Raw genomic sequence first — 248,244 nt, 5'->3', positions numbered from 1 at the left:
TGAGCGACTTCATTTTCACTTTTCACTTTCATGCATTGGAGAAGGAAATGGCAACCCACTCCATTATTCTTGCCTGGAGAATCCCAGGGACAGAGGAGCCTAGTGGGCTGCCGTCTATGGGGTTGCACAGAGTCGGACACGACTGAAGTGACTTAGCAGCAGCAGGAGTTCGATTGGCAGAGGGAAAAAGTAAAGGTATTTGAGGGAGAAGGGGATGGGGGCCGAGTGACAAAATTACAGAGCAAGGAAGAGTCAAAGAAGGAGGTGGTTAGAGATGGGTTTCCAGTGGGCTCTAGTGTATCCTGCAACCGTCCATGCTGGCTCTTTGTGAGTTCGGAATCTAAAGGAGGTTTGGTGGGTCCAAGAGAACCAGAACGAGAAGCATGTTCCACAGCTTTATCTAAGCTACTTTGCAGGGTGTCCCTCTGGGGCTCCTCTCCCACCCCCAAAATGTCAAGTACCTTGTTGAGAGCTAGGAAATGACAGAAAGCTGGTTCAAGCCCTAATAGAGCAGCCCACCCTCATATCACTCTGCCAAGAACCCCAGCCTCTCCATAGGCTCCCTGGCCCACAGAAGGCCCCGCACCTGGGAGCCAGATGTGCGCTCACACGTACGTGGGCCACTGCTGATGTGTCTGGCGCAAGACAAAGGCTTGGCGTCTGATCCTGGAAAGGAGATCGATTCATTACAGAGTACAGGATAAGGAGTCCCAGAGCTGGGGTGTGAATAGACAAGGCTTCTCTGCTCTTCGCTTCCCTTTCATCTTAGAGTCTGCGGCCTCCTCCGTCTTTGGTGACGACTGCACTTGTACAGGTCTCTGGGTTTTACGCCTCCTCAGTTTTCGTGATTCATTTAGATACTGCTTCCCTACGTATATGGAGCCTTCTGAAGCATCAAAAGTTTTTCCAAGGGAGCTGGAAGGAAAGAAGAGATAACATGTGAAGGCAATAAAGGGCGATTTCATTTTGTTTCTCATTAAACTGAACGCCATTGTTCAATTCGGAACTTACTCCTTTTTATGTGCTGATAATGGATATAAAGAATCACTGTATATGACATGCACACACCACTATATTTAAAATAGATAACCAACAATATAGCACTGGGAACTCTGCTCAATACTCTGTAACAACCTAAAGGGGGAAAGAACTTGAAAAAGAATAGATACATCTATATGAATCACTTTGCTCTTCACCTGAAACTAGCGCAATGTTGCTAATCATCTACGCTCCAGTATAAAATTTTTAAAAGAATCGAAGTAGGTCACTCTGAAGGGCGCTCCTGCATTTGAGGGGTTGGAGTGGGAGGGTGGGAAGGTTGATGGTGGAAGGGTTGAACATCCTGGGAAGTCTAAGTTTCTCAGAATTTAAATCCACATTTTTCCTCTTAGGAGATACTAACTTGCAGGGTTCCAATGGAGAAGGGATAGGCTACCCACTCCAGTATTCTTGGGCTTCCCTTGTGGCTCAGTTGGTAAAGAATCCATCTGCAATGTGGGAGACCTGGTTTCGATCCCTGGGTTGGGAAGATCCCCTGGAGAAGGGAAAGGCTGCCCACTCCAGTATTCTGGCCTGGAGAATTCCATGGGCTGCATAATTCCTGGGGTGGCAAAGAGTGGAATTTGACTGAGTGACTTTCACTTTCAACTTTCAGTATAGTTTGTCATGCTGAGAAAAGGAAAAAAGATTTCTTCACGGTAAAAACAGTAAAGAGCTTGATGGTAATTATTCTAGATTCATTCAGGCTCTATTCCAACTGTGTCTAAATGACATTGAACCTATCATCTTTTAGACTAGGGTATGAAGATACTCTTTCAAAGAAGCCAACAATTTATTTCTTTATAGTTGATTTGCAATGTTGTGTTAATTTTTGCTGTACAGCAAAGTGATTCAATTATAAAATATATATATATTATTTTTCATATTCTTTTCCATTATGGTTTATCACAAGATATTGAGTATAGGTCCCTGTGCTTTATGGACTTTCCAGGTGGCTCAGTGGGTAAAGATTCTGCCTATAATGCAGGATACACAGGAGACACAGGTTCGATTCCCGGGGTGGGGAGATCCCCTGGAGGAAGGCATGACAACCCACTCCAGTATTCTTGCCTGGGAAATCCCATGGACAGAGGAACCTAACGGGCTACAGTCTGTGGGGTCACAAAAGAATCGAACAAGATCGAGAGTCAGCACATCACACACTGTGCTATACAGAGGACCTTGTTTATCTGCTCTCTATGTAATAGCTTGCATTTGCTAACCCCAAACTCTGATCCATCCCTCCTGCTCAGCTTGGCAAACCACAAGTCTGCTCTCTATGTCTGTGAGTCCACTTCTGAGTAAATGATTCGTTTAATATAAATCTTTCACAGGGGAGCCAAAATGGATACATGTCCCCGAGGTCCTGGGCTTTAATTTTTTTCTTAAAGATTTTAAACCATATAATCATCTCAACCAAGGTCCTTCTTTGTAGAATGTAATATTGCAGAGCATGGAAAAGAACAATCAATATTGCTTTTTCAGCTTACTGTTTCCATAATCATCCAATAATACAGTAATCTCGACAATCTCGTGCATGCATTTGGGCTGGTGTCATTGGCTCCCTTTGGACTGATGATGAAGCTGGGAACTCTGTGTAAGGTGAGCTGTGCTCCTCCTGTGAGCCAAGACCCTCTTCTTATGAGGGTCACTCACCTTTGCCCTGTACCGTCCACGTGGCAGAGAACACCTTTTCTCTGTGGAGGCCTTCTTAACCCTAATGCTATACATTTTTCCTTCAGGATAGTATATATATTAATGTATTTTTTCTTTGGTTAAATATACATAATTTAAAATGTACCATTTTCAGTGCACAGTTTGGTGGCATTAACTATCCTCATCTTCCAGGTCCAGATTCACCATCCTGATTGGAAATTCTGTTTCCGTTAAACTCTAACTCCCCAGTCCCCCTTTCCCTCAGACTCTGGTAACCTCTATTCTACTTTTGGTTTTTATGAATTTGATTATTTTAGATACCTCTTGTAAGTGGAATCATACCATGTTTGTGCTTTTGTGTCTGTCTTATTTCATTTAGCATGCTGTCCTCCAGGCTCATCCATGTTGTAGCAGGTTGAAGAATTTTATTCCTTTCAAGGCTGAATAATATTCCATGGTTTGTGTAGACCAAAGTTTGTTTATCCATTCATCTGTCAAAGGACATTTGGGTTGCTTCTACATTTTGGCTATTGTGAATAATCCTGCTGTGCATCAGTTCAGTTCAGTTCAGTCCAGTTGCTCAGTCGTGTCCGACTCTTTGTGACCCCATGAATCGCAGCACATCAGGCCTCCCTGTCCAGAACCAACTCCCAGCGTTTACCCAAACTCATGTGCATCAAGTCAGTGATGCCATCCAGCCGTCTCATCCTCTGGCGTCCCCTTCTCCTCCTGCCCCCAATCCCTCCCAGCCTCAGGGTCTTTTCCAATGAGTCAACTCTTCGCATGAGGAGGCCAAAGTACTGGAGTTTCAGCTTTAGCATCATTCCTTCCAAAGAAATCCCAGGGCTGATCTCCTTCAGAATGGACTGGTTGGATCTCCTTGCAGTCCAAGGGACTCTCACGAGTCTTCTCCAACACCACAGTTCAAAGGCATCAATTCTTCTGCGCTCAGCTTTCTTTACAGTCCAACTCTCACATCCATACATGACTACTGGAAAAACCATAGCCTTGACTAGACATGCATATCAGTGTACAAATATCTGTTTGAGTCCCTGCTTTCAATTCTTTTGAGTATATACCTAGAGTTAGAATTCTAGATCCAATGGCAATTCTGTGTTTTATTTTATAAGGAACCACCATACTGTTTTTCATAGTGGCTGTACTATCTTACATTCTCATCAGCAATGAACAACCCTTCCAATTTCTTTACTTTGTCACCAACACTTGTCATTTATTTTATTGTTTTTTTGATACAGGTGTGAAATATATCAAATTTCACATCCGGAACTGACTCAACTGACTGATAGGTGTGAAATGGTATCTCATTGTGGTTCTGATTTGCATTTCCTTAGTGACTGGTGATGTTAACTATCTCTTCAAGTGATTATTGGCCATTTGTATATTTGGAAAAATATCTATTCAAGTCCTCTGCTCACTTTTTAATGGAGTTATTTCTTATTGTCATTGTGTTGCAAGTGTTCCTTACATATTCTGTAATCCAAATTGTAAGGGATTTGAAAATTTTTTCTCATTCTGTGGGTTGCCTTTTCACTTTGTTAATGGTGTTCTTTTATGTATCAATACCAGCATTTTTAATTTTGTTGAAGTCCAACTTGTCTATCATTTTTTTTTTTTGTCTGTGCGTTTGGTGTGATTCTAATAAATCATTACCAAACCCAATGTCATCAAGTTTCCATTTATGTTTTCCTTTAATAATTTTATAGTTTTAGCTTTTATTTAGGTCTTTGATCCACTTTGAGTTAACTTTTACATAGGGGGTAAGGTAAGGGTCTCCCTTCACTCCTTTGCTGCATATATTCATCTGATGCTATAGCATCAGTTTGTAACACTTGTTTGGTAACACTTGTTGCTCTCCTAGGTCATCTCCAGGCCATCTTCAGCAGGTGTGAGGCTTATTTTCTGCTCTTTAGATTTCTAGCTTATGCTCTTGGCCACCCTGATACACAAGGGCAGAGGATGGCCCTAGGTTCTGAAGGGTTGATGTCTAATGTGAACTGTGTGTAGACAATGCCAGACTCCAGAGCTCTTCAAAAATCACACTGTACACCCACATAAGGCAAGAATCCAGGTCTTCTGTACACTGTTTTCTCTTTTAAAACTCTCTTGCAAATACAGTGAATACAATTATAATTGGTTGTGACTGGTTCAGTTGGCCATGGGCTTTTGATACATGGGCTTTTGATACAGTGTGCTGGAGCTGACGGAGCTTGAGGGCACAGGCTGAAGCTTCTGTCGCTCTCTTCACAGACGCTCTCATAGCATGTGTTACACTTGATTGAGGTGATCAATTTATGTGGCTGTCTTCCCACTCCAGTGTGAACTTGACGTTTCCCCCCATGCCTATCACAGTGCCTAGCACAGATATTTATTAAAGCTGAACCAGTTCCACTATCTCTTCTCTCCTCTAAGTCACTGAATGTGCAAAGGCAAACGATAAGCAGAAAAATCTTGTTTTCATGACAACACCATCTTCATTGCACTGCTGCCTTTGTACAACAAGGATAAAGATAATGTTGCCCTAGGAAGGACATTTACTATACTTTCATAGTTTTCAAACTTGAGCATTTGTGTCTTCCTTAGAAAGGGCAAGGAGTCAACCATGGCACATTTTAACTCCCATCCATTCCTCAAAGTAAATGGAAATTTTTAGGATAAAAGCCTTAAATTACGCAGCCAAATACTGACTTAAAAAAAATCTGTAATGAAATAATCCTAACAGAGAAATGATATTACATTGTAATATTTTTCTGAATCTGTGTATTTTCACCTAGAAGAAGAGTTTCACACTGTTTAGATTTTCTCTAAATGAGGAATATATCAGTATTTCTGCCCTTTTATTCCTGTACCATGGACTAGGAATCAGAGTCACTGTAACTAATCTATTTTAGAGATCACCTAAAACCACTCTTATATGGAGGGTAACTTAGCTTAGTTTCAGAATTCCCAATTCTCTATTTGGTCTGCTGGCTTCCATAGAGTTATTTTCATTTCCTTAGGAAACATCACATTTCACATCAGGTTACTAGAGATAAAGCCTGGTTCCTAGAGATAAGCTCAGCTGGTGATGGGGTGGTAGACAGTCTGCTCTCTGCCAGTCTGCCCTGACCCTTACAACTCTCTCCTGACCCCTGGTCTAGGTTAAATGGGGTCTCCATTGAGAAAGTCAAGAAATGTGAGTCATGAATATTCACATATTCAGTAGAGACTAAATCTAAAGCTAGAGCAAACGCTGAGAGTTATCCCATTGCAGGAGTTCTTTTTAGTTCACATCTCTCCAGGCTACTCTCCGTGGCTGAATTACCTTTAATTGAAGGGCAATTCCAATGGTATGAGTTAAGGTGTGATCTGGAGTTTTCTCAATAAGTAATATGATTTGCGTTTCCTTCCAGATCACGGAGCCTATCCTAGTGGCTGCCTTCGTGGAGTAAGGGGCCCGTGGAACACTGCCTTTTTTCCAGCTTTTCTAGGCTTGACCACACCCCCCAATTTAAGGAGGCCGCTCTATTAGGAACATTATGGTCCCTGCATCCTCTTTAGCCTCGGAGCAGAGGATTCCCGCAGGTAGTTGGGAAGAGACCGTAGACTTTGAGGGAGCTCACTCTGGACCCATTCTTCACAGTCTCTCCGGCAAAGTAGTAAGTGAGTGCGGTGTGAGTTTCTGCCTAAAACTTTGCGGTCCATTTTCCTTTTTGTGTGTGTGTATTTGGTGGAATTACCCGGTAAATTGATGGGGACTTTCAGGATACAAGCGGCATTCTCTTTCTCTTTTCACATTTTTCTATATTTTTCATTCAACTGCTTAAGAACCATTTTCAAAAATACTCCCTAACCTTGTTAGAATAGTCTGAAATCAAGACTGTCTCTCCTTTTCTCCTGTTTCATAAGAGCAAAATCACGAACATTTTAGACACTCGCCGATTACTTGTCAGAAACTGAATTTTCTTCACATCTTGGAGAGCTTCCAAAGAAATAAAGCTGTAGTTACATGTAGACATTTATTTCTTTTTTTCTCTTTGACTCCTAGTGTGCCATTGTTTTACTTCTGAAATTTTGGAAAAATTTTCTTTTAAGCTCATCAGCTTCATGAATTGCTTACATTGTGAGAAAATTGTTACAGGTTTGAGTCTTGCAAATCAGACTAGGCTTTTTGGTGTTTTTTTTTTTCCCTGTTTCGTGACTCAGTTTTCCAAGGGACTGTACATCTTCTTTTGGACTGTACCTGTGGCAGGAGGAGTTTGAAAGTCAAAGTGGGTATTTCGTAGAGCTTGAATCCCTGGGCAGCTTTGCGCACAGCGGGGGGTGTGGATGGCCACCCCCTTCCATTGGTGATGTTTATATCTGGCAATATAATTTTGTTTGGGGCTTTTCATCTGTTATGAAACCATCTCTATCACCCCCTTTTAAAGTTGCGTTTCATGTAGGCGAACTGTTCAAAAGATGCTAGGTTACCGAGACCAAGGCATTTGATTGCAGGTTTTCCTAATCACCTTTCGGGTACGTTTTTTTTTTTTTTAAATCACAAGGCCATTTCCCCTCCTACTTCATACTATTCCTGTGCAACTGAAAAGAGAGATATTTGTTAAACAACGGGAAATCCAGGTTCTGAAATGGCAACTCTGGCAGCTCCATTTGATTTGTAAAACGCCTGGCACTCTGACTCTTTCGACAGCTGTTAAGTCTGGACGGCAACACCTTCTTTTTATCTAAAGAGAAACCTCTTTGCTTCCGCAGGCATGGGCCGGGCAGGGGCGGGGGGATTGGAGATTCTTCCTTACCTGTTGTTTCTGAGCGGAGGGGAGAGAGCGCTAATGAGTTAATGTCTGCAAAGTGCTTTGAAGATGAAAAGGCCTTTTCATGTGTTCAGCATCGTCGTTATTAATATTAATATTTGAAGAAGCACGCTGCTCCTAATTGTAAATCAACAACTCCCATCCTTGCCAACTCAGGAGTGAAACAACAAACAGCAAAGGCAGCCAGGCCGTCTCTTCCGTCCTGGTTCCGCCGCTGAGGATGTGGGCAGCCTGATCCCAGAGAGAGCTGCTTACACGGAGGTGCCGGTTATTAGGGGTGCAGGGAGGTCCCAGAGCAGAGCCTGGGGGAGGGTGGGTAGCAGGGTGTAACCCTTCAACACGGGGTCACCTGTGACCTTGGAGGACGCGTTGAAAGCATGGATCTGGGCCAACTGCCTGCCTCGGATGATAATGGAGTTCAGAGGGGAAGGGGTCAGAACTGGCACTGGTGCAGGCTTTGGTCTGTTAGAGATTGGCTTTGGAACTGAGAACAAGTAATTTGATGAGACTGTGCTTTCTTTTCTTCCTCTCTAAAATGGGAACACTGAAAAAACTGTGACTGATGATTTGTGCTCCACCTACTTCATGAGAATGGAAGTAAACAGCCTAGAGCTTTGAAGAATGGAAATAGTGCCAATAAGGTTGAGGGAGAGTCTGAAGTAACCTTGTAACAAATTGGGTGTGTGGGTGCCAGGTCCCCAGGGAGGGTGAGTCAGAGGGCAGACAAATGCTCCGGAAACACATTGTTGGCACTGCCAGGTCCTTCAGTGATGGCATCAAAGTGTTGCTTGATTTCTTACTGATAATTCAGGCTCTGCTATATCTCCTGGTTTTATTGATTGGTGAACAGAACTGTTTCTTACAGCAATTCTCCTTCTCTAATTACCCACTCAAAACTCCCATTTCTGCATCAAACAGCAGAAGGGAGCTGGGACATCCTTTCCCTCCTCCTCTCCCTCCTTCTCCCCCCACCTCCACCTTCCACCTCTCTCTCTTTCTCTCTCCCCTTCTTTTCAGAAATGAAAACATACTTAGCGTTTGAGCACAATAAGTGTGGTGGACAGCTATTTAGTGACATTTGAGGAGAATCTTCATTCCTGCGCCAACCTAGATACGAAGACCACTCATTTATTTGCCCTGGCATCTCGTTTGTCCACGCTCTACTGCAAATGCAGCTGTAAGGAACTCAACTTTTTAATCCTGATGATTCTCTGGGTGTAATACCTGTCTTCTCCACTTCACTAGAGGAAGGATAATCACCCATGAAGTTTCATGAGCACTTGGCATGTCCTGGGGCCCTTGTGCTCTGCACGGGCTGGGCTGCTTCTTTAACCTACAATGAAGTCCGTGAGGTGGGCACGCTTGTTCCCATTTAGCAGATGAGGACTCTGAGGCTGGTACTCAGAGTGATTTGGTTGGTGGTGAGACCTGATTAGAACCAAAGGCGTATATACGTATACTGATTCACTTTGCTCTATATTAGAAATGAACACATCATTAAGCAACTATACTCCAATACAATTTTTTTTTTTTAAAAAGGACCAAAACCATATGGGTGCAGAGCTGTGGCTAGAGTCATGTCTCATAGGAACCTAGTAACTTTGAGGCACGTATACAAATTCAGGCTAAATTTTTCTGCTTAGCCCAATGGTTGATTTATCTGGGAGAATACCATGGCTTACGCTTCTTTTCCAAAGGAGAATCTATGAATTAATGATTCATTGTTAGGAAGACACTGACTCTGAAGCAATGCTACAAGGTCTAGTTGACAAGATTAGTAAATCTCTCTCTTGATCCTTCTTGGGACAAATTTTGATGGAATTTCTTGGAACAAATTTTGATGGCACTTCAAAGAGTTGCGAAACATAGTGCAAACAATTTCCATAAGATTTAAGTTCAGCGTGCATAAAATAAGACTTCCGTGGTGGTCCAGTGGGTAAGACTCAGAGTTCCCAGTGCCTGGGTTCTATCCCTGGTCAGGAAACTAGATCCCACATGCTGCAACCCAGTGCAGTCAAATAAACAAATAAATACTTTTAAAATATGAAAACTATAGTGCCCTTTGGAGCTCCTAGTGATCATTAAGCCAAAAGGATTCCTCTGGATAGGGGAAGAGCAGTGATCAGTTTCTTGACATTCGAGGTGAAGTAACTCAAACCCTGGCTTCTTAGGAAAGGCAGGAAGCCCTGTCAGATGCTGCCCTCGCCCTCACCTGGCACAGGGCTTAGGACGGAGGCACGGCTCCTGGGCTGCACCTTCTCCCTGGCTGGGCTTGCAAGGCAACTAAGATAACAACCAAACCTCTGCTCAGCTTGTGGCCCAGACTCTTCTTGCCTGTACCTCAGTGGGCTCTGCCTTCCAAACACCTTGTTGTAACCACTCCTGAATTTAACCAAGGGAGTCCGGACACTGCCTCGTTGCTCAAAATGAGCATCGCAGGGGATCTTGTCAGAAATGCAGACCGTCTGGCTGTACCTTGAAACCTGATTCTCAGGTGATTCCTAGGTGATTGCTATGTAAATTGGGTTGGAAAGTACGGTTTAAAAGCAAAAGCAAAAACAAAAACAAAAAAGTTGTAAAAAGTAGAACAAACAAAAACTCTTGCGGTGTTTCTCACAGCAGCTTACAACTTGATTACATTTATATCTCGTTGCCAAAGTGTAAGGCCACATAAGATTCACATTTCTATCAAAGGAAGCTGGATATTTCCCCCATGTGCTAAGCAAGCTTTCAGCCTGTTTGTTCCCCCAAGGTAAGAAAACTGCTTACTTCTTGGTTTTATGCATAACAATGGTACAAGCAGACTGCCATTCAACTGAAATTGTGGTGCTTTTCTCTTGTGAAATTCTTGGCTAAGGCTACTCAACCTGTGATTATGGGAGGGAATCCTATTTTGATTATTTAAATACAAGTCTTTTTAGAAAGAGATAAGGTATATTGGCCATCTGGGTTCTGCTTCTAATATCTGAATAAATAACCTCTGCCGTAAAAAACCACAATTATTATTAATTAGTCAATGCTTACTAGTGCCAGGCGCTGTGATAAAACAGTGGTAATAATAGCCACTATCTATTGACCATTTTATCATGTGTAAAATGGTTTCATTTTATATAACCCTCCTCAGTAATCCTGAAAGGGTTGGTATTATGTTTTCCATTTTACAGTTGAGGAAATAAAGACTTTGTGAGATGAAGAAATTTGTCTTCTCTCTCAGTAAGGGCTTCCCAGGCGGTGCTAGTGGTAAAGAATCCGCCTGCCTATGGAAGAGACATGGGTTCGATCCCTGGGTCAGAAAGATCCCCTGGAGGAGGGCGTGGCAACCCACTCCAGTTTTCTTGCCTGGAGAATCCCGTGGACAGAGACGCCTGGTGGGCTACAGTCCATAGGGTCGCCAAGAGTCAGACCCAACTGAAGCGACTTAGCACACAAGCACACACGCACTCAGTAAGGAGGTCCCAGTCAACCACAGTCTATCTATCTTTATCACTCCGCTAAACACTTAACCTCTCTGGGTTCAGTTCATTCAAATAAAAAATGGACAGATTTGATGAGATTTTTTTCCAACTCTAAAATTCATTGACTTTACCAAATCCCTCTTTATATAAGCATGCCAGGAAGCTGTTTAGCAGTATGCTGAGAAATTTGAAACTTACAATTTGGGCAATAGAACAAATAAAACCCCACCGTGAAAAATGACCATCAGATATAGTCCAAGAAGTTGCTCGCTGGATTTGAGAGATTGAAGGCAGCTGGTGTGCTTCGTTCAGTGTTAAAGGGCATTATTAAAACTCTCCGGGCTCCACTCATTCATTGTTCTCTCAATAGCTATCTCTATATTTACGGCATCTCTCAGTTTTGTTGAGAGCTTCTTGAGAGCCAGAACCATATCTAAATTTTAGATTATATCTGACATAACTCCACGTGCTGTAAGTTGCAAAGTAGTTCTTTAAACTTCTAGGCTCCTTGGGGTTTTTTTTGGCAGTCACTATGGGGTTAGAGTTGACATTTTAGCTTGAAGCTCTCTCTGGGTTCAATGTGGCCAAGAATCGCATATACCATGACCTCTGCTATAGCTGTCCTTGAAGCCAAGATGCTTCACATCATTCCTCCAGCTTACTCATTTTTGTTTCCAGTTTCTTAGGGAAAAAAAAATCTAATTTTTTAGTACTATAACTTTATATTTCCCCCAGCACACTTTTTTTAAAATTAAAGTATAATTGGCAAAGAGTAAAAATCACACTTTTTAGTGTATAGTTCTACAAATTTTGGCTAATGTATAAGTCAAGTATTTATAATATATAAATCAATGTGTTACAATCAAGATATAAAACAGTTCCATCATTCAAAAAAAAATTTCCTTATTCTTCTTTATAGTCAAATCCTCTTCTCACCTCCAGGCCATGTTCTTTGACCCTATGGTGTTTCTTTTTCAAGAATATCATATAAATGGAATCATATAGTAGGTAGTCTTCTTTCATTTGGCTTACTTTATTTTAGATTCACTCATGCTGCTCGGTGTATCAATAGTTCTTTCCTTTACATTGCTGTGTAATATTCCACTATGTGATATACCAGTTGTATATCACATAGTGGATACAACTTAATAAGTTAAGTTTACTACTACTATTGCTATTTAGATCTATAGCTATACTAAAAAAAGTCCAAGCTTTTAGTTTGGTAATCTGCCCTAGAGGGTCTTTCAATTTCATCTCCCACTTCCCTACAATCCATTTGACTATTGGGTTATTCTTTGTTCTCTAATCTACCATTTTCTTATTTCTGAGTCTTTGTGCATACTTCTAGCTACCCATTTTTCAAGGCCCATTTCAATGCCAATTCCTCTTGAAGTTTTCCTTCAGCATCCTTCCAGAAGTCATCTCTTCATCTTTTATGTTCCCATAATATATCACTTGCTGCTGCTGCTGCTGCCAAGTCGCTTCAGTCGTGTCCGACTCTGTGCGACCCCATAGATGGCAGCCCACCAGGCTCCCCCGTCCCTGGGATTCTCCAGGCAAGAACATTGGAGTGGGTTGCCATTTCCTTCTCCAATGCATGAAAGTGAAAAGTGAAAGTGAAGTTGCTCAGTCGTGTCCGACTCTTAGCGACCCCATGGACTGCAGCCTACCAGGCTCACCAGCATTTCTCAAACTTTAATGTTCTTATGGATCTTTTTGGAATGGAACCTGAGCTCTGTAGTTCTCCTAGCTCCCAAGTGCTTGTCCATGCTACTGGTCTGAGAGGAACCACCGTACTGTTGAGTAACAAGGTCTTATAATTGTCTCATCAACTAGAAAAATAACTATATAAGAAAGAAAAGTGATTTAGTCTCATCCTGGGAATTACCATAGCATCTAATACAGGGCTATGCAGCTGGTCAATACTAGCTAACTACATCAAATCCCCCCCCCCTTTTTTTTTTTGGCCATATTTGAGATTCATTTTGTTCATTCAAAGTTTAAGACTAATCTAAAAATGTTTGTTATTCATGTACTTTTGTAGGCAGGCATGTAAATTTGATGAGCTCGGGCACGTTCAGGGTGGTATGGCCACAGACATGCATGCATGTAAATTTGGAGACAAAAAGAAACAGCTGTCACTCATAACTTTCTCTTGCAAATAATTAACATCAATAGTATGAAATATAATTTGGTCCTGATAATATTTCACACGTTTATTCTTTCCCAAATTTACTATAATAGTTTTCTTGCTCTTATAATATAGATTTTCCGTGTAATTGCTTTTGTAGTTGTTGTTTAGTCTCTAATTTGTGTCCAACTCTTTGCGACCCCATGAACTGCAGCACACCAGGCTTCCCTGTCCTTCACCGTCTGAGTTTGCTGAAACTCATGTCCATTCAGTCGGTAATGCCATCCAACCATCTCATCCTCTGTTGTCCCCTTCTCCTCCTGCCTTTAATCTTTCCCAGCATCAGGGTCTTTTCCAGTGGGTCAGCTCTTAGCATCAAGGGCCAAAATATTGGAGCTTCAGATACAGTATCAGTCTTTCCAATGTAATTGCTTAGATTCTACCCCAAAAGTAAAAGCTATGAAGAAGAACATTTCACTGTTAATATCTTGCCTGTAATTATCCTTGAGTCTACCTTTATCTGATTCTGTTAGCCAAACCCTCATTTTGCCACAGGGTTCTGAATGATGCAAATCCCAATTTTTTATTTAGTTGTTTATTGAGTGCCTACTACACGCATGGCACTGGAGTATGTCTGAAGAACAACCATGGTTATTTTCTGAATTTCAGGATTCGATAGAGGATGAGGAATGCCATTTGAGGACAAGGCTGTAGGCACTTTTATTGTCAGACAGCTGATTCAATGTCACCTTTAGTTTTGCAGAGGATGTTCCCATACTAGAAAGAGCAGAGCCTTAGTTTCCGGAAAGTTTCAGAGACTTAAGACGGGCATTGTGCTCGTAAAATTCCTAGACATAGACGAGCGGGCAGGTTTTAACATACTCCCTTGAGGTTTACGAGAGATGCCCCCTTCTGCCTCTGTTGACAGCACCATCCCAGCAGAGTAATGGAGAGATATTTGTTTCCAGGAGGAGGAAATATAAAATGGTCTACAAGGCACTATTAGCCCCTGATTATCACAGCTCAGCAGACAAAAACCATCCTATATTCTGTTCCTTTCAGGAGATGTAAGTGAATGACTTTTGTAATATTATAATAACAGGAGTTCATTTTTAGTATTCTAAGAAAGATTGGTTGAGCTGTGTCAATTCATACAGAACCTGAGAGCGTTATAGTTAATTAGAAGATGAGACTTGTTCAGAGAAATAGGAGATGGATATGAGTCATTTTCAAGCCTGTTTTCAAGTAAGAGTTGGAGGACTCATTAGCAGTGAAGTTGGGGAGAAACAAGACTGACACGTTCATTAATCTGTGAGTTGATGCTTCGTGAACTCAGTGAAAGGATCAGTGGATTGACTTTAAGATGCAGAAGCTAGTAACCCATGGATCAGAACATAGTCTTTATGGGCCGGTTCTGGCTCTTGAAATAACGTGGAATATTTATTACCATCAGTTGTAATACTCAGTCAAGAAAATCAGGTTCATAAAGAATTAGAAGTGACAGAAAGAATCCATCTTCAATTCTTACCAATTTCTTTTCTGCTTATGGTGACCACAGTTTCTTTGGGGGACTGAGGCTTGTTCAGCTATCTAAATCTGCTTACAGTTGAGTTCTTGGAGAATTAGACGTTGTAGCTTTTGTTACACTGGCAGATCAAGGAAGAGAACGTCTTAAAAGATTTGAAAACTACAAATGGACTTCTCATGAGAATTAGAAAGAAAATAATGGGAGACGATACACTCATCAATGGGCTATGTCCATTAGTTCAGAGAAGAATATGATCCTGCTTGCAGTTAATACTGAAGAAATCTAACCTCAGAATTGCATATGGACACATCATCACAGGTGATGTCCCTTTTTTCCTTTGTCTCAGAGATATCTTTGCTATCTTGGGAATACTCAGGCACTGAGACATAACTCTTGCGTATGTTAACTATATACACATACAGGTCTTTTCTTCATTTAGTTGGCAAGCATATTGCACATCTGTTAATGCAACGTGTCAGCTAAAAAGACTGTGTCCCTCTAGCAACTTATGACGCAGAATCAGAAACTTATGATGAAGGAAGCACTCTGAACTTTGTTAGGTACATTGTGAAAGTGAATCCCAAACCTGAAGATCGAGAACGTCCATCTAATTGACAAGAAGATTTAGAGAATGCTCCCTAGAAGAGGTAACGCTCAGCCTGAGTCTTTATTTTATTATTATTTTTTTAAATTTTATTTTATTTTTAAACTTTACATAATTGTAGTTTTAAGTTTACATATTGAGGCCTAGGAATTTTTGTAATGTATCAGTAATATTGGGAAAGCTTTATCAAATTATCTAAATCAGGGATTAGAGAAGGATGGGGCAGGGGGTTGGAACAAGTCTCCCTATCACTTGTTTTTTTGATTAAGTGATGTCCAACTCTTTGTGATCCCATGAACTGTAGCCTGCCAGGCTCCTCTGTCCATGGGATTTTCCAGGCAAGAATACTGGAGTGGGTTGCCATTTCCTTCTCCAGAGGATCTTCCCGATCCAGGGATCGAACCCACGTCTCCTGGGTCTCTTGCCCTTCAAGAGAATTCTTTACCGACTGAGCCACCTGGGAAGCCCTTAGTTTGGCAAAAGTGCTGTTGTTTAGGGAAAGTATCTTTTGAATGACTAATCCTATTGGAAGCCAAATTCTTTTTCTCCTGCGTTCCAGGGTATGCTTGGAATATAAATTTATAGGAACTCTAAATTGTTGATATTAAGGGAAATATTTATTGCAAATCTATTTAAATCAGGCACAACTTGCAAAAGAAAAAAAAAGGGAAAACCTGCATCATCTGTATTTTCTGTGACAGCTTTCTTATACTTCTGTATTCACCATGTGTAGTTTCTTTACCCTGGGTATGTTATAGCCATAATTCTTGACCTAGAATACTAACACAAAGACCAGAGGGCAAGGTCAAATTTAAATCACAGTGGGTTTGTTGGTAGCACTATAATTTTGGCTTTTAAAAAGTATATTAAAAAACAGAAATATCAAAAAAAAAACCCAAAAACAGAAATATCACTTTGCTGACAGAAGTCCATATAGTCAAAGCTATGATTTTTCCAGTAATCATGTACGGATGTGAGAGTTGGACCATAAAGAAGGCTGAGGCCGAAGAACTGATGCTTTCAAATTGTGGTACTGGAAAGACTCTTGAGACTCCCTTGGACTGCAAGGAGATCAAACCAGTCAATCCTAAAGGCAATCAACCCTGAATACTTATTGGAAGGACTAATGCTGAAGCTGAAGCTCCAATAATTTGTCCATCTGATGTGAAGAGCTGACTCATTGGAGAAGACCCTAATGCTGGGAAAGACTGAGGTCAGGAGGAGAATGAGGCAGCAGAAGTTGAGATAGTTAGATAGCATCACTGACTCATTGGACATGAATCTGAGCAACCTCTGGGAGATAGTGATGGACAGGGTAGCCTGGTGTGTTGCAGTCCATGGGTAGGAGATAGTGGAGGACAGGAGAACCTGGGGTGCTGTGGTCCATGGGGTCGCAAAGACAACAGCAACAACAAAATAATAATCTCAATGAAAACTCATAAGTGACATCACAGTTATCACCTAGAAGCAGAGCAGAGCAGGGGACAGAGTTGAGGGGAACTGGTTTCAGCCTCCACTGAGCCTGGTCTCCCTGGGGTTCCCTGCTCTTCTGCTGCCTTGGCCTGAAACACCCCTCTGAGTCCCTCGCCTCCCTTCCTTCTGTGTTTCACTCAACCTGCGCCTGGAGTGACCCAAATGGAAGCAAGTGTCAGCCTATAGATCCCAGCCTGTGTCCAGGACTTGTGGAGGGCGGGACTCCAGAGGCCATCACATGCTTTAGGAAGAAGCAAGGACTCCCAGAGTCCCAAAGCATTTTATTGGACGCAAGATGCCCACATAAACCAAACTGCTGCATTCTCCCCCCTCTGCATGGTGTGCCCATTTTCATCCTGAAAGTCCAGGGCGGTGAGGATGGACAGGCGAGGTGGCTGGTGGGCTGGTGGTGGGCTAGGGCGGTGGGGTGGTGAGCAGTGGGGCTGCAGTGGGCCTGGAGGCTGGGGTGGGCCAAAGCTAGGAGCCCACTGCCTCCTGAGCACAAAGTCGCTGCAGACACTTTTGTTTGGCTGCTTGGGCACTGCGGCTCCCATTCAAGGAAGTGAGCTCAGCTCTTCTCTGCCCTCTGTTACCAAGAATTCAAACCATTTCTGCATTCAGACAAGCCCATGGATGCCTCTAGGCTGGGGAGTAAAGCTGAATTCACACAGTTGTTTTGTGTTTAGGCAGAAATGTTTATAATGCCAAGACAAAAACGTTGGTCCAGCCGATATCCAAATAGCTGTCATGTAGGAGGGAATTCTCCTTGGCCAACATGTCATTTTTTTTTTTTTTTTTTACCCAAACAGTCCTTGTGCTTTTTCTGAAAGGATTTACGTCTACAGCAGCTGGTCTCTGTCACCATCTACAAGTGGAAACAGGGAGGGTTCTTTTTTCTTTCTCCAAAAAATAATGAAGCGGTCATCCATTTCTGTCCCAGAGTTATTTCCTGAGATGAGAGCCCTCCAGAGCCCTGGCAACTCCCTCTTTCCAGCTTCCTCTGTGGGCAAAAGTCTTCTACCCAAGGGAGTGTCAGTCACAGAGAGTGAAGCTTCATGAATTCAGCCCAGCTCAGGCTGGACCCTGTGTGGGGCCACAGCGTTACTCACTCTCTCTCTCCACCGGAAAGAGAAAACACATTTCCATTAAACCTTTTTCCCAGCTACCTGGAAGGTTGGTAGGAGGAAGAGTGTTGCTTTTGATGCCTTGAGCTAGGCTTCAGGACAAGGCGGCTGATCCCCAAAGCATTTCTTTTACAAATGTCTAAGTCCGGCAAGAATTCAGAAGGGCAAAGACTTGCGCCTGTTTGTGGAGTCTCGGGACCATCCATAAGGCCAAGTGCACTGTGCAGCCTCCATGGCTTCCTATTACCCAGGCTTTGGCAGAACTGTTTTCGGTATTATAGGTAAACTCCTCGTCATCTTGTATTCCAGTTCTCCGTGAGCCTGTCTCCTCCACTGCCTGCAGATGGAGATCCATCCCTCTCAGCTTTATCCTGAGTCAGATAGAACATAATGTCCACGAGGGAGGGGTCTTTGTTTACCTGTGTGTCTTGAGCACGCTGGAGGCACAAAGTCGCTATTTACTGAATGATTAACAAGTTCCTGGCAGAGGAAGCCTTGATGTGCCTGTTGAATAAATAATTGAGGTCTGTGATGACTCAGGGGACCCCGGGGGCTTTCTGGAGGAAATTGAGGGCTAGATGGCTTACACAAAGCAGCACTCTCCACATCTGGACATCTCCTAAGGTTTAGGTTGCCCTTCGGGGCCCTGGAGGGCTGGGGCAACTTTTCCCTAAGGAATCAGATCTCGGTTAAGCCATTATCAGTATGACACAATCTGTGTTGTCAACTTTTAAATCTCGTCTATGAGTAGATATAATTGAATTGAGGGTGGTTGATGACTTATTAGGACTTTAAATTTTGATTTTGAGGCAAAAAGCAGGAGCACTTCTGTACACTATATGGGCCGTGTCCACTCTGACCAGGCCCTCTTCCCTAGTGCAGAATCTGATATTTGGTAGCTGCTCACTGTTTTTAGATGGAGAAGGCAATGGCACCCCACTCCAGTACTCTTGTCTGGAAAATCCCATGAATGGAGGAGCCTGGTAGGCTGCAGTCCATGGGGTCGCTAAGAGTCGGGCATGACTGAGCGACTTGACTTTCACTTTTCACTTTCATGCATTGGAGAAGGAAATGGCAACCCGCTCCAGTGTTCTTGCCTGGAGAATCCCAGGGATGGAGGAGCCTGGTGGGCTGCTGTCTGTGGGGTCGCACAGAGTCGGACACGACTGAAGCGACTTAGCAGCAGCTGCAGCAGCAGCACTGTTTTTAGATGCAAACACTGACTAGGGGACCACGGCTCCAGCTCCAGGTGGGAACAGTGTCCTTGGACTAGAGTAATTCGATCTTTTCCAACTCTGCAGCTCTACCACCTGGGAGTTCCTCCTGGGAGCCATTTTTTTTTTTGCAATCAAGTCCCTGAAAAAACTAGAAAACAACATCTTGATGAACATAACTGTTGTTTAGTTGCTACGTCGTGTCTGACTCTATGTGATCCCATGGACTGCAGCCCACTAGGCTCTTCTCTCCATGGGATTTCCCAGCCAAGAATACTGGAGCGGGTTGCCGTTTCCTTCTCCAGGGATCGAACCCATGCCTCCTGCACTGGCAGGCGGATTCTTTACTGCTGAGCCACCAGGGAAGCTTGATGAGCATAGTTACCCTTAGCTATTTTACATTTTTTAAATTAATATTATTTAGATTGCATCCTACTTTTTGGGAGAAAAGACATCATTTACAGGTGATGTTTTAGTTAAACTCAGGAAGCACAGTTCTGGGATAAGTTATGTCTTCAGAAGATTTTTAACTTTTTTCTCAACTGTGTGAAAGTAGTTGCTGTGTGATGGTAGGCCTTGGTCAGTACAATTTTGTAGTGTAGAACTTTATCTATGTTATACACTTCATACACTTCATATGAAAGAAGATGTATACGCTCATTGGCTGTCAAGCTGTATGGTGAACAGAGTTGCAAATTGAGCATAAGACCTACATTATTCTTGATATTTCTTGAAAGGAGGTCAGTGGCTTTAATTGTCGTCAAGAATAAAGGGAAAGGACGGACAAATATAAAGTGGAAAGGAGATAAGTTGAAACTCAAATGTCACTCCCTAACAATAGGAATTTGGCCTCTGAATGACATACCGAGGAATTTAATCTTCTAAATCATTCAAGAAAGACATTTTTTAAAATGTGTAATATTGAACTCATGAAAGCGTATGGACTAGTGTACTTTAGAGAATGTTTGGATCAACAGAAATGTTTGCTATATCAATGATTTTCCAATGATTGACAGCTAGCTGCAAAATCCCTTTAGCCAGAACACTCCTCAAGTGTGATGGTCATTCAAACTTTGAATGGAGATAATGGCTCTCAACAACAGTTATTTAATAATAGCCCTTCTCCTTTGTGAAGATGGGTAACATGCATTCCCCTCTGGGGCTTCTCTCTGCTTATCTGTCGGGGTCCTGGTTGTCATGCCTTCTCAGTAAAGGTTTTCCACCCCTCCTCTCTCCTGCCCTTTCTCTCTTTGGTCTTTCACCAGTTGATAAATGCCACACTGCATGTGGAGAGCCAGGCCGGGGTCGGGGGTGGAGGGACTGAGATACAGGGATGGGAATGTGACTTTAAGAGACCCATTCCTGCCCAGAAGCCCTCTAAAGGGTCTTTTTGTGGTCTCTGAGTGCTAACTGTCTGCAGCAGACACCACCACTCAGGCTATCTTGCAGTCAGGAGTCAGCCTTGCTCCCTGTTGGTCGCTTTGTTTTTCTATAATTATCTTTTGAAATATTTATTTATTTATTTGGCTTCATCCTGTCTGAGTTGCAGCTTTCGAGCTCAGTAGCTGTGGTGGCTTGGCTTAGCTGCCCCGAAGCACGTGGGATCTTCGTTTTCCGACCAGGGGTCGAACCAGCTTCCCCTACTTTGGAAGGCAGATTCTTAGCCTTTGGACCACCAGGGAAACCCCCTCTTTGTTTTTCTACATTTTCATTTCTTTCTCCGTAACACAAACAAGTGACCTCGATGCTTCTAAGGAGATCTGATCCGAGGCCTTCTTTGATTTCTCATCCATACATGTTCTTTGCCCAGCAGCTCAGTGAGTGCTTTTTCCCACACAGGTGCTGACAGCGTGATGAGCTACTTTGTGGATTCTTCAGTGAGTGGCCCTGCCACCTATTCAGCTGCTCGACCTGCAGTGCTGGTAAGTAGGACTCTTCCCCGGCCCTTCCCAGGCCCCATCCTCCCCTCCCTGGGTCTCCTGCTCTCTGATCTCTCTTAGATAGAAGCAGCCAGAACCCAACTCCAAGCTGGAATCAGCTTTACATCTTTTGGAGGGACTACATTGCCAGATTATCTGTCTTTTCATCACCACATAAAGTGAAACATCCAAGACTGATGGATTTGCTAAGGAAGATTTTTTAGCATGCTTGTATTGTAGAAAATATGACTCAAACTTGAATAATGTTTAAAGCCAGGTGATTTTTCACAGCTCAGTTCATTTGCTGAAGATTTTTTGCACGTTGATGTACCTTAGACCTATTCTTAGCATAATTTAGCTTGTTTTGGTCCTCATACACATAAGCTAAAATATACAAGTTTTTCTAATCACAGAATTTGAAATTGGAAATAAAGTGTGACAACTTGATAGGGAAAATTCCTGAGTCCTGGAAAAAGAGGGCTAAGAGGAATTTTAAAATTCCTTTTTAAATAAAGTTTTTTTGCTCTTAGGGAAGAAGGCTTTTACCCAAGTTACATGGTGATCTGTAGAAATATTTAGCTAAATTCCTTATAAATATGATGTGTGAAAGATCCCAAAATGCCATCATTCATCAATTCCACTGTGAAGTGAACTTTTAATAGTAGCTGATGAATCATTAACTGTTGATTCTAAATTTTGTGTGTATTTTTACAGGGGTGGCCATCATTTATTACTTACTCTGGAAATGGACAGATAAGTTTAGCGTTAATCCTTCCAAATACATTTGTCGGTCTAAATAGATACCAATTGACCAGAGTGCTTTTCTGCCTCCACTGCAGAGTTTTGAACCTTGGTACCCTTAAGTTTGCCATGACCTCTCACTATAATTGTCAAAAGATTTGATGTGTTTTAATCTGTAATATTAGAAAATAATAACTTAAAAAGCTATTCCACATTCAAGGAGCGATGAATACATCTTTCTTCCCTGACTGTTCTGTGACACATATTTCTTCTTTTTTAAGTGGCTTCTGTTTCCATATAAACACCATTCACTATATTTAAAAAATTGGAATCAGGGAAATGTTTAGAGTACAATTTACATCAGAAATATATATTTAAAACGCACACACACAAGTTCAGACCAAAAATCACTCCATTCTGCTTAGTAGAAATTGCTGAGGGACTTGTTAAGGTCCATATGGCTGGAGACTTGGCCAGGGAAAAGACTGCTTCTGCTTCTTACGAAGAAGGTATCATCTAAGGTCAGTACAAATGACACTAAATCTTTCTCAAAAATGATAGTGTAAAGATTTGTTAAATAAGGATACTGTGATTCCAGGGCACACTGTGTCACTGACTTGGAAAAGTGGATTTAAAAGCAGCTTACGTTAATTCTCTTTGCCAATACTGTAATCCAGTTAAATAAGATTAATAACTTGTTTAGCAATGCCATGCAAATTTGTGTTTATTATATTTTAGGCACTGAAATAAATTGCAGTACAAGTACCTAAGTTGCAGGTATAACATTAAGTTATCCTAGACAGGGCATCTGGAAATTGTATGAGATGGAAAAAAACTAAAAAACAACTCTAAGTGTGTCTTTTCAACTAAAGACCCCACCCTCAACTGAATACACTTGGTATTTTTAATGCATTTTGAATTGTTTCCACTGGTTTCAAAACAAAGAACTCATTTATCCCCACCCCCAACAGCCATATCTGAAAAACATTATCAACCCTTGGGATTCTTTTCAATACGATATTTCAGAGTTGCTTGGGTAAAAGCAGAAAGTTACGTAAGCAAATTGCTATGTTATTGTTACAGTACTTTCGCTCACAACGTCTTTCTGGGGCTCAGTTTCTCCACCACTGGAGCTAGTTGGGCAAATTTCTCAGAACCACTGAGCAACCAGGAAGTCCTCTGCCCTCTTCGTCTGTCTTCTTTCTTTAAAAAATTAGATAAATAAAGTTGATGGATCCAAACTCAAGTTCAGTGAACTAGTTCTGACAGATAACCTTCAACTTCGGGCTGGGCTATAACGACAGTGAAAGAATTTGTAAATCACCTATAGAATATCAGCTCCGGGCATTAGCAGAAAAACTAGCAAACCTCATACCTTCAGTCCCAATCAGATCTCCTGGAGGAGTGAGCCCAGCTTCATGAACTTTCCCAGACGAGAATCTTTCCCAGGCACCTGAGTCTTCTCAGTTCTGTTGGAGTCTTGTCGTCTGAAGCTCAACCAGTTGTACTTAATCCAATCAACCAAGTCCTCCTGCCTGGCGCCCTGATCTCTGCATTAGTTAGCCTGGGCCACCAGGAAGAGAAGCTATCCCAGAATGGGAAGTTTGAGGGTAAAAGGAAAACCAGTGGATTTTTTAAATCTAGGGGTGGTTTTGTTGGTGATATTTTTGATGGTCAGAATTTGGGGAGTGGGGATGTTGTTGGCATCCAGAGGAGAGAGGTCTGGGTTGCAACTAAGTATTCTACACTGCACAGTACAATTCCCCATGACAAAGAATTGTCTAGCCTCAACTGTCAGTAGTGCCAAGGTTGAGAAGGTGTGCTCTAGAATGGACACAAGGTCTGGTTTGAAGGAGGGGTAGTACTGTGTGTTGTTTAGTTGCTAATTTGTGTCTGACCAGGGATTGTAGCTTCCAGGCTCCTCTGTCCTTGGGATTCTCCAAGCAAGAATACTGGAGTGGATTGCCATTTCCTTCTCCAGGGTATCTTTCTGACCCAAGGATGGAACCCGCATCTCCTGTATTGGCAGGAAGATTCTTTACCACTGAACCCCTTGGGAAGCCTGGTACTGAGTGTAACTCCTTGTGTTTGAAAGGGAAATCTTAAAACAGAAAAAAAAAAAAAGTGAGACCATATTCAGCAGAAAGAGGGTTTCTGCTAAACAGACTGCTTTAGTTGTCTAAGAAACAATCTTCTAAACCAAGACACAAATATTTTCTAGACCCTCAAAGACCACTCAGTCTCAGAGTCCTTGATTGAGAATTGGAGCTGGCATTAGTATGATTTGATTATTTGCTGTACCAGGAGTAGGCTTAAAATAATCACAGCAACAGTTGCAAAATTCATCCCATCTCTCGGGTAAGGGCCATTGTATGCAGAACACACATTATCTGCCTCGGGGTCCCTTGGAGCAAAGCAGGACACAAGTTCTCCCCTTTGGAAGGTCAGCCTCCTGGGAGACCTTCATGTAGGGAGTGATGTCACAGCGGGGGAGGCAGGGAAACAACACTTCTGGAAGTTGTCTGGCCATTGTGTGGGAGGGGGTGACGTTTGCAGGTACTTATATGGGCTGTGTGTCAGGGACCCTTTCATCCAGCGGGAGGAAGCACTCCTTCCTGTTATGCTGGTTGGAGAACTTGCTGCCTTGCGCCTGGAAGTCCCTCGCACCCCTGGTCCTCTCCTGCGTCATCCTCCCCCTCACACTGCTGAGCTTTCAGGGCTGGGTTCAGGGCAGGAATGGGCGGGGCAGGTTGCCCCTGGTTTGGACCAAGCATGTCCCTGTCCTTGGCTCCCTCACCAGCGTGTGGAGGAGGTCCTTGGGTCACTCGCGCTTAGGAAGCACCTTGAACTGTTCAGAGGGAAGGAATAGACAACGGCCCACACACCTCCTCTCGGAGCTCAGGCCTTTGGGAATGCAGTAAGTCCCCTACATACGAATGAGTTCCGTTCTGAGAGCGCGTTTGTAAGTCCAATTTATTTGTAACTCCAACAAAGTTAGCCCAGATACCCAACTAACACAGTCCACTCTGTGGTACTGTGTTGTAATAGGTTTATAATACTTCTCATACAATTAATACATAAAACACAAACACAAAAAAGAAAACATTTTTAATCTTACAGTGCAGTTCCCAGGAAAGTACAGCAGTACCATACAACAGCTGGCATCCGAGGGCTGCCATCAAGTGAACAGGCAGGAAGAGTTACTACCTGGAGGATGGAGAGGAGGGGTTAGATGGCAATAGGAGACAGGGTCGGGGGGAGCAAGCTGTAATGTCACTTATGCCTGATGATGATGGAATGCACATTTGTGTCTTTGAAAGCTCACAACTTGAAGGTTCCTATGTAGGGGACTCACTCTACGGTAATATGCCAGGCAAGCGTGACTGTTCAGAGTGTCAGAGCACATGGAAGGCCCTGAGCCTTCTGGCTTGGGCCAGACAGCTGTGGAACATAGCCTGGCCACACACTGGGTTGACCAAAAAGTCCTTTCGAGTTTTTCCACAACAGCTTATGAACAAACCAGAAGGAACTTTTTGGCCAATCCAATAACATGGAAAACACTCAGGCTTTGGAGTCAGAAAGACCTGAGTTAAATTCTGGTCTATTTATTACTCCTTAGCCACGTGACCTTGGGCACATGACTTCCTCCGAACCTCAGTATTCTCATCTGTAAAACAGGCACAGGGTATAACTTACCACGTCAAGTCGCTGTGACACCAGCCAGAAATATGACCTCAGTTAATTCCCTTTCCCTGTGTTTACCATCTCTTCTCTGTTTTTCTCTGGACTTTTCGATTGTGTGAGATGGACACAGGGAGGTGGATGTGATTCCACTGATTTTGTCCTTACAAGGCTGCGGCCAGAACAAGATGGGGCTTTGGGTTGAGTGGAGCCATTCATATTTCTCTTATTGAGAAACCTCCTTGCTTCCTCTCTACCCTGGACCAGAAATAGCTCCCCTGCCCCCAGATCAAAGTTCTCTTGTAATGGGCTGGTGGTTTACAGCCCCATTGTGTAAACAGACTTGGTTCTCTTATCTCGAGTAATTGCAGTTTAATTGGGCTTCCTTGGGAAGCAATTCTCTTCTTAGCCTTTGCTGTTCGCACTCTTCACCTCCACCCCACATGCCTTAGGATGTGTTCACAGGGACGTCTGTGTTGTCCCTGTAGTTCTGGGAAGTTGGGAAGGGCTGATTCTTATTTCTATGAAGCTTAGCCATACACACCTTTTCCTTCTTTCTGGGGATCCTGGAGAGCAATGGATAAGGAGTCCCTGATTAGAGAAACGCCGATGCTGCTGCTGCTAATTCGCTTCAGTCGTGTCCAACTCTGTGCCACCCTATGGACAGCAGCCCACCAGGCCCCTCTGTCCACGACATTCTCCAGGCAAGAATACTGGAGTGGGTTGCCATTTCCTTCTCCTGGATTAGAGAAATGAAAAGACAGAAAAAGAAATTTAGAATGTAAATGGAAACCAGAAAAGCATTTTTTTTTTCTTCTCGTTGCTTGGGGTGGTGTTGGCTTTACCTCCAGGGAGGTTACTGAAACATGATGTTTAAGAAATAATCTATAACCATAACTCTTAGTGATAGTCAGAAGAAGTGAAGGAAAAAAGAGATTTTTCCAGCATCTTAGAAAGTGGGGATTTTCTAAGACATGGGATTCAGTCAGCACAAGCTAGAGAATTTCAGAGCCAGACCATAACCTTGAGACTGTCTCCCAGCATCAGGAAATTCAGGTCCTAAGAGAGTAAATGAAGTTGCCCAAGTTTACAGGCTGGTAAAGGCTGGAGTGTGGTCTGGATCTTCCAGCTGCTGGCTTGGGACACTCCTTATCATTAAGTGCATCTTGATCATATTTTTTAAAGATTCTTTTTTTTTATGTGGAGCATTTTAAAAGTCTTTATTGAATTTGTTACAATATTGCTTCTGCTTTATGTTTTGGGTTTTTGGCCATGAGGCATGTGGGATCTTAGCTTCCTGACCAGGGATCAAACCTGCACCCCTGCATTGAAAAGTGAAGTCTTAACCACTGGACCACCGGGGAAGTCCCCATATTTTTAAAAATAAAATTAAAAAAAATTTAATTTATTTTTGGCCTCGCTACACAGCACTCGGGATCTTAGTTCCCCGACCAGAAATTGAGCTCAGACTCCCTGCAGTGGAAGTAGAACCTTAACCACTGGGCCACCAGGGAATTCCTGGCAATTCCCCATCTTGACCATTTTTAAGAAATGTGGGGATGGATAAGAATTTATGCCAACTCATGCATCCATATGGTTGAAGACTGAAGGCGAGAGGAGAAGGGGATGACAGAGGATGAGATGGTTGGATGGCATCACCAACCTGATGGACATGAGTTTGAGTAAGCTCTGGGAGTTGGTGATGGACAGGGAGGCCTGGTATGCTGCAGTCCATGGGGTTGGACGCGACTGAGTGAGAACTGAACTGATGTATCCGTATGCTTTATTCATGGTGAATTTACCCTCCTTGGTTTAGGGAAAAAAACAAAAACAAAAACAGAACTCCATTTTGTAGCTCTCTGAGCAAATTGAAATTCCTGTCCAGGTTTTTCTCCATGGGAGGTTCGCCCCATCTCTGAGGAGGCTCTGAGTCAGGCCCACCCTTCACCTCCAAGCTCTGGGCTGGATGCCTGAGGCTGGCACCCCATGGAGCCACTGGGAGTCTCAGGGTTCCCATTAATGAGTAGAAGTTGATGGATAACACAGGATCTCACCTGCTACCTCTCAGCAAGAGAATGTCTTTTGAGTGGAGGGGACTGTGGTCTCAGACTGGTGTGAGGCGCTTCACCCTTGATCACTGTCCCCCTCCCCTGACTTGATCTGCAGCCCCAGGGCGGGGGGCATCTCAAGGTGGCTTCAGCAGTGGTCCAGGTGGCTCGTTTGGAGGCTGAGCACAGCTTCTCATGGAGAACGGAATCTGACAGTCCCATCTCTGCTCTTTATGTGCTTCAGATTCGTTTCTCTCTCAGCAGTCTGCAGTGGTCCGACCTGCCCTTTTGCCAAGACCCAAGCCCATCGCTCTTATTGTTTTCAAAACAATTTCCTGGCCTTGAATCTAAAATTAAATTGCCCTTTGAGAGTTTCCTATTTTGTCTGTTCCTGCCTCTCCTGCGGCTACACCACCCTGGCCCCCTCCCCTCTGGCGGGAGAGCTGAAGGTGGGGGGCGTTTCCGTGTTGCCTCCTTCCCTTCTCCAGGGAGCAGGTCCCACGTGTCCCCCTGAAGCAGAGGAGCCCCAGTGTTCTTCTGAGGGCCAGATACAGTTTGCCCCAAACCCCTCCCCAGGGCGGCTGAAAGCACTTCTCTGTGAGTAAAAAGAGGTGCTGGCTGGTCTGACATCCTCTGAAGATGAGGAGTCTCAGACACAATGAGATGTCTGTGGAGTTGGTCAGGTTGGCTTCAGGGGGCATCTGCCTGCAACAAAGTGAAAGGGTTTAGGATGAGAAATCCCCCACTTACTGTGCAAATTTGCACCTAGTATGTGAGAGCCCCTGGACAGCTCAGCAGCTAGGTATTTCCTAACCTCTTATTTCTCTACTGAAAAAACAGGGGATGTGGGGGCAAAATGGTGTGTGAGCATATTCCAGGGAAGAATGAAGACAAACGACTTGAAGGTGTTAATGCATTTGAACGGGAGGTGGCCTGGCATGAATCTAAACGCTGAGGAATTCTGGTGCTCTAGGCTTTCCCACCCTGGCGTCGTTATTTATCAAATGAAGGTTGTCCGTCACAAGGTCAGGAGAAAGAATGTGGAGGGATCAGCAAAAATGAGACTTGTATTTGCAAAGGAACTTGGCGATCACTGGGGCCAGTGTCCTCAGGAAACAGAGGCTTAAGGAGGTTAAGAAACAGGCTGGAGACTAACCAGCTCCTTAGGGGCAGTCATTGTTCCGTCACTAAGCCGTGTCCAACTCTTTGCAACCCCATGGGAGCAGCACTCCAGGCTTCCTGTCCTTCACCATCTCCTGGAGTTTGCTCAAAGTCATGGTGATGCCATCCAACCATCTCATCCTCTGTTGTCCCCTTCTCCTCCTGCCTTCAATCTTTCCCAGCATCGGTGTCTTTTCCACCGAGTCGACTCTTCACATCAGGTGGCCAAGGTACTGGAGCTTCAGCTTTGGCTTCTGTCCTTCCAATGAATATTCAGGATTGATTCCCTTTAGGATTGACTGGTTTGATCTCCTTGCAGTCCAAGCAACTCTCAAGAGTCTTCTCCAGCATCACAGTTTGAAAGCATCAGTTCTTCAGCACTGAGCCTTCTTTATGGTCCAACTCTCATATCCATACATAATTCCTGGAAAAACCATAGCTTTGATTATATGGACCAGAAAGTGAAAATGAAAGTTGCTCAGTAGTGTCCAACTCTTTACAAACCCCATGGTCTATACAGTCCATGGAATTCTCCAGGCCAGAATACTGGAGTGGATAGTCGTTCCCTTCTCCAGGGGATCTTCCCAGCTCAGGAATTGAACCCAGGTCTCCTGCGTTGCAGGCAGATTCTTTACCAGTTGAGTCACCAGGGAAGCCCAGAGCAGGACTCAAACCCAGGCTTCCTGATTTCCAGTCTCTCATCTTCTTACTGGAGTGTATGAACATCAATGCCAGGCCTAGAATGATACAGATTTACTCCTGTGGATTGTAGACTCCCTTACCCATCCATTCAGTGTTAAGTCAGCTTTGCCTCTGGAAATACACATTTTTTTTTTAAGTTGCAGCATCTAGAAGTATTTATGTGTCTTGTATGCTTATGGTATGGTACTAAGGCTAAACCCCAGGATTGTGTAGTTGGTTAAAGAAAAGACAGATTTACTCTGACAGAATTTTTTGTAACACACACACACACACACACACACACACACACACACAAGAAAGATCCGGAAGGGTTTGAGGAGCAAACACTTGGACAATTAAGGCTGCTTGGCTCAAGACAGAAACGAACTCCTATAGACATGCACCTCCATCTGTTTTTGATTTAGTGTTGAAAATCTACTTCCCTTTTCCCTTTTTCCTAATTGTAGGGATCTTTGGGGGCAGAGGGGAGGAAGACTCTGAGCAGAAGCAATGCTGTGAGGTTTGGCAGGGCTGGGAGGTGGGTGAAGAGCAGCCATAGGGAGAGAACTGGGTGAGTGGGGAGGAGAGACAGGTCCCTGAAAGAAGCACAGGGGGTGAGAGTGCCATAATACAGTAGATGAAGCCCTGACTTCAGAAGGGGGCGGTGGTCGCTATGCTGGTGGTGTCAGGGGTGGTTTATCTTGGAGCAGGAACACGTGTGTGTCTGTCATCCTAGTAGATTCCAGACTTCATTCAGAACTTCATGCTATTTCTTTCCAGGATCAGAAAAGTGAAGCACTTAGGTTGCAGGCTCGTGCCCTCTGAAGCCTCCACAAGGATTACTGGGGTTGGGGGAGGGTGCTCATCACAGATTGCCCCAGAGCAGGGCGGGAGCACATGGCCATTTAAGGCTGCCTGGATACCACCCTCTTCTTAGTGTCCGCTTTCTGAAACTCTGCCCTTTTCACTGAACACTTTGGTGTTTTTCCTCCCATGTCTTCAACTGACCCTTCTTTGTTATTTCCCCTTCATTTCTTCTCCCAATGGCCTGCGACTCCACAGACCCGTTTTTTTAAAAATTGAAGTATAATTGAATTACGATATTATGCTAATTTCAAGTAAACATAGTGATTAGATATTTTTATACATTATACATGAAAAGGTCACCACAGTAAGTCTAATAACCATCCCCATATAAAGATATTTCAATGTGTGGACTGTATTCCCTTGGCTGCACTTTACATTCTCCTGACTTGTTATCTGATGACTGCTCTGAGTCCCCTTCATTTATCTCACTCACCTCTCGCGCCCCTCTGGCGACCGCCAGTTTGTTTTCTGCGAGTTTCTGTGAGTTTCTCTGTCTGTGAGTTTCTTTCTGTTCTGTTACTGCTTACTTGTTGTGTGTCATTTATTTTTTTAGACCCCACATATAAGTAGAATCACACAGTATTTGTATTTCTCTGACTTGTTGCAATCAGCAAATATCCTTTGGGTCCATTTCTGTTCTTGCAAATGGCAAGATTCCATTCTTTTTCTACGACTGAATAATATTCCAGTGTATGTATATGTGTGTGTGTGTATAATTCTTATCCATTCATCCATCAGTGTACAGTTAAGTTGCTTTCATATCTTGGTTATTGTAAATAATGTGGTAGTAAACATTGGGAGGTACATATCTTTTCAGATGAGTGCTTTTGTTTTCTTTGGATAAGTACACAGAAATAGAACTGCTGGATGGTGTGGCAGAGCCATTTCTGACCCTTTCTCTTTTTATTTTAAGTACCATTTTCCCTGACTCTACACTTTAACTAGATCCTTGATGTTTATAGATCCACCTTTATCCTTTCCTGTCTTCTGTCATGCAGCCACCAAGGGAAACTTCCCCTAGTTGCTCTGCTGTCTCTCCATCTGAGCACAACCAAGAGTGAAATTTTCTTCCAACCTCTTACCTATGTACTTAAATTCACCATTTTCCCTGTTATAGAAGCAAGCAATCTAAACATTTTTTTGGATCTTTGCCCCCCACTGCTTTCCATCTCCTCTGAGTCATAAAATCATGTTGACTCTTTCTTCAAAACATATCTTATATTTCTTGTTTCCTCTTCACCTCTACACTCATGACCCTAGTTCAACTTTTCATAACTGGACTGTTGGGGGTGGAGATCAGCGATAGAGCATTTGCCTGTATAACTGGCTTCACTCAGTTCACTTGGGGCCAAAGCCTAAGGACTGCCCCCAGACTCAGTACTCAAGCTGAACAAATCTGAATGTAATATTTCTTTTTTTTTGATGGGTGGGGCTGTGTTCCTGTCTCACTATTTGTTCGGCCTGAGATTTCCAGCCGTGGAATCAGCAGGCAGTTGGGTAGAGCCAGGTCTTGGTGTTGAGCTGTGGACCTTTGAGATAGCTCTCTCTGATTAACATTCCCTGAATGTAATATTTCTGACCATCAAAATCAATGCAAAAATTATTATAAGAAATAAAAATTTAAATACAATTAGGATCAGTAATACTGATTTTTTCCTTTGTATCGAGGCCCCAGTATGGCTCTGCAGGGCACAGCTGCTGCCTTGTCAGCCTCCTCGCCTGCTCCTGCTCACTCCATCCTACTTAACCCTATCAAATGCGTCCTTCTAGAACATCTTGACTCACCATGCCACTACCTTTAACACCACCTCGAATTCCTTTCTCCTGCAGCCAGATTCTGGTCTGGTTTTCATGACCCTCAACTCTGTCCCTCCAGCTTTCATTGTTACTAACTGCCCTCCATTGCAGGTGTTATCATTGCCTGGCAGGCTACACTCCATGGGGTCTCAGAGTCAGACATGACTGAAGCGACTTAGCATGCAGGCACGTGTGCAGCACTGTCCCTCCAGCTTCCATTCTTACTAACTGCCCTCCACTGCAGGTGTTCTCATTGCCAGAGGAGCCTGGTGGGCTGCAGTTCATGGGGTCTTAGAGTCCGACTTAACTGAAATGACTTAGCATGCACGCATGCATGCAGCACTGTCCCTCCAGCTTCCATTCTTACTAACTGCCCTGCACTGCAGGTGTTCTCATTGCCAAGAGCATGCTTTCCCCTCATACTTGTCACTACCAAGTCTTTCTCTCTGTCACCATTCTGAGTCTTTTTATTCTTCCTTACATAGGTGTAGGTGTTCCTTGGCACTTTGAGGAGTGTCATCTTTTGTTCTCTAGACCCTTCACCAAATGTTCTAGGCTGAGTCTTACTTGACTTTTCAGTTATTACCTTAATCTGCTTCCTCCAGGAAGTCTTACCTGCTGCCACTCTCCTCGCCCATATACATCGGTGCCTCCCTCTGTCACATCCCCTCGCTGTAATTTCCTGTTTACTGGTTTGTGCACTTCAGAGGGTAAAGTTCATGTCTTGCTCATACTTTATTCTTAGCATCTAACATAATACTTGGCATAGACTGGTGGTGTGATACAGATTTGTTTCATGACCGTCTATTGTCATAATCCATTTAGTATTTTGTCATGGGACAGCGGCCTCCCTTCCCGAGCCATCCAGGCCACAGAAGATTCACGGTGCACAGTCTGAAATCAAGTTGGTCTCAGCTAGAACTCTTTCTTTAAAAAAATGCCTGTTTATTTATTTATTTGGGTGTGCCGGGTCTTAGTTCTGACACATGGGATCTTGGATTTTTGTTGCAGCATCGAATCCGGACCCCAGGCAGAGGGGGCACAGAGTCTTAGCACTGGACCACAGGGAATTCTATCTCCATTATTTTACTAGCTGTGTGGCCTTTGGATGTTTACTTGCTCTCTGAAAAACCTCAGTTTTTTTCTTCTGTGAAATGGAGATAAAAAAGTAAATCTTGCACAGCTATGAGGATTAAATGTGAAGATTAAATGTGACCATCTCTTCACCATGTTTAGCTCACCGATCAGCATGGAGCAGTGTGGGATCTACATTAGCTCCTTTCAGTAATCACTTGTGGGATGAATGACTGAGGACCCATCAGACGGGTTCTCTAAACTATGACAGGGTCGGGAGGGTGGCTGGCATCTCCTGAACTCACCTCCATTCACCAGAAGCCAGGAGGAAGATGTTGACTTCAACTTGTTTTGGGTGGTGCCCTTTTTCAAGCATGGAAGTGGGGCTTTGCTGCCCAGATTTCTGACCTGTTGATAACCTGCTTCTTTCTCCTCAACTGAGAAGGTTTCATAATGAATTGGAACTGGCTCTGTGGTTCTCTTGAGTAAAAATGTCATTCTCATACTCTATGAAATAGGTATTAAGTCAGTTTGTGAAATATCGAACAAAAAGGCAGGTGTTTAGGTAACAAGTGTCATGATGCTCCCAGGAGTCTCTGTGAGCAAAGATGTTTGTGGTTCATGGTAGGTTTGATGCATTATCTCCTTCTCGTTCTTAAAAATAGGGTCCCCTGGCACCACTGAGGACAGTTAAGGAGGAAATATATCTTAAAAATAGACTTTCCTGTATAAAATAATAAATGAACCCTCCCTGACAACAAGGAACCTGGTGTGGGGGCAGGAGGCACTCCACTAAAAATAAAGCCAATCATGAAACTCAAGGAGCTGCTGTACGTCGTTGTTTGTCAAAGCTGTGGGCTGACTCACCACGCAGCCAGGTGGCGAAGGCACAGGTCTGGAACCCAATATCGTCTTGCTTACCCATAACTCGCCACCTACCCCTGCCCTCCATCTTGCCTCTACAGGGCACTCATCATTTTCCTTCAATGCCTCTTTGCAAACCATGCCTCACCTTCTGGGGTCTTTCCTTAGCAGAGAAAACTTCAACTTTGACACTTGAGTCCCAAGTTCTCCTCTTGTCCCCACCACTTTAGCAGGGCCTGGACCAAACCACCCACCACCTCTCTACAAAGATCCTACTGGTACCACCCACTGCCTTCTTACAAGGACTTTCTGGTTTAAGCAAACCAAGCACACACTGCTCCTAAAGAGGACAGGGCCAGGTCACTTAGAGTCCTCCTTTATACCACTTAATGACAAAATATCCCCACCCAGACCCTGTTTTTAAGACTCTGATATTTGAAACTGAATTTTGAGAAAGACTCTAGAGAAATATGAAAAAATGGGGATGATTTCGAGAACACACAGCTCATTTAGAAAATAAATGTGCTTCAAGTTTATTCTCTTGTAAAGAATTGTTGAAGACCTGCTTATCCTTGGGGTTCAAAAGAAAACCTTACTGTAGTTGCTGCAAGAGCTTGCAGTGTTAAAATACGATGTCAGCAAAATGGTTTTTTTGCTGACTGAAAGCTCAGTTGAGTGTTCTTGCTGATGATTTCCCTCAATCTTGGTCCCAAACTCCATTGCTCTGTTTATATTCACGTGGCTCTCACAAGAGCTGCCTGGTAACAGAAGCCAAGGACATGAGCCTTTGATATACAGTAATCTGGAGCTTCTCGGGTGGTGCTAGTGGTAAAGAACCTGCCTACAAATCCAGTATTCTAGCCTGGAGAATCCCCATGGACAGAGGAGCCTGGTGGGCTACAGTCCATGGGGTGGCAAAGAGTTGGACACGACTGGGTGACTAAGCACATAGCACACAAATGCAGGAGATGTAAGACACATGTGTTTGATCCCTGGATCAGGAAGATCCCCTGGAGGAGGGCGTGACAACCCAGTCCAGTATTCTTGCCTGAAGAATCCATAGACCAAGGAGCCTGGCGGGCTATAGTCCATAGAGTTACAAAGAGTTGGACACGACTGAAGCGACTTAGCACCCACACATATAGCAAAACGGTGTGACCCCGTTCAGTCCCAGGGTCTTATTCCATTCTCAGCACCTTTAACCCACTTGGAAGAAGAACAGCCCCGGAGTAAACTTTATCCAGTATTGTTTTCTTAACATGTATTATTCCATTCACTCCTCCTACCTTATGAGGAAGGTATTATTTTTCCCATCTTTTAGTTGAGTAAACTGAGGTTTAGATAAAAGAACAGGCCTAGGTGTCTGTTAGTAAGTGATGGAGCCAGGATTTGAATCTATGTATCCCTGGCTTCAAAGAACGGGGCCTTAAGCGCTGCAAACCATGGTCTCCCACATACTGTATTTGTCCTTCTTAGAGAGTACTGGGTAGAGAGTATATTTTATGGATTTTACAAAAACTAATAAGAGAATTGAACAAGTGCCCAAATGGGAAGAATGAAAATTCTAATCTAGCTATCAATATCATTAAAACTTAGGCACAGAACTTCCCTGGTGGTCTAGTGGTTAAGGATCTGCCTTCCAATGCAGGGGATGCAGGTTCAAGTCCCTGGTCGGGAAACCAAGATCCCACATGCTATGGGGCAACTGAGTCCACGTGTTGTAGCCAGAGAAGCCTGTGCACGCCAATGGAAAATCCCACATGCCACAACCAAGAGCTGACACAGCCAAATAAATAAATATTTTAAAAAGAAAGAAATAAAACTTACACACACTGATTAACAAAGAGCAATTTTATTAGGTAAATACATTTTTTTGTTTTTTTCTTTGATATTTGTCACCTATTGGTTCTATGATACTGGAATGTCTTATAAGAATATCTTTCATGGTGTTTTTATAGACTAAGGTAACAGTAAAAAAAATAAAAGACAAAAGCCAGGATTATATGAAGATGACCAAGATTCTGCCTTGCGATTAACCATGGATCTTTATTTGAAAATTTTAAAAAGTCTTCAAATGGTTGAGGAAATGCATGAAAATAACTGTATCCATAGTCCAAGTCAGAAACCTTTCCCATTCCTGTCTTTTTTTTTTTTTGGATGGGGGAGGGTAGTGATCAATATTTGGTTCTACATAGTGTGTTGCACAGAAAACTCTACTCAATGCTCTGTGGTGACCTGAATGAAAAGGAAATCCCAAAGGGAAGGGAATATATGTATACATATGACAGATTCATTTTGGTATACAGTAGAAGCTAATACAACATTGTAAAGCAACTATACTCCAATAAAAATTAGTTTAAAAAATAGTCTTTTGTTATCTATGAATAATTCTTACTTATGGATGATAGTTACTGTTCCATTAGGGAATCTTAATATATTTCCTTTTGTTTCCTGGCCACAGAGGCAGGGACCTCTCAACTCTTATGAAGATCCCCGGATGGCCTGTGGTTTCCAGTCGGCCTATCATCCACCAAGAGCTTGTTACCCGTTCTGGGAAGAGACAGCTACTCAGGAAGTGCCCACCGGCCTTGAGCACTATGGCTCAGGTAGGAACATAAATGGCGGCTGAGACTGAGGGTGGGGTTGAGGGCCCGAGGCAACTGGGGGCGGGCTGCATCCTGTGTCATCTGCCCTCACAGCGGCCCTGGCTTATGTGGGTACCGGGTGTTCTTGTTCTATGGGAAGTCCCAGAACTTTTCAGTCATTTTGAATGACTTTATTCTCCAGCGACAGAAAGACTAAACTCTAGGAAGGGGCCCACGCGAGGTTTCTTTACTTATGTCTTCATTTTGTATATAGTTCTCTCCACTTTGCCTGTCTGGGGTTTTAACCCCTAAAACCTGGCTGTTAACAAAGGACCTAGAAGGTTTTTTAATTATGAAGTGTGAACCAGAGGGACAGAGGGTGTGTGGACTAGCCAGCCTTTGTTGTTGTTTTAATTTTTATTGGAGCACGGTTGTTTTAGTGTTGTGTTAGTTTCTGTGTGTGTGTGTGCACGCGTGCTGAACTGCGTCCAACTCTTTGTGACCTGTGGACTGTACCCACCAGGCTCCTCTGTCCATGGGATTCTTCAGGCAAGAACACTCTAGTGGTTACCATGCCCTCCTCCAGGGGATATTCCCAACCATGGAATCCAACTACATTGGCAGGTGGATTCTTTACTGCTAGTGCCACGTGGAAAGCCCTATCATACAGCGAAGTGAATCAGCCATATATATACACATACCCCCTTTTTTGAATTTCCTTCTCTTTTAGGTTACCACAGAGCACTGAGTAGAGTTCCCTGAGTTATAGAGCAGTTTCTCGTTAGTTACTTATTTCATGAAGTGAAGTGAAAGTGAAAGTTGCTCAGTCGTGTCCGACTCTTTATGACTCCATGGAATTCTATACAGTCCATGGAATTCTGCCAGCCAGAATACTGGAATGGGTTCCCTTCTCCAGCAGATCTTCCCAACCCAGGAACTGAACCAGGATCTCCTGTATCGCAGGCATTCTTCACCACCTGAGCTACCAATTTCATACACAGTATCAACAGTGTGTATATATATATATATTGGTCCCAATCACCCAATTTATCCCACCCTCCTTTCGCCCCTTGGTGTCCATACGTTTGTTCTCTATAGTCAGTCTTCTTATATGATGTAATTTCTTTCATTTGTCTTCTCTTTCCATCATCCTCTTCTGTTCTGCCCTGCGCCGCATTTGGCTTCTTCCTCCTCATCTGCTGCCTCTTCTCAACTCTTCTTCCTCACAAAAGCTCCTCTCCTCAGAATTCCTTTCAGTCCTGACTTGCTGCTCACAGTGCTGCCCTCTGGTGAACAGGATCCACTCTCCCAAGGAGCAGACAAGTTCCAAGTCTATACCTCAGTTCTATTGTGCTGGAGTCATTGTGTTTCTCACAAATTCCATTGGTCCTTGCTAACTGGCTAACTTTTGTTGGTTTATTTTTGATACAAAATGTAAAACCTTAATTTAAGGATCCTGAAATGATTGATTCTGACAGTAAGTTCAATTTTTCAAGAGATCAGGTTATGATTATATATCCAGATACCAAAAAGCCGCATTTGTTTTCTCCCAGGACGAATTCTTAGTGTAAGAAATTTCATGATGCTTACATGTTGTGTGTGTGTGTTTACTGCTCAGTCATGTCCAACTCTTTGTGACCCTTTGTACTGTAGCCCGCCAGGTGCCTCTGTCCATGGGATTTTTCGGGCAAGAATACTGGAGTGGGTTTTGTGACTTCCTCCTCCAAGGGATCTTCCTAACCCAGTGATAGAACCTATGTCTCCTGTGTCTCCCATATTGCAGTCAAATTCTTCAACCTCTTTTCTGATGAAGTGCATAGTGTGAAAAGCCACTGGAAACTAACTTAAACGCAACTTTTTTTGTTCCATATCTCTTTACCTGAGAACACTGCTTTATGGCAAGTTATTTTTATAATACTGGAGAAATAAAGGAAATGTTTGTTTTGTTGCCTACACTGTATCTTTCACCTGGAATACACTGACAGACACAGAGTGAGACGTGGTAACACTTGATGGGGGCTGAGAAGGATGGGAGTTGGTCTGCAGTTGCCAGGTTCTCCTCCTGGGCAGGATGAAGTTGACCCTGTGTTCCCTGTCTTGACTCAATAGCCCTTGATCTTGGAGGTGTTCTTTGGCACTACCTCGGATCTCAGACAGGATAGCATCTGTGTCATCACTTTCTGCTTGGCATCTCAGTTCCCCCCAAGGATAAACACAGGTCTCGGCTATTCACCCATTTCATGAGGCGGCACAGAGAATTTTATAGTTGTTCACAGGTTAGACTTAAGGACTTAAAGTTTTAAGAGATGAGAAAAAGTGATCCTTTAAACATCTAAACCAAAAAAAAAAGAAAAAAAGATTTTGTTTGTGTAAGCAAAAGATCAAAATGGTTTTGTCTATATGTATAATTCTTCAATCCATTCACGCCACTAGGCTTTGAAGTCTTATATCTCCCTATGCAACAGAGATTAATGCTGCCTAGCCTTAACGCTTTCAGCTCTGGGTGGTGCTTCTGTGTGCTACCAATTTATAGTTTATTACATTTACTTAATACATCTTCTTAGTAGCTGAGGTCATCTCCACATTCACTTGTAGCTTCAAATCAGAATACCTCATTTTCATCAGAAAAAGACATGGCCCATCTTTTTCTTAGCTAAGAAGTACATAAATAAGTGAAGATGATTTTTCAATCTCCTCCTTGTCAAGTTTCTCAAAGGTAAGAGTTTTTACTTCAGGGCCAATGAGACAATGTCTGTGAAGATTTTTAGGAACCTCAGGAGGAAGCTTCTTTATTTTTTTAAACTTTTTATTTTGTATTGGGGTTTAGCCAATTAAACAATGCTTTGATATTTCAGGTGAACAGTGAAGGGACTCAGCCATACATATACATGTATCCATTCTCCCCCAAACTTCCCTCCTATTCAGGCTGCCTCATATTATATTGAGCAGACTTATCTATGCTATACTGTAGGTCTTTGTTGGCTATCCATTTTAAACACAATAGTGTGTACATGTCCATCCTAAACCCCTAACTTATCCCTTCCACCCATTCTTCCCCCTTGACAACTGTAAATTCCTTCTGTGAGTCTCTTTTGTAAGTTCATTTATCTCATTTCTTTTTAAATTCCACATATAAGGGATGCGATATGATACTTCTCCTTCTCTGTTTGATTTCACTCAGTATGACAATCTCTAGATCCACCCATGTTGTTGCAAAGGACATCAATTCATTCTTTTTAATGGCTAATAGTCATTGGAAAAGACCCTGATGCTAAGAAAGATTGAGGACTGGAGGAGAAGAGAGCGACAGAGGATGAAATGGTTGAATGACATCATTGACTCAATGGACATGAGTTTGAACAAACTCTGGGAGATGGTGAAGGACAGGGAAGCCTGGCCTGCTGCAGACCAGAGGTCACAAAGACAAAAAGAATTAGACACGACTGAGAAACTGAACAAAAAATGGTTGAGTAATACTCCGTTGTATATATGTACCACATCTTTATCCATTCCTATGTTGATGGACATTTAGGTTGCTTAGGGGGAAGTTGTTTTAAAAATGCTAGGACTGATAGTCATGTAATAGAGTCTACTTTCCACAGTCTACCTCTTTAAGAAGGAAGCTGGAGTCTCCTAGATTGGTGGCTCTTGGGTAGGATGGGAAGATAAGGGCATATGATAATCAATCCTAAAATGACCTGGATTGTCACCAGCTGCAGCTCAGAAACTCTAGCCAGCTTCTATGAGGATGTGGTGCTTTGGTGGTGAACGTGATATCTGTAGTTTCCTGTATCCTAGGCTTCTTCTGATGGAAATATCTGGCAAAACCCCTGAGCCTTCCCAGCCCCTCCTTTGCCTTCTGAGCTGTCCAGATGAAGGAAGGGGTTGCAGTGATTATTTCTGGGCAGTGGTCCAGCCCTCCGCAGTGATGGGTGTCCTTTGGAAGGAGATCTTGGGGTTACAGGGAAGGGAGATGAAGACATGGACCAATCGATGATTTCTCCAGCTGCAGCGCATTTCCTTGGAGATGTGTTGACTAAGAAAAAAATAGAGAAAAAAATACTCACCATTTTTTTTCATCTTCTTTTATCCTATTTATAACTTCAGTTTCCTTCCCGTCCTCCTAGCCACTCCCCAGCCCTGCTTCCATCTCACATTTGCGCTCTGAGAAGGGATGTAGGCTCTTCTTCTGTCAGGACTACCCATCTGTTAGTGCCTGGGCTGCCCGGCAGGAGGGGCCATCGAGGACCGATGAGGGTCCTTCCTCTGAATGTTGTTCCTATTTCCCAAAGGGACTGAGGCCCAGAGGGAGGAGAAGAGTGGAGGGAGGGAGGAGGGGGAGAGAATAAAGCTGAGAGAAAATGTGAGCGGGGGAGAGGTTATCAGGTGATGGGAACAGAATGCTCAGCAATCCAGACTAGTCATGAATTAGTTGGACAGAATAGCTGGTGAAAGGGAAGAAAGAAGAGATGTGTGGAAATAGAAAAGAAAAGTGGGTGTTAGTAGGGAGACAGAGGAACTCTAGGACAAGAGAATGAAAGATGAATGGGAAGGGAAAAGAAGGGGAGGGGCAGATACCATGAAAGAGAAAAAGAGATGAATCTGAGGACATTAACTCTACAGCTAAAAAGGGAAGCCACATTTGCATGCAATTGCCTGTGCAGCTGTACATCTCTTCATGACAATCTTGTAGTCATCATTTTCTTTCATTTCTACCTCCTCCTCCAGCTCGCCTCTTCCCCCTCCTTCCCATCAGCCTGAAGCCATTAGCGACAGCCAATGGGGATCGAGAGTGGGGTTCTGCATGAATGAATGGGCTCTTTCTATCTTAGCCTCTCCTCATCCCTCTGTCGGGGAGCCTGGTGAATCAATGGAGCCCCTTACACAAGACACGGCTGAAATGTCTGTTGCTGTTTATAGTCTGACTGGAGTGGAGCCCACTGGCTCTGCCTTCCCTCTGTTCCCTTCTTCTATGTTGTCCCCCAACCTCAGCCCTTTCTCTCAATCATTGAAGCAAGAAGCATTTTTGTAAATATCAGTCTCTTGTTCCCCGTCTCTGAGAACTCACTAACACTGCACTGCCTCTTACTGTCATGACCAGCTCCCATCCATGGCCCCATGGAAGGGATGGAGTAGAAATGGCAAACTATTTTTAGACACAGACAGTGAGCTCAGAGTGGTGCCCAGACCCAGATGGAGTCATGCAATGCCTGTTTTCCACTGGGGACCAGAAAAGTGACATCAGAGACCCAACTGAGCACCCAGGCCACACGACCGTGGTCCCTCCCATCCACTGATAGCTGTCCATGTTTGACTTGAACCTCATAGCTCTGATGACTGTGAATGATAATAATGTGTATCAGAAACTATGACACACTTTCAGAGTGACATATTATCAAAGCATTTTTCATTTCAGGGATGGGTCTGTCTTGAATCAGCTAAACTTACACAGGTGTTCTTTGACCAAAGTTCACTTTTGCAAAATAGTTGTTTTGAGTTGGAAAGCATCTGCAGGTTCAGAACACAGTAAACCCAACTTACCCTCATAGGAACGGACCTATGGCCTCATTACTGTGGTCTTTGATTTGATAAGAGACAATGCTTTTTTTTTTTTTTTTTCTTTTTGGATCATGCAATTTGCCAAGTTTTTGGTCCTGGGTCATAGTAAAAACCTCATCTACCCAGTCTTATTTCTCATTCTTGAGGAGAGAGGTGAAGTCTATTGTGAAGACTCCAACCTCTAGAACCGATTGCTTGGATCTGCCCATCAGCCCTTCCTGTGTTGCCTTAGACAACTTATTTTATATTTCCACTTCCCCATCTAAACCAGTGTTTTCAAAGTGTTTCAGAGTCACCGGAGGGCTTGTTAAAATGCAGGTTGTGGGGGTTCTATCCCCAGGGTTTCTGATTCAGTGAGTCTAGGGTAGGGCTCAACATTTGCATTTCTCTCAAAGTCTCAGGTGGTGCTATGCTGTTGCCGGTCTGAAGACTACACTTTGGGAACCACCAAGTTAATATATGACAAGCGTAAAGCAGTGCCGTCACTAAGCAAGCACGATATGAATGTTTGCCACTGTAACTCTTTGTCCTCAAGTGCCCAAGCATCCAGAAATGTGTGTGTATTGTTGAGTCAGAAAGTGACCCGGTGATGGGATGAACATTTTTGGTGGCCAATGCCATGCCCTGGAAACTGAGAAGAGAGAAAGGGGAAGACTCATGCCTGTCTCTTAGCAACTTTTATCCAAATTTGTATATGAGACTACATTTATGTGATGTAAAGAAATGATCCCTAGATGAAATATCACATTTATGAGATAAAGGTTAACCATTAAGCATGTGACTTTGAATCTTGCCACAGTATCTAAAATTTCTAAAATGCATTTACTAGCAAAAGGGTTGAATAAAAGAGTGTCTTTCCCAAATAAACTTCAGAAGTTCAAGTGGGAGACTGTACTGAAAGTCTGAGTTCACGGTCCCTCCCAAGCCAGACGGCCAGGCGGCTGGGAGAGATCAAACCTGGACCAGTGTTTGGAAAGGGCTATGGACAACCAGGTGGGAAGTTTCAGCAGGAAAAACAGATGCCTCTGACTTGGCTTTTAAGTGTTGCGAATATCGAGGGAATGCCAGAGAGACTTGTTAAATGGAGATTCACCTTGCTCTGAAATGTTTATTCTCCTAGCAGTCTTGTTCTTTTAGCTGATCATCTCAGATGGCCTTGTGGTTTAAAAAAAATGATATTTTAAACTCTGCTGCACATATCTGTTCTTTCCTCATTCAGAGTATGTTTTCTTTTCTGAAAGGAGCTGTTCTAGGTTCTTTGTTCTTCAAAACAGTTCTGATCCTGTGTGTGTGGGTGTGCATGCATACATTTGTCTGGGATGTAGTAATATGGACCATTCCTCTCAGGGAAAATTTTGACCTCAGAATCTGACTTGGTAGTTGTGTCTGGAAGAGGGAAGCTGTAAGCCTGTCTCAGGTTTTAGCCTTTCACGCAAGGGGCTACAGTTGGGGCCAAGCTGCCGGACAAACTGCTTCCAGGGGATAGCACTGCCAGAAGCTTAATTCAGGAAACCCTCTCCCCACCTGCATCCCATCTCAGAGAGGACCAAAAAATGGCTAGGAGAGGCTTGGGGAAAGAGCAGCAGGTCTGCCTCCAGCTAGGAGTGCATTGGGAAGAGCATCCATATGCAAAAACTAGCCTACACTCTGGCTCTTATCACTTTGTTCTTCTGATCATGAGGTTTTTACCAATGCCTGAACCTCTTCTCCATAAGTGAAACGTATTTCTCTGGCTATGGATTGAATTTGCTCCTATTTGCCAATGTTACATTGTCCCATCCGTCTTATTCACCCCCAACCCCTTCCAGCTAAGTGCTGTTTCATATGCAGATTACCATCACTTTCAGTTTAAGTTTTTGAATATAAGCTGAAAGGTATTGAGTCCCAGCAAAGGGTTAGGGCAGCCATCCCCAACCTTTTGGCACTAGGGACCAGTTTCATGAAAGACAATTTTTCCTTCGACTGGGGGGTGGGGAATGGTTTCAGGATGGTAAAGCCCATTACACTTTTTTGTGTGCACTTTATTTCTATTAATATTACATCAGCTCCACCTCAGATCTTCAAGCATTAGATCCCAGAGTTTGGGACCCCTGGGTTAGGGGGCTTGGTGGAAAGCAAGAATGCACCTGGGATCTTGTTCTCTATCCTTTAACAGGTCCGATCATTACACTCATTTCAAAAAGTTTTGTGCTATTACATAGAGTGCTATATTTCTACTTCAAGAGGTGTTATAGTATGTGATCAACAGATGCTACCTTTTCCTTACACCACAATCTGAATGTGAATTTAAGTGACCCAAAGAAACCTGGTGCCCGACCCTTAAGTCCTGAGTCTTGCCCACATTCATCCAGCCCCAGACTAGTTTTCTGACACCTGTCAATTTTTCCTTCCTGGTGTCCCAGTTTACAGAGAAATGAGAAGGCAGCCTGGTGAGGACCAGAAAGAGAAGCTACAGGCTAGAGAGTTCAGCAGCCCAGGGCAGGAAGGACTGTAAAGACCTTCCTAAATGTAAAACACCCCTGCAGTTCTTCTGAAGGGAAGGGAACCGAGTGGGAGAAACCTGGGCCGGGGTTAGTGAATTACAACGGGATGCGTGCGCTCTTTGGCAGTCCTCCAGGGCCTCTTCTCAAAAATCCTAGGAAGTAACAGCATTGCACTGGGAGTCCCAGGGGGCTGGGGAGAAAAAAGTTCTCTTAACTTTTTCAAACCACAAATATTTGGTCCGAGTTGGGAAAAGGTCCCTGGGGCACGGAGTTCTTATTGGATTCAAGCTGTCTGACCCCTCTTCGGGAACTCGGTGGGGGGAGCGGGGGCTGGGGACCCCGGTGGAGGCCGCCTGGCGTCAGCCCTCCCCTCCCCACCCCGCCGCCCTCGGTGAATGAAGTGCTGGTGGGTGAGGGGGCGGGGGCTGCACGCCGGCGCGGGGAGGGGGCTGGGCGGGGGAGGGATGCGCGGAGGCAGCCTGTTGTTCTCAGCGTCTGGCCGCCTGGAGACTTACTCTCTCCAGATGTTCGCTGTGTTTATAGCTGCTGAAGCAAGAGACCCAGCTCCTTCATTAATAAGTTTCTTTCCTGCGCTGTGGCCAGGGGTCTCAGCTCAAGGCTGCAGCTGGGAGAGGCGCGCTGGGGGGCAGGGACGAGGGGAGGCGCCCCTCCCCACCGCCCCCGCCTCCGCGTCCCTCAACCCCCCACCCCGCCTTCCTCCTCTGCAATCCTCCCAAAATACACGAGCACACAAAAAGAAAAACACCAGCAGATTTTTTATTTCAGAGAGTAAACACTTGGGCCGTGGGGGTCTGGAGGTTATGGGAAAAGAGGAAACCATCAGGCTAATCAGGCCGGCACACACTTCCCCTGCTGAAATAAAACAGAAATCATTGCTCTGCAGGCCGGTGGTTTAACCCCGGCGCTGCCAGCGAGACGGGCGCACGCCGAATCCGCCCGAAGGGAGGCAGGGCGTCCGGACACGCTGCAAGACGCGGTTCTGGGAGCCGAGGAAGCGGGAGCGGAGGAAGCAGAAAAGACCAGCGCGCGGCCTCGGCCACTCCATTCTATCGGGGGAAGCACGACTGCCCCGAGCCCGGCTTGAGAAAGAGACCGTTGGAACAGAAGAGATTGTGGGCGTAGATTCAGTTTTGCAAGAGGCTGGAGGGAGTTCTAGATGGGTCGAGAGAAGATAGCGGGATGGATAAGGGGGCGAACGCTCTGTGGAGTGCACGTGCGCACTGATTCGGTTGGGAAATGAACAAGGGAGTTGACTGGCCTGGGCCCAGGTTCTAGCCTCGCCACCTACCAGCTGAGCGACTCTGGCCACGTCACTGACCCCTTCTGAGCCTGTGTCCTCATATGTGATAGAATAATGCCTACCTCCCAGAATTACGGTGAGGAACAGAAAACCGTATTGAAGGCGGACATGGTGCGCACCAAAGCACGGCTGTCAATTCATGATTTCATAGATGACTTCAGACTGACCAAGGCCTTCCTCCCTCCCGCTTTCCTTCCTTTCTTCCTTCCTTCCTCCCTCCCTCCTCCTCCTCCTATTAAATGCCTTCAGCTTCCATCTTCACTCACTTGCCCCCTAGGCTGGCTGTCTGGAGATCGTAAATATCTCATGGGTCAGAGGTCATAGGTCAAACATGAGACCTAATTGCACTCTGAGAGAAATTACCTTCCCACTGATGCAGAGGGCAACCTTTGGCTCTCTCTCAGGCTGCCCGTGTAACAGGCCCATCCACTCTGGTTCGGTCTCTGCCCCGCCTACAGTGGCCCAGTGAGCTGACCGATCCCTCCACCCCTGTCATTGTGAGAATGAGGAGTGGAGGGGTGCCTTCCCCACTGGGCTCCCCAACAGCCCCAGTTGGAGTCATTCGCCACCTGTTTGACTGTTTTGGACTTTCTTGCAGATCTTTAGGATTTGTGTTCATCCTTGAATGTGACATTAAAAAAACAAAATTCAAAACTCCCAATGTCTGAGGTGTCCTATGGGTTTTTCCTGTACCTCCTCAGACTTGCTAAACTAAACCTTGAGAAACAGAGACAGTGATTTTCAACATCTACAGAACCAGGTTCTAGTTGCCTTCGCAGCTGTTGCGTAATTTCTTACCTGCTTCATACATGCTTTTTAAAAAAATCAATCCTGACAACTTATGCTGAGTCTTAAGCCTGCAGAGTCTCATAGAGCAAGGGGGCTTGATGCAGATGTCTCAGAAACACGGGGTCCCTCTGAAGTTGTGTGCAAGGGTGTTTCTAAGGGTCTGTAGCTTTCCTTGGATTCTCAAAAGTGATTTGACCTCCCCCGGGAGGTTAAGAATTGCCAAGGGAAAAGGTACCTTTGTAGCCCCAGCAGCACTTACGTTGTTGTACTTGGCGAGTGTGCCAAGCACACTTTGTTGAACTCACTTGAATTCCCTGCTAAAGCTTCCTTCCTATCAACCCCTTCTCACCACTCTGGTCAGTTCCAAGAGACAGTCTTAAATCTGGAAATGGTTTCTATCCTATGGTCTTGGAAACACTGGGCATGGATGCTATGCCTGAATTCCAGCCACTTCACTCTTGTTTCCTTTTAAACACTCCCCTTTTACTGCGTGCTCCTTAGAGTGATCTTTCCAAGTACCCATGAAGTAGGACCTGTGGTGTCTACTGGGAGCTGCAGGTGGGATGGGTCAGAGCCCTTAGGATGACTCCGTAGGGGCGTCTGTGATCTGTTTCTCAAGGACTAGCCAGTGCATGGGAGATTTCCCCAGCATCACTGTTTCATGCAGTAGGGAAAAATGAGCTGGAGGAACGGGGCCTCTGAAAGGGGGTGGAAATCCTGAGCCAACACCCCGTCCCACAACAGATACAGAAACTAGAATGGCACATAGAGGTCCTTCACTCCTCAGGCACTGCCTCTGATCCTGGCTGCCCTTTGGCATCTTCACCCTGATTTGTTCTTTGCCTTCTGGTGGAACCATTGGCTATGACATCCGCTGCCACAAACTAACTTAGACAAGTGGAGACCACTTTCAGGGTCTCAAATTGCCCCACCCTGGTCACCAACTTGGAGCAGCCGAGACAGTTTGCATTTCCTTGTTGGTCAGCCCAGATGCACATTTTTCACCAACCAGGACCGACAGACAGTCTGCATCCCGCTGATAGACTGAACGTTGGATTTTATAATGAAAGTGGCTGAACTGCCTGTATCCTATTCCTGGTCTGTTGAGACAAGACTGGAAATAATAGAAAAGTTGTTGTGAAATAGACATTTCATCAGTATTATGTGCTTTGAACAATTAAAGTACCTGAACAGCAAAATCAGCCTACCATGATGCAAAGTTTGGTTGACAGTGATATTTTTGTATTGTTTTGTTTTCAACATAGTCCAGATCCCTCAGATTTTTCAATGAGATATCTATGCTTATCTCTTTTCCTTGTTGCTTTTCTGCTGATCAATTAAAAAATTTAGAATGAAGAGTAAAAATAGTTCCTGTCTCATTCTGCTTCAATTTTAAATAATCTTATTGGAGGAAGTCCAACAATGACAAATCTAGACAGTATATTAAAAAGCAGAGACATTACTTTGCCTACAAAGGTCCGTATAGTCAAAGCTATGGTTTTTCCAGTAGTCATGTATGGTCCATGTGAAAATTGGGCCATAAAGAAGGCTGAGCACTGAAGAACTGATGCTTCTGAACTGTGGTGTTAGAGAAGACTCTTGAGAGTCCCTTGGACTGCAAGGAAATCAAACCAGTCAATCCTAAAGAAAATCAATCCTGAGTATTCTTTGAAAGGACGGATGCTGAAGCCGAAGCTCCTATACTTTAGCCACCTGTTGTGAAGAGCCAACTCATTAGAAAAGACCCTGATACTGGGAAAGATTGAAGGCAAGAGGAGAAGGGGACGGCAGAGGATGAGATGGTTGAATGGCATCACCGACTCGATAGGCATGAGTTTGAGCAAGCTCTGAGAGTTGGTGATGGACAGGGAAGCCTGGTGTGCTGCAATCCATGGGCTCTAAGAGTCGGACACGACTGAGGGACTGAACAACAACAGGAAGTCCAGGAAAAGACCTGCTTTCTTTCTAGACCAATTTGAGAGGTAGAATAATAGCCATTCATTAAATACTTTCTGTCTGCTAAGGATCACACATGTGTGGTCTTTTTGACTCTTACAATATTCCTTAGAAGGGCAGTATTATTCCCATTTTACAGATGAGATGAACGAGGCTCAGAGAGGTCAAGTCACTTCCCTCAGTTAGTCTCACTGTGCTTCTGGGAGGTGGGAAGAGGGTCAGTTAAACTGAGATCTTCCTCCAAAGCCCATGCTTTTAACTATAATACAAACTTTGCTGCCCAATATGTTTTTAAATTACGGATGTTTATCTCTTTATGTCTGTGCTGGGTTTTCGTTGCTGTGTGGGCTTTCTCTAGTGGCAGCGAGTGAAGGCTGCTCTCTAGTATTGATGGGCAGGTGTCTCATTGTATGGCTTCTCTTGTTGTGGAGCACAGGTTCTAGGTGCTCAGGCTTCAGTAGTTGTGGCACATGAGCGAAGTTGCTCCACAGCATGTGGGATCTTCCCAGACCAGGGATCAAACCCACGTCTCCTGAATTGGCTTCCGTGGTGGCTCCGGTGGTAAAGAATTTCCCTGCAATATGGGAGACCCAGGTTTGATCCCTGGGTTGGGAAGATCCCCTGGAGAAGGAAATGGCAGCCCACTCACAGTATTCTTGCCTGGAGAATCCCACGGACAGAGGAGCCTAGTGGGATACAGTCCATGGGGTCCGAAAAGAGTCGGACACAACTGAGCGAACACTCACTCCTGGATTGGCAGGTAGATTATGGAAGGTGGATTCTTAACCACTAGACCACCAGGTAAGTCCCCAAACATTTCTTCATTGTCACCTCACTCCTGGTGGCTGATGTCCACCCTGTAGAATGAGATAATATACGCTTTCCTTGTTTCCCACAAACTGGAAACTCCTAAAGCCTTGCCGGAGGAAATGGGTGTCCGCGGTCTACATTTTGGACCCTTCTCTCTGGTTTCTTTTGCTCCAGCAGTGGTTCCTCAAGGGCACAGAAGGGCATTCGTGAAGCTGCCGTGGAGGATGGTGTCTTTCGCTGGCATTCGCTTAGGGTCTGTCACCAAAGTTTGGCCCTCCCGGTGCCCCTTCCTGCTTCTTCACCAATCCGAGTCGCTGAACCTGACTCCACCCTGAGAAGTTCCTGAAAGGTTTATCCCCTTGAAGCTCTCTACAGTGTGGGCAGCACGTGCTGAAGTTTACACAGACTCTCCGACCGCTGAATAGAGGGACTAATTGTGGGGAGGCTGCTTTTCAGCACACAGGATGGGCTGTTCTCTGTGGGTTTTTACTATCAAAAGGCTTTTAAAAGTGCAGCGGAGCCATTGTTGAATATTTCACAATGAATTAAATACCATTTCTCTCCTCACAGCTGTTCCATGTGAGTGAGCGGAGAGTGCTTTTTTTTTTTTCTTGGCAGAACACGTCTGCTGTATAAACCTCAGCACTGGGGTAATGAGATTATTTGTGTGCGGATTCTTTAGGAAAAGCATTTCTTTATTTTAAACTCAATGTGATGTGGGACTGCTGCTGAGGAGCTGAGAGGGAGAGCCTGGGAGAAGAATGGGATTGAAATGTCTCCAAGCAGGACTGGGAAAGGCAGGGGTGAGGGGCCCTGGGACCAGGCCTCCAGCCGCCGAACATTCATCCACATTTCCCCAGGGCCACCTCATCTCCCAGCCCTACTTGCTGGGCTCTGGAGGAGGGAAATTCCGTCTAGTTTTTTTAGTAACAATTAATCACTTTTCCATCTGCCCTTTCAAAATTCCTTCCTGATCTCACAAGTTTTTAATGGCATGGAAGGAACCTTGTTTTGCCCTCTACCTATTTTTGTATCAAGGAGGATTTAGAAACTTTAAGTTGTAAAAGACACAAAGAAAGCAGCTTTCTTGTAACACTGAAGGCGGTTCCACAATTAGGACATATTTGACCTTACTGTTGCTAGAATATAAAGTGCTCCATGGGGTATCTACTCATCTCCCCTTGCTTGAATAACATTTCCTGCCAAATGGCCTCTTCATTGCCATCCATAGACATCAGGCTTCAGGTAAGCAGTGAGTTGCAACTAAGTATAAAATCGATTAAGATTAAATACTAGTGTAGCCTTAACTCTTCTTAAAGTATCACTGAGGAGTTACCAGCTGTTCTTTAGATCCACTGAAGATCAAGAAAAAAACAGGACAAAAATGGGAAAAGGAGGGATTTAGATTAGCCATGGTGAAATTTAACTCTGAAATCCATTATTAAAGGACTTTGTGAATTGCTTCTCCCTTCAAATACCTTTCAAGATATTTCAGAAGTAGTCTAAGTAATTTTTGTTTTTTATTATACTTCTGCTTCTATCACAGAAGACAAAACTTTTAAGCCTTTTAAGAGAATTTTAGGAGACGGCAATGGCAACCCACTCCAGTACTCTTGCCTGGCAAATCCCATGGACGGAGGAGCCTGGTAGGTTGCAGTCCATGGGGTCCCAAAGAGTCGGACACAACTGAGCAACTTCACTTTCACTTTTCACTTTCATGCATTGGAGAAGGAAATGGCAACCCACTCCAGTGTTCTTGCCTGGAGAATCCCAGGGACGGGGGAGCCTGGTGGGCTGCCGTCTTTGGGGTTGCACAGAGTTGGACACGACTGAAGTGACTTAGCAGCAGCAGCAGCAGCAAGAGAATTGCAAGGAAATGTTTAAGGACACTGTCCAAAGGGAAAGAGCAGGTTGGATAGGAAAATAACTCTATTGACTTCGAGACTAATCTTTTGCTTCTGCTTCAGCTGGTGAAGCAAAAATTGGACTCAGGCTAGACGTGCTAGCATGGCAACCTACTCTAGTGTTTTTGCCTGGAGAATTCCATGGACTGAGGAGCCTGGTGGGCTACAGTCCATGGGGTTGCAAAGAGTCGGACACACCTGAGTGACTAACTACTACTCCTAGGCACACTGGCATGAGAACCTCGTGAGATTTGGGGGCAAAGGATACAAAGTTTGAAATGTGATTCTGAAGTTCTCCCATTTTGATCACTTACTCTCTTCCTTTCTCAAGTTTCCCAGTGTTTATGACAGAATGGGCAATGAAAGTTAAGCATTCTTTCTTCCCTGTAACAGATGGAAAGACCTGTTGGAAAGGCAAGAGAGAATCTGTGCTGTTTTAATTGCTTTGAGAAGCCAGATCTTTTGTGTACTCCGTCATGTGTACATATATACCAAGCTTTGTTTACTTTTTTGTAATAATCACTATAAAAATAATACATCTCTTTAAAGAAAATGTGTCAATTGAGGAATGGGGTGGAAGGGAGGTTCAACAGGGAAGGGATATATATATATATATATATATATATACACACACACACACACACACCTATCTATAGCCTGATTCTTTGTTGTACAGCAGAAACCAACACAATATTGTAAAGTGGTTATACTCCAATAAAAAAAGAAAGAAAGAAAATGTGTAAATTAAAGACTAGTAAGAATGGTAGTGCTGCGTGGGGAAGCAGTTTAGTCTCATCACTAATGGTTAACATGTTGAAGTCCCTTCTGTATATTTTTCTGTGAAGACCTCCCCTGGATATCACAGGGACATCTCAGTAGCCCTGAGCTCATCACTAGCTCCCCTGCCTCTGTAGGAAACCTACCTTTACCCTGTTCTCCAATGTCCCCAGGCTGGAAAGCAGGGAGTTTCTTATTCACTCCCTGCTTTGTGACTTAACCCCTGTGTTGGTCAAGGCTCTTTTTGTTTGCAAGTGGCAGAAACCTGGCTCAACTGGCTTAATTTTAGCAGGGGATTCATTGAGTTATAGAACTGAGAAGTCCAGTAGTACAGTCAGCCTGTGGAACTCTAAGAAATCAAATCTCCTTGTCAATTCATCCCCTTTCTCCTCCTCTCTCTCCTCCTCCTGACCCCCTAACTCTCTCTCCTCCCCATCTCCCTCCCAGGGGATCCTGTACTGGCAGAAGAGGAGGAACCTCTCAAGAGATGACCATTTATCCCTCAGATTTAGCTTAGTCACAGGTCTGTCCACTTTATTTTCTAAATAGCTCCTGTATTTATCCCATCTTCTCTTACGATTAATGTCAATGCCTTCAGGCCCCAGAGTTGAGTCCTTGTATTGTAGAGACCATCTTAAGTACATTGCGGTCCCTAATTTGTCTTCCCTTTTTGTGGTGGGACTGGATGCTATGATCTTCGTTTTTTGAATGTTGAGTTTTAAGCCAGCTTTTTCACTCTTTTACCTTCATCAAGAGGTTCTTTAGTTCTTCGCTTTCTGCCATTAGAGTGATATCATCTGCATATCTGAGGTTGCTGATATTTCTTCTGGCCATCTTGATTCCAGCTTGTGCTTCATCCAGCCTGGCATTTGGCATGATGTACTCTGCATATAAGTTAAATAAGCAGGGTGACAATATACAGCCTTGACATACTTCTTTCTTAATTTGGAACCAGTCTGTTGTTCCGTGTCTACTTCGAACTGTTGCTTCTTGACCTGCATACAGGCTTCTCAGGAGGCTGGCAAGGTGGTCTGCTATTCCCATCTCTTTAAATATTGCACTGGTTTAGGGTCTACCTTGGTTGTGCATGCTCAACCACGTCCTGCTTGTTGCAACCACCTGGACTGTAGACCACCATGCTCCTCTGTCCATGGGATTTCCCAGGTGAGAATGCTGGAGTAGGTTGCCATTTCTTCCCCCAGGGGATCTTCCTGACCCAGGGATCGAACCTGTGTCTCCTGCATCTTCCGCATTGGCAGGTAGATTCTTTACCACTGCGCCACCTGGGAAGCTGTACCTTGGTTAGAGCTCTTTTGACCTGTCCTTCATCTAGCAGCATGTACATATTGAGCTCTTATTCTGCACAGGGTATTGGGGCCACAAAGTAGAGTGACATCCTTTTTCTCAGGAAGCATCAACAGAACCTTGGTGGGGAGCTAAGGAGGACATGACGACGCCTGGACAGTTAAGTGAGCCCTGGAGAGTAGGGATGATAAAGACAATACTTCTGCTTTAGACCTGGTAAGGAGTGATAAACAGCAGGGCTCCCCGTGTCCTCTTTCAAAACTGTGTGGAAAGGAAGGTGGGCAGGCGGAGTTGGTCTTGAGTTTCATTCATTTGTCCAAACTTGGTCAGCAGAACGGGACAGGGAGCTTGACTTGAAAAGAGGTTGTTTTACTGATGTTTAGAACAGTGGCCACTCCTGCTCTGCTTTATGTATCCTGGTTCCTCGTTCGTCTTTCCTCCATTCCACCGTGTTGATATTCACCTCCCTGGCCCAAATCTGCCTGCCTCAGGGTGAGTTTACACACCACCCGGGCTTCCAACCTGAGTGAGATGTCCCATCCCTGGGGTCTGCGGCTCCTCACTTCATTAGCGTTGCCAGTGTTTATAAAGCCAGGAGATAATATTTTTAGGTTCCATTCGGAGTTTCCCGGGCAGCCTCTCTTTAAGCCACTTAGAAAGTTTAGAAAAGAAGGTCACAGAAATGTTAGATGTTTTTCCACTGAACTTTGCTTAAGCAAACGGTCTTGGGATGATTTTCAGACTCTTCTGGGCAACCGTGAAGACTGAAAATTCTTTTTCTCTTTTGTTTGTCTTGCTTCACCTCTGGAAAAGCAGTGTCTTTTTTTATTGAAAGAAGCTTTATGGAGATATAATTCATATATGATATAATTCACCCATTTAGAGTGTACAAGTTAAAGAGTTTTAAAGATATTCACAGTATTGTGCAACCATCGCCATGATTTAATTCTAGAACATTTTTGTGCCTCCTAAAAGGAATGTCATCCTCATTAATAGTCAAACCTAGTCTTCTTCCCCCTCCCCCACACCCAGCCCCATGCCCTAGGAGCCACTAGCCTAATTTTGTCTTTATACATTTGCCCTTTCTGGACTTCTCTTATAAAGGGAGTCACGCAATACGGGGGCTTTTGTGACTGATTCCTCCACTGTTTTCAAGGTTCATTCATGTTGTAGCATGCATCGGTAACTCATCCTTTTTAAATCGCAGAATACCATTCTGTTATATGGATATGTCCCAACTTCTCTGTCCATCATTTGATGGACATTTGTTTGCACTTTGTATCTGTTAGAAATAATCCTGCTATGAGCATTCATGTGTATGTACGTTTTTGTGTGAACATGTTTTCATTTTTCTTGGGTTTATGCCTAGAAGTGGAATTGCTGGTCATATGGTAACTTGATGTTTAACTATTTGTGGAACTGACAGACCGATTTCCAAACTGGCTGCAGCATTTGACATTTCTGCCAGCAAGTGTTCCAATCACTGCATATCCTCACCTAGACTTGGGCATTAATGCCTGAATCATCTTCTCTTTGCTGCCCTATGCCTTCCCTCCTTCGCCCTATACTTTCTTGGTGGGAAAATGATGACTTGCACTGTGACGTGGAAGTGATAAAAGGTCGAACAAGAAATTTGAGAAATGATAACCCAAGACTTGGCAGGAGAAAACCACATTTGAAAGTCTCCGGGTGATAGAGGAGAGTAACCTGGGACCCAGGAATCATCTGAAAGAGGTGCATGAATGTGCGCGTTCAGTATTTTGCATGCTGACTTGGGTCAGAGTCATGCAAACTTGGAAAGTCTATACCCTGGACAGATGCTCTGTGCTGAGAGCCCGAATGCCTCCCTCCTCTTGGACACCTCTCAGAGGTGCTGCAAGGTGCTGATGGAAGTGACCTTCCAGGCTACAGAAGGTAATGAAAGAAAGTGAAAGTTAGTCACTTAGCTGTATCCGACAGAAGGTAATACTTTGCTGTTATTTCTGTCAGAAGAGAGAAGCCATGCCAACTCAATTTTGGTTCTGAGATCTGGCACATAAAAGACTTAAAGTGACCCAAAGTCTGTGAATAGTGTGATAGGGGTGTCTCCTAATTGCTCAGAATCATATGGCAGCTTACCCTGAAGTCATTGCTAAAATAACCTGCTAACTGAAATATATTGACATGAACTATCAACAAAACAGCTCCTTACAGTCCATTCCATGCTTGTCCTGCTCCTAATAAAAGGTTTCTTGTGTGTCTTGCTTTGTCTATATTATGCTTTCTAATATTGCTCCAAACCATAATTGGATTTAGAAAGGGGCTGTTGGTATCACACATAATGTATGCTATTTGCTAAGACTTTAATCATATTGTGTTTACTCCACTGTACTTAATTCTTGTACCCAATGTCTTCATGACAGTAGTCATTCACAATACATATTTCTTATCTTTATGTTCCTGTTCTTTGATTCAAGTGTATTGATTATATTCCTCTGATAGTTCTAGTTGATGAATGCTATGGCATTCACACTAGTGGTAAAGAATCTGTCAGCCAATACAAGAGACGTGGATTCCATCCTTGGGTTGGGAATATCCCCTGGAAGAGGAAATGGCAACCCAACTCCAGCCTTCTTGCCTGGAAAATACCATGGACAGCAGAGCCTCGTGGGCTATAGTCTATGGGGTCACAAAGAGTCGGACACGACTGAGCTACTGAGCACATACACATACATACATGTGGCATTCACACCTACCTTTATTTCTTCTCTTTCTACCATGCTTTCTATTTATTTTTGTGGTTAACCATTTATTCCTGCCATGTAGTTTATGTAATCTGTCCTTGATAAAATAACAGTGATCTCAATGCTAACTGGCTGCTTTGTAATCATACCAAATGATACTTTGAGGAGAAAGATCACAATGAAAATGCAGGTTGATTTGTCTTTGTTTATTATCCTACTTTATCCGTATCTTAGAGGTTGTGGATGAGTCTTCCTTAAGGCAAGATCTGAGAATGAAGTCACACTGTGGTAAGGGAGAGTAATAAAGAGCTATTGCTAGCCAGAATCTAATTTTATAGCTTTCAATCCATTATGATCACTATAAAGTGGGCATTCCATTTAGCAAGTAGGAGGCTTGCCAGAACAAAGTGACTACCAAAGGAATGGCAGTGTTTTCTCCCTGGGTCAGGTTGGAGGTTCTATACTCCTTTGTTGATATGATTACTTACTGTTGTAAGATTGTGGACTCTTTCTCTATGTCTTTATCCCTTGCTTTCTCTCTCTCTATAGAAGGCACCCTCAAATATTAGAAAAGCACACCTTTCTAGAAGTTGAGATCGCGATGGTAAAATGACAAGGGAAGAACTGACCCCGGATGGCATTGTGCATGGAAGTGAATTCATAAGAGAACCATCAGGGAGTGACTTTTGCTATAAGCTTTTACGTTTTAAGGATGGGAATCATTCAGTGACTTTGGCTGTTTTTAAATGTTTGTGGATTTGGCAGAGTGCAAAATCTGTTTCGCCAAGTGCTTTTTTTTTCCCTGCTAATTTTGAGGTCCATGAGTATTTTATGGGAAACTTAAATTGCATATGGGATTGCTTTATAATTTAGTCATCCATTCATCTGTATAGGACATTCGAGAAGATTGGTGAATCTTCTTAAAAATACTTAGAAGGAAAGGTTGGTATGGTCTGATGATTAAATGAGCTACAGTCCTCAAAGACTGGAGCTGATTTCAAAAGTTAATCTCTGTAACTATTAAACAGACTTAGAAAAGAGCTGGTCTCCTTTCATTTTATTATTAAACATTTGTATCTGAAAAGTGTGTATGTGTGTATATTAGACTAGACAGTTTCAAATGGAAAGAACCATGTCAAAAGATAATAATGCCCTTTTCCAAGCATGCAGGGCTGTCTATGGTGAAGCTGGAAGTGGGCCTGATTTTACCATTACCATCTCAGATCACTTGTAATACCACATGGCTGTTTTATTCATTCCTCTATTCGTTCACCATTTCATTCATTTAGTCAATTATTTGTCCAAGTCACAGTGTTTTAAGCTTTGTGGAATTTAAAATTCGAATAGAATATGACTCCTGCCCTAGAAGGGTGGAGATTATATTTATTTGTTTTGTTTACTCAGCTGAATCTGGTCTTAGCTTCGTCATCTTTCATTGCAACACATGGGCTTTCTAGTTGCGGCATGCGTGCAGGCCTGGTTGCTGCCCAGTATGTGGGATCCTAGTTCCCCAGCTAGGGCTGGAACCCTTGTCCCCCACACTATCAGGAAGGTTTTAACCACTGGACCACCAGAAAAGTCCTTGGGCTGAGGTTATTTTAAGCCAGGTAGCAAGCACTCAATCAGAAGCCTGTAACGCTGACTTGAAGGCAGTTTGTTAGGAGGTGCAAAGGAGGAAGTGCCTGGTTTTATCCCAGAGGCCCAGGAAGCCTTCAGGGGGTGGGGGTGGGGTGTTGGTGGTGTTTGCTGCTGTTTCCAGGTGGGTGAGTGGGAAGGGTGGAGCAAGGCTTTCCAGAAAGGTCTCAAAAGCACTTAAAATGGTGAAGCATTGGGGCACGTTCAAGGGATACCAGCAAGTCCAGGGCTGTCAGAGAGCAGGGAAAGAAAGAGAAGCAGGGTTGAAAAATGGGCAGGGGCTAATGCGAGCCATTTAGGCAATGCTTCGATTTTATCTGCTTAGCACTAAAGAGTCTTAGAAGGAATTTGTTATTTCTACATCATGTTTTTAAAAAAATGGGTTGAAATGTTTCTTCTATCTGTTTTACTCTACAGTGTCCTTTAAACATTTTTTTTTTAATTGAAGGATAATTGCTTTACAGTATTGTGTTGCCCTCTGTCACACATCAACATTCCTCTACAGTATCTTTCCGAGAAGTCTGTGCTTCTGTTTCATGCAGGTCTGAGCTGGAGGGCCGCTTGTACAGTCCTGGCTGCGTCTTATCCGGTCTCCTTGACTTCTATGAAAAGTCCTTCAGGAACGTTACACTGCTGGGGTAGCAGTTGCAGACTGTGATAATGGTGGATTTCCATCAAAGAGTCAGCATTGTAACAGAAATGTTGCTTTCCCAAATTACTTTTTTTTTTTTTTTTTGGCTGCACGGCACTTGAGATCTTAGTTCCCCAACCAAGGATTTGAACCTATGCTCCCTGAAGTAGAAGTGGAAGTGTGGAGTCTTAACCACTGGATCACCGGGGGGAAGTCCCTTATTTTGAAAGTAATATAAAATTTGTCTCTTCCTTTAAGTCGGAGAACTCACATGTGAGCTCTGGATAAGCATGTTGCCTGAACAAACCCGACAATAGTGACGAGGTGGCTTTTTCAAAGGCCAGCGATCGGTGTTGGGGGAAAGTCAGAGAAGTGGAACATTAGCTGTCTATCTCTAGGCACTTTGCAGACGTTCCGGGCAGAGGAAAGCTAATCAGGAGACCTGCATGGGGAGAGAGGCGTGTTATTTAATTAGCTTTACAATGGGCTGACTTGAAGGCACGTGGTGGTTTTAATAGAGGCAGATAGATGTCCTTTCTGCAGGCCTAATTGTTGGGGAAAAGCAGGGTCTTTGTTCAGACACAGCATGAGGGCTCTGATCTCTTGGAGCCCAGGGCTGCCCTGCTTATAATTTTAGACAGAGCCATTCAGGGCTGCCCTGTAGAGAAAAGAAGAACAAGAACAGTATTGTGTATGCAGGATCCATGCCCAAACCTCCCGAAAGTCACTAAGAAAAAAAGACAGTAAGTGAGAGGACCCAGCCTTGTGCATTTTAGAGTATTTCTTCATCATTTGTTTGCTCTGGTTGTTGGAAAGGGCAGAGCTACACTTTAATCAACTTGGAGCTGAGGTGGGATGACTTAACACTCTCAGAAATCCAATTAAGTCCCCTTTCCCATTGATACGGCGTTCATCTTACCAAATGGAGCAGGCAACTTGCGAGGAGACTCTGTGTGTTCCGTGCTGCCAGCCTTTGCCGGCCAGATGCCAGGCACGGGCGGTGCGAGAATACAAATTATGTAGTGGATGCCCCTAAATAGCAGAATCTGTGCTGCTGACTGGCGGCATGTGGGGCAAGGTGGAATGTCTTTCCTTAGGTTCAGCTGGTCAGCACAAGTGGTGACACAGCAAATAGAACACTTCATCTGAATTCCAGGAGGCAAGTCGGAGCTGGGGGGTGGGGGGGTGCTTTGCAGGTCCAGAATTATGTAACTAAATATGCATGAGTACAGCGCAGTTGGGCTTCCCTGATGGCTCAGTGGTAAAGAATTTGCCTGCCAATGCAGGCGAGGAAGGTTGATCCCTGAGTTAGGAAGATCCCCTGGAGTAGGAAATTGCAACCCACTCCATTGGGAAATATCATTGTCCATGGGAAATCCCATGGACAGAGGAGCCTGGCGGGCTACAGTCCATGGGGGTTGCAAAGAGTTAGGCATGACTGAGCAACTGAGCACGCAAACACAGCATAGTCAGAAATAGTCAGAAGTCCAGGTTTACAGTATAAGTTGTTAGGAAACTTCTGGCTGTCAGAAAGAAGATGGGATAACCCAAGAAAAGACTTCTGAGAAGTGAATGCAGTGGTATACTGGGCACTAGTTTGGGGAGAGCTCAAGCAGCAAGACATAGGGCATGACCTGAAGCGTGTGTGTAAGATTCTCCTAACTTGGTGACCAGCCCAAAAGCCAAATAGTGAGGCCATTTGCTTGGGATCTTATTTTGCTCAGTTTGTATGAAATCACTGAATGGATATCAAACATACAACCCAGAGCGGGGAGAACCCAGGATTCCCAGGAGTTTATTTTAGAGGGTATTTATTCCTCTCTGCATGGCTAGTATGTAATGTAGCTGTGTCCATACATTTAGAACTTCCAGAACTATATTTCACATCTATGTAATGGGAATCAACCCCCTTTCTTCCAAAGGGGTTGGTGTCTGGATCTGTGTGATTTACATACTCAGACTTAAAATTATATTTATTTTAATACTATATCATGACTTTAATTCCTGGAGAAGGAAATGGCAACCCACTCCAGTACTCTTGCCTGGAAAATCCCATGGATGGAGGAGCCTGGTAGGCTACAGTCCATGGGGTCGGAAAGAGTCCGACGTGATTGAGCGACTTCACTTTCACTTTTCATGACTTTAGTGGGACCACTATGTCCCCATCTCTTGGATTAACTTCTATGAAAATTTTATGGTCACCAAATCCAAAGTCAACATCTTGATTTTTTAAAATGAATAATAGGAGCAAAATGTTGTTGGGTGCTTATTCTGTGGTAGATACAGTGCAAATGGCTTGGCACAAATTCCTTCCATCCTCAGATTAACTGTGTCAATGGGCACTGTGATCACCTGCTTTACAGGTGAAATTGAGGCTAAGGCCAAGGTACTGATAGCTGTAGAAAGGCCAAGCTGACGCAAACTCTTGTCCACCTGAAGCCAAGCTTGTGCCCTTAACCACTCTACCCCATGCCTCCTCAGTTCTTTTAGAGATTAAGTGCATTCCCTATAGTTAGAAAACCAAAGCCTCATAGCTAATTTAGCAAAAAAAACAACAGGTCTTTGTATGGGATATATATACATAAATATATATATAATTTTTTTTAAAAATGAGGACCACGTTTTTTCTTAAGTCGTTATTGAATTTGTTATAGCATTGCTTCTGGTTTATGTTTTATGCTTTGGTTTTTTGGGCACGAGGCCATGTGGGTTGTTTGGAATTGTCCCTTACCTCCACACCTCAGCTCCATCACATTTAATTAAAAAAAATACTCTCCTGGAGAGAAAACGTTTGCTCACTAAAACGGGAGTGTATGTGGATGATAGGTCTTTCCTGGGTCTGGGTTGGTGGTTGCCAGCCATCTGGTCTCTTTCAAGGCTGTGGAATTCCCTGAAAGAATAGTCCATAATCTTTTTGATTTTTCAAAATTCTGAACATTATTTAGAATTTTTAATTCCTGGAAAGGGACCTCTCCTGGGAACCTGCCACAAGAGAACGGCCTGCCGGTTGCGCTTTCCTCCCACGTCCCCTGCCAGCTCCCCAACCAGCTGCACGGCCTCCTCCCTGCTCCCTCCCCCTCCCCAGCGGGTCCCTGGTGGCGCTTGCTTCCACCCAAAGCCTTTGTGTGATGAAGTCTTTCAAGATGGTTTCCCTGTCTGGGGAAAACACATGTTTCTGATCAGTCTGATGAAATACACTTCCATTAAGGAATAACTTCTCTGTTTTCTACTTTCTTCCTTCTCCACCTTCCCTATCATCTCAGAGCCCCCAACACTTAAAAGTACTTCTCAGACCTGACTGATTAAATGGCGCCTTCTTGCACATCACACACACCGGCTTAGCCTCTCCCCTCTTCATCAAGGCAAAGGGAGAAAGGTTTTCATTGTACAGGAGCCAATCCAGATAGATGAGATGTGAGCCGGGTCTCTTCCACCTCATGCGTCATCACCGGGACCATCCGCTCTGTCTGACTCCTTCACTCTGGGTGATGCAATTTGCCGACTGAGCCCAGCTGGCTCTTTGTAAGTTAAAGAAGGCTTCATCTCTTTGGCCCTGAAGAACAGAGAATTAAATGGGAGCTGTCATCCTGGAGAAGAGTTGACATATCCCTTCTTGAGGTGGTTTTTCAACTGTCAACTCTATCAGTGGCATATTTGGTACATTGTAAATATGAATAATGACACTGGATACCCTAGATTTGTTTTTATGGATATAGGGTCCTGTGTATTCATGAAACTCAGATTCTGTGCACGTGTTCTGGGGAACAGTACACGTGCAAAAAGAGACTTTAAACAGCAAGGGACTTGAATCAGTGCTCTGCGTTCCACTTTCTCTGTTACTAGGTTCAGCATCAGCTAAGGGAGGACTCGTATAAATTCATTATAACCCAGTGATATGGTGAAGTGGAGGATGCTGAAGTGAAGGGAGGAGTAGATGCCTGAGTGAGAGATTTGTAGGTGACAGCTTCAAAGAATGTTATATTTCCTGACTAGTAAGATGTTCTCCGTGTAACACACTTCATTTTTTTCTGGGGCCAATTCTGTGTCATTAGCTTGGAGGAAGTGATGTAAAATGATGTGTGTTCCTGATTCTCATGGCAGCTAAAAGGCAATGGTGGATCCCAACCAAACCCATTTTTTCCTTGATGTCTATGGTTGAAAATCAGCCTGCTTTTCCTTGACAGCATAGTCATGACCCATCAGGAGACATAACTAATTTAGTGCAAGGAGGTGTCCTCTGCCATGGTCCAGCCAGCCAGAGAGGTCAGGCATCTCTCTGTGTCTTTGTGCCACCTGCTAGGTGGTAACAGCTCAGTTGACTTTCCCTATCTTGTCCTTCCCAATCTCCTTCCAACACATCCCCTATCTCACCAGAGGGGGTGCTATAGTATGGTCAGACAATTTTTAAAAAATGTATTGTTTCTGGGGACCTGACAAATTGTAGTAAATTTGAGGTGAAAGGGATGACACTGGACTTCCTATGAAGTGTCTAGCTCTTCTTCCTCACAAGGATGGAGAAAATTGGGTTCATCTCACGGATTCTCTTATCTGAGTAATGGATACAGGGACACTGAATCTTACCTTCATGATAATCAGTGAAATAAAAGATGCAACTTAAGTTCAGGAATTTCTGAAGACTGTTTCTGACAATATGAACAGTATGCTGTATATAAATTCAGACCAATGACAAAATGACTGGTTTGTTTTTGTGGTTAAGCCAAACGCCATTTATTTTTTCACAAACAACTATATCCATGAATACTCATATGAAAAATAAAATGAATATGGTGACCTTAGCAATATTTTCCTTTAAGGGCATCAGAGGCAGGTGATGAGAACAGGAGAGTTAAACTTGATAAAGATCTTTTCAGTTAAAAAGAGTCACCTGTTTACCTCTTTATCTTAATCATTGGGTAACTTTGAGTCTCACATTAGACTGAAAAAAGAAGACTGATATTTGAGTTCAGAGATCTGTATTGGAAATTTTAGGAAGTTGTTCGTTAATTAAATAATCGCTGACATTTATTGAGCTCCCACTGTCTTGAGCTGAGCACTGGAGGTGATGACCAACTAATTGCCGTCTTTAGGGAGTGTAGGAGGCAGATGTACATACTGAAATATTCCTTTGGGGTGTTCTGGGCACTAGAGGGCACCTTGTGGGGGTGGGGCGGAAAATTCTTTGCATAAAGAAAGTGCCCTTGACTGAGAAAGACTGAGAAATGCCCTCTGTGTTTGGTTTTCCTCTTGACCTCCCATTGCATCTTCTGTGCAGCTTCCTCCTTTCTGCTCTGAATCCTCTTCCAGCTTGGACCACCATTGATTTGTTTGATTGTTATTCCTTGACTATTGGCCATGCAGGTCAATGAAATCAACTCAGGCAAGGTATCAGATACAAGACCAGGCCTCAGTTTCATTTTGGAAACTTGGAGATTTAAGTCCCAGAATGACAAGGACATAGAAATGCTGTGACAGTGTCTTTCTGTGTTCCCCCTCGCCCATCCACCCACCGTTGTCAGAAAGGTGCCCTCTCCTGCTTCCTCTGGTAGCATCTCCCCTTTTCCTCTTAGAGCTGCTCTTCTTCTACTGGCACCTGCTTCCTCTGCCTGACTTGCAGCATCGAGAACAGAATGAGTATTGCCATTTCCTACTCCACCCCACCTCCTCTCCTTCATCTCTAGGGTGGTAAAGGTTAGTCCTTTGGGGCAATTGACTTGGCATTTCCAAATGAAAGGGGGAAAAGAAAAGGGAAGATGCCACAATAAAATTATCTTAATTTAAGGTTCAGACTACAACTGCAGAGAACATCTGTTTTGAGGCCTGGTGTTGTCTTTGTAACCCAAGAGAAAAGCAGGGTGAGATCAGATTGGGGGCCCTTAGCTTTCCACCAGATGAAACCACCTGCAGTCTGGTTGGGGGGGCTCAGGATCCTGTTCTCCTGGGGTTCCGAGCTCCCCACCAGGAGCCTGGTTCTCTGCTCCAGCCGTGATTTCAAAGAACACTGGTTCTTCCACCATTTTTGCACATGCCATCGTACCTCTCCATTCTCCAGGGACCAATTTAGGACAGTTTACATTAGAATTCACACTTATGCTACATGAACCCAGCGGCTCCAGGGTAGCCCGCATATCTGCATGACCCAGGCCCAGTTGGGGCCAAAATTCCAAGACAGGTGCTCAGTTCACCTCAAGGAAAGGAACTGTGGTGTGGAAAGAACCTCAGATCCTGTAGCCTTGATTGGCAGCTCCTCACCACCTTCTGTGTGAGCAGAAGTCTGAGCTGCTGCGAGAGAAGTACGTGCTGTCTGAACCGGTGGATTTTCAAATGTCGCCTGGTCTGTGGATGAGGCCCATCCATCCCACATTGTTGGGGCTGCAGATGCAGCTGAATGGGTCGTAATTACAGCCTAAAGAAACGGCAGACAGCGATGAGCCAGCCCAGACCCTTTTTCTCCTTAAGCCCATGCCAAGCTGTCTCCCGCAGAGAATGCTAGTGTGGTTACCCTGAAGTGTGCGTGCCCGAAGTCAACACATCCAGGGCAGAGGAGACTGTTAGATTTCCAGAAATCGAGTCTGAGCATCTCTCTGTTCCTATGTATGCTGTATCCTGCTTGTTTCTCAAGGGTGTCTGCGAACAGACCAAACTGAATGACAGTGAGTGACTTGCCCTGCAGTGTGGTATCTATAAACCCAAGGAGACGCCCAAGCTGTGAAATGACCGTCTTTTCTGAACTGTTTGACCTTGGGCAGAATGACTTATTCGCTCAGAGTCATTTTTTCCTTTGGAGATAGCAGGGCTGAACTTGACTATCTCTAAGAGAGTCCGTCTAACTACAACATGTGATGAAGCCAAGACCTAAGGTTTTGTCTCCAAAGAGGCACCGCAAACATGATATTCCTTCTGACCTGACATACAGCTTTGCTGTGACTTTTAAATACAAGTCTGCAGTTTCCTCTCCCGACCAGGCAGTACTGGAATATCTAAAGTGAGGTCCAAGTTGGGTAGGTTCTGAGGGAGTTGGGTTGGAGAGATTTTTTAAAATTAGATATGATCGTTCTCCTAATCTGTCCATAAGACAGTTCAGGTAAATAGAGGGTCTACCTTACTCTGCAAAGGGGGTGGCCATGGAGAAGATTTTTTTGTGTGATTTCTCCTACGTCCTACCATCTATGTGCGTGTATGCTCAGTAGCTCAGTTATGTCTGACTCTTTGAGACCTTGTGGACTGTAGCCCACCAGGCTCCTCTGGGATGTCGCAGGCAAGAATACTGCAGCTGGTTGCCATTTCCTACTCCAGGGGGATCATCCCTACCCAGGAATTGAACACACATCTCCTGCATTAGCAGGTAGATTCTTTACCACTGACTGACCTGGGAAGCCCATCCTACCGTCTATTGGCTCTTAAAAGCAGTAAGAGTGATTAAACTTTATTTGAGCTCTTTTTCCTGACCTAGGCACTGTGCTAAATTCTTTCCTGCATTATCTCACGTAATCCTCCAAGCAACCTCACTTTCAACAGGGAAGGACTGAGGTTTGGGATTGTTTAAAGGACTTCTGTGGAGTAATTCAGCTGGTGACTGGGGTCAAGCTGGAATTTCAGTCTAAGTCTTATTCCAGAGTTTGTACTACTCAGGCTCCTCTTGGTTTTATCCTGGAGAACTTTCCCAGGGCAAACAGGCCCCAAGTCCTCCCCTCTCCGCAGCCCGCCCTCTCCTCCTGGCTTCCCCCCTTACTTATCGCTCATTGTTTATTGTACCTTCTAAACAATAGCTAATGAGTCTGTATTACACGGTCAGGGGAGAGCCAGCCGTGATTTTTATTCCCTGAAACAGGGATGAGGTTGTGACACAAAAAGGTTAAGTGGCTTCGGTGAGGTCACAGAGCCAGCCTGCAGTCAGCGACAGCCCAGCTTGAGTCCCCTACTTGGGTTCCTGAACTGACCCTAAGGCCTTTGGGCATCCGAGTTTAATTAAGAGAGTTCTTTTCATTTTCTCCAGTTTTCCATTTTATGGCAGCTTGATAACGGTAGATATGGAAGCCCCAGGCATCTTTCTCCCTGTAGGGTGCTTTTCAGTGACTCAACTTATCACAGAGAAACCACTTGCTTTAGAGTTAAGCTTTAGAAGCCTGTTTCTGTGTTGACAGGGTGACTGTTACCTTTTTTTTCTCAGAGAAAAACAACCACAAATGCAAAGCGGGAAGGTTGTTAATTGAAAAAAAAAATTTTTTTTTTCAATCTTACATTTAAACCAGTAAATCATCTGTGAGTCATAAACTTGCTCTGGATTAGCCGTTAGCGGTCTGGATGTTTTTGCACCTACCTTTAATAAAGCGTAGTTTAGCTTACAACTCTGAGATTCTTCAGTTTTTGGTCAAGATTCGAGAAATAGACAATTTATTCCACTACACTTTGGAGAGGGACAATCTTCAGGATCTTCCAGGATTGTCTAAAATTAGGTGTATTTTTGTATTTCTTTTTTATTGATACTGGAGTACAGTGGAGGGAGGAGGATAAAAGAGAAACTTTATGTGTTTTACATACTCCATGTTTCTGAGGGAGCTCTTATAAAAAGTGACTGTTTTCTTGGTGTCATTAATGTCTGACTCCACACCCCTGCCCCTCAATGCCTGATGTCTGTTCTGAACCCTTCTGACATGATGTCTCTAGTTCGAGGAATTTCAGCGCTTGCTGGGTGTAATTCCCTAAGTCTTGGGAATGTTTGAAGATACACTTCTGTTTTCTCTCAGGTGTAGGAAGAACAGACTGCTGCATTACAAGCAAAAACAAAGTCATTCCTGGTTGATTTCTCTTGAGTGCCTTAAGAAGCAGATAGGGTCTTGAAACAACCTGCCCAAGGGGCTGGAAGGCAGAGCTCAGCTGACCTTGTTTTATTAATGGGAGAACTGAGGCACTAACAAACCGGAGTGGACAGGAGTGCTGGGGAATAGAGCTTGTGATCAGCCAAGCCAAAGGTCAGACCTAGAGGTAGGTCTGCATTTGTTTAGCTCATTTTCACAAGCCCTAAGTATCAAACTCACTCAACCTTTGTATTGAGAAGCTTTGGTGGCAAAGTAAAAGTCCCTAGTGACCAGGGAGGTGAGAGTTCACTCCTTACTTACTTGTGTGTGTACTCAGTCTTTTGTGTGTATGTGTGTCTGACTCTTTGCAACCCCATGGAATGTAACGCTCTATGTTCCTCCTCTGTTCATTGGATTATCCTGGCAAGAATACTGGAGTGGGTTGCCATCTCCTCCCCCAGGAGATCTTCCCTACCCAGGGATTGAACCCATGTCTCCTGCGGCTCCTTCATCTACAGGCAAATTCTTTACCACCTGAGCCCCCGGGGAAACCTGATAGTTCAGAATTCAGTGAATATTTATTGAGTGTCTACAATGTGTCAGGCACCATGCAAGGCACTGTTTTTTAGGATATAGTAAGATACAAAGTGGAGGGCATGGCAACCCACTCCAGTATTCCTGCCTGGAGAATCCCCACAGACAGAGGAGCCTGGCAGGCTACAGTCCATGAGGTCGAAAAGAGTCAGACACAACTGAGTGACTAAGCACAGTACACATGATACAAATATCATCTCAAGTCCATAGGAACATTTAGAAAAAAATCAGCTTGTGTCCTACAGAGAATAAAGATTTCATTTATCGAAATTATCAATTAACAAAGTGGGATCATTGCAGGCCTGATTGGGTTACTCAAATCCCAAATATGTAAAAAATACTATAACTCTGTCCATATTAAGTGCTCCTTGTCCTTAGGGAAGTTTCATCCAGATGGGAGGTTGGATGTATAACTTCTGCTAACATCAATATTCGCAACTGGCCTCCTGCAGGGTAACTTTCCTGGAAGTCGGTGGTGGCCCCTGGCTATCTCCCAAACCCCTTTCCCTGATTTGCACAGTCAAACCTTTCAAGCTTCTGGGCTTCAGGACTGGGTTATAAAGGATGACTGACAAGTTGAGCTGTCGTCATTGAGGAATTGAAGGAATAAACTTCCCCCACTGCTGGAGTGGACAGTGTTTTTGGATCTATCATGGCAGGCTCTTTGAGTGTCTAATTTGCAGGGATGGGGGTGGTTAGCAGTGTTTAGGCTAGCCTGGAAAGAAAGCTGAGAAAAGGACTGAGGGAGAGACAGGACTTGCTCTGAGAAAGCTGCATTTGAAATAGAATACTCACACCTGGATTAAAAAAAAGCCAGCATTTCCTTAACATAACATTGCTAAAACAAAATTCCCCAAAGCAACTCCTGATTTGCACAGTTCTTTTTGCTGATGTATTCACAGTAGGTAAGGCAGGATTGGTTCAAGATCTCTTTCTTGGCTGCTCATTTGAATGTGCAAATGCACAATTCATTCATGCGCTGTTTCCCCCAGCTTTTCCCAGGATCTGATGGGTCTGTTCTTGTCATCTGGGGGCCAGCGCTGTTTTCTCATACCTTTTGGAAACACAGCTGGATGACAACAATCCTTCGTCTATCAGGCTTACCCCCGTACAAATACTTTACTCTGCAGAGTCACTGGAAGACGAGCATAATCTGAAGTTTGAACCAGGAGCCCGAGATTTGAGATTTATCTTCTCTTCCTGGCTCCTTCCCTCTCTGGCTGTGGGAAACCTGTAAATTACTATACTTCAAGAGGAGAAAACTGGAGTTAGATGAGGTAAGCAGGTGTGTTAAGACTTATCAGAGGCTGAGGTTACAGTTATAACCGTGTGGTGGGAGTTCAACATATGCTTAGAAATCAGGAAACAGGATTAAAAATAGCTTCCTCTGAGGTTGTTCAGAGAGATTTATGTTTACTCTTTTAGTTCATCAAAGATAGGTATCAATGCCTGGCTCCCGATACATGTATGTGTGTCTAGGTGTGCACCTCACTGTCTACTGCTTGATTTGTTAATTAGGACCACCTCTCTCCGTTTATAACCAATGCGCCAGTGGCAAGCTATTAATTATGCAGGGGTCATGTTAGGGTATCCTAAGTGTCTGGGCTTCCCAAATGCAAAAGGGGGCTGAAATTGTGATTCTGTCATGGCTGTGAATGATGTACTCCAGAAACTTCAAACCACAGAGCTGTGCATCATGTTTTAGACAGTGGCAATATGAGGATTGTCAGTTTTATCTAGTAGAGGAGAATTTGTGAAAGAAAACACAAAATTTTGGCCAGTGGTGACATAATTAGAAGAATAGAACCACTGCTGTAGGGAAACTGGAAGTTCTAGGAAGCCCAGGACTGGATTCCAGTTTGGGGCCCCAGTTCTTGACTTTTCTAATACTATAGAAGTCGTTGGGCCTTTGTTTTGGGGTCTCCAGGAGGCAGCCTTGGGCTCCATCCGTACCAGTGGCAGCTAGATTCTTATTAAGGGCAGCTCACTTCTTAATTGATTTCTTAACGATGACGCGGGTGGGCTCTGGGAAAATCGAAGGCTCCTCCGGCAATACAGCCCCGATCCCTGAGTCACTAAGCGGCCGGAGTCCAGTATTCCCAGAGCCCTTTGAGGACACTGGCTCGGAGCCCCTTGCTCGCACGCACGCCCCTCCAGCCGCTGCCTCACGTCCTGTGTGTCAGTCTTTGTGAATGAATGATGGACACGCACTTGGAAAACTATGCCGCTCCCGGGAGGGGGCGGGAGCGGGTGACCAAGTCCTCAAGAATGCGTGGATAATCAGACGGACTTTCCCAAACTGCTGGGGTGGCCCGGGCACCAGCCAGCCCGCCCGCTCCGGGCTCTTCTCCCCTAGGTAGGAGGCTCAGCGGCCCGCCGGCTCCGCGCGCGGCTCCCAGGCGACCTGGCCGCAGAGCGCGGGGAGCCGAGGGCGCGGCGGGCACGGAGGGCCCCGAGCTCCGCCCCGCTTCCTTTCGGTTTGGGCCGTGGCCGGTGATTGGCCGAGGGTCTCGGGCCCCGCCTCCCGGCCGCGCCCGCCTCTCGTCGCCCCGCCCCTGAGTCGCCCCCTCCCGCCAGGCAGAGATCCTGAGGGTGGGGGCCGGGCGCGCAGATCCACGGCCGGGGCCCGGCGCCGCGAGCTACGCCCCAAAGAGGAGGGGAGAGCGCGCGGGCGAGGGAGGGAGTCGGCTCTGGAGGGCGAGGGCGAGCGCAGGCGGCTGCCCGCGGAGAGGAGGGAGCCGGGCGCGGACGAGGAGGGAGCCGGCGGGGCGCAGGCGAGGCGGGACCCGGCGCGCGCGCACTTTCCCGCAAAGTGCCAACTACCCCGGAGAGAGTTCCGGGCGCTCACTTTCTGGGCGAGGGACAAAGTCAGCGGAAATTTGAGATTTTAAAGAAGAAGGTCCGATTCCCCCCGTCCCCTTTCCCCTGTTACTCATTCCCATTAAAAAGAAAAACAAGAATAACAGCAAACTCGCTCTAGCCCCGTCTGTCCCCCCTCCCCACTCCTGGCACCATGAAGGCGGCCGTCGATCTCAAACCGACTCTCACCATCATCAAGACGGAAAAAGTGGATATGGAGCTTTTCCCCTCCCCGGGTGAGTGGTGACTGCCGAGACCCCCACCCCAGCCCTCGGCCTCTGGCCTGGGTCCCCTCCACTTCTCCCCCTGTGATCTTCCCTTCCAGGCAAGTGGTGCGTTTCTGCCCCAGCTGCTAAGCAGGCGATGCTGGTGGCAGCTGGAAAGATGTAGACAGGAGGAAGAGCTGGACTGTTGGTGGCCCGATACCCTTGTTGGGGGGCGGGGGAGCGGGTGGTATTTATTTTCACAGCTGTGTTTTTGTGAGTAGTGGGAAAAAGGTTTTAGAATGTCTAGCACCCCCATTCCCGCTTTCTTATTTTTCCAAATGAGCGGGAACCCTCTGGCCTTATTCTTTAACGTTAGTGAGGGTGGACACTGCCGCCTAGGACATCATCCCCTGACCCTGCCGACATCGCCCAGAGTTGGAGCTAGATGGAGAGCCCTGGGGAGTAAGAGCCCAAAGGGTGTCTAACTGGCTGGCCTTCAAGCACATTTTCAAATGTCCTGCCTTCCTGAGCTCGCCTGTCACATGTTCCTTTGCTGGCTAGTGTCTCTTTTCGGGGTTGAGGGTATGGAGATGGACGCAGAGCTGAAATGATCATCTTAACTCGGGGAAACATCCCCATTCTGTTTATGCAGGTTACTTCATCCATTTTTCTGATCTGCCATTAATTTGTCCCTTGCTACCTAAGATCTGTGAGAAGAGGGAAAGCCTCCCAACACCAAACATGATTTGGGGTCTTTGGTTGGTGTGTTATCCAGCTCTTGGATTTGCAGAAGAAAGGGATAGGAAAGAAATTTCAGTTTATCTTAGACACAGTTTTTTGTGCTAAGCAGTTTCATGGACTCTGGCACTCTAGAATTTCTGGAATAAATGCAGTTTGAGAAGAAAAGTTGCTTTCTTTTAGGATAGGAACTGCCAGCTGTCCATAAGAGCTTCATGATTTTGGAGGTAAAGGTATATGGAAAGATGTAGAGGGACAAGCTGATGCTTTTGGAAAATAATTAATCGCAGTAACAGGCAGCTCTGTTGTATCTGATGATCAATAAGTTCGGCGGCTGCTCCCGGTTCTTTTGCCTCCACCGTAATTAGTTGCTTATTTTAACCCTTTCTTAATCTGTTTAAACTTTCAACACAAGCCAAGCTGAATTTTGTCATTCGAAGATCTTTCAGAGACCTTAATAGAAGACATAGCGGTGGGTGGTGACTTCTCTTAGACCCCTAACACTCAAGCCCAGGGTTTCTGGGTTGCTCCCTGGGAGGTACAGAAAGACTAAGACTGTTGTCACAGAGATGCTGAGATGAACTAGAACCTCGGAGACATTTCAGGCACAGAGAGCTACAGTTTAGAAATGATGCTGGTGTGATGGTGGCCTTGGGGGCGGGGGGCGGGGGCAGTGTTAAAGAAGCCAGAATAAATTCTCTTAGTCCCAATTGATGCTAACCATTTATAGAGGAAGTGAAAGGAGAGTTCCCAGCAAAGACAGATCTCAACTAATGCCTCCTTTTCCTAAGTATGGCTTGTTTATATGTGTGTTTATGGGGAAGAGACAGATTTGGTTGTCTGGGAAATAGCGTGTGGATCTGTCAGTTCAGAAACCTACAGTGGATTTGGCGTGCTGGGAAGGAAAAAGGGCCCCCTAGCAACACATGTTTTAGATCACAGTAAACAGCGGAAGCATTTTGGGGGAGTGTTTTAGTAAATATTAGAGGTTTTAAGTAGATGATGCTGTTCTGTTGGTTATTGATAAAAATAAATCCTGAGCAAGTAACTATTCTTAGCTTGCCTATCTGTAAGATGGGAACAGTGAGGCCTAATGCTGCAGTCGTCACCATTATAATAAGCAAATTTACATTGTCCTTCCTTTGCAAAATGGTTTACATGCCTCTGATCCGATTTTGTCAACAGCCTTCAGTACAACAAAATTTCAGCTGATCAAAGAAATTGGGAAGTCTTCAGCCATTCATTGTAATGAGATTTGATTTCTGGCGCTATCTTGGGAAAACTAAATAGAGAATCTTGAAAATACAGAGCGAATATAATATCTAAATTTGAGTTCGTTTTCTTTTCTGGAGGGTTAGTAGCATATACGTGACTATTATACCCATACCTCAGAAAAGGAAATAGGGGGCAGAGAAGGTAGGTTACTTACCTAAGAATGTCTGGTGAGCCAGCAGCTCAAGTGAAATATATCCCCGTTTCTACCTTCTCAGGGTACAGTTGCCTTAAGTAACACTGCAAGTTGCTTCTGTAAAGCCTGGCAGAGAAACTTCAGTTGAGACTTGAACTTGCAGGTGCAGGGGTGCAGGAAGCACTGGCCAGGGCTGCTGGCTTGTGTTGGTGGGAAAAGACACTCACTGGCAAAGTGGGATTTGCTTTGCCTATAAGACTCTACAGGACATTTTAAAAGTTTAACTTCTCATAGCATGGCTTTGTGTCTACAGCTGTGACTTAAATGTTTGCCAGACTGATTCTTTGGCTTGTTTAGTTTCTTGTATGTGGAGACAACTATTTGGGGGAACTTAACTGGTTTCGTTAATTAGACCTGCTATCACCCCTGCGCCCCTCCGCCCGGCGCAACGTATGAGAGCTGGAGAGAGAGGCAGGAGGGAGGTGGGTGTCCCAGCAGGGGCCCAGGGTTATTTGCCAATCTCAGTGGCTAGGGTCTGATCAAGAACTTTATTCACTTTTATTCTGGATTGAGGCCTCATTCGAGTTTTGACAGCTTTTAGGGCCAAATGAACATATACTTGGAAATAACATTGGCGTTGAACTTCGCTTGTAAGTGTAAAGTTGCACATATCACTTTGATTGTAATACATGATTGCCGGGTTCTCGGAGCTTAAATGGGTTAAAACAAACACGACCACAGAGAGTCTGTGGCGTTCCCACCTGGTGTGGAGTTTGCTGAGAAGGGGTGGAGGCCAGGTGCCGAAGCAAATACATCCCAGCCGCTTAATTTTTTCTCTCCTTCCCCACTTTACCTTCTTGGTGAGGTGAGCAGTAATGCTCAGAGAAGAGCAGGAATTCTGATTCTGAATATTTGGTCTTTTACAAGATTGAAAGCATCAGCCCCCTTCCTACCCTAGAAAAGGCTGCCCATCCCTCTGACCTGTTTTGCCTTAGGAGACAGGAAGAAGCTCCCTCTGTTCCCAGCGCCTTCGGTCAGTCTTTGTAACTTCAACTGTGCAGACAAAAAACGCAGAGCGGCCTCGCTCTTAGGATCACTCCTTCACCGTGTTTCCAGACCCCACGGAGCATTCTCCTTTCCGAGAAGGGTCTCTGGAACCAACCTGTCTAATTTTGAATCTCAGTTGTGCCACTTACTAGTTTTGTGACTTTGAACAAAATCTCTCTGTGTTCCAGCTCCTGCAGCTGTCAGATGAGTACGATCACCGTTCTACCTCATAGGGTTGATGGAAATAAATCTGTTACTGTATGCATATCTTAAAACAGTGCTGATCTGTAATAACAGCACAAAATGACCTTGGTGACTGTAGAGTTGGGGGGGTGGGGGGTAGCTTGAAGTGTTTTATAGAGGCTACAGCCATCTTACGCACCTCCCCTAATCTCTTACTTGAGAGGGAAAGAAGAGTGAAGTTAGAGAGGACCTTTTCACCTGCCTCACTGAGATCTCACACTCTATTTTGTGTCCCCGACAGCAAACTCAGTGAACCAGAGGACGCTTAGAGGGTCAGGGCATCTCTGGGGCTTGGCTGTCAGTTATAGGCTCAGGGACTCAGTTACTGTGGGTGATGGAGATTGTCAGTGCTGCCTGGGAGCAGAGGCCAGGGCACATTTGTAGGGTTGATGGAAATGCAGAGATTTTCAGTTATGAAGGGTTGAGAGAAAAGCATCATGTCCAGTTATTATAAAGTATCTCACATCTTATTTATTTATTTGGTTGGCAGAAGTTGCATTCCTGGCATTTTTGGTTGGTTTGTATTGCTGTGTGTTTTTTTTTTTTTTGGTCTCTGTAACATTTTTTCTTTCTTAAAGAGACCAGACCACCCTGTAGGGGGATCACCTCCTCCTAGGAGACAGACCAGCCCGAGATCTACCCTACCAGAGCTCAGCTTGCTCTGGGCTCCATCAAACTCTGTGCAGAACCGAGAGCTGGTTAGCGTAGGTCAGGATATTTCAGGAAAGCCAGGCTCCCTGTTGCAAAGAGCACAGATAACTCTGCGACAGCGACAGAATAATTACAGTCGTGGCTGGTTTGCAGAATGAATCACCCAGGGCTGTGGTGGCATTCCCTGAGTTCACAATGAAGGTAAATTCCTGCCATTCCCAAGTTGTAGGGGGTGTTTCTGAAACATGTATTGAACCTGCGTTTTCAACCAGGCTCTTTCCCATGTCACACCCCGACTCCGGGGTAGGGGACATATTATCATATCCCTTGTTTAGATGTGGAGGAGGGTATTCCAAGATATGAATAATTTCCTCAAGGCTCAAGGTTAGAAATTTACAAATTGATGAGCCTTGCGGAGCATTTTATATTTTATATGTTAGGTAAAACACCATGTTATTCACAGAAAGCCAGGGAATTAAAAGAGGCCGCACTAGGGGGGCCGGTGCTTTGGGAGTTCAGGAGGGCAAGGGTTCCCTGTCACCTGCATGACTCCTCTGAGTTAGGGGCGAGGGCCTGTCTGTCCTGTGAACTCCCTCCAGGGCCAGCAGTCAGGTGTGTTGCTTTAAGAAGATGCGTAAAGATTCCAGTAACGCTTGCCTGAGATCACCAAGCAGAGAACCAGGTTTCTTGTTTTTTCCAATGCTTTCCAGACGGAGTTCCTTTTCTCACAGGTGAGGACGGGATTGTGTTCACTTCCAAGGTTGCATCCTTCCCGGAGCTTCCCCATTCAGCCTGTTTTACCTCTTTCATCATGGACGCAGCTCTGCGTGGATCTCACTCACAAACAGGGTGATGAGAGACACAGATCAGTAACTAGCTTGTTTTCTTAATACAGATGTAATTTAATTTTCCTTCTTGTAAGGAGGCCAGAGGTACCTGCGTTTGTTGTCTGTGCAGCAAATACATTTTACTTTTTTTTCTGCCTAAAGTGTAGAGTTTTCAAGCCCATGTCATGGGTCAGGGCATGCTGTTTTTGTTGTTCAGTTGCTAAGTTGTGTCTGACTCTTTGCAACCCCAGGGATTGCAGCACACCAGGCTTCGCTGTCCTCCACTGTCTCCCAGAGTTTGCTCAAACTCATGTCCATCAAGTGGATGATGCTATGCAACCATCTCATTCTCTGCCACGCCTTCCCCTTTTACCTTTAATCTTGGGTGTATTCTGGTACAAGGAGGGAAGTTGAGCCACAGGATGCTACGTGAGACCTGCTCGCCTTGCACGGCCCACAGCTCAGAGGGAAACCAACGGACGCCCTGGCAGCTTGTCCATGGGTGAGGTCTTGGTTCCTCAATCACTGCCTTATGGGGAGCATTTTCTCCATACAATACCCCTGGGGCCCCACAGATATCACAGAGAGCAGTTTGTCCCCATGTTTTTATCTGGCTGCTCTAGAATGAAACATGGATCCCCTTGCTCAGACGGAATCTCTGATGGGACTTACCACCCTATTCACAGCATTCTGGGCATCCCTGGTGGCTCAGCGGTAAAGAATCCACCTGCCAGTGCGGGAGAAGCAGGTTCAATCCCTGATCTGGGAAGATGCCCTAGAGAAGGAAATGGCAACCCCCTCTAGTATTCTTGCCTGGAGAATCCCATGGACAGAAGAGCCTGGGGTTGCCAAGAGTCGGACATGACTTAGCGATTAAAACAACTCTCAGCATCCTTTTTTTTTTTTACTTACAGCTATTAAGCTTTTCTTAACTCAGGGTTTGGAATGTTAAGACAGTCCCCCAGTCTATCATGCTTCTTTGTCATGTATCTACAGCTCCATTTTGCTGGAGTTGGGTTGAAGAGATCTTTTTCTAGAACATTAGTACATATTTTTCAAGTTGCAGAAACAGCCTATTTCTACTTGGCCACTTCTCTGAAGCCCTATGCCTATCTGTGTTACTGTTTTCTTTTTAATTGTGTAGTTTATAGTCTCCATGCAGATACAGAAAGAAATTGGCCTGTAGGGTAGGTTACAGCAGATCCAATTTCATTGGCAGGGAGCCATGCTTACAGAAACACTCAAAATATTGCTGTTTGAGCCATAAGTGTTTATTGATTATTTGGCCAGGTTCTTTATATTTCCCATGTTCTTTCCAGTTTCTGCCCCTTGGAACCAGGCTTGTCACTGGGCACTGGAAAGGTGGCTTCTTACTGCCCATCAGCTGGTCTCCATTGTCCTTTTTCTGTAGCTTTTCATTCTGTCTCTGAGAACTGTAAGATATTGGCCCAGATGGTGCTTTAAGACCCAGTGCAGCATTGGAAAGCTGTAGACTATTGGACTTCAGATCTTGATGGTGTGTTCTTAAAATTTACCATCCAAACTGGGACACTTTTCAGAGTATAAGGGTGCTTTTAGTGATAATACCAGAATGAGAGGTAAACGTAGAGTAGGACTCTCCCCGGAAACTGGGTGCACAGCACGTAAGACAGTGATTTTGGACAACAGTATTTTTATGATACCTGCTCTAAGTTGCTAATTTTAGGGTTTTAGGCCATCCAGAGTAAGCTAAAAGGACAAGATTCAGAGTTTGAAGAAATTCAAGTTCTGTGTGGTTTCCCCCAGCCGTGAGTTATATTTTTAAATGTGTTTTTGACACATAATAGAATATTTCTCAGCGCCTGGGAAACAACTAAAAATCAACCTCAAACGCGTTCGCTCGAAGCATTTGAAACCTCTCGGTAGCTTTGAGGAGCTATGCTGAGCTGTTGATTTCTGCTTTGCAAGATTCTGCGGAGGAACTGTAAGCTTTAAGCATGTAGGGTGTGTGTGTGTGAAAATGAACTTCTGAGTAGGGGGAAATATTGGCATTTCCCCCTACTTATTTCATTTACACATGTGAAGATGATGATATTTTTTGGTGTAATGTTTATCCAAGATGAGAAGCTTTACATTGGGATCAAAAGGGGCAAAAAAAAAAATGTTTTTTTTTTTGGTACCATTAACAGGGGTAAAAACAAAGGGTAAAAATCTAAGCCCTTCATTTTTTAGGATGGGAGGAAGGGAATTGGTACATTTAACTGTAGTATCTCTTTTCTCTAAAAAAAGAAGAGAAAGAAGAGAGGTGAGGGAGAATAGAGTAAGAAGTTATGAAAGGAGTAATGAAAGAATGATAGGAAATAGCATAAAAAAATTAAAAAATTTAAGTGATATATTATAGACTTTTGGGAAAACTCCCATATGGACTAATCATGGCGCTTGGATAGGAATTCCAGTCCAAGTGCTGGGAGGGTAGTCTTGGATCTGCTGTTTCCACTGTCTGTGTCATCTTTTCTGGATACTTTATGTCCTGCACAGGTCAGGGCAACCCAGATGGAATAGTCCCTGTGCTCCAGGGGCTTTCATGGCCAGTAGTGCAGGAAGACCATTACTTGAACTTGTAGAAGTACATGGGGGTCAATGATTGTTTATATTTTCCGTCTGTTGGGTGCTTTCTTCCAACACTTCTAGGCTAGAATAATTTCTTGGGTCAGCTTCAGGGAGAACATGGGTATTTCAAAAGCATTTGAAAGAGGTGCTAAAAACATGGAGAGGATTATTTTAAATAGAATAGCGTGGGGAGAATGCTGAAAGTTTGGAGTGAAAGAAAGGCTTACATAAATATGAAGAAAAATACCTTGATTGTAGAAAGAGAAGAGAGACAGAAGTGTCAGGTCAGGACCCGCGTGAGAACCTTTTGCATCTCAGGATGAATTTTGCCTTTGAAAATAGGGAGATTTTAAGAAAAGAGCAGTGTTATTAAAAAGGCTTATGAGAGAGCTGTTGTCTTTTTTATTTTTTTTTGGTAGCATTACTTTACCTCCCACTCATACTGTTAGTTGTTAAAACCTCTGTATCAGTTTATCAGAATAAGCGTTAAACCTCAGAGAAGATGACAGAATCAATCAGGTACATATTTTCAAGGTACAAATGCAAAATAAGAATCTAGGTCAGGCCAAGGGTTCCTAACCCTGGTGAGTGTTTGTAGATACCTGGTTTTTGAAGTGTGTATTTAGAAACTCCTACTATGTGCTGGTATTATACATGCACTGAGTTAAAGATATTTTTGTGCAATTACAGTTTTGTACTCAGATAATCACTATGATTATCCATGAGAGTGTGTGATTGAGTCTGATGTTCAAATACCTTTCAGAAAATCCACTACAGGGAATTTTCTGTGGGAAAATTTCCATGTGTTGACTTCTATACTTCTAGTATTAATTTTTCTTTCTCCTATATTTGAGGTTCCCTGCCTAGGGTTTTTTTTTGGGGGGGTGGTTATACATTATTCATTGGTTATCTTATTTCACTAAAATGCTAATTAAATGCCTGGAATGCAGTGAGGATTTATGAATGATAAAGGGAGACCTCTTAGCCTCCTAGGATTACATTTTGTGTTCTAAGTCACATGTCCACTCTTGGGGACCCATCACTGCCTGGAGAGCCAGGAAGCCTGGATTCTAGCCATGGTTTTGCAACCATTTGTCTATGTGGCCTTGAGCAAGTAATTTCCTTTCTCTGGACCTCAGACTCTTCATTGGTGAAATAAAACTCACTGGAGAAGATGACCTGTAAGGTTTCTCTTAATACAGATAGTTTATGACTCTAAATAATATTTGAAATAACTCAGGCTGTGAGAGAGCATGAAATGTCATTCAAGAGGTGAGCAAAAACGGGGATATTTTTCTCTGGATCCCCAGATTCTGTTAATCACAGTTCCATCCTTGAGATGATTTTGAGTACATCTGCGAAAATTACCGTCCACTGAAAGAGGCATTGGGGGTTGTCCCAGGCCTTGCTTACAGTTGGAAAAATGCATGTCTGGGGTGATGCTGGACCAGGCATCACACCTCCCTCTTGGTCCCCGTTCATGAAACAGCTTGCTATTTCCAGCAACCTTTGCTACGGCTGCAGTGGGAAGCAACTCCAGTCTGACGGGGGTGGGGTCTGCTCTGGAGGAAGGTGATTCTGCGGGTCCATGGTCCCAGCTGCGTCCCCAGGGCTGACTGAGCCTGTGAGCTGAGCCAGAGCTGCTTTATCTCAGCTGCCCTTCTCAGAGTACTGCTCTGGGCGTAAACAGTCGCCTCCTGCAGCAGGAACGCGTTCTGCTCAAAGCCACTCCGGTGAGGCCCCAGTCTCCTGTTTGTACCCAAGGAGGGGCCCAGTCCTTGGCTGCTGGGCGCTCAGGGATAGGGGTCTGGCCTTCCTACAGGGCTGGCTGCCTGGGGATCCCAGCTGCTCTGGTTTCCCCAGGTCCAGGAAGCTGAGAGTATGTGCTGGGGTGTGGTGAGCGTAGGCTGCTGGCCTTTCAATGGCAGTGGAGGAATGGCGCCTGTATACAGCTGTTATCTGAAAATCAAGTTCTTGATGTTATTGCTGCATTTTGGGTCTGACCCAGGTGCCCTTTTCTTTCAGGAGCAGGGACCTTAGATCAGCGTGCAAGATTGGTGGAAAAACTGATAAGAGGGCAGAGTTGATCTCTGTGTACTTGTGTAGGCATCTCTCATCTCGTTTTTATCTATTTCTTTTTTTCTTTTCTGTTAGTTGTTGGATGCCAGCTTACTAATGTGCCAAGAATCTCATTCTTTTATGGCATCTCTAATAGCTGAATATTATTCCTGTCTCCCAGATGAAGCATCTGTGAGGCTAAACAGTGTGCCCACGGCCACACAGTGGGTGAGTGGAGTTTAGATTTAAGTCCAGCTGTGTTTCATGCCAGAGCTCACCCTTCTCAAAAATATTTGGGTGTTTGTGTACTTGGGGAGATACTAAGGTCTGTTTGTGCATATTGTTTACTATTTCACTTCTTGCTTGGTCCTGATCCCATAGCATTTTGCAGTTTGACATGTGACTTCCACCTCTTTGAGGTCATCCCTGGAGTTACCATTGTGTTAACAAGTGGGGAAACTGATGCCCATTTGTGATGGCAGGTTTCTTTCCCAAGGTGACTTGGTGAGTAAGGGGCACAGTTAGAACCAGAAGCTGTTGTTCTCCAAACCCCTGGGCATTTCCACTTGGCCACATGCATTTTAAATCTTTTCTTGAATTGATGAGAACATGGTATAATAACATTCATCATTACTGCTATGGCTGCTAAAGATTAGCTGGAGATAGAGATGTTAAGAGAACATTCTCTGCTCTCTTGCTAGAGAAATGTCACTGCATATTTTCTGTATGCTTAGTGGATCGCCTGTCCACAGTCGGCTAATTACTGAGCTTTGAGTAGGTGGCACAGATTACAATGACACGAGATCTGGAAATTTGCCCAGCTTTCCATGATGCAGACACTGGACAAACTTTAAGTAGGATGGTAGGTTAGTTCTTTCTCAAGAAGTTAAAAAGAAAAAGGTGAGTTACCCCATAGACTTCTAGACAAATATGCAATTCTCCTCTAGGGGCAGGCTGAACCTTGGACTTTGAGAAATACACTTTATTTTATTTTTACTTACTCTAAGGAGTTTGGGAAAGAATTCCTGTCCAACCTCTGTTTCGCTAGGTTGAAATATATGCACAATTGCTTTGGTCTTCTGAGCCTCAGTTTACCCTTTTTTAGCAAATGAGGTCCATTTTAATGATGAGCAGCAATTTCAGGTAGCCAGAGGAACACTTCAAGATAAAAAATAAAAAATAACACTTTCCCACAACACACAGTAGGAGAGGCAAAGAACTGTGCCAAAGAGATGTACAAGATTTACATTTTACATTTTCTTCCCCATTAGTTTCCACTTGGGACAGGGTTCTTTGGTCTGGCACCAGGTATATATACACTTGGAGTTGACTGAAGTTATATGAGATTGTCCCCTTAAAACAAAGTGTTGTTCCTTAGCAATAAAAATAAGTGATCTCCCCCTCCCTGTTTTGGTCATTCTGGAAGCCAGAGCATTCCAAGACCAGATACTACACGGGGAAAATAGCCCCTTGGCATGTTGCTGTTTCCTTGAGAGTGAGTTTAATCCTAAATGGCCAGCAATGTCCTGGCCAGGGTTTGGGGCAAGGTCTGGATTCTCAGGGAAGAGGAGCAGGCAATGGGTGTAGAGCCTGGTATACCTGATTGTAGCAAACAATAGGAAACAATAGGGTTATTTGGCATTTTTGAATTTGGGTGCTAACTTCAGTCTTGTCAGGAAGATTTAGTCTTGCAAAGCAAATGTTTGTGTGACTGCCAAGGGTGTCACCGCTTGCAAACGGGGTGCAGGCCTCCACTTCTGAGTCATTTTGGTTAGACCTACGGAATCCTCGGTCATCCCTTTTCCTGGTTGAGCATTTTCTGTGCTGACGGCCAGACAGGTGTACCCAGATAGGGGCTCATCCCCTTCTACCTTTTACTGCCTGGAATGAGAGTCAGGACACCTGATTTGCTCTGAGCTGCCGGGTTGAGCCTCCTGTGTGTTGAGCCTCCTGTCTGTGTTAGCTATCAGCTCCGCGTTCCCTGGAAGCAGGGCGTTCCTGGGGAGTGAGCTGCCTTTGCTTGGAGAGACTGGGAGCATTAATGAGCTCACGTTTACAGACTCCGGAGGCATGGGTGATGCAAGGAACACTATTAAATCACTAGAAGAGTTGATACAACGTGGCCATGTTGAATACCTAGGAACTCTCTGAGGGTGAATCGTGTGTGTGTACAGGAAATGCATCCTTGATTTCACATCAGATCACGAGGTCAGTCTTACACCTGCCTTGCCTCCTAATGGGAACCAAACGTGCTGCCAGATGCTTGTTTTTGGTCTCTGTATGTATCTGCGCCTCAGTTTGGGGGCCTGAGAGAAGTGAAACTAACAATTCTGCAGTGCCTACTATGTGCCAGGCCCTTGCAAAATGTTTGCACAAATAGCTACATTCTTTAAATAATCCTAGGAAGTTGGTATTTTATTTTTATTTTTAAAAAATGTTTCTTAAAAATTGTTTTTATTGAAGTATGGTTGGTGTACAATATTATGTAAGTTATGGGTGCACAGCAATAGTGATTCATAATTTTTCAAGGTCAGAAGTCATTGATAATTATAAAAGGTGAGCTATATGCCCTGCGTACAGTATCTCCTTATCCTTTGTTTTATACATAAGAGTTTGTACCAAGATTGGTGGTTTAACCTCCCTTATGAAGGTAAGAAATGGAGCTCCAGAAAGGCTGTCATAATTTCCCCAAGCCCATAGAACTTTCAAGTCATACATTTAAACTTAGATCTTCCTAATTACAAAGTTCTACCAACTTAGAATCTGTTTGGAGAGAAAATTTCCTAACATTCTCATCAGAGGCTTTGATTCTTGACGCATCCTTCTCAGCCGTGTGCTCTTTTGGGCTCCTCATTAAGCTCAGGCTAAGGAAGAAAACATCCAATCTATCTATAAATATAGACCACTGGGCTGTGAAATAGAGAGGAAGCCAAAAACATAGTGCCCATCCCTTGCATGTGCATTTTCAAAAGTGGACAAATGAAACGTGGGTCCCTAAATTTACTCAACCTGTATAAGGAGAGATGGGGTGTCGGCCTCCATGTTCCATATTGGGAAACCAAGGAATAAAGATAGCCCCCCACCCTGTGCTTGAGAATCCTCCAGGCAGCGGATATTCAGAGGCACACGTCTAACTCTTAAGTGCACTTGATGCAACAGGAATGTTTGTAGAAAAATAAACACATGCATGGAAGGAATCAGTGTCTATATGATTGACCTATAGCGTTCACCTCTGATTCAGCTGGAGATTTTTTTTTTTTTTAATTATCTCTTTATTTCTGGATTTCTGAAGGCCTCTCTTAGGGAAGCCTTGTGGCTTTTCCATGCCCTCACCTGTGATGGATGAGCTGATAGGAGAAATGTGAAAAGTCCGGGCTGGCTGCAGTGTCTCTAAAGGGTTTGCAGAGCTGGATGAACAAAACAGCAGTTTCATGTTTTAGATGAGTTGGGGTCCTGGCAACTTGTTTCTGGCTTCACAGGGTCGGGTGAAGCCTGCGTTGCTCACAGGCATTGACTGCAGACAGCAAGGGGAGGCCAAGGGTGAGTCCGGTGTCCCAGGTCCCCAGCCGCCTGCTTTGTAAGAAAAGACTAGCAGTGTTTTTATGGGCAAACCAGTTTCAAGGAATTGGTGTTTGAATTTCCAAAAGATGGTGCATGATACACAGGAGACCCCTCCCACACAAATAACCCCACGAATCTATTTGAGAGTCTTCTTCAAATTCCTGTTCTAACGGAGTCTACATGCAGTCCATCCTTTCAGTCATGAGTGTTCGGTTCTTATATTCATCAGGTGGTCTGTTTATTCTGAAGGTTTCTTAGCATCATCTTAAGATACAGATGCATTCTCTTCCCATTTGGTAGAGGAGACCTGATTGTTGCAGGGGAGGGACCTATCATTGGGTGGCTCCACAGAAAGTCTTCTTCATCCGTGAATCCCACAGCCTCTCACTCATGGTGTTGGTTGTGATGTGGTCTCTCCCTGCAGCCACTGCCCTGCCCTGAAAAGAGCAGGGTTTGGAGGTGAGACAGCCCTGTGCTTGAATTTTCTGCTTGCTAATGTGCCCTTAGGGAAAGTTTTTAACTTCCCAGAGCCTTCCTTTTATAAACCTTACAAAGGAGGTCATCCTAAGGAGCTTTCAGGGCTCTTGTAAGGGTTTGAGAGAATTCTCGTAGGACACCTGTCGGCTGACACAGGGTCTCGTGAATGGTGTTGTTATCCTCTGTCTCAGGCTGCCGTGTCCGTACAGATGTTCTTTGCTGACAGTGCTGTTGCTGCTTCAGTGGTTGTTAGGACTGTGGTTACTGTGAACCTGGTTACAGAAAATTTTCCACTCGACACCCCCATAACCGAGGGGGGCCAGACCAGTCCCTGTGGCTGCTGGTATGTTTTCTTTCTCTCACGCACACTTAACCAAACTCGAGCCAGGCCTCAGGTCCCACGAGTCCAGCTCTAAAGCAGCGTGTTCAGGCCCTGGCCAGGTCAGCAGGGCCGGTTCTTGGAATTGTCGTTATCAGGATATTGAATTATTTTAATTGTCCTCCTCCTCTTTCCTGGGAGTGACCTAAGTATGTGAGGTTTAGGAGGAAACCTCTACAAACCTGTCAGTGTAGGCGGCCCGGAGTAGAACTGCCTCCTCCAGGCTGCCCTCCCGGGGTGAGCCTGCTGCTGGGGAGGGCCAGGTCAGTGAATCCACTTGGCAGCCTCCTAAAGCTAATAAGCATCAGATCAGCAAAAGCCCACTGGCCGTGCTTTCTTCTCCATACCCTATGTCCCCACTGTCCCCCAGCAAATGCCCAGCAGATCTCACCTCTCTGCCAGTTCTAGCAGGCTTTTCCACTAAAGCGCTTTGCCCCTGAAGATGCCTTCAGTACCCTGTACCTCTGGAGTCTGCCCGTGCCAATTGTCATGGTTGATTTACAGGCAGAATCTGGCAGCTGGAAGAGGGATCCTGTGTCTTTAAACGGCTGGGCTGCAGTGTGTTTAAATGTGCTTGCTAAGCCAGTGACTAATTCAGTATATTATAAAGCAGCAATGAGCAGGCTGCCAGGGCAGGGTTGGATCCAACTGGAGCGGTGTGTAAGGCTCAGAGAGTTATTTCTTGAATTTCGCCACCCCACCAGTCTCTGGAGCAGACTGGACTTCTCATCTGTCTGTCCCTTGCACCAGAGTCGGCTCTTGCGTTCTCCGGGTTCCCATGCTGCTCCTGCCCCCTCCCTCCCCTCCTGGCTCCCTCCCTCCAGTCAGTCCCTGGGTCAGTTTATTTACTCATCCGAGGGTGGAGCCGAGGGTGGAGCGGAGCGGGTGCACAATCTGAGTCAGGGTCCCAGGAACCAATCATAATTGCTCTGGGGCATTCCAGGGGCCCAAACTCAAGATCCGTCCTGGAAAAGAATTTTCCAAAAGGTCCCTTTTGGTCACAAGTGTTGTGACTGCATCTCTCTTGGTTCGGGAGTTGGTCCAGTGTTTGTTTGCCTGAAGCCTTTTCTGTCTGCCTTTCCTTTTCTCACCCTCCTACCCTTCCTGGGATTGGGAGAGAAACCTCCAGAAAGAGCCAGTCTGATGGAGACTTCCTTCTTCTAAAAGCCTTAAATGTAGAAATGTACAAATGCTCCTGTCACCTTCAATGAGCACTCAGGCAGCCTCTTCTGGAGACAGCTTGGAGTGAGGGGAACTTGGGGGGATCTCTGCTTGTCTCCTGGAGTCCATGGCCTCTCTCTTGGTCCTTGTGTAAATGCTCCCAGGAGTTATAGACCCCAGACGTCCGCCTCCCGAGTGTCTCCCCTGTCTCCCGTGAGGCCCGTCTGCTGTCTCCTGAGGCTTTCCTGGGGCTGAGGTCACATCCATGTCTCGTCCCTCTCATGGATGCCACCCACTCGGCCATGGCCCTTGACACATTGGCCCCCTCTCCTTTGTCAACCCCTACACTCTGGACGTCAGCACCCCTGCCCTGCTGCTTCTGGAACCCAGCCCGTTACTTGGCCTCTGTCATCCCCACAGCTTGTCCTGAGCAGTAAGTGTGGAGCTGCTGTCTGTGTGCTTCTGTGGGGTTTGTTTATTCCACTAGAGGGAAGCTCCCGGGGCAGGGTGCCTATCTCCCTGTCCCTGAGGTATTCCCACTGCAGGGAAACTCCTGGGGCAGGGTCCCCGTCTCCCCATCATCAAGGTATTCCCCTTGCAAGGAAGCTCCCAGGGCAGGGTCCCTGTCTCCCCATCATCGAGTTATTCCCACTGCTTGGATCATAGCAGGCAGATTGCTAGCTCTTTGAAAAATACTGTTTTTTAAATTGAGATGTAATTCGCTTAATATGAAATTCTCCATGTGCAAGTATACAGTTGAGGGGGTTTTATTCCATTCACAGAGTTGTGCGGCTGTCACTGATCACTGACTCTGGGACGTTTCCATCACCCTGATAGAAGCCCCAGTGACTCTTTTGGAATAAAGGTGTGCTGGCCAGGCTGTCCAGCAGGGCCCAGGGAACGTGGACCCGCGTCTCTTGTTGAGAGCCCCTGCTGTTCTTCCCTGATGCTGCGAGTGAGCACACAGCCACACGCCCGGGAGAGCTGGGGGCTCGCCGGCTGTGGCTCCGCCAGGCAGGGAGCTGGTGTCTGGGCAGATAGTGAGCCCTTTCACTAGCAGCAGGGCTGTTCCGTTGTCTGACTTGGGGCTGTGGTGGCTGCAGTTTCCTAATGGCTTCCTGATGCGGCCGAGCCACTTACCAGGAGCGGATGAAGGCTGCGCATCCCTCGTCCCACTTCCATCTGTCTCTGTCCCACCTGAGGCCTCGGACGGAGACCAGCTTCTGCTCCCTCCCTTTGCATTGATCCTGGCTCCTCTGCTGTCCACCCATTGGCCTATTGGGCGCATCGATCTGGAGATGGAGGTCTGCCTGGCGACTTTTCAACCTCTTGGGTTTGCCCCTGAGAGAGGCCTCAGAGGTTGTCTGCTCCGGGCCGACGTGGGCCTCCAGGGCCACCGAGGGGCTGTCAGAATGCCCCGGGCTGGGTGTCTGGGGCCTCATTCTAAAAGGAGAGAGAAAAAAAAAAAAGGAGGTTACAAGAGACCACAGCACAACCCTTAGCTCTCTGCACTCTGAGTGCATTTTCCGTTAGAAAGCGACCTGCTTGTATCGCTCCGGGTCCTGGCCTTTTTGAGTTGGACCTGTGGCCTCATTAATTAGATGCATCAGGTTCAACGTTCAGGCTGGACGCCCCTGATTTTATGCTCTGCCTTTTCAGTGGGGATTGGTTGTGGCGTCTCAACGCTGTCCACCATGCCTGCCTTCCTGTACCACCGGGACTGGAATTGACCCAGTGGTGATCTCTTTATTCAGTGCTTTTTAGAAGGCGGTCACTGGATCACTGAAGTTAACTGCCACCTTCGCTCATTCTGGATCGAGAGGAATAGGACAGCAAATTTTAGAACCGTTGGGCATAGAGGTTTAGTGTAGCTGAAGTTGGGTTTTGGAGATTCTTGCTTTGTGGTCCCCGGCATTCAGCTGAGATCCCTGCTGGAAGGGAGATCTTTTCCAGGGGAGTCTGACCATTGTGGTTGAAAACATAACACGGAGGAAGAGCTGATCCCATCAGGGGCCGGTTATATCCCAAGTCACATCTATTATACCTTTGGGTGGCTTGTTCCTCTGTGGTCAGCATAAACCTGGGGAGGAGGAGAGTTTGTTGAGAATGATGCCCAGGGCTTGTTAGCAGCAAAGAGGAGAGAGGCTGTCTCCCCCTCCAATCCACTGTGAAAAGGGAACAGAGCAGAGGATGGAAAATACTGGCCAGGGAGCCAGGAGGTCTAGAATTAGTAACCATGTGACCATGTCACCTTCCTGAGCTTTGTTTTCCCCGGGTGATGTCTGAAGCCCCCTCTAACCCAGCGCGTTCTGGAAACTGGGTCTTGTGGGCCTCCTGACCAGTGCCTGTGCTCACCCGCCCCTAATGTCTCCGACAGCTTCCTTTCATTCATCTTATAATTACGTTGAGTTCCCTGGAAGGGAGAACATCCCTCCAAGGGCTTGTTAAAGCTTTATAGCGAATTCTGTGAATTCCTCTTGGCCCTTTTTGTTCCTGGATGAGCTGTGAGCATCAGATAACCACAGGGAAGGCAACAGAGAGGAAACAGAGGCGAGGAAAAGTGTGAAGCCGCCAGTAGGGTGCACAGGGTGCCCGTTCCTGCCCAAGGCTGTGGAGAAGGCCAAAGCAGAATAGATTTCAGGGCCGAAATTCTAGATCAGGAATAAACAGACCTGGGAGCAGCCTGAGATGCTGGGTTTAACAGGGAACCTGGTGGTTTAGGGAGAGGGCCCAGATTTCCTTAAAGCTCTCTCTCAGGCTCCTAAGTACCTTCTTAGCAGCTCAGGAAACCTGAGCCGGGACGCTGAGATTAGTCCCTAAACCCCTTAAAGCAACAAGATTTCTGATTCCTCGTTAGGGACAGACATTTGGATTTCCTGAGCTGACCGGGGCCATTATTTCATGAGTGGTTGAACATTATAAAGCCTGATGCTGTGAATTCCAGATGCTCCACGCTAGGCTTTCATATTGGTCTGGGGTGCATTTAGCTGGTGTGCGTTTTGGTGGCTTTAGCAGGCGTCTTGGAAGACTGTGATAGGTCCAGAGAAGGGCTGTCTCACACGCTTGCCAGATACACTATGGGTGGGAAGTTCTGCCTGTTCTCTGATATCAGTCTCTTCGGGGTGGGAACAGGCGCTTCTCTTCCTTCTTCCTGTTCCTGCCACGTGGCTCCCACGTGGTTCTCTTGAATGACACTGGGATGATTCAGCAGGGCCCTTGGAGGAGGAGTTTCCCTTGTGGTTCAGCTGGTAAAGAATCCGCCTGCAATTCAGGAGACCTGGGGTTTGATCCCTGGGTTGGGACGATCCCTGGAGAAGGGAAAGGCTACCCACTCTAATATTCTGGCCTGAAGAATTCCATGGACTGAATAGTCCATGGGGTCGCAAAGAGTTAGACACAATTGAGCGACTTTCACACTTTGGAGAAGGGGATGATAACTTAGCCTGTTGGGAGCAGGAGTGGGGAGGAGTCAGAGAAGCACTGTTTGAGGTTCTGGACCAGGTTCAGTGACCCCAGCACCCACTTAGTTTAGTTTAGTGCATTTTAGGGGGTCAGATATTTCACCTCGGTTTCAGTCTCCACCATCTGCTTAGGACAGAAATGTTTGCGTGTCATGGCCTTGTAGGTGGTGTTGATATTTCAAGTTCATAAGACCACTCTACAGATGGTCTGACATGAACGTCTGGACCCCTGTACTTTTTAAAAAAAAGTATCACTTCCTTTATTTTGGGCTCCTAAAGTCAAAAGGAAGATTAGAACTAATACTCAGTTTACCATAGATGTTTACTATGCTCAATGCAATAATGCGCCTGGTACTTTTGAAGTCAACAGAGAGAATGTGGGCCAGGGAAGGAAGCCAGTACATGACTTCTAACCATTCTGTGGTTATAGTGGCCCCAGCCCTGAGCACCCTGGCCCTAGCCCTGGGCGCTACTTGCCTGCTCTGTGCTTAAGCTTTAAAATGATAAGACCTTTAAGTGCCTACCTCCAGCTCCCTCTCCCTGCGGTGACCTTGTTGTTGTCCTTTAGTCGCTAAGTCATGTTCAACTCTTTTGCGACCCCGAGGACTGTAGCCCATGGTCAGGCCAGGGTCCTCTGTCCATGGGATTTCCCAGGCAAGAATACTGGAGTGGGTTGCCATTCCCTTCTCCAGCGGATCTTCTTGACCCAGGGGTTGAACCTGTGTCTCCTTCACTGGGAGGTGGGTTCTTTACCTCTGAGCCACCAAGGAAGCCCTGCGGTGACACTACTTGGGATATTCTCAATGAAACCCCCTGAGCTATTTAAATGAAAGGAAAACTATCTTATTCAGCTTCCTTTCTACCTGTTGGTTTTTCAGGAGCAAGGAGGTTGGTGGCAAGAACTTGGAGGCATGAGTGGGGGAGGTTTTTCCTTGGAGCGGGGTGCATCTAGATGAATCCGTGGCAACATGAATTCTTGCCTTTGGGACGTTCCATCTTTGCATATAGGATTCAGAAGGCTGTAGGGCTGGACTGGATCCAAAGGAGCAGTTACCGATTCTGTGGGTTACAGGAGGGCTGCTGACAGGACTCACTCCTGGGTCTCCATGCCTCCCTCCCTGGCCCAGATTCGGCTGGTTTTCTTCAGTCTGGTGTCTGTCACAGGCTTATACCACCATGGCTGGTCCTTGTTAGAAAGCCTCTTGAAGGATTAAGACTATAAGTAACACAGATGGGAAGGATTAAAATTGTCACTCCAAAGTTCTGTCAGAGCTGAAGATGGCATTTTCAGAAAAGAGAGAAACTGTTCAAAGAGGATGAAGCAAAGGGCAGTCTGAGGCCTTTGTTGAGACATGGGGTACACATACCCATGAAGATCAGCCCTCAACTTCTTAATGCTCAGGAGAATCGAGGAGGGAGCTTTGCCCTGGAGAATCTCTCTTAGGAGGACTCCAGCCAGGTGTGGTGAGCAGGCCTGTCGGGGCTGTCATCTTAGGAACGGTAGAGCTGACTGTCCAGTGGCCAGGCTTCCCGGGGCATCCTCCCCACTTCCCTTCCTTGCTCTGGGCTGGGCTGAGCGGCAGTTGCAGTCTGGACCCACCCCTTCTCCACATGGCTGTGTTTTTAGCAGTAGGCACGCACACTTCTTCACTTGGCTAAAGAGAGCCTTTAGGCTAAGAAGGAACTACTCTGCGAGCAAAAAAAAACAACAAAAACCCGGAGCCTATTTCTAAGCAGGCAGCGTTCTCGGTGACCTCATCTTCCTCCCAGCCCAGATCCAGTTGGAGCTGTGCGCACAGGGCAGAAATCCAGTTCCTCCTGTCTGGGACTCACAGTGGCAGATAAAAATAGACCAAGACTTTGTCTGCAGCCATTGTTCTCTAAGTGCCCATTGTTTCTGGAAGCAGAGTGGCTGGAGCATTGGAGTCTTAGGCTATGCTCTCTCTCTCCTTCTTTCCCTCCCCCTCCTGTCTCTCCCCCCACCCCCTTCCTCCCATTTTCCATCTTTCTTTCATTGTGCAGGTGTCTGAGTCCCAGCTTCTGCATTTCCTCAGCTGCCTTTGCCCTTGTCTGGAGCTCCCCAATGGGTAGATACACAGAGTCCACTGAAGATTTTGTCCAGCTCTTTCCGTTATATATCTGTGGCCAGAATGAGTACCTGAGGATGTGTAATTGATTGAGCAGCTAGACCCAAAGGGTGTTTGATCAGCACATCAACATCAAACTGGCGTTATCACTGGTGTTATGCTATGGGTCACAGAACTTGGTTGTTGACTTTTCAACATTTATACTGGGGGCTCAGATGAGAGAAGAATGCAGAAAGTCTACTTAATAAATTTCAAATGGGGCAACTCGAATAGGATGAGGACAGATTCATGGTCTAAAAAAGAGCTCTATGTATGGAAATGTGGATCTGAACAAGGTGAAGTTTAGAATGGATAAATGTAATCTTTGTCTGAGGTTAATAAGACTTAGTCAACAGGTGCAGGGCCTTCTCAGGTGACGCTAGTGATAAAGAACCTCCCTGCTAGTGCAGGAGACTAAAGAGACGTGGGTTCGACCCGTGGGTCGGGAAGATTCCCCTGGAGAAGGAAATGGGGTCACAAATAGTCGGACACAACTGAAGCGACTTAACATACAGGCATGCAACAGGTGCAGAACTGGCTCAACCTCGGAACCTATGGAGGAGGTCTCGCAGGGCACTTGGAGCGGTTTTTGCAGTGTGGCCTTTAGAATGATTGAGGTTGGTCTGCACCAACAGAATTGCAGGAGTAGGCTGGCCATCTCCATGTTCTCATTTGTCTCCTGAGAAGTCTGGTTCCCCCCGGGAATGTTTGCGATGCTCTAAAGGGACATGGGCATACAGGAAGGCCTCCGGTGGGGCCATGGCCAAACCAGGACATCACCAGTGGATGAAGGAGCCAAGGAATTTTAATACCTGAGTGGAACTGATGACACAGGGGTGAGTAAAAGTACTGAAAAGCTGATAGATGAAAAAAGATGAAAATTCTACTGTGTCATTTCAACCAACGGCGCTCAGGCCAGTGGGTGGACATAAGAAGGCAGATTTTAAACTCAGCATGTACATGTGTTTTAAAATAATTATTGCAGTCCTAAAGTGAAATGCAATGGCTCAAAAAGTGTGGAGTGGCTGAATGTTGTAAGTGAGGACCGCTGTGGGCATTTCTAGGGAGTATGGCCACCCTGCTCTGGGTCCTGCCTTTCTCTGCTTGTCGTTACTCATTGCAGATAAGCCTTTGTGGGTGGGAAGCTTGGGGGTGATGCACACAGAGCGTATTGCCTCAGTGCCTGTGGTTGGCATTTTGAGAACGGTTGGCATTTTGAGACCATTTGTCTCTGCACTGGGAAAATGGACTTAGATATTCTTATTTTTTCATTGTGGTTTCACTGGGTTGAAAACAGACAGTTGCACTGTGTGAATGTCTAGAAGTATGCTTTTCCCTTCTCTGTCCAGATTTATTTATTAAAAGAAAAACACATCTGCATAAAAAAGCCTTAGAACACAGGAAGAATGTCCACTTTGTTTTTCTTTCTGCAGCACCGAGACATGTGGGGTTTTAGCTTCCTCCGAGGGGTTTTTGAAGACTGGCTTTCATCTCCAACAAGGCTTTTTTTTTTCCCATTGGAAAAAAACAGCCTTTTTTTTTGGGGGGGTTTGAAAATGTATTTATATAATGTATAAATAAATAAGAAAGACAAGAGAGAATTTCCTTTCAAAATTTATGGAAAAATGCTGCTTTTTGAACATCATTAATTGGGAGTAAGTCTCTGACTCTTCCCAGCCCAGTTCTACTCAGCCATCTGTCCCTTTATTCTGGTTTAAAATGTTTCAATATTGGCTTCTCCTGCTTTTCCCTTTCTTTCCCTCTGTTCCCTTCTCCACCATCCATCCTTCCCCATCTTCACGGCCCACTCTGTCTGTCCTCTCCTCTCCCAGCTCCTCCCTGTCTGCCCCCTGCCCCTACTCCTCCTGCCTTGCTCCCCAGCCCCTCTTCCTTCTGCTTTGCCTGGGTAGCTCTCAGTGACCAGAGCCCTCACTGGAATAAGCCTGTCTCTGTGTTTGTTTCCTGCGTGGGAGGGAGAGGCCGGCCTTGAGAAAACAGTTCAAAAGTGCAGAAAAACTCTACCTCTTCCAGCCTAAATAAATGGGCCCCACTCCGTTTGTTTGTCCAGATTTTTCCTTTGCCCACGGAGAAAACTGCCCGTCTTCCACCTTGACCAGCCCAGTCTTCCGGTGATGCTCAGATAGCCCCTCTGTGCCTGTCTTTCCCCCAGACCACGTATAGAGAAGTCTCGAGCCTCTGACTTGGGGTTCTGGGTGGGATGGGTCTTGGAGACTCAAGCTCTGGTGTTGCAGCTGCTGTTGGCCGAGTGGCCCAAGAATTGAGGCACTTCCAGAAAGAACTTCCTCTGTAATGAGAATGATGGAGAAAATGAAAGGAGATGTTCTTATGTCCATCATGTCTGCCTCTCCTGCTTTTAACTCGTATTAATAGGTGGAAAGTACCCAGCTTTTGTGTCTGAACGTTGGAGTCTGAGTGCTGGTGAAGTCACTCGACTGGCCTGGTCACCTTGGTTCAGTCCCTTAAGGACCCTTTGTGAGCCTCCACCCCCTCACCTATGTAATGCAGAGAATACTGAACAGTTGATTGTTTTCAGGCTCATAGTAGCATAGGGAAGAATACATTTTCCAAAATGTAAACCTCTTCTCAGATAGCAGCACCAAAAATGATGGGTGGGAATCAGGTGATGTGGAAACGAATCGGGCAGCCTGAGGAGCCAGCATCTCAAGGGCCTCACAGAGTGGAGCATCAAAGGGTTGTGTGTCAACTGAAAGAGCGGAAGCTGGGACAATAGCGAGACGTAGGATGTCAAATATTTTCCATAGTCTTCTTGAGTGGGGTTATGCTTTGCCACGTTGTTGCCAAAGCCTTCTGACCTTGTCATGAGTATTTTATTTGGTTGAAGGCAGGGCAGGAGTTTGCCCTGGCCCAGAAGTGTAAGATAGGTAAGAACTAGTGGGGTGCACACACCATGTGAAAGTGAAGCCAAAGTGTTAGTCACTCAGTCACGTCTGACTGTAGCCTGCCAGCCTCCTCTGTCCGTGGAATTCTCCAGGCAAGAATACTTGGGGTTATGGTTCCCTTTGCCAAGGGATCTTCTTGACCCAGGGATGAAACCCAGGTCTCCTGCTTTGCAGGTAGATCCTTTACCCTCTGAGCCACCAGGGACAGACCTGTGTTGCACCAGTCTGGCTGTCTGCAAACTTTGGAGCTCAAAGGGCCCAATGAGGGCTTTCCTCCTGAGTAATATGGAGACCCCGCCTCTGTGTTTTCCATGACAAAAGGAGTGACTCTGTTCTGAGACGTTTAGGACTTATAAAATGCCTGGTGTGGAGTCAAGTGTAACTGTCTATATAGAAAATGATTTGAAATCTGTGATCTGCTCTGTAAATGGTTTTGAATGATTGTTTAGGAAATGTATTCTTTAAAGTAGGGTTCCCTGGTGGCTCAGATGGTAAAGAATCTGGTTGCAATGCCGGAGGCCTGGGTTAGGCAGCCTTCCTTCTATGCAGGAATCTTAATCTCAATAATGAAAACATTCTTTTAAATTGTGAGCATGCTATTCATTTAAGGGCACATGCATGACTCGGGTAAAATGCAGTTTGGGTTCTGGCAAATGACAAACATGGAAAAAAGTTTTGAGCACAAGATTAGTTTTGTTTTGTGCCTTACTGACTCTAAGCTGGCATTCTTAGGAAGTTTTTAAAACCAAAAGATGTCTTAGGTCTTCTGGCTCCTAGAGCTGTGAGGTGTTGTCATGGCAAAATACATAGATGATGATGCTACAAAAAAATATTTCCCCCTAGCAGATTGGAGGATGCAGAATAGGTAAGGAGTTTTTTTAGATAAAGATTCGGGAGTTGTCAATTTCCATGTATATCTCAGAATCTGATTTTTGCATTCATTTTCTCAGTTGCTTGGTTGTACTTGGGGAAATCTCCAGGTTCCTTCTCCTAGCTGCCTCTCTAAGCTTTGGGAAATAAAATTGTGTGTGTGTGTACTTAATTGCTCAGTCATGTCTGACTTTTGGAACCCCATAGACTGTAGCTGCCAGGCTCCGTTGTCCATGGGGATTCTTCAGGCAAGAATACTGGAGTGGGTTGCCATGCCCTTCTCCAGGGTATCTTTCCAACCCAGCGATTGAACCCAGGTCTCCTGCATTACAGGCAGATTCTTTACCATCTGAACCATATGTGTATATATACATGTTTTTCTATTTTACAAGACCGTTCCTATTTTACCATATATGTGTATATATATATGTCTTTCTATTTTACAAGACACATTTCAGTTCAAGAAGTCACCAATAATTTATTGAGCACTTACTGGGCTTTGCACACCCAATGGCTCAATGGTAAAGAATCCATCTGCCAATGCAGGAGATGCAGGTGTGATTCCTGGGTTGAGATGATCCCCTGGAGAAGGAAATGGCAACCTACTCTGATATATTTGCTTGGAGAATTCCATGGACAGAAAAGTCTAGTGGGCTACAGCCCATGGAGTCACAAAGAGTTGGAGAGGACTGAGCGACTAAACAACAGGCTTTGGAATTTTCACACGTTTACTTTACTCCTTGCTGCCAGGCGGGTAGAGAATCCTAACTAGTAAAGGATGCTCTTGAGCTCTTAGTGATCCCTGAGGCCTGTCCCAGGCCCCCTCTCTGTGCAGGGCTGCTGGAGAAAGCACAGAATCAGGAGCCGTTCCAGCAGGGCACGCTCATTCAAGTATTTCTCCTTTCAGGCCTGTGCCCAGTGTTTGGGGTGGGCGATCTGAACTGTGCTAAGGAAAGAGCAAGAAAACGTAGCTGTGGGACCCAGGGGATGGTTCAGCTTTCTGGCCCAGCTCCTGGAGCGGAAGTGCCTCTCTGGGTTTCCCTGAACACCTGGGATTGATTTGGGGTTTGCTTCGACATGGAAGCATTTGCTGAGGTGGAGGACGGAGAAGCGGAGTTGGGGTGCAGGGGGAAATAAATCCAGTGATTAAAAATAGCTTGTGTGTCAGGTGCCTGAACGAATTGGGGAACACGCCCGCAGTCCCTTTTGTCTGGCAGGTCTGAGCTCCGCGCTGCCGAATTACAACCGCTTTCATTTGTCTTTCCTGCTCTCCTACCATGTAATGGTCAAGGGCTCATTGGAACCATGTGTGAGTCTGGTGAGTCACCAGATCCTCAGGACTTCAGCGGTAATCATGTGTTAAAACTCCTTTTGGGGGATGGGGAGGGTGGGGGTGGACGAGGGGAGAAGGGAGGGACTGAAGTCACTTCCTACAGATGTTCTGATGCTTGGCTGTCTCTGCTGCCTTGGTTCCCAGGCCGGGCTTCCCCGGTGCAGTCTGCAGGCTGCTTCGCCTCTCAGAGGACCAGCCCTCCTGTCCTAGGATAGCATCTCTGCGAGAAAAGGCATCGACCTTTGGGGTTGCCGCACCGCACCCTAGCAGTGTGCAGTATTCCCCGAGGCGGCAGGACAGGCTCCCAGTTTTGTTCAGTCAGGTCATTGGAGGATGAATTGGGAATTCTCTGTGCAGCTGCTTTCTCCTTCCTTTTTTTTTTTTTTTTTTTTTAAAACTAGTTGGTGACTTCGAGGGCGTTGGTAAAAGCGCAGTTGGTTTTTTTTTTCTAACTGATAAGGAAAATCTGTTTTGGGGACAGGGTGTCCCATTGTTTGGGACAGTGATGAACTGCCTGGTTGGGCTCGTCGGCCCATCCCGGGACACACCGAGCTCTTCTTGCTTTTTGTTGGAGCCAGGAATCCTGCCTGTCTCTCATTGCTTTGTCACTTCATTAGGCTTGTGAAAATGGGGCCGAGGGACAGAGGAGCGACATGGTTCCCTTCTTTGCATTAACCTCAGCCAGCAGCTTTGTGGATTCTACTGACTCCCTCAGCAGGAAGTCCTGGCTTGCCGAGTTTCTAGCGCCTGTAACAATTAGGAGTGTAGGACAAAGGGGACCCTTCCTTCCTAGCTCCAACCCATCCTTCCATCAATGAGAGAGAGTTTGAGCAACATACTTTGTTCAAGTCTTCTGAGATACTAGCATCTCGATAGGGTAAGTTTTCTTAGGGGCCAGTAAGGATTTTCCAGGGACAGGTAACTCCAGAGACAGTCACTAGCCACGGCTATTTTGCTGTCTCTGTTGACCTGAAGGACTAAAGGCGCCTCCTCTGTTGTTCCAGGCAGTCCGACATCTGCCCTTTGGGTGCTGGCCAGAATCTTCAGCCTTTTCTGCCCACTCCTAGACACTCCTAGTAAGTTCGTGAGGACGTTAGCAGTCAGGAAGGATTATCTCTGCAGTCTTCTGCTTGGAGGACAGGGGGGTGGAAAGGGTGATGGCTGACCACTGAGCTTTCCAGTCATCCCTCTCTGATCCAGCTTCATCACTCTCCAGATCATGGTCGGGTTGCTTTTTAAAAGAAGCCCTGTGGTTCTAATGGGCCGATGATGAAATGTAGACCTGGATTTAAGCACCATGGAAAGTAATCTGAAGCCTTCTTTTCTTTTTCCGTGAGCTTATCTGTTTCTTGTAAGCTTTCATAGTATGATCCTCCTTTCTCTCAGAAATATCCTCATGACAATAAAATATTTGTGGGTGAAATGGCATGTTGCCTAGGATTAGCCTTACTGTTCTCCTGTGTGTGTGTGTGTGTGTGTGTGTGTGTGTAGGGGAGATGAAGTAAAAACTGATAGTGTTGGTGGATTTTAAATATGGATTTATTACACTATTCTCTCTCCCTTGGTCTATGTTTAAAAATAAACCATAGGGGCTTCCCTAATGGCTCATTGATAAAGAATTCGCCTGCCACGATGGCAGGAGACATGGGTTCTATCCCTGGTCTGGGAAGATCCCACATGCCTTGGAGCAACTAAAGCCCGTGAGCCACGACTTCTGAGCCCACGCGCCCTAGAGCCCATGCTTCACAACAAGAGAAGCCTCTGCGATGAGAAGCCTGTGCACCGCGCCTGGAGAGTAGCCCCTGCGTGTCACAGCTAAAGAAAAGTCTGTGCAGCAATGAAGACCCAGCACAGCCAAAAATAAATAAAAAACATTTAAAAATTAAACCCTATGAGGGGTAGACACTACCTATCCACAGACCTCTTTTGAACAGGGCGTCGGTTGAGTGACTTTACCCAGTGTGATTATACTAGTGGCAAACCTGAGAGCCCATAGATTTTGACCAACAAGCCAAGGCAAGCCCGGTGCACGCCCTACTGTGTCTGTTCTCCCGCCTTAAAAATCTTCTCTTTCCACTTGTGACAATTGTCCTTTTTTCTTCTCCGGTTGAATGAGGTTTCTTCTTGGTCCTTTCACTTTAAGAAACCTATTTCAACCAGACTTTATGTAACGAATTAACCTTATATTATGTGCACAGTTGCACATCAGGGTGACTTAGGGGTGCGTGCAGACAGGGAAGGAGGCCAGGTTGTCATCTATCCTGTGTCACTTTGTATGAAAGGAAGGAAGCCTCACAACCCTTAGTTCCAAGAAAGGACAGGATTACAGACAGTTCTGTAAATAGCTTTTAATTATGTCTTTATGGGGTGAGCCATACGAAATCTTGGATTTCTTTGATCTGGGAATGGTTTTATTTAATTTTTTTTGAGCTTTTATTGGTGTGTAGTTGACTTACGCTGTTGTGTTGGTTTCTGCTGTACAGCTGAATGAATCAGTTATGCATATAGTCACATCCACTCTTCTCTGGATTCTTTCTGCATATAGGTCATGACACAGTATTGGTGGTAGAGTTCCCTGTGCTATATAGTGGGTCCTTATTAGTAAGCTGCTTTGTACGTAGTAGTGTGTATATGTCAATCCCAGCCTTCTAGTTTACTGCTCTCCCCAGAGTTTGTTTTTTTTTTTTTTTTACTTGCTTGTGCCTCAGCTTGCAGGCTGTTAGTCCCTGATCAAGGATTGAACCTAGGTCCTTGGTGGTAAAAGCAGAGTTTCTAACCACTGCCTCAATGTATCAGATTTTCAAATTGAGGAATAAAAGTCCCATTTGCTTTGTCTTAGCTGCAGAAATTTATCTCTTGGATTTCTGATTTCTCTTGGATTTCTGGAGCAACTAAAGCCTATGAGCCACAACTACTGAGCCCACGCTCATTCCAGTTTCCAGCAGCAGCAGAACAGAATGAAAAGACTGTAGATGTGAGTCGAAAGATGAGAGTTTAAGCCAAGTTCTTGATCTCTTGCAGTCCTGGTTTCCTCATCTGTGAGGTGGAGGTCCCGTAATACTTTCCTAGCCCTGCTCCTCCCCACCCTACCCCCACCCCACGCCACTTCATGTGGCGAGGATATTGGGGAAAGGTCTTGGTGGACTGTAGTAGTTTTCAGATGTAAGGCGTATCATGCATTCTCAGTGTTTCTCTCCTGCTGCTATTGATGAGGACAGTACCCTCCTCCCATGGGTGGTGTAGTCGGCCATTCCGGTGGCTGCATACGAATGGAACATGCACCTTGGATTTCTAATCATCACCTAACCCTCGGGTCCCAGATGTTCCCATCTTCCTGCCATTTTTGTGAGGAGGGGGAGAGGAGGAACCTCTCAGGTCAGCAAGGCTATTTGTCTTGAATGGAATCAACTTCTGGAATCAACGCCACTTCAAGCTTAGATTCTGGGTACCATTGTTGATACAAGCCATTCAGTTTCAAACAACTTTAAAGAATGATAGGAAAAGTCAAGTGAGTTGGGTTCTTGCCATTGAGCAGGCCTTAACTTTGAGTTCCGTATGAGTGAATTGAAACCCTTGTTTTGCGTTTGACTTAAAACATCCTTGAGGTGTGTAAGCTTTTGTTTAGGACGAGGTCACAGTGATCGACAAGCAGATGTTTCTCTGTGTTGAAAAAGGCCACAGCTCGTTGTGTCCCTCCTGATTCACTGAAAGCTGTCTGTTCATTTCTACTCCAATACTCTGCAGTCTTGATTGGACAGAGTTTGGGACTGTTACTTACTCTCCATCTTCTGTACAACTCTCCTCTCAGAAACATGGGTGATTCTTATAAACATTAACTCAGATTTGGGGTCCTAGGGAATATTCCCTGGGTCAGAAAGAAGGCTGAACACTGAAGAACCGATGCTTTCAAACTGTGGTGCTGAAGAAGACTCAGCACCTTGAAAGTCCCTTGGACAGCAGGGAGATCAAACCAGTCAATCCTAAAGGACATCAGTCCTGAATATTCATTGGAAGAACAGAAGCTGAAGCTCCAATACTTTGGCCACCTAATGTGAAGAGCTGGCTCACTGGAAAAGACCTTGATGCTGAGAAAGATCGAGGGCAGGAGGAGAAGGAGATGACAAATACGAGATGGTTGGATGGCATCATCGCCTCAATGGACAGGAGTTTGAGCAAATTCCAGGAGATTATGTAGGACAGGGAAGCCTGGCCTGCTGCAGTGCATGGACTTGCAGAGTTGGACAAAATTTAGTGACTGAACAACAGTAGAAATCTAATATACTTGTAATATGGTTGTTTCATAAGTATATTTAGAGTCTCCACTATATCATCTTACTATATATTTCCAGGTCAAGCTAACATTTTGAGACAAATGTGTTATTGCAATTTAAGATTTTGCCATTGGAGAAGGAGATGGCAACCCACTCCAGCATTCTTGCTTGGAGAATTCCATGGACAGAAAAGCCTGGCAGGCTGTAGCCCATGGGGTTGCAAAGAGTTGGACACAACTAAGCAACTAACACACGTTGCAGTTATTGGGCTTCCCTGATGACTTAGTGGTAAAGAGTCTGCCTGCCAATTCAGGGGACAGGAGTTTGATCCTTGAGTCAGGAAGATCCCCCAGAGAAGGAAATGTCAGCCCACTCCAGTATTCTTGCCTGGGAAATCCCACGGAAGAGCCTGGTGGCCTGCAGGTCATGAGGTCGCAAACAGTCAAACACGACTTAGTGACTAAACAACAACCACCACAATTACAATTATCAGCACAGAGGCAGTTTTAGTACTTGTCCATAAAATACATTTAGTTAACTTCTGTGGAGCCTCGATTACTTTCTAGGTGCTATTGCTAACGTTAGAAATATTTTTGGTTCCTAATGCAAATGTATTGTAATAGGTAATGAGACAAAGTATGGTAAGCATAGCAAAGGTGCCTGCTTGGGCTAAACCATGTCACCTTCTCCACCTGTGCAATGATTTTATTGTTGGTGATTATCATTGACAGAACTGGCATGGACATAAATGAGCAACTTAGAGGACTTTTTTGCATTCATATTCTACACGATAAGAGTTTAATATTTTATATTAATATCCTCTTTTGAATGTGATTATTCATCATCATTTAAATGGAACCCCTGTGCTACTGAAAAATGCAATCCTGCCTGATTGTCCACTCACTTACAGAGGAGTTTAGATTTTTTTTTTAACCCCAAATTGTACACTTTTAAGAAAATAGATGAAGCTCTGACATTCCTGTCTGAGTCCTTTGGGCCCAAGGACTGTGATACGCCTTCCTCCGAGCTCATCAAGGGCAGGTGTCCCGAATGTGGGGTTGACTTTCCCCAGCTGGGCTGTGAGCACCTTTTCAAGAGATCTGGCACTTTGAATCCCCACCCTGGGGCGCAGCCCTTGAGTGCCGTGCAGCTGCAGCTGATGGCATGTAGATCAGGCTTTTGAAGATGGCGTCAAGGTGGGCAGGCACAAGTAAGTGTAGCTGCTTCCCTTGGAGAGAATTAAGCCAGAACCCAGAAGTGCCAGCTCCCAGACAGGAAGCAGAAACCTGTGTGGGGTGTTGTCAGCCTAGAGTCGTGCACACCATCCTGGCACCTGACTGCCCAGGCTTTCCTGTTGAGAAGTTCCTGGGGCCTTCTTGCCAGTCTCATCCTTCAGTTCCAGTTCACAGAATCATCACTGCCCATCCATTTGGCCTGGCTCTCATCTTCCACATGTGCTGTCCTGGCCAGTTTCTGCCATCCGTAGAGTCCTTTTCATCGAGTTATAAATCCAGTGGCAGGAACAGACACACACAACAGAACCCACACAGTTCAAGTTCATGGATTCGTGTTGGATGGGGGCAAAGGGAAGGAGAGTCGATTCGTATTCGGAAGACAGTGAATTCATCCGGCCTTTGTTGATTGACTCCTGTGTTTCGGTCAGAAGCCATACTCTTGGTTAAATAAAGAGTCCTTTTCTCTGAATCAAACTGACTTCCACTCTGAGGGGAGACTTCCTGGACCTGTCCCATAGCTGTTCTGGGGCGAGGAGAGAGGGGATGGGGGGAGGCACTAATGTCTTTCTTGGTGACTCATTTGATGATTACTCCATTGTTCAAAGGGCTGGATGTTATGTAATCAACATTTTATCCCCTCCCCCCACTTTTCCCCCTGTAACAATCTGGGATTTTCCATCATTTTGTCAGTCTTCCTGGCGGCATGTTGATTTTTCCACTAGGTTTTTTTGGGCATGGCCCAAAGCAACCCAAACTCTCTGCTCCCTGGAACTTCAGATCCCCCTCGGTGCAGGGCCTGGGAGAACCATGGCTGTGAACCCTCCTGTTCTTCCAGGGCAAGAGGGCTGACACTGGGCGGTTTCCTGACAACCTGGCTCAGAGCAAACTATGGGAAAGTGCTGCCTGCCCTTTTTTCTCACCTCACAATTTCCATTCGTTTTGACGTTCAGAAGCAATAAATTTGCTTCTTTTTTCAGTGGTCATCAGTTGTCATTTTTTTGTCCCTCCTTTATGTTTCCATTTTATCCAGCCAGTAACACATTGTGTATATCCAGGGAACTTTTTGGACTTCCCAGGTGGCTCTAGTGGTAAAGAACTTGCCTGCCAATGCAGGAGACCTAAGAGTCGCAGGTTTGATCCCTGCATGGGGAAGATCCCCTGGAGGAGGGCATGGCAACCCCCTCCAGTATTCTTGCCTGGAGAATCCCATGGACAGAAGAGCTTGGTGGGTTACAGTCCATGGAGTCACAAAGACACGACTGAAGTGACTTAGCCTACTGGGAACTTTTTAACCAGACAGGTTTTAGAGATGGCTGGTGGAGGAACTTCTCAGTGGCCCTGCCTGGAACTCAGCCATTTTATGTCTGTTTCACATGAAACATGGGGGAGTAGGAGGGCTTCTGTAAATGACTGCAGTGAAGTGCATTGATGTCTGAAGGTCACAGGACAGCTCGTAGGAATCCTCAAGTCATTTCTTTTTCGATTTTTGTTGGAAATTGTGCCTGAGGTGGATTTGGAGGACTTACAACTTGAACCATAGCTGCATGTCTTGGCTTTGAACATGGTCTGCAAGTACAAGAGGGATTGGCTACAGCAGAGATGAAGGTACATGCGACAGTAGCAGAGGACCCGTGGGTGACTCTACAGATGTTGCATCTCACTCCTCTCCACCGCCTGCATAAATCAGGTTTATAGCTGTTGTCTACTCTATGCACTTCACATCTGCCCACTTGAATTTTTCTGCAGAGCCACCTTCGTAGGCAAAGCCACCATCATCTCTCACCACAACTAATGCAAGAGCTTTTTAACAAGTCTTCCTTCACCCATTCAGAAATACCTCCTAAACCCTATGGGGCAGCTAAGAAAGAGTTTTTTCCCCCATTTTTAAAAATTGTGGTAAAAATGAATATAACATAAAACTTAAACCAACTCAACCATTTTTAAGTTACAGTTTGTGCATGCATGCTAAGTCACTTCATTTGTGTCTGATTCTTTGAGACCCCATGGACTGTAGCCTGCCAGGCTCCTCTGACCATGGCATTCTCCAGGTGAGAATGCTAAAGTGGGTTGCCATGCCCTCTTCCAGGGGATCTTCCGACCAAGGGATCAAACCTGTGTCTCTTATGTCTCTTGCGTTGGCAGGCGGGTTCTTTATCAGTAGCGCTATCTGGGAAGCCCAAATTCCAGTTTAGTGGAATTAAATACATCCATGTTGCCATCACCACTATATACCTCCAGAACTGTTTTCATCCATAGAACTGAAACTCTGTTCCCAAGACACAACTCCCCACCTCCTCCACCCCATTCCCTCCGCCTTCCAGTCCCTGGCAGCTACTAATCTACTTGCTGACTCTATAAATTTGTACCTCATATAATCTGTCTTTTTCATGACTGACTTATTTCATTTACCATAATGGGAAGTCTCATCCATGTTGCAATGTGTGTTAGAATTTCCTTCCTTTCTAAGGCGGAATGATATTGCATCATATGTATATACTATTGGTGCATTTTGCTTATCCTTTCATCTGTTGATGGACAGTTGACTGCCTCCACATTTTCGTTCTTATGAATAACGCTGCTATGAACATAGGTATACAAATATCTCCTCAAGACTTTGCTGTCAACTTTTCTAGGTATATGGTGGTTTAGTCGCTAAGTTGTATCTGACTCCTACAACCCCATGGACTGTAGCCTGCCAGACTCCTCTGTCCATGGGATTCTCTAGGCAGAAATATTGGAGTGGGTTGCCATTTCCATCTCCAGGGGATCTTCCTCACCCAGGAATCGAACTTGAGTCTCCTTCACTGCAGGCAGATTCTTTACTGACTGAGTTATGAGGGATATAGAGAATGCCTAAAACTCGACAAAAAAAGGCAAATAACTCTATTAATGCTTGAATAGACATTTCTCCAAAGAAGATACACAAGTGGCCAGTAAGCGGATGGAAAGATGCTCAACATCACTAGTCATGAAGGAAATGCACATCAGAACCACAGTGTGATACCACTTGGTGCGTGTTAGGATGGCTGCTGAGGGCTGGCAGGGAGGCGGGACTGTGCGCTGTGCTGTTGTCCAGTCACTCAGTCGTGTCTGACTCTTTGTGACCCCATGGGCTGTAGCCTGCCAGGCTCCTCTGTGCATGGAATTCTCCAGGCAAGAATACTGGAATGGCTTGTCATTTCCTCCTCCAGGGAGTCTTCCACACCCAGGGATTGAACCTGTAACTCTTGGGTCTCCTGCGCCGGCAGGTGGCTTCTTTACCACCAGGCCACCTGGGAAGCCCAGTGGTGCAGGAAGCACTGTGGTGACAGGATAAAATCCTACAGCCACTGTGAGGAACACAGGATGGCAGCTCCTTGAAAAATGAAAAATAGAATTATCATAGGGACTTCCCTGGTGGTCCAGTGATAGACTCCTTACTTCCAGTGCATGGGGAGGTTTCCTGGTTGGGAAACTAAGATCCCACGTGCTGTGCAGTGAGACAGGACAAAAAAAAGAATTACTGCAAGGTGATCCTTCTTCAGACAAAATATAATCGTGTCATTCCTCTGCAGGCAACCCTCAGTGCCTTTCTGTCTTACTTAGGATACAGTTATAAATTCCTGCACACCCTCCTCACTTACCTTTTCAGCCTCCTCTCCAGCTGCTGTCCCCCAGTCACTGTGCCGCAGCTGCACTGACCATTTCGATACTAAAGCAACTGAGGTTCTCTTCGCCCATCTCAGAATCTTCAGCTGTGCTATTCACTTCACTTAGTATCTCAGTCCTCTAATATCAGTGCTCATAAGGGTTACCTGGATTCTGTGTTGAAAATGGATTTCCGGGCTCCGCCCCCTCAGAGGTTGTAATTCAGGAGGTCTGGGTGGGGCTGAGTTCCCAGGTGATGCTGATCTGGGGACCACACATTCAGAACCACTGGTCTGGAATAATTTTCTTAATTATCCTTCAGATCCCAGGTCAAACATCTGTGTTCTGAAGGAGGCTTTTGCTGATTCCTCCAGACCTAAAGGGCACTATTATGGGTTAACACTTCATCTCCTACTCCTGTGAAGCCCTGTTGACGTTGTATTTGAAGTTTAATTGTGCAAATAGATTTTTACTAACTGATTTCCCTGCTGGAACCTGATACCAAGCTCCATCAGGGTGGGAATCATTTCTGTCTTGTTCACTGTTCTTTCTCTAATCTCTTGCATGTAGCAAGGGCTAAAGAATTATTTATCCAATGAATACTCTTATTTCTTTTTCAGAGGTAACAGCAAGTGTGCAGAAACATTAATATTCTCAGTGAATGTGAAGGATGAATAGAGGCTATGGGGAACTGGTAGAGCTATTCAGAAAGAATTGACGTATTTTGTCAGAGATACAGACATTCAAGGCAAGAGTCGGGAATTTTTTTTTTTTTTTACAGACCCTACCACATTATGGAAAGCCCCCCAAATTTTACCTGCCCTGGTGACGATGCTACTACAGTTATTTCTCAGCTTGCCTCCTTCAGCCCATTCATGCTCTATTATATTTTATGGGTGGTTAACTACCTATTTAGTTTCATTTTTAAAATTGAGGTATAACTGACATGTATTTATTACTTTCAGGTGCACAGCATAATGATTTGATATTTGTGTATATTGCAGAACGATCACCACCATCAGTCTAGCTGACATCCATCATCTTTTTCATTTTTGTTTGTATTCATATGATATTTTTTGCCTTGCAGATATGGAATGTGCAGATGTCCCGCTCTTAACTCCTAGCAGCAAAGAAATGATGTCTCAGGCCTTGAAAGCTACTTTCAGTGGTTTCTCTAAAGAGCAGCAACGTCTGGGAATTCCAAAAGGTAGGTTTTGTAGTTGGAAGGAGAGAGGATGGACCAGACTTTGAGATACAGTTGGTTTTCTCACCTGTTGGTTGAGATGGACACTTACTCACCACCCTCAATCAGCAGCCATAGACTGGGACAGACATCTGTTGGAACAAGCATAGACACGTGCTGATGCTCCCTGATCTCCCAGGCTTGTCCCTGCCATCTTGGTCTTAGGGCAGTGGCGCCCAAACTTGTTTGAACATTAGATAGTGGATCTTCAGAAAATTCCACAGTCCAGGCCAGATCCCAGACCCATTAAGTCACAATTGCTGGTAGCATCAGTAATTGTAAAGCTCAAGTAACTCTGTTGTACAGACAAGTTTGGAAGGCATGGTCTTGGTGTCATTCTGGCTGCCATTAGATGAACTCCATGAGCTACAGTTCTGGGAATTTACTCTTTTCCATGTCCTTTGGTGAAATGCGTTTATACTTGGGTATCTCCTCAGGGCATTCCAGGTGGCGCTGGTGGTAGAGAACCTGCTCGCCAATGCAGGAGACGTAAGAGACGCAGGTTCGATCCCTGGGTCGAGATCTCACGGAGGAGGGCATGGCAACCCACTCCAGTATTCTTGCCTTGGAGAATCCCATGGACACAGAAGCCCGGTGGGCTGTGGTCCACAGGGTTGCAAAGAGTCAGACACAACTGAAGCGACTTAGCACACACACGTTCTCCTCTGAAAGGGTTTATTCGGGAATGTAAAGGGAAGTGACTTGAGTGGTCAGAAAGGAAAAATGACTGGGGAAGACTTAAGCCTTGACCAAGTGGCATTTCCCGAGCAACTAGGAGCAGAAGGAACACGTTTCTATTGAGTAAGAGAAATAGAGGCTGCCTTTGCACCCAGCCAGAGCTACTGTTGCGGGAGCGGCTTCCACCCTGCCAGAGCTACTGTTGTGGGAGCGACTTCCACCCTGCCAGACACAGGCCTCAGGGAGATTCCTCGAATGAATCTGTCCACCTATTCACATATTCTGCTTTCCCACAAACCTCCGCTGACAGCAGAGCCCAGTCATAAAGCAGAATAAAGTGAGTTCTGACCATCCACTTTTCCATCATCTTATCACGTCATCTTCTGGACTGCAGGGGAGAACACTGAGAGGAGGTAGGAGGTGGGCTATAGGCACCACACCCTGCCGTCATCTGAGTGCGGTCAGTGCCGTGAGCTGGTGTAGTCATGTTAAACCAGGGCCACGCGTGAAGGTTATGTGTCGTCTGTTCTACATGGCCCCTCAATGGAGGACCTGTCTTACGTATATATTTTGCAGGTTATCTGGTATAATACAGGTGCCCAATAACATTGTTGGGCTTCCCTGGTTGCTCAGTGGTAAAGAATCTGCCTGCAATGCAGGAGACCCGGGTTCAGTCCCTGGGTTGAGAAGATCCTCTAGAGAAGGAAATGGCTACCCACTCCAGTATTCTTGCCTGGGAAATCCCATGGACAGAGGAGCCAGGTGGGCTACAGTCCATGGGATTGCAAACAGCTGGACACGACTGAGCCACTGACACACACACAGTAATGTTACTACTAAGTATCACTTGAATGGCGCACTGCTACTAATTGCTGTGATTACTGTAGTTGGCCCTCCTCATCCAAGGGTTCCATATTGGCAGATTCAGACAACCACAGATCCAATTCTGTTGGCTGAATCTGGGGATGCCAGAACCCACAGACACAGAGGGCTGAGTGTGCCCTACCCTTTTATATACATAAGGGAACATGCACCTTCCCAGATTTTGGTATCTGGGAGGGGGTCCTGAAACCAATCACATTGGATATGCAAGGACAGCTATACTAACCATCATTAACTAAGATAAGAATAATTAAGCATAATGGCCACAAGTAAATTACGTGAGTAAGTGCAGGGAGAGGTGAGTGTAATGTCCAGAGCACACTTGACTTTGTCGTTGTTGCTGTTAAAGGAGTCATTTGTTCCCTTGTCCCAGGTTTAATAAAGTCTGATGGAAATAAGGCAGGGAGAGAGGAGACTCCTGGAACCTGTTGGAAGGTTCCATGGGTGGAGAATACTCTTTGTTACTTTTTGGCTGATGGCAGTGATTAGCTAACTGGTGGGAGGGAGAAGATGGGGCTGACCTGGATGCAGGGAGGAGGGTTGGGAGGAGGGTTATAGAAGATACTCCATTAGGCCTTCCTCATTCCGTGAATCCGAGAACGTCTCAGTGAAGGTCGGGTGCGTTCGTGTAGTCTCCGAGGCTCAGGGAAGAGTTGAGACCCTGATCTGCTGGGGCATCATCTGATCTCTTCCCACAGATCCCCGGCAGTGGACAGAGACCCATGTTCGGGACTGGGTGATGTGGGCTGTCAACGAGTTCAGCCTGAAGGGTGTGGACTTCCAGAAGTTCTGTATGAACGGGGCAGCCCTCTGCGCACTGGGGAAAGACTGCTTTCTCGAGCTGGCCCCAGACTTCGTTGGGGACATCTTGTGGGAACACCTGGAGATCCTGCAGAAAGGTAAATGCATGAGGACAGGGTGGGGTAGGGGAGGTGGGGCCTGCACGGGGCAGCTTCCAGAATCGACTGGGGAGCGGGGTGCCACGTCGAGGTCATCATCTGGGCGTCCAGCCACAGCACATACAGTCTGTGGAGACTGCCGTATGGTGCCTGGTAGGGAGCAGGTGCTCCATAAATGTTAATTTCTTTAATGTTTATTTATTTTTAATTGATTAATTCTTGGTTTATAATATTGGTTTGATTTCTGTCACACATCAACATGAATTAACCATAGGTGTACACATGTCCCCTCCCTCTTGAGTCTCCCTCCCACCTCCCGCCCATTCCTGTCCCTCTAGGTTATTCCAGAGCCCCAGTTTGAGTTCCCAGAGTCCTACAGCAAATTCCCATTGGCTATCTATTTAAATATATTAGTGTATATGTGGATGCCTCCACTTTTCATCTTTACCTCCTAAAGCTTCTCGGTTTGCAAAGTTCTAGTCTCAGTCCTTATCTTAGACTCATGTACTGCTTGAACAAGCAGTGCCCACAACCAGCAAAAGAGTATTTCTTTCCTTTCTTTCTATTTTTTTTTTTTTTTGGCAATCGTGAAACACACTCCCCTGATCCATGGCCACATCCAAGCTCAGTGTTTCAGAGCTTCCTAATAAGCAGTCTTCTCTGCCCACTAACGGGATTGGAATTGCAGTCGTGAGGTACACCTTTTCCATCTGAAGCAGAAGCCAGGGTTATGTCAGGACGTCGTGTTGCAACCTTGTAATGACATGGCCTCTCCTACCAGCCTCTTCCAACCTTTTTGGACTGAGTGACTCATGCACCACAGTCCGGGCTGAGTATAGAAACAGCAGCAGGCGGCAAACTTGGGTGTTTTTGCGCTTATTTTTCTGAATTTCTTCTTAAAATAAATTGCAGTTACCAGCAGTCAGCAGTGCCCTCCAGCTGACTGTAAGCCTAGAAGCCCGTTGCCCTCTCTGACCCAGGCCCACCCTTTCCCTGTGGTCACCAGCTCCAACCCCTGGCACAGACGCGGGGGGCAGGGAGCAGAGCTCAGGCTTAGCACTTTTTATTCCATATAATACCTTCCTTTGTTTAAGGATATTTTCCATTCTGCAATGCCCAGGAGAGACCCAAATTAGACTCCTCTGGGCACAGAACTGTTACTCCACACCCCCCCCCTCCGCCCCGCGCTTTCTCCTCAGCAATAGCTGAAAAATAAATAAATAAGCAGAATTGAGAAGTAGGTGAATCTGGCCCAGGACTGCTGGGCGGCGGTACTGGCTTCCCTGAAGCCACGCCGTGATCTCAGCGTAACTGCACACAAACCACTCATAATGTGTTGACGTGAGCGCCTGTTTATAGAGGGAAAGGATACGGCAGGCTCAGAGCAGGTCTGATGCAAGCGTTGGCTTATAAACATGGCAGTGGACTCTATCAGACCGTGTCACCCAAATATATGCTTCCAAAGCACCGCTTCCCTCTCGTCAGCACCCCAGGGCAGCCAGGTGTTCTACGGTGTCTCAGTCGGCTCTGATCGGTTACAACTCATCTATACAGCATTTCCTTGTTTCCAAAGGGCTTGAAAATATGTTTTCTTTTTTTAAAATTATGAAATTATGATAACACATTTACAGGAGCCTTGGAAAATATAAGACAGAGGTACATGTAGCTCCACTACGTAATTATTTTTTAAGTAGATAAATTCAGATTTTTAGTTGGGGTTTCAATATCAAACTCTCAAAAATTAATAGGATGAATAGACAGAAAAGTTTGCACTGTGAACCAGTCCGTTTGGGTTCTCAAAGCAACCGTGGGACACAGGAAGGGCATGTCCTCTTAGAGTGAGCCCTTGTCTGTAAACTGAGGACAGGTCAGGTGGTTTCCTCAACATCACTTGTTTCCTTACACCTGGGTCTTTTCAGCCAAACTCCCCGTCCTGTGTTCTTTGTGTAGTGATACGGTCTCATGGAGGGGAGCTTCCGGCTTTGTTGTTACTCAGTCACCAAGTCACATCCGACTCTGTGACCCCATGGACTGCAGCACGCCAGGTCTCCCTGCCCCTCACCATCTCCCAGATCTTGCCCAAGTTCATGTCCATTGAATCGGTGAAGCCATCCATCCGTCTCATCCTCTGTCGTCTCCTTCTCCTTCTCCTTCTGCCTTCAATCTTTCCCAGCATCAGGGTCTTTTCCAGTGAATCGGCTGTTTACCTTCCTGCAGAGGAATCATACCAGTGAATTTAGGAGAATGAGAGAGTAATGGAGTGAGTGTGAGAACATCTCACCCATTTTCAAGGGAGACGAAGGACTGTGCTTCTTCAGATCCTCCAAGAGCTGAGCGTGATGTTTGTATTGAGGCTACAGCTTTTGTTCTGTGATTAAAGTAAGGCAACCCAGTGCAGAAAAAAACATAGCTGTTCTGGGTGGGGTGGCAGGCCAAAGGTACAGGGGATGTTTCAATCTGATAAGCTGCTGAAGCAGAGTTTAATCATTTTATCTCAGCTGGGAACTGTTTTTCTGTGCAGGCATGAACTTGTTTTCCCAGCAGTCTCTGCTCCCAACAAGCTATCAAATACCCGAGGAAAAACCCAAACCAGCCCCCTCTGTCTACATCTGATTCTTAAGTGAAATGTAATCCGACTGTTCCATACAGTAGTCAGGGGCTACCACCAGATTCCAGGGTCATTAGGGGATCTACAAGTTCACTTTCGTTCAGTGGAGAAGTTTCTCTTGCTTGGTTACCTTCCTCTGCGTTCTATCTCATTCCCGTGGAGCTTGGCACCAGGACAGAACTTTGGTTATGTGTCTTTTCTGTCATATTTCACCAAGTAGAATCACCCTACTAGTGTCTTATCTGGGCCTGAACTGGAAATCTGAGGGCAATGGAAAAAACACCAAATACCAGGTACCTGTTGGAAGAAGTGGGGGCTCTGAGATCTACCTGCTTGCACTTCCCTGGTGGTTCAGTGGTTGGAACTCCATACTTCTGGTGCAGGGGGCAGGGGTTCACTCCCTGGTTAGGGAACTAAGATCCCTGTGCGGTGCAGCATGGCCAAAAATAAATAAAATAGCAATAAGAATAATAAGAAAATAATAAAAATCTTCCTGCCTAAAAAGATTGCCCTGTGTTTCTGAAAAACGTTGGACCTGATCTGTTTGAATGTTGGCGACTGATTTTGGTAAACTCCCAAGGTGTCGGGAAGATCCCCTGGAGAAAGAAATGGCAACCCACTCCAGTATTCTTGCCTGGGAAATCCCATGGACAGAAGAGCTTGACAGTCGCAGAGTCGTACACGACTGAGCGACTAAACAACAACAATAAGATGTCTTCAAGCCTTGGAGGCTGGCGGCACACGCACGCATCAGAAAGAGGGTGGATGCCTTCCCAGCCCTTTGAGATTACTCATGGGCGTGCTTTCCAAGATATTAAATCCCCTTTTCCAGCTACTGAAATCATAAACTTAGCCATACTTTGGTGAGCTCATCTATAGACAAGGCTCCAGTCAGGGGAGGCTCAGACACTAGCTCAGTTAGGGAACATGCAGATTTTCTCTCAGAGGGACTGAGATCACTGTGGTCCTCGCCTCCAGGGTCCTCTTCTGCTGAGCACTGCTTGCATGCTGACCTCTTTGTTCCCTTCCTTCCTGGTCTGTTGCAGAGGATGTGAAGCCATACCAAGTTAATGGAGTCAACCCTCCCTACCCAGAGTCCCGCTATACCTCGGATTACTTCATTAGTAAGTTCCTTTTGGCTCCTCTTCTCTCTTCCTGCTCACTGTGATGGGAACTTAGGAAAGGAACCCTGTCCTAGGCCATCTCAGGCTCCTGCCTGGCAATTCTACAGAAAATAATAGCTCCGGACATGTAGATTCTTGGGGATTTCCCTGGTGGCCCAGTGGTTAAGACTTCATTACCATCCAAAGCAGGGGTGCAGGTTTGATCCCTAGTTGGGAAGCTAAGATGCCATGTGCCTCGTGGCCAAAAAACCAAAACGTAAAGCAGGAGAAATATTGTAACAAATTCAATAAAGTCTTGAAAAATGGTCCATATTAAAAAAAACCAAAACCTCAGAAAACATGTAGACACTTGCTTATTTGCTTTGTTATTCCTGCAAAGCACAAGGTTTCAGCCTGTTGCACGTTTTGCTCACCTGCGTGCTCCTACACTGGGGTCTTGCTGATATCTTCAGCGTGACAGATAGTCACAGAGAGACTGCGATTTGCTTCTCTCCAGTGGTCCTGTTTGACCCTGGGCCATGTGGTGGTCAACAGAAGTTCAGGTCAGGGATTTTGATCTTGTTCTTTCCTTTTTGCTAGAATGTGCAACAGTGTTCCCTTTGAACTGTGTTAGGGTTGGGAACATGCCCTTTCCTTCAGGGCATGCCCTGCAGCTTCAGGTTCTGTCTCTGAGCAGAAAGCCTTGTCCTCCTGGTGCCTGAACCCTCACCAGGCTGCAGGAATGGCCGGAGGAAGAGAATTAGTGTAGGGCTGTGCTTATCTGATGGCTTTGCTTTCAAAGGGTATCTTAAGTAGGTTTGTTTTCCCTTTATCGTTTTACTTTATTATGATCTGTATACTCACAACAACGATGAGTTTATTGTGTGCTAGAAAGGTTGGTTGTGTGCTGTCCTTGGATCTTCATCACAATGCCCTGGGGAAGATTGCCATCATCCCTATTTTAGAGATGAGAGAATTGAGTCAGAAAAGGGAAGTGTCTGTCAAGGGCCATGGCCCTTAAGTAGTGGAGCAAGATTGAAAACCCAGGCCCTTTTGACTTCAAGTATTTGTCTTTTATTCCCTGAAGTAGTCAGCTTGGTTAACGTCACGGGGCCGTTGTAAATGGGGAGGGAATAGCCTGTTTTCAGTACTCACCTCTCCTCTCTCCAATCGCACACTCTATGTTTCCAGGCTACGGTATCGAGCATGCCCAGTGCGTCCCTCCCTCGGAGTTCTCCGAGCCCAGCTTCATCACAGAGTCCTACCAGACTCTCCATCCCATCAGCTCAGAGGAGCTCCTCTCCCTCAAATATGAGAACGACTACTCCTCGGTCATCCTCCGGGACACTCTGCAGACGGACACCTTGCAGACTGACTACTTTGCCATCAAACAAGAAGTGGTGACCCCAGACAACATGTGCATGGGGAGGGCCAGTCGTGGTAGGTCACATTTCTGCTCTAGAAGTTTCTAAGAATTGCCTCACTGGGTGCATTTCCTAGGTTCCATTTTTTTTTTTCCTCCCTCACTCTTAGCCATGGGCATGCCTGAGTTTTTGCTTTTCTGTCTTAAAATGTCTAGCTGTTAAGAACTTTGTATCATGAAGTCTTAGCCGAGGCTTTATGATAACAAAGACTGTGGATCCATGGTGGAATTGAAATCCGGCAGGAAGACTGGTCACATTTCTTAGTTAGGTATGATATTTCACCAAATAATAATTTTAGGTGCTTTATTTTCCTTGAGAGGATTTTGCTTAAGGAGGACACAGTCACATAAAAATGATTCTGAGAACCCTCCCAGAGAGAATTGATCTCTGCGTCGTCCTGGTGTTCGAATATTCCTGAGTCGGACTACCCTTCCTGGCTTGGTGTCTGATGACCTCTGCTTCTCAGCCTGGGCTTCCCAACCTCCTGTGACTTCTTTGGTTTGGGAAGATAGAAGATGGTTAACCAACAGCTTATTTGGAACCAGTCATCAGCAGTGTGGTCTAAGTGTGTATTTAGCTAGAGGACCAGGGAAAGAGGTGGCCAGAAGCTTCCAAAACTAGATACTCTCTCTTACTGCCGTGACTCTTATGACAAAGGTAACATATTCACTGACAGTGAGCTACATGGTTCTAAGTAGAGCTGACTGACCTTAGAAAGCCAAAAAAGGTTAAATACCCTCAACTTTAAAGATTGGGACCTAAACACTCAGAGACACAACCCATCTAGTGACCTGTCCAGACTGTTTGCTCTGATAGAAGGACAGTCCTGTATAAAGACGGACTTGCTCATGGGAGAAGAACTAGCTGATTTTCTTTTTTTTTTAATATTCTGGATGTTACCTTTTATCCAAAATGAAACAGAAATAAGACATGATTTCAGATATTATAGAACTCTTCCTAAAATCAGAGTAAATTAGGTTTCAGAGAAAAGGGAACAGAAGCCCACAAATGTTAGGTAACACATTATTATTATTATTATTGAGTTCTAATTCAAATATACAGAAGCTTACCCAGGTTCCTGCCAGTCCTATAATCTACTTTTCTGCCAAATATTTGAAATGATGCTGCAGATCAGTCAACAGGAGAACTAGCTTGACTCTTCTGATGGATAAACTGGAAAGAGTTACAGACAGGAAGAGGAGCAGGAGGAAGTCTTTCCGAGTGGCCGGCCTCGCAGTGATGTCTGCTCAATGCTGACCCCGCTCCCTGTCCTGAGGCCTAGGCTCAGCTCCTTCGAGCGTCCAGGCTCCCACTTCCTCCCAGCAGGCCTGCGGAGGAAGTCCCAGCAGAATCGCAGCCTGTGATCTGCCTCCTAGGGACACGGGGTGTTTGTGTTTCAGACAGAAGGGGATGGGTGGGACCAGCTTTACCTTCCCCTTCTTTATTTTTGGATGCAGGTCTATTTAAATACTTACACTCACATGTGTACCTTTTTTCTCAGGCGGGTCACGGCAACAGAACGCCAGTCTTTCTTATGGGGCTTTCTGTGAGTGTGCAGTGAGGCTGTGCACGCGCGTGCACATGTGTGTAGCGGGGGTGCCCAGCGTGCTGTCACTTTGGGCAGGACTGTTGCCGGTGTGTGTGTGGGGGGGCCCAGCGTGCTGTCACTTTGGGCAGGACTGTTGTCCTTGTGTCTGGCTTTGCTTTGTGTTACTGGCCTCTTCCCTCTCCTTCTCTTGGTTCCTGCGACCCCAGATGAATGATGGTGGGCCAGACGGTGAACTGCACAGAGAAACAGGAAGGCTTGCTCTCTGGCCTCATTCTCCTTTGCTCATACCAAGCATCTCACCACACAAACTTGGGGGCAGACCGTTTTGTTCACGGTTGCTTTTTTACGAGTGAGAAGTGCTGCAAACAGGACGTATTCCAGCGGGGTGATTGACTCTGCCATGGCAGGGTTGGGGTAGACTGAAAGCATCACTGTTAGTTGAAGATGATGAACAATAATCGCAGTGTTCCCAGACTGCATTCGGGTAGACAGAGTGTTTCTATTCCACTTCCTTGGACTCAGAGAACTGTCTTCTTTGGGCTGGTCTGTTGAGTGGGCTGCCACAGGGCTCCCCCACCTCTTGCTTTGGGTGCCCTGAGGTCTGTGTGGTGGGGTCAGGGAGCTTTGCAAGGACCTTGCTGAGATGTTTCTCAGGAAAGCCAGCCGATGGATGTCTTAGAGGACACGAGCTTCCCCGCCCCTGAACACAGTAGCCTAACTGAGCGACTCATCTAGTTGGAACCAACCCATTTTGGGAGAAAAATACCCGTAAATGAAGGTTCCCAGCTCTAGGATTGTGAAAGAGAGCTGAAATGAAAGCAGCCTCCTGCTATGAACCGCAGCTCTCAACAGAGTTGCATTTGGCTCATGTTTGAGAGGCTGCCAGGGGGCGGTTATGGCCTCGTTCAGTGTCCCTGCTTACTGGGGTTCCTTGGAACCTCAGCTGTCCAGCGAGTGGAAATTCCAGTCTCCACGCCCTCCCAGTATAAAAATGACTGACGGAATCATCTCAGGGACTTTTGAGTGTAAATGCAGGGGACTTGGTGGGGTGTTCCTCATGAAAATATAAACTCTTTCTTAGGCTTTTGGTATGTTTAAGATGGACAGCTGGAATGAGCAAACACCTTTTTATGGGAGGCCACAAAATTTCCTGTTCTGTTGAAAAGAGGCTGCTGCATTCTTGGTTGGGGTCTGTTTTCTTGAGACTTTTAATGTGAATTTCTGGAAGGGACAATTCCTTCTTTTTAAAGTTTTTTTATTTACAACAGTTTTGGGGAGTATAGTTGTTTTATAATGTTGTGTTAGTTTCAGGTATAAAGCAGAGAATCAGTTTTATATATATATATATATACATATACACATATATATCCTCTTACTCTTTTCCCATGTAGGTCATTACAGAGTATTAACTAGATGATAAAAATAATAATAATAAAAAGTTGCAAATATGACAGTGGACTTGGCATATGGGGCAGACAGCTCCGAGGCTTTCTGGGGATTGCCGTTCTTTGAATGAGTGGTTGGAAGAAGGAATGAGACGAAGCAGATAACTAACTATATTTTTGTTCCAAGCAGTGTTGGAAGGGATAAGAGGCTCAGGAAATTTACAAGAGCAGATAATGCAAAAATTACATATTTAACTTCTTTTATCTGGGGTTAAAAATCTTTTTTGGAAGTTATATATCTTCCTTCTTAATTACTGTCTATTTAATTTTGGTTTGGACACCAAAATTAAATATTTGAATTTCATTGTCTTAATGAATTTCCTCTGTTGTGAAGGGGAGGATACACCAGAAACTTACTAGTATTACTTTGTATATACCAACTTTCTTCTGGGATTTAAACGTCAGAGTAGGCCAGCCAGCCTTGACTCACAGGTATTTCTGCATACACATTTGTCACATCCTTTGGCCTCTTGACTTTGCTGGACTCAATCAGCCATTTAATCTCCCATGATTTAATTGAGGTTGCCTGGAAAGTATCTGGAAATAAAACATAAAAAATATTCCTGTGAGCCTTTTCAGCAGTTAGCTGCATTTGTTTTTGTCCCCCCCCCCGCCCCACCGCCCTGCCACCGCCCCCTCCGTTTTCAGCCTCCTTTTAAATGGCATTTTTTGCCAATGGAAATTTCTCTAGGAGCTATTATGCAATCATAGCAGCTGTTTATAACCTGGTTTGGGAAATTAATGAACTTGCATGATCTTGTGGTCAGTTAAGAATGCCTTAAGCAACTCACAGAGTAAAGGATTTCTGCCATTGCTACGGACCTTAACTCTTTAATCAACTTCTTTGTTTTTTTAATTGCCTTCGTTTCCCTAATAAAGCACAAATTTCAAGTACAGATAGTGCTTGGTAAAGAATATGGATTTCTGTTTAGAAAAATGATATATTTTTTTTAATCTCCTGGAAAAAAAACATCTCATAACTTCTTTTTCTATTTGAGAAGGCATAGAGGCAGTACGATGTACATTTCAAAGAGTGTTTGGAAAAAAGGCTAAAAAATAGTGTTTTAGTTCCAAGGTCAAGGAAGGTCAATCCTCTCCTAGTGTAATGGAATTTTTTTTTCTTATGACCAAAATATTTTGCCAAATGGGGCCTTTTGAAATCATCTCCTTGGCTTGAGTTAGGGTAGAGGGTGAGTTGAGCCTGATGCAGCTCAGATTTCTTCATCCCCTCATTGGGTCTAACTCATCGGCCAGAAATCTCGTCATAACAGACGTGTTTCTCAGCCTGTAGGTTTCTGGTTGTGGAATTCTTGTCGTTCCAAACACTGCTGTCTCCCCCTGGCAGAGATGAGTAGCAACACCCGGCTCTGAGTCTCGGTCCTAGAGGCTTTGGAGCAAGACCGGACCATGCAGGGGGCTCTCAGGCTGGGTCCAGGCAGCCCCTTTTCCCGAGCAAACGCACGCACCTCCATCCCCGCCGGCCGCTCTGTATCCCTCCTGCGCATCCTCACCGAGAGGGTTTCACAGTGTCTCTTCCCATCCCTCCTCCCCGCTCTCCTCTCGCCTCCTCCTCCTCCTCCAGGTAAGCTCGGGGGCCAGGACTCCTTCGAGAGCATAGAGAGCTATGACAGCTGCGACCGCCTCACCCAGTCCTGGAGTAGCCAGTCGTCTTTCAACAGCCTGCAGCGCGTCCCCTCCTACGACAGCTTCGACTCCGAGGACTATCCAGCTGCCTTGCCCAACCACAAGCCCAAGGGCACCTTCAAGGACTATGTGCGTGACCGCGCTGACCTCAATAAGGACAAGCCCGTCATTCCTGCTGCGGCCCTGGCCGGCTACACAGGTAGGACGCCTGGCCTCCTCCCGCCCGCTGGGGTGGGCTCCCTGGACACTTCTGTGCTGTCCCCAGCCCCTAAGGTCACCCCCTTCCTAGGGGACAAGAAGACTCTGAGGGGTTGGGTCAGTCTCTCAGGCCACTCTGCAGATAGCCATTGAGTTTTGGAAGCAAATAATATCATTCTATTTCAAGGGATTCTTTCCAAGAGTGGTAGGAAAACTGATATTTTGAATCTGTAACTAGGGGAAGGGAATTCTGTCGATCTGGTGCTTCTGGAAATTCTGCCTTCCCGGCCTAGCATCAAGGGGCTTCTTCTCACCTGCTCTTGGAGGGCTCTCTGAACACAGAGCCAGCAGCAGCGTCACTGAAAGCCATCACTGAATGGGTCTACTCCCTGGACTCATCGGCAGTAGAATCCTCATTATCAGGCAGGAGTGGAAATGGGGAAAGTGCCCTCAGTCACCCTACACTCAGGCTAGATCCTGGCCTCTAGAGAAAACCTTTCTTCTCACTGAGCTTTATTATTGACTTTTTTCCCCCAGGAGTGAAAGTTGTAGTCATGCTGAACAAAAGAAAGATCATAGAGAAAGGAAGGTGTATGTTGAGAGCTTGGGCTTTGACTGAGAATCTGGTCCAAGAATCTGAATTCATTGTCCAAGCGAGGTGGGGCACAGAGGCTGTATAACCTTGGGAAGGTTTGAAGAGTGTATCTGAGATCTGTCCGAGGAGTAGGAATATATTAATGATCAGATCTTTTCTGTAAGATTATGCCTGCTCAGTCTCTTCAGTCCAGTACTTTGCAACCCATGGACTATAGCCCACCTGGCTCCTCTGTCCATGGGATTCTCCAGGCAAGAATACTGGAGTGGGTTGCTATGCCCTCCTTCAGGGGAACTTCCTGACCCAGGGATCGAACTCACGTCTCCTGCAGCTCCTGCATTGCAGGTAGATTCTTTACTGCAGAGCCACCAGGGGAGCCTGTAAGATCGTAGTGTTTTCTAAAATTCAGAAATTGTGTTGTGAGTGGAGCTTGTTTTAAGCTTTGAATGTGCAGTGGTGGTCTTGGCCTCTTGGAATTTATCCACCCTGGGTGGGTCACCATGTGAAGACCCTTTGTGTGGATGAAGACAGATACCTCAGTGTGCATTTCTAGAGAGGTGTCTATCTGATCTTAAGACTGAGCTCTATCCCTGTTTCTGTGTGAGGGAAAACTCAAGGAAACTCAGCTGACCTTTGAGAACAACTCACATGCTTGGAAAAGTTCCTCCTCCTTCATGGATCAGGGTTGTGTCTCTTACATTGTATCCCTCCAGCTCCTTGTACAGTTCAGTGCATGCATAGGTGCTCAGGAGTCGTGTTTGGATTTTGAAGTAGTGACCAGGACTATTACACAGAGTTGTGGGCCAGAAAGGAGCTTAATAGTCAACTACTTTTTTCTTCCTACAATATTTCCCAAGTCCTTCCTTGAGCATCACGAGTAGGTGGGAAATCGCTGTTCTGCAAAGGGGTCAGTCCCTTCCCTCTGGGCAGCAGACAGGAGAAAGTTTGTGCCTTTCTATTAATGACATTTGGAATAAAGAAAGTATGTAAAGTGTCTTTTAGGATGTATGAGAGTGCTGCTTGTGCTCAGTCGCATCCGACTTTTTGTGACCCCATGGACTTGTAGCCTGCCAAGCGCCTCTGCCCATGGGATTTTCCAGCCAAGAATACTCGAGTGGGCCATCATTTCCTTCTCCAGGGGATCTTCCCTACCCAGGGATCAAACCTGCATCTTTTGCATCTCCTGCATTGGCAGGCGGGTTCTTTACCCCTGCGACACCTGGAAAACCCCTTATAGTAACGCTTAGGTATTTTGAGAATTGGACTCCAGTTGGGTACACTGATGGAGGAGGAGAAAAAGATTGCGTAGTTAGGAGGGGGAGAGGCAGAGGTAGCTGTGAAGTGAATCGGGGCTGTGGAGGTGGCAGGCATCTCTGAGTGGCTGTGTTTGCCTCTCTCCTTGTGGTGCAAGCGCTGTCATTTGCCCAAGTGAAAAGGCTACCACCTCTCCTCCCCCTGCCACCCTGACTTCCAGGACCAAATCCTCAATGTAGCTTCTCCTTATTAAAAGTCTTGCCTTATTCCCTCTGACATAATCTCTACCGTAACCACTGTCACCAGGCATGATCATAATTCTTCTCCTCTAACAGTTTTCATCATTTTCTTTTCGTTTGGTGTGCAGTTCTGAAAATTTTGCTAGTTAAGGTGGTTTTGTGGATAATGACATTAAGTATACTGACTTTTAAGTTCTAAAGTTTGGGTTATGGCCAGAGAAAGCCTTATGATTTAGGTCAACCTGCATGGGGTAAGATTGTGGTAAGGAATCGTGGCTACTCTACAAAAAGTTTAGAAGTTTCTAGAAATGGTGAAAGCCTGATCTCCACCTCAAATAGAAACTCTTCTGAAAAGGGCATGTGTATAAGTTACTGGAGTCTGATGGGAGAGGCCTGCAGAGCTCATACTCTACAAGAGTGATTTGAAGAGTTTCAGCTAAGCTGATCTTGACAAGAATCATCTGAGAGATGGAAATCTCTCCAAGTGTCATAGTTTTAAGGAGAGAAGGAAAAGGATGACGTGGAATGTTAAGACCTAGGAGTACGAATTTGGACATGAAGACAGCCATCAGGAGAGCCAACACCAAAATGCCACCTGTGAGCCTTCTAACAGGTGGGCATTTCTCATCCAAAGCCAAACAGATCAGAACACCTAAACCTCTTTTCAGGACAAATACAGGAATGTCCTGGAAGTCTGAGTTGTGTTTGATGTCATCCCTTATTTGGGCTTCCCAGGTGGCTCAGTGGTAAAGAATTCACCTGCCACTGAGGAGATGTGGGTTCGATCCCTGGGTCAGGAAGATCCCCTGGAGAAGGAAATGGCAACCCACTCCAGTATTTTTGCCTGGAGAATCCCATGGACAGAGGAGCCTGGAGGGCTACAGTCCATGGGGTTGCAGAGGCGTTGGACATGACTGGGCACACATGCACTTCTTTGGGTGGACTGTTTTAATGATTGCTTCTTCCTTCCTTTCGTTCCTTCCATCGTTCCTTCCATCCTTTTCTTCCTCGCTCTTGTTTCCTCTTTCTTTCTCTGTCTCTATCTCTAAGGGAGTAGAATATTCATTGAATGGGACAAAGGAGAAGATGATTATCAGTTAATGATCTCAAAAACTCCAGTAGTCATTTGAACTAAAATACAATTTTTAAAGTATCTTACCATTCAGCTTTTTCTTCTTTGTAACTGGGGATTTTACTTTTCAAGCCATCTCAGATAGAGGTGCAAACAATAGCCCAGAAAACAGAAGTCCTCCATGCTCCCCCCAGCCCTCACACACTGTGTGATTTTAGGCAAATTTACCTTGTACCCTCTTCTACTTTTAGCGAAGTGGAAGTGTCCCTCCCTCTCTTGGTAGGAGATCTGTGAGCATGTAATTGAACTAACTCAGTTAATGAGACAAATGAGTGCCAGACAAGTTGCTAGACGCAGGAGAGAAAGCTCAATCGTAACAAATCAATTATTTCAGCAGATGTTTCTGAGCACATGTTGAGTACAGATAAGTGCTCGTAGGCCTGAAAGGTTCACTATCTTGACGAATTCAAGATATTGTCATTGTCCTTAGACTTGAACTGGATTTTCTTATTGCTGTGGTTTGATGAAAGTCAGGATTTATTTGGCATGTGGTGTTAGTTGCTCAGTCATGTCCGACTCCCTGCCACCCCATGGTTGGTGTATGAGGAGTGGTCCAAATTTGGGTGGCTTTCTTCCCCACCCCCAGCCTCTCCCACCTCCCTCCACCCCCTCGGCCCCATGTTCACTGTCTGGTAAATATCTCTTGTCCACAGTGAAAACTATATCTTGCCCCTCATTGTGACCTCTTATCATCTCAGATAAATCCTAGGGAACAGGCCAGGGAACAGAACATGCTTCCCTGGGCCCCTCCACTGCCTGGGACGTGTGCAGTGACTGTAGTTCTTATAAATGAGTCTCTGAGTCTATCCAGACATACCAAGATGACCTGAAGTTCAGAAAAGTACTTTGGAGAGTGGAAATCATTGTATAAGTGTTGGCAAAACTCTTTATTGCTCATAAACATCACACCTATTTTCTATCTCAAGTTCTATGCTCTTTTTTTTTTTAATCTGTTTCCTTTAAATTTGCTTACCTCCAGGGTATGTGTGGCCACACAGTAGGAGCACATGTATACCTTTTATGTCACCTGAACGAAAGGATGTCTGTATAGATTCCCTGAACTGGGGTGAATCCATTTTCCTGTCTCTGGGAGCCCAGTTCTCTGCCCATTACACCCTCAAAGGAATACATTTGACTTCTTCTGATGCTGTCTTACTTACCGCACCGTAAGTGTGGAAATCAGTTAGAAACTGAATTTTCACATTCTCTTGCTCAGTTGCATTCTTCCTCCCAAGATAAGAAAATTGCATCAACCTTCATTGGGCTCCCATGGCAACTTGTTAAATTAGGTCAAGATGTGGGGGCAGATAACGTGGCTTGAAAGCCTGCCTGTTAGCTGAGTTAAGAATACATCAAATGCAACACTGGCTTCCGCCAGAATGCACCTTCTTACCTTGCTGGGACTGCTTATGATTATCAAACTGATACAATCAGAAAGCTCCATTTTCTTTTGTTTGAAGATACATTATGAACCCCATCTGATTACAAAACCATCTGAGAGAGGTGGCCCAGTGTTCTCTGTGTATTTGATGGACCTAAACAAAATACTTTCTAGATCCTTGACAAACATAGGCATCCGTGGCTTTTTTCCCTCTCCATTTCAGTAGGTGTAGAATAATATGCTGGATTGTCAAAGAGTGTTGATCCCTTCCCTTCTCTGTCCCTCCAGGCTCCTTTTGTCAATGACAAAACTGAGACACAAAAAAATGACTTTTTCCAAGCCTTCTGCAGGAAGGTGGCTCTTGAACTGAAACTTAAGTGCTGCATGTCTCACCTCAGTTTGAAATCTTTCTCTCTTAAAGAATGAGAACACTCATTGGTTATCTCAGTTACTCCCTTTAGAGTAGATTCAGGGCCTTGTGCCTTGCTTGTCACTCATTAACACTATGCAGGGGGAGGGGGCGTGGCATGCAGGAGTGGGTGGCGCTATGGTCTCTAAACCACCTTCGTAGAACTTCACTCCAGATTGCCAGACTTCAGTTGGTGCAGATAAGGAATTCTTTCCTGTCACTCCTGCAGTTGGTGTGGAGCAGTCCTGCTGGTAATAGTTGTGTTGTCAGTGTGTAGGTGTGGCCCCAGCTTTGTGTTTCAACTGTTGTATGAAGTGCTCAGGGTCTCTTCTTTATCACGGAGCGTGGGAAAAGGCTAAGCTCCAAGCCATTCATTACCTGTAATGAAATTATGATTTACTATGCTGTGCAGACTTATGAATAGCTGATCCTTCAACCTCTGAAAGACTACATTTGAGACCATCAGGAATTCAACTTGCACGTATTTTTCAGTGAGACATTGCACAAAGTGGTCCTAGCTTTGTAGAAATGGAAGCCCTAGACAATCCCCCGTTGCTTTTCAGTTCAGTCAGTTCATTCGCTCAGTCGTGTCCGACTCTTTGCGACCCCATGAATCGCAGCACGCCAGGCCTCCCTGTCCATCACCAACCCCCGGAGTTCACTCAGACTCACGTCCATCGAGTCAGTGATGCCATCCAGCCATCTCATCCTCTGTCGTCCCCTTCTCCTCCTGCCCCCAATCCCTCGCAGCATCAGTGTCTTTTCCAGTAAGTCAACTCTTCGCATCAGGTGGCCAAAGTATTGGAGTTTCAGCTTCAGCATCAGTCCTTCCAATGAACACCCAGGACTGATCTTCTTTAGGATGGACTGGTTGGATCTCCTTGCAGTCCAAGGGACTGCAAGTTCAAAAGCATCAATTTTTTGGCGCTCAGCTTTTTTCACAGTCCAACTCTCACATCCATACATGACCACTGGAAAAACCATAGCCTTGACTAGACGGACCTTTGTTGGCAAAGTAATGTCTCTGCTTTTGAATATACTATCTAGGTTGGTCATAACTTTCCTTCCAAGGAGTAAGCGTCTTTTAATTTCATGGCTGCAGTCACATTCTGCAATGATTTTGGAGCCCCAAAAAATAAAGTCTGACACTGTTTCCACTGTTTCCCCATCTATTTCCCATGAAGTGGTAGGATCAAATGCCATGATCTTTGTTTTCTGAATGTTGAGCTTTAAGCCAACTTTTTCACTCTTCTCTTTCACTTTTCATGAAGAGGCTTTTTAGTTCCTCTTCACTTTCTGCCATAAGAGTGGTGTTATGTGTATATCTGAGGTTATTGATATTTCTCCTGGCAGTCTTGATTCCAGCTTGTGCTTCTTCCAGCCCAGCATTTCTCATGATATACTCTGCATATAAGTTAAATAAGCAGGATGACAATATACAGCCTTGACGTACTCCTTTTCCTATTTGGAACCAGTCTGTTGTTCCATGTCCAGTTCTAACTGTTGCTTCCTGACCTGCATATAGGTTTCTCAAGAGGCAGGTCAGGTGATCTGGTATTCCCATCTCTTTCAGAATTTTCCACAGTTTATTGTGATAGGCACAGTCAAAAGCTTTGGCAAAGTCAATAAAGCAGAAATAGATGCTTTAGCATCTGTTGCTTTTAGCCCAAAATAAACCTTCTTCTCATTTTGTAGATAAATTAGAGCCCGTCTATCCTCACACAATAACAGAGTCCAAGGGCCACACCCGAAACCTGGGCATTCTGACCGAGTTGTAGGTCTGGTCATTGAGTTGTAGGGTTCAGAAACATAAAGCTACTGCTAAGAGAAGGAAGGGCTTCCAAGCCCTTCAGTTCAGAATGAAACCTGAGCTTGGGCGGCATCACCTGAAATCACGGTTTTCTGAAGGAAAGCTGGATTGCAAAATCATCTCAGTGTCCTCAGGTACAACCCCCAGGGGCAGCTTCTCATGTGAGCCTCAGTCACTGATGAGGAAAGGAGAGGGGGTCCCCAGAGCAGAAGAGCACTGTGGTGTGAATTGGTGCAGGAGATTCTAATTATAGCCTGCATTCCCATGGAGATGTTATTAGGAACAACTTGGAGCTTTATAATTGGGGGTGGAGGGAATATTCCCTAAGCCAGGTTCTGGAATACAATCTCTCCGTGTCAGTACTGTGGCTGTAAGGTTATGAGTTGACTACAGTCTTTCCTGACGTAAGCGTAAAACCGTGGTGCCCTTTTTGTGCAGTCCTGCCATTTACAAGGATCCTGAGGTTCTCACCCAAGCAAAGCTGGACTTAGCCTCAGGCTTACAGGGAGTGTCACTGTCTCAGGGTAGAGCATCCGTGGGTAGCTCCTGGATGGCTGGGAGGAGAAGAGTTTGGCAATGAGAGAGGCAGAAACAGCATCTGCCCTTTCCTCCTCAGAGGGCCCTGTGAGTGGTGGGTTGTAGGAAGCCAGACAAACCCCCTCAGCCTACGTGGAGCCTGGCTACCAGCCAGCATCGCAGAAGCTGGGGAATTCTGATTCTCTGCGCTGTGTTTGACGGCGGGTCCTCAGTGCGCACATGGAATGTGAGTGGGATCTCACTGGAGTAGGGAGTTGACATGCTGCTCAGTTGTGAGACTGCTGGGGAAGTACGTTGGAGCTCGGGGGCGGGGGTCCCCGGCCGCTCTGAGCTGGAGCGATCAGAAGCCCCTTGGTGGTGTTGCCTGTGTGGAGGTCCCACTGCCTCTGCCTCCTGACTGGTTCGCATGGGGACAGTTGGTCTTAGACATCTGCCACCCGTGGAGAAAATCACATGGTGGGAGGACTCGGCCTCGTTGTTCGTTTTTTCCCTTCTAAACGGCTTTGAAGGTGTGGACAGGGAGGTTCCCTGTTTTTGTCAGTCGCCTTTGAAGACCACAGCTGGCTGAGCCACCCCGGGGACTGGACGCAGCTCCCGTAGCTCCAGGAAGCTGCCTTTAGGGCAGAGAGACACCTTTATACTATACAAAACAGATTGCACATCCTGGTGTTTAAACCACCTGAAGCCTCTGGGTGCCTGGATTTGGAGTCAGGAAACTCACAAGGGGACCCATCTTTTTAGGGGACACAGCAACCCCTTTCCCCTGCCAACCACCTGCTTTCAAGGCTTCTCTGGGTCTCCCATTTTCTGGGTGGCTGTTTCTTTAACAAACTCTAACTCCATATGGTGGAACTGGGTGGTGACCCTGCTGGAATGCCACTCTGTCTCCTCTTGGAAGCTCCACCTTTGTGTCTTTGAAGCCGATGTTTCCCCTGAGCAGAATCCAGCCCGTGTGTTGCTGAGGCAACCACGCAGGTCCTGTTGGTTGTGAGCAGCTGGCCTGGAAACTCCCATGGCCTCAGCTGTGAAGAGCTCTTCCAGTTGGTCCCTTGATTGTGCCCCTTGGCATCTCCTGGTTTCCCGGTTGCCTTCCCAGCTTGGATGCTGTTGGACCAGTGAGTGGGTCCTCAGCATAGAGACTCGTTCCATTCAGCAGACGCATGGAGACTCCTTCCATTCAACAGATGCTTCAGTCCACCCTTGAACACATGGGGTGAGGGGTGCCGACCCCTGTGCAGTCAGAAATCTGAGTATAATCCCCAAACTTAGCTACTAGCCTGCTGTTGACCTGCTAGCATAAACAGTCCACTTACACATATTCTGTGTTTTATGTACATCTACGTGTATTTTATGCATTCCTGACCTCGCTTTTTTTTCTCGTAATGTTTTCATATTTCCAGGCTATGCAGTTTGTCTGATTTTTTTTTCTTTTTTTAAATTGCTGCGAATCTACAAAAAGGATTTTTTAAGTATGTTTATATTCAAAAGAAATCCATGTATAAGTGGATCTGTGAAGCTCAAACCTGTGTTGTTCAAGGGCCTCTGTGTATCCCTCCCCGTCCCCTTCCCCCTAAAGTGACTTTCTTGTGATGCTTACAGATGGGGTGATGATAATCACCCCATGTGCTACTCTTATGCCTGCAGGTCTAGGTTCAGCTTAAGCACACGAGAGGTGAGAGGCTGTTTGACCTTGGGCTACGTGGCAGAGGCTTCACTGTGTCAGGGTTGAGAGCGGGCACTCTGGAGCCAGGTGTGTCCTGGTTTTGCCACTGACCAGCTGCATGGCTGTGGGCCAGCTGACCTCACTGTGCCTTAGTATTCTTATCTGCAAAATGGTCACAATAGCAGTTTCAGTCTCTTCGGATTGTGGTGGGAATTGCATGAATAGCTTATGGAAGGCACTCGGCACAGTGCTAGGTCCATAGGAAACCCTCTTTAGGTGCTAATTGTTATCACTGTTTCATGTTACTCTCCAGACCTTTTGTTTTTCCAGTACAGTTCTACATTCCTTCTGGTCAGAGGGTGATGGGTTTAACTTAGAGAATCCCAGTCATTCCTGGCAGTGTCTTGGGGAGCACAGCTGATACTTAATTTCAGTTTAGGTCATTTCGTAAAGTCTCCCTGGTGGCTCAGTGGTGTGAAATACCTGCCAGCCAATACAGGAGACGCGGGTTTGATCCCTGGGTTGGGAAGATTCCCTGGAGGAGGAAATGGCAACCCACTCCATTATTCTTGTCTGGAGAATTCCATGGACAGAGGAACCTGGCAGGCTACAGTCCATGGGGTCGCAAAGAGGCAGACGCAACCCAGCATGCACTCAGCACTACCACCTAGGTCACTTCAGCTTTTCAGCTCAACCCACATGTGTGCTGAGCTCTTACTGTGTGCTAGAGTCTTTCATATGCATTCATATTTTTTAAAACTGTCACCAACAACCACATGAAGAAAAATCTGTTATCCTCACTTTATGAAGGAGGGAATTAAGGTTCCTAGGGAGGGAAGAGGTCTAGCCCAGAGTCACACAGCAGACAACAAAGAAGAGGCCTTTTATAGTTTTGCACAACGTCAGACAATTGGGAGGAAAATATCCAACATTAGTAGCGTGTTAGTTTGGGTCTGCTGAGCAGCAGATGTCGAGACATGATTGGACTTGTAAGAAATGTCCGGGGGAGTGGGGGGACGTCTGAAGTACAGAGTGGCAGAGAGCAAGAGAAGGTGGAGGGCTTTCAAAGAGAAGGCGGGGGCCTTTCAGGCCTGGTGGCAGACAGGAAGGAAGGAGACTTGTGAGAAGAACCTCCAAGGGCATAGCAGTTCCAAGGAAGCGGGTGTCCAGGCTCCTGGGAATTTCGGTCAAAGTTGCCCAGTGGGGGAGCTCCCCGCCTAGCAGGAGTGGCCCCATGTGACCTCCATGCCCAGTCCCTGGCCGCAGCAGCCCCAGGAAGCATGTTCTTGGTGGGGACCTGTGGATGGAGTCACAGATGCTCCCTGTGGCCAGCGGGTGGAGCCTCATGTGGCTGTGGCCCCATCAGCCCTGACTGATCAGTGTGGCGTCCGACGGGTCATACAGCAGGTCGCTGGACCACGATCCCCATGCCCCTGGTGGCCCATGACTGGCTTCTGGATTTGGTGCCTGCTATTGACTTACCCAACTGCATTGTTTGTTCTGTGACTCACCTCTCCTTGAGCGATAATGAGAGTGAAAGTTGTCCTAAGGTGGGTGAATGTGAAAGTTTGCACTCGGTGTGGAGGCTGGGACCTGCTCTGCCAGAGAGGTGCTCTCAAGGCTGGGCTCTGAGGGGGTGTTGACCTTCAGAGCCAAGATGGGTGCAATTTCTCGTGGGGGCCCCTCCAGGCAGGGTTCTCGGTCCTTTCTTCTTTAAAGGCGTGGGCAGTCCCTGTTCAGCTTATCCCATTACAGTGGAACAGAAGTGTTTCTTCTGCTGCCTCCTTGCTGCTCTTAATACTGTCTTCTGTTATTCCACCCAGGCTGGCTACCACGCTTTACATCTGAGGGCTGCTCAGAAATTATTTATTGGATAAAGGCTTGAAAAGTTGTATCCTCCAATGATGGTTTAAGATATAGTTCACCACCCCAAGAATTTGAATATGTTAACTAGTCATTTCTCTCATCTTTGATACAAGGGGGAAACTTTACTCCTAGGATAAAATAAAGCTCAGAGATTGCATGGAAAATCTACTAGGAAAGGTCCAGGCTTCAGAACTCTCAAGTCTTATTTTCTAGTCCTAATCAGTGAAGCTATCTTTCTTCTTATAACCTAGATGCTTAAGAAGGCATTTTCTTTTTTTTTTTTTAATTGCCTGTAGGCATGGCTGGATGGCGTCACCGACTCGATGGACGTGAGTTTGGGTGAACTTTGGGATTTGGTAATGGACAGGGAGGCCTGGCATGCTGCAATTCATGGGGTCGCAAAGAGTCAGACATGACTGAGCAACTGAACTGAACTGAGGATATATATATATTTTTTTATCTTTTAAAAAAAGTTTTGTTTTCCTAATTTTTACAGTGTTGGTTTCTGCCATATAGCAATGTGAATCAGCCATGACTATACATACATCCTTTGGATATTTATATTAGCTATCTGAAGCATCTTTTGTTTCTGAACACAATTTGCACTGTTACTGTTCAGTCGCCCAGTCATGTCTGACTCTTTGCAACCCCATGGACTGCAGCACGCCACCTTCCCTGTCCTTCACCATTTCCTGGAGTTTGCTTAAGCTCATGTGCATTGAGTTGGTGATGGCATCCAACCATCTCATCCTCTGTCACCCACTTCTCCTCCTGCCCTCAGTCTTTCCCAGCATCAGGGTCTTTTCCGGTGAGTCTACTTTTCTCATCAGGTGGCCAAAGTGTTGGAGCTTCAGCATCCGTTTGCACTCTATACCCTCAAATCCAGACTTCACTCATTTCTGGTGACTTCTTAAAACAATCAGTTACCTAGAAGACATTGGGAGGAAAAGCTCTGAAGAAAGCCACTTCCTGGCTTGCGCTTTGCCAGCTCGCTGTCCAGGAGTGTGTCTGAGTGGCAGGGTGAACGTGATTAGACAGAGTTCTTGAGTTTGGAGGGAAGGTGCCTGCCTTTGAGGACAGGCTGCCCCTTTAAGAGAGGAACCGTCTCTTCTCCCTGCAGCCACCCCCACACGTGTGTCCTTGAACACTTGCAGGTGTGAGGAGCGCAAGCAAAAACAAGGGCCTTTCCTCCAGACACTCAAGTGTGTAACTGTCTTGTGCTCGGCCCCAGGCAGACCCAAGTGAGTCTCAGTTAAGTCTGCCCCAAACAGGGGAGTCTGGCTGAGCTAAGGCCCTCCAGCGAGGCTCCCTGCCAGGACAGTCTTGGACATTGATCTCTGGACAAGACTTTCTGCTCTTCCTTCGATTAATACTGATGGGATCTGTCTCTTGGGCCAAACTGCAGACATTTGTGGGGAATGCTGGACTCACTGTAGCTCAGTCCTATGTAATTATTAGGTGGAGTGGGCTTGCTGTGGAGTATAAATGATTAGGGAAAAAAAAAAGTACATTGGGGGAAAGAGGATCTAAGTCTGTCTGTGGCCAAGATTTCCCCAAACCAGAAATGTCGGCTATACTTTCACTTGCAAAGCAGTTTGCATCTGTTCTTTCTGTGCCTGCCTACTTTGAATTAGAGCAGGAACTTCAGAGTTATCCCTCACTTGAAAAAACCTTAACTATCTTTTCATCTACAGTGTTTAAAACATTTTACGTTTATATATGTTAATCATTTTGCTTTTGCTTCTAACTTTGTCCTCTTTCAAAGTTGCCGTATAAAAGGCCAGTTGAATTCTTGAAAGAATAATTGAATTTTATTTAGTGCTTTTGTTGTTTTGTTTTTCTATTCCATCTTGTTTTTCCTTGTTTTTCTTTTGAAAAGTCTGCTTTTAAAAATATTTTTTCTGTTGTCAAATTCTTCTGTTTAATTCTACTGTTATGTTTTATATTCCCAAACTGTTCTACACTGTGGTCAGCTCTTTATATATATCTATAAGGCAGGAAGGAGCTGTGATAACTATTTGCATTTTAGAGATGGATAAACTAAAGCCCAGAGAGGTTAAATGAGCTGTATGAGATCACTCAATGAATCAGGGAAGAAGTGGGGTCAAGGCTCTACACACTTGACTCCCTATTTTGGGCATTTCCCACCATCATGTATATATTTTCATTTTATAGGATACTATCTGCTGTCATCTCAGTCAGTATGCCCAATGTCCGACATATTTGTTTGTTTAAATTTTTTGAAATGCTTCCTCCTTTCTTTTGGTCTACTGTTTCAGAGACGTGGACTTGGCATTAAAGGCTGGTTTTGTTTTCTTGTTTCCACTGCTAGATATTGGCTATTGCAGCATCCGTAAATGCAAGGGCATGAACCTGTTGTCTTTCATGATGTTCACGAGGGATGTTTTTCAAGCACCTGTTAGAATGTTGTTTGTGGTTATGCTTTGAGTTATAGGAACTTAGATCCTGGATTGCTGCCCTTGAGTTACTAGCCATTGATAGAGAACAAGTGTATAGAACATAATGGTTTAGAGTGATTTGTTGAACCAAAGCATCTCAGCCAGTTACAGAATGGATTGTGTGTGGATTGTGGTGGAGATGAGGTGAGATTGGGTTGAGTTGGGAGAAAAGGAGGGATGTAAGTCAGACGAAATGGGGAAGGGCTCTTACAGGTATAAAAACAAGCCAAAGTACCATACAGTCTCCGCTCTTCTGTCTTTGGAAAATCTTGCTGGTGCCCTGGTACTGACTCCTTCATCCTTAGCCAGACAGTGAAGCTTCACGTTGAGTTTGGCCCAGAGGTCAAGACACTGTCAGGATGCTTTCTGTTCGGTTTCTCATTAAACGTCAGGTCATGAGAACTGAAAGGAAAAAGAGGGACTTTGGGATCATTATGAATGATAATTTAGAATGGAGTTGACAAGAAGCGGGTGACGTTTAGATTCTGGGGTTGCCCACCCACCCCCAGAGGTGGGCACTCCTGCAGTTGCTGTTGTTCAGTCATTCAGTCGTGTCCAGCTCTCTGCGACCCCATGATCTACAGCATGCCAGGCGCCCTGTCCTTTACCATCTCCTGGAGTTTGCTCAACCTCATGTCCACCGAGTCAGTGATGCCATCCTGCAGTAGTTTGTAAGAAAGATAGACTTGTGAACAGATGGGTCATTTCTGGATTCGAGTGTTCTGTTTTTGCCACCATCGTTTGGCTGTGGGTAGAGACACCTGGCTGAGAGGGCGGGGCCGCTTGGTCCCGTTCCTCTGTTTTAGGACCACCTGTCAGATGTGTGCTGTCGGAGCCAAGTAAACCCTGCTGCAAGGGTGACCAACCATGAGAGTTTCATAGGTTAAAATAAATGCGGTGTCCTGCCCACACTGAGGTGTTTGATTTGACTTTGAGAGTCGAGCTACAGAGATTAGATTCTCAAAGTAGCAGATGAATCCCCAAAGGACCTGAGGTGTGGTCGTTTTTATTTTGGGGTGCATGTTGATGAAATGTAGCCTGGGAGTCCCCCATATTGTTTGGCCCCAAATATAGTTTAATAGAGAGAAGCAGTTTGGGTCACCTTTTCAAAACCCTGATACCTTTCCGCACAGGAGGATTGTTTGAGTAAGACAGTTCAGGAAATGTTTACAGAGCTCACCTGTCCAAGACAGGGTCCCAGGCCAGGCACTGACTAGGCCTGTAAGGGTCAATCAGATGCAACCCAGGCTCCCAGAGAGCTGACAGCTGGATCATTTAAGAGCAAGCAGGTTTTTTGATAGCTGGTGTTTGTTGGTGAGGCACCATCCCAGGCTTTGGGTTACAGCAATAGAAACACACGGGCCCTGCCCCTGGAGCATGTGTTCTAGTGATGAGAGAGACGCAGGGAGAGCCACTTGTCAGGGCTGGCCCTCCTCAGAGCAAAGCATGATGGGAGGCTGCCTGAGACAAGACGCCAGCTGCCCCAGGGCCTGACTCTTGTGTGTTAGCCTCGCCCTGGGCACAGGTGACAGAGCGAGAATGTGCAGCTGAACTGGAAAAGCTGAAGTCCCCCTCTGACCGCGGTTCACGAGCAGTGAGATCATTGCCATGGCTGGCAACCCCCACACCTAGAAAATGGGAAGAAAAGATACCCACACATGGCTACATGGAGAAGGATTATGATCTGGAGCGTCGGGAACACCTTGCTAACCTCCCGTCCCAGCCTGTGCCTTTCCTTTTACCTAAGTAGCTCACATCTTAGCCTCAGAATAACGGAGGGAAAAAAAAGCAGGGCTTTTAAATAACTACCCCTCATCTAGATAGATGGGGACCTTCTAGTCCCTAGACAAAGAGAAGGGGTGTAATCAACTCAATGAATAGAAATTCACTTGAAGTTTTGCCTTAAAAGAAAAAAGAGAGAGAGATTATAGCCTTGGATTTGACATGCCTTAGGGGTCCCCCTGGAGGGAGGCATCCTCCTGCGACTTGCTTTGCTGTCCTGGGGTCCCTCTGTGTACCCACCTGATGTTGTCTGTCCGGAGGCCATGTCACCATTTTCAGATTGGGGCTGTCAGTGTTGTACTGAGAATTTTCCTCTTCCCCAGAAGCCGAGAAGAACAAAGCAGTCAGAGGAAATTCCCCACTGCAGCCGTGGAGGGGGGGAGTCCCCCCCATCTCCTCGCCCCGCCTGCGAGAGAGACTTCCTTCGAACAGGGACCCTCTGTTGTTGTGGCTCAGAGCTTCGACTTGAGAAGCATACTTTCCCAGTGATGCCACTGGATTCCTGACGTGTGACACCCCGGGGCGGCCTGGTGAAGGCCGCCGTTGACTGCCCTGGGCCCCTGGACAGGGACAGCATTGTGAGTCACACTCGGTGTGTGAGCTCCCCTGCCCATGACTGGCACTATTATTAGTACCATTCTCCGCTCCTGGGACAAAGGTCACTGGGACCAGAGTCCTGTTGGGTGGGTGGAGGGGGCTGGGCCCAGGGCCGAGAGGAGGTGTGAGTGGAATGGAGGCAAGGAGAAGGCTTTTTCACATGAAGATGCGTTGGAGGGAGGGAGGCAGGGACGGAGCCCTGGCCCTGCAGATTTGGGCAGACTGACCCCGAGCGACACAGAAACAGCCTCTGTGAGAACTCAGATTGAGCAGGCCAGCCTCAGCCAGCATGTGGGCAAGTCTGGGGCTTGAGAACTTCCCTTGGGTCTGGACTTGGGTGATACCAGCGGGTCAGAGTTGCCAGTGACCCCAGAGCCACCTCTGGGAGTGGGCCACCCTGAGAGGTCCTGATCTTCCCTCCCAGACCCAAGGGGCGGATGGATACATTGTCATGGAAACAGGCTCCAGCGTGGGACTTTCCACTGGTCCAGCCTGGGGACCAGCCACCCCGACGCCCACATTCCGGACTGTCTGGCTGGGAAAAGAAGCCCATGTTTGTCCTATCTCTGATGCCCGCACAACCTAAAAGAGGGTTGGGGTGTCAGCAGAAATGTACAAGAGAGGAATTTCTGGGAAGCATCATGGATCCCTTTTATTCAGGGTCACATTGTGGGCTCTCTGGAAGGCTAGCAGAGGCTTCCAGAATGCCCCAGGTGGGAGCGCCGTGCGTGCCGTTGGCGGGGTTAGGCTGGCGGGATCTCTCCTCAAGAATAAGGGAAGGAAACTCGCGCTGACATCGCTGCTGCTATGACTTTGTTCTTGTGCAGCCCTGCAGACATGTTCCTCCCTGCCTCCCTATCCTGCGCCCTGTCCTTTCTCTCAGCATCTGGTTTTCCTATTTACCCTCCCTCTTCCCTTCAGTAAATAGGAAAAAAAGAGGCGCCACACCTAGGACTTGAGCTCCTGAATTTCAGTTTTGTGTTCCTTATGAACAAAGGGCAACTCACACGGAGGGGAAAAAAACACCCACGTGCAAGGACTCACCCCGTCTCCGGCCACATCCACAGACCCCAGGGATCAGATGTACGCAGACAATGGGGTGCGGCTCTGAAGTGGCAGCAGGAGCAGCAAGACTCGTTCTGTCTGACGTCCCTCCCTCGTGAGCTGGTCCCTGTGATGCTAATTCAAGCCCCGTCCCCACTCTATGGCTGCATATCTGAAGGGTGGGGGCCCGAGGTGGCTCTTGGACCCCTCTCCCCGGGAATCTGGATGTGCTTGCTTCTCCCTGCCATTGACCACAACTTCCCAGGGAAATGAATCCCCATAATTCTTCCTCTTTCCTCAACCTGGTATAATTAGACCCCTTATCCCTAAAGGGATTTTAAGACAAGTGGAATGAAAGAGGGGCATACCCCGTGGTTCAGCAGTGAAAAATCTGCCTGCCAATGCAGGAGATACAGAAGACTCAGGTTTGATCCCTGGGCCAGAAAGATCCCCTGGAGAAGGAAATGGCAACCCACTCCAGTATTCTTGCCTGAAAAAGCCCATGGACAGGGGAGCCTAGCAGGCTTCATAGGGTCACAAAGAGTTGGCCATGACTGAGCGTGCACACACACACACACACACACACACACACACACACACACATACAGTATGAGAGAGGTTTGAAGACAACTAGTGGGGGTGAGAAGTAATGAAATTACATGGCCTGATGGTGACCATGAGGGGTGCAGATGTCACCTGTGTAGAGGACGCCAAGGTCCCCAGTGGTCAGACTGGCTGGGGAACCACTGGCCATCTGGTGTCCTGGACTGCTTGCTGTGAGCCATGAGGAAGAGCTGTTTTTCAAATGCAAGGTCCTTTTACCCCCAGGACCATTGCAGCCAGCAGGCAGGTTAGATTGGACTCTGGGTTGGACTTGCCGGGGCAAGTCCATGGCTTGAGATGGAGATTTAGGGGGTCAGGCAGGCTGCCTGGGTTCTAGCCATACCACTTCTGACCTGCACAACCTTGGACAAGACACACAGTGGGTCAGTTTTCTCTGCTGTACAGTGGGAGAAACAAATGTGATAACAATAGTATCTACTCAGGGAGTTATTCTGAGGGATAAATATTGGGTTGGTCAAAAAGATCATTTGGGTTTTTCCCTGTGATGTTACAAAAAAACCCAAATGAACATTTTGGCGAACCCAGTAAGATGCTCTAAAACATGACATATTACTGTGGTACATAGTAGGTGCACAATAAGTAGGTGCACAATAAATCCTAGCTCCTGTTCCTGTTTTCCTTTACCAGGTGTCTGAAAGCAGACCTCTCTCCACCATGTCTATAGTCTGTGGTCTTGACCCAAGAGAGGACCATGAACTCCCTGGCTTATTTTCATAATTTTAGGATAGTTGGTTTTTCCTTTCATGTCTCATTTCAGTGGTTCAGGGGGTATCTATTCTACACTTCTTCAGGATACTTATTATGTCACAAGGGCTATTGTAACTAATTCTATAGCATTTCTTAATAGAAATTTGTTTTCTTCCTCCTGCCCATCCGGATGGCTTCTCAATGGATTCCTCATAGGAAGTCACGACAGGACATTCCTTTTGGCAGAGGGTGGTAGCTGGTGACTACTTGGCTGCCAAGGAAACTGCAAATGTGTCTGAGCTGTCTAGAAAATGTGTTTTTTTTTTTTTTTTTTTTTCCATTGGAGTAGAAACAGAGAAGTGGGTAAGGCTTTATCAGTGTCATTCCTGGGACAGTTTCTTCAAATATTAATATACTTTGCAGGCATTGGCTGAATTATTTAATTCTAGAATATGTGTAAGGTATTTCTTGCAAGATAGTTTTAAAGTACTCGGGGTTCATTTGTAGAAGGGTGAGGTAGAGGTATTTCATTTTCCTTGCTGAGCTTGGGCTGGGCTGAGGAGGGACCATTGGGATGCAAGTACTATAGCCAAGGCTTCCTTGGGGTGTCCCACCAGTGATAAAGTGCACCAGCCGCTGTTTGCTCATAGGCATCCATCAAGATTACCCTGGGGCCTGGAGTCAAGGTCCGGGGATTGGCCCACTGTTTTCTAACTGTGCCTAGACCAATGTCACGTCATTTTTCCCGAGCACCTTACTCTGCCCCGATAGAATGGAGGCAGTCGGCCCAGTCTGCCATGCCTATAAGGAGATTGGGGAGTGGGTTTTAGAAGAAGCAAAATGGTGAGCGTGCAAATGTCTTGTAGGTGTGTCCAACATGACAAGAGATTGCCCTCCTAGATCATGAAGGGCATTTCTTTATTAGAGAGGCAAGGCAAGCTTGTTTCCTACTGCATCTCAGTTTACTTAAGATCAGACACATTTGGAACTCAGGTTAAGGATTAGAGCCTAACAAACTCAAGTTTTCTTATGTGAGTCAGAGCATGCCAGGCTTTCTTTGTCTACACGGACTGGGTCTCTCCAGCTGCACTGTTTCCAGGTTGCTTCTGAGATGGTGTTAACAAGGCCTACACGTCTACACAGTGTAGATGTGAAACAAGCAGTGTGGACTATTGAGCCCATATCTGTCTCTCTAGCTACACCCATAAATCAGATAGGAATCTCTGGCATCATTGTCATTTCTGAATAGAAAACTATGCTAGAAGGAAATCCGTGTAGCACAAACTCTTTTAGTATAAGATAAACTAACAATCAGAGTATGTCAGGCCTTCCAGACAGTGTTGATGGCAGTGTTGATGACTAAGACGAGAATTGTGTGTGTGTGTGTGTGTGTGTGAATTAGAGTCTGCTTAACCATGGTGAGTTTCTGAGACAGTGCTAACCTGACCTTTGAGGATTTCATAGCTGGAAAGTTCATTTCCCCCCTTTCTTAGTTTGGCTGCTTGCCTGTAGGCATCTTGGGGGACTGGATTGTGGTAGAGAGGAATATTATGACCAAGAGAACATCTAACTTCTCTTCCCTTGTTAGATCGCCCTAAGGTAATGATTCTTCTCCCTCGAAAACCAGGGACCAAAGGGTCCTTACTGTAGACTTTGCTTATGGGCTTTTGACTTCTGCTTGGAGCTGACAAAGACACTCCTCGGTTCATACCTTGAGTACTTCATAAGGCAGAAATAATGACTTTGTTTTTGAAGGCCAAACTGACCATGTTGCCTTAGAATATCTCAAAGGAGCAATCCAGGATTTTCTTTCTAGAGTTTGCGTAGCCATAAAAGATGGACTGACTTTTAAATCGATCTAAATAAGGCAATTGATACTCCATCCTAAACGCAGTTTTGGTGGGAATTCTTCACTGTTTCCATCTGTTCCACCAGCTCCTGCAACTCTTGTGCTCTGGGTATTCCTTGTTTTCCCCTGGCTGATGGGCTGGGAGGGTAGGGGTCGGGAGTGCCCTGTAATGGGATTCGCTGCTGAGAGTGTGGCACATCTGGTGTAGTGATTCACCATGGCTTGTGTCTCCAGGCAGCGGACCAATCCAGCTGTGGCAGTTTCTTCTGGAATTACTCACGGATAAGTCCTGTCAGTCTTTCATCAGCTGGACAGGAGATGGCTGGGAATTCAAGCTTTCTGACCCAGATGAGGTAAGGAGGGAGTGACCTGAGAGTGTTGTGTTCAGGGAGGGTGAGAGAGAGCTCTGGGGATGGGTTGTATGGGGCTTGATGGTGTTTTCTAGGGTTTGAATCCCAGCTCTTACACCTGCTACTTGGGGGACCTCCTCTGAGCCTGAGTTGCATCATTTGGAAAACAGAGAAAAGACCTATGTTGCCCATTCGTTGTCAGCTTAATGGATAGGATGTACCTACAGTGCCTGTCACATATCAGGCCTTTTGTAAACACAAGTTGGGCTTCCCTGGTGGCTCAGTGGTAAAGAACCCACCTGCCAGTGCAGGATACTCAGGTTCAGTCCCTTGGTTGGGAAGATCCCCTGGAGAAGGAAATGGCAACCCACTCCTATATTCTTGCCTAGAAAATGCTATGGACAAGAACCTGGTGGGCTGCAGTCCATGGGGTTGCAAAAAGAGTTGGAAATGACTTAGCAACTAAACAACAAAAACATGAGTTGCAGTCTCTGACTTTGTTCCCCTCTTGGCCTTGTGGCTCTGTGAATATGGAAGGCGTCTGGCAATTTGAGAGGCCTTCAAAGTTTGGTGAGATTTGCTCATCATTTTGTTTTTTCATCAACAAACAGTGAGGGGAGGAGGAGTACACTGAGTCTGAGATGAACATATACACATTGCCCATGGGCTTCCCTGATAGCTCAGTTGGTAAAGAATCCACCTGCACTGCAGGAGACCCCGGTTCAATCCCTGGATCAGGAAGATCCACTGGAGAAGGGATAGGCTACCTACTCCAGTATTCTTGGGCTTCCCTTGTGGCTCAGCTGGTAAAGAATCTGCCTGTAATGCAGGAGACCTTGGTTCAGTCCCTGGGTTGCGAAGATCCCCTGGAGAAGGGAAAAGATACCCACTCCAGTATTCTGGCCTGGAGAATTCCATGGATGTGTATAGTCCATGGGGTCACAAAGAGCAGCAAGGACCTACTGTATAGCACAGGGAACTCTAGTCAATGTTCTGTGATAATCTATAAGGGGGAAAGATCTGAAAATATATGTATGTAGAAGTGAATCACTTTGCTATACACCTGAAACTAACACAACATTGTAAATCAATTACACATCAATAAGAAAACAAAAACAAAAAAACAAATAGTGAGTGGCTGCTCTGTGACACGCCCAAATTCGGAGGATGCAGAGCAATAAATAAGAGAGAGGCCCTCTGTTCCGGCTGAAGTGAGAAGCCCTGTGCCTCGAAAAAAAAAAAAGATGCTTCCTGTTGATGAAAGACAGGTGTGACTGTAACTCAGTCCTTCATCCCTCACATCAGATTTCATGCTTTCAAAGCAAAGACGTTCTATTAATAATACAGGGTAAGAGGAGACTCTATAGTGTCTCCTATAAGAAAAGAGACTCTTTTTTAAATATCAAATGCTTTAACTCCCATTCCATAGAAGTTCAGGGTCACTGCATTTTCACCAGCTTAGAGTCAGCTTCACTGCCAGCCTGGTCTAGCCTTCAAAACTTGGAATTCAGAAAAGTAACTTTGTCAATGAATCCCTAGCCATCTTTTGAACATCATGGGTCATCACCAATGAGTGCAGGCATATTAATGTGTATCTTGGGCTTATTCTGGAAGTGTTTACTCTCTTCTTTTTTAAAAATTAAATTTCAGGTGGCCAGGAGATGGGGAAAAAGGAAAAACAAGCCTAAGATGAATTATGAGAAACTGAGCCGTGGCCTTCGCTACTATTATGACAAAAACATCATCCACAAGACGGCGGGTAAACGCTATGTGTACCGTTTTGTGTGTGACCTGCAAAGCCTGCTGGGGTACACGCCCGAGGAGCTCCACGCCATGCTGGATGTCAAGCCCGACGCCGACGAGTGACGGATGCTGAGGGGCCGGGGAAACCCTGCTGAGACATTTCAGAGAACAACCATGTCGGTCGGACTCTTAATTTTTTAATTGTTATTCTATTTTTAATTTTCCAGAACTCATTTTTTTTTACATTCAGGGGTGGGAGCTAAGTGAGCTGCAGCTATAATCCATTGTGCGCCGTTGAAGGAGAGCCAGGACTGGTGGGGTGGGTGGGACAAGAAATTCTGGAGAGGATTTTCAAGAGACAAGGGCCTTCTTAGAAGCTTGAAGAATCTGGCTTAAGGGAGGAAGAGACTAACACGTCCAGTCATTAAAAAAAAAAAATCATCCACAAAAAAAAAATGTCTTGAGTTATGGACCTATTAGCAAAAGAAATTGATGCACCAGGAGTCTTGAAACTAATGAAAGGCAGTTAATTTCCTTTTGTCCTTAGGTCTGGGAGGGCAAAAAAGAGGGAGGTAGGATAAAGCCTTTTGTTTGGGGGTGCACTAAAAAATCACGGGCTATTGACCTTTTTGTTCTACTTTTGAAACAAAGATGGACTTCAGTGGGGAGGGGCTGAAACTGTTTTTGTGTTAAATTTTATTCTATTAAATTTTGTGCCAGTATTTTTTTTTTTCCTTAAAAATCGTCTTAAGCTCTAAGGTGGTCTCAGTATTGCGGTATCATGCAATTTTGTTTTTATTTGCCGACTGAGGATTCTGACACAGTGAAAGGAAACTGTTTATATAGACCCCACTGGAAAGACAAAGCACCATCACTGAGATTTGGGGATCCCAAGTTCATGTGACTGATGTGCGAAGGAAAAAACGATGCTAATTTGGGTACAAGGGAACTGTGCATGTGAGTTTCTCCTTTTAAGTTTTAAAAATTATGATCACACCCCTCTACTTATTTGTCATGAGTATATTCTCAGAGTTTGGACTTAACGTTGAGCTAAGAAGCATTAAGTCTTTGAACTGAATGTATTTTGCAGCCCTGCTTTGGACAATAGTAAATGTAGGAGCACTGTAGAAGTCTTAGGAAAGAGGGAGTGAAGGGAGAAGATTGACCTGGTTCTCTACTGGTTTTTTAGACTTGTAACATACATGACTTGGAATAAAATCTGTATGCACGGGCATTACCCCTCAGGTCTTAGGAAATAAGTCCTGAATGCATGTCCTTCCCAACTAACACTCTGTACTTTGTCCTTTGTGTCTGATTTTCCCAGCACCCCACATTTATCACTTTTCCCCACTCTGTTGTTCAGTAGAAGGAAATGTACAGCTTTCTGATGGGTGAGTGAAAGAGTAGCCGCAGACATGTCATGAGTTGGAGAGTGTCTGATAAAGCCATTTAGATGTCCTGGGTTTTAGAAGCCATGGAAACTGAGGGAGCCTAGGAATAAAATGTGGCTCGGCTGTCTTTGGGAAAAGTGCAAGGCTTTCCTTTGAAGGGTTTAAGGCAGCTGTGTCGGGTGTCAGGTGAGACTAGGTGGGCAGGCAAAGGTGCACAGAGCAGATGCTATAAGGGCCCCGTGCTTGGATCTGCTGTCCTGGCGCAGGGTCAGGGAAGGTTGGTAATTGCAAAGGAAGGAAGCTTGAAGGCATAGGAACTATAAGGAAAGGAGCTCGGGTGTAGCAATAAGGTGGTCCATGAGATTCAAATCTACTTTTACTTTTCCCAGAGTTGAACTACAAACATTATCAAACCGAGGCCATTGTCAAGGGTCATCTGAAAATGGAGTTTGGGGAGAGGGGACCAACATCTGACTACTAAGGAAAAGTGCCTAATACAATTAGAATCCCCTCTTCTCAGCTCGACAGGTGCCGGATTGAAAAGGAGGGTGACAGGGATGGCTTTCAGCGAGGGAGGGGAAGAAACCCTCAGGACGGGCTTCTCGGGGTTGGCCCTTGTTGGGCTCCAGCTGAGAAACTGGAAGTCTACTAACTACCTTCTAGCATAGCTTCAAGAAAGTGGATTGTTTTCTCCCAGGTCTTCTTGCAGACCCCGGATTATCAGGAACTTAACTCTGTGATTCATGCGCTTCCTCATACCGAGAAATCGGAGCATCCGCTTGGAAAGCAGAGGCAGCATTTTGCCCAGCTGTGTATTGTGATCTTCTTCCGGACGCAGGTGCCTTAATGAAGCTCTCGACATATTTTAGGAGCTGCTCAGGGAGTGTTAGGCGGAACTGTTTGGACTACATTGTTTTCTCTTAGATTATGTGATCTTTGTTGGGCACTGGCAAAGATGTGTGTGCGCATGCGTGTGTGTGTCTCTGTGTGTGTTTGCAGACGTGCAGAACTGCAGCTGAGAGAATGCTGGGGCTTTCTCATGATGTCTTTCCACATTTCAGTGATGGGTGAGAGTAGAACCAAGGCCAGACTTCGGTCCTTGCTTCTTTGCCACCAGGCATATCACTTTCTCAGCTCAACAGCCCTTTCCTTTTATATCAATGCTGAGACCCCCCTCTCTGTGTATGTCTGACTCCTGCCATAATTCACGTGAACAAGTGCCTCCTCATGCTCTTCTGCCGCTTGTTTGCTAAGATGCACCCCCCTCCCCCACCCTGCTGTCTCTCCCAGTCCACCGTTTTCAGTATTTGTAGATAGCGTGTTAGTTCAAACAGCTTTGTCAATCTGGCCAGATGCTTTTTTTTTTTTCCTCCTTCTGTCCAGAGACCATCCCAGGAAGAGTGGTGGGTGGTTTATACACTGGAAATGGAGCAGAATTGTTGGATTTCTGCTTTAAAAAAATAAAAACACATGTTAACTTCAGAGGAAGGATGGGCAAATCTGGTTGAGTTGGGTGAAACTCTGTTTTCCTGGAGATGCATCTGTTAACCCATGTTGGTTTGGGCTGTAGGGTTCAGAGTCACTTTGGTTCCCTTTCGCTTTCAGGGGAGGGACTTCCCTACACAGAGCCCTGGTTTTGTGGCTATGGAGATTAGAGGTAACATTCAGAGATCAGATATGCTTTTCCTCACTTTGGGGCTGAACACTCTGGGTTTTAGAGCATTAACCTGCCTAATCTTCATGGTGAAAATGACACCTTCTCTATCCTAGTCATGCTGTGCATGCTGCTTTCTCTGTTGGGGTCTATATAAATGGGTTGAACTCTTAATCTACATTCCAAAGAAGTTTCGAGGAACCATAAATATATGTATACATATACATATATAAAATATATATATTAAAATGAAATTTATCTCTATCAGAATACTGCCTCAGTTATTGAACTTTTTTTTAGAATACTTTTTTTTTTTAAGCTGAGAAGTATAGGGGTGAAAAAGATGTTATATTGTGTTTGACTATTTTCCAACTTGTATTTTCATATAATTTATATTTTTTAAAACCTGAAAATTTAAAAGCAAGATGAGAAAAAAAAAAGGAAAAGCAGGTGCTTTTTAAAAAATCAGAACTGAGGTAGCTTAGAGATGTAGCGATGTAAGTGTCTATGTGTTTTTTTTTTAATGCAAAAAAAAAATTTCTTACGGGGGAATTTTTTGTTCGTTTATTTTAGTAGCTGATGCTGGCACATCATTTTGCTGGAGAATTTTTTATATACTGTAGCCTGATTTCATATTGTATTTTAAACTGTGTGAGATTAAAAGCAAAGAAATTCATTCATAACGATGTGGGTTTGGCTCCATTCTTTCCTGTCTGGTTCATGTGTGAAAGCGGGACAAATTAGCCAACCAGAGACAAGCACAGGAAGGAATGCAGCTTCATCTGATGTCACTAGCTCTGCACCATTTCAGATAAAGATTTCCTAATAAAGCGCAAACTAACACAGGAATATGGGGAAGTGTCATCTGACATCCCAGTTACTGAAGATGGAGTCATCCTTTGTGGAATGTCCCCGCCTCATCATACCACATTTTGATCGTGTCTGAGGACTAAGAGGCACATGAAGAAACATTTTAATGATTCAACAGATAAACATTTGATTTCAGCTAGGTAAAGTTCCTGATCTTAATACAGGGTGTTGAACATCTTTGGTCCACGCTTGGGAACAGCCCTCTTCTCCCTCCTTCTTAAGCTCATTTTGTCCTGTGCCAATTCAGACCCATCACATCCATCTTGGCCCCAACTCTTTTGGGGGGCGCTGAAAATGGGGAATGGTAACATCCAAGCCCTCAGCAGTCATAAATACAATCGTATTTATAGGTGCTTTGGGGAGAAGGTTAGGAACACATGCGGCATGGTGCCTCTTCTCGTTGTTAAAACTACAGAAGGTGGATGTTTTTAATTAACACCAGCATTCACAACATGAATCCCGACTCACAGCTGGAAAGAGAATTTTTGCTGAATTGGTCACAAAGAGAGCTCTGTTTTTGGAAAATCGGTTTCTTCCAGCCTGGAGCTTGAGGTTTCCTGAGTGCACATTAATTACTGACTGTGTGGTCCAGTGGTCAGGGAGCCCGACTGGCCAAGAGGAGGGCTCCAGGTCTACCTCCCAGTTAAGCCATCACCACTCACTAGGGGACCATGGTGAGATGGCTGGAGGTCCTTATAGTTTTTAGTCTTCAGTTGCCAACCTGGGCAAAACCACAACTCCAGAGCCAACCTAAGGCCACATCTGAGCTCTTCTCCCCCTGAATCCACAGAATATAGAGACCAGGACTTCGTCTCAGTCAGGGATCTGGTCAGAGAGCTTTCTATCACTGTCAAGATGCTGTTATTCCTACAGAGTATGTTACTTCATGCTGGTGAGGTTAAAAGATACCAGATACACTTGAATGAATCAGCTTAGACCTCTGTTGCTCAAACTAAGAGCTAGCGTTTGGCTGGGAGATTCTCAGACACCTAGGCTTTGGTCATCTTGATGATCCTGCTGAGACCACCATATAGAAGCTGGGGTGATGGGGGAGGGACAACATCTTCTAAAACTCCCTCCAGACTTGGGGGAACCGGGTCTGGATAGAAGGTGGTGCAGGTAAAAAAGGAATCATTTTAAAAACACCTGGTATCTTTTCACTTCTCCTACCCTTCCCTCTATGGACCTAGTATATTTATTTCACTGTCATGTTGAGTTCAGAGTTGGCCATATGATTAACTTTGACCCATGAGTTGTTAGAAGAAATAATACAAGCAAAGGCTTGAATTGTGCTTGCCTGATAGCAGTGTGTTCTCTTGCACCTCTGTCCATGCAGTGAGAAGATCGTGCCTCAGTTTCCCCCTGCTCCAGTGAGAATGAGAGGAGCACTGTCCATCCAACCCACCATCCTGAGTCTGGAATCAAACTCAGCCTGGTTCAGCCTAGATCATTTCATCTCAAGCTGGCTGGGAGGCATATAGTGAGATTAAACGATTCTTAAACTTTCCAGTGTTACAGTAGGTATTATACAGCAAGAGCTGCCTGTAACAGTGTTAAACATGGCAGTCTCTGGGTTGCAATGCTTTTTCATTTCTTATTTTCCTTTCACATTCTTTACAAATATTTGCTTTTTAATACAGATAATTTAAAAATAAACCATATATGAAAAATTTTAAAAAACGAAGCTGACAGTCAGACATCTATAGGTTTTAACAGGCTTTGGGCAGTTGTAGGATAGAGTAATTGCCCAAGGCTAGTCTAGCTCCACACTGCTATGACCTTGGAGCAACCTACAGCATCCATGCCAAAAATAAATGAATACCTCATGACCAAAAATTGAGCGAAAGAGCTTACCCATGTAATGAAGTGTAACTATTTTAACCTAAAGGAGGAAGAGGACTGGGAGTGGAATGAGCCAGGCAGTGGGGACTACAGAGCACACAGGTTGTCTGTGGGCTGGGTCTGTAGCACAGAGATGCCCGGTGTGTCCTTGACAGTGTCAGGACTCACCTCTGCAGCTCAAGTGTCCGGCAGTAAGACCGTGGGGTTGTCTCGGAATCCTGCAGAGCAAACCCCCCATGAACTGGCTGAGTGGAGCCTGCTCCTCCAAGATGCAAACGAATCTCCTGTCTTGTCTCCAGTGGCTCAGCCCCACATTACATTCCTGCCTCGTCCCTGTAGAATTTGAGTTTGCCGGCCCTGTGACCATCTCTCCACCTCCCATGCGTTCTTGGCTTGAAACTTAACGTTATTCTGGAAACCTACCGTGGAAGAGAGCACAAGAGGTCATCGAGTTCATCAGAACCAGCTGCCTCTAAGCCCTTGTTGTTTCTGTGAAGCCATGTTGCCACCCAGGAACTCTGAAAGGTCCCTTTTGATGCTGCTGCTGGTGGCTCACCCTCCCTAGGAACCACAGCCCTGGTTACTAAGAGAGATGCTTCATACACCCAAAGGGGACAAGGACAGCTTCTTTCAGTAAGGAAGCTTTTCCAGTCCCACACCCTTTCCAAGCCCCGCTTCTCCCCAGCGCTTCTCTGGGCTGTGGTTTGTGGTGAAAATGTCAGTTGTACAGAAACCTTTCTGTAGCTCAGATGCAGGGCTTCTTGACCTCCAAGGACTGGCCTGTGCCCTTTAATGGGTTTACTGCTCAGCATACCGCAGATTGTCTTCTGGTCCGTGAGATGACTCCCAGTTAGAAGAATCCTCCCCAAAGAACAATGAATAGCAGAAGAGAAAAGGTCTTTTTAAGCCCCCTCTTGAAATGAGGCAGGGGTTTAAGAAAGTCTGATAAAAGCAGCTGTTGATTGACCAGTGAAAATGTTAAAAGGCTTGAAATTGAGGGGGAAATAAAACATTTATTGGGAATTGAGAACTCCAAATTAGCTGAGGAGGGGGGCTGTGGCCTCTCTGCCTCTTGGTCAGTGCCATTTCCTGCTTTACTGAATGTCCCAGACCCCCCCTTTTTTTTTCCATTTTCCTGGAAAATATTTCTACCCTGGGAAAGCCGGTTTCATTTGATTGCCTGGTGTACCTCAATGTGCTGGCGTCCAAGGCGATGACAGTGATGACCATCTGCCTGGAGCAGCCCTGGGGGCTCAGCAGAGGCCAGCTCTCAGCACCTGCTGGGCAATCCCCAAAGCCTAGTCCTGCATCTCATCTCTCCTGCCATCCGGGTTCTAGTGGGCTCTCAGCCACAGCATCTTTCAGAGCTGTGGTGTCAGGTCAGCTCTGGTCCTTCCATATGACAGCACGTGGAGAAACGAGGAGGTTGTCAGCAGCCACTTAAGGGACCTACAGTCAAGAGACAGCCACTTTCTCCCTGCCCATTCCACATTGTCAGCCCAAGACACTGCCCTAGCAGGAGCAGGCTGTTTTTAACTTTTCTACAGGCAAATCCTGAAATTTAATCATGACTCTTATGCCCTTTCCTCCCAGCTCCAGTCCCCTTTCTCTACTCTGACTCTTATCTATTTTCCAAGTAACACATCCTAGTTTAGAGTTGACCCCAGTTGATTCCCTGGTGGCTCAGATGGTAAGGAATCTCCCTACAGTGCTGGAGAAGGTTCAATCCCTGGATTGGTAAGATCCCTTGGAGGAGAGCATGGCAACCCACTCCAGCATTCTTACCTGGAGAATCCTCACGGACAGAGGAGCCTGGCGGGCTACGGTCCGTGGAGTCCCAAAGAATCGGACACGACTGAGTGATTAAGCACACACACACACAATTTCTATTAGTTCTAATGGGTTCCAACAGTCTGCTCTTTGCTGATGTTCAGATTGGGTTCTGGGGTGGCAGCAGGCTTTTATCTCCTGGTTTTCAGAAACTAAAAACACGGAGTCTTTTAGCTCACAGTTGATGGGGTTACAGGATGTTCTAGCTGGAAGGTACCCTACACAATGACCCTACCACCAAATTTATTCAGGTAAAACGGTCCCTGAACCACTGCTGTGTAGTTCTCAGTGTGCCCAGTATTAGGGAAACCAGAAGGGAAATACAAATGCAGTTTCCCCTTTGTCTGCTTTTAGTGAATGACGGGCTGTAGACAAGAAACTGGAAGACTTCCTATCCAGTGGAATAATGGGTGCTTTTGTATCAGGAGAAACACTGAACCTGGAAGAATTTATATCCTAAAGGGGAGTAGCAGTTAGCTAGTGGAGAGGGAAAGACATTCAGGTCTAGAAGTGAGAAAGTGTATGGACCAGCAGAGTCTAGAAGTTGTTCTGGGACCCCAGAGCACAGGATGAGAGAAGTCGTGGTGACAGTTAAGGATGGGGAAACAGAGGAGACGGCTCAGGGCCTTGTGGGCCAGGTAAGAGTAAGGTGGGGCCCGAGGATCTTCCCAAGGCCAAGTCACTTGACCTGATCTGTGCTCAGAAAGATTATTCGGGCTGTAGAGCAAGGACGGATCAGAGGTGACAAGGATGGGGCAGAGAGACCAGCCGGAAAACAGTTTCATTTGTTTGGGAGAGAAGCCTTCCAGAGAGTCAGCCATGAGTGGATCAGCAAGGTGCTTAGGAGATGAAATTTCCAGGACCGGGTGGTTGGTTGGTGTGGATGGGGGCGGGGGAGTAGGGCCACTGTGCGAGCACTGGGGTTTGGGTGGTGCCCAAGAGTGACTATTACAGTCCTGTGCTCAGTCACCATGTCCCCAGGGCATGGATGTTAGGTCTGGAAAGAACCTTAGAGATAAAGTCCAGTTCCCTCATCCTGTAGTTGACTTGTGGTGACAGAGGTGACAGGTTTTAGCTCTGCTGATTCTAAGGCCATATCTATGTATCCAATGAAGGTTTGTCCCTCCGACACAGGTGAGAAATAGTCCATCTCTTCCCTCCCTCCCTAACTCCTTTCCTTCTCTCCTTCCTACCCTCCCTTCCAGCTGAGAGCAAGAGCTATTCAGCTTTCAGATGAATACGACAGGTCTCCCTGTGTGACTGACATAGACTGTTTCCTCTCATCATGGCAGTCTCCATGGAGCCCAGGACATGGGCCTCCATCCCAGGCTGTAATTGTAGAGAAAGAGGAGGTATTACTTCCTCTGCTCCAGCAGTCCCTCTCGGGCCTACCCCCTCTCCCCAACCACTCACCTCCCCCCAACCACACACCTGGGAGCTGTCTCAGCCCCACTTGCTGAGCATCACTTAGCATTATTCCCAGGACCTTGTTTAGGGCAGAGGAAAGAGCTGGTATCTGTTCGATCAGCTCTGTGACAGCTTCCCTTCCCTAGCCAGCACTTCTTGCCATCTCTAAATCTTGGTCTCACACCTCTCCTCTGAGACTGACAGCCTCCTGCTTTTTTTTAAAATCTATTATCCCAGTTCTTTCTGACTCTCCCTCTTTCTCTCACCTGTTCCCTTTATTCTCCATCTGAATTTCCTCTCTCTGTCTCTCTTATCTTATATATCTAGAGGGGAAATGTCATAGGCTGGAGACGAAAGGCAGTGTGACATTTAAGAGTATGGACTCTGATGCCACTTTGGGGCTGTGTGACTTTGGGCAAGTTAATTAACCTCTCTGTTTCTCAATTTCTTCATCCATGAAATAACCTCACAGGATTGATGTAGTGTTTGCTGTTTAATATATCTTGAAACTTGACACATAGTAAGTGATATGTAAGGGTTTTTTGTTTGTTTAGTTGCTAAGTCGTGTCCAACTTTTTTGTGACCCCATGGACTGTAGCCTGCCAGGCTCCTCTGTCTATGGAATTCTCCAGGCAAGAATACTGGAGTGGGTTGCCATCTCCTTCTCCAAGGATTGAACCCGAGTGTCCTGCTTGGCAGGCAGATTATTTACCACTGAGCCACGAGAGCTAGTAATGAGAAGCTACAGCTCAAGAAAGCTTTTCTTTCCCTCCTGGGAGAACCAGTTTTCCCCCTGGATTCATGGGACAAGGAGAAGTCTTGGGCGTTCAGGGTAAAGTCTCTGAAGGGTCTGTCTGCAGAGCCCGGAGTGTCTGCTCCGCCCTCCCAGGCCTCGGAAGGGAAGCTTCTGGTGCCAAGGCCCCCTGCCTGGCACAGCCAGCTCGCTGCCGCAGCTGCAGGTGGGCAGAGCGCTGGCTCCGGGCTTGGAAAGGCGGACGTTGTTCCGGCCAGCTCCAGGACTCAGCGTTTTCCACTACTCCTCGCTCTGTTTGTTTTCCTCTCTGGGCTCCCCCCGCCGAGTAGGGGCTCCTGAATGACGTCCAACAGCAACGCTGGGCCCGCTCTGAGCCTGCCCATTGGCAGCGGAGGGCCCCGGGCCGGCAGCCCCTGCACAGGGTTCTCTTGCTCACAAAGTGCCATTGTACAGGGCGGTTTGTGGGAGACAAATGCAAGGGATTTCAAAATCAACGGCGAGTTATTTTTATCTGTGGAAGGCTGAAATACCTTTGTTTTCCATCTCGGAAAACAAACCTTAATGGATCTCTGAGCTGCAGAGAGCGTCTCCATCTGTCCCAGGAGTCAAGTTCACCAGGGAGGCTTCTGAAAGGATGCAGTTTAAACCCCAGGCTGCCAGGGCCCATGTGGCCCTCCCAGGATGGGTTCTTCCAGGCTTGGTCCCGAATCTATGTTTGGTGTGAACTTCAAGCCCTGGAGCTTTGCTCCTACCAGTGACTGAGCCCTGACTCTGCTCCTCCAGAATGGGTGCCTTCCTGTTCCCCTACTGCCCGCGCCCCCCACTTCTTCACGGGCTGCTTCTCTCCTCCAGGCTCTCGGCCTTCAGCGGGGCCCAGCTCAGGACTATCTCATGGGCAGATGTACACACTCTGAGGATCACACAGAATAAGACATGGACTATGGGAGGACTTTGACTCCCATTTATTTTCACTCTAAAAATAGGAGACACATTTTTATTTATTACTATGGAATACCCTTATCCATCTCAGTGCTTTTGGTCAGCCTTCTTCGGCTCCTGTGCATGTACTCAAAGCACTATAAGGGGACGTCCCTGGTGGTCCAGTGGTTAAGATTCCCATTTGGCAACTCAGGGGACTGAGGTTCAATCCCTGGTCACAGAACTAAGATCCCGCATGCCATGGAGCAACTAAGCCTGCACACCACCATTGGAGGGTTGGTGCCCTGCCACAAAAGATTCCACGTGAGGCAACAAAGACCCTTCAGGCAGAACCTAAGACTTGATGCAGCCAAATAAACAAATAAATATTTTTTAAAAAGCACTGTAGACCAAGCATGGATCATGCAACACAGAAGGGGGTCTACACCACTACCGTTCTTTCTCTTTTTGCTTCCAGAAAATTGCAATGTTTTAAGGTTTACATGTATGCAATGAGCAGATTTACAACCCAGAATATCTAATTTTAACCCAACAGCCCTCACAAAAGAGACAAATGGCTTAAAATGTTTCCTGCAATGAAACTGGATTATAGATGATAAGAACAGGTCAGGCACACAAAGAAAAAAAAAAAAAAGTGGGATTACGTCTTTAACTCCTGGAACAAATTATTTGTCAGCCATATGCCAAGGTTAAGGCAATAATTTAATTATATTTGGCAAAATTTTTTCCAAATTACCAACACTATATTAAATATAGATGTAAATCCATTGTCGTTAATAAACAGCGCCTGGGCACTCATATTATTATCAATCAATACTAATAGACATTAGCTAGTGCATCTAATCCATAAATAAATATGCATATGTTGGAAGTGCTGCTCAAAGAATCTTTGCTGATGGGGGTATAGGGTCAGAAAAGTTTTGAGATGATGGCTATAAAGGAATATTTTCTGTGAGCTGGCAATTTTTCTGCTTACGATGGAGAAAGCTCATTTGCAATCAGTTAAAATCAGGGTTTAAATTCTGACTCCATGACTCAATAAACTACTCAGTATCTTTGAGTCTCAGTTTCCACAAAATCACAATAATGCCAGTCATCTCGCAGGTCCGTTTTGAGGGTCAATATAATAATTTATATTAATTACACAAGTTTGTGTGCATGTGTCTCTCAGTAGTGTCCAGCTCTTTTTGGAGCCCCTGGACTGTAGCCCAACAGGCTCCTCTGTCCATGGGATTTCCCAGGCAAGAATACTGGTGTGGGTAGCCATTCCCTTCTCCGGGGAATCTTCCGAACCCAAGGATTGAACCCAGGTCTCATGTCTCCTGCATTGGCAGGTGGATTCTTTACCACTCGAGCCACCTGGGAAGCCTGCTGACTCTCCCTCAGAAATACTTAACATATAAGAAGTGCTCAGGGATGCTTCTCCTTTTCTTGGTCTTCCCCTTGCTTCTGCTAGAGCTGGGGAAGATCAGAGAGTTCATAATGGAATGGAGCTCACTCTCCAAAATCCCACTTTGACCCTCAGGGAACATTTCCTTGTGACTGAGAAAGTGAGCCTGCGGTTTTCAATACATGACTGGCTGTTCTTGGCTGTAAGAGGAGAGAAGATTTGAGTGTGTCTGTGTTTAGAAACAAGCCTGGGGAGGCCCTTCCTGGTGGCTTCCTAACAAGTGTGCAATAAATGGTCCTCTGTTGGTTTTAGTCGAGTTCCCAGCAGACCATTTTTATACATCAGAAAGTAGAGCTCAACAGTGCTGCAATTGGCAGTAATTAGCCCCCCATGATGCAGCTCAGCCACAGATCTCAAAAGTGAGTGAGCCATGGATATGGAGAAAACCCCACCCAGCCTGGGCCCCTGGCCTTTGGCAGAGGATCAAGCACCACCCAGCTGTGTTACAGAAGCGGCAGAGTGTGGGGGTAGGGTGGGGAGTGAGGCTCAGTCCTTCTGGTTCATTTCCCCAGCTCTCATTTAGCACATGAGGATGAAAGATGAAGGATGGTGGAGCCATAAACGTATGAGAGCTGCCATCTTCCTCTCCACCCATAACTGTTCCTCTAACTAGGATTTGGATGAGCACATAAAAGCCAAATGCCAGCTTTGAGAGAACACTGACCAACATGGACACATGGACGCCCCTTACCCCCTCACACCCCCATTCCCAAAGAGCTTCAGGCTCAAGTCTGAGTCCCAGCTCTTCCATCCCATTGTAATTGAACCTGGGAGAACTTTACGAGGAGTCAGAGACTCCATTTCAAAGTCTCAGAGAATGATCCGTGAGTGTTTCATTCACAATCCTAAACTGGGTGATGCAAGAAAGAGCAAATGAGGTGGTTCAAGGCCAGCGTTCCAAGTGTGATGTAGATATTGGAAGAGATTCACTTCACACAGAAACAGCCTCCAACCAAAGGTGGAGGGAGCTGCTGTGACCTGAGCAGTTGACACAGAAGCTGTTCCAGTCCACTGCTCTGTGGGTGACCTCAGCAGTGAGCTCTCCTGTCATCCATTCCAGACAGGTGACCAATCTGTGAGTCAGGCTTGCCTGGGCAGGAGGCAGCTGATACAGAGAATACACCTCTTCCTGTAACCTGACAGCCACGACCCTTGTCCTCTTGGGGGGCGGGTGGGCAGTACTTCATCTGGGGACAAAGCTGCCTTTGTCCTACTAAGCTGCCCTTAGGTTGAGAGGAAGAACTCCTTCCTTCCCTCTCCTTCTGCCTGCCACCCAGGGTCTGGAGCTCATGGATTTTCCCTGAGCCACCCACTTCTTTTTCTTTCTCAGGCTAGACTTTCTTGAGTTTCAGATGAGCTATGCTTGATTTGTAACTCTGCCTTCATGAAAAAATTTGCTTTGTCTTTTTAAAAGGGAACTCCTAGAGTCTACCGTGTCAGCTCCCAAGCCTGCAGTCAGTGATAAACTTCTGGGACTTTTCTATCCTTCTCAGTACTCTTTACTTTCTGAATTTTAAAAAATCCATCTCAGCAGCTTAATTCTCTAAAGTCCAAAACAAGGACTTCAGAAGTAGGCAGCCTTAAGATCAAGTGGCGGGACATTTGACATATGACAACCTTTCTGCAGCATCATTTCTTCTTTTGCAAATTGGATAAAGAAAGTGAAAGTGAAGTCACTCAGTCCTGTCCGACTCTTTGCGACCATGTGGACTGTAGCCCACCAGGCTCCTCTGTTCATGGGATTCTCCAGGCAGGAATACTGGAGTGGGTTGCCATTTCCTTCTCCAGGGGATCTTCCCGACCCAGGGACTGAACCCAGGTCTCCCGCATTGCAGGCAGACGCTTTAACCTCTGAGCCACCAGGGAAGCAAATTGGATAATACCAACTTAAAGAACCTGCCTGCCAATGCAGGAGATGTAAGAGACTTGGATTTGTGACCATAGGGTCACAAAGAGTCAGACATGATTGAAGCAACTTAGCACACAATAGAGTTATTATATCAATCGAATGGAATAATGTAATAAAGTGACTTTTAAGAGACCTGATGTATAGCAAATACTCAATAAGCATTACTTTCCTTTCCTTCATTCATTCTGTAAGGTAGAGAATTCCCCCAAAATACTTTCATCCTTTTTTGATATTAATTTTACATTTTCTAAACAGGTAGTCTATTTAGATAACTGAAAAATTTAGATAACTGAAAAATACTCAGAAGATAACTTAAAAACACCTCAGAGTCTTCACTATTGAAATTTTGGTGTATATTCTCTCAGAATTTATACATATGCACATACATTTGATACCAAATATCCTTTTTTATTCACAAAAAATTTATGTACAGTGATAGGCACAGATCTTAACTGTCTCTTTGACAAATTTGTATAAGTAGCACATCCAGAAAGTTCCCATCTCTATACCCTGTACGTGTTCACTCTTCTAGTTTCTATTACCATAAGTTAGTTTTGCCAGTTCTTGAACTTCATAATTCATGGGGCATTGGGTGGAGTACTGAGAAAGGTTTTGCATCAGTCCTGGAACAAAATTAGCCCTTGACTAAATACAGTTGTACTTCTGCCTAATAAAGCTGAAAAGTAAGACTCAAAAGGGTCAAACTATTTCCAAGTCACTTAGCTCAAGAATATTTTTAGGAATACAAAAATACCCAGCAAATCCACAATGTCTGGCATCCAATAAAAAATTACCAGGCATTCAAAAACACAAGAAAATATGACCCCAAACGAGGAAAAAAATCAGTTGAGTATTTCCCAGGAATGACACAGGTATTAGAATTAGTACACAAAGATATTAAAAGAGAGTAATGATTTCACATGTTCAAAGAGCTATGAGACCATGATACATAAAGATGTGAAACATATTTTAAAAATGACCCAAGTCAAGCTTCTTGAGATGACTGTAATGTATGAGATGAAAGATACACTGGACGGTATTAATGACACGCTTAACACTGCAGAAGGAAAAAATGATGAACTTAAAGTCATAGCAATAGAAACTATGTCAAACTAAGCATATAGAAAAGAAAGACTTAAAAGAAAATGAACAGACTGTTAGTGAGTTGTGGGACAAATCTAAGTGTCTGCGTAAACATGCAACCAGAGTCTCCAAATGGCCAGGAAGTGTGATTAAAAAATACGTTTTTTAAAAGAAGGGTTAATGACTGAAATTGTTCCAAATTTGATTAAAACTATCAATGCATAGCTATAAGACACAGAAGCCCAACAAACTCAATGCACATGAAAACTGAAAAAAAATACAGTAAAGCACATCAGGATCAAATTGTTTACAACCAGTGATACCAAAAAACCTTAAAATTAATTAGAAAAGAAAGCACCAAAAGCAAGAATAATAGCATATTTCTCATCAAAAGCAATGTAAGCAATAACACAGTATACAACATCTTTAATGTACTGAAAGAAAAAATCAATCAATCTAGAATTCTATACTTAGTGAACACACCTTTAAAAAGCAAAGGCGAAGCAAAGACTTTTTCAGATATAAAATATTGAAGGATTTTCATAACCAACAGAACTGCACTATAAGAAATTGTAAAGAATATTCCTCAAGCAGAAGGAAAACAATACCAGGTGGAAATCTGGATCTCACTATGAAATTAAGAGCCTAGAAATGGTAACTATGTGGAGAAATGGAAAATATATTTTTTTCTTATTATGTAAATTTCTTTAGAAGAAAATTTATTGTTTAAAGCAAGCAGAAGAGCAGTGTAATGTGAGGCTTATTACACGTGTAGAAATAAACTGTGTGATAACAGTAGTTAAAATTCAGGAGGCATATAATGGAAGTATTTTGTTGTAAAAGTCTTTTAATATATGTAAAGTGGTATAATATTACTTGAACATTGATTGTGGTAAGTCAAAGGCATGGTTTATGAACCTAAATCAACCATTAAAATAATACAACAAAAGAGATAAAATGGAAAGATAAAAAGATATGCAATTAATTCAAAAGAGAGCATAAAGAAAGGGGAAAGAGAACAAAAGATGGATGGAATAAATAAAAAAGTCAGCTGGTAAATTTTAAAATACCATATAAATTAGAAATAGTTTAATTATCCCAATTAAAAGATAGCACTATTATGGTGATAAAGAGAAAAATCCAGCTGTATGAATATACATCATATACCCAGCTATGAAGTGAAGTCAAGTGAAAGTGGTTCAGTCGTGTCTGACTCTTTGCGATCCCCTAGACTTATATAATCCATGGAATTCTCCAGGCCAGAATACTGGAGTGGGTAGCCTATCCCTGCTCCAGGGAATCTTCCCAACCCAAGAATCAAACTGGGGTCTTCTGCATTGTGGGTGGATTCTTTATCAGCTGAGCTACCAGAGAAGGCCATACCCAGCTATAAGAATATATATCAAACAAATAGGTGAAATTAAAACGGAAAATTATATACAATGTTAATTAGTTAATGTTAGTGAAGATTAAGTCATAATGGCTCTATTAATATCAGAAAATGTAGATTTTAGAACAAAAAAATACTACCAGTCATAGGGAGGGTCATTTAATAATGTAAAGTGGTCAATTCACCAATATAACAATCTTAAATGTTTATGTAACAGATAATTGAGCTTCGTTATACATGAGACAAAAGTGATAAGGTGAGAAGAGAAAAACAAACCCACACTTATTATAAAGTCAGAGATTTTAATAATGGATAGAAAATGTAGACAGAAAGTATCTAGAAGATTTGCACAACACTGTTAATCAAATTAACTTAATTGACAATTTTAGAATCCTATACCCAACAATGGCAGAATACACTTTCAAAAATCAGTGCAGCATTTACCAAGGTAGACAATGTATTATAATAAAACAAATCCTAACAAATGTAAAAGAGTCAAGTCCTAGAAAATCAGTTCTATAACCACATAGATTTCAATTATAAATTAATATCAGGAAAAGAGCTGGAAACCTCTAAGTAGTCCAAGCTAATATTCATAAATAACTCATAGGTTATCGATAAATCCAAAGAGAAAATTTGAAGTGTGTTAAACTGAATAAAGGGGCTTCCTCAGTGGCTCAGACGGTAAAGAATCTGCCTGCAATGCGGGAGACCCAAATTCCATCCCTGGGTCGAGAAGATTCTCTGGACGAGGGCATGGCAATCCACTCCAGTATTCTTGCCTGTAGAAGCCTATAGACAGAGGAGCCTGGCAGGCTACAGTCCATAGGGTTGCACAGAGTCGGACACAACTGAAGTGACTTAGCACGCACATAAACTGAATGAAAATGAAAACCCAACACGAAAATGAGTGGCTTCAGGCAGTACTTAACATCTATAGCCACAAATGCCTTACATAGAAAAGAAAAAAGGTCTAAATCAATGAACTCTACTTCCGCCTTAATGAACTAGAAAAGAAAAGCAAGTAAAAGTAAAGAAAATAAAAGAGATGCAAGAAGATGAGTCAAAATCAACAAATTAGAAAAGCAATAAAGAAAATCCACAAAATAAAGAGATGGTTCTTTGAAATGATTCTTAAACTCAATAACCCTATAATGAGAGAGGTGGCCCAGCATGAGTCACACGCTTATCCCCTGAACATTAGCTACACAATGGCTAAGTCACCCTCTAGCTGGAACCTCCACTAGGGTGGGCGGGCCCAGTGAGCAGGCAACTCAGTGTTTCCACTTTACTGGGTCAAAATTTATGTATGTGACTATTTTAATTCCTTCAAACAGCTTACGTCCCCACAAAGAGTGTATATGAGCTGCTGCTGCTGCTGCTGCTCTAAGACATTTCAGTTGTGTCCGACTCTGTGCAACCCCATAAACGGCAGCCCACCAGGCTCCCCTGTCTCTGGGATTCTCCAGGCAAGAACACTGGAGTGGGTTGCCATTTCCTTCTCCAATGCATGAAAGTGAAAAGTGAAAGTAAAGTCGCTCTGTCTTGTCCGACGCTTCGCGACCCCATGGACGGCAGCCCCCCCAGGCTCCTCCGTCCATGGGATTTTCCAGGCAAGACTGCTGGAGTGGGGTGCCATTGCCTTCTCCGTATATATGAGCAACACTCTCTAAATCAAATTAACAGAATGGAATAACGCCATGTGCAACAACGTGGATGGACCTAGCTATTATCCCGCTAAGTGAAGTAAGTCAGAGAAAGACAAGCACCATATATCAGTCACATGTGGAATCTAATTGAAAAATGATACAAATGAATTTATTTGTAAAACAGAAACAGACTCAGAGATTTCAGAAACAAATTTATGACTACCAATGAGGAAGAAGGGGGGTATGAATTAAGAGCTTGGTATTAACATACACACATTACCATATATAAAATAGATAACCAAACAAGGATGTACTGTATCGCACAGGGAGCTCTACTCAATACTCTTTAGTAACCTATAAGGGTGAAGAGCTGAAAAAAATGAATATATGTATAACTGAAACACTTTACTGCACACCTGAAACTAACACAATTGTAAGCCAACTATACTCCAATAAAATAAAATTTTAAAATATGGGCCATAAAAATAAATAAGTGAACCACTCATTTGTCTGTTCCACAACATCCAAGTTTTGCAAATATAACATTCAACTTAGGTAAATAAAATAATGGAGAGGGAATATCTAATGTTATGTCTTTTCCTGAACATGGAGCATGTCTCCTATGTCTTCAACTCAGCCCTTTACCGGAGTCTCCTTTGCTTCTGCCCCTAATTTTGGGGAGGCCTTAAGGATCTAGACTCAGGATCTTAGGAGTGACCCCTCTTAGGGAGTTCACAAACTTTCATGATTTCATTTAGTACTTTTGTAAGAACAATCTTCAACATCTACTGCCTCTTCCTAACTGTTCTTCTAAGTCATGGTATTTGTGGCCAGAAACTGAAACATCAACCTGGACTTGTTTTCCCTCTTTTGCTATATCCAATCTTTTGCCAAGTTTTTGGCCATGTTGGGATCTTTCTTTCTGATCTGCCCACTATCTATCTCTGTTATTCAGACCACATGAAGGCAATGAATGGCAGATTCTCAGCCCCCAAGTTTAGATTTTACAGTCTAAGGCCCATAGGAGGATGGACTATATATTTCAATCCCAATTCCAAAGTCTCTGAGTGGATCACGTTCCTATTTCTGAACAGTTACATACAGCCGGAGGTCAGAGTCACACAGCAGAAATATGAGAGGTTATCAGCCCTACGGGTGGGGGGTGTTGTTCCCAGAAAACAGTCTGGGAGGAAAATTCTATAGCTGGCCTTCACATGAGTCCTTGAAATTTTATGGAAAGAACTTTAAGTGTTATCTAAAGTCAGAATTTGAGATATATTCCATACATTGTCAGTGAACTTAGGTTCAGATATGGGTTTCCTTAATATTAAGCTGGAAATATTTCTAAAATTATTTTCATGGAAAAAAAAAGTCCTGAATGTGCAAAGAAAGGAAACATCATCCCATCTTCTTGGTTTTCATTTAACTAGAAAACTCACAGTACCAGCCATCAGCAGCCTTTTCAGACCCTCATTTTTCATTATCCAGACGTGTGGCATGGAATTCCCCCAATGCCAAGGTTGGTGGCCTTCAATTCCTTGCTGCTTCATGCCATTGGGGTGACATCAGCATTCTGGGCTTTCCCAGACGTGAGCCCAGAGGCTCTTCGTTCCCTTAAAACGTGTTGTTTTTGGATTCCACAGAGTAAGCCGACAGGTCTAGAGGAGACTTCCTTATGGCTTAGAATGCTGTCCCTTAGTGCACTAACCACTGGGGCTTCCCAGGAGGCGCACTGCTAAAGAGTCTGATGGCCGATACAGGACACGAAGAGCCGAGGGTTCTAACCCTGGATCAGGAAGATCCCCTGGAGGAGGAAATGCCAACCCACTCTGGTATTCTCACCTGGAAAAATTCCATAGACAGAGAGGAGTCAGTCTGGTGTGCTACAGTTCACAGAGCCACGAAGAGTCGGACACGGCTGAGCATACACACTGTACCAATGACTAAAGTTCAACTCAAAGAAAAACAATAAACTCAAGGAGAGAGTCACTCATTTGGCTGTTAGGTATTTGGGTATTTCTATTAAGTATTTCTTTTCATACTGTTCATGGGGTTCTCAAGGCAAGAATACTGAAGTGGTTTGCCATTCCCTTCTCCAGTGGACCACATTCTGTCAGATCTCTCCACCATGACCCGCCCATCTTGGGTTGCCCCACGGGCATGGCTTAGTTTCATTGAGTTAGACAAGGCTGTGGTCCTAGTGTGATTAGATTGACTAGTTGTCCGTGAGTATGGTTTCAGTGTGTCTGCCCTCTGATGCCCTCTTGCAACACCTATCGTCTTACTTGGGTTTCTCTTACCTTGGGCGTGGCGTATCTCTTCACGGCTGCTCCAGCAAAGCGCAGCCATTGCTCCTTACCTTGGACGAGGGGTATCTCCTCACCGCCGCCCTTCCTGACCTTCAACGTGAGATAGCTCCTCTAGGCCCTCCTGCGCCTGCGCAGCCATGGCTCCTTGTCCTGAAGGATCCCAGATGAGTGCCCAAGATGAAAGGTTGTTGTTGCATCATGCAAAGACACGGGGATTCTTGGCCCCCGGAGAAGAATTCAATCCGGGGCCAGAGACAAGGCTTGATCGCTCAGAGCTTTTGTGTAATAAAGTTTTATTAAAGTATAAAGGAGATAGAGAAAGCTTCTGACATAGGCATCAGAAGGGGGTAGAAAGATCAAATCCCTTATGATTATACAGTGGAAGTGAGAAATAGATTTAAGGGACTAGATCTGATAGACACAGTGCCTGATGAGCTATGGAATGAGGTTCGTGACATTGTACAGGAGACAAGGATCAAGACCATCCCCATGGAAAAGAAATGCAAAAAAGCAAAATGGCTGTCTGGGGAGGCCTTACAAATAGCTGTGAAAAGAAGAGAAGCGAAAAGCAAAGGAGAAAAGGAAAGATATAAACATCTGAATGCAGAGTTCCAAAGAATAGCAAGAAGAGATAAGAAAGCCTTCTTCAGCAATCAATGCAAAGAAATAGAGGAAAACAACAGAATGGGAAAGACTAGGGATCTCTTCAAGAAAAGCAGAGATACCAAAGGAACATTTCATGCAAAGATGAGCTCGATAAAGGACAGAAATGGTATGGATCTAACAGAAGCAGAAGATATTAAGAAGAGATGGCAAGAATACACAGAAGAACTGTACAAAAAAGATCTTCACGACCCAGATAATCACGATGGTGTGATCACTGACCTAGAGCCAGACATCCTGGAATGTGAAGTCAAGTGGGCCTTAGAAAGCATCACTACGAACAAAGCTAGTGGAGGTGATGGAATTCCAGTTGAGCTATTCCAAATCCTGAAAGATGATGCTGTGAAAGTGCTGCACTCAATATGCCAGCAAATTTGGAAAACTCAGCAGTGGTCACAGGACTGGAAAAGGTCAGTTTTCATTCCAGTCCCAAAGAAAGGCAATGCCAAAGAATGCTCAAACTACCGCACAATTGCACTCATCTCACACGCTAGTAAGTAATGCTCCAAATTCTCCAAGCCAGGCTTCAGCAATATGTGAACCGTGAACTTCCTGATGTTCAAGCTGGTTTTAGAAAAGGCAGAGGAACCAGAGATCAAATTGCCAACATCCGCTGGATCATGGAAAAAGCAAGAGAGTTCCAGAAAAACATCTATTTCTGCTTTATTGACTAAGCCAAAGCCTTTGACTGTGTGGATCACAATAACTGTGGAAAATTCTGAAAGAGATGGGAATACCAGACCACCTGATCTGCCTCTTGAGAAATTTGTATGCAGGTCAAGAAGCGACAGTTAGAACTGGACATGAAACAACAGACTGGTTCCAAATAGGAAAAGGAGTACGTCAAGGCTGTATATTGTCACCTTGTTTATTTAACTTATATGCAGAGTACATCATGAGAAACGCTGGACTGGAAGAAACACAAGCTGGAATCAAGATTGCTGGGAGAAATATCAATCACCTCAGATATGCGGATGACACCACCCTTATGGCAGAAAGTGAAGAAGAATTAAAAAGCCTCTTGATGAAAGTGAAAGTGGAAAGTGAAAAAGTTGGCTTAAAGCTCAACATTCAGAAAATGAAGATCATGGCATCTGGTCTCATCACGTCATGGGAAATAGATGGGGAAACAGTGGAAACAGTATCAGACTTTATTTTGGGGGGCTCCAAAATCATTACAGATGGTGACTGCAGCCATGAAATTAAAAGACGCTTACTCCTTGGAAGAAAAGTTATGACCAACCTAGATAGCATATTCAAGAGCAGAGACATTACTTTGCCAACAAAGGTTCGTCTAGTCAAGGCTATGGTTTTTCCTGTGGTCATGTATGAATGTGAGAATTGGACTGTGAAGAAGGCTGAGCACTGAAGAATTGATGCTTTTGAACTGTGGTGTTGGAGAAGACTCTTGAGAGTCCCTTGGATTGCAAGCAGATCCAACCAGTCCATTCTGCAGGAGATCAGCCCTGGGATTTCTTTGGAAGGAATGATGCTAAAGCTGAAACTCCAGTACTTTGGCCACCTCATGGGAAGAGTTGACTCATTGGAAAAGACTCTGATGCTGGGAGGGATTGGGGGCAAAAGGAGAAGGGGACGACAGAGGATGAGATGGCTGGATGGCATCACTGACTCGATGGACATGAGTCTCAGTGAACTCTGGGAGTTGGTGGTGGACAGGGAGAAGAGTCGGACACGACTGAGCAACTGATCTGATCTGATTAAGTATTCCAGAGTGAAGGACTGCCTCATCTCCTTCCTATCTCATCTCCCATATTCTGTGCTACATTTGTGAAGGATTTTTTTGCATCCAGGGATTTGTGTACCATCTCATGCCCCTGGGTTTATGTAACTGTTGCCTTTGACTTTTCTGTGTAGTTGGAGTCTACTCGTTCCCCAAAGTCCAGCTCAAATATTTCCTCTTTTATTAAAAATTAATTAATCAATTTGGCTTTGCTGGGTCTTCCTTGTGCTTCACGGGCTTTCTCTAGGAAAGAGAAGCATGTTGAGGAGCATGTTCACAAGCTGGAGCTCTAGAGCTCACATGCTCAGTCATTGCAGCACATGGGTTCAGTTGCCCTGTGGCATGTGGGATCTTAGTTCCCCTCTCAGGGATAGAACCCGAGTCCCCTGCATTGGAAGGCGGATTCTTACCCAGTGGACCACCAGGGAAGTCCCTCCTCTATTTTGAAGTCTCCTACCTCAATTTTCCCTTCTCCTCCACTTCTGCTGTTACAGCTATTCTTTCTTAAGTGAACTTGTGATACTTCGGCTCCTCTCTCTTCAGGGTCTTTTAAGAAATAGGTTGAACCTATTTGGTGCTAAGCATGAGTGTTTGACTTGTACAGGTTGAAAGTATAGGATGAAAAGGCATATTTCTTGACTACAAATATTGTTAATCTCATGGAGAGGCAAAAAAGAAAATAAAACACCATATAAATTGATGGAGAGTTATAATGTGTGCATAAGGAAAGGAACAGGCCATTTTCTTCTCTCCTCCTGGTGTTTCCTTTAATATGGAAGGAGTTCCATTAGCCTAGCATTCTGAGCCTTTCAAACTCTGTGCTAAGGAGTGATATATTTGATTGGTAAATTTTGAAAGAATTTAGTCCTGTTCATAAGGGATTCATATTCTCTTCTCTTACCCCATCCCACAAATCTTCCAGTGGGGAAGTCTGACCCCGTCCATCTGAGCCTGTGTATCAGAGAGTAAGTTAGCTAAATTCTGAGTCTTTAGGAAGCTTTTTGTCCACTTATCTATCCATAGATATAAGCCCCTCACTATTAAGTCAGCTTTATCAGTAATAAGGGTAATATTTTGGTATTCTGTTCCATCTTCTTTTGGGGGGGGTCGTCTAAAAATTTTTTTCAGGGACTTCCCTGGTGGTCTAGCGGTTAAAACTCTGCACTCCCAATGCAGGAGGCCTGGGTTCAATCCCTGGTCAGGGAACTAGATCCCACAAGTCATAGCTAAGACCCAGAACAGCCAATAAATAAAAATCAATAAATACTTAAAAAAATCTCTTTCAGACCTCATGTGCTGTATGCGTTCTTCTGGGAATGAGCTATTTTACCTAATATGATGTCTTCCAGATCCATCCACATTGTCACAAACAGTAGAATTTCCTTCTTTTTTAAGGCTGAGTAATATTCCATCATATATATACACTATATTTTTTAATCTATTTGTCTGTCAATGGACATCTGGGTTGTTTCCACATTTTGGTTGTTGTAAACAATGCTACAATGAACATGAGGTTGTAGTTACCTCTTTGAGACACTTCTTTCTTTTTTTTTTTTTTTGAGACACTGATTTCAATTCTTTTGAATATATGCCTAAAAATGAGATTGTTAAGTCATATGGTATGTCTATTTTTAAGTTCTGAGGAACCTCCCTACAGTTTTGCACAAAGGTTGACTCATTGGAAAAGACTCTGATGCTGGGAGGGATTGGGGGCAGGAGGAGAAGGGGACGACAGAGGATGAGATGGCTGGATGGCATCACCAACTCAATGGACATGAGTTTGAGTGAACTCCAGGAGTTGGTGATGGACTGGGAGGCCGGGCGTGCTGCAATTCATGGGGTTGCAAAGAGTCGGACACGACTGAGCGACTGAACTGAACTGAACTGAACATCATTATAGAGTCCCACCAACAGTGTACCAGGGTTCCAATTCCTTCACATCCTCACTAACACTTGTTATCTTTTGACTTTTGTCTGTGTTCCGTCTAGCCTACTCATTTATTTTGGCTAAAGTTAGGAAGAAATGACCCAACAAGGTAGACACCCATGTGGCAGGTCTCCAGGGTGAGCATTGACGGATGCGAGGGGTTGGTGGGGTATGGAAGGAGGGAGGTCAAAGTGGGTAGTAGAAGAGTCTGCTCTCAGGGACTAGGCCCTTCTGATCTCACGAAGAGAGGGGGTCGAGGGGGAGAGTCCCAGCCAGTGAAGGCTCCAGACATCTGTTTCTCATCTTTCTATTCATTTTTGATTTTCTCCCTCTTCCTCCCTCTGACTCTTGGGGTTGGCTGCAGCCGGAAAGCCCATGCAGAGGTAAGGTTCTCGGTAAATCACCGAGAAGGCTCCAGGGCTTTGGGGCTCATTTTTCACTGGAAAAAGCCCAGTCCAGGGGAGGGTGGCGAGGACTGGTAAAGAAAGCTGGCCTGGGATGTCTCTGTGTCCTGTTGCTTCTCTGCACAGTGAGTGGGGAGTGAGGGGCAGAGGGTGGTGTTCATGTGCGTGCATGCATCCAGGGACAGCTCAGACCCTTGCTTGCCACTTTCGATGGGCAAAACCTGTAATTGGCTGAAGCTTGGCAGTCTTGTCCACACTCCCTGGCCCCGTATAGCTAAGGACAAGGGTGTCCTTCCATGAGAAAGTCTCTGAGGAGCCTGGTCTGAGCCCAAGCTCCTGCTCTTCACTTGCCGCCCACAGACTTCACAGGGAAGTGAACGGGGGCAGGGAGATCACGCCCAGATGACGAGGGAATTGTGGCCAAGTGGGAACAGAGCGAGGCAAGGGAGACTGTGAGACCATAAAAATTAAGTAGTAGGAAATGCCAGCTTCTGGGATCTCTGAAGGGCTGGAATCTCTTAGTTTCTCTAGAACAGTGTTGCCTTTAACATTTAAGCTGCTTTCTACAATTAAGCTATTTTGCATCCATATTCAATGAGAGCCAGGTTAGGACATAAGTCTCCACAGGCTAAGAAAGTCACAGATGAACATATGAGGACAATCAGGTTCTGGTCTGACCTCTCTGACAGACACAGAAGCTTTGTGTAGGTCATTTAGCCTCCAGGCCTTTGTTTCATGAGCCTTGAGAATTCAAGTGATGCTGTACTAGAAATAACTCGATTTTGCTTTGAGATTCTCAAGAGATGGCGTTAATAATAATTCTCTATTATGAGCTCCATCATTCATGGGGTAGGTTTTCCCTAGAACTTCAGGACTTCTGAAGGCCTTGAAATTTTCTGGGATGGGCCTTTGTGGCATAATGTTTGTTTTAATATTAAAAAAAAATTTTTTTTGTCATGGATCATTTTTAGAGTCTTTATTGAATTTGCTATAATATCACTTCTGTTTGATGTCTTAATTTTTTGGCCAAACGGCATATGGGATCTTAGCTCTCCAACCAGGGATCAAACCTTCACCCTCTGCATTGGAAGGTGAAATCTTAATCACTGGACCACCAGAGAAGTCCCTTCATTCAGTATTACCTGTGGTCTCTTCCGCTTACCAGTCCACCAAAGGCCTAGAGTCTAGGGTCCTCTGTCCAGGGTCTTCCCTTGAGTGATAAGTCACTTAAACAGCCTAATTTGAGACTCACATGCATGAAAAAGGATATCTGTAACATATTCAAGTGTGAGAAAAAGCCTGGGAAATGTAGTTTTCAGAAAATGTGTCTGGTTTATGAGAATAACGGATAAGATGATTTAAAATTGAGACCATTCCTGATAACCTAGGACAAAAGGTTCCCATTGCACAAATACCTTTCTATTTTATTTTTTAGGACTCCAAGAAGAACCTCTGGCTTTCCTCAGTGTTTACCACAGACCTCCATTTAACTCTTAGAATATTTTTTTCAATGCTCCTATTGAGAAGAAGAGGCGATAGTCTGGTAGAATTCATACTAAGAGGGACCTGACTAATATCACAGCCTGAGAGCAATAGGGAGAGAGTTTGAGTGTCTGAACTGAACTGAACAGATAACCCCACTCCTTACTATAAACAACAGCACAAAATTCCATTCAAGAGACCTTCCTGATTCTGTTTATAGCAACATCTGGGAATTTCCCCACAGTTTGTTTAGCTAAAGCTTTGCTCCTGGGACAATTCACAATACCTGTACCTAGCTTCAGCTTTTCTTAGAATGAGTTATTTCCAGAGACTCCAGAGAGCTAGTAAAATGAAAGTTTTTTTAGATGACCTCAACTATGAACTGGACAGAAATGCACAAACATGTTTAAATTCAGCAGAGAATGCAGCCTATTAGTTGAGTTCTTACTGTGGACCAGGCACCATGCCAGTCACTTGGCCTAACTTATATTATCTGTCGCAACAATGTTAAGAGGAAATTACTCTTATTACTCCATTTTGCATATGAGAAAACTGAGACTCAGGGAGAGATGTTAAACCACCTGCCCAAATTCACACAACTGATGTGTGTGCTCCGTGGCGTCCGACTCTTTGTGACTCCATGGACTGTAGCCTGCCAGGCTCCTCTGACCATAGGATTTCCCAGGCAAGAATACTGGAGCAGGTTGTCATTTCCTATTCCAGGGGTCTTAGAGACCCAGGGATCGAACGTGTGTCTTTTGCACCTCCTGCATTGGCAGGCAGATTCTTTACCACCGTACCACCTGGAAAGCCCTTTGTATAACTGATAGGTGCTGATTATTTGTACCTAGGCTGATTGACTGCAGAGTCTAAATTTTCCTTGATTGTGTTTGCTGATTCTCTGGGAACTGAGAGCCTGGGATTAAGTCACCATGTATCCCAGCACATGCTCAGAGTATCACTTAACATCCCTTAGCTGATCTAACTAGTTAACACAACTGATACTTGGAGTGCTAAGAGGACAGGTCTCCAGGACTGGGATGTAAAGTACCTCTCTCCTTCCATCTTCCTGGGAATCACTACTGACAATGTCTGTGGTTCTAATACTCACGCTAATTCCATTTCGGTGTCTGAATGTGAGTGAGAAGGGAAAAGGGTGGACATGGCTATTGGTACCCACTGAAAATGTGGGAAGGAATATCAGCATTCCTGGAAATATCAGACTGCAACATTCTTTGAGCAAATCCAAAGCAAAGATGAGAAGCAGACAGGTGATTCCATCTCTCCCACTCTTCCCTAGCAGTTTGATGTGATGGAGAGAAGGAAAAGGTTCCCATGATGGAAAGTGGTGATGGATGTGCCAGGGCTGGACTGACCAAGGGGAATGTGCTGAGATCAGCCAGCTCAGCCAGAGGCACTTGGATCCTCCCACACTTTGGACAAGGAGATACTCCCTTTCCGCAGTCTGCCCAGAAGCTGTGGCCCCTGGGCCTCCTCTCTTCCTTTGGCCCTGATGCTCCACATTTTGATGGTGAAGCCCCTGCTGACATTTTGGGGAGAGGATAAGGAAGTGAGTGAGTGGGTGGGTTGCAAGCCCTTTTCCCGCCGCTGTGACCTTTACACAAACTCTGTATTCTCTGCCTGGAGCCCACAGGAGGCTCTCTCCACATGTGATTTGCATCTCTTTCAACTGCCTTCACTAGAACATGGGTGGGAGGCAGGATCTGGGGCCTGGAGGGAATCCACCCTCAGACAATGGGTGCTGGGAGGCTTGTCTACCAAGAAGACAACACAGCTGGAGTTTCAGAGATGGCCTGAGGGTCTCCCCACTGCCTGGTTTGAGACACGATGTTATCTGAAGGCTGGTCATTCCGTGGTTCAAAGAACTTCTCTCAGAGTTCAGAGCCCTAAGTTTTGAGTCTAACAAGTGGCCAAGTCTTCTCAAAGCCCATTTATAAGCAAGAGCAGTGCTGGCCGTATCACAGGTTAGCTGAGACTCAAATAAGACCTGAGTGCCAACAGGTCCTGACCATCCATTAGGACTATTACTGAGTAAGAGATGACTGCTATGACTACCCAAATAAGCGGTATATTATTAGTTAAAGATATGTGTTCATTCTGTTATCAGTTCATAATATAAGCAGTTAGTATTTATCTAACAGACACTGCGTTAAATATTTTTATTCACTTTAGTAAAACACATATTTATTTGGGGCCTATTAGATGCCAAGCCTCTTCTTCTCCATAAAAACACTAAATGGCAGATGATGCCAGTGCTGTGGGAGGGCCCAGAGGCCCCAGGGGCCCTGGAATGGGAGGCCGTGGTGGCTTCCGTGGAGGCTTCAGTGTCTGGAGGCCAGAGAGGAGGCCAGGGAAGAGGCCGCGGAGCTCACAGAAGCAAGAGGTGCCAGGCATTGTCCTAGGAACTGGCAATTCAGTTGAAAATGAGATCCTAGCTCTCCCGGGGTTTGTGTTCTCCTAGTAGAGACAGACGGTAAACAATTATACGAAGGCAATGACCATTTTGGACATTAATGAGCACTATGAAGTGAATAATATAGGAAATGGGACAGGGAGTCTCTGAGGACACATGTAACAGTTTCATATGGATGGTTGCCTTCCGAAGAATTGATGGATGTGCTGGATCTGAGAAAGGTGAGGATGGAGCCAGCCATATGAGTGGGGGTATCTTATGGGGGGCGGTTGTTCCTGGGAGAGAACAGCCATGTATAAAGGTCCTGATGTTAATTCAAGTTCATGTGCCTGATGCATAGTGAAGCCACACAAATGGAAACGTTGGGGTTTGGAGAGAAAGGTTTATTGCAATGCCATGCACAGAGAGATGAGGTGGCTCATGCCTTAAAAAGCCTGGAGCTCCCCGAAGGGTTTTGGGAAGGCATTTTTGAAAGCCAGGTGAAGGAGGGAGTTCACAGGGTCTGTGATCAGATTGTGCATAATTCTGACCCATTGATGGTGAGGGAACAGGGTGGTATTACAGGGGTGAACGTTAGCAGTTCTTAGGCTCCTGGAGGCCTGGGGCTGTGTGCTCATGGTCGTCAGGTAGTTAATATCTTCCATGGCGGGGAGGCGGCTTACATTTGCAAAACAACTCAGGAAATGTGCATCAAATACTATTATCTAGATATTTCAGAGAGGAGGTAAAGCAGAGGGTTTGGGGGAAGGCCCCCTGAGGTCCTGCTCGGGTACACTGAGGCAGAAGCGAATGTAAGGACCAGAAAGAGGGCCGAGAGGTTGGAGGTGGTCTGGGCGTGGGTCTGGGGCAGGAGATGAGCTTCGTGAGGCCTGCAGTGGTGGTGGCCTGTGGACCACGACGAGGATCCTGTTGGAAACCCATAGAGGCTTTGGAAGCAAAGATTGCTATCTGATGCACCTTTTCACAAGAGAGAGCACTGGCTGCTGGTTGATAAGCATCAGAATGAGGCAAGAGAGGAATCAGGAGATCTGTTAGAAGTAAACTATTGTCTCAACTGATTATCATAACAACTTGGTGACAGATGGTGGGTTATCATCTTAATTGGGAAACTGAGGCTTTTGGGGACATTGGGTGGCTTTTGCCAGGTCCTACACTGGTGAGTGGAGGGCCAGGAAAGGAGCCTGGGCAGCTTCACCAACCTTCGGGAGACTGCTTCTCTTCCCCAAAGGCTCTGTCAGTCAGCATCTGAGTGATGCTGTTCGTTATGACTGACCAGTGGATGCAGGGAGAAGAGGGGATGTGGAGAACAGTCCAGCTGGGGCGGGACTGAGCTGGTGGTGGAAGAAACCAGGCAGCTGTTCCTCGCATTTTGGCCTAGATGGCCAGCCTGGCCACAGCTTGGGGCTCCCTCCATGCTCCCGGGTGGGGGCAGGGAGAGTTCTCATCTCATCACAGGGTCTCCTTTCCCATCATAGCCGGTCCTGGGCTTCCATCTGTTTGTACCGAGTGCTCCACCGAGGCCTGTGGTCACGGGACAGCTGCCCTCCACGCTCTGCCTCAGGGTTCGAGCCATGGGGTGAGGATCGGCCACTTCTGTTTTGCCATAACAGCTGCCTCCATGGCAACAGCCTGTGATGTCCCTGGAAAAGCGATCTGTGGGACTACCGAGCAGGATGGAGGGAGGCGAGGGGGCTGGAAGGAGCTGCAGGGGAGGTGGAGGGCAGCTTGCACTCCAGGGCTCAAAGGTGTTACACACACGGGCCTCCCGTGGGCCCTGTCATGTCCTGTCTCCTGGGTCAGGCTTAGCAAACCCAGATGTTCTTTGGAGAGCTCAGGCATATTTGGCCCCATCGTAAACGTCGCTTCCTTTTCCAGCCAATATGACAAATACTTGTTCTAGCCTCATTCTCTGAGTCCCAGGACACCTCAGGGCTGGAGGGGGTTAATGGGAACAACCACTCCTCAGGGACTGTCCCTGTCCTCTGCTTCTACCCTTCGGTCAGCTGGCCTAGGAGGACTCACTGTCCAAGGGCCTCGTAAGACATCCAAGCTGTCATCCGAGCAGTCTTTTCTTAGAAACAGGAAACTGTCCTCAGCCAAGTACAGATGAACTGAAGCACCCAGAAACCTGAGGACTGCTCCAAACTCAGAGGCCTAGAGGCAGACAGGGAGGGGTGAACTCCTGGCTAGTCTCTCTTTCATTCTCTCATGAATGGAATGGATCTCAGCTGTGTCTCAGCCATTCTTCCTTGAGTTCAGCCCTTTCTGTCTGCAAGTGCTGGGAGCACATTCATTGAAATAGTTTTAGCAAAATCTTTTTCACCCCTGAAAAGAAAGGCATGAATCAAGACAATATCTGATGGATCCAGAGTTTATCATGCTAAGTGAAACAGGTAAGCCAGACAGAGAAAGGCAAGTATCACAGGATATCACTTATATGTGGAATCTAAATATATATATATAATGATCTTATTTACAAAACAGACATAGAAAACAAACTTGTTACTAAAGGGGAAAGCTGGGAGGGTACAAATCAAGAGTTTAGGATTAACATACACACATGCATACATGCTCAGTCATGTCCAACGGTTTGAGACCCCATGGGCTATAGCCCACCAGGTTCCTCTTCCATGGTATTTCCCAGGCAAGAATACTGGAGTGGATTGCCATTCTCTTCTTCAGGGGATCTTCCCAACAAAGGGTTGAACCCCTGTCTCTTGCATTAGCATGTAGAGTCTTCACCACTGCACTGCCTGGCACACCCCTAACATATACATACTGGTATATACAAAACAGATAACCAAGAAGGACATATAACAAGATTTTTAGTATCTACAAATATCATGATAGTAACATTGAGATGAAATGAGGCATGGATGGACAGAGCCTCATAGTGTCCAGCCCAGGGCCTCTGCATATACTTTCAGTTCAGTTCAGTTCAGTCGCTCAGCCGTGTCCGACTCTTTGTGACCCCACGGAACGCAGCACGCCAGGCTTCTCCATCTATTACCAACTCCTGGAGTTTATTCAAACTCATGTCCATTGAGTTGGTGATGCTATCCAGCCATCTCATCCTCTGTCGTCCCCTTCTCCTCCTGACTTCAATCGTTCCCAGCATCAGGGTCTTTTCAAATGAGTCAGTTCTTCACATCAGTTGTTCAGTTCAGTCACTCAGTCGTGTCCGACTCTTTGCGACCCCATCAACCGCAGCACGCAGGCCTCCCTGTCCATCACCAACTCCCGGAGTCCACCCAAACCCATGTCCATTGAGTCAGTGATGCCATCCAACCATCTTATCCTCTGTCATCCATCCCCTTCTCCTCCTGCCCCGAATCCTTCCCAGCATTATGGTCTTTTCCAATGAGTCAACACTTTGCATGAGGTGGCCAAAGTATTGGAGTTTCCGCTTCAACATCAGTCCTTCCAATGAACATTCAGGACTGATTTCCTTTAGGATGGACTGGTTGGATCTCCTTGCTGTCCCAGGGATTCTCAAGAGTCTTCTCCAACACCATAATTCAAAAGCATCAATTCTTCGGTGCTCAGCTTTCTTTATAGTCCAACTCTTACATGCATATCTGGAAAAACCATAGCTTTGACTAGATGGACCTTTGTTGGCAAAGTAATGTCTCTGCTTTTTAATATGCTGTCTAGGTTGGTCATAATTTTTCTTCCAAGGAGCAAGCATCTTTACACTTTATACACACTTTACAAGGTGGCATTTTGGCAGGTCTGGCTACTCTGTGGCTCTCTTTATTTCTTCAATCTATTGGAGCATAGTCGCTTCACAATGCTGTATCAGTTTTTACTGTACTGCAAAGTGAACCAGCTATTCATATACATATATCCCCTCCCTTTTGGACTTCCTTCCCATTTAGGTCACTACGGTGTGTTAAGTAGAGCTCCCTGTGCTAGACACTATGTTCTCATTAGTTATTTGTTTTGTACAAAGCATCAGTGGTGTGTATGTGACAATCCCAGTCTCCCAATTCCTCCCGCTCCCCTCAATTTCTTCTAAGTGTACCAGGCGGCTGGTTGGCTTTCCCACAGGTGGAGATCAGCAAGTGTCTTCCCATCAGCCCGGGTCCACTCTCCTCTCGCTGTTTTTTCTTTTAAGCCCAGTGCCAGCAAGCCTCTCTTGTCCGGTGTGAGCTGCTTCTCTGTGCGGGTCACCTTCCCTGGTTGTCTGAAGTCTTCTCTCGATGATTCTTACAATCAACGATGCAATGAGTATGAGTGAGCGCCTTACAGAAACTTCAGAACTTTGTGTGTTTGGGGAGCTGTGGCTGTAGAGCTTGGGAGGGTATTTTTGCCGTGCTTTTTGCCTAAAATCAGGCCTGGGATCAGCACTGATGACTGTGCTTTATGAGCAGCAACAACCCAGGCTGTGAGGAGATCTAGGCCCTGGTCCAAGCCTTGCCTTGGACCATGCTTCTCTGCCCATCCCCGCCCCCACCTCCACACCGGGCACAGCTCTTCTGGAGGGCCCCTCCCTCTGCCAAAGCACTCGGGCTTTCCGACGGGCCCGCCAGCCAGCCCAGGGAGTGGTTCCTGTGGTTCAGTCCCCACAGTTCATTTTCCATTAGGGTCACCAGGCAACCACCAGAAAGCGAGAGCTCCTGACGCAAACCCTGCTCTGCCCAACGACAAGCGATGTGTCTGTTACTGAGGCTGGGCTGGCCCCAGGGCTGTGGGTGTGCCTTAGGCGTGTTGCTGGTCAGGTTGGCCTGGACAGTTCCAGCCATACCCTCTGCAGAGCTGGGGGGCTGGGAGCTTGGGCCAGGGCAGTGAGGGCGTGGCAGGGGCTGGGGGGAGTCAGGTAGGGGCAATAAGGCTTAAAGTCAGACATGGGTCCCGCGTGACGCCTTCTCCTTCGTCCCGTTCTGCTTGGGATGTTTTTCTTTTCAGGTGCCCCCCCCAGGGAATGAACTGATGGGCTACTTGAAAACATGATGCATCACATTTTTACGTGGTGATGGACAGTGTTCAAGAGGGATATATTTCCACAGTTGAAACTGATCATCCCACACACTGTTTGAAGTAATTACTGTCTCCATTTTAGAGATGGGGAAACTGAGGCTCAGGGAGAAATTTTCTAGCCAAGGGTCACTTTGGCAAATACAGTATTGACTGAGACCAATCTTAGGGCTTTTTATCACATTAAGCTGAGTCGTTCATATGTCCTTGCCCAAGGACTCTGCTGTAGCTTGAAATACAAGTTAGTTAATCCAGTCATTTACTTACTTGTTCATTTTACAAATGCTACGGAGTGTCACTTATATGACAGGTATCCATAATGTAGTGAAGAAAGCATGCAACTACTCTGTCCTTGTGACATCTAAATTCTAAGAGGAGACAGAAAAAATACATGTGAGATGTTGAGTGGGGTAAAAAGACTGGAGAGAAGTAAGTCAGAAAGAGAAAAACAAATATTAATGCATATATATGGAATCTAGAAAAATGGTACGGATGAACCTATTTGCAGAGTAGGAGTAGAGAAGCAGATGTAGAGGACAGGCTCGTGGACACAAGTGGGGAAGGAGAGGGGGACGAATTGAAAGTAGCATTGGCATCACCCACTCAATGGGCATGAGTCTGAGCAAACTCCAGTAGATGGTGAAGGACAGGGAAGCCTGCTGTGCTGCAGTCCATGGTCACAAAGAGTCGGACACGACTTAACAACAGCAACACCTTGTGTAAAATAGCCGGTGGAAAGCTGCTATATAAGCTTCAGTGCTCAGCCCTGTGCTCTGTGATGACCTAGAGGGTGATATGTGTGGGAATGGGAGGCCCAAGAGGAAGGGGATATGTGTACACTTATAGCTGATTCACGTTACTGTACAGCTGAAACTAACACAACATTGTAAAGCAATTAGACTCCAATTAAAAAATAAATGAAAAAAGAGAAGACTGGAGGAAGTGATGCAGGCTGGGGGGCTGGAAAGAGCCAAGTGTGCCTGTGTTGAAGAAGGAGTAGAGCCCCTGTCTATACAGATTGATAAGAGAAAGCCTTTCAGCAAGTTCCCATTGGAGCATAGTCTGTAAGAAGTGAGGAAGTGAGCCCTCCTGGTGGTTCCTGGGTGGGCACTGGATGACATCGTGTCTTAGGGTCTGCACCCCAGCTGTCCCCAAGGTTGATACTGTTACCCCAGTGAGAGATGAGAAACACTCTGACCAGCTTGCCCAAGCCCCACTGCTCTGAGCAGGGAAGACAGGGTGCAGACCCAGGTCTGTTGTCAAAGCTCTGCTTTTAACCACCCCCAATATCAGGCCAAGAGGCATCTTATCAGGTGTGGAGGTTTGGGGGCAGGGTCCTCTTTCCTTAGATGCCTTAAGAAACATTTGGTATTTGCCAATCTTGCCTAACAGATTTCAACAAGACAAGGCAGGCGTAATAAAAGCAGTGGCCTGTTTTTTATTATTTGACTTCGTTTTTATTTCCTGTTTATATGTCACATCAGGCAAAACACCAGAGCCCAGAGATTGCAATCTACATCCAGCATGCCGTAGCCAGAAAGACTGGAATAGTAATGATAACATTTCTGCAAATGTCACCACCATATGCCAGGCTCTACGCTAAGTACTTTATATCTGGTATCTCACCGGACTTTCACAAAAAGCCTATAATACAAGTTCTACCTTTATCTTCATTCTACAGATGATGAGCTTGGGTTGTGTAACCCAGCCAAGGTTACAAGACTAAGAGAAGGGTCAGACTCAGCTTCAACTCACCTCATACCGTAAACTGAGCTCTGAAGTCCTGAGGAATGGGTGAGGGAAATCTTAAGTGGTAAGAGCTGATGAAAGGAGGCTTAAGGGCAATAGGCAGAGCAGACTGTGGGTCTACTTTTTTGGGCTTCATGTTTATCTAATACACCCAAGTGGAGTAAATTGGGATCAGTTCTAAGTGAAAGCTTTTGTGTCTAGAACTGTACTATAGAATTATGACAAAAAATTTATGAACTCACTAAGAACATGGGGGAGATTCTTGACATACTTCAGTCCAGTTTAGTTGCTCAGTCGTGTCCGACTCTTTGCGACCCCATGAATCGCAGCACGCCAAGCCTCCCTGTCCATCACAAACTCCCGGAGATCACCCAGACTCACGTGCATCAAGTCAGTGATGCCATCCAGCCATCTCATCCTCTGTCGTCCCCTTCTCCTCCTGCCCCCAATCCCTCCCAGCATCAGAGTCTTTTCCAATGAGTCAACTCTTTGCATGAGGTGGCCAAAGTACTGGAGTTTCAGCTTTAGCATCATTCCTTCCAAAGAAATCCCAGGGCTGATCTCCTTCAGAATGGACTGGTTGGATTTCCTTGCAGTCCAAGGGACTCTCAAGAGTCTTCTCCAACACCACAGTTCCAAAGCATCAATTCTTCGGCGTTCAGCCTTCTTCACAGTCCAACTCTCACATCCATACATGACCACAGGAAAAACCATAGCCTTGACTAGACGAACCTTTGTCGGCAAAGTAATGTCTTTGCTTTTGAATATGCTATCTAGGTTAGTCATAACTTTCCTTCCAAGGAGTAAGCGTCTTTTAATTTCATGGCTGCAGTCACCATCTGCAGTGATTTTGGAGCCCCAAAAAATAAAGTCTGACACTGTTTCCACTGTTTCCCCATCTATTTCCCATGAAGTGGTGGGACCAGATGCCATGATCTTCGTTTCCTGAATGTTGAGCTTTAAGCCAACTTTTTCACTCTCCACTTTCACTTTCATCAAGAGGCTTTTTAGTTCCTCTTCACTTTCTGCCATAAGGGTGGTGTCATCTGCATATCTGAGGTTATTGATATTTCTCCCAGCAATCTTGATTCCAGCTTGTGCTTCTTCCAGTCCAGCGTTTCTCATAATGTACTCTGCATATAAGTTAAATAAGCAGGGTGAAAATATACAGCCTTGACATACTTAGCATTTGATTTTTTAATTTCCTTTTCTTCTCCTTCTTAAAATATAGGCCTGGAACTTCCCTGGAAGTGCAGTGGTTAAGACTGTGCTCCCACTGCAGGAGGCAAGGGTTTGATCCTTGGTTGGGGAACTAAGATACCGCGTGTGGTACAGTGTGGCCAAAAAAAGAAAACTAAGATGGGGATATCAACAAAATATCAATCTTAAAATTTTGGCTTATGGGTATTAAATGAAAGCATGCAGAAAAGAGTGAAGTGAAATGAAATGAAAGCATCGCTAATCTGACCACTTCAAGAGAATGACCATTACCATTCTGCTATCTCAGCATCCTGGCTTCTTTCTAGGCCTCCTTAAAATATGTAACTTCGCTGAAAAATTCTTTACACCTAATGATGCAGGATCACCTCTTTCTGTGAATGGAACTCTGCCTGGGACCCCAGCTCCACACATGGAACATCTGGGGTTCAGGCTCCCCTCTTCCCATCACCTATGAGATCCTCGGGAGTCTACGTGAAGCCAGTTTCCTGGCTGGGCACTGAGGTCTCTGGAAGAATTTCCGCTGACCCTGAGACCTGGGACAGCTAAAGGGCATATGCCCCTGCTACTGAGCTATATGTTTCCCCGACAGGTACTCCTCTTCATCCTCTCTAGCTGGTGGATACTCGCCAGCAGACAGCAAGATTCACGGCTGTCTGGCTTCTCCCTCTCCTCCCCCAGAGGAGATGAAGCCAGATGAGAGCGCCTGAGACAGAACCGAGGAGAGGCAGCTGGAGGATGGATGGCAAGCCTAGCAGAGGCAGACAGTATCTGGTCCCCACTCGGCCTTCAGCTTAATCGTAATCACATGAACTAAGTCAGGGCTGCAGAGCGGAGCTGCGATTAGAAGCCAGTCTCCTTTGGGAGACTGATGGGGATAAAGCTATTGCTGTATGAGATCCTGTGCTGTTGCCAACGACATCATCCTGGTAACAATGATGGTAGCAGCAAATGAAATCTACTGAGCGCCCCTCGTTTGCCAGGCATGGTGCTCAGTGCCCTGGGAAGAGGACCTCATGAGTCCTCACTGTGAACCTCACTGTGTAGGTAGGTGTTACTGCTGCCCTCCTTGTGGAAATGAAGATGCTGAGCCTCAAATAAGATGCCCAAGGTCACCCTACTCGTTGGTGGTGGAGCTGTGCTTTAAGACAAGGAAGTTTTACTCTAAATCCTAAACCTCTCCCTTGAAGTTCAAATTCATTCCATTCACAAACACACATACTAATTTGAGCTACTGTCATCTCTCACCTGGACAACAGGCAATAATAACTTTTTAAGTCTTTGATTTCTCTGATAGACAGAGGTTCAAGCTTGGCTGTACCTTGGTTTCACCTGTGAAAATTTCACCACTATGGGTGCCTAGTCTCAGAGAGGCTCATTTTACTTGTCTGAGATATGGTCCAGGCAGAAGCTAGGTATATACAGTATATGTTGTTGTTTAGTCACTCAATCATGTCAGACTCTTTTGCGAGCCCATGGACTGTGTAGCCCACCAGTTCTGTTCATGGGATTCTCCAGGCAAGAATACTAGAGTTTGTAGCTGTTCCCCTCTCCAGGGATCTTCCCCACCTGCATCTCCTGCATTGCAGGTGGATTCTTTAATGCTGGGCCACCACCACCACCACCACACACAGACACACACGATAAATTCTGATCATGCCCCTCTTCTGCTTTAAACATTTTCCTGGATTTCCTGGAATGTTCCAGGCTTCTTGCTGCCTCAAGGTCTTTACATGCTGACCACAATTCTCTTCCTTGTTTGTCTGATTGATGTCTACTTACTTCTTTAGGTCTTAACATGATGCAGCTGATTACAAATATAGTCACAATTCTCCACCCCTCCCGCATGTGCACTTTTTGCCATGGAACTTCCCGGCGAGGGGCAGAGTCTCTTGCCCACCTCTGGAATCCTAGCTAACCTGTGACTTGCCTCTGTCAGTAGGATGCTGCAGAAGGGAGGAGCCTGAGCCTCAGCAGTCCTGCAGGCATCTGCTTGCTCTCTCAGAAGCCCACTGTCACCATACGAACAAGCCTGGTCTGGTCTGCATGTGGATCCCAGCTGAGGCCATTTTAGATCAGCTAACCTGGAACGGAACCACAAACTCAGCTGGAGGCCCACTTGAGATCAGAACCTGGCCCAGATCAACAGAACCTTTCAACTGATCCACAGACTTGTGAGCAATAATAAATGGTGGTGCTTTAAGCCACTGAGTTTTGGGTTGCTTTGTTATGCAGCAATAAATAGTCCATACACTTCAATATCACTTCCTGTTGCTCTTCTAGCCCAGATCTGCTTCTCCCATTTGTCTATACTCATAGCACCTTCTAGTCAACTGCAGCATTTATGATAATTATCAGAGTTAAAAAGTATGCAATTAATAATTTTTTTCCTCAGATTAGAGTTTAAGGTCCATGAGGTCAGAGACCATATCTGATTTATCCCCTGAAATAATCTTATCATCTAGTCCTGTTTTGTACATAGTAAATGTTAAGTACATATTTATTATAAAAATGTAAAATGAAACAATATATCCACTCAACATTTATAGTGCCTTCTACATATTGGGTAGAATATGCCCATTCATCGGGGCTTCCCTCGTGGCTCAGAGGTTAAAGCGTCTGCCTCCAATGCGGGAGACTTGGGTTCGATCCCTGGGTGGGGAAGATCCCCTGGAGAAGGAAACAGTAACCCACTCCAATATTCTTGCCTAGAGAATCCCATGGACGGAGAAGCCTGGTAGGCTATAGTCCACGGGGTTGCAAAGAGTCAGACACGACTGAGCGACTTCACCTTCACCTTCACATATTGGGTGAAGGTGATGCTAAATTGCAATTTTATGCAAAATTTTAAAGATGTAAGAACGAAAATCTTTGCTCTATGGTTCCTGGTTTAAAGGCTGGGACATGAATATGTAGAAACATTGTAGCCCACATCAGTTCAGTTCAGTTCAGAGGAGGGTAAAGTACATCCAGAGAAATGAATGCGTATAGAGAAGAAGGAGCAATGGGCCAAATACATCTAGAGAAAAAATAGTTTCTGGAAAATGCTGCATGGAAATATTTGAGATGATGGTTCTCTATCTGATAAGTGTGTAGCAACAGATATTCAGATGCTATAGGTGGTGCTGCCCATAGCAATGTGACTTTTCAGAATGATTAAAAAACTTGTTAATTTTTCATACAAGACAAAAAAGGCTGTCTTCCTTTGATTTAGATAGTTCAGTTCAGTTCAGTCGCTCAGTCGTGTCCGACTTTGCGACCCCATGAATCGCAGCACGCCAAGCCTCCCTGTCCATCACCAACTCCCGGAGTTCACTCAGACTCATGTCCATCGAGTCAGTGATGCCATCCAGCCATCTCATCCTCTGTCGTCCCCTTCTCCTCCTGCCCCCAATCCCTCCCAGCATCAGAGTCTTTTCCAATGAGTCAACTCTTTGCATGAGGTGGCCAAAGTACTGGAGTTTCAGCTTTAGCATCATTCCTTCCAAAGAAATCCCAGGGCTGATCTCCTTCAGAATGGACTGGTTGGATTTCCTTGCAGTCCAAGGGACTCTCAACACCACAGTTCAAAAGCATCAATTCTTCAGCCTTCTTCACAGTCCAACTCTCACATCCATACATGACCACTGGAAAAACCATAGCCTTGACTAGATGGACCTTTGTCAGCAAAGTAATGTCTCTGTGCTTCAATATGCTATCCAGGTTGGACATAACTTTCCTTCCAAGGAGTAAGTGTCTTTTAATTTCATGGCTGCAGTCACCATCTGCAGTGATTTTGGAGCCCCCCAAAATAAAGTCTGATACTGTTTCCACTGTTTCCCCATCTATTTCCCATGACGTGATGGGACTGGATGCCATGATCTTCATTTTCTGAATGTTGAGCTTTAAGCCAACTTTTTCACTCTCCATTTTCGCTTTCATCAAGAGGCTTTTTAGTTCCTCTTCACTTTCTGCCATAAGGGTGGTGTCATCTGCATATCTGAGGTTATTGATATTTCTCTCGGCAATCTTGATTCCAGCTTGTGCTTCTTCCAGCCCAGCATTTCTCATGATGTACTCTGCATATAAGTTAAATAAGCAGGGTGACAATATACAGCCTTGACGTACTCCTTTTCCTATTTGGAACCAGTCTGTTGTTCCATATCCAGTTCCAACTGTTGCTTCCTGACCTGCATACAGATTTCTCAAGAGGCAGGTCAGGTGATCCGGTATTCCCATCTCTTTCAAAATTTTCCACAGTTGATTGTGATCCACACAGTCAAAGGCTTTGGCATAGTCAATAAGGCAGAAATAGATGTTTTTCTGGAACTTTCTTGCTTTTTCCATGATCCAGCAGATGTTGGCAATTTGATCTCTGGTTCCTCTGCCCATAGTAGTTGCACTTATAGAAAATGCAAACTGCACAAAAGTACATTTTAAAATTGTACTAAAATTAGGTCCTCTGTATTAAATGTAAATGAAATAAAGTATCAACTCAGATAATTATAAATAGGTTTTCACCCACATGAATGTCTGAAGGGACATCTGAAAATCAACCATGTGGAATGTGGGGCCACTTTTCCTGGCCTGAGAATGTCCTCTGTATGCATTGGAGGGTACCTAGCTCCCCTAGCCCTGTCTCACTAAATGGCAGTATTGTTTACTCCCAACAGTGTGACAACGCAAAATTCATTTTCAATTTCTAAGGCTGTTTTTCCCCCCCCTCCCCCAGTGTGGAGCCACAGCTGCACTGAACTACCGGTGTAAAAAAATTGCTTTGACTAATTCACATTCATGTTTCATGAAACAGTGTTATTTGAAAGGCCTGTGCTTTCTGAACAAGTGTTCTAACACTTTCAAATTACTTTGGTATAATTGTAAAAGAGGATTCAACGAATTTCTTGAAGAAGAAAGAATCTGAATACACCATTTCTATTGCTGGAAGCAACTACTCTTAGTATCTGTGCCATTCTCAAGAAGGATGTGGTCAGGAAGCCCAGCAAGCCCACATTTCCACAGTAGTGGGAACAGCCCAGCTAAAAACTCATTTCATGATTCTCCATCAGTATCAGCATGCTGCTGCTGCTAAGTCGCTTTAGTCGTGTCCGACTCTGTGCGACTCCATAGACCGCAGCCCACCAGGCTCCCACGTCCCTGGGATTCTCCAGGCAAGAACACTGGAGTGGGTTGCCATTTCTTTCTCCAATGCATGAAAGTGAAAAGTGAAAGTGAAGTCGCTCAGTCGTGTCCGACTCTTCGTGACCCCATGGACTGCAGCCTACCAGGCTCCTCCATCCATGGGATTTTCCAGGCAGGAGTACTGGAGTGGGGTGCCATTGCCTTCTCTGCAGTATCAGCATAAAACCTGTGAAATTTCCTGGAGCCTTTATTCTGAATAGAGCTAGTCCTCATTCATTTTTACTGATGGGAGTAGTTTGGATTAGTGAAGAAGCCTAGCTGTTAGACATCTGTTTACATTTAACAAATAATTTTCAAGGGTACTTAATCAATGAGCAAATATTTGAACACCTCCATTAGGTGAAAGGGGCTTCCCAGGTGGCACAGTGGTAAAGAACCCACCTGCCAAGGCAGGAGATGCAAGAGACATAGGTTTGATCCCTGGGTAGGGAATATCTCTTGGAGAAGGAAATGGCAATCCACTCCTGTATTCTTCCCTGGAAAATCCCATGGACAGAGGAGCCTGGTGGGCTACAGTCCATGGGTGGCAAAGAGTCAGACACGACTGAACAAGGACAAACATTAGGGGAAATCACTGTGCTGGCTACTGGGACAAGGCAGTGTGAGGTGCTTAGCTGTGTCTGACTCTTTGCAACTCATGGACTGTTCCCTAAATGTTTCTGATCTTTAAGGAACCAAAAGTCTAAATTTGGAGCTAGGATATAACTGTGAAAAATTTATTGACAACATAAAGGCAAATGTTGAATGAGGAGGACAGGCACTAAAGGCTTTTGGAGCTCAAGGGCAAAGAGGTCATTGGTAACCAGTCATCAAGGAAATTTTCACAGAGACTAGAGAAGACCAAAAAGGGCATTACTGGTGGGAGCAATGGTGCAGGGAGACGAAAGGAGACAGCAACATGAATGTCATCTTCTAGAAACTGTGAATAGACGAATCTGGCCGGAGTGATTCTAGACGGTAGCTAATAGTGATATTACCACAGCAACTTATAGCCAGAGAGCTCATCATCTCTCATACCAGAGCAATATCTCAGTCTTGGTGCTCTAAGGCAAGAGGGGTCATTGAACATTTTGATCAAGAAAGTGAAAGTATCAAAGGTTATTTAGGTAATGGGAGAAACCTTTTGGTTTTTTACCCTTTTTAAAAATAAACCTTTTTAGTTTATACATGGTGGCTCAGATGGTAAAGAATTCACCTGCAATGTAGGAGGCCTGGGTTCAATCCCTGGGTCAGGAAGATCTCCTGGAGAAGGAAATGGCAACCCACTCCAGTATTCTTGCCTGGGAAATCCTATGGACAGAGAAGCCTGGCAGGCTACACTCCATGGGGTCACAAAAGAGTCAGACACAAGTGAGTGACTAGCTCTTTCACTTTCACTTATATCTCATTGTGGATAAATCTCTAGTACAGAAATACTCGTGGTCTCTGAATCCCTAAATACAAACAACATTAGGGAAAGAAAAATTCTTTCTCTTCTCTCTTTTTTTTTTGCCTCACCACCTGGCATGCGGGATCTTCATTCCCCAACCAGGGATCAAGCCCATGCTTTCTGCAATGGAAGCGCAGAGTCTTGACCATGGAATTGCCAAGGAAGTCCGATGAATTACCTTTCTGATTGAAGATTTGGGATATATACCTGGGCATGTATTACTTAGCCCCTTCCTTACTCCTCTCCAGAGATATCCCTGAAGAGTGTATATCTTTGCTACTTACGCTCTGACTTTTTCAGGAATAGGTCCCCATGGAGAGATCTGTGTCCCGACGTGCTTGTGATTGGGTTAGTCACTGTCCAATTCAGAATGAGGTATTAGCATGTTCACTTGGCTGCAAACCCCATCTGCATTCTCCAAAATAGATTTTATCCTTACCTAACTCCCGTGTTTCTCTCTTAATTAATTCCAACTTGGGTGAAAGCGTGCTGGTGCTTATTAGCTTCTGCCACATTGGAGATAAAAGCATCCATTTAGACAGAGGTGGAGGAAAAGCCTTACCAACACAAAGGCCCTAAAAGAGATTCACCACAAAAAGCTTATGCTTGAAACACTTTAGACTTAAAAATTAGGTTGGCACTGGAATAGTTAAGATCCCCGTGTGGAGAAATGCCAGGATACTCCAGATCAGGTGTTGACAAACTACAGCTCACTGGGTTAGATCAGGTCCATCACCCGTTTTTGTAAACAAACTGTTATTGGAACACAATTTGTTGTTGTCATTCAGTGTGAAGTCTGTGATTCCAGGACTGTGATTCCATTCTGTGATTCCACGGACTGCAGCACGCCAGACGCCCCTGTCCTTCACTGTCTCCTGGGGAGTTTGCTCAACGCTAGCAGACACATCCACAACTGAGCATCATTTCCGCTTTGGCCCAGCCACTTCATTCTTTCTGGAGCTATTAGTAATTACCCTCTGCTCTTCCCCAGTAGAAAATTGGACACCTTCTGATCTGGGGGGCTCATCTTCCAGTGTCATATCCTTTTGCCTTTTCATACTGCTCATGGGGTTCTCCAGGCAAAAATCTGGGGTGGTTTGCCATCCCCTCCTCCAGTGGACCACGTTTTGTCAGAACTCTCCACTATGACCTGTCCGTCTTGGGTGGCCCTGCACAGCATGACTCATAGCTTCATTGAGTTATGCAAGCCCCTTCCCCAAGACAAGGCTGTGATCCATGAAGGAGTGGAACACACTATTTATTTACATATAATCTATGCTTCAGTATTTAGATATATTCATCACTTTATTTATTTAGATATATTCATCAGAACTGGGTAGTTGCAACCAAGACCATATGGCCTGCAAAGCCTCAAACTATTTCTGAGTTCTGAGTGGTCACTGGGGATCAGTTACCATTTACAACATGTTTTTATTTTAGTTTACAAGAGTGTAGCTTACTAAATAGTTGGAGGTAGATTATAAAGGAAAAGGAATGACCTTCCTCATTATTTCCATCAAAATATAAACATTCAGAGATAAATCACCTGCCAAATAAATAGCCATCACTAAACATCCCTCATCAATTTATTCTGTTCATGAAATTAATTCTAGGGCTGCCGGATTTTGGACAGCAGTCTATGTTCTTGAATTCATCTGCTTTTGAACTAAAAACCTCCTCGGTCCCAAGGTAGAGTGTGACAACTGACTCCGCATTATCAAAAGTATTTCTACCCCTTGAAATATCAATAGTTAAAAGCATTTGGTAGAGTCATTTGCTTGAAGTTCTAAGATTGTTCTTTGTTGAACACACACACAAAAAGCTGTGAGCTTTTACGTAAGCATCCGAGGAAAACAGAAAGTATGTATGTATGAAATTAACAATAGTTTGTGTCCTTAATTCATTACAGCCAGCAATTACAGCTAAATGGAGAAGTGCAAAATTCTCTACTGGGGGACAGCACATAACCATATCATAAGAGTTTGACAAACGTTTCTCCTGAGGATAAGAATATGTTATATGGAGTGAAGGCATTAATAAATCTCCAGGTATTTCTAATTCATAAACTGTATAGTTTCCCTGGTGGCTCAGATGGTAAAGAATCTGCCTGTAATGCAGGAGACCTGGGTTCAATCTCTGGGTCAGGAAGATCCCCTGGAGAAGGAAATGACAACCCACTATAGTATCTTGCCTGGAGAATCTCACAGACAGCAGAGCCTGGGGGGCTATTGTCCACGAGATCCCGAAGAATTGGACACCACTGAGCAATTAACATTAAATTTAAACAATCTCAGAAGCATTTATATTAATGACCTTTTACTGACATAAAATTATCCTTTGACTTAACAACTCTTCCCCCAGAGCTTGGGAAATACCACTGAACTAATTAAGAAGTACAGATCATACCAAGTGTATCTAACCATTTATAGTATTTGTAGTTATAGAAGGTGAAAGGACAAATCTTTGTGACTGGCCAGCCCTTTCTGGGAAACCTCAAAAATAATTTTGCATGAACAATAAATTGTTATTTCTCTCTTTTTCTCAGATTTGGGATATACTCTTTAAATTCAAACAAGTTCTAAAAGTAGATTCGGTGGGTTATACTAGGACCACAGGTACCTGAGAATCAAGTGTGAAAACACGTACCTGAGAAATGCCTTGGCCAAGGTGCCCAGATAATCGGCCAGATGCTATTCTGAACATTCCTGTGAGGGTGTTTCTGGATGAGATTAACATTTAAATTGGTGGATTTTGAGGAAAGCAGATTGAACTCTACCATGGGAGGTGGGCTGTACCCAATCAGCTTCAGGCTTGAATAGCACAGAAGACTGACCTTTTTTCAACAAGAGGGAATCCTGCCAATAGGTGGGATTGAGCTGCAGCATCGCCTCTTCCCTGGGTGTCTGCATTGCTGGCCTACCCTCATGTTCTTCTTGAAAAACCAAAATACATTCCATCAATATGCAAACACAGTTGTATTCTCCTGCTTCTGTCTCTGCTGGTGCAGTATTAAGCATGCATATTTACTGCAACTTGTATCTAAATTAACTAACTTCTAGTTTCATAGGAGAAAAACTGGGAGTGATTGGTAATTGTCCATTCTCAAGCATTTAAGCAAAATTGCAAGAACAAGATATACATGGTACAACTCCTTGCAGTCACACACACCCATTTTACAACTTTTTAAAAAAGTTATTTTTATTTTATTTATTATTTTTGGCTGCACTAGGTCTTCATTGCTGCACGTGGGATTTCTCTAGTTGTGGCTCTCAGGCTTCTCTTTGTGGTGGCTTCTCTCATCACAGAGCACAGACTCTAGGCGTGCGGGCTTCAGTGGTTTCGGCATGGGCTTAGCTGCCCCACCGCATGTGGAATCTTCTCAGACCAGAGTTGGAACCTGTGTCCCCTTCATTGGCAGGTAGATTCTTAACCCCTGGAACTCCAGGGAAGTCCTACAACTTTTTACAGTGGTAAAATGATCATATTCATTAATATGAACCAAAGGTACAGTCATTCCATAACTTACAAAAATAAGAAACAAAAGTATATAGATTATGATACATATTATCATCAATGTTTTAATATTGTATTTTACTTTGAAGCAATTTAGGGTAACAGAGATTAATCATTAATTTAATAACAGGTCTAGTTAAAGTTACTAAGAATCTTGCAGCTTATTTTTAAACTGAAACGTTATAGAACATGTTAAAACTTTATTGGAATTATATTTTAATTTAGTTGAACGTCAAATTTTATAAAAATAAAGTATATGCTTATATTATATATCTAACACTAATAAAACCAGGATTTGAAAATACGGCTATTTTCAAACAAAATGACCAAACCAGGATGGATTCACTCTAATTACGTAAACTTAGACTTTTACATAAAAATACTTCTGGGCTAGCTGTTTCTATGAAAAGAAATTTTTATTCCATTAATATATATGTATATGTAAAATATTAGGTGCTGAGTTTCTTTATTTTCTAGGAAAATATTCTGAATTCTGGGAAAATATTAGATATATGTAAGCATTTATTCTCTCTAAACTTAAGCTCTTTTAATTAAAATACATTATTTCTAATTTCTTAATAGATTTTAGAGGTAGAAAAATATTTTACATTCACACACTGAGAAGTAAATACTTTCCTCCCTTATACACAGAAATGCCCTGGCTTCCGTTTTACAGCTTTAGCCATGAGTCAAAGTAAACAGAAAAACTTACCACCTTAGATCTAAAAGATTAGTTCTCTTTCTCAGAGGATATGTAATTTTTATTTGAACTCAAAAGTAGATAGAAAGACACACAAAAATTAGCAAACCACATTCTCTGCTGTTCTCACCTTAGAATAGGTATCCATCATCCAAGGGAAATCACCAAATGGTCAGACAATAAAATTAGACGCCAATCTTGCGGCCATCTATAGGGACTAACTCATTAGCCATGCGCAATACAGACCGACAACCAAACCCAACTAAGTATAGAAACAAAAGAACACAAAATCCAGGTAAAAGATCAGAAAAGGAGTCAGGACAGGTTAAGTTGCCATTCCCCTTGAGAATCACTCCAAGAACCTAGAAACGACAGTTTAATCCATGAAACGAACTTTAATTCATTCCTGGACTTAATTCATGAAATGAATATTTAGACAATTCTGTTTAATTAGCTCTGTAGGCATCTCATTGGAACCTCCACAACTATTAAAGAATAATTTTCAAAAAGTTGAAAACAATGTCTTCTTAGTGGTGAAGAACCTGCCTGCCAATGTAGGAGATTCAGGAGATTTGGGTTCAGTCCCTGGGTAGGGAAGATCCGCTGGAGGAGGAAATGGCAACCCACCCCAGTATTCTTGCCTGGGAAATCCCATGGACAGAGGAGCCTGGTGGATTACAGTTCATAAGAAAGAGTCAGACATGATTAAGCAACTGAGCACACACACACAGGACATTTTGAACAATATTAAATAACAATGTTTCAAAAAAACGTTAAGAACATGAGTCTCATTCACATATAAAAAGACTACCTTTCCAACATTATTTGTAATTTTTCATTGGTGAATCAGTAAGATGATAGTGCTGCTTCAGAGAGGACAGCTTCAAGGAACTGGATATTTTATAAACAAACAAAGAAAAGAATGTTAGAATAAGCTTTCTAGGATGGGGCCCAAATCAGTTAATGTCCACCAGGACAATAAAACTGTAATCTGTCAGATTTTCTTCTCTACTAGACAGAAATGTGCTAGTTAACCTGAAACTTTATAGCATCTGGGCTCTAATCAAATTGTAATAGGAAAGTCAGACATGCACAAATTCCCCCAAGGCAATGAAAGTATCCTTGAGCAGACCTAGTCAATAACAATTGAAAGAAAATACTACTCTTCCTTTTAATTTTTTCCAGGTTTTGGGCAATTTTTATTAATATTTGATTGCCCCATTCTGTTTGTGTGACTCAAAAGTGTTTTCATTTTGCAAAGGATTCCAGTTGCTTTTGAATTTCCTAGGCAGGCTGGATTGCTAGATATCAACTCTTTGAGACATAGTTATTTCAAATTCTCTTCTAGCATTTGGGTTTACAATGATTCCATTGTTTTTGTTTTTCTCTTTATGTCCTCCTAAAATAATGGTATATTCTTTTAATAATAAAACCTCTCCTTCCTTTTTCTTCATTTCCTCAAACAATCTAATATTCTTCTGTTGGAGAAATTGTCAGCTTAAGATTCCAACGTCTAAAGCTTCTTTCTAAAAATACATGATTAACTAAGTTATGCCATTTACTCTGGATAACACTTGCACTTCTGGATAAGCTATTTCTTCAACATTTTCCTCTTTTGGCTCTAAAAGAGCTTCAAAACAACATGGAAAGATGAACAAAATTATGGGTACTTGATCTAGGACTAATTATTCCTGGTTTGAAAAGTTAAAGCTTAGCATATCATATCATAATGTTCTGTAGCCCAAGTGGAAAGCTTGGGCTTTTAAAAATTTGTGTTTTTGGTATTCATTTAAATATTATTGAAGTATAGTTGATTTACAATATTAAAAATGTTGATACTCGAATATGTTCTCCATATCATACTAGAAACTGGAAAACAACAATAAATAAGATTCAGAGGGTTTCAACTCTCTTAGAATTTTTAATTTTGATGGAAGACACTGAACAAATGCTGGCCCATATCACAGCTGCCAAAATGCAAAAAAACACAGGACTTTCTCTTGAAAATGAAAGTCCAAATCAAGTTGGCTTAAGGAAAAAAAAAGAATTCTGTTTGCTTACATGATTAAACAGTTGAAGTCTTTAGGCATATCAGGCAGTAGGGTTTCCAAAGCCATCGAATGTGGTTTCTCAGCTCTGCTTCTGTTGCCTACATACCATGCACAGTTTATACAAGGCTCTTGTAGATACGGAGGCTCTAGATCTTACATCTCAACTTCAAGGCCAGTGGAAAAGGCCGAGGATATTTATAGTAACATTCTCAGAAAAAAGTCTGATTGGGTAATTAACCCATTTCCATGGCAACCACTTAGGCTTTGGCCTTGGCTCTTTGGAGCTCCATCAGAGTAAGATGTGGGGTCTATGATTAAAGGAGAGCCTAGGCCCCCAAAAGGATGGGATAGGCTTATTATTAGAAGGTTGAATGAATGCAGGGTCACAAAAGCCAAAGATGTTCACCATGAATTAGTTCTTGGACAACAGAGAAGGCTTATCTTCAAAAGACTCGGTATCTTTGTGATTTTGAAGATTGTATGGTTGTCAGTTATAGTTTACAGATGGCAAAGAGCATTCCAAGTTGAGGGAACAGTGTGTGGAAGATTAGCAGGGAAGGAAATCATATATTTCAGGCCACGTAATCAAAAAAATGATTAAGGGGAGGGGGAGACAGAGACAGGAGAGTAGGTTGGAAATGTAATAGAAATCAGATTATTTCAGGTCTTGTAGGTCTTAGCAGAGCCTTTATTCTTTTGGTTTTAAGCTATCCATTTGGATCAAGGGATGGTAGACAAAGGGAAAAAGAAAGAAAGAGGGAAAAAGAAGAGAAATGAAGGAAGAAAGGAGATGAGGGAGGAAGGAAAGAAAGAAGAAAGGAAATTTACCTGGATTACTATATATTCCTTGTACAACATTCCATTACAAACTCAAAGGTCTGTCCGTTTTTTACAACGTCCTTGAATGTAGATGTATTTAATACTTCTTAAAATAAGTGGTTCCTTAGGTGGGCATGGAGAAAGCAATGGCACCCCACTCCAGTACTCCTGCCTGGAAAATCCCATGGATGGAGGAGCCTGGTAGGCTGCAGTCCATGGGGTTGCGGAGAGTCGGACACGACTGAGCGACTTCACTTTCACTTTTCACTTTAATGCATTGGAGAAGGCAATGGCAACCCACTCCAGTGTTCTTGCCTGGAGAATCCCAGGGACGGGGGAGCCTGGTGGGCTGCCATCTATGGGGTCGCACAGAGTCGGACACGACTGAAGCAACTTAGCAGCAGCAGTAGGTGGGCATTAGAAATCACTGTGCTCACCAGAGATGTTTGATAAACTGATGCTTAGTGGGAACGGGCTGTGACTTAACGTACTGGAAAACAAGACTATCACCATTCATTTTGGTTCGGACTCACTCTTCTTCAAATAACTTTTTATCTTTCAGTGGTGGGAGCCTGGTCAGTTCTAAGCAATAGTCATGTGTTAATACTAAGAACAGGAGAATGTGTGTGTAGTGTCTCAGCTCAGCTGTAATTTCACCAAACATGGGGTGTGGGGGCTGAATCACAGGTCAGAGTGCCTGGCCGAATTCTCCTTGGCCATCAAGATTCCTTGGAAGACAGAAATGTTTTACCGAACAGAAGGCAATAGAAATACCAGCCTGCAAATTCTCTTCATTTTCCTGTCAATTTTTTTTTTTTTTTTTTAAGCTGTTCTATTACTTATTTATTTATTCTTGGCCGTGCTGGGTCTTTGTTGCTGCGTGGGCTTTTTCTCTAGTTGTGGCGTGTGGACTTCTCACTATGGTGGCTTTTTTTGTTGTGGAGCATGGGCTCTAGGTGCATGGGCTTCAGTAGTTGTGGCCCATGGGCTTCGTTGCTCTGAGGCATGTGGGATCGTCCTGGATCAGGGATCAAACCCGCGTGTCTTGCACTGATTGCTGGATTCTTTACCACTGAGCCACCAGGGAAGCCCCTTGCTGTCAAGTCTTTTTACCTTACCATTCTCCAGATTATTAACAGATCAAAACCTACTGTGGAGATAAGGGTACAAATCAAGAACTTTTGCATCTGACATTGTAGGGAGAAAGTTAATGACGGAAAAATATTTGTGTCCCAACAACATCGAGATGAAATAAAAGACTCCTTTCTAAGGGAAACTGAAGAATAAGAAGGAAGTGTTACAGGGAGAGGCTGGAAGGAGTTTAAACCATAGAGTGGATCCTCTACTGAATCAGGATTAGCAATGGTGACTTCACAATATTTTCCTAAGCTTTTCTTTACTGGAGCAATGGCAGAAAAAAATTAGGGGTAATGCTCTAACTGGCAGAATCTGTCATCTCACAGAAAAAAATGTACTTATGTGAGATGATGGAAATTAACTGAACTTACTGTGATCATTTTACAATATATACATGTAACAAGTCATTGTGTTGTACATCTTGTACTAATAGAATCTCAGAGTTGCTTAGTCATGTTGACTTTTTGTGACCCCATGGATTGTAGCCTGCTAGGCTCCTCTGTCCTTGGGATTTCCCAGGCAAATTTACTGGAGTGGGTTGTCATTCCCTTTTCTAGGGGATCTTCCCGACCCAGAGATCGAACCAGAGATCGAACCAGATTCTCCCGCATTGCAGGCAGATTCTTTACTGTCCAAGCCACCAGGGAAGCCCACTAATAGAATGCTATATGTCAATTATATCTCAGTAAAACTGGAGAAAAAAGCTAGGAAGTGTCAAATGAAAAAAAAAAGTCTCAGGTATGCCAACTGTGTGTAGCTGCTGATTCAGAAATATAGGACGTTTTAGATGAAGGGAAAAAAGGAAAGAATGTGTATTAATGGATAGATGTGTTTCTCAGGAGTAGGAAGAGGATGAATGGAGCCCCAGCTTCCTAAGAATCAAAAATGTAGAAAATGTAAGTTGGAAATATTAAGAGATTAAGAAGACCTAGATGAGAGCCATCTTAGTGCTGATCCACGCAGAGAGAAATATACAGATGATCCTTGCTCTTCTGTGTGCTAAAGTCTCTAGTTCAGAATGTTTCTGGTGAGGAAGTTACGGAAGGTTTTAGGCTTTAGGGTCGTGTGGGCTGCCATCTATGGGGTCGCACAGAGTCGGACACGACTGACGCAGCAGCAGCAGCAGAAGAGCCTTGGTGTGAGAACATGCGTGTCTAAACCTGTTGCTATACTGTAAGTGTCTTTGCTTCTTGTGGTAAGGCTACACCCTCTCCCAACTTGTGAGCTAAATAAAGAAACTATTCTACCATCAGGCTTATTGTTTCAAAGTTGGTGAGAAGAGATAGAAAAACATTAGACTTGACTAAAAGGAAATCAGGCTGTGACGTTTTTGAATTTGGGTGAAATTCCAGAGCTTTGATACTGAGCTCCTTCGGGCCATTTCTATCAGATATATCAATCCTGGCTTGTGTTCTAGTGTCAGAAGAGATCTGTAAGCCTTCTGTGGGCTAACAGAATTGAAAAATTGCTATGAGGTTGTTTGAACCAGTCTTTCAAGGATGAGTACTTCTTTTCATATTTCTTTTGGGGATTCCAAATGCCATGCTGGTGACCAGCAGCAGTCCCTAAATTGTTTGGGGTCGGATGAAATCTGATAAAGGGATGGGCTTTGGTTTTGCAAATTGATGCTAGTACAACTTGAGGAAAGGCTCGCAGTTCCCTCTTAAAGAATAGCTTTCTTGGCTTATGGGAACTACAAAAGTTGCAAAGGTCTTAAAGCAAACTGACTGGCAGGAGCAAGCTCCTCGGAAAAACACAGTGAATCCCTGGAACTCTCCTTACTATAGGCAAGAGTATCTACCAGATTCTCTAAGCTAATTTACAGCCTTGCCGATCTTTCTTCTACCTTTCTCAGCCTAGCTCCAAATCGGAGATTTGGTCTTTGGTGCCTGGGTCCCTGGAAAAATAGTTTCCCACCATTCTTTTGGTCTTTATCTTCAGCAGAGACTGAAGGAGGCAGACAGAAGGAGGTCTGTCTGCAGTCAGCGTGACAGTGAGAACTGTTTACATCTGTGTGAGAATATGGGAACGACGCTATTCACTTACGAGAGTGGTTGCTCAGAAACAGAATATGAGATGTGGGTGGAGGTTATGGGAGAGCCATGGAAGCAGGAAGGAAGGGTACCAAGGGTGGTTTCTTCTGCTCGGGGAAAGGAGGGAAGGGCTGTTGTAGATCTCAGCCTGCCCATCAAAGGTAGTCTGCACAGGCCAAGCTTACCTCTTCCGTTCTGTCCACCTTAGGCAATATTCCCTCTGGTCTCTTGTCTCTCCTCCCCTTCCCTTCTTTCTCCTGCCCCTCTTGTTTAGCTGGTCATTCGTTCTCAAGAATCTTCTCCTGTGACCTTTTACCTTTTTTCTTTTCCCCACCAGTGCCCAAGGCAAAGGGAAAGTGTGTGTAGAGGCCAGGAGTGTTGGGATGTGGTGTGCGGAGGCAACGGAACACCACCATGACGTGGAGACCACGAGGGGCTTGGTGGACAACAACTTTCCTTTCAGTTTTTTTGCCATTATGCTCCTACATTTGTGTGACTGTTTATTGGGTAATTATGTTACTTTTCTTACCTTTGGAAGCACACGCACTTCTCTCTTCAGAGAGATAAAGAATTATTAATATCAAACAATAGGGTAAGGCATTCCAGGGGTGCATATTCATGACATATCTGTTAATGCATCTCTATATACCCGGTGTCACACGGGCAGTTCTCATCCACTATGTCTCTTTCCCTTTTGTCTGAAGTAGGTACCATTTCACACGCTTCTGGGCAAGTGCATGCTGGGAAATGTGATGCTTTGACCAAGGATTCTTTGAGGAGATAGGGAGTGAATTTGACCTCCTCTCACAGAACTTCCGGATGCATACAATGTAAAAATAGTTCAGACTCCCATAGGTCATAGTTTCCAAGCCTCTTCATTTTACAGAAAGAGAAACTGAGGACCAGAAGTGACGGACAAGTGACTGATCCAGGACTCGTTTTTAATGGTAGAACCAGGACTAGCATTTTAATTCCTGATTCTTTGTCCTGGACTCTTTTAAGTCAACAGCAATACACTTAAGGCCACTCACTCCCCTTCTCTAAACCCTGGAGCTGTGGGGGGACAGATATGCCAGTTGTTTCCTTCAGTTCTCAGTTTCCTTCAGAGCCATCAGCTTCTTCATGGGGGATTTATCTGCAATTTCTTCTCCCCGTCTCCTGAGATTCCTGGGTCACAGCCCTGGCTAATCCCAGAGAGTCCCTTCCCAGGGACATCCAGTGCATGTCAGCAGTTCCCATCTTCTCTGGAACAGAAGTGGCAGGACCTCAAGAACTTTCGCTTCTTAAGACTCAGCTCAATCTCCACCTGACTCAGCAGAGGTTTCTGGAATCTCCCTTCCGTGTGCCGACCAAGTCGCAGATGGGCACTAACCAGAAGCGGTCGGTTGCCTCTCAGTTCCTGTAGCGAGAAGTCCAGAAAAAGCTGACGATGAGCGCTGAGAAAGAAAACATGCAATGCATAAGCGCAGCATTCTCTGTTCTATAAATAACCCTAATTAAAAGGAAAACACCAGCACAGACTCATCTTTTTAAATTTTTTCTGCTGGACACCATGGGAGGTCCTTGCAGCAGAATCTCTAGCGCTTGCCAACAACAACTAGGCTCCAAGAAAGAGAAGCTTCTATGCTTCTTCCCCTTTTCTGGCCAACTCAACTTTGAATCCTTTCTGAGGCTCAACGCTGATCCATCTTTCTTTCCTCTCTTGTCTTTTTAGGTGACTTTCAGAACCCCATGTCTGACTCCGTGTTCTCTCCCAAAGTTCCAAGTTGATTTATGACAGCAGTTCAGCAGGGCTTAATTCATTACCCGGTTAGAATAGTGCCAGGAGGGCTTCCCTAGGAGGGAGGAGTCGTGGCTATTCTAGGCTCATTTTTAAAAGGGACCAGATAACATTAGACATTGCACAGAGGTCTCTTTCTCTTAGAGACTGGCGGGCGTGGGAGAAGTGGCTTAGCTATCTGAGCCACCCACTTTATTCTGGTAGCTTATAATCTAGTAAGAGGCACAAGAAATAAATGTCTGATCCCTTTATTTCCTTATACAGGAAGATCTTCAAAAATCACACTTACATAATCCAAATACTTTAACTTGATGCCCAAAGTGGTTCTTTCCTTGGTTCCATCATCTTCTTACTCCCCTTCCTCATCTAGACGTGTTTCAATTGCATAGATAGTTTTAGATGCCCAGAAAAGTCCCTAAGTCCCTGATTCTAGTCAGTTTCCATATGGAGTATATCACACCCTATGTCGACATCCAGCTTATCCTTCAGGATCCATTTCATCAACTTAAAAAAAAATTTACTGGAGTTTAGTTGGTTTACAATGTTGTGTTGGTTTCTGCCGTACAGCAAAGTGAATCAGCAATACATATACATATATCCCCTCTTTTTTGGATTTCCTTCTCATTTAGGTCACCACGGAGTGTTGAGAAGACTTCCCTGTGCTATACAGTCAAGATACATTTCAGATGCTTATTCTTTCTGATCCATTTTATCCACAAGTGGTTTCAAAACTCCTTCCACACACTCTTTGTCCCTTATTGATATGACAGGGCCTTTTATATTGGTTTGGCTGGTTGTATGAAGGGAATTGTACATCTTTTTCCTTCCCCAGCCTGCATATTCCTCCTAGCTAACTGATTTCTAACTCAGCAGCTGGCAGTGCCTAAATTAAGAAGTGCAAATAACATGCTCAATGCAAGTTTGTGGAATGGATTAATAAATCTACCTTGGTAGGCTGAAATTACCTTAGGCTGGGTTGATATCATTGCAACCTTGTCACATGTAGCACAAGGTTTTGTTTTCTTTATCCAGTAAATACTGGTTTCATTTCATGTTTGTTGATTGAAAGAACAACTAGGAATTACAAAGGAACCAAAGTGCAACAATGTAGTGTTTCTTAGGGTACTTGCTTAAAGAGCCGAGTTAGGCAGTAGAAATACTATGCTCCCTTGATAATGTGTTTCTGAGCCAATATCTAGTGGGGAATGGGGAAGGTAGGAGGAGAGTATAAAGATGGAGAAAATCAGAGAGGACCAACAAAGAGAAATCAGCCCTTTGCATCCCCCCAAAAAAGCCTGGAAAGATCAATGCCACACTCACAGCTCCCTTGTCAGTTCTTCAGAGGATGGGAAAGCCAGTGGAAAGATACTGGTTTGGGGGTCAGAAGTTGTTTGTTTACTTTGAACATCCATTTTCTCATCTGTAGAAGAATAATTTGTTTCAGGCCCACTCGGTAGATCAAATGAAAGAATATACAAATATAAATCTGAACTGCTTCTCTTTTGCCATTTGAAGCAGCTTCTGGCATTTCCCTCCTGAGAATTCTCCTCCACTGGATCTATTTTTCTTGTTTGTCCCTTTTCTCTGATTAAATTCACTAAAGATCTTTCGAAAACATTGAGACATAGGAAAAATGTACAAGGAGCCCTTGTAGTCATGGATTAGGAGTTAACCAGCTATGGAAGAATCCTCCTCAGGATGAAGGGTGAAGCCACATCTGAGATGAGAGATATCTTGTTGCTGGCTCTGGAGAGTGGGGTTCATACATAAGCTGCACTCAGATTATTTTATCTCCATCACCATTAGGGTTATTTGTGAGTCTGAGCACATTCTATGAACAGAGTCACCCAAAGCTCAGAGACCATCAACCCACCATTTGAATGAGCCAGAGCATCTATAAAGTGACAGTCAGCAGCATTTCTAAGGAACCAAATTCGGGGGCTAAATAGAACACAGATGGGGACAGTTGAACAAATTTATCTCCTGGATCGAGTGGCACAAACCCTGTGTCTTTGGATCAAGGGTCAAATAGCGGAGATTGAGACTGAAGAATCTCACATGGGTCATTTGCCTTCTCACTCCTCACTGCTGTCACCATGGACCATATCTTCCTGCAACATCTTGCATTCCACTGGGGCTGTTAAAACTACCCACTCAGCTCCCCTAAAGTAGGAAAACTCTTATGTCAGCTGCAATACCTCTGGATGAATAGGTCCTTCCAAGAACTAGCTAGATTTTAGAGTCTGAAAAGAGTTCCCTATGACTTTCTCATCCCCCATGAGGACTCTCCCCTCACAGGGAAATGCTACTCTGCGATCAGTATTGGAAAAGATGACTTAAAGCATGCTATTTTAATTTCCTTTTTCTTCTCTTCGGCATGTGGGATCTTAGTTCCCCAACAGGGACTGAACCTGAGCCCCCTGCATTAGAAGCACAGAGTCTTAACCACTGGATGGCCAGGGAAGTCCCAACATTGCTGTTTTAGATATTCATAGAATTTTTACCAAATAGATTGGAAGGATTTTCAAGGGAAAAGATACTTCAGTCTTCTCTGAGTGCAATTTTGGGTCTATGATTGGAAATCTTTGTAAGGACTGTATTTAACCCATTTATTTTTATCTGACTTTATGCTACACTGAGTCTGTAAGATTAGGATATTTTATCTAGTAACTTCCGTATAGAAACAAAAGCAAAATTATTGAAAGAACAAGTCAGTCTATGTGGTATCAACACTTTTGGATCTCAACTGGTAACAAAGTTTAGCAAACTGGGGCTCTTTTGTGAGAAAAGACCTTGAATTCCAGTTTAAATGGAATAAAAAGAAGGTAAAAATCACATCTAAACTCTCTCTAAATGCTTAAGAAGTGTACTATTGGGATTTCCCTGGCAGTCCGGAGGTTAAGACACCACACTCCCAATACAGGGGGCATGGGTTCGATTCTTTGTCCAGGAACTAGGATCCCACAGGCTGAAAGGCCAAAAAAAAAAAAAAAAAAAGAGGTATACTGTTGGTTTCTACTTTTGTTACAACATAGATTGCTTCTCAATTATTTGACCATCAGGCATCTCAATAAATGAAACAGCAAAGTTCCAGCAAACTAATAACTGCAATTTTATTGTTACATGGTTGGGTTATTTCCTTTGGAGGTACATAGTGAACACAGAAAGAACGCACACAGAGAGAAGCAACACAGACAAAACAAGAACAGAAAAAATGAATCCTTTTATATAGGTGGAAACATAAAAGAAAACGAATTTCCTTATGAAACAAGAGGGGAGAGCATGGGAGAAAGGATTCTTTACACTACGGAACTGTGTCCTCACTGGGCTAGAATCCCAGATATTCTCTTCCTCACCACTGCTTAATGGAGGTTTCTTTCCAGTCCATGAAAGGTGCCTCCTCGAGGCCTGGGATCCGTGAAGGTGGTGAGAGCGTAACAGCCTTACCATTGCCTGGGCAGGGCACAGTCAGGCTGTGTGGTCCAGCCCAGCAGACTGCCATGCAGACCTTTTGTGCCACTCACTGTCTGGGCGTGAACCACATAACCTAGAGCTCATCCTCTGAGTCAGACCATCAGATAAAATGTAGTGAGCTCCTGTTGTGAAGGATGGGAAAAGACGCAGAAACGAAGAAAGTGCCGTTTATTGCCAAGCACAGTCCCTATTTGACATCTGAAATGGAGATTGTCGTGATTTATCAGGTCGGGATCAGGATTTTCATAAAAGGATCCCAGAGAATGTCCCTGCTAATCTGATCCTGTGGGAGAAGTTAATCTTTTCCCTTTTTTTCTTTCTTTCTCCTCCATCCCTCTTTTCTTCCTTCCTTCCCTTCTTCCCTCCCTCTTTCCTCCTCTCTCTCCCTCCCCTCTCTTTCTTTATTTCTCTCACTCTTTCTCTTTTTGATGATTAATTTTTACAAGAGAATTTAAGAATAATGTGTTAGGGCAGATATATCTTTTTCCTTCTCAAGGAACATTCCTGGGCAGCCAGCAATGGACTTGAGAAGGCAGGTGATTATAGCAACCAGGTGGATGAGTTTTGGAATCAAACAATCTGTGTTTAAGTCCCTTTTCTCCCTTAAAATTTGTCTAAACTTAGGGCAAGCTATTAATTTCAATGTCTAAGTTTTCTCATCTATAAATCAGGGTATTGGTAAAATCAGTACCCCCCTCAAAAGGTTGTTGTGATGATTAAATGAAATGATATTTGCTGGGCTCAAAGTGTGTTAACTTGCATTATCATAAAAGCTATACCAAGTTACAGCCACTCTTGCTCCATCACTTCCAGACACTTCAGCTGAGGTTTAGACTTGACGTTTATAACTAGGATCTGCAACTTCTCACTCAGTAGAGGAGAATTCTGGCACCAGGGCATCGTTGCGGTTCTCAGGCTTCCTGAAAATCTAGTGTAGACATCTTTGAGGGGCCCCAATCTTGTTTTTTAGGCACATCTCATTGTGTGGGTTGATCTCTGCTGGTTAGTAATGAAAACAGGACCTATTTCCAACGCAGATAAGTACCCTGGCGTAATAACAGGGTTTAAAAAATTAGCTGAGTTTCATATGAGTCAGAAGTAAGATATGGTATCAAAAATGGCAATGTAAACTCATCATAATGATGGGCATCTGGGAACTAGAACAAAGAAGTGCTGTGCTTGCTACATCCCATGCTGGTCAGAACTCCAAGCAAGTATCTTAATTATTTCTGAGCACCACACTTTAAAAGGACCATTGACAAACCAGAACCAGTTCAGAAATTTGGAATCAGGTAACAAAGAATCTTGGAACTCCATAACTAGGGATAGTTGAGGGAAGTAGACAAAACCAAATGGAGGGCTTCTCTGGTGACTCAGTGGTAAAGAATCTGCCTCCCAATACGGGAGACATGGGTTTGATACCTGGCCTGGGAAGTTCCCCATGCCAAGGAGCAAGTAAGCTGGTGTGCCACAGCTATGGAGCCTGTGTTTTAGAGCCAGGGAACTGCAACTACTGAAGCCTATGTGCCCTAGAACCCTATGCTCTGCAACAAGAGAAGTCACCACAGTGAGAAGCTTGCCCACCGCAACCAGAGAGTAGCCCCTGCTCTCTGCAACTGGAGAAAGGCCCAGGCAGCAGTGAAGACCCAGCACAGTCAAAAATAAATAAATAAAATTATATATATAAAAACCCAACCAAATGGAGACACTATCATTGTCTTTAAATATTTACAAGAGAAATAATTAAACATTTTTTATCCAAAAAAGAGGACCTCGAGGGTTATAAGCAGCCCAGTGAGAAAGAGGTTTAACCAATTTATGACTTAGTGTAAGGAAAGCCAAGTCCATTGGGGTAGAAACTTTATTTTGGTTTGTTTGCTTGTTTACAGCTTTTCTCTAGTGTCTAAAATAGAACTTGAACATGTAGTTGTCTCAATAAATATGTGTTGAATGAATATGAATAATGGTTTTTAAAACAGTAGGAGTGCCTCAAAATGGGACTGGGCTTCTTTGTTCCTGGAATTATCCAGATACGATCTTTGGTGAGACATGATAGAAGACATTCAGGCATGAAATGCAGACTGGGCTAGGTGACCTTCACGGTCTGTGTCAACCCTGAGGTAGGGGTTATTCTATAACCATCGAAAGGGCCAGTGCCCAGAGAACAAACATGAACTTCGGTGCCTTTCCAAAGGAGCCTCTCAACAATTCATTTATCCCTCAATGCCCCACCCTGACTCCTGAGTTTTGGTTGTAATGAACTCCTGGCTGGTGGAGGGACTCATTCATTAATGGCACAATGGTTACAGCTCCTCTAATCTGACAAGGACACAGCTTTCAACTCTGACTCCCATCATCTTCCCCTAAGAGTGTCCCTGAATGGAGTCTGGCAGTCATCAAAAACAGGCAAGTGTGCACTGTTCACTGAGAATCCAGGATCCGTGGGTTGCTCCTTCCTGTGCCCATCACCTCTGACCCCTATGGCCAGTGAAAGGCCTGCAGCCCTCTGTCTAGCTGCTCGGCCCCAAACTGCCCACACACCCCACCTCTGCACATTTTTTTTTTTTTTTAATCAGAGCTGGAACTAAATTCCCCAAGCCCCTAACTGGTGTGTAGACTCCGAGTATAAACACGATCCCTGGCATTAATCAAGGGTAATAGAAACCAGAGATGAACTGTCATGTAGTTGGCTATCCTGTTGCTGAGTCAATGCAACCTTTTAAAAACACACTAAGAAATACACACGCTGGCTGGGAACAGAGCATGAAAGAAATTCCAAAGCATTTTTTTCTTCCCCCATCCCCACCCCTTTGCTTTTCTTTTTTTAATTGCACAGGAATTCAGTAACCAGAAAAACATAAGAATTAAAAATAGAATCAGGACTTCTAAGGATCTGGACTAGAGGAGAATGTTGAGAAAAAGCTTTTTGTTATTTATATGCCATTCTTGTAGCAAGAGGTTTAACTATTTCAACATGGAAAATATACATCTCCATCCTCAGTTGCTCCTCTTGGCAACACTGTTGTCAGCCACATGTTGTAGAGGAGTCTTAAAGTTAGAAAAAAGATCTGAGTTTAAATTTTATATACTCTTTATTATTTCTGTAACTTTAGGTGAAGAATTTACCTTCTTGCTAAGTTTATCGGGCTCATCTACAAAAATAGAATCAGAATATTCACCACACAGAATTGTAATGAGGATTTAAAGACATAACCATCTGTCTAGTCCAAACTCTGAAACAGAGCAGGCATTTGACAAATGTGGGTTGATTCTACATCTTATTTGGAAAACACGTCAGAAGCATGAAGCCTGCCTGACACAACCCAAGAACACAATAACTGTTCTTCACTCAAACCTCATGCATAAACATGTCTGATATAAAAATTTAGAGGTTTTCTATGGTATTTCACATAGACAAAATCATATTCACAATGATATGAAATCACTTTGGCCATTCTAACACTTTTTACTGTTAGGATCAACAGACGCCCGGCAAAGCATGGAAAAAATACAGCATCTGGCCCAGTTGGGTTCAGCATTGGTCATTTCTAAAGAGAAGGTGCTTAGAAGATACATATATTTATGATTAAGTATATGCATGTGCTAAGCTGTTTCAGTCCTGTCCAACTCTTTGTGACTCTATGGACTGTAGGTGCCAGGACCCTCTGTCCATGAGATTCTCCAGGCAAGAATATGGAGTGAATTGCCATGCCCTCTTCATTAAATATATATATATGCATTTATGTATTATAATATAATATATCATATGTATATATACATATATATATAACTGAAACAAGTGGAGCAACAAGCTGACATTCACTTGGTATGGATTTGGACTTCTGTCAACTACAATCTGCTAAGCTATATTGCTAATTAGTACTTAAGCATTTTGTTCAATTTCTACCCAGTTCCTAAGCCTCATTATTTGCTAGACTATTATTTGTTACCTGATGTGGCAGGATTGAAGAAATTATTCCCATTTCACAGATAATGTGAGTAAAGGAGGGAGGCTAAATAATTTCCAGAAGCTACCCGGTGTCTACTGTGGAGTTAATCTGAGGATGCAGGCAGGTTTTGAGTTCTTTTAGAATAGAATGAGTGGTAAAATGAAGCTAACCGTACCTAATAACCCCAGGGCCATGTGTGAAAGTGGCTCTCTAAATGCTGACTGTAAATGAGTAAATATACTCCATATGGCTAGGACAACTATTTTGTAATTCACTGTTCAAAGCAGAACACTTTTTAAAAATTGAGATACAGTTTATGTACAACATTATATAAATTACAGGTGTTTAACAGTGATTCACAACTTTTAAAGGTTATACTCCATTTATAGTTATTAAAATATTGACTATATTATCTGTATTGTACAATATATTCTTGTAGTTTATTTATTTTATACATAATCAGTTCAGTTCAGTCACTCAGTCGTGTCATACTCTTTATGACCCCATGAATCGCAGCACGCCAGGCCTCCCTTTCCATCACCAACTCCCGGAGTTCACCCAGACTCACGGCCATCGAGTCAGTGATGCCATCCAGCCATCTCATCCTCTGTCGTCCCCTTCTCCTCCTGCCCCCAATCCCTCCCAGCATCAGAGTCTTTTCCAATGAGTCAACTCTTCGAATGAGGTGCATGAGGAGTTTCAGTTTTAGCATCATTCCTTCCAAAGAAATCCCAGGGCTGATCTCCTTCAGAATGGACTGGTTGGATCTCCTTGCAGTCCAAGGGACTCTCAAGAGTCCTCTCCAACGCCACAGTTCAAAAGCATCAATTCTTCAGCACTCAGCTTTCTTCACAGTCCAACTCTCACATCCATACATGACCACAGAAAAAACCATAGCCTTGACTAGATGGACCTTTGTTGGCAAAGTAATGTCTCTGCTTTTGAATATGCTATCTAGGTTGGTCATAACTTTCCTTCCAAGGAGTAAGCATCTTTTAATTTCATGGCTGCAGTCACCATCTGCAGTGATTTTGGAGCCCCCAAAAATAAAGTCTGACACTGTTTCCACTGTTTCCTTATCTATTTCCCATGAAGTGATGGGACTGGATGCCATGATCTTTGTTTTCTGAATGTTGAGCTTTAAGCCAAATTTTTCACTCTCCTCTTTCACCTTCATCAAGAGGCTTTTTAGTTCCTCTTCACTTTCTGCCATAAGGGTGGTGTCATCTGCATATCTGAGGTTATTGATATTTCTCCCGGCAATCTTAATCCCCTATCTCTGTTGACCCCCTCCCTTCCTCTTCCCTCTGGTAACTACTAGTTTGTTATCTATATATGTGAGTCTGCTTTTTTGTTGTTACATTCGTTTTATTTTTTAGATTCAACATATAAGTGGTATCATTTGTCTTTCTCTGACTTATTTCACTTAGCATAACACCAGCCAAGCCCATTAATGTTACCACAAAGGCAACATTTCATTTTTTTATGGCTAAGAAGTATTTCACTGTGTGTGTGTGTGTGTGTGTGCATATACATATATGTATACCACATCTACTTTATCTATTCATCTGGTCTCCGTTGTGGATACCTTGCCATAACACCATAGTGGCCAGTTAACAATACAAATAAATACAGTTTCAAATGTTCTTAATAATTTAAAGGTATGTAAAAGATGAATATTGTTCCAAGAGATAAATAACATCTACTCTAAAAATGTCTGGAGAAGGCAATGGCACCCCACTCCAGTACTCTTGCCTGGAAAATACCATGGACGGAGGAGCCTGGTGGGCTGCAGTCCATGGGGTCGAGAACAGTCAGACACGACTGAGCAACTTCACTTTCACTTTTCAGTTTCATGCATTGGAGAAGGAAATGGCAACCCAGTCCAGTGTTCTTGCCTGGAGAATCCCAGGGACGGGGGAGCCTGGTGGGCTGCCATCTATGGAGTCGCACAGAGTCGGACATGACTGAAGTGACTTAGCAGCAGCTAAAAATGTTCACTCTTTATGAGAAATCAATCTTATTTCCAGAACTGATATTCAGCGGGCATGCACTTGACAACATGGAAGTTCTGATTGGTTGGGTTTCAATTCTAATTGCATGGAATCTGTGCTGATTGACTGGTGGCTGTTGGACTATTACCCCCTGAGTTTTTTCAAAATGAAAAGTTTCTCCTCTTCTTGCATATATTGTTGAAGAAACATCTGGCTGGAGGCAGTGTTGTTGAGATCTGATGCTGCATCATGAAGGCTGACCAAAACGGGAAGCAAAGTGATAAAGAGTAGTGGTCATTTGGCTCCTTTGGAGAGTGGGGGTAGGGGTCAATATCATTGTCATGATTTTCTATGTGCCTTGCTTTATCCGCTGAGCTGAACTTAAATATTCTGTAGCTACCTTTTTATTATTTTTTGATTCACAACTCCCTTAGTTTATTTTTTTAAGTCTACAGTTCAGTGTTTTTTCAATATATTCACCGAGTTGTGCCACCATCCCAATCAATTTTAAAGCATTTTTATGATCCCCCACTGCAGAAACCCTGTATATATTGGCAATCACTTCCCATATACTCTCTCCCCTCAAGCTAGGCAGTTAGTAACGTAACTCTCTGTCATCACAAATTTGCCTATACTGAACTTTCATGTATATGGAATCTTATGTGGTCTTCTGTGACTAGTTTCTTTCACTTAGCATAATGTTTTCAAGTTTCACCAGTACTTCATTTCTCTTTATATCTGCAAAGTGTTCCATTCTATGGATATATCACATTGTATGTATCCATTCTTCAGTTGATGGAACATTTAGGTACTTTCTGGTCATTGTGAATCATGCTTCTATGAATATTCTTGTACAAGCTTTTGTGTGGACACACGTTTTTGTTTCTCTAGTTATATGCCTAGGAGTAGAATTTCTGTGTAGTTTGTTAACTACATTTAAACTTCTAAGGACCTTTCAGAGTTTTTCAAAGCAGCTATACAATTTTACACTCTTGTCAGCAATGGACAAAGGATACAACTTCTCTACATTCTCACCAGCACTTGATAGCATCTGTATTTTTGACTCTAGCCATGCTAGTAGGTGTTAAGCGGTATCTCATTGTGGTTTTGATTTGCATTTCTCTGATGGTCCCTGTAAAAAATATTATACAGTAAAGGTAAATTGAAGTACATTAAAATCTTCGAGGCTTATCTGAGAAAACATCGATTTGAATTGGGTAGTGCCGAACCAGGGGTAGTTAGTAGCACTCCACCAACAGGAGCTAAGGGAAAGCCTTTACAGAGCAGAGCGGAAGCAAAGCAAGGAGATCATCTGATTGGCTGCAGCTTAAATGGTTGCCTTATTTGGCTGTTTGTTATTGGTCATTCTTTAAATTTCAATTTTTCAGATAGAAGTGCATTTATAGGAATTGGCTCAGGCTTAGGTTTTGGTTTGCAGCCAAGGCATTGGAGTCTCCTCAGTTTAATTCTTAGTAATACCCCTACAATCACTTGTCCTCATTGAAGTTAAGAACTATGGACAATTACAAGTATATCAAGAGCTTCCCAGGTGGCTCATTGGTAAAGAATCTGCCTGCCATTGCAGGCGATGCAGGACATGGGGTTTGATCTCTGGTTGGGAAGATCCCCTGGAGGAAGAAATGGCAACCCACTCCAGTATTCTTGCCTGGAAAATCCCAGGGACAGAGCAGCATGGGGGGCTACAGTTGACGGGGTCACAAAGAGTCAGATACGACTGAGCGACTGAGCATGCACGCACACACAAGTTTATCAAACAATCCTAAGTGTGAGTTGGGTGAATAAGTGATAGTGAGAGATTTGTTTAAAGTTTAGCTTTAATCTGCAGAGGAAAATTTAATTAGCTGAATCCTTGACTGTATAAGAGGCTGGCAGTCTCTGTTGAGAAGGACTAGAGTGTAAGATATTCCTTTTAGACTGCAGCCTTTGCCTGCCAGCTGGCTGATGTCCATCAGTGATCAGCACATTAGCAGAAGGTGCCCAGTCCAGCACCTCTTACTTGCTCTGAAGGTTTGTTTGTCTAGCGGCTCTTCCCCAACACGAGAAAGAGAATCACATCTGCCTTGGACATACATCCATCTTTCAGTTCCCAAGATGACATTTGCTTGCTCTGACCTTGGTAGTCTGTCTCTCTCAGCCTCTTAAAATATCAAATGGGTTGTGTTAAAGCCCAGTTTGAGAACAAAGAGTAAGCAAGAGAAAAAGCTGTCATTTTGCAAGACCCAAGACCCATCCTTTTAAAGTAACTAACACATCTGTGAAGACAAATGAGAGGACGATGGATTCAGAGAGTGTGTTCTCATGGACCCAATTTACTTAGGTAGTTCTCAGTTTTCTTGTGTGGAATTATGTGTGAAGATCCTTTTTTCTGCATGGAAATACTTCTGAAGATTTTTTTGAAGCATGCATGTCTCTTGATCTGATTCAGGGTGGAGTCTAAACAAAGCTTAAAAAAAATTCCATAATTACCTATGTTTTTGGAACTAAGCAGAAATATGAATAAACAAGGGGTTCCCAGGTAGCTCATGGGTAAAGAATCAGCCTGCAATGCAGGAGATATGGGTTTGATCCCTGAGTCAGGAAGATCCCCTAGAGAAGGAGATAGCAACCCACTCCAGTATTCTTGCCTGAAGAATCCCCATGGACAGAGGAGTCTGGTGGGCTACAGTCCATGGGGTCGCAGAGAGTCTGACATGACTGAGTGACTGGGTACAAGATTATTGTGGTATGGGTTAAAGCTGGAGAGGTTGACTAAGATTCACTCCAAAATAATTATTTGTTTATATCACTTATCTGCTCCTCTAAGAGAAAAATCTTGCTTTATTCCTATTTCTGTTTCCATGAGGAGTGCAGCAAGAACACTGGAGAGATGGATGAAGCTGCGTGGACTGAAGAGCTCCACAGGGCTGGAATCAAACTTCACTGAACAGTCCATGTGGAAGAAACATGGATTTTCACACAGCTTTTGGTTGACTTTGAGAGAGGATGTTGATTTCATTCTTTCAACTCCCTATTTCATCCATTTTATTACCATATATTTCCTAAAGAGAAGGCCTGGCCAGTATCAAAACAAAGCACTCTACTCTGTTTTAAATTACCCTTTTCAAGGCCACGCTAGGCAATGCAGATGCTGCCTGATCTAACTTGAACTGCAAACAGCAATGTTTTGTCCGCTTTCCTTGAAAGCGCTGGATGGAGTGTGTGAAGCTTAGAGTGATAAGGATTGAATTTTCAGGTTTATCTTTTAATAGGCACGATAAGATTCTAATGCCTCAGCGCTCCATGCTATCTGGATGTTGGTGGTGGGAACCGTCACCAGAGGGATGTACTGGGCGGTGGGGGTGGGGGTGGGGGGCTGGGTTAACCTCAGAGAAACACAAACATGAGTGGGTGGAGTGCGCCCTTTCCATGAGAATCGCCGTCCCTCTCTTTCACAGCCTGGCCCAAATGATCAGGCTTTATGCCAGTAAGCAAAGCAACGGATTATTTTTTCCATTGGTCAGAGGAAGTTTTCTTTCTTTCTTTCTTTCTTTCTTTTTTCCTTTTTGTGAATGGAGATAAAAAACGCTCATTTGAAAAGGGAACTATAGGAATTTCATTTTAGTAAAATGAAAGGCTGCTTAGGTTCCCAAGAAGCCCTGGAGGAAGGTGCAAAGCTCAAGGCAACAAGGGTCCTTGGAATCCTGCAGATGTGCATGTAAATCCTATTTCTGTTGCAGACCAGCTGTGCAGCCTTAATGTGGCTTTACCTTCATGAACTTCAGTTTTCTGGACTATCACAAGGGGAAAATTCTAGGTAAATAAAGTGAAACGAGTGCAAGTAAAATATTTAGAAGACACTCAATATTTATTAGTTTCCTTCTTTTGCCTTTGAACTAAGACAAAAGATTACACAGGCTTCCCACCCATCTTCTGTGTATTTGGGAACAAAGTCATGAATACAAATATAGGAAGCCCGAGGGACGGCTCTGCATATACAACATCTTATCCTGCCAGCTGATCTCATTCACTTCAACTCACCAAATATTTATGAAATGTATGCTTGTGCTTCAAGCTGCTTGGGACTGTAGAGTTTACAGTTGAATGAGAGATGGTTACTGACTTGTGTCTTCCAGAAACTTCTCTCTTACACAACAACAAAGCTTTGTACGTTGGGCAGGTTAATAGTACACGGTGATGTGTCTACGTGCGTGTATTTAGGCACGCACACACACACACGTTGCACATAAACAGTTTTGGAAGGGAGATAATCCACAAGGGCTGGAGGAATGAAAGGGACTTCTTAATTTTCTTGGCTGGGATGGGAGGGGCTCTACAAGGAGCAAAAATACCACCCTATAACTATTCTTCTTTCTGAACTAAAGTCAGGGGCCTCTGAATTTCTCAACTACCCAGATAATTCCCCTCTTAATGCTATTCAATATTTATTTAAATGCCAAGAACATTGGAGCCTCCATGCCTCCAGGCTTCAGCTATTTCTTCTGGCTGGAATTCTCTCTTCCAACTTTAGAAATCTGACTCACGCGTCCACTCCCAGCTCAAAGCTCCTCTCTCAAGCCTTCTCTCCTTTTGTAGCTCTATTACCTAATGTAGTCATGATACATATTTTAGGAGTGAATGAAATCAGTCTTATAAATGGTTCTGGAAGTTAATTTCTGCCAAAAATATTCCACTGACCCCTAAACTGGCTTGAGACCTTTCATAACTTGCCAATAACCCCACTCTGGGTTCTTCTATCATTTTCTCCCTTGTCCCCCTTATTGTCAAGTCAGAGAGTGAAAGCTTTGATGGAAGCATGAAGTCCTCTCTGCTATCTCTTGAATATCAATCCGACAAGCAGAAGAAAAAAGGAGAACAGTATGTGTTTGTGACACATAGCCCTCTGTCAACAAGCCCATTGGTACCATATGGGTGGGCAGTACATATGGCAGTAAAAGTGTTAGTCGCTCAGTTGTGCTGACTCTTTGCGACCCCATGGACTGTAACCCACGAGGATCCTCTGTCCACGTATTCTCTAGGCAAGAATACTGAAGTGTGTAGCCATTCCCTTCTTCAGGGGATCTTCCCGACGCAGGAACTGAACCCAGGTCTACCATGTTGCAGGCAGATTCTTTACCATCTGAGTCACCAAGGAAGCCCCAGACAAGTAAATTAAAGGAGATGAAGATACGTGTATATGTATGGTTGAGTACCTTTACTGTCCATCTGAAACTATCACAACATTGTTAATCGACTATACTCCAATATAAAGTAAAAAGCTGGAAAGAAAAAGAATGTGAAGAACAAAGTGTTAAAATATATGGAGTCCCACCATTGATCTCTTTCACAGGGAACTAACAAGTGAGAATTCACTCATTTTGTACCAACAGGTTTATTGTTGTTATTGTTATTGTTGTAATGGTTAAGTCATTGTGTCCAACTTTTCGTGACCCCATGGACCGCCAGGCTCCTCTGTCCATGAGATTTCCCAGGCAAGAATACTGGAATACTGGAGTGGGTTGCCATTTCTTACTCCAGAGGATCTTCCTGACCCAGGGATCAAATCTTCATCTCCTTCATCGCCTGCATTGCAGGTGGATTCTTTACTGCTGAACCAGAGAAGCCCCTTATAACAACAGGACAACAAACCAAATAACTGAAAACGGAAAAAAAGAAAAAAACCTAAAACTCTTCTGCCAAGTAATTAATCATGCTGCTTTTCTCTTGTGACATGTGAACTGATTTAAAGGATTTTGGGAGTTGGTAGATACTGTGAAATGCATGCTTAGTCGCACAGTCATGTCCAACTCTTTGCAACCCCTTGGGCTGTAGTCCACCAGCTCCTCTTCCATGGAATTCTCCAGGCAAGAATACAGGAGTGGGTTGCCATTTGCTTCTCCAAAGGATCTTCCTGACCCAGGGATTGAACCTGGGTCTCCTGTATTGCAGGCGAATTCTGTACTAGCCACCAGGGAACCGTCTCTTCCTCTTCTCTATAATAGGAACGATCTTTAAAATATGGATAATGATAATATAACCAGAAGTGACTCATGGCCTGGCAAGGCTTTGGAGCTTGGCGATGAGTCCTTCAAAATATTCTCAAAATTCAAGTGAGTCCAACAGAACCACTGAAATTCAGTAGGATGTTCTGGTATTTATGGAGAATTGTTCAGGAAACACACTTTTTGGGGGGAGCCAAGAGTATGGTTCAAATTGTTGCTCGGTTTTTGATAAAGCTGAGTTGTACTCAGGCCACCCACATCCCCTCCCTACCCTGGTTGACCCTCTTTATCCCTGAGAAGTGTAGGCGGGAGCATGGTGCCTACAGGCTTGTTCTCCGGCATTTCAATTTCTATCAGGACTTACTTTCAGCCCTTTATTAATTTTTTCACGTTTCTTTTTTTTTTTTAAATTGGTAGCAACTCTTAAGTGCCTCTAAGGTAGGAGACAGCTGGTTTTTACCACATTGCTGATTGAGTTCATCAACTTCTCTTTGCCTCTCCCCTGCCCCCCAAAGCCAATGGAAAGTCACTGGCAATGACATGAAGCATTTATTCTTTTTCCACCTTTTTTTTTTTTTTTTCAATCGGGAAAAACATTGGAAAAACAGATTGTATGCCCAGGCTGTTGGCTCTTGACATTCCCTCTCTGTTCAGACCTATTATCACAGTAACAAAAACGGTTTAGATAACATAAACCTAACCAGAATTCCTGGAGAAGGAAATGGCAACCCACTCCAGTATTCTTGCCTGGAAAATCTCATGGACGGAGGAGCCTGGTGGGCTACAGTCCATGGGGTCGCAAAGAGTCGGACATGACTGAGCGATTTCACTAACCAGAATTCATTTCAGCCTGCTCCAGGACAAGGAGGGGAACTCTCCCTCCAATTTGGGGCAGAAACTGGACTTTTCCAGGAATCCAGCTCTGCCCGAAATGGAGCAGGAATGTGATCCATACTCTGGATCATTTCCAAGAGAAATGGCCTTTTGGGGGATATATTAATACATTCATGGGAAAGGGAACTCAGCTTCACTCCAGCGTACGCTCTAGGACCTGTTTAGAAGACTTCTGCTCTGGCCCTGTACCTTGAACTCACACTACCCCTCTGGGTTACACTTGGAATATTCACGGCCCTGGGATTCCTTGCTAAAATAGCCTTTAGCCTCCTTAGAAGAGGTTTTTTCTGGGCCTCTTGCTTGGCTGTGTTCTCTGGAAGATGGACGCTGTGTATATCTTAAGCAAGCAACGTGTAGCCCTTTGTGGCGATGCAGATGGAGGCTGAGCTTCCTTGACAGAGGATAGAGAAAGGGGAGGGAAAAGAAGGGTGTGAACCAGCCTATGCGTGTGTGTGCGTGCTGTGGTACGCACGTGCTCATTCAGTCCTCTCTGACTGTTTGTGACCACCCAGGCTCTAGCCTGCCAGGCTCCTGTGTCCCTGAGATTCTCCAGGCAAGAAAACTGGAGTGGGTGGCCATTTCCTCCTCCAGGGGCTCTTCCCAACCCAGGGATGGAACCCACGTGATCCGGATGAGAGATGGGACTCCCAGTGGTTAAAGGTGGATTCTTTAACCACTGAGCCACCTGGGAATTCCTGCGTGAACTGGGGGTGGACTCTATTCGTGCTTCCAGGTCTTGGTGCAGACATTGGAGGAGGCTGAGAACTCAAGCTAATCCGGCTTTTGTAGGCTGTTACGAGGGTAAATGTGATGGATAGAAGGATGGGCCATCAGTTCGTTTGATACGAATATTACGATATGAATATGAATATTGTTACGTCTGAATATTTAAATTTATGGTGTGTTACTCTGCATTTACATTATTGCCCAAGGTCCCCAAATAGTAAAAGAGAGCCTGGGGGAGGTTATTACTCAGGCCCCTTAATCTGCTGAGCTGATTAGAAGGAATAGGTTCAATATACTCTCTGGGTGAAACTCTCTCTGCTTTCCCTTCAGGAGTAAGGACAGAGTTTTCTGTTGTGAAAAGAACCTGGAATTTGGAGCCAGAAAGATGTTGATTCAACGAACACGTGTTAAGCACCTATTACATGTCAACCAGAGGTAGACACCAGGATAGATAAAATGAAGCCAAAAATTCTCAGAAAATTTACAGCAGGAAAATGGATGGTTGTGTGAAAAAACAGCAACAAGACAATCTGTTAAAGTCATTGTTCAGTTCAGTTCAGTTCAGTTGCTCAGTCGTGTCTGACTCTTTGCGACCCCATGAACCGCAGCACGCCAGAACTCCCTGTCCATCACCAACTCCCGGAGTTCACCCAAACTCTTGTCCATCAAGTCCGTCACGCCATCCAGCCATCTCATCCTCTGTCGTCCCCTTCTCCTCCTGCCCCCAATCCCTCCCAGCATCAGGGTCTTTTCCAATGAGTCAACTCTACGCATGAGGTGGCCAAAGTATTGGAGTTTCAGCTTCAGCATCAGTCCTTCTAATGAACACCCAGGACTGGTCTCCTTTAGGATGGACTAGGTGGATCTCCTTGCAGTCCAAGGGACTCTCAAGAATCTTCTCCAACACCACAGTTCAAAAGCATCAATTCTTTGGTGCTCAGCTTTCTTCATAGTCCAACTCTCACATCCATACATGGCTGGAAAAGCCATAGCCTTGACTAGATGGACCTTTGTTGGCAAAGTAATATCTCTGCTTTGGAATATACTATCTAGGTTGGTCATAACTTTCTTTCCAAGGAGTAAGCGTCTTTTAATTTCATGGCTGCAATCACCATCTGCAGTGATTTTGGAGCCCCCCAAAATAGAGTCTGACACTGTTTCCACTGTTTTCCCATCTGTTTCCCATGAAGTGATGGGACCAGATGCCATGATCTTAGTTTTCTGAATGTTGAGCATTAAGTCAACTTTTTCACTCTCCTCTTTCACTTTCATCAAGAGGTTTTTTAGTTCCTCTTCACTTTCTGCCATAAGGGTGGTGTCATCTGCATATCTGAGGTTATTGATTTTTCTCCTGGCAATCTTGATTCCAGCTTGTGCTTCTTCCAGCCCAGCGTTTCTCATGATGTACTCTGCATATAAGTTAAATTGTTAGCCATTATTTATTATTATTTTTTTAAATTAAGGTAACGTTGATTTATAACATTATGTGTTTCAAGTATACAGTATTACATTTCTACTGTGACCCTTACAGAGGGCTCACTACCAAAAATTTAGTTTCCATCTGTCACTCTAAACTTGGGTTTTGCCCTCCCTCTAGTTCTCCTCTGGCTTCCCTGGTGGCTTGGATGGTAAAGAATCTGCATGCAATGCATCCCTAGTTTCATCCCTGGGCCAGGAAAATACCCTGGAAAAGGGAATGGCTATCACTTCAGTATTCTTGCCTGGGGATTCCATGGACAGAGGAGCCAGAAGGGCAACAGTCCAGGGGGTGGAAAGGGGTGTGGAAAGGAGACGGATAGACTGATCAACTAACACTTTCACTTTTCAGCCCTCCTCTCTGGTAACCAGAACTCTGTTCTCTGTATCTATGTGTTTGTTCTTTGTATCTATGTGTTTTCGTTTGGTTTGGTTCATTTATTTATTTTGTTTTTCTGTTTTGTTTGTTTGTTTATTAGGTTTTTATCTTCTATGTATGGGTGAAATCTTAAGATGATTGTCTTTCCCATCTGACTTATCTCCCTTAGCATAGTACCCTTAAGTTCCATTCAATGACAAGATTTCACATTTTTTACGACTTGAGTAGTATTCTGTTTCCCATATCTTATTCGTTCATTCATTCATTCATTGATGGGCACTTAGGTGTTTCCATATCTTGACAAATGTAAACAATGCTGCAATGAACATAGGGATGCATATTTCTTTTCAAATTATTGTTTTCTTCCTTAGACAAACATGCCGAAGTGGGATTGCAGGATCATATGGTAGGTCTACTCTTAACTTTCTGAATAATCTCCATACCGTTTTCCATAGTGGCTGCAACAGTTTACATTCCTACTAATCATGTATGAGGTTTCCATTTTCTCCACATCCTCATTAACACTTGTTATTTCTTGTCTTTATGATAATAGCCATCCTGACAGGTGTGAGGTGACCTGTCATTGTGGTTTTGATTTGAACTCCCCTCACAATTAGTGATGTTGAGCATCTTTTCATGTGTCTGTTGACCATCTGCATGTCTTCTTTGGAAAAATATCTAATCAACTCCTCTGCCCATTTTGCACTAAGATTATTTGTTTTTTGTTGCTGAGTTAGGGTTTCCCTGGTGGCTCAGTTCAGTTCAGTTTAGTCGCTCAGTCGTGTCTGACTCTTTGTGACGCCATGAATCGCAGCGTGCCAGGCCTCCCTGTCCATCATCAACTCTGGCTCAGATGGTAAAGAATCTACCTGCAATGCAGGAGACCCAAGTTCAATCCCTGGGTTGGAAAGATCCCTGGAGAAGGGAATGTCTACCCACTCCAGTGTTCTTGCCTGGAGAATCCCATGGACAGAGGAACCTGTCAGGCTACAGCCCATGGGGTCGCAGAGTCAGAGACTACTGAATGACTGACACTTTCACTTTTGTTGAGTTATATGAATTCTTTATGTATTTCAGATATTAACCCCTTATCTGATATATTTCAGATGTTAACCCCTTATCTAATATTAACCCCTTATCTGATAAAAATCTCCCATTTGGTAGGTTGCCTTTTCGTTTTACTGATGGTTTCTTTTGCTATGGAGACATTTTAAAGTTTGATTTAATTTCACTCCATTTGTTTATTTTTCCCTTATTTCTCTTGCTTGAGGAGACACATCCAGAAGGATGTTGCTAAGACTGATGTCCAAGACATACTGCCTGTGTGTGTGTGTGTGTTTTTTTTCTCTTCCTTGGAGTTTTATGGTTTCAGGCCTAACAATTCAGTTCTTTAATTCATTTTGAGTTCATTTTCGTGAATGTTATGTGAGATAGTAGTCTAGTTTCAATTTTTTTTTTTTTGGCATAAGACTACCCAGTTTCCAAACACCATCTCCTGAAGTGCCATCCTGTCTCAGTTGTAAGTTCTCTGCTCCTTTGTCATAAATCAATTGTCCATATATATGTGGGTTTACTTCTGGACTCTCAATTCTGTTTCATTGGTCTATGTATTTGTTTTTCTGCCAATACCATATTGTTTTGATTACTATGTCTTTGTAATATAATTTGAAGCCAGGAATTTTGATGCTTCCAGCTTTGTTATTTCGTCTCAGGATTACTTTTTCTGTTTGGGATCTTTTGTTGTTCCATGTACATTTTTGACTTTTTTTTTCTATTTCTGTGAAAAATTTCCTTGGGATTTTGAGATTACTTTGTGTCTGTAGATTGCTTTAGGTAATATGGACATTTTGACAATGTTAATCCTTCCGGTTCATGAGTGTGGAATATTTTTCCATTTATTTGTGTCTTTTTCAGTTTCTTTCAATAATGTCTTACAGTTTTTAGTGTACAAGTTCTTCTGCCTTCTTGGTTAAACTTATTCCTTAGTATATTATTCTTTTTGTTGTGATTGTAAATGAGCTGTTTTTTTTTTTTTTTTCTTTTAAAGTTTCTCTTTCTGCTACCACATTGTTAGTATATAGAAATAAAGCAGATTTTTATACATTGATTTTTGCATCCTGTAACTTTAATAGTTCTTCTTTTTTTTTGGTATTTGTGGAGTCTTTAGGGTTTTCTATATATAAAATCACATCATCTGCAAATAGCCAGTATACTTTAAACCAATAAGGGTGCAGATCTAAAAGTAGAAACAGGTCTTTGGAGGAAATTTTGAGCAAGTTTTTGCAAAGGTGACATTTACCCTGGGTATTCAAGCTGGGATTAGCCAGTGTCAGCTAGTACAAAGGAGGAAACCATGACTGGAGGGAATGATTTGTGCAGAAGAATGGAGGCCTAGAAGGACCTTTGATCTAGATTTTAGAATTAACTTTGCCACCTATTTATGGGGTGCATCATTTAACTTTCCTTTACTTTAGTTTCCTCTTCTGTGTAACAAGGATAGTAATACCATAGCATGACCATCATGTGAAATAGTGGATTTGAAACACATACTTAAAATTCTAAATAAAGCACTCATTAAATCTTAATGATTGCTGAAAGTGGGACTTCAGGCCTAAATTCCTCTAAATCCCAGATGGAGAGTACTTGGCGGATTTTGGCCTGAGACTTGGGATGTCTCCTGGGGGTCCTGTTGGCATGCATCCTGAGAGTAATTGTAGTAATCTCTGGCCTTTCTTTTTTTTCCCCATAATATATTGTTAAGTTTTAAAAAAGCAGTTTACAAAGTACCGTAGGCTACAATCTAATTTTCTGAATATATCCATTTTTACAGTATCCTAAGTTTCCTAGGAACTTCAGACTCACTGCATATCCACATACATGTCTACCACCATTTCAGCTGTGACTAAGGTGGGGCTTGCCCTTGCAGCTTTTCCTTCTCCCAGCCCCTCATGTCAGGAAAAGGTGGGCTCCTTCTCCCTGCTCTTCAAAGCCATCACAACCCCTCTTTGTCTCTCACCTTGTGCCCAATGTATCAGTTGGTATAAACTTGAAATAATCTTCTGAAAAGTAGATTGCAATGAAGATAAGTATACGAGACAATAAAGAAGAAATTAGAGGCTCAGTCTAGGAAGTCTAATGGCTTAAGAGGTCTAATAGGTACTCCGTGGGGGAAACAGGCAGAAAATGAGTTCATTACTTCTAAAAAAATTGACATTAAATGTTCCAAGGACTGATAGATCTGAGTTTCTAGATTGAAAGGTTTTTCACAAGTACTCAGTGTGATTGAATGAAAACAGATCCATGCCAAAGCTCAACACTAAGAAATTTAGAACTTAGAAATGAAGAAAAGATTCTAACACTTTCTGGAGAGAAAATGCAGGTCACCAACAGAAAGTCAGGATCTCTGGATTTTATTATAGAAGGAATTATTTTCTTTTCTTTTTTTTTTTTTTAACTTTTATTTTATTTTTAAACTTTACAATATTGTATTAGTTTTGCCAAATATCGAAATGAATCTGCCACAGGTATACCCGTGTTCCCCATCCTGAACCCTCCTCCCTCCTCCCTCCCCTACCCTCCCTCTGGGTCGTCCCAGTGAGGAATTATTTTCTTATAGAAGGAAGTATTTTCTTATAGAAGGAACTCCAGAGTGAGCTGGCCCAGGGTTGGTGTAGGAGGAAAGGCAGGAATGGAAGGGCTGCATTCAATTTTTTTTAAAGAAGTAAGCCAATGCTTTACTACACCTAGAAATAAGATGGAGTTTCTGATCTGTGATCAAGCAATATAAATTACAGGACCTTCTGGATCTGTGGTCAGACCTCAGCAGTTCTCCCTTGCACAGCCCTCACGCCCCTCAGATGCAGTTTTATTTATTATTCTCTCAGGCAAGAGGCAGCAGTTTTGAATTCTTCTATTGTCACTGGCATGGCTGATTAATAAATAACCTGAGGATAAATACCGTGTCTTATAATTCCAGAGTCCTCGTGATCTTGAACCAATAATGAGCACAGCATATATTTGTCAAATGAATGAGTTACCGGGAAGGAGGTTGCTCTTCCAGGCTCTTATAGGGTATCTTCCCCTCCTTGCTGATTGAGAAAGGCAAAGTGTCTTGTGTGCTCTGGTCGGTTCTTCAGGCCCATGGCTCTCCAGCCTAATTGCCAAGGGCTGGCTCAGTGAAGCCTCGTCAATGACAGTGCATCTTCACTGGGGTCATCTCCTTCAGGGCTGACTCCCGTGGCCCACTGATAGCTTCTGTTTCACAAGTGTTTTTACTTACTGGCTAAGCCTTCTGGGTCACTGCTTTGACCCAGCCAGCTCCCCTTTCACCTTGGTTCCCACACCGGGTCAAGACAGGGAGAACTCTTCTCTTCCCAGCCCCCGAGGCCTCTCTCTCATCTCTATCCACACTCTGCGGGTCCCTGTCAGGTGTCCTGTGATCGCAGAGTCTGAGGCTGTCCCCCTGCACCAGAACGTCTAGCTTTTACCAGGCTGGGCCCATTCTTGTAGCTCAGTGAGAGCCTATTTGCTACTCACATGTGCTTGTCCTGACCTTTGGGTCTTGGAATGTCAGCATGCACACGCAGCCAAGGAATCCAATCTGCTAGAAACATTAGGTCTTCAAGTAGCCATAGCCCAGGGAGGTTTCTTGATACCAGCATTGTATTTGCTGCATGTTTTCCAAAATTCTAACCCTAATCCTCTCACTTAATCATTGGGTCATGGTTGAGGGTACATGCCTAGTTATAGAGGTGAATTGTTTGAAATAAAAAGGGAGGGAGGCAGAGTTTTCTTCCATCTCCTGGTCCTACTCTGCTGTTCATACTTCATCCCCAAAGGGCTTTCAAAAAACAAACAAACAAATCATGTTCATTGCAAAAACTTACTGGTTGGAGGGATAAGGCAGCCCACCATAGTTACATGAGTGGTTATTAAGGAAACACAGTAGGAATAAGGGAGGTACTCTGTGATCTCAAGTAATTGATAATCCAGTTATGAAGACAGAACTAACCTATGTGAAACCATGGCTAACCATGTCAAAGAAATTATTATTAAATGCTTATGAGGCACTTAGTAATTAGAGATGCCAGAGGCTGTGGAGATCTGAGGAGGCTGCTTGGAGGAGATGGAGTTTGAGGCAGATCTATAAGGATGTAGTGTGTGTGTTTATTAAAACTTCAGCATCCAGTATAGTGACTGGCAACTCATAGGTGATCAATATACATTTTGTATGAATTAATGCACTGACAAGAGAAGAAAAGACAAAGTGGGGGATGATATAAACATGGAGTTGAACATGACATGTTTGGAACCCAATGACAAGGTGTCGAGTGAGTGGGAATCAGACTGCATAGGAATGGTGAGGGGAGCAGAAAATAAACCCTTGCTAATTGGCAGGGAAAGTCCAGGCTGTCTGATGTCACCGACCATGTTCATCAGGGCGGTACGTGCTACACTCAGATCACTTTTCACTTTCTCAGCCTGTTTTCCAGTGGGTTTTGGGAAAGTGTAGCAGATATCACAGAGATCAAAAACATGGAGCTGCAGATAAGGGTGTGGGGTGAGTGCAGGGGAGCACCAGGGGTCACTGAGATAGGCCTCTGTTGTGAGCAAAGCCAAACGATTTAGACCTTTCACACCCACAAAATCAAACCCAAACAAAGCTGTAAAACGGGAGGGAGAGGCCATTGAAAAGGTGGCACCTGCTGAGCCAGAACGACAGGCTGTCCTTAACAGTGTTGCTCCTCTGGTAGATGTAGAAATCTGTGGAAAATTCTGTCCTGTGTGTGAGGTTCAGAATAAACACCAGAATATCCCTGTTGTCCTTTGAGACTATACACGTGTCTGTTTGTTTATACCATAAACGTTTATTGAGGGTCTATCATATGCTGGCCTGCGTATCCGTACCTTGGTGATTGTATTTGAGCCATGGACTCTGTCCTTACAGAGCTTATAGTTTACTGGGGAGAGGGATGACAAAGAGGTAAATGAAGAAATAAGCAGAAAGGTAGAAAAATTGATTTCTTAAGAATAGTCGGATGGATAAAGGATGAGGAATTGGAGTTCAAAAATATTGCATAATTGATTATCCTTCCAGAAATTGACCTGTTCTGGCGTAAGAAGTAAATCTGAATTTAAAAGTTAAAAAACCCCAAATGAGAGTACACCAAAGCTATGACTAGAGCTGCTGTCAAGTAGGCTATTTGTCCTAAACTAAATGTGAGGATACATGAACCAGCACAAAGGTGCTAATGGAGAGATTGGTAGGGGATGTTTGGCAGTAGATGTGCTGTAGGAAAGACATCTTTGTTGATTGGATGGATACACATGGGTAAATAAGTGAGGGAGGCAGGGAAGCAGCGCTAACTAGTAAAATCTTCAGTCAAAAATGTCTGGGCTCTTACTTTCCAGCTGTGTGAATTTGGAAACATTTAGTCTCTCTAAGCCTATTTACTCATCTGTAAAATAAAGTAATTATTACCTATCCCCATGGATAGGTAATAGCCCATCAGGCTCCTTTGTCTATTATTTTTCCCAGGCAAGAATAATGGAGTGGGTTGCCATTTCCTACTCTAGGAGATCTTCCTGACTCAGGGATCGAACCTGTGTCTCTTGCGTCTCCTACATTGGTAAGTGGATTCTTTACCACCTGGGAAGCCTCTAAGTAGGGAAAGCCTTCTGTTTAAATATAGAGGCCCAGGTTCATGGATTTGTCTCTTTGATTTCATCAGAGTATATGAAACTTAGGATGAAACACTTTAAAAGATAAAGAACAGAAATAAAGTTTCAGGGATTCTTACAAACTTCTGGAAGGTGGAAAGCATATGTCAGGGGAAGAACTGATGGAGTCAGGGAAGAGAGCCACAGTGAATACACGTATGTGTGAAAATGCATGAGGATACAGTTATTGGCCCGTGTGGATCACAGAGGATCTCAGGTGTTGGAAATGTGATGAGCAAGAGTAAATGCATGAGGATACAGTTATTGGCCCGTGTGGATCACAGAGGATCTCAGGTGTTGGAAATGTGATGAGCAAGAGTAAATGCATGAGGATACAGTTATTGGCCCGTGTGGATCACAGAGGATCTCAGGTGTTGGAAATGTGATGAGCAAGAGTAAATGCATGAGTATACAGTTATTGGCCCGTGTGGATCACAGAGGATCTCAGGTGTTGGAAATGTGATGAGCAAGAGTAAATGCATGACGATACAGTTATTGGCCCGTGTGGATCACAGAGGATCTCAGGTGTTGGAAATGTGATGAGCAAGAGTGAAACACTGGCTGAACAGAGAAATTAACTTATAGTTTGAGTATAGCATAATTTCTTCTCTTCTCAGATGAGTGTAGCCTACATAAGTCAGGTGCTTTCTTCTCCAGGAGAACCAATAAACAAATGTGGGGAGGGTTTCTTTCTAAAGAAAGTTAATGGACCTACTGCAGGAGTTCTTAACTCAGCACTTTCGGCATTTAGGGCTAGAGAGTTCTCCTTTGGAGCAGGTTGTCCTATGCATCAGTAGCATCCATGGACTTCCCTGGTGGCTCAGATGGCAAAGCATCTGTCTACAATGTGGGAGACCTGGGTTCGATCCCTGGGTCCTGGAGAAGGAAATGGCAACCCACTCCAGTACTCTTGCCTAGAAAATCCCATGGATGGAGGAGCCTGGTGCAGGCTACTGTCCATGGGGTCGCAAAGAGTCAGACACGACTGAGCGACTTCACTTACTTACTTACTTATGGCCTTGTCCACTGATGCCAGTGATATTTATTCCTCATCAGTCTTGACACTGAAACATATCTCCAGACACTGCCAAATGTCCCCTCCAGGGCAAATTATTCCTGATGAAAATGACTTCAACATCCTTTAACTTGGGAGACCCCCAGTGGAATGTCCAGTTTGTGCTTGATTACCAAATACAAATATCAGCAGTCTTCAGAACATCCAACCAGGGTTATTATTATTTTTTAAAGATTGTTCTTCATGTGGACCATTTTTAAGTGTTTATTGAATTTGTTACAATATTGCTTCTGTTTTAAGGTTTTTTTTTTTTTTTGCCCATGAGGCATGTGGGCTCTTAGCTCTTCAACCAGGGATGGAAACCACACCACCTGCATTGGAAGACACAGTCTTAACCAGTGGACTTCCATGGAAGTCCTAGAGTTATTTGTAAATGGCTTTTAAAAATTAAATAGGAAAAAACAAACACTTGAGGATATGTAGCGCAATATAGCAGAAGGCAATGGCACCCCACTCCAGTACTCTTGCCTGGAAAATACCATGGATGGAGGAGCCTGGTAGGCTGCAGTCCATGGGGTCACCAAGAGTCAGACACGACTGAGCAACTTCACTTTCACTTTTCACTTTCACGCATTGGAGAAGGAAATGGCAACCCACTCCAGTGTTCTTGCCTGGAGAATCCCAGGGACGGGGGAGAGCCTGATGGGCTCGTCTATGGGATCACACAGAGTTGGACACGACTGAAGCGACTTAGCAGCAGCAGCAGCACAATACAAGAACAAGTGCTGTGATAAAAGAAAATAAAGAACTCTCATTACTTAAAAATATCATTTTATATAGCAAGTTTAAAAAATATTGGAAAGAAAAGTCTAAGAAATCTCCAAGAGTGTGTAATAAAATGCAAAGACAGAAAATATGAGGACAAAAGGTTAGAGATGTGGCAGATAAATCCAGGAAGTCAGCATTTGGTTAACAAGTTTCCTGAAAGAGAGAACTGCATGCATAAAGGGGAAATTATCAAAGAATTCATTTAACTATCCAGATCTAAAGGATATATCTCAATTACAATTACATCTGAACATCTAGCACAATCAATGAAAAGACGGCAGTACTTAAACATATCAGTGTGAAATCACAGAACATGATTTCAACAGGAGAGATTTTGAGAGGACAGAGAGGAAATGAATGAATAATTTAGCTCACAAAGAAACAATATAGAAGATATTGGAGCAATAGCATTAACAGCAATATACTTCTTAGGGAAAATGAGTTTTCAACCTAGAATTCTATACCCAACCAAACTAACACTAAATTGTTCTGCTAAAATAAAGATAATTTTTCAATTTAAGGCAGAAAGTTTATCACACACACTCATTTTTAGGAAGTTTCTTGAAGAGATGCCTCTACTGGATAAAATGTCTTTCAGTGTCAGATCAAATAAATCCAAATCAACTGGCTTATACAGAAAGACATATATTATCTCAAATAACAAGAAATCTAGATGTGGATGCTGACTCAACTGAACTGTTATGAAACTAAGGTCTGACTGCTCGGTACTTGAAAGACAAGTATTGGTAGAAAGGAAAATTTGCTTTATTCCAAATGACCAGCAACTGGGAGAGAAGATGGACTCCTGTCCTAAGGCCAACTTCCCCCTGTTGATCAGTGGACAAAAGCTTTTAAAAGGGAGTTTGTATAGGTGGAGGGAGGAGACTACGTGCAGAACAGCACAGTTGGCTCTGACAATCATCTTGAAATTAGTCATGTGGTGGTCTGAGCAGCAATCACCTTGCTTGTTTTAAGTACAGTTAATCTTCGGTTCTGGGGTTGATTTGTTCCCATTTCCTTGAGGCTGGTTCTTAGAATCATGGCAGCTAATGTCCTGGCTACAGTCTGGTCATCATGTAGTTAACTTCTTCCAGATGATGGGGGTTTCAGTATCTGTAAAGCAACCCAGACGATATAGCTCAGAATATTATCTATAGCCCCTGAGAAACAACTGACTGTCCTTGACTTTGCTTAATAACTGAACTATGATTATTTTGTCCTGCTTGACAGCTTTTATTTATGTATTTTCTCATTTCTCTGCCTAAATTTATTCTTTAACTAAAGTTTTTTCTATGGGTAAAAAGGCAGGCTGAGGACATGGGGTAGAAAGGGGTTCTGTCCTGGGAAGGGCCCAAAGAGTCCTTCTCTGTTTCACAGTTATATCACCAAAGTTATAAATTCTTCACGTCTTTCTATTCTGTTGTGCTCAATGAGCTGCATAGTCCTCAGATAGCTCCTTTCTTGTTAGATGATAACTTCTGCCTCTAGATATTACATATGGGTATGACAGTGGATGCAGGACAGGAATAAAGAGCATTCTATCCTGTGGTTTTTTGTTTTTGTTTTTAAATTTTATTTTATTTTTTAACTTTACAATATTGTATTGGTTTTGCCATATATCAACATGAATCTGCCACAGGTATACACGTGTTCCCCATCCTGAACCCTCCTCCCTCCTCCCTCCCCACACCATCCCTCTGGGTCAATCCAGTGCACCAGCCCCAAGCATCCAGTATCATGCATCGGACCTGGACTGGTGACTCGTTTCATATATTATATTATACATGTTTCAATGCCATTCTCCCAAATCATCCCACCCTTGCCCTCTCCCACAGAGTCCAAAAGACTGTTCTCTACATCAGTGTCTCTTTTGCTGTCTCGTATACAGGGTTATTGTTACCATCTTTCTAAATTCCATATATATGCGTTAGTATACTGTATTGGTGTTTTTCTTTCTGGCTTACTTCACTCTGTATAATAGGTTCCAGTTTCATCCACCTCATTAGAACTGATTCAAATGTATTCTTTTTAATGGCTGAGTAATACTCCATTGTGTATATGTACCACAGCTTTCTTATCCATTCATCTGCTGATGGACATCTAGGTTGCTTCCGTGTCCTGGCTATTATAGACAGTGCTGCGATGAACACTGGGGTACACGTGTCTCTTTCCCTTCTGGTTTCCTCAGTGTGTATGCCCAACAGTGGGATTGCTGGATCATAAGGCAGTTCTATTTCCAGTTTTTTAAGGAATCTCCACGCTGTTCTCCATAGTGGCTGTACTAGTTTGCATTCCCACCAACAGTGTAAGAGAGTTCCCTTTTCTCCACACCCTCTCCAGCATTTATTGCTTGTAGACTTTCGGATTGCAGCCATTCTGACTGGTGTGAAATGGTACCTCATAGTGGTTTTGATTTGCATTTCTCTGATAATGAGTGATGTTGAGCATCTTTTCATGTGTTTGTTAGCCATCTGTATGTCTTCTTTGGAGAAATGTCTATTTAGTTCTTTGGCCCATTTTTTGATTGGGTCATTTATTTTTCTGGAATTGAGCTGTAGAAGTAGCTTGTATATTTTTGAGATTAGTTGTTTGTCAGTTGCTTCATTTGCTATTATTTTCTCCCATTCTGAATGCTGTCTTTTCACCTTGCTTATAGTTTCCTTTGTTGTGCAGAAGCTTTTAAGTTTAATTAGGTCCCCTTTGTTTATTTTTGCTTTTATTTCCAATATTCTGGGAGGTGGGTCATAGAAGATCCTGCTGTGATATATGTCGGAGAGTGTTTTGTCTATGTTCTCCTCTAGGAATTTTATAGTTTCTGGTCTTACATTTAGATCTTTAATCCATTTTGAGTTTATTTTTGTGTATGGTGTTAGAAAGTGTTCTACTTTCATTCTTTTACAAGTGGTTGACCAGTTTTCCCAGCACCACTTGTTAAAGAGATTGTCTTTAATCCATTGTATATTCTTGCCTCCTTTGTCACAGATAAGGTGTCCATAGGTGCATGGATTTATCTCTGGGCTTTCTATTTTGTTCCATTGATCTATATTTCTGTCTTTGTGCCAGTACCATAGTGTCTTGATGACTGTGGCTTTGTAGTAGAGCCTGAAGTCAGGTAGGTTGATTCCTCCAGTTCTATTCTTCTTTCTTAAGATTGCTTTGGCTATTTGAGGTTTTTTGTATTTCCATACAAATTGTGAAATTATTTGTTCTAGCTCTGTGAAGAATACTGTTGGTAGCTTGATAGGGATTGCATTGAATCTATGAATTGCTTTGGGTAGTATACTCATTTTCACTATATTGATTCTTCCAATCCATGAACATGGTATATTTCTCCATCTATTAGTGTCCTCTTTGATTTCTTTCACCAGTGTTTTATAGTTTTCTATATATAGGTCTTTAGTTTCTTTAGGTAGATATATTCCTAAGTATTTTATTCTTTTTGTTGCAATGGTGAATGGAATTGTTTCTTTAATTTCTCTATTTTCTAGTTATTAGTGTATAGGAATGCAAGGGATTTCTGTGTGTTGATTTTATATCCTGCAACTTTACTATATTCATTGATTATTTCTAGTAATTTTCTGGTGGTCATTCCAAGCATCTTTTCTGACCACAATGCAGTAAGATTAGATCTCAATTACAGGAGAAAAACTATTAAAAATTCCAACATATGGAGGCTGAACAACACGCTGCTGAATAACCAACAAATCACAGAAGAAATCAAAAAGGAAATAAAAATTTGCATAGAAACGAATGAAAATGAAAACACAACAACCCAATACCTGTGGGACACTATAAAAGCAGTCCTAAGGGGAAAGTTCATAGCAATACAGGCATACCTCAAGAAACAAGAAAAAAGTCAAATAAATAACCTAACTCTACACCTAAAGCAACTAGAAGAGAAAGAAATGAAGAACCCTAGGGTTAGTAGAAGGAAAGAAATCTTAAAAATTAGGGCAGAAATAAATGTAAAAGAAACAAAAGAGACCATAGCAAAAATCAACCAAGCCAAAAGCTGGTTCTTTGAAAGGATAAATAAAATTGACAAACCATTAGCCAGACTCATCAAGAAACAAAGGGAGAAAAATCAAATCAATAAAATTAGAAATGGAAATGGAGAGATCACAACAGACAACACAGAAATACAAAGGATCATAAGAGACTACTATAAGCAATTATATGCCAATAAAATGGACAATGTGGAAGAAATGGACAAATTCTTAGAAAAGTACAACTTTCCAAAACTCGACCAGGAAGAAATAGAAAATCTTAACAGACCCATCACAAGCACAGAAATTGAAACTGTAATCAGAAACCTTCCAGCAAACAAAAGCCCAGGTCCAGATGGCTTCACAGCTGAATTCTACCAAAAATTTAGAGAAGAGCTAACACCTATCCTACTCAAACTCTTCCAGAAAATTGCAGAGGAAGGTAAACTTCCAAACTCATTCTATGAGGCCACCATCACCCTAATGCCAAAACCTGACAAAGATGCCACAAAAAAAGAAAACTACAGGCCAATATCACTGATGAACATAGATGCAAAAATCCTTAACAAAATTCTAGCAATCAGAATCCAACAACACATTAAAAAGATCATACACCATGACCAAGTGGGCTTTATCCCAGGGATGCAAGGATTCTTCAATATCTGCAAATCAATCAACATAATACACCACATTAACAAATTGAAAAATAAAAACCATATGATTATCTCAATAGATGCAGAGAAAGCCTTTGACAAAATTCAACATCCATTTATGATAAAAACTCTCCAGAAAGCAGGAATAGAAGGAACATACCTCAACATAATAAAAGCTATATATGACAAACCCACAGCAAACATTGTCCTCAATGGTGAAACATTGAAAGCATTTCCCCTAAAGTCAGGAACAAGACGAGGGTGCCCACTTTCACCATTACTATTCAACATAGTTTTGGAAGTTTTGGCCACAGTAATCAGAGCAGAAAAAGAAATAAAAGGAATCCAAATTGGAAAAGAAGTGAGAGTTTCACTGTTTGCAGATGACATGATCCTCTACATAGAAAACCCTAAAGACTCCACCAGAAAATTGTTTTTGTTTTTTAATTAAAGATGTCACTGGAAATGTCTCAGGAAGTTTCCCCTCATGTTGCATTGTGCAGAATGGAGTATAGGCTCATTCTCAAACTGATAATTAGCAAGGTGAGAAGTAGTAACATGATTAACTCAGCAAAGTATAGGAATTAGTAAGAGGAGGGTGGGAATAAAAAATAAGATTTCATTAGAAAGATGGAGGGATATGTGTTTATTATAACAGCAGCAAATCAGGAGTTAAAAGAATAAAGAAGATAGGACATGGGTGTGGTGGAACTGATCCAGGAAATGAGAAATCCTAGGAAGAACAATGCACACGGTCCAGAGAGCATGGGTTTAGATTGGATCTGAAGGACCAAGGTAGCTAGGTAGGAGAGATGCATATAAAAAGAGAAGTTAAGTTTTTTATTGGAGTATTGTTGCTTTACTACACTGGGTTTGTTTCTGCTGTACAGCAAAGTGAATCAGCCATCCATATGTATACACCCCTCTTCCTTGGATTTCCTTCCCATTTAGGTCACCACAGAACCCTGAGTAGAGTTCCCTGTGCTCTACAGTTGGTTCTCACTAGTTATCTATTTTATACATAGTGGTGTACAGATTCCAATCTCAGTCTCCCAATTCACCCCACCCCTCATCTCCCCTTGATATTGATGTTTGTTCTCTATGTCTGTGTCTCTATTTCTACTTTGCAGATAAGTTCATTCATACCATTTTTCTAGATTCTACGTATATTTTTGATAAACATTCTTGTGATAAAGGCAAAAATAGGCATTTGAAATTCTAGAAAAATGTTGTAAGAAAGAACTACAACCATAAAACGCTGCTTAGTTCTGCTGTGTTCAGTATTGGCATGGTCATAAAAGCATATACACTGTTGGTTGCTTTCTACTTCCAGAATCAATCCATCAGTGAGAGCTGGTTATAGAAGAAAGGTACCAGCAACTTTGGACAGTATAAAAAAAGTGTGCGTGTGAGAAGGCAGGAAAGGCAGATGGAGTAGAAGAGCTGAGAGGTCAAGGAAAGATCAGGGATGCTAATATTCTTACTGACAGAGGGGCCAGATAAGCAATCCATAGACACTCTCTTTTAGTTAGTGGAACAAGAAACAAGAGAAGAATAGCAAGTAGTTATAAACAGATGAAAAATAGGGCTTCACTAGTGGATCAGTGGTGAAGAATCTGCCTGCCAGTGCAAGAGACAGGGTTCAATCTCTGATCTGGGAGAATCCCACTTGCTGAGGAACAACTAAGCCCAGGCTACACAACTACTTAGCCTGTTCTCTAGAGCCCAGGAACCGCAACTACTGAGCCTGTTCTCTGTAACAAGAGAAGCCTCTGCAATGAGAAGCCCTCTCACCAGAACTAGAGAGGAACCCCCTCTCTTCGCAACTACAGATAAGCCCACGCCACAGTGAAGACCCAACACAGTCAAAAATAAAAGTAAATAAATAACATTTTTTAAAAAGAGGAATTTTTGTTTCTTTAAAGGTAAAGAATTTAGGGCATACCATGATTTATTAAGATATTGGGATGCTGGGGAAGATAGGGTGAGATTATGCGAGCTAGATGCTAATTTATTGTACCTGGAATTTAAAAGATAATGTACAGAAAGAATAAGAAGTAGAGGTAAATAAAACATATTATCTAGAGATAAGGCGCCGACTCCCAAGAGAAAACAGCCCAAGAGTTAACAGCACTTGCTCCAGGACGAAGAAGGGGGCTACTGCATGGAGTAGAGGCCTCTCCTTGTGAGCCCTTTTTATCATTTCTTTATTTCAATCTTGCGCACACATTATCGTGTGATCAGCTCAGTGTGCGTGCTCAGTCCTGTCTGACTCTTTTCAACCCATTGTGTAGCCTACCAGGATTCTCTGTCCATGGAATTTTTCAGGCAAGAATACTGGAGTGGGTTGCCATTTTTTCCTCCAGGGGATCTTCCCAACCCAGGGATTGAACTTGAGTCTCCTGTGGTTCCTTCATTGGCAGTCGAATTCTTTATACCACTGAGCCACCTGGAAAGCCCTTATGTGATCGCTGCGCTGAAAATATATCGTAGAAATGAGTTTTTAAATTTTCTGCCATCATCTAGATACGTTTTGTATTACATGTTTTCCACCTACTGCTGCCACCTAAACATTTTCTTTGATATTACATAGCCTTTATAATGATTCAATTAATGGCTATACAATAATATTTTGTATTATTTCTTTGGAAGTCCGGATCCATTCATTCTTGTTCTCTCAGTCTCTCTGTGTCCATGAAGAACCAAATGAAGTTGAAACTTGGGGAAGCAGCTGATATCCAAAGAAGAGAGTTTTTTTTTTTTCTCCTCTGAAAAGAACTAAAATGTAAACTGACCCCCATTAGCCCTGGTGCATTAACCAAGTTCAAAGCCTGAGCAGAACTGTGCAATGCTCCTCACTCACAGCAGTGGCCCTGGGGGAGTGTGCACACCCCCTGAGACCTGCATGGCCAGAGGGTGCTCACTGGCAGACTGGACAGCGTCAACCCACAGCTGCCCTTTGCCCTGACACTGCCTCAAGTTCATTTGTAGTGGGGGCTGCCAGAAAGACGAAGCTTCATTTGCAAAGCAAGGGCATGGCTTTAATTATCCTTTAGCTCCATACACAATTGGGGGTGGGGGTGGGGATAGATTTATGACTTTAGGTCTCTTCTCTGCTGTTATAAACCAGTATTTATCAGGTGTGGGGCACATGGCAGTTCTGGGGCATGCCAGACAGGATCAAAAGCAAAGCATAAAAACCTTCCCCTTTCAACAAACCTAATCTCCCCCTTCTATCTATAAATGGCCACATTAACCTCATGGCTCAGCAGAGAGACTCATTCTGGCACTTTGCTGTCTAAGGAATTGGGAGCAAGTGAGAGGCTGGCTTCTGTGTGCCAGGCCTGTCTTGCTCCCCCTTTGAAGTTCCCTTCAGAAGAACCGATTTGTGGCCAACAGCTCTGGGGCTGAGTGCTCTCCACACCCATGGTCCTGAGAGTGGCCCTTTCCAGGAGGGCCATTTACATCTCTCCTGGGAGAGCATCAGATGGGGAATGGCTGGCAATACAGCCATCAATCATTCATTCACTCACTGCATGTATAGTCATCTCCATATGCCAAGCACACTTCCAGGTGGTAGTAGATCCTAAGGAAGCAGAAGCTATGATTTATTCCTTTAGAACACGTCAGCGTTATTTGGCAAGAAAGTCCTGTTCATGATGGACTCAGGTCATTAAAGCAATTTTTGGTGTTGAATTTTGAGAAAAACTTGTTCATCACTGAGGCTTCAGAATGACTTGGGTATTGCCTAGAAAGTGTGGTGTGAGCTAAGCTTTGAAGGCTGGGTAGAAAAGAGAGATGTAGAAATCATAAACAAAAGCCCTGATGCCAGCATAAATGTGGCAAGCTTCCAAGAGGACAGCAGGGAGCAGGGGGTCCTGGTAGAAACATCTTTGGGACTCTGTGGTTTCTGGGTGCGTGCTTCATTCTTCTGAACTGTGGCTCACTGACCAACACAACCCTGCAGATTCAGGAAGCGTAAGTCCTTTTGCTACTCCCAAACAAAGTAAGGTTTTCCTTGCTTCTCCCATTTCCATAACTCTGGAAGATATATTTCTTTTGTTCTTTCTGCAACTTGGAGGTGTGTCGTCCCTGAGTTAGAGTATCACAGTGCAAAATCTTAGAAGCACAGAAATCTTGAGGTTCTCTAGAATGCAAGGTTCATGAAGGTAGTAGGAGATTTTGTTGGTTTACTTCTGTCGACGTCTGCAACAGCCCCTGACACACAGCAACATCTCAATGAGTCCTTTACTGATTAACAAACGAACAAGAACCTAGCCTTCGACACAACCGAGGAACATCTGGCTCCTGTACTGAGAATCAGAAGGCTCAATTTCTGGTCTTTCACTTTGACTCATAGCTTGGGGCCCATTACCCTTCAGGACTCAGTTTGCTTATCTTCCAAATTAAAATGTTGAAAGAGATTGAATACTTTTTACATATACCACAAAGTGAGAACAACTATCCTCTCGATGTGTTTTAATTAATTTAATTGCTCTGTTCGAAGCTCTAGGAATGTGAAGTGACCTTAGCTTTCAAGGAACTTAGTCTAGTGGAGAAGACAGAAAACAAGAAAACAAGAAGATTGCAAGACCATGTGATAGGGTTTAAGATACTGATGGTGGTGGTTTAATCATATCTGACTCTTTGCAATCCCATGGAGTTAAGAATCCCACTTCTTAATATCTTCTGCTTCTGTTAGGTCCATACCATTTCTGTCCTTTATTGAGCCCATCTTTGCATGAAATGTTCCCTTTGTATCTCTAATTTTCTTGAAGAGATCTCTAGTCTTTCCCATTCTGTTGTTTTCCTCTATTTCTTTGCACTGATCACTGAGGAAGGCTTTCTTATCTCTCCTTGCTATTCTTCGGAACTCCGCACTCAGGTGGGTATATCTTTCCTTTTCTCCTTTGCTTTTCACTTCTCTTCTTTTCACAGCTATTTGTAGGGCCCCCTCCAACAGCCATTTTGATTTTAGCCATTATTTTTCTTGGGGATGGTCTTGATCCCTGTCTCCTGTACAATGTCACAAACCTCTGTCCATAGTTCATCAGGCACTGTGTCTATCAGATCTATTCCCTAAAATCTATTTCTCACTTCCACTGTATAATCGTAAGGGATTTGACTTAGGTCATACCTGAATGGTCTAGTGGTTTTCCCTACTTTCTTTAAGTCTCAATTTGGCTATAAGGACTTCATGATCTGAGCCACAGTCAGCTCCCGGTCTTGTTTTTGTTGACTGTATAGAGCTTCTCCATCTTTGGCTGCAAAGAATATAATCAATCTGATTTTGGTGTTGACCATCTGGTGATGTCCATGTATAGAATCTTCTCTTGTGTTCTTGGAAGAGGGTGTTTGCTATGACCAGTGCATAAAACTCTATTAGTCTTTGCCCTGCTTCATTCTGTACTCCAAGGCCAAATTTGCCTGTTACTCCAGGTGTTTCTTGACTTCCTACATTTGCATTCCAGTCCCCTATAATGAAAAGGACATCTTTTTTGGGTGTTAGTTCTAAAAGGTCTTGTAGGTCTTCATAGAACTGTTCAACTTCAGCTTCTTCAGCATAACTGGTTGGGGCATAGATTTGGATTACTGTGATTTTGAATGGTTTGCTTTGTAAATGAACGGAGATCATTCTGTCATTTTTGAGATTGCATCCAAGTACCGCATTTCGGGCTCTTTTATTGACTATGATGGCTATTCCATTTCTTCTAAGGGATTCTTGCCCACAGTAGTAGATATAATGGTCATCTGAGTTAAATTCACCCATTCCAGTCCATTTTAGTTTGCTGATTTCTAAAATGTCAACGTTCACTCTTGCCATCTCCTGTTTGACCACTTCCAATTTGCCTTGATTCACGGACCTAACATTCCAGGTTCCTATGCAATATTGCTCTTTATAGCATTGGACCTTGCTTCCATCACCAGTCACACGCACATCTGGGTGTTGTTTTTGCTTTAGCTCTATCTCTTCATTCTTTCTGGAGTTATTTCTCCACTGAGCTCCAATAGCATGTTGGGCACCTACCGACCTGGGGAGTTCATCTTTCAGTGTCCTATATTTTTGCCTTTTCATACTGTTCATGGGGTTCTTAAGGCAGGAATACTGAAGTGGTTTGCCAGTCCCTTCTCCGATTGACCACATTTTGTCAGCACTCTCCACCATGACCTATCCGTCTTGGGTGGCCCTACATGGCATGGCTCATAGTTTCATTGAGTTAGACAAGGCTGTGGTCCATGTGATTAGATTGGTTAGTTTTCTGTGACTGTGGTTTCCAGTCTGTCTGCCCTCTGATGGAGAAGGTAAGAGGCTTATGGAAGCTTCCTGATGGGAGAGACTGACTGAGCAACCAACACTTGTTATTTATTTACACAACTCTGCACTGAGTGGAAAAGTAGGGAACCTCATGAATGCTTTTCCTCTACTGTCCTAAGCAGGTCACTTCTGGCTTCAAACCATCTTATCCCAGCCAAAGTAAGAAAAAAAAAAGACAGCTATTAAGCAACTATCCCTCTTTGGAAGGACATTCTGTGAGCATCTTTTTTGACTAGTTTTGTTTGGAGAACTTACCTTACCTTCTACTCAAAGAGGTGTGTTTGACATCTCTGGGGAATCTGATGGGTGTGGATTTTCTCTGTTTGTTTCCAGTAATGTTTTAGTTGTTGCAAGATTCTTTCTCTCACACACTAGTCGTTTGCCAAGGGGGATGGGATTGGGGGAAGAATGGAGTGGGAGGTTGGGGTTAGCAGATGTAAGTTTTTATAAGATGGATAAACAACAAGGTCCTACTCTATAGCATAGGGAAATAGATTCAATATCCTGTGATAAACCATGATGGAAAAGATTATGAAAAAGAATGTGTATATATATATATATATATATATATAACTGAATCATTTTGCTGTACAGCAGTAATTCACACAGTGTTGTAAATCACCTACACTTTCAGTTCAGTTCAGTTCATTTCAGTCGCTCAGTCGTGTCTGACTCTTTGTGACCCCATGAATCGCATCACGCCAGGCCTCCCTGTCCATCACCAACCACCGGAGTTCACTCAAACTTACGTCCATCGAGTCAGTGATGCCATCCAGCCATCTCATCCTCTGTTGTCCCCTTCTCCTCCTGCCCCCAATCCCTCCCAGCATCAGAGTCTTTCCCAATGAGTCAACCCTTCACATGAGGTGGCCAAAGTACTGGAGTTTCAGCTTTAGCATCGTTCCTTCCAAAGAAATCCCAGGGCTGATCTCCTTCAGAATGGACTGGTTGGATGTCCTTGCAGTCCAAGGGACTCTCAAGAGTCTTCTCCAACACCACAGTTCAAAAGCATCAATACTATGGCACTCAGCTTTCTTTACAGTCCAACTCTCATATCCATACACAGTTAATTTTTTTAAAAAGAGTTTTTCTCTGAACAACTTTGTGCCTGGTCTGCTGCATGATGGTTTGGATTACAGTGTTTGTTAAGACAGGGATAGTGGGTTCAGCAGTAAATATGGGGTGGCTGCTGCTGCTGCTGCTAAGTTGCTTCAGTCGTGTCTGACTCTGTGCGACCCCATAGATGGCGGCCCACCAGGCCCCCCGGTCCCTGGGATTCTCCAGGCAAGAACACTGGAGTGGGTTGCCATTTCCTTCTCCAGTGCAGGAAAGTGAAAAGTGAAAGTGAAGTCACTCAGTCGTGTCTGACTCCTGGCGACCCCATGGACTGCAGCCCACCAGACTCCTCCATCCATGGGCTTTTCCAGGCAAGAGTACTGGAGTGGGGTGCCATTGCCTTCTCTGTATGGGGTGGGGAGGTGGGGATTGGGGTATGGTCAGGGAAGTCAGCCTCTGACCTGACATCCTTAGGGACATCCATGGCATGTCAAGAGGGCAGCTGGATGTTTATATCTGGAGCTTAAGTCAGTAGAGTCCAAAGTTAAACACTGTATTAAGAAGCAGAGGCATCATTTTGCCGACAAAGGTCCATTCTAGTCAAAGCTGTGGTTTTTCCACAGGTATGGATGTGAGAGTTCTACCATAAAGAAGGCTGAGTGCTAAGGAATTGATGCTTTTGAACTGTGGTATTGGAGAAGACTCTTGAGAGTCCCTTGGACTGCAAGGAGATCCAACCAGTCCATCCTAAAGGAAATCAACCCTGAATATTCATTGAAAGGACTGATGCTGAAGCTAAGGATCCAATACTTTGGCTACCTGATGCATAGAGCCGACTCATTGGAAAAGACCCTGATGCTGGGAAAGATTAAAGGCAGGAAAAGGGGGCGACAGAGCACAAGATGGTTGGATGGCATCACCAACTCAATGGACATGAGTCTGATCAAGCTCCAGGAGGTAGTGAAGGACAGGGAAGCTTGGCATGCTGCAGTCCATGGGGTCGAAAAGAGCTGGACACGACTTACAAATTGGACAACAGCAGTGTAGATGAAATTAGAGACATTATGCTGAGTGAAATAAGCCAGTCACAAAAGGCACGTGTATAATTTGTGGTACATGAAGTACCCTAGTGTAGTCAAATTCATAGAGACAAAAAGGAGAAAGGTGGTTTCCAGGGGCTGGGGAAGGATGGGGTGGGGAGTAATTGTTTAACAGGCCTGGCATTTCAGCTTGGGAAGATGAAAAATTTCTGGTGATAGATAATGGTGATGGCTGCATAGCAGTGTGAGTGTGCTTAATGCCCTTGAACTGTTCACTTAAAAATGGTTAAGATGGTAAATGTTATGTGACTTTTTACCATAATTTTAAAAAATGTGTTTCAGCTGAAATAAGCCAATCAGAAAGTTTTACCTAAAGGAACTCTTTCGACACCTCTAGCTCTTGTGATATTAATGGAAACGTTTGAAGACAGCAATCAGTGAGGGATCAAAAGATTCCAGGTCTTCTCTTTTCCAGACGAATCTCCCCAATCAAGTGCCTATACATTTTCCTACAAAACCTGGCTTTTTATTTGACCTTCTCCATCTGTCATCCAGTTTGGGTATGCCAGAGAATTCAGAATTACTGGTAATGTTCAACAAGCAGTGAGTAAATTTTTCAGTGTTTGTTTTATGGAAATGTTAATGTACCTCAAGACATTATAAGGTATTTTTGGAAATGAAGAGTTTTGTGGTCAAATGAACTAAACAGCTATTGCTTGTTGTTATTGCTTTTGTAGGATTTTCCAGAGTTTTTGCATACTAAGTTGCTTCAGTCGTGTCCAACTCTTTGTGACCGCATGGACTTATAGCTCGCCAGTCTCCTCTGGCCATGGGATTCAGGCAAGAATACTGGAGTGGGTTGCCATTTCCTTTTCCAGGGGGTCTTCCTGACCCAGGAATTGAACTTGCATCTCCTGAGACTCCTGCATTGCAAGTGGATTCTTTACTACTGGGCCACTGGGGAAGCCCGTCCAGATTATTTAATAAGTTTTTATATACAGCCAGTTTCCAAAAGAAGGATACAGGATTTGGGGCTTCGCAAGCATTTTGAGCCACAGTCTTCTTTTCCATCTCAGTACTGTTTTCCATGGAACAATGTTTGGGAAATTTTTCACTAGTGTGATTGTTAACTCTGTTGTACATACTGAGTACCATCGGTTTATGAATTTTCACAAGTGTGTGCTTCAAGTGCAGAAATACTCCTGGATCTAGGCTATGAAACTTTTGGAAAGAATTTCTTCCAAAAAGACTTTCAGGTCTTGGAAAAAACTTCCCTGCAATGCCTTCTGAGAAAGTCAATGTGATTTCTCCTTTTCTGATACAGAAACATATGCTCTGCATACATATATGGAGACTAGCACCCAAAATAGACTTTTGCCATTTCCTACTCCAGGGGATCTTCCCAATCCAGGGATCGAACCTGTGTCTCTCGCATCTCCCACATTGGTCGGCAGATTCTTTACCAGTCACCACCTGGGAAGCTCCAAGTTATTGGAAAATAAAGACACAAAACAAATAGAAAAACAGTGACGATCAAATGGTTGTGGTACCTAAGGCGACACTGAAAATCCAGGGCGGAACTTTCAAAAGTTATTATCATTTAGTTTATGTAGTGGATGAACCGAAGGCCAGAAATCAGAAAGTACGACTACGGTACTTACCACCTGTGTGACCTTTGGCAATCACATACCCTTGTTCAGCTTTCCTTTCTAAGCAGTGAGGATTAAGCAGTCATTTAATGGTCCATTTAGTATCTCTAATCAGGCTTCCCTGGTGGTTCAATGGTAAAGAACTTGCCTGCCAATGCCAGGAGACCTGGATTTGATCCCTGTATCAGGAAGATCCCCTGGAGAAGGAAATGGCAACCCACCCCAGTATTCTTGTCTGGGAAATCCCATGGGCAGAGAGGAACCTGGAAGGCAACAGTTCATGGGGTCGCAACAGAGTCAGATTTTGATTAAACAACAACAGTATCTCTAATCAAAACAACCTTATCTCCAAACAAGTTAATTACAGGGGAAGTATCTATTTTGCGGAAAAACAAACAACTAATAATGGTGTTTTCTACTCTTGGAGGATCTTCTGGAAAAGAAAGTTACTCTGAAAGACACTCATGGGAATTAATTTTCTCCATCCTTTTGGAAATCTTACTCTACTCAGAGCATATTGAGCTATATACTAAATGTCTGCAATAAGGATTTCATTTAGATTTAATAAGTCAGAATTACAAGCATTATTCAGCCTGATAGACTGATTAACAACACGTGCTTTGAAGTTCCTCAAATATGCACAAAAAAAAAGAAGAGAGAAGAATTTATAAGAAGAATGTCCAGACATGGAACGTTACTCTGTATTTTGTTTATTATTATTATTTTTTTGAGTTGAAATATCTTTCAAATGTTTAGTTCTGAATAAACAGAAAAACAGCAGGAGGATTAAAAAAAAACACAAGGCTGAATTTCAGTCACACAGATCTCAGCAAGAAGTAAAAATAAACTCTTAAAATGATGCTCCTTTTCCACAGCTCCCAGAGGCAGGTTTGGTAAAAAGTAATTTGGAAATAGATTCATCTTTTTGCCTTTCCCTGCTGATTCTGTAACTTCTTCCATATCAATTAAAGATTTCTGGGATTTTGCTTTTTTTTTTTTCTTCCTTCCTCCCAGAGAGCCACCTAAGAATACAAATAGAAAAGAAGCTGTCTGGTAATTTTGCAATATCTTCATTTCAGGAAAACAGCACAGACTCATCACTTCAGAGTTTACCAGGTCCAAGCTCCCCCTTTATCAATGAAGTCTAGAGAATTGGGGTGCCCTGTTGGGTGGCACAGCTAGTTTGTGAACGCTGTAAGACTGATCATCGCTCATTCCAGTACCTTTTCCTCCAATACAGCAAGCTGCCTGCTGTCCCCAGTCAAAGTAAGATGGTGTCCTTCGTAATTCACCATTGCAATAAATGCCTCTGGGGTTCATTATAGAGTTAGACGGTTCAACCATGACAAGAGCTCCATGCAGTTGGGGCCTTACAAGTTCAGCACCTGAGAAAAATTAAGTGGGGAATTGAAAATCATATCCAGCTGGGCGTTAGCATGTGTTAAACAGGGTTTTGATGTTCAAGGGTTTAAGTGCGTGACTGGTACACCTCCGGGCAAGGCCCAGTCTTCCCTGAGAATCTGTTCTTGCTTTTCTTTCTTTTCTCCTCTAATCAATCCCAGTCAGTTTTCAATTCTCTTTCTTACTTTGCAAAGTGCCAGACAAATTACTGGTATCCTCTCTGAACCTCTGGTTTCTTGTGGGTTTCAGAACTCATACCCACTTGAGAATATGTCAAGGTAAATCTCACTCAAGACACATTTAATAACATTTTAGGAGCATAATTAAAACAAAGACCTTCAGTTAATTTTTATGGCTCTTCATCTTCCATTTTCTAATTCTCTTCTGGAATGTGGGTGTTTTCTTAATTCTTTATGTTTTCTCTAGAATTCTTCTGTTCTTCTTTAACAGCATATCTTCTGAACTATGAGTGGTCTCAATGTCTTAAGATTATGAATTCAAAGATACTGATATTCAACTGTTTTTGAAGCATAAAAATGGCAATTTCATTTGGTTCAACTTGATACATTGTAAAGCAATTTGGAATATACATATTTAAACAAAGATTTTTTTCCCTTAAAGTAGAGAAACTATGTAATAAAACCATGATTTTTATTGAAACTGGTAATACAGGAACTTTAAAGATTTAAAAAAAAATTCTGCTCAAGTGATTTCACTTGCTTGCTTATAAGTAACCTTATGCCTCAGTTTGCCCACAAAGCTCCTCATTTTGACTATTTAACGGCATTCTATCTGTTTTAGCATTTGCTTTGAATTCTTCTCAAAGTATTAACTGTTGCATAAACGGAATAATGCCACCTCATTAGCTTGTTTTTGGTAGACCTCTGCTTCGTATCTAACACCTCTGTTCTGACCCTTTCTAGTAGGTGTGAGCTACATACAGAGTGAACAGAGGTCTTAGTTTAATGTGCAGTCAATCACTGTTTTTAGACACAACTAGTACATATGTCCTTTTCAAGGGAGGGATGTCAGATGCTCATTGATCAAGTGAAAGGTGTTCAGATTTAAACAACACGGGTGGCTATATCTTTCTGGTCTTGAATGATGCTATGAGAGCCATTTGAATTTGCTGCCCCGGTGGCCACCTGGTTTGCTAGTCACTTGTGACCTGGCCTTGCCAGAAAGTGAAAGTGTTAGTTGCTCAGTCGTGTCTGACTCTTTGTGACCCCATGAACTGTAGCCCGCCAGGCTCCTCTGTCCATGGAATTCTCCAGGCAAGAATACAGAGAGGGTTGCCATTCCCTTTTCCAGGGGATCTTCCCAATCCAGGGATTGAACTCAGGCCTCCTGCCTTGCAGACAGATTCTTAACCGTCTGAGCCACCTTTGCCAAGACCTGAGAGATGCTGGAAGCTGCCAGGCTACCATTTGGCAGAACTGATTACAAACATGGGAAATTCTGTTAGGCATGTCTGAAGTATGTGTGAGCTGGAAGCTTGATGGTCTTGTGTAGATTGCATAGGATGTAGGGTGAATGCCTTCCCATGGAGATTTTGCCACCTTATATCTCTTTGTTTGGTGATGCTTTTTAAATTTTTATTTTTTTTGCAACAAGCCTTCTTGACAGAAATACGTTTAAAAGGAAGAAAAGTGCATGTGTCATGAAAATTTTAAGTACTAACTTTTCATTTTCAAGAAAGATGATGATGAATGTGTAACGTTCATAAAATGTTTGTCCACAATTACCAGCCACCCGAGAGGCTGTGTTGCCATTGCTGACCACATGGAAACAAGAAAACATGAATCTGCTGAGTAAGCATCAACTCCTAGGACAGAACGAGTAGTTTAAGAAGAATGTTCCTGAATGCAATGATTTAGTATTAATAATTGAAGTCTAGATGGTGTGTTTGCATATAATAATGTGAAGCTTGGCTTTTTATGTGCACGTTGTAAATTATTGTGCATCTGAATTAATTTATCTTGTGTTTCAAGTTTTATTCTGTGTGGAATAAAAAATTGAATTAATACTGTTCCTATGTTGGCTCCACTGACAGAGGAAAATACTATCTGTTAAATGACAGTTTTCTATTACTGAGATCAACTGGTTTCTTTTCTGAGCCATAGAATACAGAAAATTTGAGGGACTGTTTTCTCAATTCCGCAAAAATGGTACCTAAGTAGTTCCATGCCAGATGTGCATAGAAGCAGATGTGCATAGAACCAGGCAGTACTAGCACTCCATTCTCCTAAAGAACCTTGGTTGAAAAAGTCCGAGTCACATGTTTCAAACTGAGAATCCGTAAAGGTAATAATACCCCGAATCACCTTCCACCTAGTCAGAGAATCAAGTAAAGCTTTTTGAAGTTCAATCTTTCAATGGTGAAATTTCTGACATTATTTTGGTTACTACTATAAGGACTGATGCTAATGCTGAAACTCCAGTACAGTACTTTGGCCACCTCATGCGAAGAGTTGACTCATTGGAAAAGACTCTGATGCTGGGAGGGATTGGGGGCAGGAGGAGAAGGGGACGACAGAGGATGAGATGGCTGGATGGCATCACTGACTCGATGGACGTGAATTTGAGTGAACTCCGGGGGTTGGTGATGGACAGGGAGGCCTGGTGTGCTGCAATTCATGGGGTCACAAAGAGTCGGACATGACTGAGCAACTGAACTGAACTGATAAATTCAGTTAAAAATTCCAATATTGAGACAAAATCATGTGCTTTGTGATGGTATTACAATTGCAAAGTTTGGTGAAGAATACCCTCATAATACAGTCAGTGTTTTACATTCTCTATAAAAGAGAAACGTAAGTGGAATCAATGGGTATCGTATTCTTCAAATTGCGTCCATCCAAAAACAAGCCACAGTGTTTTACAGTCAAAATAGAAGCTATTACTGACAACATTTACAACTTTTTATAAGCATGGTTATAATAATTAAATTTATTTTTTCATTATGAAGCTGATGCTGGATATAAAAATGTAAATAAAAGGAGATATTTGCTTGCTATCTCTCATAAGTCAAAATGCACAAATGTTTAAACCTATGTAATTGACTTATATGTCCCATGTTGTTAGTCGCTCAGTCATATCCCACTCTTTGTGACGCCATGGAGTGTAGCCCACCAGGCTCCTCTGACCATGGAATTCTCCAGGCAAGAATACTGGAGTTGGTTGCCATTCCCTTCTCCAGGAGATCTCCCTATCCTAGGGACTGAAACCAGATTTCCTGCATTGCAGGCAGATTCTTTACCATTTGAGCCACCAGGAAAGCCCTGGTAAAGAGAAGCCATGTAAATTGACTTATGTGTCCCATAAAGTTACTGAATGTTTTTTTAAATGAGTTCTTTCATTTTGTTCTCAATCATTGGACATGTTTTGTTAAAGTTTTCAATAATTGGAACACCACAAAAACTCGAGCTTCTGAAAACATCAGCTTCTTTAAAGTTTAGAAAATTGCAATTACTAAAATCAAAATTTTCAGGCAGGAAGATCTTGAAAATTAATGCAAACACAGAACAGTTGATCTTGAATACAAATGTAGGGGCACATCTCCAGTGGGATTGTGAGAGCTCAAACTGTATAAGGTTTAATTCTGAACTTAAATGAGCCCTTGAAATATTTCAGTTTTGGGGAAGATTCTTTTACTAGAACTTTTATTTTTAATTAAATGCATTCATATTTTCTACCTGAATGGAAATGAAGTTGAGAAGAATTAAAGCTTTGCAGCATTTACACTTTGTGAATCTTTTTTTATAAATACAAAAATTTAATGTGAATCATTCTTAAGTGTTGTAAATACAGACATCTTATTTGAAGAATTTGGTCCCATAAAAATATTTCTCAATGAAGGTAATTTAAATGAAAACCAAAAGACTGAAACTTTGAAGATAATTTGAGCTGAAATGTTTATACATTTTCTCACAAAGAGTTAGAATTAAGAATATCCTCTATGAAATGCAAATCAAAACTACAATGAGGTACCATCTCACGCTGGTCAGAATGGCTGCTATCAAAAAGTCTACAAACAATAAATGCTGAAGAGGGTGTGGGGAAAGGGAACTCTCTCTTACACGGTTGGTGGAAATGCAAACTAGTACAGCCACTATGGAGAACAGTGTGGAGATTCCTTAAAAAACTGGAAATAGAACTGCCTTATGACCCAGCAATCCCACTGCTGGGCATACACACTGAGGAAACCAGAAGGGAAAGAGACACGTGTACCCCAATGTTCATCACAGCACTGTTTACAATAACCAGGATATGGAAGCAACCTAGATGTCCATCAGCAGACGAATGGATAAGAAAGCCCTGGTATATATACACAATGGAATATTACTCAGCTATTAAAAAAGAATACATTTGAATCAGTTCTAATGAGGTGGATGAAACTGGAGCCTATTATACAGAGTGAAGTAAGTCAGAAAGAAAAATACCAATACAGTATACTAACACATATATATGGAATTTAGAAAGATGGTAACGATGACCCCATATGCGAGATGCCAAAAGAGACACAGATGTGAAGAACAGATTTTTGGGCTCTGTGGGAAAAGGTGAGGGTGGGATGATTTGAGAGAATAGCACTGAAACATGTATTTTACTGTATGTGAAATAGATCTCCTGTCCAGGTTCGATGCATGAGACAGGGTGCTCAGGGCTGGTGCACTGGGATGACACTGAGGGATGGGATGGGGAGGGAGGTAGGAGGGGGGTTCAGGATGGGGAACATATGTACACCCATGGCTGATTCATGTGAATGTATGGCAAAAACCACCACAATATTGTAAAGCAATTAGCCTCCAATTAAAATAAATAAATAAATAAAGAATACCCTCTATGTAGAAGAATTTTCTCTGACCTCAACTGAGTAACCAATATTTTAAAAATAATAAGGTAAAAAGAGACGATTGACAATTCCAGTGACTTCAAATTTATTTAATAAAAATTCAGCTTTTAAGATGACTGCAGAAAGCTCACAACAAAATTAAATATAATAGTACCACCTTAAGAAAAGCAAATTCTCCAGAAACATATTTGTGTCACAGTTTTAGAGGCTGCTATAGCTAAGAAACTGATTAAGGTATTTCAAGATAAGCCAAGAATAAGATAACTCAAACTCTGCATATGTTTTTCTCATGTTCAGAAAATTGATTAAAAAAAGGTTTAAAATCTTTGCTTTAATGGACACAAATTCATGATTTTTTGTCTTTCAGAGAAAAATTTGAAGGTATTTTGTAATAGGACTATTTTATGTATCTTTCAGTATTATAAAACTGATTTTTTAAAAATCAATAACTAGCCTGTGGAATATTTTCCCTCTTATTTTTTATGGCTCTGTATTTCTTTCAAGGCCAATTCAAGCCTGGACTGGGCAGGAAAGGTGTCTCTGAGTTGTTACTCATCACAGATTATTCTTTACCTGAATCACCTTTGACTTCATTACCTTGTACTGAATTATCTTTTCATACTGCCTATGGCTTTTAGGTGATGTACGTCATGGCTTATAGCTTTTGTGTCCCTACATAAGGATTGGTGCTCAAAAAAGTGTGTTATTGAGAGCTATATTCCATACTATAGTCAAGGAAGAGATGCTGGATAATCTGGATTCTAGATGAGGTGTGGGGGTGGCAGGATATAAAAACAATCTATGAGTGTGTCAAATTAACAAATCACCTCTTGGTATAGTCTTCTTTCTAGCAGCGGAAAAAACTACTGCAATAATTCTGGTTCACAGAAGACAAGAAAGGCCAATTGGGAGTAAGGGTGGGAAAGTTGGTAAAGCAAAAGTGGCTTTTACTTTAGTTGATGAAAAGTGATGAAAGATCAGGCTAGGAGGGAGATAGATAATATTACCAACTTTGAGAGTAGATGCATTCTAGGATGGTCATTCGGCTTCTCAAATGGCGCTAGTGGAGAAGAACCTTCCTGCCAATGTAGGAGACATAAGAGACATGGATTCTATCCCTGGGTCAGAAAGATCCCCTGGAGGAGGACCCAGGGCCCAGTGGATTCGCACTGGAGAAGGAAATGGCAACCCACTCCAGTATTCTTGCCAGGAGAATCTTATGGACAGAGGAGCCTGACAGGCTATAGTCCATGGGGTTACAAAGAGTCAGACATGACTGAAGCAACTTAGCACACACGCATGCAGGATAGTCATATGGTGTGTGTGTGTGTGTTAGTCACTCAGTTGTGTCCAACTCTCTGTGACCCCATGGACTGCACCCCACCAGGCTCCCCCGTCCATGGAATTCTCCAGGCAAGAACACTGAAGTGGGTTGCCATTTCCTTCTCTAATGCGAATTATAGTAGAAGTAGTTTAGTTGCTAAGTTGTGTCTGATCCTTGCGACCCCACAGACCACAGCCTACCAGGCTCCTCTGTCCATGGGATTCTCCAGGCAAAAACACTGGAGTGGGTTGCCATTTCCTTCTCCAAGTCATATTGGTAAAATATGGTAATTTATAAAAATATGGTAGGTAAAAGAAAGAGTCAAAATCAAGGATATTAAAGAAAAGGAAGAGCACTTTTATTGCAATAGGAAAATATGGGAAAGAAAAAGTTGTTTTTATTTTGATAGTATTGTATTTTCAGTTCAGTTCAGTTTAGTCGCTCAGTCGTGTCCGACTCTTTGCAACCCCATGAATCGCAGCATGCCAGGCCTCTCTGTCCATTACCAACTCCCGAAGTTCACTGAGACTCACGTCCATCAAGTCAGTGATGCCATCCAGCAGTCACCATCTGCTGTGATTTTGGAGCCCTAAAAAATAAAGTCTGACACTGCTTCCACTGTTTCCCCATCTATTTCCCATGAAGTGATGGGACCAGATGCCATGATCTTCGTTTTCTGAATGTTGAGTTTTAAGCCAATTTTTTCACTCTCCACTTTCACTTTCATCAAGAGGCTTTTTAGTTTCTCTTCACTTTCTGCCATAAGGGTGGTGTCATCTGCATATCTGAGGTTATTGATATTTCTCCCAGCAATCTTGATTCCAGCTTGTGTTTCTTCCAGTCCAGCGTTTCTCATGATGTACTCTGCATATAAGTTAAATAAGCAGGGTGACAATATACAGCCTTGACATACTCCTTTTCCTATTTGGAGCAAGTTTGTTGTTCCATGTCCAGTTCTAACTTTTGCTTCCTGACCTGCATACAGATTTCTCAAGAGGCAGGTCAGGTCTGAGGCCAGAGGCGGCAGCAGGGAGGAGTTACCCCATGCCCCAACACCCAAGGCCAGGGGTGGCGGCCGGGAGGACCAACCCCATGTCCAAGGAGTTGTGGCTGTGTGGGCGCAGGAGGGCCTAGAGGAGCTATCCCAGGTTGAAGGTCAGGAAGGGCGGCGGTGAGGAGATACCCCTCATCCAAGGTAAGGAGCAATGGATGCGCTTTGCAGGAGCAGCCGTGAAGAGATACCTCATGCCCAAGGTAAGAGAAACCCAAGTAAGACGGTAGGTGTTGCAAGAGGGCATCAGAGGGCAGACACACTGAAACC

At 44.2% G+C, this 248,244-nt stretch overlaps 1 protein-coding gene across 5 annotated transcripts; it reads left to right on the top strand.

Moving 5' to 3' along the window:
- The first annotated feature begins 6,260 nt into the window (after nt 1-6,260).
- On the top strand, nt 6,261-145,204 carry ETS1 (ETS proto-oncogene 1, transcription factor). 5 transcript variants are annotated; one of them, XM_070365203.1, is made up of 10 exons: nt 6,261-6,354; nt 20,874-20,956; nt 36,329-36,473; nt 106,870-106,989; nt 109,284-109,484; nt 113,139-113,216; nt 114,387-114,635; nt 119,196-119,456; nt 139,618-139,736; nt 141,384-145,204. In XM_070365203.1, the coding sequence occupies exons 2-10, from the start codon at nt 20,888-20,890 to the stop codon at nt 141,597-141,599; spliced, it is 1,458 nt and encodes a 485-aa protein (XP_070221304.1). In that variant the 5' UTR covers nt 6,261-6,354; nt 20,874-20,887; the 3' UTR covers nt 141,600-145,204. The 5 variants fall into 5 exon arrangements, with proteins under 5 accessions (XP_070221304.1, XP_070221306.1, XP_070221303.1 ...); XM_070365202.1 differs by having other exon boundaries at nt 6,286-6,350; XM_070365205.1 differs by lacking the exon at nt 119,196-119,456 and having other exon boundaries at nt 6,282-6,350.
- Nucleotides 145,205-248,244: the final 103,040 nt, after the last annotated feature.

This window comes from Bos mutus, chromosome 29 (assembly GCF_027580195.1).
Source record: "Bos mutus isolate GX-2022 chromosome 29, NWIPB_WYAK_1.1, whole genome shotgun sequence".
Taxonomy (NCBI): domain Eukaryota; kingdom Metazoa; phylum Chordata; class Mammalia; order Artiodactyla; family Bovidae; genus Bos; species Bos mutus.
Note: the sequence above shows the minus strand (reverse complement) of the source record. Positions and strands in the feature narration are given on the sequence as shown.

Bases quoted from the DNA above. Each gene is read 5' to 3' on its own strand.
- ETS1 (XM_070365203.1), top strand. From the start codon at position 20,888: ATGAGCTACTTTGTGGATTCTTCAGTGAGTGGCCCTGCCACCTATTCA. The intron at 36,474-106,869 runs GTAGGAACATAA...TTTGCCTTGCAG, and splicing joins CCTTGAGCACTATGGCTCAG to ATATGGAATGTGCAGATGTC. The intron at 114,636-119,195 runs GTAGGTCACATT...CTCCTCCTCCAG, and splicing joins CATGGGGAGGGCCAGTCGTG to GTAAGCTCGGGGGCCAGGAC.